The 288,358-nt window shown below is 39.7% G+C and overlaps 4 protein-coding genes, 1 non-coding gene and 1 pseudogene across 7 annotated transcripts; 2 read left to right on the top strand and 4 right to left on the bottom strand.

Annotated features, from left to right (window-relative positions):
• Window positions 1–69,472: 69,472 nt before the first annotated feature.
• On the top strand, window positions 69,473–120,576 carry DAPP1 (dual adaptor of phosphotyrosine and 3-phosphoinositides 1). The gene is made up of 9 exons (XM_045998362.1): window positions 69,473–69,696; window positions 90,128–90,250; window positions 94,063–94,196; window positions 106,199–106,329; window positions 110,779–110,826; window positions 112,065–112,127; window positions 113,298–113,383; window positions 116,185–116,272; window positions 117,216–120,576. Exons 1-9 carry the CDS (start codon window positions 69,596–69,598, stop codon window positions 117,282–117,284), a joined length of 843 nt encoding a protein of 280 aa, XP_045854318.1. The 5' UTR covers window positions 69,473–69,595; the 3' UTR covers window positions 117,285–120,576.
• A 4,153-nt stretch (window positions 120,577–124,729) lies between these two features.
• On the bottom strand, window positions 124,730–139,594 carry LAMTOR3 (late endosomal/lysosomal adaptor, MAPK and MTOR activator 3). Of its 2 annotated transcripts, none has more exons than XM_045998043.1 (7): window positions 139,470–139,594; window positions 139,120–139,165; window positions 136,146–136,180; window positions 130,214–130,272; window positions 128,183–128,316; window positions 127,059–127,141; window positions 124,730–125,309 (listed from the first exon to the last, which is right to left on the bottom strand). In XM_045998043.1, the coding sequence occupies exons 2-7, from the start codon at window positions 139,126–139,128 to the stop codon at window positions 125,267–125,269; spliced, it is 363 nt and encodes a 120-aa protein (XP_045853999.1). In that variant the 5' UTR covers window positions 139,129–139,165; window positions 139,470–139,594; the 3' UTR covers window positions 124,730–125,266. The 2 variants fall into 2 exon arrangements, with proteins under 2 accessions (XP_045853999.1, XP_045853998.1); XM_045998042.1 differs by having other exon boundaries at window positions 127,059–127,122.
• Window positions 139,595–145,280: 5,686 nt separating this feature from the next.
• DNAJB14 (DnaJ heat shock protein family (Hsp40) member B14) lies at window positions 145,281–190,887 on the bottom strand. Of its 2 annotated transcripts, none has more exons than XM_045997757.1 (8): window positions 190,333–190,887; window positions 172,887–173,058; window positions 166,121–166,266; window positions 161,214–161,399; window positions 158,413–158,507; window positions 157,541–157,650; window positions 156,519–156,695; window positions 145,281–150,206 (listed from the first exon to the last, which is right to left on the bottom strand). In XM_045997757.1, exons 1-8 carry the CDS (start codon window positions 190,463–190,465, stop codon window positions 150,170–150,172), a joined length of 1,056 nt encoding a protein of 351 aa, XP_045853713.1. In that variant the 5' UTR covers window positions 190,466–190,887; the 3' UTR covers window positions 145,281–150,169. The 2 variants fall into 2 exon arrangements, with proteins under 2 accessions (XP_045853713.1, XP_045853712.1); XM_045997756.1 differs by having other exon boundaries at window positions 156,523–156,695.
• Window positions 190,888–192,115: 1,228 nt separating this feature from the next.
• On the bottom strand, window positions 192,116–194,350 carry LOC123930319 (histone H2A.Z). Its single transcript, XM_045986678.1, has 5 exons — window positions 194,195–194,350; window positions 193,684–193,761; window positions 193,287–193,400; window positions 192,809–192,938; window positions 192,116–192,552 (listed from the first exon to the last, which is right to left on the bottom strand). Exons 1-5 carry the CDS (start codon window positions 194,195–194,197, stop codon window positions 192,491–192,493), a joined length of 387 nt encoding a protein of 128 aa, XP_045842634.1. The 5' UTR covers window positions 194,198–194,350; the 3' UTR covers window positions 192,116–192,490.
• Window positions 194,351–228,714: 34,364 nt separating this feature from the next.
• Window positions 228,715–228,821, bottom strand: LOC123937747. The gene has a single exon (XR_006817546.1). It is a non-coding gene; the product is annotated as a U6 spliceosomal RNA (small nuclear RNA).
• Window positions 228,822–286,440: 57,619 nt separating this feature from the next.
• Window positions 286,441–287,582, top strand: LOC123936876 (annotated as a pseudogene).
• Window positions 287,583–288,358: the final 776 nt, after the last annotated feature.

Below are 288,358 nucleotides of genomic sequence, written 5' to 3'. Positions count from 1 at the left end.
TCTTTTCCCTTGAGGGAAACCGTATCTGTTACATTTATAGCCAGTGTAAAATAGTTTTGCGGTTGTAAAACGGTGATGGGCATAGGATTCCAGAAAATGACACCTCAGAGTTTCCTCAGAGGTGAGTCACCCAGCAGAACCTGGGCAAGGAGTGGAGCTGTCTCCCTGAGTTTTGTTACTCATGAAAAGCTTCTCTGTTCTGACGATGAGCTAAGAACTTAGTGGGAGACCCAGAGGAGAATGCATACTTTCCAAAAGAAAAGACAGGAATTCTGTTTCTCATGGTTAGAAGTAACTGATAGAGATTTGAAACGGGGATAGCTGGGATCTGTCATCAAAGACAAATAAATAACAAGATTAGGATCCAGTGCTAACTTGGAATAATAAGTGAAAAAGCTAGGCTTATTTTGAGGTTCAAATGAACCTTAGCAACTCACTAGCTAGTGAATATGTGTCAAATACATCATAAAAGTTGTAGAGAAATGGATGAGGGCTTACGGCTGGATATCTAGGCCCTAGTGTCATGGAGCACAACCTGAATGAAGTTCATAAAATGGTGATGCCCCAAAACAGAATGCCTGAGGATTCTCAGACTCACTGAGAAATGTCTTCCTCCCCAGGGACCAGTGTTAAGGGCCGGACTAAGGACACAGTGACTGGACATCCCAGGAGCCAGCCCTAGAGACGATGTTTGGAATCTACTTTTGGCGAGACAGTTACCATGTTTTTAACAGTGCTCATCCGAGTCTATTAATTTAGTCTAGCATACACAGAGTCAAGTCCATAACAAGGAGCTCTGGTAAGGTGGCTAGTTAAGATATATGTGATTAGGTTTAGTAAAACTAGGTTGAGAAATCTACGCTTTCTGTGTCGGCCAGTTCTATGGTAGGGCCAAATGCTGACCCTGTCTCAGGGGAACTAAGAGATGAAGCAATTTTCCTAACTTGGTGACAGTGAAGATGGGGTAAAGGGAGCAACACGTGGATAAGGCTACTGTGCGTGGATGCCAGGGGCGGTTCTAGCTCAGGATGATGGGAAAAGGCAGTGGTGTATGGAAATGAAAAATGCAATAGAGGAGGGAAATAATCAGAACAGCTGGAGAATTTTAACCTCATCCAACCTGAAATTTTCTCTTGTAGATGTGTTGATATGTTTGCATATTCAGCAGTTAGTAGGAAGTTAAAGCTCTCAGAGGTTATCAGTGGATACTTCATCATTTAGCAGTGATAAAGGGAATTGATGCAAGTGGCGGCTTTGTGAACACAGCATTGGTCCACAATAATACTCTGCTTCTTAAGCCCACCCAGTAAAGATGTTAAATGTGGATAATGAATTTACAATTGAAATCCTGATACAGGACAATGTCTTGTACAGAGTGGGAAGAGCAAGCCGTTCTTAACTGCTTACCTGCTAGGGCGTCTTTCTCAGCCCTTGAGAGGGAAGAAATAGCTTTTCCTGGCCTGCTCTCCTGAGCCCAATCTCTGGGTTTCGACTTTTGAGAATGAAACCCCCTTTCCCAACTCCCAGTCATTCCCCACCCCCTTTCTTACTTTTTACACCCACACAACACCTCTCCAATACATGCATGCTCTTTCTCTGCCTCACACTGCTACCTGAATGTTTGACTCAACTTGATTCTCATCGCAAACCACCTCAGCCCAGTTTTGATCCCCAGACCTGCTTTATCTGGGTCAGTCTCGAAAACACTCACGATACTACTTGCTTTCAGGAATGAGTTGCTGATCGCTGTTGTTCATAGTGACTACATGCCCTAGCACGTGTATTCAGTACCACAGAAAGACATAAAGAATGTGTCTACCCCACACTGGAGAGTCTTGTCTCTGGTCACAGTGGACGTCTAGGATGATAAAACCACTTTCCTTCAAGTTTGAGTAACACTTTGAATAAGCAAACTGCATCCAAGGAATATGAATTTGTAGCAAGATTGTCAGTTGTCTTCTCACTGTGAGAAACACTACCGGTAAGAAGATTAAATGCTACATTTGTATCTTTGGGATAAATAGGCAGTAGTGCAGTTGCTGGGTCATAGGGTAGCTCTATTTTCAACTTTTTGAGGAAACTCCATACTGTTTTCCAGAGTGGCTGCACCAGCTTGCATTCCCACCAACAGTGTAGGAGGGTTCCCCTTTCTCTGCACCCTCGCCAACATCTGTCATTTCCTGACTTGTTAATTTTAGCCATTTTGACTAGTGTATGGTGGTATCTCAGTGTGGTTTTGATTTGTATTTTCTTGATGCCAAGTGATGTTCAGCATTTTTTCATGTGTTGTTGGCCATCTGGATGTCTTCTTGCAGAAATGTCTGTTCATGTCCTCTGCCCATTTCTTGATTGGATTATTTGTTCTTTGGGTGTTGAGTTTGATAAGTTCTTTATGGATTTTGGCTACTAGCCCTTTATCTGATATGTCATTTGCAAATATATTCTCCCATTCTGTCAGGTGTCTTTTGGTATTGTTGATGTTTCCTTTGCTGTGCAAAAACTTTTGATCTTGATGAAGTCCCAATAGTTCATTTTTGCCCTTGTTTCCCTTGCCTTCGGCGATGTTTCTAGGAAGAAGTTGCTGTGGCTGAAGTCGAAGAGGTTGCTCCCTGTGGTCTCCTCAGGGATTTTGATGGAATCCTGTCTTACACTGAGGTCTTTCATCCATTTTGAGTCTATTTTTGTGTGTGGTGTAAGGAAATGTTCCAGTTTCATTCTTCTGCATGTGGCTGTCCAATTCTTCCAACACCATTTGTTGAAGAGACTGTATTTTTCCCATTGGACATTCTTTCCTGTTTTGTCAAAGATTAGCTGACCATAGAGTTGAGGGTCTCTTTCTGGGCTCTCTATTCTGTTCCATTGATCTATGTGTCTGTTTTTGTGCCAGTACCATACTGTCTCGATAATGACAGCTTTGTAATGGAGCTTGAAGTCCATAATTGTGATGCCACCAGCTTTGGTCTTCTTTTTCAATATTCTCTGGCTATTTGGGGTCTTTTCTAGCTCCACACAAATTTTAGGATTACTTGTTCCATTTCTGTGAAAAAAGTTTATGGTATTTTGATAGGGATTACTTTAAATGTAAAGATTACTCTGGGTAGCATAAACATTTAAACAATATTCATTTTTCCAATCCATGAGCATGGGACATTTTTCCATTTTTTGGTGTTTTCCTCAATTTCTAAAATGTAGTGATCCGAAGGGGCACATGAACCTCAATGTTTATAGAAGTAATGTCACAATAGCCAAACTATGGAAAGAACCTAGATGTCCATTGACAAATAAAAGGACAAAGAAGATGTTGTATATCTATACAATGGACTATTATGCAGCCATCCAAAAAATAAAATCTTGCCATTTGCAACGACATGGATGGAACTGGAGGGTGTTATGCTAAGCAAAATAAGTCAATCAAAGAAAGATAGTTATCATATGATCTTGCTGATATGTGGAATTTGAGAAACAGGCAGAAGATTATGGGGTAAGAGAGGAAAAAATGGAACAGGATAAAATCTGAGAGGGAGACAAACCATAAGAAACTCTTAATCTCAGGAAACAAACTGAGGGTTGCTGGAGCAGAGGGAGGTGGCTGGGCGATGGACATTGGGGAGGGTATATGTTCTATGGTGAGTGCTGTGAATTGTGTAAGACTGATAAATCACAGACCTGTACCCCTGAAACAAATAATACATTTAATACATTCTATATTTAAAAAGCAAAAATAGGGGTACCTGGGTGGCTCAGTGGGTTAAAGCCTCTGTCTTTGGCTCAGGTCATGATCCCAGGGTCCTGGGATCGAGCCCCACATCGAGCTTTCTGCTCAGCAGGGAGCCTGCTGCTTCCTCTCTCTCTATCTGCCTCTCTGCCTACCTGTGATCTCTGTCTGTCAAATAAATAACTAAAATCTTTTAAAAAAATAAAATAAAAAGCAAAAATAAGGAAGAAACACAGAATCTAAATAATGGAAAGTCTCTGACTGGCTGTAGGCTTATCATGAGCAACAGAGGCTGGAAGATATAGTGAATCAGTCCAGAATTCTGTAATAAACTAAGCTTTTATTGAAAAAAAAAAAAAAAAAGACTAAACGTTGATGTCAACTGATTGGCAAGTTTCATTTCCCATTAGAAAAACCATCTGAAAACATGGTCAATGATTTGTTTGGTAGATAGAGCCCAAATTTAAGAGAATGGATGGCTTGTAAGGGATATTCTGTAAGCGTAAGACAAAAATCTAGTGACTTTGCTTCTAGAACTCATCTTTCTAGTAATCTGGATGAATCCAAATGCTGCAAACCAGCAGTTCTTACCTCCATAGACAATGAAGATCAGATCCTAAAATGGTTGCTTTCATGCCTAATGACTTTCTCTTTGAGCCTCATGACCTTTTGATATTGAAATTATGTTTCTCTGAGCATTTATCTATTGACTTATCTACAGAAATTGGGGATTTAGACATAACAATTCTGCTTTGGATATCAGACTATCCATATGAGGTAGACAATCCTGCCATGCCTAAAAGGTAAAAAGTGCTCAGGAAATTTGAAAAATTGAATGATAAATAAATTTACTAATGATTCAAAATTAACTAAAAACCTTTGAAGAACTTTATGAAACATGGACTCAAAGTGGCTATTCTTCAATTCTTTTGAAGAGAAAGTCATTTTATAGAACAAGTAATGAATAACAGTTTATAAATCATTTATTGAAATGCTTCACAGGCAAGGGAACCACTTATTAAGGTGGGAGAATATCACATTGTTCACTTGGAATCTAATTTGCAAGATTTTCTGTCCAGTAGTAACATGGCAGGAATAAAAAAATCTGTCAAGTCAAATTGAACACTTAACTCAAAGCTTCTCTTTCTTCCAGTTATAAAGGGAAAAGAAGCTCTTGGAAAGAAGAAAAATAAAGAAGATTATGTAGGATGCTTTGCTGTATGTGCCTCACATGTTCAAATATAAGTCTATCTTTTCAGTAAGGACCAAATGTCATTTTCAGACATAACTCTTGGCCAATTTTTTTAATGTACACTCTACGTGAAGCCATAATCACAGACCATTTTTGAATAAAATAATCTTTTATACTTAAGTTATCATGCTTTCTACCACGATTGTGTTACCATGAGCGAAGATTTCCTTTGGCCAAGGACAACATTTGACCCAAAGGCAGTCACTTATAGTCTGGTCAGCAGCTTGTGAATTGGCTAGAGCCATAACCACCCAAGATAAGGGTGTTCCCTGGGCACCCCAGGCATGCCATCGGACGCCCTCTCTCAGGGAGTTTAACTCAAAGATAGACGCAGCTAATGGAAAAGAAGAGGATCTGAAGGTGCAGTTACAAGGCAGTAAACAGAAGCTTGAGACCACAGGGGTACAGAGGCAGTTATCAGTGGTAGCAGTGGGTGGGAGCAGTAGAGGCAAAGTGCTGAGTCACCAAAACGGTGGAACACTAGAGTAGAGGGCCAAGAGTGTGTCCTGTCGATGGAATGTGAAAATAAAGGCCAATCAAATGACAGCAAGCAAAGGCTGTTTATTTATGCTTGCTAGGAGTCTGCCACTGTCACTTGCATTTTGACAGAGACTCAAAGGCAGGCAGAGGAGTGGGAGACTTTATAGCAGAAGAAAGAGAAGTTTTCTGGTATATGCTAATTGAGACCATTGGGGAGGGGAAGCTACTGGTGGGCTAACTGGAAGTGGACCATCCTGTGTGATTAGTTAGGGGTGACTATTTGGCTTTCTCTGATTGGCCCTAAGTTGCAGGCTGGGATAAAAATTGGGCAGCTATAAGTTATTAATCAAACCCTGTTCATTTGGGGCTGAGTGTTGTAGAAGTTATTGTTTAGCTTCCTGAGTTGCCCCCAGAAAGAGCAATCTGGTTTCTTGAAAGTGAGACACAGGAGGTTGTTCATTGCAGGCAAGGGGTTGTCTGCCTGGGCAGGTCGCTAAAGGTTGGAGGTCAAAGATCTATTTTTATTTATGGTCTAGCCATTGTCCATTTGTATGTTCAGTCCCTAAGGATTCTAGCTGTGGTGTCTGAGCTGGTAGTCCAATTCTCCACAGGGCCTGCCTCTGCAGTTGGTAAAATAGCTTCCTGTATTTTCTGCTTTAAAACTGTTTCTGAGGGATGTCAGTGGCTCAGTTGGTTAAGTACCCCACTCTGATTTCGGCTTGGGTCGTCTCAGGGTGGTGAGATCAAGCCCCCAGTTGGGCTCTGCTTGAGATGCTTTCCCCCCTTCTCTCCCTCTGCTCCTCCCTGCTACTGGAGCTCTCTCTCTCTCTCTCAAATAAATAAATACAATCTTAAAAACAAACAAACAAAAAACCTGAAAGTGTTTCTGTTTTTAAAATTGGTATTGTCTGAGGCTTAACACAAAACTCGCATATCCTGGGAAAGCCTTGAGTTCAGGCAAACCAGTATGGTCGGGGCCTTACCTATTAATATCCTTTTAATAGTCCCAATTAACTGAGTTCACTAGCAAAGCACAGATAGATTTTAACATCTCATCTTGTTCAGTGCTCTCTATCCCTTGAAATATAGAACAGCCTAACAAACACAAGGCAAAATGACATCCTTATTTTTAACAAGCGCAGTAGTGGACACTACATTTCTCTCAGATAAACTGCACGAGTGTAATAGAATGCTGTCCTGGGAATTAGGAGACCTGTCTTTGCGGCTCTGTGACCTTTGCATAAATCACAGAAAAGCATCATGGTCACTTTCTGGAGACAGTGTGCAGACTTGGTTTCAACAATTTGTTCTCTGCAGCTTTGGGAAATTTACTTTATTTTGGAGCCCAAATTTTCTCATTTGTAAAATAGAAATTCTAATAACTTAACTTTAAGGGTCACCGTAAGAAATATATGAAATAATGTGTATAAAATAGTTATCCTGTTGCCTCGTGTGTACTATGCTTCAATAAATCTGTACCCTTGGCAGATATATTTTTCTTGCTAGTATCTCCTACCATGGCCTGAGGTGTGCCCCCCTCAGCCAATTCATATGTTGAAATCCTGACCCTCTCTCCTCATACCTCAGAATAAGATTGTTTTAAAGATGTGGCCTTTGAAAAGGTGACTAAGTTGAAATGAGGGAATAAGGATAGAGCCTCATCCAGGATGACTGGTGTCCTTTTAAGAAGAGGACACATGTAAACACAGAGGCAAGATGAGGTGAAGACATAGGAAGAAGGCAGCCATCTACAAGCCAAGGGAAGAGGTCTCAGGAGAAACCAACCCTGTAGACACCTTGATCCCAGACCTCTAGCCTCCAGAATCATGGGCAAATTCTTGCTGTTTAAAACCCCTGGTCTGTGATACTTTGTTATGGAGTCCTAGCCATCTACTATATCTCTAAAGAGACATCCTATTTTAATAAACAACTTGAAATAGAATAGCAGCTCTCTGAAACCCCCATTGTCTTATTTGTTGAGATTAGGAATTGAGTATTTACGAAAAAATAGAAATCTGCTTCCCAACAGGTAATTTTAAGTTTTATACAGCTCCGAGATACTGTGGTTTCAGTCAACATAATTATTTATTTATTTAAGATTTTTATTTTATTTATGTAACAGAGAAAGAGAGAGACAGTAAGAGAGGAAACACAAGCAGGGGGAGTGAGAGAGGGAGAAATAGGATTCCCCTAGAGTAAGGAGTCTGAGACGGGGCTTGATCACAGAACCCTGGGATCATGACCTGAGCAGAAGGTAGATGCTTAACAACTGAGCCACCCAGGTGCCCCTCAGTCAACATCTTTAGAAAGCCACTAATTCTGAGACATTCAAATATTTGCTTGCTGTGGACACCTCTTGGATGGAAACATTCTGCGTATTTTCTGACTATGTATGAGACTCAGGTAGAGATGAAATCAAATAATAATCAACCAGCTAGCAGACTGTACTATGTTGCTATTCTACCGGAGCAGAGTGGGAGCTGCTCTCATTGAAGAACCAACTATCCGTGTGGTTCAGGTTTAAATTTTCTTCAAAAAGACAGGAACAGTGCAAGGGAAAAAATAAATAATAAGATAGGCAATCCAGGCATGCTGAGTGGCAACTACAACTAACACAAAGTAACACCACAGCAAATATGCTGTAAAAATAGTACTTACAGCCCCTCCAGAGAGCAACATGATCCTTTCTGATGCTCCCATGTGGAACGTACAAAAGAACTTTGAAAAACATACACACACACACAGACACAACCTGAGATATCCAAGCTAACACAGGTTTTTAAAAAACCAACAATGTGGAGTATTTAACAAGGAAGAAGATATCTAGGGTACACAAAGTGCCACGTACCTCATCAATGTCGTCATTTTAAGGCCTAATTTAGCCAGTCATCTGCAAGCATACCACATGCTTTAATTGACTGAGCAGTTTGGATATTTGGGTTTCCTGTAACATCAACCTCCATGTGACTTCTGAGCTCAGTTGTCTTCTACCCCACCTCCCCCAACCCTGCAAGGTAGCCGGGGGTTGGGGGCGTGAGGTGGGGGAGGACAGAGTGGAGGTTGGAGGGGCATGAATTTCTTCTCAGGCTGGCAGGTAAGCAGCTCTTCCCTCCTAACAGGGACTGAATTTCCATCTGAAGATTTTTGTCACAGTGCTTTTTACCTCTCTTCCAACTTTCTAAATCTGAATTCTATAAACATCTTTATGTATTTTGCCTCGCTCTAGAAAATAACTACAACTTTGATTTAATTTTTAAGTATCTTTTCAAGTATTTTGAGATCGTTTACATGGTGCTCTGATCTGAGTATTCTTAGTTTGGGGAATATGTTGTTCTCCAAGGAACCAAATGGCAGTTTCCAGATCACAATTTTAAACTTATGGGAAGCTTGCCAGTGACTCTGAACTCCCACCTTTCCTTTCTGTCAAATGAAAAGGACGGTCAGGAGAAAAGGAACATTCTCTCTTTTGCCTTGGCAAAGTTTGGTCAGTCTACAAAATTCCATTTCCAAGGACTGTGAATTTTTTAATGACTCTAAGCCAAACAGGTTTTGTAACTTTCTGCAACCTTCCTAAGTGATGACTTCTTTCATATTTGTTTAATTTTTTCTTGCCTTATGCCACTGTAATTATTTTAATATAAATCAAATGCAAAAGGATAGGAGTTTCAACCACATCCTTCTACTTGATAAAGTCCTACGACCCACCAAGGCCCAACTCAGATGCCTCTAACAACCATGAAGAATCTTCTCCAGATGGATAGATCTAATCCCGCCCTGCCTAGTATCCTACAGCATCATGTATGCCCATCTAGAACAGCACGCACCATATCAGAAATGTCTCTCAACACTGGATTATACTCTCTTTAGGAGAGAAGCAGTACATGATTCTTCTCTGTATTCTCAGAGCCTGTGTTTTCCCCCATATAATCCCTGGAATACTGTCAATGCTCCATTAATCCTTATTGAATCCACTTAAGGCTCTATTGAAATCAAAGACACCATCAGATACCTCTGTTTTATGAAAATTTACCCATGATCAAGGTGCGAAAGAGTGAAGATCATCCCAAGACAATGTTTATACATGATATCCCATCTTTGGGATGGTTTTCTATAAAGTTATCAAAACAGTCTCACATCTGTAACATGATGTTTATTAGAAACATTGACCTTGAAATTCATAAAAGACTACTGCAGGAAGTCTGGACATCAAAATCCTTGCAACTCTATGATGGTTATAAAATATGGCTAGAGCACGTTAAGGACCTTCTGAGTTCTATCTTTTTCTCTCTATTTCATCAAGAAGGTTAAAAATCAAACTTAGAATCAAATCAATCTTTGCTTGGTACACTTATCTCTGTGATCATGACATTTTCTCAGGGTTCTTTTCTTAGTCACATATATGAGGGGGTCCCTGAAATGGGCTTAGCATTTTAAGATGTAACCATGCTTTATCTTAATGTTTTCAGGCCTCATTCAACAAATACATATAATTTACTGTTTGCCAGGCACAGTGTTAGACGCTGGGACTGTAGTAATCACCACTGGTTCCTACCCCAAATCCAATTCCTGCCCACCCTCCATTTCCTTATTAATTCTGATCAGGGTAAAAATGTGCCTGGCTAAAAAAAAATCTCAAGCTTCCTAGACTGTCATCATTGGGTGTGGCAAAGCCACACATTGCACACAATGAGATCTCAACTGAGGGCTTCCAGGAAGTCAACCTTATAAATTTAAGTTATTTTGGATGACGGTTCTCTGCTACTTGCAGCTGAATAAACTTCCGACACCACGACAAGGCAGACCCAAGTACTGTTGAAGTGTGACACTTCTCTGCCAGAAGAATGATAGGGCTTAAATTTGGCATCTCATATCCTGAGGCTTTTATTTCTAGACTACTCTGAAATCTTCTCAGTTGGGGGGGTGAATGAAAAAGATTGAAGAAATACACCTTCCCCTGTTTTAAGGAAGGGAGTGGATTACGGGCCCATAGTATGACCCTTAGCCCTGAGATACAGGTGGGTGTTTGCAGCATGACACTAATGAATCCAGCTGGGGCTTGCGTTCTGCGGACAGGTAAAGAAGTACAGTTATAAGTGAAGGGTCAGTTCCCATAGTCCTATGAAACTCCCCTGGGCAACAATCTGGCCCTTCCAGGGGAGGGAACATGATCATTATAGGAGGACTCAGAGGCATTTGCTAGTCGTCGTCGTCTTCTTCTTCTTCTTCTTCTTCTTTTTTAAAGATTTTATTTATTTATTTGACACACACACAGAGAAAGAGAGTACGAGGAGGGAAAGCAGCAGGGTGAGGGAGAAGCAAGCTCCCACTGAGCAGAGAGCCCAATGTAGGGCTCGATCCCGGACCCTGGGATCATAACCTGAGCTGAAAGCAGACGCTTAAACAACTGAGCCTCCCAGGTGTCCCATTTTCTAGTCTTCTAAATCCAGATTTCCTTACCAACACTGCCAGTTTACGCCCTTGAAGAGAGGGCAGTCCAGACAAGAATTTCCTTATTAGCAAACAAATTATGGCGAGAAGCCAAAATAACCCACCAAGGAGTAAGTATCTGCTTTGGGGAGAGGGGTGATGTTAAATGAATTGAAACAGAGATATACTCTTGCATATCCTGCCTCTCTTTTGAGGTCACCTTGACCCTTAGATCATCTTTTGTAATAATCATTCACCTCTGACTAGAAAAGCAAAGTCATGGCCACTGGCCCGGTGAATACAGTAAGACACTTGCAATGCAATGCCTTTGAGAAGCCAGCATCCTCCATAGGGAGCAACCTCATCTTAATAACAAAGAGATAGCGAGGGACCTCCAGCTGGCCTGCTGGGTGTTCTGGGACTTAAACAGCTGCTTCCCGATGTCATTCCCACCTTCCACAGCCGTTCAGAGGAAATATTTACTGGCTCACTCACAGAATAGAAAATCTCTCCAATTAAGCAAATTGGTGCAAAGGCTCAAGGTGGCAGCTGGCAGAGCTCCTGGAGGAACCCGCCTCGGACGGCAGCCTGAGTCCAAGTGGAGGGCAAGAGGGGGTCCAGGCATGTCTTGACCCCTTGGGTCACAGACATGGGGCTGGGTGCCTAGGATGGGGTCCTTCTTGTTTTTTTTCCTTATTATTTCATTGCTGCTGTGGATGTGTTTGATTTTTCCAAGTCATCATCACAAATACAGCCCCGTTCCCGCAGCTGTGTGTGTGTGTGTGCGCGTGCACACATGCATGAGTGTGCAACACCCTTATGTTTGTAGAGATGGGAAAGGGCGTGGGAAGAAAGAGTCTCCTGCTTCCTGAAGATGGCCGTATTTGCAATTACTAAGATGTTTGTAAATAACTATACTGACAGTGCTCTCCGAGTAGCTAAAATATGACAAACATAGAAGAGAAGTGAATGGACTAAAATGAAAAGGGAGTCTTAGGCAAGGGCCTTGCTGCTTGGTTTAAAGAGCAGTTTTTTCTCCCTCTATCACCTGCCTCCCAGGTCCTGGCCAGCTTGTCTTGCCAAGGCCAGTGACTCAGCAGAGCGTGCCTCCAGCAGCTACTGAATGACACCCTGGAAACAGTTACCGTGGGTCTCTATGTTCAAGAGCCGCATAGCGACCCATGAAGCATTGTATCTTTGTTCCCCACCATGGCATGCATTTTCTGCCCCTCTCTACATTGCCTCAGTGCTATGAAGTAATGCAGTAAGGGGCCACGAGAGAGGCCTCCTGTGGTCTTCAGTCTCAAGCCTGCAATTTTCTTATCTGACTTGGCATTTTGAACAGCTGGATGGCTCCAGCCCTTGCCAAATGTTGCTTGGAGCTGTGCGGGGGTGGTGGTGGGGCGGGGGTGGAGGGGGGGGATGGTATCTTGCCTTGTGACATGATTAAGTGAAAGCATACGCTTTCTCTTTCGTTGACTTTCTCTATGCTCAGAACTGAAATCACTCCAATCACTAAAATCCTGATGCGGCAAATGATAAAGCTCAAGGCTTACTACTGTTACTGGAAAAAGGCCAAACTCAGCTCCCTTTGACAGGCGGGAGGGTGAGGGGGGCAGTTTTATCTTTACCTGGAGATCATGCATTTCCCTCTCTGTTGAAAAGCATGAAATTGCCATTAGATGGAGCTCAATGAAAGAAAAAACAGAGGATGGGCTTTTTTCCGGGTATCAAAGGTTTTTTTTCCCTGGGAAATCTACTGGCACTGTTAAAGGAGCCCGTTTCATTCTGGTATATGGTTTTACAGGGTAAAACTCCATATAAACTCAGCAGACATCTCTCTGACATTAGTGGTACCCGTGGAAACCCATCTGCGAGAACAGCAGAGAGGAAACGGACAGGTGGGAAATACGAGGGCCCAGGAAATGACCTCAAAGTCACCACCAACAATCTAGTTTATATCATGTGGGAGGTTAGAGAACACCAGCAAACTCAGATCTCCCTACAGTGTGTAGAATGAACTCTAATCCAGTCAGTTCCATCTCTCTGCTCCTCAGTCGTCCAGGCCGCCAGGAGACTTTCAGGTGTTCAGGCATGGAGCGAGCTGAAGTCAAAGGGATGTACAGTCTGGGAAGAGAAAGGCAACTTAGTGTGTAGGGCCAGAAGGAAGTTTCCAGTGTGGCCCTGTGTGGTGGTGTGATGATGACGGAGCCAATTTCCACAGCCAGTCGAGACTGTTCCCCCTGGCTTTAGGGGTGGGGTCAACTCAAAATGTGCACGATCCTGTGTAGTAGGGAAAACCTGTGTCGTGGGAAAACATAATCCTTCTGAGTATCACAGAAGAAAAAAAACTGTGTTTTTTGTTAACAGCCAGCTAGTAATATTATTTAACTGAATCATACTCATGGATATTTCACTGAGCAACATTGGAAATTTGTGAAGGACGTTTAATTTCAGAACTTGTGCATGCTGAGGTCTTCTGCCACTGTAGAGCTCAAAACAACAAGAGAAAGAAAAGAAAAATAAATCATTTCACCATGTTTCTTTATACCCCCATGAAACCATAGTATGAAACTTGTATGCAATAAGCAGTGAAGAAATTATGGATTTGAAAAGGGAATTGGTACCCTATGAACTGATCTGTACCAATCACTTCTTGAAAGAAGTCGTTTTCCCTCTGTTTTCTAATTGTACCTCCACAGTTCTTCCATTAATGCAAAGACTGTCCATTTGTCCTTTCCTTTCTACCCTGTGTACGTCATTTGACCGGTGAGAGGAGATGTGCGTTTAAAGCTTTTGTTTGTAAATCAAAATGTCTTAATTCTTTTTTAAACTGGTGGTTGCCGGGGGGAGGTTGGTGGGGGCATCAGTGAAATAGAGAAAGGGGATTGAGAGGTACAAACTTCCAGTTATAAACTAAATAAGTCACGAAGACGAAAAGTGCAGCCTAGGGAATATAGTCAATAATACTGTAATAACGTTGTGTGGTGACAGACGGTGAGTGCACACGTGGAGAGCAGTCAGTAATGTATAGCACTGTTGAATCACTATGTTGTACACCTGAAACTAATGTAACATTGTATGTAAATTACACTTCAGTGAAAAATACGTTTTAATCACACTGGGAGAGTCTTTATTACACTATTAGGAATACTTTCACAGATAAGACATCTTTTAGAGAGTGAATAATTAAACTGTAGTACATCTTTTACACAAATAGGAGTTCGTGTACTAAATGTGCATAGTACAAAAGACTCCACACAAAGTAGTAGATTGTGGTACCCTTTACGTATGGGGTAGGTGTTCTCAATTTGGTCAGTTAGCTCATGCTTGCCAAAAAGATGGCCCAGAGATCTTCAAAGATTCCAAAGCTCTGAGCCCCTTCACTAGACCTCAAATGATGCGCTCCCACGCCTTTGCTCACGCCCTGATTTTCACCCCAAACATGCCTATCCACCTGGCCTTAAGTCTACTCACACCCAAAAACAAAGGCGGCAACATATAAGGAATAATAGCTTTGTTACTGAGTCTCCAGGAAGATATTTTCTCCCAAAGAATAAGGGAAGAAATTTCAAGGGGTAGGAAGGCAAGATGGAAGAAAAAGAGGGCAACCCAGCTTAACTCAATAACGCTGAACCGTTAGTCTGTGATTCGATGTTAATTTCATCAGTGGGTACCTGCGTGGAATATTAATTTGGATTTCTATTCTTGCATTTACCCCCTTTAACAAAGAAAAAAATGTACATTCTCCAGGATTCACTGACTGATTGGGGAGTGAGAAAAGAAAAGGATCAAGGAGGTGTGGTGTTCCTGACTTGGACCACCAGGAGATACTGGTAGTCTTCACCGAGGTCAGTGGAGGACACGTCTACAGCAGAACTATCTGTATTTGGTAAAAGACAATGTTGTAAAGAATTGTGGTATTATTGCTTTACAAGTTATTTAATATTTTATAGTTCTCAAAGGTTTATCAAAAATACCATCTCTTTAGATTTAACAGCCCAATAAAATATGTAGGCGAATTATCAATAGCCTTGTTTTAGAGATAAGAAAGCTAAGGAACCAAACACTTAAATGATGGTCCAAAGATCACAGGGAAGAGAAATGGCAAGGTGGAGCTTGAACTTCAGTCTTCTGTTTCTGAATCTCTTAGAGCACTGAGTTTAGTATCTATTTATGCTTTATACCTTCACGAATGTTAGCGAAGTCCCTATTTTGAAATTAGAGTATATAATCTCCAAAACAGAGAATAATGGTATGTGTTTAGTCCCCAATTTTCTCGACCTTAGCACTATTGACCTTTTGGACCAGGGGCTGTCCAGTGCGTTGAAGAGTTTCTGTAACAATCCTGGTCTCTACCCATTAAATGCCAATAGCACATTCCAAGTTGTGACAATCAATATGCTTTCAGTCATTGCCAAATACTCCCTGAAGGGCAAATCGCCCTTGATTGAAAATCACTGATTTAGCATGTGGCAATCCTGGACACATAAGAGAAGCCCAGTAAATTCCTGGTGATGGAAAGCTAATATGCATTCTGGCATGTTTTTAATAGAAACTGATCAGGCGATGAAGTTAAATTGGATTGTAAAGTCAAGGACTTGGCCTTTTCAGCATTTGGAATGGTGCCTACCTAACTGGGAGGGTTGTGACAGTGACTGTCCTTGTGCCGGTTAGTAGAATCAGCACAATTCTGTAGGGATCAATTTAGGAAGAGAAGAGGGACATGGTTTCTTTCAAAAGGAGGTATGTGTACAGTGTCGATCTCCCTCCCCACAGCAGTAGCAGATCTAGGGTAGGAGGCATGCTCCTTTCTATTTCCCTTGTTTAGAAATCCCAGCCACAGGGCAAGAGCTCACTGAAAGGCTGTGAGAGGAAGGAGCCGGTGACTTGAGTACCTGGGGAGTGGAGTCTATTTCTATCTCTGCTACTAACCGAGGAGTAAGACCTTTGGCAGGTCACTGCACTTCTCTGGACTCGGCATCCTCATTCATAAAACGAGGTTGGAATATATTGTCTCCTAGGTACCTTCAAGTTGAACATTTATTTATGATTCTGTGATCCAGGTTCCCAGTGCCCTGGGTGAAAACCTGGAGATTGAAAATGTTACTGAATTCAAGCTTTTCACATTCTTTCAAAGATAATAAAGTGCCTACCCTCTTTTTTAAATAATGCTTCCGGTGCGGGCTGAGGCAACACTCCTGATCAAATACATTAACATTAATATTTCTGTAGTAAAATGTATGGCTGTTCACACTCAGTGAAATACTTAAAGGTAATTAACAGAAAAGCATCAGTTCAGGTTTTTTTTTTTTTTCCCACAAAAGCCAACAAACAAACCGTTCTTGGTTTTCAGACCACTTTAGACTTCAGAATTGTAGAAATGCATTTCTCAGTGTGCACTTAATTTTGATTATTGGTAAGTCACTAATAAATCCTGTTATAAGGAAGTGAAGTCTGCTAAATAAGCCTAGGGTATACTTTTTAAAACCATCTTGGGATATAAGAGTTTTATTTAAAAAAATAAGAGGCCTCTCCTCGGTATTTATTTTCTTGGTTTCCTATTTCAAAGCTAACACACTAGGCATTGCCTTGGGCCTTGATTTTTATTCTGCTCTTTTGTTATCATACCCAAAAATGATTATCCCAGGTAATACATGTGATGGGAAAAATATGAACGAAAATGAAAATTAAATGAATTCCTTCTGTATTTTAATGTAAAAGCATATACTCAATTTCATGACAATGGCAATTAAATGAGTATTTACCAAAGTATGTGTAAAAAACACAAAAAATTTAACAAATACAATACTATGGTTTACTTTGTGTTACGTTAATCATGGTCATGTTAACAGACAGTATGATAAAATGAAAAAGGAAGACATTTCAGTAAATGCTGTTTATAGGGCGATGTTCCCAGGAGGCTCTGCTACTTCCTGGCTGGCGCAGACTAAGTTCTACGGTTGGACGCTTGGACATGAGGCTTACTCTCCTGCAGGTGTCGGTTTTCCAAATTGCTATTAATAGTGCTGCTGCACACAGCACTTCCCTTCACTCGCTGGACACTGTCTGTCACACAGGAGTAATACACCTCAACAGAAAAGCCCCACTGAGCTAAATATGTTCAAAAGTCTTTCCCGAACAGGAAATGCATGCTCCCTCTCCTGCAAGAGAGACTCAGGCAGGTAGGGAGCCCCCAGTTCAAGTCTGGCAATCTTTCAGTCAGAAGCAGAAAGCAGAACATAATTGCTTTGCACCTGCCAGGAGCAGCAAAGTAGAAAACTGAGACTGTTTACCTGTTTCAAGCCATGGAGAAATCAAGGCAGAGAGGGGGTGGAGGGGTGGGGAAAGGACAAAGGGAGGAGGGAAAAGAAGGAGGGAAGAGTGTGTGAAATGGTGTCAATTATGGAAATTTGCCCTGAAAGAGCCAGCTGTTTGCTTGTCTATTTTGTCTCCTTGACTGTTCGAGTAATGAGGAGGAGGATGACAGATGCCAGTCACAGTGCTAGGTGTTGGTAGTACAAGGGCGAACAAGACGTTTTGAAACTTAGGGATTAGTAATATGAACAGACAATAAACAAGCAAGCAAAAAATTATTTTCTGATAATGATAAAGGCTGCAAAGGAAACCAACCACGTACTCAAAAGGTTTTTTGGGAAAAACCTTTCTGGGACGTGGGAGTTAGACCGAAAACCCAAAGGAGGATAGTAAGTCAGCCATGGGACACGCCCCCACTGCCAAAGCCCAAGATAGGAAAGGGCTGGAGTATTGCAGAAGAGAGAGGAGGCAGGGGGTGACGTGGGGGAAGTGACAGGATGAGGACCACGGGGCCTGAGCTGTCCCAGTAAGGAGTCTGTACTTTCTGGCAAGGACAATGAGAGGGCCCTGAAGGGCATAACATAGGAGAGATGATGGGTTTTATATTTGAAAAAGAGCATGCCAGGTGCCTTGTGGAGAATGGATTGGGAAGGGCAGGAGAGAAGGTGAGAGCGCTCGTTAGAAGGCTGCTTTGGATGAGGCGATTGCAAGAATTTAAAAATCTTCAAGTACACTGAGACTGGGGGGAGCTGGTTAAGGGAAGGGCTATGATCTTTACAGGTCAGCTTCCCTGAAGCCTGCGATTTTTGTAAGCTTTACAAGCATCTGCTTATATTTTCAACCTGCAACTTCTGTAGGATTAAAAAATATGTTTAGTTCCTGGTGTGGATCATTTTTTTGTAATCCAAATATAGACAAGACTGCCACAAAGGCCATATTGCTAAAGACCTAAGCATTCACCCTGAGAGCAGATGCACAATTCCTCTTTAACTTTTCCATGTCCTGTGGGATATTGAAGACTGAAATTATATCTCCTCTCAACCTTTATTTTCCTAGGTTGAAAAACATCGGTCTCAAGAAAGCTGCCCCTTTATTAGTGTATCTATTTTAGACCCTCCTACCACTCTTTTTCTAAGCCGACCAGTGGATTTTCTTGAGATGTAGAATTAGCACTCTACCCAAAAAGCCAAAGATGGATACTATGTTTTATTTAGTTTTCCTTAGAGCAAAATTTTACCTTGTTCCTTTTTTCTTAAGATTTTATTTATTCATTTCAGAGAGTTTGAGCAATCATGGGGGGAGCGGGGAGGACGAAGCAGACTCTCCGCTGAGCCCAAGGCAGGCCTCCACCCCGGGGGTCCATGTAGGCCTCAATGCCAGAACCCAAGACCATGACCCGAGCTGAAGTCTGACGCTTAACTGACTGAACCACCCAGGTGCCCCTTACCTTTTTTTTTTTTTTTTAATTTGTATTATGCTTAAATGGGTCAGGGGTTTGTTTCAGCTAGGATGCACGGGACTGCTGTTGTGTGTGTGTGTGTGCATATGTGCACACGTTGCCCTTAATTACCATATTTTCACACTTATAGTCAGGTTTTCATATGTCTTTTTAACTTTTGTTGCCATGTTAAGACGATGCTTTCTTGGTTGGCTGAGTGGTCTCACTGGTGAATTAAGGTGAAATAAGGAATTTAATTAGTTACATATTGCTGTGTAACAAATTTCAAACCTAGAAACTTATAAAAAGATAAGTTCACGATCTCAAACCTTCTACAGAGTAGGAATTCAGAAGTTTAACTGTTTGGTTCTGCCTCAGGTCTCTCATGAAGTCCCAATCAAGATGTTTGCCAGATCTGCAGACACCTGAATGCTTGAATGGAGCAAAGATCTTCCAAAATGGCTCATTCACATGTTGAAAATTGAAGCTGGCTCTTGTCGGGAGGCCTCGGTTCCTTCCTAGGGATGCTTGAATGTCCTCATGGCATGGCAGCTGGCTTCTCTCAGAGCTAAGAATCCAAGAGACAATGAGGCAGAAATCATGTATCTTTTATGAGCTAGCCTCAAAAGTCATGATTCATCCTTTCTGCAACATCCTGTTGGCTACATGGGTTAGTTCTAGTCAGTGTACACACAGGAATGAACACTGGAAGGTGAAACTCATTGGAGGGCATCTTCAAGGCTGGCTACTACAGGATAAAAAACTAGAGTAGGGAGGGACAGATGGGAAAGAAGAAGGTCATGGAACAAGACAATTACCATAGCAGGATCAACTATTTTCCCTTGAGGAAGTCCCACTGGCCAGATGCAGGGTCTGGAAGGCATAGCAACAAGTGTCAGTGTTGGAATGCAGGGGCCAAGCAGTGTTACGAGGGTGTTACCTGGGTGTGGATCAGGCATCCGAACTTGCCATTGATTCTTTTCAGGACAAGGAGTATTCTGATTCAGATAGGCACTTAGCTAGTATCTGGAAATACATTTATTATTTATAATAATTCATTAATTATTATATTATAATAAGAAATAGTATTACTGTTACACATTATTCAACAACTACTGGGCATTGCGCACTAAGAGCACAGTGGGAAGATGGACTCCCTGTCATCATGAAGCTTAGAATCTAGAAGGGACTATGTGTAAATAAAAGGGTAATGTCACTATAATGTGATGAGTTCTGTGACGGGAGAGGTACAGCATGGTGGAGATTTCACAGGAGGAACATCTGATCTAGAGTTGGGATGTGGATGGGAGATAAAGGAGGGAGGGACACTGGAACCAAAGCTTGAAAAGGAGTTAGCTGCTGGAAGACAGGGAGACAGAAAGGATTCTAGACCAAGAGAATCACACATGGAACAAGAATAACCCTGCAGCAAGAAAAAAGAAGTCCCTCTAGAGCAACTAATAGTGTTTCTGGGTCTAAACATGCAACCCTGAGGGTAGCAAGAAGTGAGAATGCCGTGATAACCCAGTGGCAGGATTTCGGTTGTGGTGGAAGGACCACAACCCTGGAAGGGAGGGGGTGCTCAAAGGGAGGCAAGCAAACCTCAGTCTTGGTAATACAGGGGTTCTGGGGAGTTCCCCAGACAGAAACTGCGAGGCTGGGACAGATATCTGGTGGGAGGTTTTGCCAACTCAGGAGATATCTAAAGAGGGAGGTCTCTTGTGATGATTCATATTGGAATTGATATTGATATTTTGATATTCATATAGAAATTTATCACTCTCAGGCAACCGCCAGGACAGGGAGGTATGGGGGTGTACCAGGGAGGAGAGCTCAGATGTAACACGGCACATGAGCTCAAAGGAGGGGTGAGCAATGCACACAAGAGTCCTCAGATAAGAACGTCAAGAGAATACTGTGGATGTGGAGGTAGGAGTGAATAGGGTTTAGGAACTAAACCCACAAACTCTGGACACAAGTCCCTTCATGCAAAGCCCTGAACTTCTAGTTGAGAACAGAGTAGTTCCTTAGGAAGCCATCTCAGAGCAGACCCCATGAGTAAAGGGAATATATCTGCTAGAAATTAATGTTTCAAGAAAAAGTGGAAAAATAGCCCTAGAGTCTAAAGATAGAGCTATCCTTGGCTGTCCGTCACCTCAATTAAATCAGAGATTTTCAGGATTGGATTTGGAGAGTATGTGGGCTGAACTTTCAAAAAGGACTCATCAGTGCATCTGATAGTGTGAGAAAATAGGCAACAGTAGATGCAATGTCATGGCCGTGACCTCTGAGTTGCTGTGGAAGAAAAGGATGATGGCAACGTCTACCTTTGTAATCATGGGCCATTTCCTCTGGAGGTCTATAAGGCAGGTCATACTGTCCCCTATTTTTATGAATGAGGAAGCTGGAGTCCCAAAAGTTTACATGGCTAATAAAAGAGAAATCAGGATTCAACTCAGGTCTTCAAATGTAGTCTAGTTTGTTGTTTTGTTTTGTTTTGTTTTGTTTTAACCTACTATGCTCTCTTCCACCCAATAAAAGGAGAGGCTATTTAAAAAATGATGTTCTAGCTGGACATTGGAGTAGGCCTCAGAGAAAGAGAGAGAGAGAGAAGGAAAGCAACACACTAATTTTATGTACACAAGGAATGCTAGTGACATCCCAAGCTTGAATGCTTGAGTATCCACAGCTGGGGGATATTTGTGTGACATGACTGAGATATATACATAAAAAACCTACACATATAAAACGATTTGTAGCCATGCAGGTATATAGAAGTAAGCTTCATGACAGTTGTTGAAGTTAACGAAGTAATGTGATATAAATGGGGTTATTTGATGGCTGTCAGGAGACATGGATGAAGGTTAGTTTCATATCTACTTTGGAGAAGACAGAGGATACCATACCCAGTGCTATTTACTGAGCACCTACTCTATACTAGGAATTTTAAAGAGTTTACCTCATATAGCTCTAAAAGCAACCAGGAGGGGTAGGCATTATCTTGAACATTAACAGAAGAGAGACTGAGAATCAATGTAGTTTGTCTAGTGACACAGTACTTCTGAGTGATAGGGAGAGTCGCTGTTTGAACCCGGGTCTAACTCCAGCCCATATGGTCTTGCTCCTACACCAGCTGCTGCAAGGCAATGGAACCAAAAGAATTCTTGGTACTTTCTCTCCTAATTCCTTAATGCCGAGTTTCCTAAAACCTATTCTTGTTAACTGACGTTTCTCCCAAATCTGCCTCTCCTCATATGTTTTCTCTCTGTGACTCCCTTGGCAATCATCCCAATCAACCAGCCTTGATGCCTTTTTTCCATTCATCCTACCCATCCAATCTGTTTGCAAGTCCTGGCAATTCTAATTCTATCTTCATTTTCACACCATTCCCCTATCTCGGCCTGACAGGAACCACCTACTGCAATAGCTTCATGACTTGGAGCTTACTAGGTCGACTTAACCTCTAAAATGGCCCCCAGTAAATCCCACCTACTGGCATTTACAACTTGGAGTAATCCCTTCCCCTTGCATGAGGACTGGGCTTGACAACGTGCTTTGAATGAATAGAATAAGGCAAGAGAATAGAATATGGCACATGTAATGGAATATCGCTCCCAAGATTAGGTTACAAAGAGACTCTGGTTTCCATCTTGCTTGCCCTTTTCTTTTTCTCCCTTCTCTTCCCTTCCCTTCCCATTTTCTGGTTTAGAACAAAGAAATTTATTGTCTCACTCTTCTGGAAGTCAGAAGTCCAAAATCAAGGTGTCAGCAGGGCCATGGTCTCTCTGAGGCACTAGGGAAGGATCTGTTGTGCATTCTTTTCTCCCACCTTGTAGATGCAATACTATGATCCTAAGTTCGTCTTCATATAGCCATCTTCACATCCTCTGTGCATGCTTTCTCTTCCTTGCTCTCTCACTTGCTGACTCTGATGGAAGCTGGATGCCATGTACTGAGCTACCCTATGGAAAGGCTCACTTGGCAAGGAATTGAGGGAGTTCTCTTGCCAAGGGCCTTGGAGGAGCTGGGGTTCCCAGTCTAATAGCCAAGGAAGAGCTGAATCATGCAATGACTATGCTCAGTTTTCAGATCTACAGAAACTGAGATAATGAATGCCTGTTCTTTTAAGTGGTAAATTTTGGGATAATTTATTTTGCAACAATAGGTAAACAATATACTAATAATGGGTAGTCCCAGATCTAGGAATAACATTGTTAATTTGGGGGCTGCCAAATTAAACTTCCAGTACTATAATTCTGATTATGTCATTCCCTTGTTAAAAACCTTCAATAACTCTTCCTTGGCCTTTAGAAAATACCTAAGCTTCTCAGCTTAGAAATGAGATGTGTTATCACCAAGTTCCAGCATAACAGTTAATAATTAACTAAAGATTATTTCATAGTTGAAGGCAATAATGTATAATTCCGTTGTCAACTGAATCCACTCTGTCCTTTAAGCCTAAAACAACAGTTAGCAATTTCCAGAACAACTTTGCCCATTCTCCCCTACTTGCGTGCCTTTACCTTTATCTCAGCAGGTCCATACCTACTTGGAATACTTCATTCTTCAGCAAACTCTTCTTGATTTCATTCTATTGAATATCGTCTATCTTTCCTCTGAAGTATGATACTATTTAATTTATGCATCTCTTGTGTCAACATCTTTCTCTACCTTTTTAGTTGTTTATATTTTATCTCTTATTTCAGACTCCGAGATCGTTTGAAAGAAAGATACTTGCACTGTTTTGTCCACCATAGATTTTATAAAATGGTGACATAGATTATTCCTGACTATTCTCCATCATAAGAAGGACAACTAACAACTATTTAAGAATAAGACACCACTGAGAGAATTCTAGAACATGGTGATGAGGTTGAAGCACCCTCTGCACCACAGAGATGAAGACAGACTGTATTAGAAAGGTAAGAGAAGTGTCTACACACTGATTGCATTGCCTCTACCCTAGGCCAGTGTAGTACCACACAGAGAGATCTCCCCTGGACCTCTAGTTCCTGCAGTAGGAAAAGAGAACCCAATGGGGACAACCAGCCACACTCCAGCATTGTGGGTCATTTTGCAAGAGCCCTACGCTGATCTCACACCACAGGGATTTGCAGGGCTCAACACGTAAGAATCTGACTGTGGTGAAGAAGGGGAGAGGGACTTGCAACAACCACCATATGGGTCTTGGCAGACTGAGTTCATACCTGCAGTCCCTGAGTGGTAATCCCAATCAGTGCTTTTACCCATCTGTGGAACCAAGTCAGGAGGTCACTCCCACCTGGAACTGGTAGGGTACATACAGATCTGCCTGATTGGGATCCTCAAATTGGTGCAACCACCTTGGAAAACCACCTAAAGCTCAGCTTTGTCTCTGGTGTCCCCACAAGCTATCAAGGAGCTAAATCATAGTCCCACCCACTGTGGAGAGTGTCTTCCAGGCCCATATGAATAGAAGGACCGGTGAAAGCTCCTGGTAACTGTGTGGCACAGCACTGCTCAACCTGAGAGGTGGCGGGTAAAGCTGATTGCATCCAGAGTAAAGCCAGTGCCAGGAGTGGCGTGTTCTGTGGTGTGCACAGGCAAGGGGAATAATTCATATCCAAGGGTAAAGGTAGTTCCTGGCCCCTCCCAACTAGAGAAACTGCCCGTGAAATGGAGAGTAACCCAAAGTGTCCTCTCCTCCTCTTGTCCAGGCAAGAGGAGACATAGCTCCAACCACTGTGGAGAGTGTCTTCCAGCCCCACTCCATCAGAAGGATTGGAGACATCTCCTGGAAGCAGTGTAGCCCAGCAGCACTGGAACCAAGAGGTGGGTAGGCAAAGCTGGTACATTGCAGAGCAAAGCCAGGACCCTCTTCAGTCAGAGCACTTGGAACGTGGGTTGGCTTGAGTTAAGAAATGAACTCAACAATGAACTTTACCAGCTTTAGAGTTACTTCGCTTACTGTGCTGGACAGAAAATCTAATTCATATCCCCATTCATCACTGAATATAGCCTTCAGCCTGTCTAATCAAGGAATCTAACCATAGCACATGGGAAGCTGTATCACCCATGCAACACCTATGGACAGTGGCAATGGGACAGAGAGCACAGCCCATGGCTTCCCCATCTGCAGAGCAAAACCAGAAGCCTCATCTGACTAGGGAATTAAGGGCACACACTGGCCTGTTTATGCCTCTAAACAATGAGCTGTACAGGTCCTGAACTCTGACTAGTTGCTCTCCCAGGGCAAGAAAGCTAATTAAAGCTCCATCTATAACTGAATATAATGCCCAATCATCTAAGCTTGACCAGAGAATCCAGGCAACCACTGAGTCCATCCTACAGACTCATGTGGGCAGAGAATCAAGACAGCAGTCCTATCTAACTGTTACAGCCAGTGGCACATCCCTCATCCCCATCCTCAGAGCTCAAATATTTGCCTCACCTGCATACAGGCCAAAATAGCAGCTCCCACAAGCCCAAAGACATTACCAGCAGAAACACCTAGAAACCTAAACTGTGTTGCCTGAGGAAGAACTTTCTCTGCAAAATGAACCCGTAAAGTCTGGAAGAGGGGCCCACATACACTGGTTACCCACATACACTGGTACCAACATAAGAACCAAGGATCACAAAAAATCAGGTAAATATGACAACCCTAGGGAAGACTTATAAGCTTCAATAACTTACCCTAAAGAAATGGAGATCTAGAAACTGTCACACACAGAATTCAGAATAACTTTTTAAAGGAATTTTAGTGGACTACCAGAAGACACAGAAAACTAAACAAAATTAAGAAATAATGCATGAAAAAAATGAGAAGTTTGACGAGGAAATAGCAACCATCAAAAACAAACAAACAAAATCACAGAAATCCTGGAGCTGAATAATTCAACAACTGAACTAAAGAATACAACAGAGAATTTCAAAAGTAGAATCAGCTACTTGGAGTACAGGACATTGGAAATTATCCAGAGGACAAAAAGAAAAGGAAATTTTTAAAAACTGAGGAGAACTTATAGGAGTTTTAGGAGAAAATGAAAAAAAAAAAAAAAACCAATATTTGCACTGTGGGAATTTCTGAAGGAGAAGAGAAATAAAAAGGAACAGGAAATATATTTAAAGAGTAATGGCTGATCAGAATCCTAGAGGAGAACATCAGCAGTAACCTCTTCGACATCGGCCACAGCAACTTCTTTCAAGATATGTCTCCAAAGGCAAAGGAAACAAAAGTGAAAATGAACTTTTGGGACTTCATCAAGATCAAAAGCTTCTGCACAGCAAAAGAAACAGTCAACAAAACAAAGAGGCAACCCATGAAATGGGAGAAGATATTCGCAAATGACAGTACAGACAAAGGGCTGATATCCAAGATCTATAAAGAATTCCTCAAACTCAACACACACAAAACAGATAATCATGTCAAAAATGGGCAGAAGATATGAACAGACACCTCTCCAATGAAGACATACAAATGGCTAACAGACATGAAAAAATGTTCATCATCACTAGCTATCAGGGAGATTCAAATCAAAACCACATTGAGATATGACCTTACACCAGTTAGAATGGCCAAAATTAAAAAGACAGTAAACAACATGTGTTGGAGAGGATGTGGTGAAAGAGGAACCCTCTTACACTGTTGGTGGGAATGCAAGTTGGTGCAGCCACTTTGGAAAACAGTGTGGAGATCCCTTAAGACATTGAAAATAGAACTTCTCTATAACTCTGCAATCACAGTACTGGGTATTTACCCCAAAGATACTGATGTAGTGAAAAGAAGAGCCATCTGTACCCCAATGTTCATAGCAGCAATGGCCACAGTCATCAAACTGTGGAAAGAACCAAGATGCCCTACACAGATGAATGAATAAAGAAGATGTGGTCCATATATACTATGGAGTATTATGCCTCCATCAGAAAGGATGAATACCCAACTTTTGTATCAACATGGGTGGGACTGGAAGAGATTATGCTAAGAGAAATAAGTCAAGCAGAGAGAGTCAATTATATGATTTTGCTTATTTGTGGAGCATAAGGAATAACATGGAGGACATGGGGAGATGGAGAAGAGAAGGGAATTAGGGGAAATTGGAGAGGGAGATGAACCATGAGAGACTGTAGACTATGAGGAACTAACTGAGGGTTTTGGAGGGGGTGGGGGTGGGAGGTTGGGTGAGCCTGGTGGTGGGTATTATGGAGGGCATGTATTGTATGGAGCACTGGGTGTGGTGCATAAACAATGAATTCTGGCACACTGAAAAGAAATTTAAAAAATAAATAAAAATAAAAAAAAAAAAAGAATAATGGCTGAAACCTCCCTGAACTTGGGGAGAGAAATGAACATTCAGACTCATTAAACACATTATAATTAAATTGTCAAAAGTGAAAGACAAAGAGTTTTAAGAGCAGCAAGAGAAAAGAGAAGTTACATACAGGGAAATCCCATAGACACAATTTTCTCAACAGAAATTTTTTAGGGCAGGAGAGAAAAGGATAATATATTTAAAATATTGAAAGAAAATATCTGTCAACCAAGAAGTCTGTACTTGGCAAAGTCATCTTTCAGAAGTGAAGGAACGATAAAAATTTTACCTAACAAACATAAGCTGAGGGAGTTCATTACTACCAGAGCTGCCTTGCAGGAAATACTATAGGAAGTTCTTTGAATGGAAGTAAAAGAATGCTAACTAACACCACAAAAACATAAAGAGGTAGTGTAAATATTAATGGTAAGGTAAATACATGGTCATATTAGATTCAGCAACATGGCAATAGTGATGCATAATTCACTTACAACTCTAGTTTAAAAGTTAAAAAAATTAGTAGTATAAATAACCACAACTACAATAATCTCTTATTAGTAACATAATATAAAAAATGTGAATTATGATAGCAATCATCTAAAATGTGAGGAGAAGAAATAAAAATGTAAAGTTTACTAATTTTATTGAAATTAATTGCAATCAGTTTAAAATAGGGTGTTGTAAGTTTAAGGTTTTTACTTAAAATTCATTTAAAACCACAAAGTAAAATTTTGTAGTAACTACACAAAAGAACACAATAAAGAATTCAAAGGACACTCATACCAAAAGACATCAAAACACACAAAAGAAAACAGCAGGATAGACACAAAGAACAATGGATCTACAAAACAACCAGAAACAATGAACAAAATGGCAATGGTAAGTCCTTACCTATTGATAATTACTTTAAACATAGAAGGATTAAATTCTCCAATTAAAAGACATAGAATGGCTTAATGGATCAAAACACACACACACACACACACACACACACACACACACATGCAAGATACAATATGCTGCTTTTAAGAGGCTCATTTTAGCATTAAAGACACATATAGACTGAGAGTGAAGGGACAGAAAAAGATATTTCAAGCAAATGGCAATCCTCAAAAAGCTATACTTCAGACAAACTTCCACTTTAAACTGGAAATGGTAAGAGGAGACAAAGAAAGTCATTCCGTAATGATATAGGGATCAAGAGGACATAAATTATAAATATTTATGGACCTGATGTTGGAGCACCTACATATATAAAGCAATAACTAACAGAACTAAAAGGAGAAATAAATAGCACTACAATAATAGTTGAGCACTTTACTACTTAACTTTCAACAATAAGTAGGTCATCCAGACAGAGATTCAATAAGGAAACAGGGAATTTAAACAGCACTATAGACCAAATGGATTTAACAGACCTATATAGAACATTCTATCCAACAACAGCAGAATACACATTCCTCCCAAATGCACATGAAACATTTTCTAGGATAGACCATATGTTAGGCCACAAAACAAGTCAGCAAATTCAAAATGATGGAAATCATACCAAGTATCTTCTCTGATCACAATGGCATAAAACTATAAATCAATAACATGAAGAAAACTGTAAAATTCATGAACACATGGAAATTAAACAGCAGTCTTCTGAACAACAAATGAAGCAAAGAAGAAATTTGAAGGGAAATAAAAACATTTCTTGACATAAATGAAAATGGAAACAAAACATACCACAACATGTGGGATGCAACAAAAGCAGTTTTAAATGAGAAGCTCATAGCAATAAACACCTACATTAAGAAGCAAGAGGGATCCCAAATAAACAGCATAACTCTATACTTTTTAAAAAAGATTTTATTTATTTGACAGACAGAGATCACAAGTAGGCAGAGAGAGAGAGGGAAACAGGCTCCCTGCTGAGCAGAGAGCCTGATGCAGGGCTCAATCCCAGGACCCTGAGATCATGACCTGAGCTGAAGGCAGAGGCTTAATCCACTGAGTCACCCAGGTGCCCCCATAACTCTATACTTTAAGAAACTAGAAAAGCAAAAACAAGCTAAGCCTGAAGTTAACAGAATAATAAAAATTAAAGCAGAAATAAATGAAATACAGAACAGAAAAACAATAGAAAAGATTAAACAAACTAAGAGTTGTTTCTTTGAAAATATAAACAAAAAGTTGACAACCCTTAGCTAGACTAACCAAGAAAGAAAGAGAAAGAACCCAAATGAACAAAACAAAGGGAAAAAAAATTAAATCTAATGACACAGAAATTCAAAGGACCATAAGGGTCTATAGTGAACAACTATACATGGGCAAGCTAAACAAGGTAGAAGTTGAAAAATTCTTAGAAACATAGAACTTATAAAAACTGAATCAGGAAAATATAGAAAATATGAATAGCCCAATTACTAGTTGGGAGATCGAATCAGTAATCAAAAATCTCCCAGTGAGGAAAAGGCCAAGACCAGAGAGCTTCTTGGTGAATTTTAGCAAATATTTAAAGAAGAACTAACACCAGTTATTCTCAAAGGCTTACAATAAATAAGAGGAGGGAGCACTTCCAAATTTATTTTACAAAGCCAGCATTATCCCGATACAAAATCAGAAAAGGACACTACTAGAAAACAAAACTATATGATCCCTGATGAATATAGTTGCAAAACTTCTCAATACTACACCAGCAAACTGAATTCACCAACACATTAAAAGGATGATATACCATGATCAAGTAATATTTATCCCTAGGATGCAAGGATGGTTCAACATATGCAAATTAATTACAGTAATAAATCACAGTAATAAAATGAAAGAAAAGAATCATGTGATCTTCTCAATAAATGCAGAAAAAAGATTTGACAAAATTCAACATCCATTCATAATAAAAATTCTTAAAAATAAGGAATGGAAAAACGTATCTCGACATAATAAAGGCCACATATGATTAGCCCACAGTTAACATCATACTCGATGGTCAAAAATTGAAAGCTTTTCCTCTAAGATCAGGAACAAGACAAGGGTGCCCATCCTCACTGCTCCAATCAAAATAGTACTAGAAGTTCTAGCTAGAGCAATCAGGTAAGTTAGAGAAATAAAAGGCATCAGAATTGGAAAGGAGGATGTAAAATTGTCTCTGTTTGCAGATAACATGATTTTATATAGAGAAAAATCTTAAGAGACTCCACCAGAAAACTGTTAGATCTAATCAATAAGTTCAGTGAAGTTGCAGAATATAAAAATCAACAGTATTTCTATACACTAACAACAGATTTTCTGAAAAAGAAATAAAGAAGTTAAACCCAATTGCTAGTATCATCAAAAACAATAAAATACGTAGGATTAAATTTAACTAAGGAAGTGAAAGATCTCTACTCTGAGAACTATAAGACATTCATGAAATTAATTGAAGAAGACACAAATAAATGGAGAAGTATCCTGTGTTCATGGATTGAAAGAATCAATATTGAAACATCAACATTACTAAAGCTATCTATAGATTCAGTCTCATTTCTATTAAGACTTCAATGGCATTCTTTATAGAAGTAGACAAACAATCCTAAAATGTATACAGAACCACAAATGACCCTGAGTAGCCAAAACAATCCTGAGAAGGAAGACGGAAGGAGGGGCGCCTGTGTAGTTCAGTCCGTTAAGCATCTGCCTTTAGCTCATATCATTATCTCAGGGTCCTGGAATCGAGCCCCACAGCAGGTTCCTTGTTCAGTGAGGAGTTCGCTTCTCCCTCTGCCCCTCCCCACCTCTTGTTCTCTCAAAGAAGAAGAAGAAGAAGAAGAGGACCAAAGCGGGAGGCATCATACTTTTGATTTCAAGCTATATTATAAAGCCACAGTCATTGAACAGTATGGTACTGGCGTGGAAACAGACAAGTAGCCCATTGGAACAGAACTGAGAGCAGGAAAGAAACCCAAGCATATATGGTCAACAAATATTTGATGAGGGAGCTGAGAATACCTGATGGAGAAAAGTCAGTCTTTTCAATAAAGGGTGCAGGAATAATTGCATATTCCCATGCAAATGAATGAAACTAGACCCATATCTTACACCACACATAAGGACTAACTGAAAATGGATTAAAGACTTAAATGTAAGACCCAAAACAATGAAACTCCTAGAAAACACAGGAATAAAGCTCTTTGGCATGAGTATTGGTAATGATTTTTTGGATATGACACTTAAAACACAAGCAACAAAATTGAAAATAAATACCTGGGACCACATCAAATTAAAAATCTTCTACAGATAAAAAAAAGTCACTAACAAAATGAAAAGATAACCTACAGAGTGGGAAAAAATATTCGCAAGCTATATATCTGATAAGGGGTTAATATCCAAAATATGTAAAGAACTCATACAATTCAATAGCAAAAAAAAAAAAAAAAAAAAAAGGTAACTCGATCTAAAAATGGGCTGGGGTGCCCAAGTGATTCAGTCAGTTAAACATCTGAGTCTTGATTTCAGCACAGGTCATGATCTCAGGGTCATGAGATCGAGCCCTGCATAGGGCTTTTTGCTGGGCATGGAGCCTGCTTAAGATTCTCTCTCTCTCTCTCCCTCTGCTTTATCTCCCCCCCCAAAATAAACAAAATAAAATAATAAAAAAATAAAAAATAAAAGTGGGCAAAAAACCCGAATAGACACTTCTTTAAAGAAGATATACAATAGGCCAAGATGTATATGAAAAGGTGTTCAACATCACTAGTCATTATGGAAATGTAAATTAAAACCAAAAAGGGGTATAATCTTATACCTATTAGAATAGCTATCATTAAAGAGATAAGAAAGAACAAATGCTGGCATAGATGTGGAGAAGAGGGAACACTTGCACACTGTTGGTAGGACTGTAAATTGGTACAGTCACTATGGAAAACATTATGAAGTTCCTCAAAAAATTAAAAATGGAACTACCATATGATCCAGCAATTTCACTTCTGGGAATATATCCAAAGGAAATGAAAAAACTAACTTGAAAAGCTATCTGCACCTCCGTGTTCATAGCAGCACTATTTACAAAGCCAAGACATGGAAAGAAACTAATTGTCCATTAATGGATTAATGGATGATGATGTTGCAGTTTATTTATGCAGTGGAATAGTACTCAGCCATTAAAAAACTAGGAACTCCTACCACTTGCAAAAACCTTGAAGCCATTATACTTAAGGGAAATAAATCAGAGTGCCTGAGTGCCTCAGATGGTTGGGCGTCTGTCTTCAACTCAGGTCATGATCCCGGAGTCTTGGGATCGGGTTCCGCATCAGGCTCCCTGCTCAGTGGGGAGTCTGCCTCTCTTTGCCTCTGCCTCTCTCTCTCTATCTCTCATGAATGAGTAAATAAAATCTAAAAAAAAAAAAAAAGGAAATAAATCAGACTGAAAAATATCACTTACATATGGAGTAAAAAAAAAATTGTAATAAAAGAGATTAGATTTACAGTTGGTTGCAGGAGGGGGAAGTGGGGAGTAGAGAAGCCAGTCAAACGGCACAAACCTTTTAAGTAACAAGTAGGAATGCATGTACCACATGACGACTTAGCTAACACAGCAGGAGGGTATATAGGAAAGTTGTTGAGAGTAAGTCCTATGATATCTCACCATAAAGAGAATTGTTTTTCTTTTTCTCTTTTCTTTTTATCGTCTATATGAAAGATGGGTGTTAGCGGAATCTACAGTGGTAATCATTTCACAATATCTGTAAATCAAACTATCCTGCTATACACCTTTAACTTATACAGTGAAGTATGTCAATTATTTCTCAAAAAAACTGGAAAGAAAAAGAACTTGTTGAAGTTATTCATGCATTAAAGAATGTTAATACCATCAAGCCACTGCTTCTACTGCCAAAGAAATCTAATATAGAAATTTCTTTAAAACACCTGAATCAAATGACCAAGATACCACCGTCGTTTTATAGTTCAGTATCTTCCCACATCAGGGTTTGTCCTAAAACGGCTAAAGCAATTGAATCTGGTAATGACTGTACCATGGGGCTCTAATCTAGAGAGAATGACCATGAACAGCTGAGTAAGTGTGTGTTAGTTTCTGAGACTGAATTGAACTCCTTTCCTAAGTAGGCCAGTGGGAATGAAGCAGAAGAGCTAACTCTATTTGTCTCATGTTGGTCTTCTTTCCCTCTCTGGCCTCCTGGGTGTAACAGATGCAAAAGAAAGGCTTTGCACAGTTCTATCTAAGCCAGGAGAGCCATCCCCAGGGAGGGTTCAGTTAACCTTCATTAGTTGCTAACTATCTTTTGCAGGTTGTTTCTAAATTAAGTTCTGTAGATTAGTGGCTTTCAGTCTTTCCATGCACGAAGCAGACTGATCTTGCTCCTGTGAGTAATCCCTAAGGAAGTCATGGCCATGATGATCCATGTGGGGGTGACAACTAAACTGAAGACCGGAGGGGTTTTTAGGGTAATAGGTTTTTTTTGTTCCTCGGTTGGTTTGTTTGTTTCATGTCATTTTCAGATAGGAAGGTAATGTAATGATGTAGAATGCTAGCCAATTAAAATGCAGTTATCTTTCAAACGAGAGCCTTTACAAAATGATTTACAAAGAAAAGACAGGTGCGTCTGTTGTGCCTAACATTTGCCTAGCAGCCACAAAGACCATGGGGATAAACTGAGAATCTCCTTCCCCGCTTCTCTCAGATTCCACTCTTTCTGGAAATGTAAATGTCAGTCCTGTTGCTCCCAGTGGAGTATCTTAACCTTAGAGCAGAATTTTATCTTGCTGTGCATTGTAGCTACATTGTCGGGATGAAGAAGGATCTGTATGTAGCTGGACATGTTCTTGCGGAATTTGTTAAGAGGCACTTTAATTTTGAGTTCAGCCTTCCAGGAAGGCTATCTGGAAATATGTATTCCAAGTTTTAAAATTTTGCCTGTCATTTAACTAAGAAATTGCACTTCTGGAAATTTAATCTAAAGAAACAGTTAAGGATTTGTTCCAGATATGTACCCCTAGGAATATTCACATGAGAATTATTTTTGTGTAATGAGAAATCAGAAGTAACCTAAATGCCCAACAAAAAAGTTTGGTTAGATCAACTTTGGCCCGTCATATCCTTGAGTACTATTCAATTCTTTAGAGTGATGTTACAGAAAAATTATGTATTGATATAAAAGGATATTCAGCATATATTCTTTAAAAATACATCTTATGTTGATTTTTTATAAAACAAACATCTAAAATCTGTTGAATATTTACTAGACACTAACATTCATATGCATCTTCATATTTAATCCTAAAGTAGAAGTAGTAGTAAGAGTAAAGAAGTGGATATTACTATTACTATTACCTTCACTTTACAAATGAATGTTCTCAAGATCACAGAGGTAGCAAATGGCAGAACAACAAGAGAGAGAGATAGAGAGAGAGTTAGAACAGAGAGACATTGGGAGGTATTGATTAGTAAATTACATTGAAAAGGATCTGCTTTTAGATGTTAAAAGTTGTTATTTAATTATATGGGGTTTGTGAGTATTGTTTCCTTCTTTTTGAGCATGTATTTTCTTTCTATAATGAACAAATTGGCTTCAACATTAGAACTGCTTAGTCTCTCAAACATCTTTTCTTCTCCTTGATCCTTTTCAGAATGACTTTATATATGTGGGAGAGATATATATGTGGTTCATGTAACCTCTTGGTTCCTGGGCGGATGGGGAAAGCATGAGTTCATGCAGAGTCCTCTAGATCTTGCTAAGCTCTGTTGCAGAGTAGCTGGTCTCAGCCACTCCTCGCACTGGGGAATACTGAGATGAAATGGATCCTATTTGACCTGTTGGAGAAATATTTCCACTACAAATGACCACGTGGTCTTTGGTCATTGGGCTCCTGACTCTCAGAGGCCTCCTTTTCCCAACACCAGGCTGGACAGACCAGTGATGCTCTAAGAAAAACTGCTCCTCTCAGTCAGGACCTGGACACGTTTGTACCCCATGAATACTCTGTGTAAACTGAGGCATTACCTCTTTTTCTTATTCTGTTAAGTGAAATAAGTCAAGCAGAGAGAGTCGATTATCATATGGTTTCACTTACTTGTGGAGCATAAGGAATAACACGGAGGACATTAGGAGAAGGAAAGGAAAAGTAAATTGAGTAAATCAGAGAGGGAGATGAACTATGAGAGACTGTGGACTCTGAGAAACAAACTGAGAGTTTTGGAGGGGAGGGGGTTAGGGGGTTGGGTAAGCCTGGTGGTGGGTATTAAGAAGGACACGTATTGCATGGAGCACTGGGTGTGGTGCATAAACAATGAATCTTGGAACACTGAAGAAATAAAACTAACTTTAAAAAAAGAATGATAACATGAGCTTTATTCTCTTAGCAAAATTTTAAGTGTACTATACAGTATTATTAACTATAAGCACAAAGCTATACAACAGATCTCTAGAACTTACTCATCTTGCATAACTGTAATTTTATACCCCTCGGTAGCAATTTCCCATTCCCCCTTTCCCTAAGCCCTGACAACAATCATTCTGCTTTGTGCTTCTATGAGTTTGACTGTTTTAGATAAAAGGTACAATCTCTTCAGCTCACTCCTGCTAGTACCTCTCCACCATCTCTTTGAATGTCACTGGAAGTGGTCACAAGTCTGGCTTCTCTTAGCACTTTGTACCCTTTTTCCAGCATGCTCAGGCAAGTAGGATTCCTCCAGGTGATTCCTTCCCTATCACCATCTGTGTCTCCCTTCTTGTCTCGTAGCCCATTCCCAGCAGAAGAAGGAAGTCTTTCCTCTCTCCTTATTCCTGCCAGAGCAGGACTTTCCTTAAATAAATCTTTATGAACAATTACACCAGGCCTGATTTTTGATATACTAAAGGTGAGGACAGAGGAATTTTATAATTTTCTTTCTCCAAAATGATTACCTTTCAGATTTTTTATTAAAAGTTATGTTTACATGCAAAAGATGAATACTAAATCTTTATTTCTCTGATATTCCTGCAGCAACAATCTGAAAACTTCCCTAACAAGTCAGTCAGAGGTATCAAATGAATTTCTTCAGAAGATATAAGGGAAGTCAGTTCAGGGAAATTCAAAGACATGGGGCATCTGGATGGGTCAGTAGGTTAAGTGTCCAACTCTTGGTTTTGGCTCAGGTCATGATCTCAGGCTTGTGGGCTTGAGTCCCACGTTGGATTCTGCACTCAGTGCAGAGTCTGCTGGATGTTCTCTCCCTCTGTTCCTCCCACTGCACTCGTTCTCTCTCTCTCTCTAAAATAAATACATAAAATATTTTTTTAAAAAAGAAAATTCAAAGACATATTATTTATATTTGCTTACTATATTGTTATAGAAAAGATTGAAATTTGGCATAACAATTATATCATTAGGGCGCAGGAAAAATTATGTGGGCATTCAAAAATATGAAAAACAGGGCACCTGGGTGGCTCAGTGGGTTAAAGCCTCTGCCTCCGGCTTGGGTCATGATCCTAGGATCCTGGGATCGAGGCCCACATCGGGCTCTCTGCTCAGCAGGGAGCCTGCTTCCTCCCCTCTCTGCCTGCCTCTCTGCCTACTTGTGATCTCTGTCTGTCAAATAAATAAATAAAATCTTTAAAAAGTATATGAAAAAATCTCAATTAGTGAAGGTTTGAGAAAAATGACCAGATGCTGTCTTTCTATAGAGCTCTAGAAAAGTATATTCTGAGAATATTCTCTGAGAAGTCTAAGTAGTGATGTGCCATGAATGAGAGAATTGAAAGGCAAATCTGGAAATAGTCATACAAAAGTACTAAATGGAATATGTAGGATACTTTGAAAGAAAAGTCAAGGAAGCCAACTCACGAGTGAGAGGAACTAAAAGGGATGACAGTGGAGAACCACTTGCAACAAAAGGTGTCAAGTATTAACAAGACAGTAAGCAACGTGTGTTGGAGAGGATGTGGAGAAAGGGGGAACCTCTTACACTGTTGGTAGGAATGCAAGTTGGTGCAGCCACTCTGGAAAAGAGTGTGGAGATCCCTTAAGACATTGAAAATAGAGCTTCCCTATGACTCTGCAATCGCAGTACTGGGTATTTACCCCAAAGATACTGATGTAGTGAAAAGAAGAGCCATCTGTACCCCAATGTTCATAGCAGCAATGGCCACAGTCGTCAAACTGTGGAAAGAACCAAGATGCCCTTCAACAGATGAATGGATAAAGAAGATATGGTCCATATATACCATGGAGTATTGTGCCTCCATCAGAAAGGATGAATACCCAACTTTTATAGCAACATGGACGGGACTGGAAGAGATTATGCTGAGTGAAATAAGTCAAGCAGACAGAGTCAAGTATCATATGGTTTTGCTTATTTGTGGAGCATAAGGAATAACACAGAGGACATGGGGAGATGGAGAAGAGAAGGGAGTTGGGGGAAATTGAAGGGGATATGAACCATGAGAGATTGTAGACTCTGAGGAACTAACTGAGGGTTTTGGAGGGGAGTGGGGTGGGAAGTTGGGTGAGCCTTGTGGAGGGCACATATTGCATGGAGCCCTGGGTGTGGTGCATAAACAATGAATTCTGGAACACTGAAAAGATATAAAATAAAAAAATTTTTAAAAAAAGGTGTCAAGTGGATGGATCTTTGAGATCAAACAGAATGCAAATGAAATGCAGCTTTGCTAGTTACTGACTATATGACAACTGGAAGTGACCAAACCTTTCTCTCACCAACCATTTATTCCTCTAAAAGACAGTGATGATAATACCTAACACAGTGACTTACACAGACACTAAAAATGAGGTCATGAGTAAATGAGATTAAGTGACATATGTAAATTCTTCAAAGTACTGTGGGGCGTATAATTGATGTTCAGTAAACAGTGGCTAAACACACGTCATCATCACTGTGGCCATCATCATCATCACTACCACTATCATTAGAAAAGGCACAGGACATATAAAACTCCAAGGAAAGGCAAAGGAAAAACGGGGATATATATGAATTCCTCATGGATATGGAACCAGATGTGGGAGTAAATTCAAATTCTATCCAGCAGAACTTAGAAAGGTCATGTTGCTTCCTCTGCTGAGCCACACAACTCTGAAACGAGAGGGGAAGAAGAGGAAGAAGCAGAGAAAAACAGCATGCACTCTATTTAGATTTTACACCGATCACAGTAAGAGCCATGCCATCCTCTATACATCCCCCACACATGGAGCTTCCGGATGCAGAGCATGAAGTCCTCTCAGAGCACAGGATGTGTGGCAACCGGGATGTTCTCCTGGAGTTTCTGTACCGGGGCCTCATTCTCTCTTCCTGTGCTTCATTTCCTGTCTTCCTATGCAAGAGAGTTCTGACTATTGAAAAACCTTTACTAACTGCTTTGTCTGGTGTTGTGTTAGGGACACGGCTCTTGACATTTATGGGAGCGAGATGGCTTAATGTTTGGGATTGGCATTTCAAGAAAAGGGAAAGATGCCACAGGGAGGTTTTATCTGTAAGAGCCCCATCAGGCACAGTATCTAGGAGAGTGTTCAATATTTGCCCCCTGTCTAAGTCTGCTAGTTTTTGTTGTTTCACTACAGTTCCTCAAATTTGTGGAGCTGTCACTTGTTTCTAGCCACAGGGTGGCAGGCTGTGGCCCTTAAAATGAACTTGCTGATGAATTTCTGCCTTCTTCCTCTGGCTCTCTTCTCTAGGAGCTCTGCATTACTATGTGACCAATTAGATGTGTCTGCAGGCTGGTTTGTTGCCTACTTCCCCACCAGGCAGGAGAGCTTTATTTGGGAACATTCTCTCCTGGCATGAGTAAGTTTGCTTACCTCCGCCAACAGCCCAATATATACGTCTGTTCCCACACTGCATATAGTTCCACAGCTGAGTTGCTATAATTATGATTGAGAGTTATTTTTGATCTAAACTAATATTACTACTTGCCTACAATATTCTCAGTATGTTTTTTCTTTTTCTTTAGGAGACGGGGACTGAAATATCTCATCTTCATCAGTGCAAACGTGTACGTAAAGAGGAGATTCAGGAAGAAGCAATTTGCACATCCAGGGACCTTGGAAATGAAAGTTTGCATTATTTATACTATAAAAATGCTTTTCTCTCACAACAGAATTCAGGAAGTCCTTTACTCAAATCGTTTAGTGGGATTTAAATATTGTGGCTGAAAATATTGGCCTTTGGTCTATTCTATCTTCCAATTTGCAAAGCTACCTGTTCATTTAATTAATGCTTCACACCTCAAAATCACATTTATTAGCATATGAAAACACTAGTCATGTTCAAATCCCCAAAGTATGTTTAATTTATTAATGATCAGTATTTGCTAAGAACTTGCTAGTTTTGTTCCATTTGATTCAGCTGAAGAAATGGAACGCATCATGCCAGGCAGAGGGGAGACAAAGATGACCTCAAAGACCTCAAAGGGGAGACAAAGATGACCTCAAAGTCTCCTGGGGAAGCCTGGAACACAAACAGATCATTTCAACCCAGTGCCTAAATGCTCCTGCTGGCCTTTGTGCAGGTTGCTATGGGAACACAGAGAGGGAAGCTTTTACCAGTTGGCAGTTTGGAGAAGATATAGAAGAAATGTCCACCAGAACTAAGATGTGAGAGTTGTGTATGAATCAGTCAGGCCAGTGAGAAAAATGGGCATGTGCATTCTAGCAAAAGAATTTACCCTTTCATGTGAAGTGTGAGTGAGAAAATGACAGTAGGTCAGAGTTTTAGGTGAATCATAACAAATTGCGAACAATTTCGACCATTTGTCCTACAGAAATGACCGTTTCATGTGGTTCCACCTAATCAGTGGGGTCAGTTAGACAACTTTGGATTAATTCCAGTTTGAATGACATGTGCTTTCTCTTACATGGGGTAGAAACAATGAAGAATTTTCACTGGGTGAGTTTCTAACACAGATCTGTACTTTAGACAGACCATTGTCACAGGTGAAGAGGGTGGTCAAAACCAGTTGGCTCCCCATCTTGTGTCTCTCATTTTCTCTCGTTGGATGATAACCCAGATGAGAGCCAGTGGAGGTCTGAACCAAGACGCAGGTACTAAATCAGTTGGAGGTAATCACAAGATAAAATCTGTCAGACTGGTTACTGATTTTTTCAGTGGAGAAGAGGAGGGAGAAGAAAGTCTCTGGCTTCTGGTTTGTATCACCAGAGGGAAACTTGGAGCCATTAACTCAAATAAAGAAAAAGAAAAGAAGCTGGTTTGGGGTGAAAATAGTTATATCTTGAACGTTTTGATTATGAGGTGCCTGTGGAACCTTCCAACAGAGACAGTTATCCAGGAGGAAAGTGAATATAGGAGGCTAATCCAGGGAGGACTCTGAATTGGAACGGGAAATCTGGGGACCATCAGATCGTCAGGGGACAGGGTGGGAACAGGCTGTCTGTCCAAAGCATGAGAGTGGTTGACACTACTGAGAAGCACACAGTTTTCAAGGCAACTTTACAGAGTTGATGTTTTCTTTACATGCTTTCCAACTAAAGATGCTTTAAAAATAATCTTACTTGTAAATATGAAAAAGAGTTGCTCTGGTTGAAATGGACGTGAGAGCCACAGAATCCCACTTGCTCAGGTTCCTAACTCCTCCTTCTTCCCTTAAGGCAGCCCCAAAAATCTCCGAGGAACACTTGGGAAATGGATGATCTGGATCAGGGGTCAGAAAATTAAGACCCAGGGGCCACATCTGGCCCATTGCCTGTTTTTGTAAATAAAGTTATATTGGAACACAGCAACCTGAAGTCTTTTTCTTCTTGTCTGCCTGCGTTCATGCTATAGCAGCCGACTTGAGCTGTAGCAGGGACTGTGTGGACCACAAAGCCTTTACTATTTGGCCCTTTACAGAAAAGTTTCCTCACCCCATCTAGGCTAAACCCTTGATTTCACCGATGAGAAAACTGAGGTCCAGAGAATTTAAATAGCATCTGAAAAGCCACTTGGGCTAGAACTTTTTTTAAAGGCATAATCGGTGATTACTCTGTGGAAGAATGGACTGGATGCATTGCCCACCCGCAGTAATTCTCGCAGGAAAGAACAGCAAACTAAAAAACTCTTTCATGGAACTTCCTTTCACTTTGGAGCAAAATACAGTTTTTAGCATTTCATTGTTGCTATTATCTTAGAAATAAACTCTTTGTATTAATAATTATCCTATGACTAAAGAGTCTTGACTAATTCAATGAGATCAACTCTTCCTTAATTTAACATTTTATGTGAAAATGTGAAGTATCCTCTTTCCTTTTTTTTTTTTTTTAAGATTTTATTTATTTGTCAGAGAGAGAGAGAGAGAGAGAGAACATGCACACACAAGCACGGGAAGCCGCAGGCAGAGGCAGAAGCAGGTTTACTGCAGAGCAAGGAGCATCACGTAGGACTCGATTCCAGGATGCTGGGATCATGACCCAAGCAGAAGACAATCACTTACCCAACTGCCGGGACCCAGGTGGCCCGGTATCCTCTTTTCTACACTAAGTAAGCTGGATTGAAATACTAGTTCTCCAAGGGGAGTCAGTAGGGTGGTGGTTCACAGAGGTGTAACAGCTGCCCCTCCAGGTCACTTGGCACACAACCTCATTACACACCAGTCCCTTGAATGTGTGGCTCTTCCGCCTTCCCTAACTCATTCCTTTCACACATGGTTTCTGCTTGCAGACGCTAGGTAGGAGCTAGGGCCAGAAACAAGCCAGTGCAGAACGGGGCGGCAGCTGCCCCGTGGAGATGTGGACGTGATGAGCGAGGGGCTAGGAATGAACCACAGGGACTCCCATTCCAGCAGGTGCGGGTGGGATAGTCCTGCCTCTGGGTCCTCCCCCTTACTTCAGTCCACCTCTCACATTTGGGCAGAAAGAAGAAACGCACAGCCGGAGGCACACATTGCAGAGGTCCAAATGTAGTTCAGACAGCAACCAACTGGGAAGGAAAAAATTTCCCATGGCTCACCAGCAGGATTTTAATGTAGTCAGAGGCCTGGCAATGAGGAGACATGAATTTGGTCTTGGTTCATCTGCTGATGACAAAGCATCCATTTTCTTCAAACTGTATCCTGTTTTTCTAGAGCGCTAAAATGAATATAGACGCAGGCATAATAAACACTTATTGGTCATGTTTTAAGAATGGCAAGGGAGAAGTGATTAGCCATTAATGAAAGGGAAGAAGTTATTTTTATAGATAAACGGGAGCTACCGTGTTTAAGAATATCAGAGTAAAATTCTCATTGTGTTTAGTTGAGATTCCTGGACACATGAGGTGGGGAAGAGAAGTATGAAGGAGGAACATAGAGTAAAGAAGGTCTTTATAAGAAAATGAGACAGTTAACTCTTTTTCTTATAAGCTTACCAACCCCCTTACATACACTTCTTTCCACTGGTTTCATAAATTATCAGTTCCATTTCATGCAGTTAGCCATGTTATTTCAAGTATAATGGAGAAAGCTAAATTCATATCTCAAGGCTAAATGCATAGCTCAAGGGTGGATATTTTTGTATTATGCATTTATTTATCAAATATTTATATAGCTGCTTACTGGCTCTATTGTAAGAGCTTCACAAATATTAACTCTTGAATGCTTACAGAATACATCAGGGAAAGAACTGAACACTAAGTTTAAAAAGTACAGAAAAAAAGGAAAACATTATTAGAAGTAAGATTCAGAGGAAAAATGCAAACTATATGTTGACAACTGGTATTTCATTTTACTCTATCTTGCTTCTACAGAACATCTCCTGCAGTGAACATTTTGTTGCTTCACTTAGAGTATTTCTGTGAGAAAAAGAATTCCATGCCTAACAGCCCAACTGACAAGGGTGCCTCATCTCCCCCAGGGGACACTCACATCAATGATCAATTTTCCTCACTGCTGGTATTTAAAAGAAAAAAAAGGTTTACATTTATATAATGTCTTTGAAATTATTCTAGGTACACCATTTTTCATATGTGTGTTTTAAATATTTAAGTTGTAATATCAAAAAATTATTTAACTACAATATCTGTACACTTCCAATTACCAAGAACTCTCCATAAATATCTGACAGCCATTTTCTATAACTGCAGCATCCTCAAGTTTTCACTACTTTCCTTTCAACTTCTAGAATCTTCTCTTTCAAGAATGTGTCCTATCCTTCTAGTTGCCTCTTCTGGATCTGTACATGTCTCTGATTTGCACATTTCCTCTGGATCTACAACCTCATCCACACAAGTGTGATTTTGTGTGTTTCCTTTCCTCCTTCAATTCATCAATTTTTATTCAAATATTTCCAAAACCCCGTATAATTATGTTTCCTCCAGGCTCCTCCATTTTTGGTCAGAAATTTGCTCTGGGCACTGAGTGCTTCACTGCCTATGGCCAGCAGGGGGCTATGTGAGTTTGCCGTGTGTTGGGGTTGTCTGAGGCCGTCTATCCCTTGAGCTCACGCTTCATCCTCAACTTCACTCCTTTCTAAAGATCTTCTTTATTTCTTTGTAATATATGAAACAGATGTATCAATTTCCTTTCATCCATTCATCTGACAAACACTGTATGTTGAACTTCTAGCATGCCCCAGGCACAGGTGTATTACCTCTACACGTCCAGTGATGAACAAAATAGACATCATCCCATTTCTTTTTTTTTTTTTTTAAGATTTTATTTATTTGACAGATAGAGATCACAAGTAGGCAGAGAGGCAGGCAGAGAGAGAGGAGGAAGCAGGCTCCCTGCTCAGCAGAGAGCCCGATGCGGGTCTTGATCCCAGGACCCTGGGATCATGACCTGAGCTGAAGGCAGAGGCTTTAACCCACTGAGCCACCCAGGTACCCCATCATCCTACTTCTTATGGAGCAAAAGGAAAGTAAACAAATATTATTTTGATAATGCTCAGTGACAGGAAGGAAATAAACAAGGATCACTGAGGAGAATAAAAGAGCTAGGACCTGTTTAGAGTGGTCAAGAAAGGCTTCTTTAATGAAATGTCATTATATCTGTTATCCTGAAGACTTTTTTTATAATACATTTCCCTGATTTTCTCTTTGGAAACTTTTGCCCTCATCCTTCAGCCATCCCCTATAATCCTTTTTCAGAGATGCCTTTCTCTCCTAGCAAAACAGATTAACATACACTTCCTGCACATTTCTTGAGAACTGGGAAAACTTGCCTACTTTGTTGTCATCTCTTGCCTTAAAAATAAAAGACCTCTATCCCCTGGTAGCCTGTATGTGAAGACATACTCTACCCTTCCCTACTACAGGGTCAAAATAAGATCCTTTCCACAGATTGCTTTCCTGGTGGCCCAGTGAAATTTGGCCACTGCGAGAGAGATTTGGCACCAGGAACCCCAGGACTAATTTCATCATGTTTTCTGAGAACTTTCTGATCCAGTCTCTTCCTTCCCCAAGATATTTTTTTCCACATTTTAATTTTTATTTCTATATTTCTTCTGTTGCCTTCATCCCCTCTGAATGACAAATCAAGATTCTCTAAACCATCCTCTACTCTTGCATCTTTAGCAGATTGAAGGATCTTTATTTCCTGAACTCTTAGCTTTGGGAAGGCAGGAGAGCACAATGGATAAACACACAGCAATGCAGGAGACATACCACTTGAACACCCACCTTACCACTTTCTAGTAGTGAGACCTTGAGCAAGTGATGGAACTTCTAGATTTTACTGTCCTTGCATGTAGGGTAAGGACAATACATCTATATTCACTTTCTATTTCCAGTAACAAATTACCACAAACTAAGTGGCTTAAAACAACACGAACTGTTGTCCACAGTTTCCTTAGGTCAGGAGTCTAGGCACAGCTTAGCCAGGTCCTCTGCTCAGGGTCTTACAACGCTGCAGTCATAGCATCAGTTAGGCTGTGTTTTCATCTGGAGGCTCGACTAGAGAAGAATTTGCTTCCAAACTCCTTTAGTTTGTTGGAAGAATTAATTTTCTTGCAGCAGCAGGACTGAGGATGTTAGCTTCTTACTGGCTGTTGGCTGGGGACTGCCCTCAGGTGCAAGAGGTCTTCTGAAGTTCCTTGATACATGGCTTCTCCAATGTGGCCACATATTTCTAAGCCAGAAAGGAGACTTTCTAGCTCTAGTCTGCCAAATGGGAGTCTTAAATAATGTAACATGATCATGTGGCTTTTGCCACATAGTGTAACCTAATCGGGGGATTGATGAGTGCCAAGCCATCACTTGTTCCATATTCTATTGTTAGAACTCTGTCTACCACAATTTCCTCCATAGGGCTACTTAAATAGGTATATTATATTAAATTACACATATAAAGCCCCTAACACGGTACCTGGCAGGTCCTAAACACTCAACAATTAGCCATTGTTCTTTGTTGTCCTTCTTAAAATCTTTTGCCAGAAGGACGTCAGCTTTTTAAGTTATAACTGAGCACTGGGCACATCTTCTAATCACCATTTTATCTTCACAAACTTGTCTTTTAAATGTCTTTTCTGGGGGCGCCTGGGTGGCTCAGCGGGTTAAAGCCTCTGCCTTCAGCTCAGGTCATGATCCCGGGGTGCTGGGATCGAGCCCCGCATCGGGCTCTCTGCTTAGCTGGGAGCCTGCTTCCTCCTCTCTCTCTGCCTGCCTCTCTGCCTACTTGTAATCTCTATCTGTCAAATAAATAAATCTTTAAAAAAATAAAAAAATAAAAAAAATAAATGTCTTTTCTGATTCCTTGATTTCTCCTCTCTTTGCCGGTCACGGGATTGGCTTCCCCACCAGCTGAGCATGAGGGTGAATGAAGGTCATATTATCAGCATCTTCTCCAGCAAACCATGCCATGGACGATCTTAAGGAGAGAATTACATTTGTCTGATCAACTTTTTTCCGTAGTCGTAACCTAATAAATATTGTGCCACACCCCTCCTTTGGCACATTTATTCTTTCTCTGCTGCTTCTTGTACCTCTGCTTCATCAGTGACGTGTCCTGTGCTGTTCTTGGCAGCTTCGCAGCATGTTTACTTCAAAACCTCTTTAAACAGGGTCTAAAATATTAGTAGCTTCCAATGTCCAATTTCCTTTTGCTTAAGTGAAATTGACTGTCCTTGTATCATTGAGCATGTCTGTACCCCAGATTCTTGGCATTCCATGGTATCCTACGTGCTGTGTAAAGGGGACCTAAAAAGTTCATCGCCCAAAAGGCAAAATCTAGAGCTAAAAGAGATGCTGTACTTACTGTACCTACTGTTTGAATCTGTCAGAAACTGGTATTAAAAATGGTACAGTACCAAAAAGGAGGGTCCAGCCTAAAAACTAGAGAGTGAGAGAAAGAGAGAGAGACCCTAAAGAGGGACCGTAATATCTACACAGTAGCCAGACTGAGATCAGAGATGGAAACCTACGGTCTGGTTCTCATGCTAAAGTCAAGTGGACTGAGAGACCCAAAATGGTATTGAAGGAAAACAAGGAAACACTCCACTGTGCTTAAACTATGTTTGACTGGTAATTAAACTACTACCTGCGTTATTTCCCTTCTCTCTTTACTTTCCCTACTTCCAAAGTAGTCCCTTAAAGAACTCCACTTTCAAAAATCTAGCAATGCAAAACACAATGTACACACACAAAACTGCTAGAGGTTAGCCCTGGAGAGTACATGTAGTGGTTTTCTGTGGTTGTTGTAACAAATTACCACACACACGGTGACTTAAAACAACACCAATCCATCATCTCACAGTTCTGTAGTTCGGAAGTCCAAAATGAGTCTCACTGGGCCAAAATCAAGATGTCAGAGGGCTGTGTTACTTTCTGTGAACCTTTCTGAAGGTTTCAGAGGAGGATCTATTTCCCTGGCCTTCCCAGCTTCTAGAGACTGCTCATGGCCCTTGGCTTCTGGTCCCTTCCTCCATCTTCATGTGAGGCCGGATTCTTCTCCTGCTGCCATCTCTGGTTTTGTCTTTGGACTTCCTCTTGTACTTTAAGGACCTTTGTGATTACCTGGAGCCTACTAGAATAGAAGACAAGAATTTTCCTACCTCAAGGCCAGTTGATTAGCAAATTTAATTCTAACTGCACCTTTAATTCTCCTTTACCATGTAACCTAACATAGTCCCGGGTTCTGAAACTGGGCTGCAGACAGCTGTGGGGGCCATTATTCTGCCTACCACAGTGGGATTATGGGCGATTTTGTTCCTGTTATTGTTTATTTCACTCTATGTATATTTTTAAATTTCTATATAATAAACATGGATTGCTTATACACATTTTTAAAAATCAATTCACAAAATGATATAACTTTCTTATGCCAGATTTCCCCATCACTGTCCCTTCCCCAACATTACCATCAGCACTACCACTATGTATCTTAAAGGCAAAATACGTCATTGAAATTTTCCACAGGAGACTACTTTTTCTTATTTGCTTCTTTTAACAGCTCTATTATGTTTCTATCTTCGGATGCTTTGACTTGCTATTTAAATTTTACTTTTTTTGCTTCTGTAGTTGGAAGTGGGGAAAAAAATTTGTCTTTGGAACTTTCTCCATCAGAGTCATGATCGACTCTTTTACTTGAGACAATTTTGACATATTTATAATTCCTACTCCCAGTCTCTGATATTTAGAAAAAAGAATCAGAATTTTCTCCATTGACCTTGACTCTAAAATAATAAAAGCTTACATTTATGTAGTACTTATGATGTTTCAGGCACTGTTCTGAATACTTTACATATATTAAACTACCTTATTTACATACCCAAGCATTTAATGAGATAGCTAGTATCTTTTTAACCATTTTAAAGATGGAAATAAGGCACCAAGGAAGGAAGAAATTGAGACTCAGTAGAGTTAAGTAACTTGCCTAAGGCCACACAGCTAATAAGAGATGGAGCTTAAATTCAAACTCCAGAATCCAAAATCCATCCTCTGGTATATTGTTACATTGCAACTCGTGTTTTTCTATCTTCTTCTTCCAACATTTTTTCCTATTTTGCCATAATTTTTTTTCATCTCTTCTTCCCTTTGCCCAAATTACCATTTTTCTGAGAATCTAATTTCTTCTATTAGCATAGCAGGATTAGAAAGGAAGTATAGCATCTCTCATGATCTCTATTCTTCTAGGCACATAAGTGCCGAGAATTCTACGGGTAATTACTCTTTTTTGGAATATTACAGACTGTTCACTGCTATCTTCTCAATCCTCTGTTCATGCAAGTTGGTTCTAAGTATTTGGTTTCCTTTCACTTTTTTTTTTTATTATTTCTGATGGTGTTTGAAAGATTTCTGCAACATAGTTAAACCTGTTTTATCATAATCATGACAAAATTTTGTACTTTAAAATCAAAATCTCTTTTACATTTGTTTTAGAAAAGAAGAAGGGAAACTAATGTATATTGATTGGCTCTTAAGTCAGGAAAGAGGCAATGCTTTTTCAGATGTTTATTTAGCCACACAATAGAGCTGTGAAATGTGGTAGTGTCCCTATTTTACAACTGAGAAATGAAACTTTAGAAAATAATTGTATCTACAATTTACTGATGGCTTATTTGATCCAGAATCTGTTTTCATGTATGATCTTATTCAGTCCTCAGGATCATACGAGGTGGTTTTCTTTATACCCATTCATAGATGAGGAAATGGAGGCTTAAGGGTGTTAAATAAATTCCTCACAAATCGAGTAAACATGGTTTATCTGACTGTAAGGACTATTGTCTTTTCTCATTACCACACTCGGATCCTGCCTCCAGCTTCTACTGGAGAATCTATTATTCTTATGTTTTTCAATCTTACTCTTCAGGAATTTCTATAGATTGAGGTAAATTCAAAAGCCTATAAAACCCACACAGGTAATAAGAGGGAGCAAGACAAACCATGTGTCAGGAAGGCAATGATGTGAGCTAAATGTCAGTGGCGACTGATCCGAGACCCTCATATCCCCCGGCTGCAGGCACATGGATAGAACTGAACATGAGGCTGCACAGAATAAAGGCTGGGAAGCCCCACATCCAAGAGTGACTGAGCCCAGCTGGCTGAGGGCTCAGAGTCTTGGAGCCCTGTGTAACATTTTTGTGCCATCCCATGTTCCAGACCTTCAGATTCTTCAAGACAAGACAGAAAGTTGTACTTTTAAATTATAGCTCTTAATTTTTCAGTGAAGGCAATTAATTTGGCTCTTTGTTCTTGGGCCTCCAGTTCTTGGGCCTCTGTTCTGAGTACTCACTTCTGCCTTCTTGTCCATTTACTTTCCTTCTCCTTTTCCATAATGTCATGGAATTTCTTTTTCTTATGGCCTATGTCACTTTTTAAACAAGTATTTCATTTCTAACTTTTTTTTATTGAAATGTAGCTGACATACAATCTTTGTTAGTTTCAGGCATACACCATAATGATTTGACATTTACATACATTATGTAATGATCACCATAAGTCTAGTTACCATCTGTCACTGTACTAAGTTATTACAGTATTATTGACTCTATTCCTTATGCTGTGTTATATCCCTCTGACTTCTTTATTTCATCACCAGACATTTGTACCTCTTAATCCCCTTTACCTATGTTACCCATGCCTCTACCCCTGCCAGCAACTACCTGTTTGTTCTCTGTATTTGTGAGTCTGTTTCTGCTTTGTTTGTTCATTTGGTGTTCTATAACAATTTTAAGATTATTTGTTCTAGCTTTATTTTTTAGAAATGACTTTGGGTTGCACTGAACCTATAGATTGCTTTTGGCAATCTATAATCAATTAATTCTTCTAACCCGTAAGGATGGCATACCTTGCCATTTATGTGTGTCTTCAGTTTCTTTCATCAGCGCCTCATACTTTTCAGAGTACAGGCCTTTTATCTCATTGGTTAGGTTGATTTGTAGGGAGAAGATAGCCATCTACAAGCGGAGAGGCTTCAAACAAATTCTTTCCTCATGGCATTTGGAAGAAACCAAACCTGCTGTCGTCTTTTTTTTTTTTTTAAGATTTTATTTATTTATTTGACAGACAAAGATCACAAGTAGGCAGAGAGGCAGGCAGAGAGAGAGAGAGAGAAGGAAGCAGGCTCCCTGCTGCGCAGAGAGCCCGACACGGGGCTTGATCCCAAGACCCTGAGATCATGACCTGAGCCGAAGGCAGAGGCTTAACCCACTGAGCAACCCAGGTGCCCCGACAAGTAATGCTGTCATCTTAATTTCAGACTTCTGCCTTCCAGAAGCTTGAGAAAATAAGTTTCTGTTGTGTCAGCCCTTCGGTGTGTGGTACTTCGTTATGCATCCCAAGCAGACTGTTCTAGCCTCCTTCATTCTGTGTTCAACACAGCAGTCCGAGTGACACTGCTAAAACCCAAGTCAAATCACTCTTCTCTGTGAAAACTGCCCCAAACCCAAATCCTTCTACCACCCTGCAGTGATCTCTTCTCCCCTGCTGCCTTCCCAACCCCCTCTCCCACAAAGCTCCCCTCACTCCTTCTGCTCTGGCCACTGCAGCCTGTATGCTGGACCTCAACCTCCAGGCCCTGGCTTGACCTCAGGGTCTTTTCACAGCTGGCCTTCTGCCCTATGTTCTTCCCAGGATTCTTCTCAGCCCTGGCTCTCTCTTCACTTCCCTCAGGCCTTTCCTCAGGTAGAATCTCCTCAGTGAGGCCTTTCCTGGCCATTTAATCTAAAATTGCAGCCCCCCTACACACACACACACTCCACTCTCCCATTGCCTGAAATCTTATTCTCCTTAGTCTGTATAACTATCTAATATAGGCTATATTTTTATTCATCTTTTAATACTGTCTACCAATCTACTCAAACGCAAATGCAAATGCTCCTTCCACAGGGCAAGGATTTTTGACTATTTTACTCACTCCTTTATCTACTGTACCTGACACATAATAGATGGTCAATAAATAAATCATTATTGAGTGAATAAACGAATTAGTGAATGAAGAAATTCTTTACACCAGCTACAAGTCTTCTTTCTTCCTAAATGAAAAGCCTTGCTGATATTAGGATCTTCATCCTTTCCTTTGACAATACACTGTAACGCAAAGCTCTGGTGGCTTCACCAGTGCTATTAACCTACCACACCACATTTAACCATGGCAAAATATCATTTAAAATCCCTAATCTGTTTTGAAAGAGAAGGAGAAGTATTTTTTCTTCATAACTGCCAGTGACTCTTTCATCATGCTTCTTCCCTGAACAAGCAAATCTAATAAATCTAATTTCTTTGCTGTTCTAAAGTTCCTCTCACACCCATTCACAAGGTTTCTTCTATTATTCCATATACCTATTCTTACTTCATAGAATTTGAATTGCTACAGTCATATCACTTTGTTTTCTTTCCATGGAATTAATAGTCAAAATTCTCAGTGCCTTTTTGCAGCAACTGTACAATGTCTGCTTTCCTAGTAAAGCTATGGATTCTTGCTTTCTGCATGAAAAAGAGATTCTGAGCAAAAAAACCCATTATAGCCTTCATAGGATGCTAAATCTAAACATTAATAGATTTCTTAATTTTCAAAGATTGAACCATATTCTAAACCTGTTGAGAGAGAGTTACAAACCCTCTGTTTTTCAAAATATGGCCTGGAAACATCTTGGAGTGATTTTAAGCATCCAATGGGACAAACTATAGCTTCCAAACTCTTCTGACCCCAGTAAGCCCCTGAGCTAATCCTGTCTGCCTTTGAAATGGACTGTTGCTTTCCTGGCCACCTTGTGGCTCACCAGATTAGAGAGCATGCTTTCTTTAAAGTCCCTTCCATCAAGATTCTATGAATGTTGCTCATGCTGGTTAAGGAACTGACCACAAAATCCTTCAGCCGTCTTTTGTATAAGATCCCTTGTTGGAATATTTTTGTAGTTTAAAGAAATGTATTTTCAAGGAGCAATTCAGTCTGCTTTTTGGTTTCTAAAGGATTTTCTAGGAATCAAGGTTATCGAGATACTGCCATAACAGTTGAAGCTTCAATTACATTTTGTTCTTCGACTTGATTTCAATGGCTTCCAAGAAGTATTTGCCAAGTGAGGCCGTGGTGGGAGGCAAAAGAGATGCATAATGTCAGCCCTAAAAATGCTTGCCTTCTGGTAGAGAAGATCAAATTAACATCTTTAAAACAGTGAGGAGCCAAAAAATGCAAATCGGGTGGTACTGCGCAGAAGGACAGGAGAGGTTCAGAGGAAGGAGAGCAGAGTGGTCTGCAGGAATCAGGAAAGGCCTCAGGAAAGAGTGAGTCAGACTGAAATTTAGGGGAGAGTAGGATTAGAGTTGACAGAGGAGGAAGTGGGGGGCACTGTAGCCAAGAGAAATGCCATAAGCTGAAGCACAGACATCTTTCCGAATAGGACCCTTGTGTGGAGGATTAACACCTTCAGGCTCCAGCCCTTTCCTCCCCTCCTCCAAATGCATGATTGCCTTGGGGATTTGAAAGCTCCCCAAGACGAAAACCCACATGCATCAGGTGAGAAAGCAGGTGGAAGTCTATTCCTGGAATAAGAAGTGAGTAGTCTCTTGGTTTCTCCACTAGATTTTGAAGATTATAAATGAGCAAATGTCAGATTCAAATAGATCCCTCACGAAGGATAATTTTAGTAGACTGTTTGGGCCTGGAAGCCTGTCTGGGCACGTACAAGCACACAGATATCAGTTACCTTTGGTTACTGAGGAGGAGCAGGTGTCTAAACAAAGCTGCTGCTAGCCAAACTGATTGAAAATGACACTGTGCTCCTCCGCAGCCCCGGGGATTAGTGAGCGCACAGCAGGGCCAAGATCACCTTCTTTTACAGATGGCTTTTGAGGACACCTGTACTTAATTAACTATCACAGTCAATGGCTACATCTGAAGCTGCCATTTCGTCCTAAAAGGATCATCAAGTTGTAACAGTGTAACACTGTGGAGCTGAGAACCTGGAAAGAGTGACTCTAAGCTGTTGGCTCCAGGTCAGTGACTTCTGGAAAGTTCCTGCATCTCTCTGAGCTCCCAGTTAACTCTAAGTAAGTTAGGTAAAGATGCAACTTATTATTATTCTTTCTTATTTCTGTGCTATTACTTTTTCTATTTGCCAGAACATGTTTACCAAGCACTTACTCTGTGCAAGGCTCTCTGCCAAAGTTTGAACGAAGAGGGGAAACACAGAGATGAATGAGGCAATTTATGTCCTCAAACAGTGTGAAATCTCCTTTGGTAGCTCAGTGGGGTAGAGTAAGGCTGAAGTCATAAGAGGGGTACAGAATATGCCAAGAGGAGGCAGAGCAGGGAGTGATTACTTTAGAGGGAAAATTTCTGCAATGACTCCTCAGAGGTATTTTTTGACTTGTGTTCTGCAGAATAGACAATATACCCTAATTGGGAGGAAAAACATAGCATGATAACGGGAGTATAAACAAAGGCACAAAATATGAAAATGCATAATGTATTTGGGAAATGACCAGGAGCCCAGTGTGGATGGAGGCCATATAATGAAAAATATGTTTTGTTTTATGTTATTTTTATTTTTGTTTTATTTTATTTATTTTATGTTTTTATTTACTGAGAATGAGAGAGAGAGAGCATGGAGAGGTGTTGGGCAGAGAGAGAGGGAAAGAGATAGAATCTCTTTCTTTCAAAAGAGAGGGGTTTGATCTCATGACCCTGAAATCATGACCTGAGACAAAATCAAGAGTCAGGCTCTCAACTGACTGAGCTACCCAGACATCTGAAAAATATGTTTTGAAAAGTAGGTTAAAGCCAGATGATGAAGAAGTTGAGTGCCAGGCTAAGAAGATATAATTTTTTTTCTATACACAAATAACACAGAGTTACTAAAAGTTTTGAGCAGAAGGATATAGCATGACCATATGTAAGTATTAGTAGGTGAAGGGTGGCAGAATATGCCCCTCCAAAATATACGATTTTGGCATAAGGATTATTTTGAGTGGAAGGTGATTGGGAAGAAGCAGATATAAGAATAGCTCCCTACCTCCCCCTGTTTGCCTGAAAGCAGGAAATAAATTTATAAAGGTGTCCCCTTCCTTCTCTTTCAGAAAGAACAGAAGTTAATCACTGAAGACAGTTCTAGCTTTCACCTGCTGGGAAAATCTACACAAGAGGAATCTACACAACAAAACTGGCTGAAACTAGCACTTAGGTAATGATTACTTACCCCATATATTTACCTTCCCACAGTTTGCCACTCCTAGAGGCTCAAAGTCCTTTTCCTCTGTCTTGTCACTGCTCTAAAAAGTTGTTCTTTGTTAAGCTTTATAAGCCCAAGTTCTAACCACCCTTTTGAGTTACTCACCGTTGGATGCTCCCGTGAGTGTGCACAATGCATTTATTATTAAAATTCTGTTTGTTTTTCTCTTATTGATCTGTCTTCATCAGTCCAATTTATAGGGCCTCAGGCAATGAAGCTAAGATGGGTAGAAAGAAAATAATTTTCCCTTCCCTATTTGTGCTACCAGGAACATGATGGATGGATTCAAGATAAAAAAAGGCCAGTAAGGACCAGCAATCACCATATTTCTAGAAGGAGATGACAGAGGCCTGACTTGTCCAGAGACAGTGAGAATGGCCACAAGGGACAGATTCAATATGCAGACCGAGGTACAGAGAAGAATAGAGGTTGGCTCCAAATTTAGCTTCAGTTGGGGCTCACAGGTCATCTTCTACCACACTCTATGAATGGCCATCTCTAGTACTAGGACTTTGACCTATTTCTATTCCCCATAAAACTTAAACTTACAGACCTTCTAGATCTTCCCAGACCACAATTTACTAGGAGTGGACTAAGACTGGCAAAGGATCTGACTTCAAATCAGTAACTAGGATGGTAGAGATACTTTCAGATGAAAAAGAGGAAACAACAAGAACCAGTTTGTGAAGAAAGAGATGATGTTCAGCTCCCTCGTGGTCATGAGTGTAGAGATGGTGCCATGGTAATTAAGAACGTTTACTTGATGTTTTCTTATAGCATTTGACAGAAGTGATTACTGCTGTTTCAGATATTTGTGAACATCTAGGGTAATCTTTTGTTTGTGTTTCTTCATTTGTTTCTTTGGAAATTAACTACTGGGGAAACATAAGTTTCAGTTCTAGTGGATCTTCTACATTGAAGACAAAATAGAAAATACTCTTAGAGACGAATCTCTTCTAGAAAACTTCGTAGGTGTTAAGTTAAACATTGTAGGAAATCTTGTAACAGAGGTATGAAGGTCACAACCTTGTCTCTTATGGGGGAGACCAGTCCTTTGACCTGGTCAGGTCCTTTGGCACAGGATAAAGATCATTTATTTTACTTTCATCTATGAAGGCCCTTATTTACATAAGCAATTGCTTTTGGCCTATTATGACAGCTTATGCTTTCCTGAACCCAACCCCTGAATATCCTCTTTCCCAAAGATTCTGAGAGTCCCCAAGATTCTTGTGATCTTGGATGCTCCAATGAGGCAGCACCCCAAGAGCCCACCTCTGCTCAGGGCAACCTGCATGCCTTGCCTCAGGAACAGAAGGGACAGCCAGCACTTCATCCAAAAATCTTATTCAGGAGTAAATGGAAGTGAAACAGTTTGATGGAAAATGTGTTGCAGTTTCCAACTCCTCTGAAAGTAAACCTAATGCCCTCATGTACCTCCAGAGTAATTATTAAAGCCTTTATTGGTTGAAAAGTTAAAAAAGATTCAGATCATTGGAATTAATACATTGAAGTGAACAGTTTAGGTTATAATACTTGCTTTTACAGCCTCTAAAACCCTTGTGAAACATAATTTTTTTTAAAGATTTTATTTATTTATTTGACAGAGAGAGAGATCACAAGCAGGCAGAGAGGCAGGCAGAGAGATGGGAGGAAGCAGGCTCCCCGCGGAGCAGAGAGCCCGATGAGGGGCTCGATCCCAGGACTCTGAGATCATGACCTGAGCCGAAGGCAGCAGCTTAATCCACTGAGCCACCCAGGTGTCCCTGTGAAACATAATTTTTTAAAAGATTTTTTTTAAAGATTTTATTTATTTATTTGACAGAAACAGAGATCACATTAGGCAGAGAGGCAGGCAGAGCGAGAAGGGGAAGCAGACTCCCCACTGAGCAGAGCACCTGATATGTGGCTTGATCCCAGGATCCTGAGATCATGACTTGAGCCGAAGGCAGAGGCTTAACCCACTGAGCCACCCAGGTGCCCCAATTTTTTAAAAGATTTTATTCATTTATTTATTTTAGAGAGAGAGAGGGCACAAGTGGGAGGGGCAGAGAGAGGAGAGAAAGTCCCAAGCAGATTCTGCCCTGAGCATGAAGCCTGACACAGGCCTCAGCACCGGCTCAATCTCAGGAGCCTGAGATCATGACCTGAGCCAAAACCAAGAGTTGGACACTTAACTGACTGAGCACCCAGGTGCCCCTGAAACATAATTTTGAAAAATATATTCTTGAATGACTAAAACAAAAATATAAAGTGAATATGGTACCGCAGTTCTGGGAATTTTGATGTGTTCTTTTGTAGTTATTCTTTAGCAGTGTGTTGATCCAATTAACATTTTATGATATTTGTTACCTGCCAAAAAGTATTCACAGCCTAGGATTCTTGAGCAATTGTGAGTGTGTGCCTACACACACACGTGTGTGTATATACATGTGTGTTTGAGGTTTGCCTCTACTTACAGATGAAAACTTGTGTAAATTTGCCATGTGGGAAACAATTCTGTTTTGTTTTGTTTTTTTAAAGATTTTATTTATTTATTTGACAGAGAGAGATCACAAGTAGGCAGAGAGGCAGGCAGAGAGAGAGGGGGAAGCAGGCTCCCAGCTGAGCAGAGAACCCGATGTAGGGCCTGATCCCAGGAACCCGGGATTATGACCCGAGCTGAAGGCAGAGGCTTTAACCCACTGAGCCAGCCGGGTGCCCTGACAATTCTGTTTTTCAGCAAAAAAACAGAACCTGAGTCCTATGCTATATCATCACCTGACAGTTTGTAGAAGAAGGAAACATCATCTGGAAGGGAAATATGTGCAGGAAATTCACTATGACTCTCTTTGATTTGAAGGCGGTTTCCACAAAGCTGGTATGTGCATGTGTGTGTATCTGTTTCTCTCACAACAGAAATGAACAAATATATAACAAAGAAGATGTTTTAACAAGACTGAGTTTTACTCCTGTGTTTGGTCCTTAAAACAAATATTTCCAAGATAAAAACTTCCCAAGCTAGGGGAAACAAATAGTCGCCTTCTTTGTAAAAATGCCTTCTTGCCACCAACAAGAATATGTTAGGGAATTATAGCAGGCCATGATGCAAATTCTCGTGAGGCAGGCTCAGTATGGCACTAGGAATAGAAAGCCCAGACTCTTTCTCAGAGCCTTGGACTCCATCTCGAGTTAAGTCCGCTCTGCCGCAGGCCTCCTTCTGGCTTGTTCCCAACCCGTGGCTTCTCATATTCAACCTTGTCTACATCTGGCAGTTCCCCCAAGTCCCACGCTTAGTGGAAAAATACCATCTGCACATGCTATGTCCCATCCTCCGTGGCTGGAAGACACTGATGACATGTAGGACTCTAGACCTGCAGAGTCGATTCCAGGAATGAATGATTTTTCATAGCATGTGTCCACAAATCATTCCATTCTATAGATGGTCAGGCTGAGTCTCCAGGATTGAATGACTTGCCCTCTGAAAATCCCTATAGAGCAAAGATGGAGCCAGGTTCATAAGGTGGGGAGGGCCTCCAAAGAAGTGGGTGACCCCACATGCAAACTCAGGAAATGAAAATGTGGCCTTGGGCTCTAGTGCAGGAGGGCTAAGTATAGTCGCTCCAGCTGGAAGACAGCCGGTGCTCAGGGGGCCAGCTCCAGGGGCCGACACAAAACCACTCTAGGAGCCTTAATGGACACAGGTGGATAGCATAGTTCTTTTAAATCTCTCCTAAAAGAAAATCTTTCATCAGTCTAACTCCGAGTGTTGACTGTATTACCATTTTTTAAATTAAGGATAAAAAGAGGTAGCGGTGAGGAGGAGAAGGAAGAGGTGTTCATTCTTGAGAAATCAGAGCTACCGTCCATGAGTTGTTAGGGAATGATTTTTAAAGTTGATTTTCTTGCTTCCTTAAAAAAAAAATTTATTTTCACAGACACCTACTTAACTTCTCCTTTACAGTATTCTTTTTGTTTTGTGAAAGCCTAAGAAGTGCATCTGTCAAAGTGTGACTCCTCGCTGTCCAGGTGCGGGAATAAGGCTCCTGCTCTGTCTGCCTCACCTTCAGAGCTGTCAGAATGCCGCCCCGAGGTGCTAACCCCACGGTGGGTGGGGTGAACCCAACATAGGGACCAGCGAGGTCTCTTCTCCACCCTCCAGGGAACCCCAGCCTCCCTGCGTGCAGGGGGCGGTGGCAGAACAGAGTGGGTATGGGTAAGGGTTTTGGGGTCAGATAAACTGAGGAGTCGAACCAAGCTTTCACTTCTTACGGCATGCCCATGTGCAAAGCTCAGGTTAATCCTTTCTACCTCAGCAATAATAATACCAGACCCTGAAACAGAGGCTGTGAGAAAAGATGACAGGACAGCATAGAATATTTCACAAAGGACCCTGCCAGGGATATCATCATCAGTACACTTTTCAGGGGATCCTGCTTAGCATGGAAATAATACTCCTGAACAATTTAGGGAATCATTGTCGCTTTTATTCCACCTAAAACACTTCTGTAGGGGCACCTGGCTGACTCAGTCGGTAGAGCTTGTGACTGGATGTCCCACATCAGGTGCAGAGATAATGCAAAAATAAAATGTTTTAAAATAAATAAATAAAACACTTTAGCAAGACACGATTTGATGTTAGATATAGCGTACTGGGGACAGGGTTAATTAGCAAATGACAGCGGTTCCAAGGGATAACTCACAGAGAATAGCTCATTGTATCACTGCCAGAAATAGAGAGAGAAAACTGTTCTTAAATGGCATTTCAAATGTCTCCTTTTTTTTTTTTTTTTTTCCTTCTCTCTCAATTTAAGGTCATATGAATTTGCTTCCTGCTGGAAGTTAAGGTGGCATTCCGCTATGGGAGCCCAGCTATGCCGAAACGGCTGCTTGTTTACCCGTTTGCCATTAGTTAGGGGTCTTCCATATTTTCCTATGCGTTTTCCCCTTCCTCCAAAGCAGGGGCCACCAGGGGCACTTGCTCCCCCACCAGGTAACTAGCTCTTGCTCAGTGAACTCTTTTTCTTCGATGAACCGTTGGATGCAGTGGAGCCATTTACCGCTGGGGGGATTTCTCCAAAGATACAACCTACCAGCTGAGTTCCCCAGCTCATCAAAGCCACTCTCTCCGTCCAAATTTCTGTGTTTAACTCTAATCCTCAATAAACGGGCAGGTGTTTATGTTGCTTTGGGGTTCCCCCCCCCCTTAGGGTTTTGGTTTTTTTTTTTGGTTTTTTGGTTTTTGTTTGTTTGTTGTCACTTGTTAGCTCCTTTTCTGTTTTTGTTTGGATCCAAGTCTACTCCTTTGTGTTTTCTTCCTGCAAACTTTTTGTTGTTGTTGTTCTCTCCAAAAAAAGGTTTTTCCCTGAAACTTTTAGCTTCCCTGAGGCTGGGCCGGTAGACTTATGTGGCTTGGAATTTGTTTATGTGCTTTGAAAATTCTAATTATAGCTCTTTGGGGAGTTGCTGTGCAAAGTGCTGTATACAAGAAGAGCTGGATGGTGGACTGACAGGCTGGCAGGGATTAAACATGCTGTCCTCTGGGGCTGGGTGCAGCTGCCACCACTAACGCCACAACATGGAACTCTGGGACAAAGGTTTGTTGTGACGTGTTGTTGTATTGTACTGGGCTCTTAGAAGGGGGCCTGGTTAAAGGACAGGAATGCAGCACTGTGACGTAGGGTGAAGTAGACGGCCTCCCTGTGCTAATTTAGGGGCACCAAGGCGTTGCTCCCCAAACGGGGCAAGTCTTTCATTCTCTAGCTGAAAGGTCAAGTGTGGAATCTCAAAATCCCTGCCCAAGCCACAGTGTGCCACTTCTTGAGAAAGAGTCACTGGCTGGTCATCAAGCAGCAACGAGGAGACAACATGGGGTCAATCCCCTTAGAAGGAGAGGCTTTGGAGTAGCCTTATTCATGAACTTATTCATACATTTTGTTCCTGGGCTAGTGCAATGAGGATAAAATAAATTTTCCAGTTGAGGGTAACTCTGAGGAGTCTCAAGATGGCTACTTCATCTTCCTCCCACCGCGTCGCTCTACCGTCCAGCTTACAGTCCCCCATGAACATTCAGCCTTGTGGTCTAAGAATTGGTTGTCTTTTTCCAAACCCCGAGTGTCTATTTTTTGTCATTATTTGCAAATGCCCAGGCCCAGGGGAAGGTCAATGGAAACATCAGGTTGCTTACACCTTTGCTTCTCAAAGTGCGGCCCATGGGCAGCAACATCACCTACTAACATCTTACTTGCTGTGCATGAAGAGTCCAGCCCCCAGCCCAGACATACCAACTCAGAATCTGTTTTTTAACAAGGTCCCCAAATGATGTATGTGCACATTAAAGTTTAAGAAGCACTGGCTTAGATCTCCACGTAGATTTATTCAATTTTGGTTTGCACATTAGAAAGACAATGGATCATTTCTGGATGTTGAAAGAGGATATGAGGACACAAGAAAAAGCATCCCATTCTATGCCTTGAGAGATTCACTTGCGTGTCTTGAGGGCCCATCACGATGATGCCTCAGCCCGGGCACTTTACCAGTTTGTCCCTGTGCTGCCTGGATCTATCCCTGCCACCTGCCAGTGACCAGGTCTCCGTCATCCCCCCTCTGGACTCCGTCTTGGGGTTCCCAGCTGGGGAAGGGAGCAGCGCCGCTTCCCCTCTGCTCCAGCTCTTGCTCTCTTCTTGGGCAGCCTCTGTTTCTGGTCTCTGAAGTGGCAACTCTGCCACAGACATAGTCTCCAACCACTGACAGAAAAGGGGGTATATTCCAGAACTCTGAGGCCCAGGGCAGCTGCAGTCTGCTCTTCTGTTAGCTGGAGCCCTTGGCTATCTGCTTCCTGGGCTCTAATATTCACCTCTCTTTCAAGCAAGAACATCTCCCTTCAAGTGGCCACCTCTTTTCCGGAGGGGGTGCCAGGAAGTGACAGGGTTGGGAGAAGAAAGGGGCCCCATGCAAGATGGCGGGAAGTGGTGGCCAAAGGACAGAGTTGGTCCCCAGAGGATGCTCTGTGGAGATGGGGAAGAAGAAATTCAGCAGAGAGTCTGCTATTCCATGTGAAGTTTCTTTCTGAGCTGTGCTATGTAAGAGCCTCCTTCCATTTTTCAAGCAAGGCTTTAGCAAAGTCTGCTGTCTCCATCTCCTTGGCAGGAGAGCTGAGGTTCTGGGACCACGTCTGCCCTGTGGTCAGGTGGTGTGGTGAGAGGACATAGTCCCTCACACTAGAAGGCACATCAGGGACCTGAGTGACCTCGATTTCGGGGGAAGCAGGAAGTTGAGGCCTGTAACTATGAAGTTGAGACCTGTAACAAAGCCCCCCAGATTCAAAGAGATCTTGGGGGAAAACCCTGTATTTGCCACAGAATATGGGATGGGGGACCCTGGACAAATTACTTTTTTTAATTAAAGAACGAGTGCCCCCAGAAGGGACTTGGATCACCTAGGAAAGAGTGATACTACTGAACAGTTACCCTTCCTGCCAGGACATAAAGGTTCTGGAGGGGAAGAGAGATTAGATTGAATGGAGATCAGGAAAAGCCACTGTGGGCCTGCCTGCATCCAGCCCTGAGAACCACCATTGTCAAATCCTGCTTCAACCCTTTCCTCTTGGCCCCTTCTCTGTCAGACACAAAGTATCTGTCTGAACCCGAAGTTCTAGAATCATTACTGATATTGCATAATGCATAACCCCTAAGAAGATTCTGTCTGTGGAATGCACTTGGAGGATCTCCACAGGAACCACCACGTCCTGACACCTGCCTAGCCAAGTCTCAGCTGAGCTGTGCAGACTTGGCGGCAAGAGAGCTTGGGTTAACTTAGCTGGCCCTTGTAAGCATGGAAGGATCGCTGCCTTTCCTGTTTCCGGAAGAGAGCCTCACTCTACCTACCCAGCGCACTGCCTGCCAGCAACACACCAGAGGCTTCAAAGGAACGACGGAGCCTTCTTTGGTGTGGAAGTGTTGACTGGTGCGAACAGGTATGGTTGGGTAGGTCATGAGATGCTTGGTTGTCTTTGTTCAGTCTTACAGCCCTCATTTCCCTAGAAACCTGAAAAATCTATCCACACCACTCGTGGTCTGCGGGCTCTGCCTCCGTCTCCAATAGTGCTCAACCTTTGGAGGCCATAAGCATCAACTGGGGTGACTGTCAAAGATGCAGATGCCCGGGCCCTGAGTCCAGTTGGGATGTGGAGGTTGGTGGTCCGTGGACCCACGGGGAGAAGTCCTCCTCCTGTGCTTGGCCTTGGGCCATTCAGCGTGCCAACTCCAAGCTCCCCACCTTTCAGAGTCATGAATTTCTGCTCCTTCCTGGACTGGGATGCTTAAACTCCCCTCAGGGCTAGGTTCATGCTTTTTGCTTCTGGCATGTTCCTACTTTAAGAGCCACTTATTTGCCCTGCCTAGTCAGGTTCCTCTTTTTCAGTTTCTCTGACTCCTTCTTAATGTTTCCCCCTCACATCCCTCACAGAGCTCCTTTTAATTCTGCCCTTTCTGATGCTTCCTCTCTCCACTTAACCTTCTGGAAATAATTCACCTTCGTAATAGTCCCTTTTATATAGACCTCCGAACTGACTGAAACACATTTACATTTAAAGGAAAACTTGTCTTTTCTCTCATTAACATATTTTAAATACCAAGACTCCGTCTTTATTTGATTCCAGATCTATGGGCATGGAAGGAGCCCTGACAAACTTAACCTACCTCAAAATTGTTGCTGTGGCCAAATCACCATCCCCGTAATGGGGTGGGGGGGAGGGGTGCCCTCCATCCGCTTTCACCTTGGAGTACCCAAAGAGGTCTCACTGGTCCCAGTCACCATTACAATGAAAGGAATGGTATCCTTTCATTGTAAATTTAGCAGTTTAATAGGGCCTACATTCCTTATTTTAAATGAAAAAGAAGATAGTTTGAAGATTTATATTTACTAAATGAGTGGAAAAAGTGCTTAAAATACATTATAATCACAGGAACATAGAAATCATTTTTTAGGTATTAAATTGAAGTTTTAGATTCAAATCACTTTTTATTCATCCAGATTCTTTTGGTAAGGTCTCAAAGCTTTAAAGGAAAGGACAGCTTGCTGAATTAAGGATTGAACTGTTTAAAACTTAATGAGACAGATCATGAATGACCTATCATTTTGTAGTTTGGTTTTTAATGTATCTTCTATAAATGTGGTGTTGAGTAATACTCCGCTTTTTTTACTCAAGAGCTAAGCTGATAGGAGGAAAAAACCAAATGGAGTTTATCTCCACTCCAGAGAAAACAGACATGGCTTCCAGAGCAGTGCGGTATGACCGCCACCTAGTGGCAGCATATCCTCACCACAGAAGCCCTGCCTCGTGGAAGCAGGGGAGGGCTACCATAGGTGCAAGGCTAATTTACAAAGGAAAGCCGCCACATGACTACAGTCCAGTGGTATTTGCCTTCATGTCAACGCTTAGAGCTTCTAGGGTTACTTTAAGAAATATGTATTTGTTGGGGCGTCTGGGTGGCTCAGTGGGTTAAGCCTCTGCCTTCGGCTCAGGTCATGATCTCAGGGTCCTGGGACTGAGCCCCGCATCAGGCTCTCTGATAACCAGGGAGCCTGCTTCTTCCTCTCTCTCTACCTGCCTCTCTGACTACTTGTGGTCTCTGTCTGTCAAATAAATAAATAAAATCTTAAGAAAAAAAAAGAAATATGTATTTGTCGATACAGTTTCAAAAGAAGTTTTCTAGGGACACATAAATCAGGGTCTTCACTCTCAGAAATTTATCTTTATTTCACGGAGGCTCCAAATAAACTATATATATATATATATGGTTCCAATTTCCTCTCAGTTTCATTCTAGCCCAGGAAACACTTAGTGATTAAAAAAAAAAAAAAAGCAATAAGGTTTGCTGATGTTTGTAGCATTGGAATCAGTTAAGGAAAGAATGTGGACTCACTTAGGTGAGTATTTTATTATTGTCAACCCATTTGCCCCAACTGTTAAGCAGAGAAGCTGAAATAGATACTAAGATGCTCTCCATGAAAAGTTCCAAGACTTCCATTTCTTAATTTCCACCCTACGGTGGACCAAAATGTTTGGAAACTTCAGCTAGGCTGCTCCGAGGCGCTGCACCGGCTCCGACCCTCCCAACCCCCACACACACATTACTGTGGGTGATTTCAAAGCTGACCCATTTTCATAACCTGATTCTATCCCTTCTGGGAAATGAAGCATCACAGAAATATCTCAACTGGCCAGTTGGTCAAACCATCTTTGCTCCTGGTCATTCGCATCTATGGGCTTCTCAAATGAAGTTGGCTAAGAAGACAAAGTCTTTGAGTAAAGCCCACAAGATTCAAAAGCGTGTAACCTGACATAGTTTCATTTTGTTGAGTGAGCAGCTACTTTTGCAAACTTAAAAACAAATGCTGGTGTGTTCAAGGTTTCATTTCAGTCCCTGCTTTCAGAATTCAGAAATCAGTGCCAAGACAATTAGGCATGACCTTTCCATACAGATGGTGCCTCCCTTCGCAGGTGCAAACAGCATCTGTCACACCAACCCTGAAATGCAGATGTTTGCATATTTGTAAGACTAGTGTCTTAAAATGGTGATCGGAGCGCCAGAGTCAAGGCTTTGTAGCAGGGAGCATCATATCACGTAATCTGTTCAAATGACTTGATAAGAAAGCCTCGCTGCAGTTCTAGGAAATTAGATGACATAAAATGAAGCCCTCCTCTTAAACCACATGCACGTGTGCTCTCTTAAAATCATTGGATTCACGTAGAAACCCTGCTGCGTCTCGAAGGCATGCTGATTCACTGTGAGAAGAGGTGTTTGGGAAATGTACGTGATCACCAGGCTTCAATACAAAGCAGAATGCATACTCAGCGTGCGTTGGGTAGCTTCCGCAATCCTGCATCATTGTTTCCCCAAAGTCCTAATATCTCACAGTTAAAAGGGATCTTAAAAGTTACTTCCTCCAAATATAAGAATTCTTCACTAGCAGCTACAAGGCAGGGGTTAGGAAGATTTGGTAGTGATCCAGCCCTGAGAGTGGCCAAGAAGATTGAGAAACAAGAATAAACCTGTTGAGAAATCCATCTGTTTTTCTCACCAGTGACCCTCAAATCCAAATAATGTCAAATGCTAAGATGCTGATCCAGGCAGGGGCAGACCACCTTCATTCCCCCACCCTGCCCGCCCCGCTGACTCCCAGGCTTTCTACACTCTCTGGCCTCTGACCTAATATTACGTGACTAAGACTGTACTCCTTTCTTTTTTTTTCCAAAAGATTTTCTACTTTATACCTCCTAATTCTCAAAGTAATATTTTATAACTTAGAAGATATAAAAACAACATAAGCATTTAAAAATGTGTCCATAATTCCCCTATCCAGAGATGCTTCCAGTCAATGAAAGGCCTATTTCCTCCATGTCCTCTTTCCTATCAATTTTTCTTTATGTGATTGAGGTCATTTGTATATCTATAGTGAAGACCCTTTAAAAAAAAGCACATTTTTCAAGGCTGCCTAATAATCCACTCTATCGGGCTGTGCTAAACCTTCTAGAACAGAGGCCCAGAGATCCCCTATACGTACTGGATAGTGGAAGGGTCTCAGGTGTCTGGGAACAGGTTGGCCAAGATGACTGGGGACATTCAGGGGTGCAGGGCAGTGGCTACTTAGAAACTTGGATGGAAGTATTTTAGTCTTTTAACAACCAACTTTGAGTGTTTGACAAGCAGGAAGGGAGTGTAAGGGAACTGGAGGGACTGGCCAGGGGCAGAAGGGAAGCATTTTATTATGGTAGCTAAGGAAACTCCTTCTGAGAAGGTGACCTTTGAACAGAACACCTGAGTGAAGTGAAAGAGGAAACCACATGAAATCTAGAGGGAGAGAAAACCAGGAAAAACGAAAAGCAATTATAAACCCCTGAGGCAAAAATGAACCAAGTTCAAGAAGGAGCAAGGAGGACGGCAAGGCTAGGTTGAAGAGCGTGAGGAGAATGCCAAACGTGTATGTCTAGGAGATACCCTATCCCTGTTTCAATAATACAGCAGCTGAAAATACTGGTAGGAATAGAGATGAAGTCCACAGCTCCCACGAACTTGATCCTTGCCCTTGGGACTTGGCTCAACCGTGGATTACAGTGGATGTGGGCACACGTATGGCCCTCGAGAAGTTCTGAAAGAATGGAGCTTTCCTGGGGGATGTACCACAGTGTGATTCTGAAGGAGCCTCAGTGCAAAACAAGGATTTCCCACCGCGGCAGGGGACCCTTGATTCTCCACCTTCCCTGCTGCGTTTTGCGAAGTGTCCTGCTGTATTACTTCTGTACAACTTTCGAACACTGGTAGATGATATGAGGGAATGAAACCACACCACAGGCTTAGGAAAAGAAACCAGTATTTCACATTAGATAAAGAAGGCTGAGAACGGAGTTCAAGATTGACTATTGAAAATGAAAAGTAGGAAAGCAAGAGAGAAAAGGGGAAATAAGAAAGAGGCAAGAGGAAGGGCTGGGAAGACCCGAGTAAATTTTACACCCTGAAGTTAGTGAGTTATAGCCATATTCAGACAGCCTATTCAACAAAGAACCTAGGACACTGGAAGAAAATAAAACAGGGTCTCAGTTAATTCAAGATGACCCAATTACCTTAGCCCTTGATACTGGATTAAACGATCACATAATTGTGGCAGAGAACACACAGGTGGTGGTTTCAAGCAAAACTAAATTGGCATATTTTTAAAAGCAATATGGCAACTCTGAGCCTGCTACAGAATTAAGGGAGAGATGGAAGCCCTCCCGTTGGAGAGCTGGTCTGCAGCTGAAAAATGTGGTCAGTTCTTTCTTTCTCTACTGTTTCTGTGCTCTGATTTAATATGAAATGGTGATTTTTTTTTCTTTTTCATGAGTTGGAAGAGCAGACGGTAGGAAACAGAGTAAGACTCCCTCAATCCCAAGCTATGGTTACCCCAGTCCATGGTTTCCCTTACAAAATGTATCCTTTATTTCTGACCAACATAAATGGTGAAGGGGAGATCATGTTTATTTAATAACACACTCAACTAAGGAAGCTGAAACACTGTTCCTTCTGTGAAGAGAATGAGTAGAATTGCCATTGCTAGGTAGCCAGGTAAAAGCAGACATCATGATATTTAAGCTTTCTGTAGAGAGAGAAAAAAAAACAGAATAAGGATCTTTAACTATATAGTCATTTTTTAAAAGTTCTCTTTAGAGGAGTCTCAAGTGTTAGAAGCCTATTCTTCTAATAAAGGAATTCAAATCTAGACACAATACTTCTCCCAAATTCTCTTTATGAGACAATTAATGGTTTGGATATGATAATCATTCAAATAAAGGCCCAAGATTTCTTGACAAAGAAAAATTTTCCAACAAAGCATAAGATATTCCAGAATTGTTAAAACAGCTTGAATGTTTGTATCCATTTCTATGTTCAAAACCCATATGGAAAGATTTCAGTGCTAGGAACCAGTACCACTGAAAAGAATATTGAAATAAGGGGCATCTGGGTGGCTGAGTCCTTAAACATCTGCCTTTGGCTCAGGTCATGATCCCAGCATCCTGGGATAGAGCCCCACATTGGGCTTCTGCTCAAGTAGAGAGTCTGCTTCCCCCTCTCCCACTTACCCTGCTTGTGCTCTCTCTCTCTGTGTCAGATAAATAAATAAAATCTTTAAAATAAGAAATTGAAATAAGTCGAAAGTAAGTTATGTGGTATTAAATATATATATATCATATTTGGAAACAAAAGTTGCAGTTTCTTTAGTAACATCTATGTATATGTGTATGTGTGTGTGTGTATATATATATATCCAAAAATATATTTATATCCAAACAATCTAATGTAAAATATATTACCAAATATTTTTATGAATACCCATCATTTTGTTGAAACCATCTTTTAACACTGCAGTGACCGGTACCACTCCACTACTGAACGAGTAGTTAGTGGAGCAGGGGGGTAGTAGGGAAGGGAGGGAGCCTGGGGAAAATGGAATAAGTGACAGAAAGAATAACCTCAAAGGAGAGAGTCACAAACGGGAAAGCAAAATGAGAAAAGGAGAAGGGCAGGAAGACTGAAAATGGGAAAAGGGTGATCTTAGCCAGTTTTGCTTCTTTCCGGAAAAAAACGAGGAGGAGAGGTTAAGTAAAAGAAAAACCAGAATTTGCTAAAATGGGAACAAAATGATACTGAAACACTGAACAAAACGCTCTAGAAAGAGAACAGGAAATCTCTGCCCAGCTGCTCCTATTTCTGCCGCACGTATGCTCAGCCCCTCCCGGGCCAGGGCTGACATCTGTTTGCCAGTGGACCCTGTGCTCCTCTCCGTACAAGCTGTAGCAAAAAGAATTTTAAATGTTTCTGTACAATCGGTTATGTGTTATCAGGGCTGGAATTTCTCCCACGCAATCAGAGTACCCCGATCTCATAAGTCACTGACCAACAGAGAGGCTGGGAAGAACCTTAAGGAAAGTGAAATAATACCGGGTACAGACCCTCTCCTTTAGGAACAGCTCCTCTCTCTTGGTGCCTTGTAAGACAGTCTCCTCAGACATTAACGGGCATGGGAGTCACATTGGGATCTTGTTTCAGTGTGGGTGCTGGTTCCAATGGGCTGGGGCAGAAATTGTGCATTGTAACAAGCCCTCGGCCATGCCAGTGCTGTTGGTCTTTAGTTCCAGAGCAGCCTGGTAATCCCTGCGTGAGTGAGGGTGTGTGTGTGTGTGTGTGTGTGTGTGTGTGTGAGAGAGAGAGAGAGAGAGAGAGAGAGAGAGAAGGGAAAGAATCCAGAAGCACATTCTTTCCTGCAAGTAGAGAGAGAGAAAGCGGGAAGCTGGGCAGGTTCCTTGTTCATTCATTGCTGCCCTTTGCCCAACTCCCCAGCCTTCAGAGAGAAAGCAGTTTTCTGTGAGCACTTGCAGGTGGGTGGGCTTTCTCGCCGAGGCACCCCCCAGGAAGCAGTGCCCGTGGTGAGTCAGCCCAGGGAAGGACGTGGAGCTCAGAGACTCTGGGCACTGGGCTGAACTTTCCAATCATTCCCTCCTCAGAGAAAACAGTGATTGTCTCTGAATCATGCCCATTTGAACATTGCGAGTGTGTTGGAAAGCCTGGGTAATGGAGGCAGACATACTGATATGGTGCTAAAAACCAGACTTCAGAATTGAGGCTAGTGGTTTGACTGATTTCTTCACCCACTGTAAAGATGATCCTGAAACAGAACCTTCCTCGGAGACCCTTGCATTTGGGAAACAGAAGGAGGGGGTGCTCGTGCCCTCTTCTCCAAGGCTAACAGCCCCTCGGAGAAACTGTGATTGGCCTCGTGAAAAGAGTTGGAATGGATAGTCCCAATCCCGGATGGTGTGACCTCATCCTTATTTTCTTTGACAGAAACTGCATGTTGTCCTCAGGGTAGCTACCTAAGTTTGCATACTTCCTGGCTGACAGAACACTCCTGCCCGTGCCTTGGGGCCAGGGTGGTGAGTGTCAGTGGGAGGAGTAACTAAGTTTCACTTCCTTGCTGGTTGGAGACTCAGCCGCAGTGGGCTCCTTTCTCAGAGGAGGAGAGAGTGAGGAGTTGTAGGACCCATCTCTCTCTCTCTCTCTCTCTGCCTCTTCCTGTAGCACCTGGCAGGGGCTCAGCAGACGTGAGGAGCGCGAATGGGCAGAGCAGAATCTCTAGAAGGGAAGATGAGCACCCAGGATCCTTCAGATCTGTGGAGCAGATCAGATGGAGAAGCTGAGCTGCTCCAGGACTTGGGGTAAGAAAGCAGGCTTGGGTGAGCCCTGACTCCCAACTCCCACCCAAAGTCTCGCCTTGGTTGATTTTCTTTAGCACCCTGCCATATCGGTCTTCTCTGCTTTCGCCGCACTCACCTGAGCCCGTTAAGCATCTTTCTGCTAGGGACCAATCGCATTTCAAAAGTGTATAGTGTTTTCCCAAGGTGTGAAGACATCCAAATGGAGAGAATGGGAAGAAAATCCAATGTTGGGTGTTCTTTTGAGCCTAGGGTCAGAATGGAGAGGTGTGAGTTGATGTTGCTTGGTTTTCTTGATATGGATCTGGTTTATGAATAAAAGTGCTGTTCAAATGTTTGGGGCTCTGAGCTGTTGACAGTAAGAGGGCTGTCTTGCCGGTAAGATAAACAGCCCAGCCTACCGCTAGGGAAGGGACTTTTTCAAAAGAGAAAGAATGAGGAAGTGTCTGCCCTGTCCCATCTGGGTTTCTCTCTCCTGACACCGCATTTATGAGCTCGAGCTCTTGTCTGTATACATCTGTATGCACAACTTTGAGCCTTTTAAATGTTAACGAATCAGGAAGAGGATAAAATTTATGCCTCAAGCAGCTTTTAAGTTTAAGTAGGTGGAGTCATCGTAGTTCTGTCTTTATTTTTTATTATTATTTTTTCCTTTATTTTAAGATTTTATTTATTTATTTGAGAGACAGTGAATGAGAGAGAGAGAGCATGTGAAGGGGGAGGGTCAGAGGGAGAAGCAGACTCCCTGCTGAGCAGGGAGCCCGATGCGGGACTCAATCCCGGGACTCCAGGATCATGACCTGAGCCAAAGGCAGAAGTCGCTTAACCAACTGAGCCACCCAGATGTCCCGTAGTCCTGTCTTTAAGGGACCAGATGAGACAACCCATCGGGGTATTTATTAAAAGAAGCAAGTTACAGAAGAGAGGTGTAGGGGGTTTCTAGAGAAACTGGACCTTTACCCTAAAGCATCAGAAATATCCTAACGAGGCTGGCTTTGACACCTGTGCTTCACAAGGGACAAGACCAGAGCCTGTTTGTAAACCGCACTATCTCTGCAGCAACCCACGGGCATAGAAACTGTCATCTCCATCTTACAAAGGAAGAAAATGGCACCAAAGGGGTTGGAAAAACTTGCCTACGTCACACATCAACAAATGGCAAAGCTGGGATGGCAGGCTGCAAACACCTGTGTTCTTTACCAGAGAAAAACTGAAACAGGGATGAAATCTCTGCATTAAGATGGCAGAGATTGTATCTTTTTGTGTAGTATACTTGTCAACGTTCTCAGTAAAGTCGTTTCTTCAGATTTTAAAATGGAAGTCTCAATTCAACTCTACCTTCACAATGTAAATCAGATATAACAGCTAGAATTTTCTATAAAGCCAACTCCCCTTATGGGGAGTTTGGAGTTTAGGATACTACTGTTCTTCCAGGCTGAAACTCCAAAGAGAAAGGGGCAAAATGCCCCTGAGCAGCCAAACGGGTGTAACCGAGTCCGGGCACTAAAGCTAGATTTTGGGGCTCTCACTTAGAGCCTTATTAAATTATTAAAGTATAAGTCTTTACATGCTTCATTATCAATATTCCCATGATCAGCAGGAAGCGCCAAAGGAGAAGAGAGAGAAAGGAGGTATTCAATTCTGGTTCTTTAATTAAGCCATCCTGAGCCCACATTCTGTGCTCGAGTGACGTTGTCACCTCCTTGGATGACAAGGACGAGCTCGGTGATGTCTCCTCTCTCCACCGTATGCCCATAACAGGAAGTGACTGGGTAAAACCCACAAGGAAAACAGAATTTTGCCTTCCCTCCATGGTCAGAGAATGGACGTTCAGTAGAACCCAGAAACATCCCAAAAAGGTGCATGTATGTCCAAACTTTTGTATTTCAGAAGCCTGGAAATTTACTGAATATTTAAGAATGGTTTCCATAACAACAGACAAGCTACAATTAAATTGGAAAATCACCCTACAGTGGAGGTTCTCAACCTTAGCCGTGTACTAGTATCACACAAGAAGTTTTTATTTAAAAAATTCTTGTCCAGGGGCAGCTGAGTGGCTCAGTCTGTTAAGCGTCTGCCTTTGGCTCAGGTCATGATCTCAGGGTCCTGGGACCAAGCCCCATATGGAGCCCCACATCAGGCTCCTTGCTCAGCAGGGAGTCTGTTTCTCCCTCTCTTTCTGTCTTTCTCCCCAGCTCGCGCTCTCCTTTGTTCTCTCTCTCTCTCAAGTGAATAAATAACAATTAAAAAAAGAAATTCCTGTCCAGGCCACATGCCAGACAAATGACATTAGTATCACGGGAGTGAGTGTTTCCTTTTTATACTCCCCAAATGATTCCAGAGAGAGACCAAGGTTGCGAGTTGCTGCATAGGATATAAATCCATCAGAAGTGCTGAAAAAAACGAGGCTTTTTTTTTCATTTATTGGGTATGTCCCTGAATCCTAAAACCATTAATAAATGTTGACATTTTATTTGTTGGTTTGGAAGCTTGCTTAACAATTTTATTAAGGTGTACTTTGCAGATAAAACTCATTCAAGTGTATAAATCCACAATTTTTAGCGACTTTAAAGTGGTTCAAACATCACAAAAAATCAATTTTAGAACATTTTCACCACCCCAATGAGAACCTTCAGGAGCATGTTTTTTTTTAAATATAATTTTAAAAAATATAATAAGTATATTTTTAAATATAACGGGGTGCCAATAAACCACTTGGACAAGAGGCGATTTCTACAGTCTGCCTATTTCCCTGGTATAAATACTTCTACCGTAGGCAATTTCAAGCTGCCAACAGTTTAACAACCTAACTGTATAATTTCTGAAAATTTAATAATGGACTTGAGTGAGTACTTGCCCTTTCAGGACATTGCTGATAGACCTTTTGCAAGTGATTAATATCTGAGAAAACTTGAAAAGGACCAGTTGCCCCTGGCAGAATTCTGAATATAAATGAAACTTTTTCTTTGAAACTTTAAGTCACTGGTTAGGTATGATCTGTACCAAAACTTCAGCCAAATTCAGTTTTTAAAAAGTGCCACAAAACCAAAATGATTTCATGTAATTGATAAATAATATGTGGCTGGTTTTAAAGATTTAATTTTTAAATTATTTTAAATATATTACTTGAATTGTTAGGTAGATTCTTATGTCGTATTTTGGGTAGATATAAACAGATGATGTGTTGGTTAGAGCGATATCATACATCCTCGTTCTTGGGTCCCTATTTTTATTCAGGCTCTGGAATATGTGAGTTTTGAAAATTAAACCCTGAGCTTCAGCAAATTAATCTGTCACTTGCCTTTCTAGGACACACATGGCTTACTCAGAGCATCGATTTATTCTTTGCTAAAGTACCTAATTCAGGCATCTAAGATGCATTTCTGAGTCTCATTTATAAAGCATCAATCTAAAAACACTTATTTTCTGGGGCACCTGGGTGGCTCAGTCGGCTAAGCATCTGCCTGTGCCTCAAGCCATGATCCCAGGGTCTGGGGATCCAGTCCCGCCCTGGGCTCCCTGCTCACCAGGGCTTCTGCCTCTCTCTCCCCCTCTGCCCTCCCCATACTGGTGCTCTGTGCTTGTGTGCGTGCTCTCTCTCTCAAATAAATAAAATCTTAAAAATTTTTTAAAAAACAAAAACATTTATGTTCTTTAATCCTAAATGTGTTAATGTGTCCAAAGCAAAGGAGAAATAACCCCATCTGTGATTGTCGCTCAGCTTTACTTACACTTTGGCGGGATGGGACTGGGAGAGGAGGTGGGCTTCGGGGAAGACAGGAGGGGCAAAGGGCGCTGAGAATGGTCAGTGATAAGGAAGAGGTGGGCTGGGAACAGGGAGGCTGTTTGTTGCTTTCAGAATGGAGCAATAGGGAAATGAAACAAATAGTGAATGCTAGAGAGGTGACCTCAATAAATAACTAGTTCTAAAATTACTAGTCAGTTAATAATTTAAAGTTTCAGACAGTCTTTGATTATTATAACAAAGTTCGCTACAAGACAATGTAATCAATCAACCAGTAAGTCAGTAAGCAAGTCTCTAATTTCTCTACCACCATACATATAAGAGAAGGTTAGACTAGATCAGGGGTCAGCAAGCTTTTTTTTTTTTTTTTTTTAAAAAGATAATAAATTTTCCAGGCTTTGTGATTTCGGCCACAGGTACTCATATCTGCCACTGATATGCAAAAACAGCCATAGATAACACAGAGACAAATGACCGTGACAGTGCTCAGACAAAATGTTATTTGTGGACGCTGAAATTTGAATTTCCTATTATCTTCATGAGTCACAAAATATTCTTCTATTTTTGTTTTCCTCCTGCCATTTAAAAATGTAAGGCCATTCTTGTCTCTGAGTCTATACAAACTTGTACCCTGGCAGGAAATACAAAAACCTGTACCCTGGCGGGATTTGGCCCTTAGGTGGTGGTTTGCTGACTCAGGGAACAGATGATCATAACCAAAATGAGTCCTCATTAGGAGCCAGACATTTTGCATACACCAGCTGTGGTCTTCAGAAGGTACTAGCATTCCAACTTTATGTACAAGGAGACTCACTATCAGCAAAATCATGTTGCCCGCAGTCCCAGTGATTCTTGTGATAATTCATTATTTACTGACCACATACTATGTGCCAGCACCATGCCGTTTCTGCCCATTATGTCACTTAGCTTTCCCAGTAATAGTTTCAATGTGGTATGATTATACCCATTTCATAGAGACAGAGAGGGGGCTCAGACAAGTTCCGTGAACCGTGCAGGTCACAGAACTCACAGTGGTGCAGCTGAGGAACACGCCTACAAGCCTACCCCAAAGCGATGCTCTTTCCACTGTTCGAAGAAGCTCTGTGTTCTAATAATGGCAACAGGGAATTATTGGCTGTCACTATGTGCCAGGCACTGTTTTAAGCCCTTTGTATGTATGATTTATTAAATGTACATGTCACTGTGGGATAAACACTATACTATCTCCATTTACAAACCAGAAAAGTGAAGGATAGAGTTTTAGGACATGTCCAAGGTTACATGCTCAAAAACCTTTAAATCCAGGAGTTTGGCTCTGAGGCCCACATGCATACCCACTAATGCAACGTGCTACTTTTCATCACACTTGTCTCCTCTTATTATATTAGCACTATTTGTTGATACTAGTAAGAACTGAGAGACAAAAAGGAAGTTCTGTGATTACTACAGCCAACAAATGTTATTATCAAAAGACCTATGTGAACTTTTGTGTTCTTCACATAATATGCATGCTCATGCCTGCAAAGCCAGGCCAATACCCTAATAAATCAGAACTTTATTGGATTTCTTTTTTAAAGACTTTATTTATTTATTTGAGTGAAGAGAGAGAGCATGAGCAGGAAGGAATGGGAAAAGCAGACTCCCCACCGAGCAGGGAGCCCAGTGTGGGTGTTGGTCCCAGGAGCCCTGGACCATGACCTGAGCCGAAGGCAGACACCTAACTGACTAAGCCACCAGGTGCCCCCCAAAAAACTTCATTGGATTTTTTGTAGATTCCATTTTTCAGAGCTAGGCAAACAGAATAGGCTAAGAAAAGTAAGGTCAAAGTTTTGCTTTTTGTTGGTTGGTTTTTTGTTTGTTTTTTTTTTTTGTAGTGAGAAAGAGGGAGTGGGTAGGGAGGGGCAGAGGGGGAAGGTGAAAGAGAACCCATCAGGCCCAGCGTGGAGCCTGATGCGGGGCTCGATCTCACAACCCTGAGATCATGAACCGAACCAAAATCGAGTCAGGAGCTCAAGCCACCCAGGTGCTGCTGAAGTCAAAGTCGTAAAGGAATCTGTGTACAGAGCTGTGACACCAAGTAGAGTAATAAAACTTGTTCCTCTTCTGTGCACAACTCTGTAATCTTGGATTCTGAAAATAGAAGGTGCTTCTCCTATAGCTGTATGTATATGTATATGTAACTGGTTTACAGTTTAATCTCTCCTTGACTCAAATGAATTTCCTCTTCGGTTGTTGTGTTTTCTGTTCCTCTATTGATGGTGACTTCCTCCTACTTACATGTGGAAATCTGTCCACCAACGTTCTTCATGTCGAGTAGGGTCACTTTGTTTCATCCATTAACTCTTCTTATCCATTCATAGATCCAGCCATTAAATGATGACAAGGCAGTGTGGGGGTCACTAAAATGAAGAAGAAACGGCTGTCCCCTCAAAGAGTTTACAGGGCAGAGGACAGAGAAAGCACACACATGCAGTTATAATGCAGGGTGGAGGGACTGAAGGCCATGAGTGTATCTAGGCGAAGCGCATGGTGTGTGGCAGGAAGGAAGGACATCACTGGTCGTGGACAATAGGGCTTTGGAACCTATTTTTGGTTGTTTGGAACAGATATTTGTCTGTTGACATCAGAAAAGATGACATTTGCTGAAGAGAAAATGGCGTGAATGAAGAGTAGACATGGCAAAACATGAGAGTATTCAGAAAATCAGAGAAGCCCCCATGACTCAAAGTCTCTCATCCCAGGGACCAGCAGTTAAGGAATGTGTTCATTCAGTGGGTTCTGGGCTCTACATCTCAGAGTCTCCGTGGAGAACCTCACTGTCTGAGAAATGTCCACCTGCCTTTCCTCTTCTGGTTTCTAGTGTCATAGCCAGAGCCTTGGCCTTTAAAAGAAGGAAAAAAGCCTGTGTTCATGTCTTGTTCCTCCCAACTCCCCTGGAGGATAAATTCCTATTCTGAGCCCACAGGCTTCTGGTTCCTACACCCTGGTATGGAACCATCTAGAACTAGCACAGTCCACCTGGTGGACTCTTCACTGTGTTGCTCCCTCAACTCCAGAGTCTCTGTGGGTCATACATTCTCCATGACCACCTGCCCAGTAGAGCCTGCCCGTATTACCTGTTTTCAGACTTCTTTGTTTAAAAATATTCATAACTTTAGGGGCACCTGGGTGGCTCAGTTGGTTAAGCATCAGACTCTTGATTTCAGCTCAGGTCATGATCTCGGGGTTTTGGGATTGAGCCCTATGTCAGGTTCTGCACTCAGCAAGGAGTCTGCTTGTCCCTTTTCCTCTGCCCTGCTGCCCCCCACAACCCTACCTTCGCTCTCTCTCAAATAAATAAATAAAACCTTGTAAAAAATATTTATGACTTTAAAAAGTGTAAGAGCAGTAAGTTAATTTGTTTTGATAAAAGTATGGTTAGGCAAGAGAATGTCACTTTTTAGAGACACATGCTGAACTACTTAAAACGTCATGATATCTATAATTAACTTTTAAAATGTTCCTCCAAAAATATATAAAGAATATATGGCAAAAGTTTGAAAATTATTCTACCTAAAACATGGGTATTATTTAAATATGTGTATTACTTTTTCTATTACTTATGCTATTTTTCCACTTCCTGAAGTTACTCACAGTAAACAGTTAAAAATAATAACTATATGTATTAATTATTGAAAATTTGGGAAATAAAAGCACCCAAAAAGTCAGCCAGGTACAACCACCCAGATGACATATTGTTCAACTTGTCTCCAGTCTTTTAAAAAATATTTTTCTGGGGGCACCTGGGTGGCTCAGTGGGTTAAGCCTCTGACTTTGGCTCAGGTCATGATCTCGGGGTCCTGGGATCGAGCCCCACATTGGCTCTCTGCTCAGCAGGGAGCCTGCTTCCCGCCCCCCCCCGCCTGCCTCTTTGCCTACTTGTGATCTCTCTCTGTCAAATAAATAAATAAAATCTTTAAAAAGATATATTTTTCTGTAAACACACACAGACACACACGCGCGCGCGCATGGGCGCGCAGATTGAATTATGGCCATAGCACATATACAATTTTTCTTTTGCTTTCTGGTAGGATATTTTTCCATCATCTATGTTTTAATCTGTGTCAAAGCCTGTTGTGGGTCTGGCTTTTCCCCAGGTCAGCCTGTTTCCCTCTATTAAAGTTTGGATATTTAGGTTGGTCCAAATTCCGGAAGGCTTTATATAGATTAGGAGTTTGGACTTCGGTCAAACTCCCTTTGACAATATGGACTTACTGAATGCTTATAGGAATGTGGAATTACATGGCCATCAAGTTTTGTTTTGAGATTAATCTGGTAGATGAATCTGGTAGATGAATCTGGTAGTTGAGCACAATAAGTAACAATGGGACCAGAGCCAAGAAAGCTAATTAGTCAGGGACTTTACAGATTGGGGAATAGGGAACTAGAGTGACGACCTGGGAGAGCAAGAAAGGAACAGAGGTGGAAACCAGTCATTCCACTTCGGGAAGCACAGTAAGCGATTCACATCCAAATAAGAATGAGTTCTGCTTTCGTATGGTTCTTCAAAATAACGTCAAAGGAATTTTAAAAATCTTAATGCCATCAGTGTCTTTTAACTCATTCTTTGTTCACTTTACCACGGTACACTTCTAAAGGTGTCTGGGGTTCATCTTACGGCTTGTAGGGTTCTGACTCACGGCCAGTACAGTCTATGTTTTGGGTTTGATTCTCCAAATAATAAGAATCATTTTGCAAATGTCAGTCCTAAAGCACCAAGAGGTTTGTCCCCCTGCTCTAGGCTGAGCACGGTCGACTCCTTTCCATGGCGAGCTCCTTAGGAGCAAGACTGTAGCTTCTTCATCTCTGACTGTCCCACCCCAGACCACCACTCGGCAAAGAGCAGATGTGTCCGAAGGTTTGAATTGCCCCAAGTTGAGTCAAAGGCAAGACCAGAATTTTAAGGTCCTTGACTTCAGCCCTCTACCCCACCAACCCTGACGATGTGTTTGTATGTATTACCCTCAGACTCACTCTGTCCCCTTATACCCAAAAGTTCTTTTCTGGTGGGTCAAACCGACGTTGCTGAGAAGCCTCATCTGAACCATGCAACCCAGAAGAGAGAACTCAGAAAACAAGGATCTGTCTGTATTTATTTTCATCCCCTAACGTCTAGGGCTCTTTCCCATAGCTGTAGCTTGCTGAAAGTGGATCTCTCTGTCTCTGGTAGCAGACTGCAATGGCGGCCGGCCCGCAGCAAGAACATGACCTGGAAGCAGCATTTTATGCGGTACAGATGACCGAGTAATGAGAACGAGTGCGGAGGCCAGCGCCATTCCTCTTGGGAATGAGCCCTCCTGAGAAAACCTCTGATGTGGGTCTCTGCCCAGCCACTCCAGGCCTCTGCAAGTTCTTATCCATGAAATAGTCTCGCCAGTCCGTCTCTGAGCTTTGGCTCTTCATCCAAATCCAACAGTCGCTAAGCTCAAACCCCTAGGGGACCAATAACACTCCTGTAGTCTTGCGACCATTCCTGCCCCATGGTGGCTGACCTGGGGACCGTATGGAAGGATCTGTGCTGGAATGAGACACAGGTTGTCCCCTACCCCACAGGCCATGGCACGGCTCCTCTGGTCTCCACAAGTCCTTGTCTTCCCTGGTGTGTCAACCCACCTACGAGTTAGGCTCCGTGGGTTTCTATGTGTCTGTGTCCTCCTCTCTCTTTGGCTTCTCTGTCTCATGTGCCCTCAGCCACCGCCCTGTGTGCTTCTGCTATCTGTGTGAGCCACTGTGCCTTTCTAGCTGGCTCAGAGTTTTTCTGTCTCTCTGTCCACGGCTCTTCCCTTTTGTGTCTCTGACTCTTTGTGCCAGTCTGTGTCTCTGAATATCAGAGTCTCTGCCTCTGTCTCTGTGTGTCTTCCCTCTCTTGGAATCGTTGGCCTCATTCCTTGGACTCCTTCAGGAACAGGTTTGCCCTGACCTCCGACCCCCACAGGATTCTCTGCTTCCTTTCCGCCCTGTTTGCCTTTAGCTGAGCCTTGACTCCCACCCAGAAAAAAACCTACAAACCTTGGGGCCCACCCTTAGTTCCTCGTTTGACCAGCTAGCCAGCACCCTGCCCCTGTCATCACTCAAGTACATTTCCTAATTTCCCAGGGCAGCTGGCCTCACCATTTAGGTCCGCGATTAGCACATGGAAATGTGGGCATCCAGAATGGCAATATGAAGAGCCACAGACCAGCAGGTTCCATGATAGAAACCTCCTTACTGGAAGGACTGTGGGGAGCTGATCTAACCTCAGCATCACACTTAACACCTCTCTTAGGCCTCATTCGAATGTTCAAAAACTTTGCAAAGCCTGTTTGGCTCTCTCCACTGGGACAGGGCCAGTGGAAAAATACACTCACCATTGTGAGTAGGGGACTTCATGTATTTATAGGGACAGCACTGTCTTATCCTAGACATTGTCGTGACCTTAGTATAATATAAATTGCGGCACTGATAGCTCTTGAGTTGGCAAGGTTTTTCCTTATCTGTAACCCACAATTTCTGATGGCGTAGAGGGCCAAGAGCTTTATTTTTCACAAAACATCACAGTATTTAGCACCAACCAAGCATGAGGGAAATCAGCAGCCACGTAGTCCTGCGGAACGACTCAAGTGCTAAGGACAGGTGAACCCTGGTTAAGATGGCTTGGAGTTGTACCGCCCTATGGTTTCATCCTGTGTTCTATCCCCATTGTGTTTGGAGGGATTCTGAGGCCCAGGTACATAACCTTAGCAAGAACGAAAATGGATCAGTTGGTGCCATTATCCATGGGCTTTATTTTTTTTTATTTTTTACTTTTTATTTATTTTTATTTTTAATTAACATATAATGTATTATTTGTTTCAGGGGTACAGGTCTGTGAATCATCAGTCTGACACATTTCACAGCAATCACCATAGCACGTACTCTCCCCAATATCCATGACTCAGCCACCCTATCCCTCCCCCTCCCCCAGCAACCCTCAGTTTTTTTCCTAAGAGTCTCTTATGGTTTGTCTCCCTCCCTAGTCCCATCTTGTTTCATTTTTCCCTCCCACCATGACACTCCACCCTGCCTCTCAAATTCCTCATATCAGAGAGATCATATGGTAATTGTCTTTCTCTGACTGACTTATTTCCGCTTAGCATAATACCCTCTAGTTCCATCCGTGTAGATGCAAATGGCAAGATTTCAAGTTTTGATGACTGTGTAGTATTCCAGTGTGTGTGTGTGTGTGTGTGTGTGTGTGTGTACACATACCACATCTTCTTTATCCATTCATCTGTTGATGGACATCTAGGCTATCCATGACCTTTAAAAAGGGGTATGGCATCCTCCATTACACATTTGCTGTCTTTGAGAGTACAGAGAGTGTGTCCGTGTCATTTAAAAGTGAAGATAAGTTTGAAAATGAAGAAAAAAAAAATTCTGTAAAGAGGGTTTTTATTGGCTGTTCAATTCCAGGGAATTTTAGCTGCTGTCACACAATCAGGAGTTTCTATTCTTGCTTTAGATTGCATTATATGTTTTCTTGTATAACTCTGATGGGACTGAATGTAGGTTCTGTGTCACTTCTTTTTGCCAGGAAGGAGAAGAACAAGTCATTCATTATATGAATAATCTGTTGATATGTGTTACTAAGAAATTTTCTCACTAAGGAATATATAATCTAAATGGGTGTGTGGCTCATGTTTTAACATGCAAGACCACTCCTGTGCCCACTTGTTCTTCCAGAGTTCTCTTTCATTACTCCTCAATTTAAAGCCCCTGTTTCAACTAGGCATTCTGTTTCCTATATATGTCAGGTATGTGTTAACCACAGTACCTTTGCTTATGCCATTTCTCTCATTGAAATGCTCTTTTCTCTTGCTACTTAATGAAGCCTATATTTATTCTTGAAGCTCCAGTCCTCCTCCATGAAGCTTTCCCTGATATGCCAGCCCCTGTGAGCTCCCCCTCCTATACCATATACCATATATCTGTATCACTACGATTGTAGCTATTTGGGAAATTTCTGCCCATGTTAGCTTGCAAATCCTTCTCTTTTCCTCTCCGTTAGTACTTTAAAGCCACTTAGTACTTTCTTTACCCTCTGTGTACTCCTCTTTAGATGAGACACACTGTGAATTCAAGCTATCAAACCTACTGAAACAAATTAAAGTTTTTAGGACCAAGAGTTCTTGACCTCCACGCTTTTCAAACTCTAAACTGCATTAACAATCATATGGGACTCTTGATGAGTATAAATTATAGCTCAACAGGTATAGGGATCTGAGAATGTCCATTTCTATTAAGATTGCCAGGCACTGAGTAGCAAGGCTTTGCATTGTTTTTCAAACACCAGGTGCAACTCATTCATGTCCATAAAGTCAGTTTAGTGGGTCACAGTTAATGTTTGTCAAAAACAAGTGGAGAAAAGCAAATAGTAAATAGTAAATATCCTATGAAAGAGCATTGTTGTTTCTTTTTTTTTTTTTTAATGATTTTATTTATTTATTTGACAGACAGAGATCACAAGCAGGCAAAGAGGCAGACAGAGAGAGAGGAGGAAGCAGGCTCCCTGCCAAGCAGAGAGCCCAATGCGGGGCTCGATCCCAGGATCCTGGGATCATGACCTGAGCTGAAGGCAGAGGCTTTAACCCACTGAGCCACCCAGGCGCCCCAGCATTGTTGTCGCTTATAATACTCTGGTGTGTGTGTGTGTGTGTGTGTGTGTGTGTGTGTGTAGAGAGAGAGAGAGAGAGAGGCAAATGCATTTTATACTGTGGGCTGATTCAAGAAGTTTGAAAGCCTCTCCTTTAAAGGATAGAGCAAAATGAAATATCAGTTTATATCAGTGGATTAAGTTAAGACAATAAAACCCAATAGGGTAAAAACTGTGAAGGCTCCAAAATGCCAGGGCAATTTCCCAGAAGGTTCCAGCACCAAGGGCCACTGCCCTGGAATGGGAGAAGGGGCTGACTTGAGGACCAGCCTGCTGGATCTGTCTGGGCTGCCTTTCTCTGTGGTTGAGTTCACTTCCTGTACCTTACTGAGAGGCAATGATGAAAATTCTTTAGCGGGTGGGTGTTTCCTAATTTGTTACTATATCATGGAAGGGATAAATACCACTGTTTCCTTCAAGGTCAACTGCTGGTTTTGGTAATCTCATACCCAGTGCAAATACTCTTTTCAAGCTTGTTGAGTCTCTGCTCTGTTACCTCCATTAGCCTTGAGACATATTTATAGCAATGTGTGTGGGCCTTGGGGAAAAAGAAGAATACAACATTGCTTGAATGTATGTTATAAATAGTAGTTTCTTGCTCTTTTCTACTTCTTCAGAAAAAATGAGACCAAAAGAATTTTTTTTTAATTTTTTGTTTCAGGAAGATGAACCTTATTCCACACTATTCCCATACCTAGCACAATGCCTGCCATATTTTGTCTAGCATAAGATACAAGATTTGCTAAATATAAAACATATTATAAGTAGCACGTTCTCCTCTGCAAAAGTTAACGAATCATAAAAAAAAAAAAAAAAAAACTTTGCAAAAGGGCGCCCAGGTGTCTCAGTCCGTTAAGTGTCTGTCTGCGGTTCCGGTTGTGATCCCAGGGTCCTGGGATCCAGGCCCACCCCCACCATTGTCAGGCTCCCTGCTCAGCGGGGAATCTGCTTCTCCCTCTCCCTCAGTCCCTTCCCCTGCTTGCACGCTCTCTGTCTCTATCTCAAACAAAGAAATAAAATCTAAAAATAATAATAATAAGTTTGTAAAAGAAGACAGTGTTCCAATACATGAAAACAAAAGGGTTTTCTTACCATAGCACTATTATTAGTCACCTTGACTGCTGAGGAAACTAAAGTTGCTATTTGTGTGGAGTCACATAGCAAACAAGTAGGAAGTGGGAGCAAACAGACAAGCTAAGGAAGTGACCGAGACAAAGGCAAGGTCCCTCCTCAGCAGAACTCTCCCCGACGTGCCGTGCTACATGGACATTTGTGATAGAAGCTCTCTGCTGCTTCGCATTTCTTTTCGGTTGGCATTTCCCAGTTGTAAAAAGGTTCTTACTGCCCTTGATTCTAAAAACATCGGTCTCCTGATGCAGCTGGGGAAGACATGACAGAACGGCAGAGGGAAATGACTTACTTGGGAGTTTTAACCAACCAACAGTAGGTACAGTGTAAATCCCCAGCATGATGCAATTGTCAAGAAACTAACACAATCCTGGGGTTGCCTTACTACAGACCCAGCAGTAGAATAAGAGGGATCCTTTGAGGCTTCGTTTTCCAAGTCAGAGCTTACCTTTAACATAGATTTTAAAAATTTAGAAGGTTTCAGAGGGGATAATGTCCCTTGGTGCCCGTCATGAAAAGAGAAGTTGAAGGCGATGGAAAGAGAAAAGAGTGCAATCTAAGTGCTTCAGCTGTTTAAGTATCATGTATAGAACTCCAAGAAGTAGCTCTGGGACCATCTGTGGAAAGCTAGACAGCAGGAAATAGCAATTCAATGTAGGCAAGAGTTTTCTGGCCATCAACCATAGCAATATGGAAAGATCTTGCCTATAGAGTAGTGAGTTCCCGTCATTGATGATATGTAGCAAAGGTTGGATGAGAGTCTTGTTAGGGTTGAGGCTTTATTCACCCACTGTACAAAAGAATTCTTAGAAAGAACTATAGGGATGCCTGGGTGGCTCAGATGGTTAAGTGGCTGCCTTCGGCTCAGGTCATGATCCTGGGGTCCTGGGATTGAGTCCCGCATCGGGCTCCTTTCTCAGCGGGGAGCCTGCTTCTCTCTCTCTGCCTCTGCCTGCCTCTCTGCCTACTTGTGATCTCTGCCTGTCAAATAAATAAATAAAATCTTTAAGAAAAAAAAAAAAGGGGGGCGCCTGGGTGGCTCAGTGGGTTAAAGCCTCTGCCTTCGGCTCAGGTCATGATCTCAGGGTCCTGGGATCGAGCCCCGCATCGGGCTCTCTGCTCAGCAGGGAGCCTGCTTCCTCCTCTCTCTTTCTGTCTGCCTCTCTGCCTACTTGTGATCTCTCTCTGTCAAATAAATAAATAAAATCTTTAATAAAAAAAAAAAGAAAAAAAAAGAACTATAAACCAACCTGATGGTGGGGGATTATACATGGATTTTATTCCCTAAGCTAAACATTTTTTTAAAGATCCATTTATTTATTTGAGAGAGAGAGAGGATGTGTGTGCAGGGGTGAGTCAGGTGGGGGGCAGAGGGAGAAGGAGAGAGAGAGAGAGAATCTTAAGCAGACTCCCCACTGAGCACAGAGCCCAACGTGGAGCTTGATCGTACGACCCTGAGATCATGACCTGAACTGAAAACAAGAGGCAGGTGCTTAACCAACTGAGCACCAGATGCCCCTAAGCTAAACATTTTTAATAGTTTAATTTTTTAGAGCTTAGAAGCATATATAATTTTTAGAGACACTAGAAATAAGTTTGCTGGGAAGCCAATGAGGCCGCAGCTTCAGGGCCCCTCCCTGGTACAGACCCTAGTCATATGGTTAATAAATGTCACCAATTCAAAGGGTATTTAAGATTAGTTCCTATACAAGAAAATGTAAAACACTCTGGAATCTTAGAACTCATATTTGAGAGAAATTTGATAGAGGTCCCAGAATTTAGTAATGATTTTAAAAACTTGATTACCCATAAGCCTGAAAATAATTTTTCTATGCTATGAATAATTTTTAGAAAAATATTCTAGATGAAAGACTGACTTATTATTCTAGTCTCTCTCTAGAAAACTATATTATAAAATTGTTGTCATGTAAAGAAATAAAGATAATACAACCAAAAATATAGAGGAAAAAAGTATAAGGGTATGTGAGGCAGTTAATGAAAATGAGTTGTTTTTCTTGGTTTTGTGATGTTTGTTAGCTTTTTAAATGTGTCTTTTTTGTGTGATTTCCCATTCTACATAATTATTTAATTTTTTGTGTGTGAAATTTTATATCAGTTTTCTTAAAGAGAATTGCAAATTTTACAAGCTTCAACCTGTCTAAATTCTGACTCTTTGGCCTAATAATCAGAATAACAACAACAACAAAAAAAATGTTTTAAACGGTTCCAGTGATAGGAATTTAGTTGGAATACAGTTCCGTGCAATTAGGGCTTTATGTAAGGAGTTCAAGTGTGCATATGAAGCCATAAAAATCACTGTAGAATCAGCCAAGGACCTGTCAATCCCCAGCACCCTCTGTCACTCAGCCAACCTCCCAGCTTCGTCTCCACACCTGATGGCTGCCCGCTGCACTCGCCCCGAGGTGCTCACACCACCGAGTGCTGCTCTGATGCGAGACACACTTACCATTCTCTGGTTTCCAGGCCTGCTCTCCTATCATTCCCTTCCCTGGACAGCGGTCACTCCAAATCTCACCGTGCTTTACATGGAGAAAAAGTTTCTCTCTCTCCCCAGCTTTCCCCTACCCCGCCCGGGTGCTAGGTCACTTCCAGTGTTCAATAAACAGCAGCGGAATAAAGGAAAGAATAAAACAAATTATTAACAGAGCTGTCTCTGGAGGTTGGAGTAAAGAAGACATTAACTGCTTCCCTTTTTTTCCAGTTCTAGTCTCCTGGTGGATAGATGAATCTGTTTTATTATTATTTTTTAGATCAAGCCAAATCAGGAAACTGTGATGGAGCTACAGTCTTCCTTAACAACACCCTTCACCTTGGTTCCTTCCAGGATTTGAATTTGGTGGTGTATTTTTTTCAGACTTCTATTTTATGCTTTTGCATACCTGTATATGATTATGTGTATGTGTGGTATTGTTTGGGTGGAAAGGAAAGTTGTTTGTTTGTTTTTTTAAATAAGAAGTGTCATCCCATACCTGTCACTAGTCCTCTAACTTAATAATGTGTTTTGGGATCCATCAGCTTTGATGTGTGCGTGCACACAAACATCCTCAGTGATGCGTAGTGGGGGTGCACTTGGCTTCTTAGCAGAACAATTTTCAGGTGTTTAGGACCGCATTGTTCTTTGTTGCAAGTTAAGCATTCTGGGCACCCCCCACCCCCACCCCCCGACCCCCTTTCACACAAAATGCTTATAGCACCTGACCCCTTGCCCTCATCAACAAAATGCTCTCAATGGCATTTCGCCCTCGGTTAACTTCTTACATAATCTTCTTCTAGGAGCTCTCAACTTTATTTATCGTCTTGCTGCTGGTAGATATTTAGGATGGTTCCAAATTTTTACTCTCACCGACAAGTCTGCAATAAACACCTTTATTCTTATTTCCTTCAGTTCACGTGTGAGTCTTGCAAGAGGCTGACTCTAGAACAGGAATCCCTGGTCACATGCCCATGTTCAGCCCATGTGTGCTGGATTCCCCCCCAGCCTTCTACCCTTACCAGCACTGAATGGTAATACCCATGGCCCTGTATTCTTCTATACCTAATACTGTCTAATTCTTCAATTTTAGCCATGCTGGTGAGTAAAGAAAATATCACGTTGTTGTCTTGATTTACAGTTCTCTAATTAGTATTGAGACTATTTGAAATTCGTATTTGTTCCTTTGTGAAAGACTCCCACTTTCTCTTCTCTATGTGTACATATTTTAATTTTTACTACATATGATTTATAATTGGAAAAAATGATACACATTTTACGAAATAACTTACTGTCCTTCACAGCCTACTCAGATATTGGCTCATTCAAACAATGGTCTTGATCTTTCTTCCTGGAACCATTCTCTAGAACGTAGTTTGCAAAGTACTTGGCTTACCCTCCTGACTAAATTAGTGGAGACTAGACCAGGAATTTTCCATTTCTGTTCCCTTTGACCTGCCTCGTATAATCTGGAACAGATTTGAAGCTTAATAAATCAAGATTGGAATGATAAAAGGTAGAGAAGGTTGTTATGAGAAAACTATCAGCTTTATTTTCAACCTTTGGCTGTTTGTGGACACGGTCTTGAATGATCCTTACCGAAAGTGGACATAGAGCTAGAAAGGACATGTAATGTTATTTGGATCTTGAGTTACTTCCCCAGAAGATACGTTCATCAAGATTTCTAGGAAAGGGATACTTAGCTCAACTAAAAGAGGAAGGTCAGATGTGGAAGAGCTCTTTGGGGAATGAGGATCCCATTGCCCCAGAGACATCTTGAAATGTGGAGGCTGCCGGGTAGTCTCTGTCTTAGGTCATCCCACGCCCAGGACTTTGGATAAAACCCAATGGGATGGCAATAGTGACTCAGCCAAGCTGCCATCCAGAAACTAACCCGTGCTGAGAGATTCCACATTCAGGACAGTGTGATTCTCCCTGCTTTACGCTCAAGTGTTTCTTGTATGTTTATGATACATCGTTATGATTTGAAAGATGAGCATAAAAAAATTCTCAGTAAAAACTGCCATCCGGCTGTAATTACCAGAAGAATTCTGTAAATGTTTTCATCACAGACTTCAGATCTCACTGGAAAGAATCCAAAAAAATGTCCAAGCCCTTTATGTTTTAGAATTTCATTAATCAAGTTTTATCACTTCAAAGAAGTAACCCATTGGCTCAAACAGAATCTTATACCAAAGTGTTCATCCAAAAAGTAATTATTGGCATGATGTATTTAAGGACTTGTGACCTTGTGGAGATTTCACCTGTCAAAAAGAATTAGAATCTTGGCTGTAGCCGAACCTGAAGTTTTTTATAGCTTCACTTTTAATTCCTACAATTATCCTTTTTCTATTGAGGCATAACTGACGTACAACATTGTATTCGTTCCAGATTCCAGCTGTCCTTTGAAAACATTTTGTAATGAGAAGATTTGAACTCGTCTGAATCAGTTCAAGGAAGGGGGCTTCTTTGTGCATAAACAACTGGGCGATCTTATAGAAATGTTACCATTGCTTCCAGCCCACAAATACATTTCTAATACTGGATGGGGGCATCTGTGCCCCACAGAGGAAATATGCTAAAGAAAGATGTATTGGGAAATGCAGATTTAGAAAACAGATTGGTTGGAGACCTATGTAGAAACTTCCTTCCACAGATGGTCTTACATGGACTGTTTATTATCAAGCTAAAGTTTCATGCCAGAGGGATGTCCCAGTAGACGACAGCAGGAGCCCTCACCCTCAGAGTAGGACTCTTCCTTGAAGTTTCGTTTGTTTGTTTTTTAGGATTTTATTTATTTGAAAGAGAGAGCACAAGTCGGGAGGGCAGAGGGAGAGGGAGAAGCAGATGCCCCACTGAGCAGAGAGCCTGAGACAGGGCTGGATCCCAGGACCCTGGGATTGTGACCTGAGCCAACGCAGACACTTAACCGACTGAGCCCCCCAGGCATCCATCTTCCTTGAGGTTCTTGTACACTCTCCATTCATCCTCAATACCTCTTATCACTGGCATAGTTGACATCGCTTGTGTAGTTGCCTGTGACTCCTTCCTCTCCGGCCCTGAGCTGAGGGTCCCTTGCAGGGGTGACTGTCCCCTGTACATAGCTTCCCATTTTCCAAAATAAACTGAAGGTAATAAAAAAATTATATTTGAGGCCAAAGAAAATCACATTGATGAGGATACTGTAGCACAAGTTAGGTTTTGTGGGTCCCAGTGATTTCATGTAACCACTACCGTGTCCTGAGTTCTGATGTTTGCCTGGCCTGTTTCGGCCATTTCATGTGTGTTAATGTGAGTGGTACTCACAACTGCCCATGGGATATGGCTAGTGTGAATCCTGTTTTAGAAGTGAGAAAGCTGAGGCTCTGACTGGTTACGTAATTTGCCCAGGGTTGTGCAGCTGGTGGAGGTGTCTATCACCTGGATAGGACTTGAGTGAACCAACTCCAGGGGCCACAATCCCATCTCACCAGACTGGACCGCCTCTAGTGAGTCATTAAAAAAACGTGTAAGATCTATGGGGAAAGGAGCAGAGCAGTGTGCCTAGAATGCTCTTACTTCCACAGAGTTAGGAGGTGGGGGTCGTACTAGAATGCCTTCAGATGCATAGCTGTCTCTGAGGGGGAAACATGGGGAAACGGCTGACATTGGTGTCCTCTGGAAAGAAAACGGGAACTGGGGATTCAGGGTGAGAACAAGGTTTTTACTGAGTCTTCTTTTTGAGCCACTTGGGGTTTTTTCTTCTACCATGGATCTATGTTACCTTTTCTAAAACAAACTTTTTAAAAAACATCTAGATTGATTTGAATCTCCTTGGGACTTCTCAAATACTTGTCAGTCTGAAACATGATCTGATGGGGTTTACGTGTCAGTATAAAACATCGGAATTCCTGTGTTCAACTTCATCTCACTGATGACCGTGGACTTCAGTATAGTAGCTCAGTGGTTTGCCAACACTGCAAAAGGCAGGACCATGCTTGCAAAAGAGCGTGAGAGAGAGAGATCAAGAGAAAGAAAATTGGCCAAATCTTATTCTTAACGGTTATTTTTGACTTGGACTTTGAAAAAAAATCTTGCTAAAGGTAAGACCCTATCTCTAAATAAGGTCACATGCTGAAGTACTGGGATTCAGGACTTCAACATATGAATTGTCAGGACACAGTTCAACCCTTAACCTTGCTTTTGGCCAGTTCTCTCTACTCTCCCCTCGGCCCGGCCCAGAGAGTTCCTTGTCCTGATGTTTGGTCTGGGCTACCTGTGGTGGAGAACATTGCTGAGGTCATCTCTGAGAGGAAAACCCAGTGAAGGAAGAGTCACCTGTGGTGAGTCCCAAGTGAAAGTGTGGTTCTCTCCTTCCTAGGTGGTATCATGGCAACCTCACACGCCACGCGGCTGAGGCTCTTCTCCTCTCAAACGGATGTGATGGCAGCTACCTTCTGAGGGACAGCAATGAAAGGACCGGGCTGTACTCTCTCTCTGTGAGGTAAGCCGCTGATGAACTCTATGAATTCAGCGTTGCTCCCAGTCTTCCTTACACAGGCATTGACTTTATCATCACACTCACATTGCCAGGTAACAACATTCTCACATTGCCAGAAACAAATTCTCTTGACTCCTGGGCGACCTGCAGCTCTAAGGATTCCAAGGCCTGAGTGGTAGACTGTGAGAACCGTTCCTTCTCCTTCCCTCAGCGGGAAAGGAAACGGGAGAGCCTAAAGACACTTTATGAATTGTTTAGTGTCTCACCTGATGGAGAAACCGAAACCCAAATGCTAAATTGTCTTTGCACCCCATAAATCAATGATAGAAACCGCACTGGAATCCAAATTCCTGAAACCTGGCCCAGCATCCTCTTAACAGTTCTTGCTAGCCCTGGAAAATCAGAATGACTTGGGACTGTGCAGCATTCATAATCACAAACTCAAGCAGGCAGTAAGGCAAATTTTAAGGTTTGTTTTCTTTCTATAAATGGATTTCTCCAAGCTCCACTTCCTCTGAGTGTTAATGGAATTGATCTGGTCCCTACACAGCCCTAACCCGTGATGGTCCAATCCTTCCAGGGTCTCTCTCCTCTCCTGCTTCTTCCTACCTGGCCTCTTGATCAGGGAAGCTGACCTCGCCCGGTGATAATCGGGGGGAGGCGTTGGTTTTCGGTCAGCATCTGTCACCTTGGCCTCTGCGGGCGTGTAGCAAGGCTTTCTGGGTTTATGGGACATTGCCTTCTGCTTGGACTTGGGATGTGAGGATCCATGAAATTGACAACCTCAAACCATTACTGTTTTTTTCCTGTTCTCATAGCACCTCCATATGCTCCTGAAAAGATCCCTTGGGGGGCTCCTGAGTGGCTCAGTCGGTTAATCGACTGCCTTCAGCTCATGTTATGATCTTGGGGTCCTGGGATCGAGCCTCAGGCCAGACTCTCTGCTCCTTGGGGAGCCTGCTGCTTCTCCCTCTCCCTCTGCCTACCTCTCCCCCTGCTTGTGCTCTCTCTGTCAAATAAATGAATAAAATCTTAAAAAAAAAAATAAAAGAGTCCCTTGATGTACCCCTCACGCTGATCTGACATGAGGTTTTCTCTATTCTTTTCTGCCCCACGTGGTCTAGGCCTCCTTGTCACTAACTCAACATCTACATCTACACTCCTTTCCCTCTGAATCCTTTTTCATCCAGTTCAGAGACTGAACTGTTTTTTTTGTTTGTTTGTTTTTGTTTTTCTGTTTTGTTTTTTTAAATCTCCTCTCCCTCTGATAGGGGCAAAGACTGGCTTCAAAAGTATTTCCCGAAATAACTGATGGCAGGTTTCTATGAGCTCAAAAGCCAAGAATTAATTTTCTTTTCTTCTCTTTGTGCTTCTGGACTTCCATATTTTCTGTGCCCATAATGAGTTACCCCAAACTCAGTGGCTTTAAACAACTCCATTGATCATCTCACAGTCTCTGTGTGTTGCAAGCCCAGGTGGTTTCTCCAGTTTCTCTGCTGGGGCTCCTACCAGCCCGAAACCAAGGTGCTGGCTGACACTGTGGTTCAGCGGGGACTCAGAATCCTCTTCCCTCAATCTCTTCTTTTTTGCTTCTTTCCTTTTCATTCATTTCCTTACTGCTGTAGGACTGAGTTCCATCTTTTCGATGTAGCTATGACCAGGGACCAGGGTCAGCCTCTGGAATCCACACATAGTTAGTTCCCTGCCAAGTGGCCCCCACAGGCAGTCACAGCACGGATGTTTGCTTCCTTCTAGAACAGTCTCTCTGATCTCCTCTCCCGTGACCAGCCAGAAAGAACTCTGCTTTTACCAGGACTCTCACATGATTAGGTCAGGCCCACCCACACCGTCTCCCTGTTGTCAGGTCAGCTAATGCGGGCCCTGAATTATCTGCAAAATCCCTTCATAGTAGCATCTACACTAGCATTTTATTGAATAAATGGGAAAGGTTTATGTAGTCCAGGGACTGAGAATCAGGGTCGCAATAGCTCGCTGCCTGCCACATCATGGGAGGGTGATGGGATAAATAGGTCATGGAGAAAACACACACACACGCACATTCATTAACATTTTTCATGTTACTCTGCTATATTTTGCTTAGAATTTTTCTAAATAACATTTTTGGGAAAAGTATTAATCAGACAGGAAATTCTGCTCAGGTAGAAGCAAGAATGATGGTTTCTCTGATGGACAGCTACAGGTGAAAATCTCATCAGGTCGTTAGGCTGCAAATCCTTTAATGCATAGATCTCCCCCAAATCACTTAACAAACCTGCGGGAGTATTGGATCAAAGAATGTTAACTTCTCACCTTTAGATCTCATGTGAGCAATTAGATCAGAAGCTCCTTACAAATAGGTGGCACATGTATATCCCATCTGTATAAAAATGTAAATTCAATTCACCAATTTCCAAGACAAACACTTGGAAGTGCTTTCAGAAAAAGAAATAACCACCAGCAGAGGTGACAGGAACCATAGACTGGCTCAGAAGACTGGCTGATTTGTCTCATTCCCTGGTTCACTCCCTTAACAATCAGTGTGTGAGAGCATCCGCTCTATGCCGACCATGGTGGTGAGTGTTGAGAAGGTTCAGACTTCGCTCTGAGGAAGTATAGCCTCATGGGGGGGGGGGGGGGACGCTGCACAGGTAGCTGTCTACAAGGTAGAACACGGTAACCCATGGGAAAGAAAGCAAGATCTGTGCTTGGAAGGTTGAGAAGAGCAAAGCAAGTAACTTAAGATGGAAGGATCATGCAGTGACTGACAGAGTGAGTGGTATTTGAACTGATGCTTGATCAGAAACAAAGGGGATGCTGTTGCAGGTGAAGGGGGCTGGGGGCTGTAAGAGCTAAGAGACAACAACAGAAACTTCTAGGAGAACTGAAGGTCCACTTGGCTTAGAGCAGCCGTTCTCAGGGTGTGGTCCCCAGACCAGCAGCATCACCAAGAACATGTTAGGGGTGCAAATTCCCGGGCTCCACACCTTGGAAGTACTGAGTCAGGCATCCAGGAGGTGGAACCCAGAAATCTGGGTTTTAACAAGCCCTCCTGGTGATTCTGATTTCTGATGCATGCTAAAGTTGGAGCAGGCCATTCATAGAGAAGAGAGGAATCGTGGGAGTCAAATAATGTATCTCTATGTAAGATATATATAATTTATATATAATGTGTAATATAGAATTTATATACGCTTCGTATTTATATATATAATTTATATTATAAACAATACATAATTTATATATTTATATATAACTATAAATACTTACAATTTATAATTTATTTAGTGCCCTGCCTTATTCCAAAAGTGAGGTGGCAAATGACGTTGTAGGAAATGGGGTATTTCGTTCTGCAGGCAGTGGAACCAGCATGGCAAAAAAGGGCAAATTAAGTGACAGAAACAGAATTCAGATGGACTCCCAAACAAGTAAGAGAGAAGAGCCAAAAAGAGGAGAACTTGGGGAGGGTGCGCCCTGCCATTTCTATCATTCCCTATTCTCTGCTGGTCTTAAATACTGAAGGGGGTTACGGGTCCAGAATAACTTTGGGTAAGTCAGAGAATGCACGGGGAGAATCTCCTCTTGTCTTCTATTACAGTGAAAAATTGAGAAGAGCTCTGCCAAAAAAGCACTAGTACTTTAAAAATGCCAGTGGTTTCAATAATTGGGTTGCAAGTCTCAGGTTTTTTTTTTTTTTTTTTTTTTGCAAGTCTCAGTTTTTAGAAGGGTTTAATGGTGATGCTAATACCTAAGGTTATATTTGTCTTCTTCTTCTTCAAAACCTTAAATAACCTTAAGCATTTCTTTTTCCCTTTCAGAGCCAAAGACTCTGTCAAACACTTTCATGTGGAATATACTGGATATTCATTTAAATTTGGCTTTAATGAATTCTCATCTTTGAAGGATTTTGTCAAGCATTTTGCAAATCAGCCTTTGATTGGAAGTGAGACAGGTAAGCAATGAACAGATAGAGACTTCACCTAGGAGACATTGTTTCAGGATAGAGGAGGGACAGGGAGGATTTCATTAAATAGTTGTACTTCTGTTGAATTATGTGCTTATGATACACAATTAGATATGTTTAGAAACAATTTTTTTCAATTACTGTGCCATAAGTTACATTAATAAACTATATAGTTTATTAATATATTAATATATAATATACACATTATATATACATACATATATACATATATGTGTATGTATGTATATATGTTTATATCAGTATTATCTTTGGGAAAAAACAATGTGCTTCGTACAAAGTAGATAGTTTTCTTAGAATGAGTTATTTAATGGATTGATTTAAAATACACGATTTTTTTTTAAATAGTCTTTTCATTTTATAACAATAAATATTATCAACAAAGAAAGAAGGAAGGCTGGAACAACTTTCTAATTGCTCATAATTTTAAGTATGGGCTGTTTGCATATTGGGGAGACCCATAAAAGATAATTTTGAGCATTAAAAAAAATAAAATTCTTACTTAAATTTCCACAAACATCACTGAATATTGCAAGTGTTGACTAGAAATTGCTCTCTTGAGCAAGGCCTTTATTCACCATAAAGTTCTATTTCTCTTATCTTGGCTTTTTAAGTTTTTACACTAGACTTAAAGACGAATAGAAAATTTTGAATTTCCCCGTTTGAGTGGTTAAAGTCAAACTAGAATATTGCAGTTCAACAACAAAAAACACGCGACCTTGGTATTTAAATGATCTGACTTGGTTTTCTGTACCAGTTCCATAAAGTAAGCAGAAGATACAGTATTTCTGTATTTGTGATACAGAATCACAATATTATGTGACCTGAGTGATGGTAACTCTCAGTTAATCGAAAGCTGGGCAATTCCAGAACTTGCGGCAGAAGAGGAACTCAAGACTTAGCAGCACCACTGTTTTACCATGAACTTGTACATACTCATTTTCTGGGTAAACATGGCCAGTGGGCATTCTGTTAACTTCACTGTGGTGGGGAGAGATGCCACCACTGGTTTTTCCTTTTCTGCTGTTTCTGTGGCCTGGATAGACCCTGAGATGAATCATACGGTTTCAAGTATAGACGAAAAGCACAGTGGAAACCACAAAATAGTTGCCTTACTTTATACTCACTGCACAAGGCCTGTAATAGAATATTCCAAACTATGAACTTGAAGCTATAATTTTTTTTTTTTTTTTCTGGTGGAAATTCTTCCAGTTGGCCCTGGAAGTTACCTCATCATTTAACCAGCAATAGTTCTCATCACTCTTAGCAGGTGGGCATGTATTATTTATTTCCATCACTCCCAGTGTTGGCAAGTTTTTCAGTTTCTCAAATCCCTTCACTTCGGACAGACTTCTTGTTTCCAACCCTCAGTTTTATTTACTTCTTGGTCACTAGAACTTTAGAAGAGACTTTTTGAAGCAAAAGACTTTTTTTTATCTGCCTCTCCTTGTGTCCTTCTGCACGTCCCCCAGGTCCCGATACGGTGCCTGACACTTGAGGTGAATGAATGGATGAGTGGGTGGAAAACTGTGAGAGAGAACTCTGTGTCGCCTCAAAGCCATGAAAAGTGTTATCTTGCAGCCTTCTTTCTTCCTCCAAGCAACATCAGTGTCCTTCTTTTAAAAGCTCCTCCTAGATTCTATTTTTAACCCCTTGGATCATTCTCAGTGCTCCTTCCTGAACTTTCTCCAAGTTAGAGAAAAGGTGCACACTCTTACCTATCAAAATGTGCATGTAGTGGTTTTTGGTTGAACCTTTCTGGCACAGGTCCAATCTCCAGCCAAGAGGATCACCTAAGATTTCACTGAAGTATAGACTCGTTGACATTGAATTCAGGACAATGAAATTTCCTGTAAATACATTAAGTTTCCCTGTAAATATGTCAGTCTAACTAAAGAAGGTTTACCATTAATCCATTAAGGATTATTTAAAAAAAAAAAAGTATAATCCTGACTGCTGGGGTAGTTTTATCCAAAGCAAGTTTGCTGTATTATTAACATTAACCATAACTACTTTATGTATTGCACTGAAACTCAGGAAACTAAGATTTTTATCCTCTCTGCTGCACCTTCTCTGTTCCATCATCATCCAGCAGGGAATTTGCTCTTATTTGAACCCCTGCCACAGGCTCTTGATGCTTATGAGTATGTACTTGGCTTACTAACTTCCAGCCCTTGAGTTAGATTCCACTGACTCTGAAATATTCCTCTTATCTGTCCCAGCCAGATGAAGGCAAAGCCACTGAGGCTGGGAACAAGGGGAAAACCCATGACAAGTGAGTGTTCTAGTTTTGCCCCTCTGAGAGTAAGAGGCCTCAGGAAACAAGATAACGTGCTGAAGTCATGATGACTTTTAAGCCCAGCCGATTTGCAGAAGCCACAGTCAGCACCGTGACCTGTGAATAACAGAGAATGGAAACCAGGATGCCACTTTCCAAAAATAGGTCTCTTCTTATTCATTTAAGTATTGGCTCCTGGTGTTTACCCACAGTGATGGGGGAAACCTCCAGGCTGATGATTTCTTGTTCGCCATCAGAGGAAGGGTAAATTCTTAAAGTTTTCATTCAGTTAAAGATTACCAGGGGGGGAAAAAAAAACAAGATTACCAGGGGAGGTATTTGCCTGCATGATGGATGAGGCTTGCAAGGGTTCTCACCTCCAGATCCTAGGAATGGAAAGGACTCGAACTGGGTATGTCAGCCCACTCCTTTTAGCCCGGACCGCCATCAGGCCAGCATCCCCCTGCAGTGCATGGGGAGTGAATTTAAGAGAGACTCCCCCACACTTAATCTACTGGACACATTACCTCCTAGGGCAGTGGGGGACGGTAGGGGGGAGAGAGGGGGAACCTCTAAAATAACCAATAGCCTTACACTTCACCTTACAGTCATATATAATACAGAGGGGATCCCAGGTTTTCCTTAGGCTCTGGGTCTTAAGAAAATCTTTGTATTGAGGAGACATAAAAGTGTTAACCTCAACGGAAGAATACTATTTTAAGACACCTTTTTTCCTATTCCATTCTTATTCTCTACTCTTTAAACTCTGAGGATTTCTGTTTCTTCATTGGAGGAGTGAAGATTTCCTAAGCAAGATCTAAGCCACCTGACAGCCTCAGTATTCTATTATTATAATTTCCCTTGCTATAATCTGCATTTAACCTTTCCAATCTCCATGAAAGTTTTTGTTCCCTCTAATTTCTCCTTATTGACACCCATAAATACTCTTAAGGTATTTCTGACTGTCAAATCCCAGTCATTTCCTAAGTATATCAGAGAAACATCTGACATGTTCTCTCCCTTTACTTTCCTCGGTGGCTCTTTCTGTTCTAACATATTGCATAATTCACTTAAAAAAAAAATCTTTGCAAAATTTTTTTTAAAAAAAATCTTTGCATTAGTATGTAAATCCTATGAGAAGAGAGATTTTTGTCAGTTTTTGTACCCCGATCCTTCGTCCCAGTACGTAAAAGAATAAATGCTGCTAATTATCCACATTTCATCATTTCATGTTGGTTTCCCATTCATCCGTTGCCCAAGACTGCATTTCAATATGCACGGCAACACTGTAACCAGCAAACTTCCGACAATTAACTTTTACTTCCAAAGTTTATACGGAGCGTCGTTTGAAATGATGCTTTGTGTTGTATGTACGCTCAGTAATGATTAAATTCAGAATTTGACTTTCATTTGTAATCATAAGCTTTTATGTAAAACTTCCTTCATATGTGTACATGGCTTCTAAATTCAATTCAAATTAGACTTGGAAATTTGAGACTTTTTTATTAGCATGGGTATGTTTGGTCCATTATCAATTTTTACTATATCCTCTTATAATTAGTTAAGTTTCATATATATAATCTTGAAAATTTAGACAGCATTTATTTTATCTTATTTCATTTGAGAGAGAGCACATGCATGCACAAAGGAGCAGGGAAAGATGGAGGGAGAGGCAGAAGTGTAGAGGAAGAGAGAAAGGGAGAGGGAGAATCAGACTCCCCACTCAATGTGGAGTGCACAGGCCAATGCAGGACTTGATCCCAGGATGCTGAGATCATAACCTGAGCCCAAGTCAGACGCTTAACTGACTGAAACACCCAAGTGGCCCTAGAGAGCATTTATCTTTATCCTTAAATATCCAAATATTATTAGAACAAAAACTACCTTTCCTATTACCTTTTGTTTCTATTAGAATCCTTCTGTGTATGAAATAGTCATACACAATGTATTATAGGAATTACTGTGCTGGGACTTTAATCACCTACCCAGCATGATACAAGTCAAGTGCTATGTTTGTGCTTACCCTTTATAACAATTGGTTCTCAGTTTTGAAGATCCTATCTGGTTCTTTCTTAAATGTCAAATTTCCACTTCTCTTTTTGTCTTGATGTGGGGATTCCCAACCTCTTGATAACTGTTATAGTTATTATTATTTTATTTTGTAACCCCAACCTTTTTACCCAGGTGGCATTTAAGAATAATGAAGTTAAAATTAATTGTAGTTTGAGACTTGTGTGACATTTCTGAAAATTATTAGTGACAACTCAGAATTCTGCCAAACCACAACCAAGAATCACTTCTTTAGCTTATGCTCACCAAAAAAGGAAATTTTCTTAGTTTGTGATGAGGTGTGTTCGAAAAAGGAAAAAGCAAGCAGGGAACGGAAGGGAAGCAACATTTGTGGAGTGCTCATTGAGTTCCTAGCGTTCTATCAGATGTTTTCACATATATCAAATTCTTTTTGACTCTTCTGTACCACGCACCATAAATGTGAAAGTGGTCCCATTTTCCGAAAGGCGATCAAAACTTAGGCATTCTGAGTTATTTGGCCAGGGGGCACCGCTGGCAGGCATCAGAGCTGCGAGTGGAATCCAGGCCAACCTTGCTCTGAAGCACAGGGGCTTTCCATCCACATCACGTCTCCTGGTCTACCAGTGGGCTGGCAGCATGCCATCGCCACGGCAGTGTGACCCCGAGTGGGTCTAGATGGGAAGATTCCCTGCCACAGTGGCCTAAGAGAATGTCCGTAGGACATGGTGGGGCTCTCCCCCACTCTCTTCTTTAAGGTCTGTAACGATATTTTTGGTATGGGATGTAAAGAATGTGCATCAGTTTGAGCCTCTGTCTTTGTATTTACTGCTGTTGTCATTTTATTTACATGAATGGCCTTTTGGGAAATGATACTTTCTCAAGAGGATATCAGGATATCAAGAGGATATCTTAAAACGGAAAAAGGTCAACTAGAAAACATACAGGGTCCCTCCAGAAAGGATACAAAACAGCCTCTGTAAATACAGTCAGGTAAAATGAAATGTAAAGTTTGAATGGGAAGGTGGAAGAAATGGAAACTGAGGCACAAAGACACAATGGCCCCAGGAGGACCGGACTTCAAATGGATAACGTTCATTTACAGGAAACAGGACACACCTCTGGTCACTCAGTGTCCTTGTACTTCTTGCCCCTGCCTCGGGCCTGGGTGTTCAACTGGATTTATAGGCTATGAGAATGGGAACGGAGTCCACAGACCATCTCATTTTTCCTCTACAAACGAAGAAACTGAGGCCTGGTGAGAAATGTTGAGGCAAAAACTCACATCTCCATTCCTCAAGCTGCCTCTTAACCCATTTCTTCGAACTTCCATCCCTGTGTGTGCTGTCTTGCCCACCACGGAGCATATTGCACAGGCTGTAGAGAGTTTCCATGGGGTGGCCACCATGGCTGAGAATGATACGGTAAAATGAGTAAACACATGAACTCCCCGTTCAACTGCTCACCAGCTGGATGTCCTTGGGCAAATTACGTAACCTCTCTGAGATTCAGTTTCATCATCTTATAAATTAGAGCCGATGATCTAATAGTTCATGACTTACTGGTGAAGATTGGATGGGATTAGGTATGTAAGGCTATAAAAATAATTTTTAACATGTCTTTCCATGAAGCATTTTATGGTGATTCACTCCATCGTATTATATGCAAGAGTTCTACCTTCTTTGGTAGATCGTGAAGCATTAGTGAGGGATGATTGAATTTGTGTTTATCAAATGTTTATGTCCTCTCCAAATTTTAAGCCAGTCCCACAGTGGATTCAGATGAAAGGTCAGATCAAGTGGCCACTCCAAAGAGAGTGACCTGACTTGACGTGGGTATTTTAACAGAATCTTCCAACCTGGCTGACTGACCTGCCTCTCATTCCTCAGTGTAGTTCTCCCTGGGAGACTGGACGAGGGAACTTAAAGCCCCTGTATATGTAAATGAACACAGTTTCCCCAGCACCATTTTATGATGGGTTCAAGTTCATCTGCAGAGCAGGTTGCAAAGACAAAAGGAGAAAGATCTCGAATATTCCCGTCACTCCCTCTGGAAAGCTCCTTCACACCAGCAGGAGGTGACAGAGGAAACTGCCATAGATATGCCAGTTGCCAAGCTTGTTTTCTGAACCCGAGGGCAAGGACAAAACACGGATGGATGTGGCCTTATTTTAATTGAGCGAATAGGTATTGAGCACCAACTATGAGCCGCACTATGACGCTACTGACAGCAGAGTGATGAATCAGACATCATTCTCACCCTCAAACATCTTACAGTCTGGCCGAGAAACCTGGTGGGTAAGCAGGTGCTTTATTTAGTTCGTAAAGAAATCCTCTGAATAAAAGTTTCCCTTTTAAGATTGAAGGAAACTTTGGTGGTTCTTATGCACTTTCAGGCGGAGAAGCTTACAGATCATTAACGCTGCTCCAGGAAAGTGGAGTCTTTCTCTCTGCTTCTTTTTCTCCTGTTGATCCTGAAAATACATTCGCAACACAACACAATGGCAAGCTCCTAGGATTGAAGGGAGGCTCCTGCTAGCTCCCATTAATTAACTTTTAATTAAAAAAAAAAAAAGTTTCCCTTTTAGGAGCTATGTGTGTTCTTGAGCTACTCTCTATAGCAGAGATCACCCCAGTGCCTGGGCTCGAGGTTGCTCCTCCAGTGCCGCTGAGGTCCCCCGAAGTCCCGCGAGGTCCCGCGAGGTCCCGCGAGGTCCCGGGAGGTCCCGCGGGAATACAAGCCAGGGCGCGTTTCTGCGCAGTGTCACGAGGGCACAGTCAGAGTGGGCATCCTGTAAGTTAACAGTGCAGCCATGGCAAACTGAACAGTCTCCCCTGGTCCTGCTCTGATCGCCTCAAAAACGTCCCTCCACGGAGCGCTTCTGAAACCAGATTTCACGTCAAAGGCAGGAAACGACAATCTCCTTCATGTAGCTCAGAAACTGAAGCGAAACTTGCAGCCAGGTTTCCCAGACCTGTGGTGGTAGAGCTTCCTCTCTCCTCCCTCTACCAGCCCCTGCCTCCTGTTGCTTTGTAGCTGAATTCTCTGAGCAGATCCTGCAGTTCATTTGTCCTGTCACTCACCTGGAGTTCCTCCTTTAAGGGACTAAGGGCCTACCTTGGACCTTAGGTGGAAATATAATGAGTTTGTGGTGGCTACATTTTCTAAGTTTCTTTTGATTGCAAATGACAGAAACCCACCTTGCCTAGATGAATTTAAAAAACAAAACAAAACAGACAAAAACAAAACCAAAAAGGTGGGGGAGAGGAGTACAGTGGGAGAAGTGGATTTTTTTTTTTTTTTTTTGGTAAGGATATTAGTATTCTTTTCCAGAATATAAAGGCAGGATCAACACCAAGAGCCAATAAAGAATCAGCCCCATGATCACGGCAAATCTGAGGCTTTCAGCAAACCGAAGAGCCTCCCTTGGCCTTGCGCTGATCACCTCAAAAATGTACCTCTGAGACATTTCTGAGACCAGTTTTTATGTGAAAGACGGGGAAGAACATTCTCCTTCATGTAGCTCAGAAACTGAAGATAGTGGGCTTTTCTCTGATAGATCCCTGGGAAGTGAGTCCTGTGAGTGCACTGGGGGGAGGTGTTTGTCGGGGGACGCCGAGGGTCTGTGGGGATCTACCCTGGTGTACAAGAATGGGGCAGTCTCTGCAGAAGGGGAAATCATCATAAGCCCAGCAGCTGTGCCAAGGAGTCTACGTATTGTTTCCTCCTTGACCAGAACCATCACCTCAGGAGGTGGGATTACCAGTGGGAGCTATCATATTATAAGTAGATTGTCATCTTCTTCATTCCACCATTCAGTCTAGCCTCATTCATGGTCTTACTAGCTAAAATCAATCTAAACTCAGTTCTGCTTTCCTGTTGACTCATTATCATTTCTCTCAGTTTAGCGTTTGTTGGTTAAAGTTTAGAAGAGGTTTTTGAAATAGAATATGGTTCTCCCCAGTGGAGATCTGGACAGCCATACTTAACATTGTGGTTCCGTCCTTATCCTGGCGCAGGGTGATCATGACCCTGGGAGGTTGGCTCCCCCCAGGCTCTTCTCTGATGTAACCCTGACCTGCTATGGCATTCATATATCCCCTCACTGATCAAGCCTTCATTATGTCAGCATCTCTCCTGGGAGGCAGGGACACAAATATAAATTTGGCACCATACCTGCTCTGAAGGGACTCTCAGGGTTGGGAATTGCACCTTTGGAAAGACAATGGGTTTATAATACCAAGTGCGTATAGCGTTGTGGCTCAGGCAGCACCCCTGCCCAGAGGTCCTTATACTGTAACACAGCGGGCCTCCAAGGCTGTGCTTATCTCCCAGGAACTGGTGACCCCCCCAAAGATGCCCGCCTCTCTCCCTGCACCTGTGAATATGTTACATTCTGTAGCAGGAGGGAATTAAGTTTGTAGATGGAATTAAGACTACCTGTCAGCTGACTTTGGATGGGGAGGTTACTCTGGATTTTCCAGTGGGCACACTGTAATCATAAGGGTCCTTATAAGCAAAAGATGGAGACGGTAGAGGGAGACCCAGAGACGTGGCAGTGTGGGCAGGCCTCACACGCATTGTTGTTGGCTTTGAAGATGGAGGAATGGGGCCACCAGGGAAGGGATGGTGGCAACTTCCAGAAGCTAGAAAAGACAGGGAATGGATTCTTCCCTAGAGCCTTTCCGGAAAGAGAGCATCCCTGCCAATCCCTTGGTTTTAGATTAATGGGACCCATTTCAGTCTTCTCACCTCCTGAACTGTAAGATAAGAAACCTGAGTTGTTTTAAGCCCTATGGTGGTGGTAATTTGTCACAGAAGCAAAGGGAAGTCACTACAGGTAGTATGCTTGGTTATATGCAAAACCGGAATTGACTCGGTGTGTCTTTCCAGCACATCATTTAAAAAATTATTTTCATATTAAACATAGGGCAAAGGATAAGAATCTAGCATCCTCTTGGAAGAGAAAGCATGAGATTTCACATTTTTTCTAACTTGAAAACTGCTTTGAGCCATGGGCTCCGCGCCCCTCTCCTCCACTGTCAGATGGAAGGTTTAGGAGGGGCCCGTGCGGCTTAAGAAAGGCCGCCAGCGGCTACTAGACTCTGCCATTTTCATTCTTGGCAGAATGTCACACATGGGGCTTTTTTAACTCGACATTTAAAAATGCATGTTCCAGAGATGCGATCATTGGGTTTTCGTTTAAGAATTTAAAAATACTCTATATCAAAGCGTAATAACATCTCACATTTTCATAATCCTTTCACAAACACTTTTTATTCAGTGCTTCAGACAGCCTTGTGAAGAAAGGTCATTATTCTCACGTGTCCGAGGAGGAAACAGAAGCTAGAACGATTGTCCAGGATCCACGGGAACAGAGTGGCAGTGGTGGCTCTTTCCATGATGCCATGGTGACCATTGGGCACATCGTTGGGGGGGGCAATCTTTGCGGGGGCACCTTGGAGCCAGGCCCACATTCACGAGCACCTGGCACATTACGATGGTGTAACACGGCCCCCAAGCCCGCGCAACGTCTGCTCTTGATTTAGGTGTCTCTGCTTTCATTATGACTCCAAAACTGTAAACCTGTCGCTGGCCCCTTGTCCTGATATGACTGGATCTGTTCTCATGAAAGGATCACATTGACAAGAGAGCGCTGACAATGCACAAGCATGGGATGGGGCTGCGGGTCCCCGTGAAAGCCATTTTTCATTGTGATCCCAGTGCTGCAGGTGTGACCTGGATGCAGAAGAAGGAGGCCAGGGTCTCATTCTTCTCTGGGGCCTAGGTCAGAGACCCTCTCTTGGCTTTTCTCGGTGATTCTTGTCAAGGGACAGGAGGGCGTCCCATGGGCCTGTCGTCAGAGGCCACAGGTGTCTCTTGCAGTCTGTAGGTCACACTTACTTGAACACCGAGCACCAGCACTATAATTGGCTGGCTTTGTTTGTAGGTGTATTATTATTATAATGTACTTTTTACCTGCAGAGGTGGTCTCTGTTCTCATTGTCTCTCTTACACCAGTTCAAGTTCCACACTTTCGTTTTCTTTTTTTTTTTCTCCATTTATTTGAGAGAGAGAAAGAGCATGAGCAGGAGGGAAGGGAAGAGGCCAAGGGAGAAGCAGGCTCCCCATTGAGCAGGGACTGTGATGCGGGACTCAATCCCAGGACCCTGGGATCATGACCTGAGCCGAAGGCAGACACTTAACCCACTGAGCCACCCAGTGCCCAACATCCATACTTTCTATGATCTTTCGAAGTACTTTTTCAAAGGAGCCTTCTCACCACCCTTATGAGATAACACCCTCTCCCTGACGCCACCCTCATCACCTGCTATGCCTTTATCTTCTTGCTCCGTTAGGGTTTCTCTAACACTGCTCTCTCCTGTCATGTTGTATTTCTTTTCTTTTTTTTTTTTTCTGGCTCCCCAACTAGAGAAGCAGGTGCTGTATCTTCTTTGTTTGCTGTTGTATTCCCACTGTCTGGATGAGTGTCTGGCACATAGGAGAGCCCAGTAAATATTTGTTGAATGCATTACTGAGTTCTTTACATCTCCCCGAATGGTACAATCCCGGGCCTGCCTTTACAAGACCCCAGTGAAATAAAAAGCAAGAAACCACAGCAATCTTTTTTTTCTTTTTTTAAAGATTTTATTTATTTGACAGGCAGAAATCACAAGTAGGCAGAGAAGCAGGCAGAGAGAGAGAGAGAGAGGAGGAAGCAGGTTTTCCGCTGAGCAGAGAGCCTGACGTGGGGCTCGATCCCAGGACCCTGGGATCATGACCTGACCCGAAGCAGAGGCTTAACCCACTGAGTCATCCAGATGCCCCTTAACTTACTCTCTTTGTAAAGTGTTTAGTTTCTGATCAGCTGATTGACTGGGGGAAGACCAAAAGTGTTGAGTCAGAAGTGCTCTCAGGCTTGGAGGGACACGCCGAAGCCCCCCAAAACTGGCCCCTGTTGGAGCCCTTTTTCTGCCTGACCCCCTCCTCCAGGTGGAAGTGATGGCAATCATGCATAAGCCAGTTCAGGTCACATTCACTTAGCAAAGCAAATTTTCATGTAGCTTATTTTGTTAATTGGGTGGTAGGAGACAGCAGGGATAATGCAACGAGTCCACTTTTTCTGAGACCCACTGATCTGTTATAAGTTTGTTCGGAAACTAGTGAGCAATAAGGACTGTGGAATAAATCCTCTCATACCCCAGTGCATTTGTTCGCTTTTACTTTTGTGGCTTTTGTAAAGCCTTCCTGTAAGTTTCCAGTTACAGCTTAAGGTCTGGATCCATGTGGCCCCCTCCACGAAAGTTTTTCCGAAGTGTTCCATGGAAGGGGTCTTTGGGGTGCCCAGGAGCCCCCAGCATGCGTCATCCTCATCTCTGACCCTGGTCTTATCACCCTGTTCATTTAAATGGCAACCCATTAAGTAATATCGATTGTTAGTTCTCTCTGAGCACTGGGAGGACAGAAATCATCTCCTCGGGCTTTCTATAGCTAGTGTCCACCTTAAGTGCCTGACATGGGTGCGATTCGAGCAACGTCGAGAAAATGAACAAGTGAAAAGATGTGAACATAAGAGGCTAAAATCTAGCCATGGTTCTCTAGTTGTTAGCCTTTGGGCCTTCTTTCTGGGGCTGCTCTCTGACGATGTTCTTTTGTCTTCACTCAGGCACCCTAATTGTCCTGAAACACCCCTACCCGAGAAAAGTGGAAGAACCTTCCATTTACGAGTCTGTCCGGGTTCACACAGCAATGCAGACGGGCAGAACGGAAAGTGACCTCGTGCCCACCGCACCTTCTGTAAGTGGCTGACTGTGGTGCCCTTGCAAACGTGCAAGGAAGCGTTAGATACGTTTAAAAGTATGTTTGTTCACGTGAAAATTCTACCTTAGGAACTAAAACCTGGAAAGGAACATCCAGTGTGAAGCTCGTGACTCAGTTTCTCTGATCCAGGGTAAAACATTAAAAAAAAAAAATACAATGCCATAGCGATAGATAGGATTCTAAATACTTCGAAAACACCGTGTAAATTCCTGTCATTACTTAGAAGGGGGAGAGATGTTGATGTTCACACAGTTGGCTACACTGTTACTCTTCCACGAGTTTCTTCTATTAAGAATTTTTTTTTTTTTTTTTTTTTTTTACATTTCAATTGTCTGTGAAGGATAAATATTCCCCACTTTGACAATAAAACCTCAGGATGTTGTTTTCCCATTCTTTCTCTCCCTCACTGAAGGGAGGGTACAGACAGAACACACTTGCACTTCTTGGCAGCGCGGAGCATTGTTCAGTTTCTGTGCAGCCCGAGCATTCATTGTTCCTCAGGAGCCCATCTCTGTTTGTTCTGTGAGCTGTGACCCCGCAAACATGCCTCCTGGCACTGCTTCCTCTCTCCCCTGCACTGTGCTGGCGGCTCTCCCTTTCTTCCTCTCTCCCTTGTTTGCCGAATACTCGAATACTCCTGGCATAAGACGTCAGGATTTTTGTGCGTAATAAAGACAACACACAAAGGAGATACAAAGAACCTTGAAAAAAAAAAAAAAGGTCCTACATTTTACCATAGGACCTATCCCGCCACCACAGAGATCTTTCTTAAAAAGCAAATGGGTCACATGAACTCCTGCTCAACCTTTGGCGGTGTCCGCTGTCTTCCCAGTCCACCTGGCCCTGCTCTCTCTCTGGCCTCACTTGTGCTCCTCCCATGCTCACAACAACGTGTGTTCCCCTGACTGGGCTCCTTCTCCCCTCCCCGTCCCTGACGTGCCAACATGGCGGCTGTCCCTTCATCAGCCTTGAAGATGGATGTCAGAGACCAGTGTCTCTCAGGATGCCCTCCTGGGCCCCTCCTAGCGTTTTTAAAATGGCCCTCTTTTGTGTTCCCAGCACCCTCTGCTTGCCTTTACCTTGCAATCCTCATGCGGCAGGGCAGAAGGGCATCGCTAACACCTGTGCATGTGTCTGCTCACCCCCTTCCCCACCCCCCTATGGGCCTAACATTTCTGGGGACAAGAATCATAACTTGTCTTTGCGGCTTTTTGGAGCCTAGCCTGGTTCACGGCGCACATTACATTTTTTGTTTCTGTACTCCATTGACTCAAAAATAAAAATCCTGGAAATGGTTGAAGGAGGTAGTTTATTTGGCTTTGTTAGAGTTGGAGGAGGAAGCATCAAACCCCAGAACTAGCAAAACTGAGGAAAGCAAGACCATAAATAGTCTCAAGTCAAAACGGACCAAAGAACAAATCAAGCCTTACACTTAATTGATTCTTCGATTTCCAGCCAACCCACCCCTCCCTGACTTTCCTCTTTATCCACCCTGCTTCCCATTCCCCGCCCACCAGTCACCTCAACATCTCGTTCATCTGTCCTCTCCATGTAACTTCACACTCTCCTCGGTTACCCTTCCCTTAAAGATCCCCACTCAGGGTCAGTTGTACCATATACCCTACTATGTGTGCTTTTTATCAACAGTAAAATGTAGGACCTAATCTGTAGACCTGATGTGAGCAGGAGAGCTAGCATCCTTAGGTAGAGACAGTTCTCTTGAAACCAAATTCTGCAAGCCTTATAGCTACCTTCTTTGCACACTCCAAGGATCTGACAGGTTCTTCTGCCCGAGTATCTCAGTATGCCTGTGCACAGAAGGTTCTGTATAATGGAGTTTTTAAAACAATATTGAGGGATTGGTGAGGCATGGCTGCACCCACACTATATGATGACAAATCCATGGAGTTTATTGTGCATTAATACAGGCAGAAAACGATCAACATTGTCTAGTGTCGCAGGGAGAGAGAACAGTGCAAGGAGAGAGAACAGTGCAAAAGCCCGAGGTGGGAACTGAATTGAGGTGTTTTTGAAGATTAGCAAGAAGATCATAATGATTGGCATGAAGTGGGGAGAGGCAATGTGGTAGGAGATAAGGTTGTTGAGGGAAGGAGGGGTCAGTTCTGTCAGGCGGTGGTTTTCTCAAAGGGCCCACCCCTCAGCTGAGTGATGGGAAATTCACAGTGCTTTGGGGCGCTGCTGGCATTAGCGGGTGTCAGGAGCTATGAAGAGCCTGACACTTTAGCCTGCTCGCACACTAATAGTGCTGCATGGCGATACGGCAGACTGCTGGTTGGCTGCCATTTCCTCTGGAAGGAAACACTGTCTCCATCTTCTAAGGTTGTTTGCCCTAAGAACATGCTTTAAAAATGGGTCTGTGGGGCACCTGGGTGGCTTAGTCATATAAGCATCTGCTTTTAGCTCACGTCATGATCCCAGACTCCTGGGTTCGCGCCCCACATCGGGCTCCCTGCTCAGTGCAGAGTCTGCTTCTCCCTCTCCCCCTGGCCCTCTCCTCTGCTCATGTATTCTCTATTTCTCAAATAAAATATTGTTTCTCAGATAAATAAAAAAATCTATAAAAAATGGGTCTGGAACAAAGGGCTATTAGTGCCTTGCTTATAAGACACACGGAGACATGAGAGCTCTGGAGAATTGTTTCCCAGCAATGGGCAGGGGCCATGGAGGCTAAACATGTTGCCACACATGGGGAAGAATTCTCCTGTCCAAAACGTCAGCTGTGTCGCTTTAAACAACATGAAAGGCCTTGTAGGACAATATAAAGGATTGATTTTTGTTTTAAGTGTTCAGGAGAAATTATAAGAGTTTAGAGCAACATAATTTAAGTCTTAAAATTTTTAAAAAGCTCATTGTCCCCGCTAAGTGGAAAATGGAATGCGGCCGAAGTTGGAGAAAAGACACCAGTGAGGGGGCTGATGTAGCAGTCCAGTGAGAGATGGTGGTAGTTGAAACTACACAGGCAGTGGGGTAGGAACTGGTGAACTTCAGGGTGTGCTGTGAGATAGAAGAGACGAGACTTAAAACAGATTGAATGTGAGATGTGCAAGTCTCACAGTGTCCTCCTGCTGTTTACCAAGATGGCGGAGGTGGGTTGGGGGATGGGAATGAGCAGTTCTGTTTTGGACCCAGGAAACGTGAAATACCAATTGGTTGTGTTGGTGGAGATTGAGATAATCTGATTCGCAAACCTGACATAGAATAGGTCCCAATCTAAATTGTCAGTTTCCTTAGCTTCCCTGTTGTGAGATTTCTATTCCCTTCACTTCTGCAATGTTTTTCTCTTTGTTCTGTTATTCTACCGGTGTAAGATACAGTGTAATACCATACTAGAACAAAATGTCCTACAGTTTCTTTGGGAATTTATGAAGTTCTAAATTTCTTTCTTAGGGTCCTTATTTTATGCATATTTCTATTTGCACGGTTCTCTACCATTCCTTACATTTTATAGGCGCTAGCTACGTGTGTGATGTTATTACCCTTGAATTAATGCTATGTGAGTTAAAAAATGACTCATTGTCACTTCAGATCCCCTTTGGATAAATCAAGTGTAAATAAATCTGCATTCCTGGAAGTCTTTTCCACAGAATAGAGGTCTCAAGAGACGGTCTCTGAAAAAAAAAGGGGGGGGGGGCTGGAATGGGGGAGGTTCATGTGATAAAATAAATATTGGATATGCTATTTCTCATGTCCCCTCTTAAAATTCACAAGGCAGGGGCGCCTGGGTGGTTCAGTGGGTTAAAGCCTCTGCCTTCAGCTCAGGTCATGATCCCAGGGTCCTGGGATCGAGCCCCGCATCAGGCTCTCTGCTCCGCAGGGAGCCTGCTTCCTCCTCTCTCTCTGCCTGCCTCTCTGCCTAGTTGTGATTTCTCTATGTCAAATAAATAAAATATTAAAAAAAAAAATTCACAAGGCATACTGGCAGAATACATTCTCTGGGAAGTAAAGAAATCCCTCTACTTCATCCAAAGTTTTCCAAATGTATTGACCCAATGTCAATGTGTGTGTGTGTGTGTGTGTGACCCAATATCAAAGTGTGCACACACCTGGGCACGCATTTGTGCATAATACCCCTGTAGCAATTTAAGCAGCTGGGTTTTACATGACACACTCTGCCCAACGCTTTTAGAAGTGATGGGATGTGGCTTATTGTTTGCAAATTGCTAACTAAAGTTAGAAGAGTCTTTCAGTTTTTGCCTCTTGCTACAGAACTCCCCCGCAACGACGCAGTCTGAAAACAGTCTCTCACAACACAGGGAGGATTTTCAAGTGTCTTGGTGAAGAATGTAGGGCAATTATTTAAAGATCAAAGGCAAACCGGTGTTTCATTTTAAAATGGGACAGGAATAGAAAGAAAATCATGTGGCTATAGTTCTGGGCTTCACTTGGTGCTTCTTTCTTTTTCAGCTGGGCACCAAAGAAGGTTACCTCACCAAACAGGGGGGCCTGGTCAAGGTAAGGAAACATGTCTCTGCTAGCCCCGGCCACACAGAGAGATAGCTCCTGTAGACTCAATTCTTGCTTTGACATTTTTAAAAAGCACAATTGCCTATTTTGAGCTGCTGCACTATTTTTCTATTTCAAAAGCCGATCTTTATGACTAGTATTAGTCAAAATTCTGGAAAATCACTTGACTTTTCTTTGGCAAAGTCAAATGTGTGAGAGTAGTCTACCATTAAGACCTCCCAAAATGTACAGTCCTTTAAATGGAACAAGCCAGGATGAAAAGTAGCAAGTGAACTCTAGAATATTTCTTTTCTTTCCTTTTTTTTAAACTAAGAAGTCAAAACTGCATAAAATGTTAACCTAAAAGTAGGCCAAAACGTCACTGGCATTAATGTAATTCTGTTATAAAATCCTAAAGAAAACACAAAACTTTACTAGTCTGGGGTATCCAACTGTCCCTCCATTGATGTAATTGTATTTTTTAAGTTATGATGCTTAATTTTAATATTCAAGAAGGCCTTCATGGAATATGTCTACTCCTCCCAATTTTAAGAGTCAGGGCACTTAAACTCTCTCCTGGGTACTGGCCCGCTTGAATTCAACCTAAATATTTGGTTATTTGTGTCCCCACTAGACTGAATGCTCCCCAAGGATAGGAAGTATTTATATTCATGGCATATTTATCTTTAAGTTCTCTGTTACTTCTTTTAACTGGATACATTGCCGCCCAAAATAACGGGAGGGTTCTATTAAGAGAGGGAAAGTGGGGAACAACAGTTCCCACCACCAATAGCGTGGAACTCTTAGGCAAGTCTTAGAAAATCCTGTGGTCTGAGGTTCCCGAATTTCAGTTTATATATTTATGAAACGAGAATATTTGGCATTGTATAAAGATTGGCTAGATAGTATCTAGCCCATAGTAGGTGCCCACAAAATGCTATCTATTCTTATATTAGAGTTAATAAGACAGATACCTAGTGATTTGTTATAAATCACCTTGCATATTTATGATAGGCCACTTCTTCTTATTTATTTAAATATGTCAATATCTCTGCCTTCATTATGAACTTCATGCATGGACTCATTTTAGTTTTTGTAGCTATTTTGAAACTTCCCTGCAAAAATGACTTACCACACAATATTTCATTGTATCTAATCTTTTAGATACTTTTCAAATGAAAGGAAATCATCCAGTTTAATATTGTCTTCCTCAATCCAAAACCTGCTGTTTTATTTTTTTTCCTCAGACCTGGAAAACAAGATGGTTCACGTTGCACAGGAATGAACTGAAATACTTCAAAGACCAGATGGTGAGAAATATGATAACACACTTTCCCTTTAAAAATCAGCTCTAACTAATAAACACAATAACAATAACAAAAAAATCAGCTTTCTAGATGAAAGGAACATCTGCCTTTGAAATCTCTGAAATTTTCCTTATGAGCTCCTGAAACACCAAGAAATGACTGGAAATGTGAATTCTTGATCCTGATAGGGACAGAGTTTTTTTCTTTTTAAGTAAGCTTTACACCCAACGTGGGGCTCGAACTCATGCCCCAAGATCAAGAGCAGCATGCTTTGCCAGTCAGCCAGCAGAGTCCTTTTGCAAGGATGAGATGTGTGTCCCAGAAACTGGCTAAACTAGCTCCCCAGGGTACATCATCCCCTTGTTTAGGGGGTTATTCTCTTGTCATGATGTATGGGCTCTCTCTGCTGCAGTTTCTCCTTTTACTAAAAATATGTCCCCAGGACGTGTGGGTGGCTCAGTCGGTTAAGCGTCTGCCTTTGGCTCACGTCATGACCCCAGTGTCCTGGGATGGAGCCCCATCGGGTTCCCTGCTCGGTGGGGAGCCTGCTTCTCCCTCTCTCTTTGCTGCTCCCCCTGCTTGTGTTCTCTCTCTCTCTGACAAATAAATAAATAAAATGTTTTAAAAATTTAAAAAAAAATGTCCATTTCTGGGATGCCTGAGTGGCTCAGTCGGTTAAGCATATCACTGTTGATCTCAGCTCAGGTCTTAATTTTAGGGTGATGAGTTCAAGCCCTGCACTGGGCTCCATGCTGGGAATGGAGCCTACTCAAAACAAAACAAAACAAAAACCAAAAAACCCATGTCCATTTCCCATGCCCATTTCATTAAGCCAATTTGAAATTATTTTATTTCTTCTCACTTTCCCCATACCAAATTTCTGAGAAAGTAGAAGTTTAAAAACATGAAAGAAAGATATGACTCCCTTGCGTGTTTCAAATACCTCCACTAAATTTAAATTGATAAAGACAATCTTCCCAACATCCAGTCTCATGAATAGCCAACCCCCAAACCGGGGGTTTTAACTATCCTGACTAAGCGTCTCTATGATCAGTCCCCTTAGTAAAAGTAAAATTGACAGGTGCACACAGTGGAAGACTTTTAGGGGACTAAGGGATGCACAAATTTGTGTGTTTTTTTTTGTGATGACATAGGTTGCTTTTTTTTTTTAAGTCACCAGAACCAATTCGGATCCTGGACTTGACAGAGTGTTCGGCTGTGCAATTTGATTATTCACAGGAAAGAGTAAACTGTTTTTGGTAAGTTGTTTTGTAAAGAAAATGATTTTAAAAGTCTTCTTGCTAATTATTTTAGCTGGGGAATTAAAGAGAAACCTGTATATCTTAATGTAAATGAGTGTCTTGATCTGGGGGGCATGGATTTAACTAGCACACAGGGCATGTATAATATCAGCAGTGCTTCCAGCTGACTGTGACATAATATCGCATTTAAAGTGACTTAGTGGGGTGCCTGGGTGGCTCAGTGGGTTAAGCCTCTGCCTCCAGCTCGGGTCATGATCTCAGGGTCCTGGGATGGAGCCCCGCATGGGGCTCTCTGCTCAGGCGGGAGCCTACTTCTTCCTATCTCTCTACCTGCCTCTCTGCCTACTTGTGATCTCTCTCTCTGTCAAATAAATGGACAAAATCTTTAAAAAAAGTAAAATAAAATAAAGTGACTTAGCCTGGGAGGTGCCTGGGGGGCTCAGTTGGTTAAGGGTCTTCCTTCAGCTCAGGTCATGATCTCAGGGTCCTGGAATGGAGCCCTACATCAGGCTCCCTGCTCAGTGGGGAGTCTGTTTCTTCCTCTCTCTGCCCCTCCCCCTGCTCATGCTTTCTCTGAAATAAATAAATGAAATCCTTAAAAATAAATAAAGTGACTTAAATAAGCAGGCCCAGTGGCTACAGCTGTTTATGTTGTAGGCCACATAAGTATATACATAACAGGATTCTATTCATGTTTTATTCCTTTTAAGTTTTTTTTTTTTTTAAAGATTTTATTTATTTATTTGACAGAGAGATATCACAAGTAGACAGAGAGGCAGGCAGAGAGAGTGAGAGGGAAGTAGGCTCCCCGCGGAGCAGAGAGCCGGATGCGGGGCTCGATCCCAGGACCCTGAGATCATGACCTGAGCCGAAGGCAGCGGCTTAAACCACTGAGCCACCCAGGCGCCCCTCCTTTTAAGTTTTTTATTCAATTTTAATTTCAACTTTGACTCCGACAGTGGGTGATTTATATTATGATGACAAGTTCTGGCAGAGGGCAGAAAAGTGTTTTTGTTTAATCTCATTAGTAGATCATGACAATTTTCTAACCAGGAGAAGTAGTGTCTTGCAAAAGGTGTGTCTTATTTCCCACAAAGTTTTATTTTAATGTTTTCAAATGTACAAATGCTGAAAGACTTACATACCCATATACCTTTCAGCTAAATGCATCATTAATATTTTGTTGTCCTGCTTTATCTTTGATTCACTTTTTTCCTAAACCAGTTGAGAGTAAGTTGGGAGGTACAATGGCACTTTACCCCTATATACCTGAGTGTGCATTTCCTGAGAATAAAAATGCCACATTACATACTCCCCCAAATTAATATTAATTAATTAATTAACATGAACCTCAACCAATAACAGATATCTTTTTAAAATTCACGTAAATGTACCACACAAGCCAGTGGGGTGGGTTATTTCTTATATAACAAAATAGGAGGACACAGACAGCTAGCTTGACAAGATCGGCACCAGCATCTCTACAGTTCTCTTGGGTTTTAGCAGATCACTTGCTACTTTATTGTCCAAGAAAGCTACTCTAGCTTTAGCCTTCACATTTTCAAGTCAGTCACAAAGACGGATGTAGGGACGTTATCAGCCATGTCTGTCCCTTTTTATCAGGAAGGCCAACATTTTCTCAGAAGTCTTCTATTGGGTTTTCCCTCCCATCTCATTGGGCACGGCTGGGTCCCATGGCCATTGCTAGCAGCAGGGGAAGCTAGAAAACTGGTAAGATCATAATTGGCTCCAACTAATTATCATTTATTGCCTGGGGCTCTGTTAGCAAGAAGAAAGGGAAAATTATCTGCATTAATAGGCGATTAATAATGTCTCTCACAGGGAGTACTGAGCAATGACAATTCCAGAAAGCAATTTCGTACAATGTGACAGGTTAACAGCACCCCAGTCCCATTGTCCCCTCACCACCCAACAGGACCTCATGTCAAGGTTTATCTTCTACACACAGGGACTTAGGTCTTGTCTATTCAACACTAATTACAGACACGAACAAGATATGCTGCTTTGGTTCTAGAATATAGAAACCCTCCTGAATTTCAGTTTAAAGCTCCCCCCCGCCCCCATGAGAGGCAAGGAAAAAGGATTTGAAGTATTTTGTATCTCAACTGTAAGGACAGGAAGTATGGGCAAGATGTAAGTTAGGGCTGACCTTATTAGTCAAAAGATTTGCCTATAGAGCCCGAGAGTCAATGAAGTGTTACCATAGTTCTAGAATAAGCTGTTGATGCCAGTAGGAGAGTCTGTCTTCTTCCAGCAGAAGAGTAACTCATTACAGAGTAGGCAAAAAGAATAGTTGATGAGATTTATTATCTTTTTTTTCCCGTCCCAGATAGTCAAAACTACTTAGATCCACAGAGGATAGCTTATTTCTCATGGAATCAAGCCAACACAAATGAGTTTCTTAAGTAAATTCTTATCTGTCCTGCTTATTCTTTGACTCATGGTACAGGTTCTGAGTCATTTAACACATCAACTGAATAAGCACACAAGTGTATTCAGTCAAGGACGTCAGTGACAAAAGGATCTGGGGGTGTCCTGGACATGTTTTCTTTTTTGAATTCTCATTCAAAAATACAAATCTGGCCGGTGATAATAATATGAGTCTCCAGCTTCCTCAACATTTCTGCCATTTGCTGGCAGGAATCGCTTTGTATCTACCAAGTCTTCAAGTTGCTCTTTGTTGATTCTTTTTTTCTGTTGAATAGTCTAGTTTCTGTTCAACTAATATGTTCAACCAACCACCTGGAATATCTCAAGTTTTTCTTTTGTCTTATCAGCTTGGTGTTTCCATTCAGGACATTTTATCTCTGTGCAAAGACAGGAGTAGAAGCTGATGAGTGGATCAAGATACTACGTTGGAAACTGGTGAGTTACACAAATCCTCTGGATGCCTAGTACTCAGAAGTCACATAGTGATGATTTCAAACATATTGCTACTCAGACTGTCGGACTATCCCCAAGAGTCAATGGGATGTCCACTGGTAGGTTTATGGAATAGTCTGTTCATTCCTGAGAGACACAGAAGGCATGCAGACGGGGGTAAAAGAGAAAGGACAGAACTGCACTGGGATCTCAGCCCCACAGTCTTAGCCTCAAGCCCTCAAGTACATTAGTCTTAGTGAGTCATTAGTCCTATATACTTAATCTGTTTTTATGTAATTAGCTGACACATAGAAACTTGTCGAGTATTCTTTTCTAGACGCTGGCACTTTTGCTTTTGGTTATGTTTTCAGTTTGAAATCCAAGTAAATACACCACTCATTTTGAGATAGTCTCAGTGTATTTGATATTGAGTGGAGTGATACTTTGGCACGTGAAACATTTGCTCAGATATGAATGAACTTTTTATTCTTGGTTTGCTGTAATTATGCAAGTGACACATCATTAGAGAAAAATTAAGGCAAAAATAGATCAGACTCACATGCTTGTAGACTTCTCCCTATACAAATAAATATTCAAAACCAAAAATTAATCATTCATTAGTGTTCTTTACCTGTGCACTCCACTGACGATGTATAATAAACAATATTCCCTATCAATAAATTTAGACCCAAGTATTCATTTTGATTCATTGAGTAGTACTGCATTTAATGAATTACCTAAGTCTTAGGCCAATTCCCAGTTTGTATGTTTTAGCAGTGACTTTACAGTCTTTATCCTGAGAAAAATAAGAAAACCATACTGAAAATTGTCACATGTTGATTTAGTTGCATCGTGTCCTTAGTAACAGCATGTCTTATTTAATATGTTGTTTGTTATCTTAAAATTGCTCAATAATCAATACGCATATGTGTTTGCTTTATTAAAGTCTCAAATAAGAAAGCAGCTCGACCAAAGAGAAGGCACAATCCGATCTCGGTCTTTCATCTTTAAATAGACATTTCTTGACCCAGGATGCCCTGACCCAGGACCAGGGCGGCATGGTCCCTGATGCTGTGATCTGCAGCAGGCTTCAGAGGAAGGCTAAGGATTTTTCTTTCGAAACAAATCGAACGCAGATGCAGGTTCGGACCTTTCAGAACCCACCGCATTTGCGAACTCATGGGTCACTGCTTGCCCTTCAAGATGTTGTCGTCTCCTTGAGAATACCAAAGCATCACCATTCTGATGGGAACTGATGACACCACCAACCCAGGCGTGCTCACTCTTAGAATGCACGAGAGATCAAGGGCTTTTGTTTTCCCTCACTGAGGTCCCCGAGCTGGTTGAAATTAGTTGCCTGGCGTCTCATTCTGCTTCATGGTCAGCTCATCTGACATCCAGGTTGTGCTGTCCACCAGGAAGGGAACGCCTATGTCCTCTGATGCTTCTACAGAAAGTGTATGCAACTAGCAAACACCAAAGACGGGGGGGTGGGGGTGTGTGTGTGTGCGTGCGTTCTTTTTGCTTTTTTTTTTTCTTTATACAGAAAACAAAACATTTCCAAAACTAAAATGGGAAATGTTTGCGGTTATTTATTTTCTCTTCGTTAATGACTCAGAAATCTAGCGGGTGCTGCCTTCCCTTCTAATGATAAATCTGTGTGAACTGAATGTCCTGTAGGACATCAGGTAGGATGAGAAAGGTAAAAGGAGGTAAAACCTAAAAAACATCTCTTAATCATTTGGCGGAGTGGGGTGTGGGGGGGGCGGTATTAAAGAGTAAGAAAACATAAATGGAAGAAAGGGAATAAAATAGTAGATAACTTGTAGTTAGTTTAATAACAATAATCGGCATCATTACTATTAGCACTATAACAATAGAGCACTTGGAAGCACCAGGTTGTCTCCATCCAACATTTCTGCACATAGACGGAGAGACTTCTCAGGCAGAGAAGAGGGTGCTATGCTAGTCTCTCCCCCAGGGTGAGCGGTCCCTGTTGGCTGAAGGGAAGTAAGAAGCCCCTTAGCGCTGAGATCGCTGAGCACCCTGAGCCCTTCCTCAAGAGCAGACTTCCATGGTCCATTGAAGGAGCAACACTAAATCCACGGGAAATATACGATGGCGTGTTACACCGCATTTGCAAGCGAGAATAAGGGGGTTGAAATCAGGAAATAAGATGCTGGCAGTCAGAGCTCACAGATTCTAACCCCTTCTCTTATCTTTATTAATACTGCTTTTTTAGGTAGACGTTTAAAGGGAGATAAAAGTGGAGGAAGGGCCCAGAATAACGAGTATGGTGCAGAGCTCTGCTACGACACTGCTTTTGCAGTCCAAGTGCATAACTTGATTGATATGTTCCTTGTTATTTAAACATCCGAGACTCCGAAGTTACATTTTTGTATATTTCCACAAGGTTTTTAATGTATTTTGTTATGCGTGTATCACATGAGATAAAGCAAATGTCAAGTTAAAATGTATTCTGTCAGGTTCGCCAAGTAAGGAGTTGGGAATGAAACCTCACTGAGATGAGCGGTTCAGGTTTTGTTTTCGTAGAACTCAGAGTTTTTCTTTGTGCAGGTAATATTACTGTCCTCACTTTTTGTAAAATATGCCATGTTTATTTATATTCTTTGGCTAAGTTTATTAAAACGAGCATTTTGCTGTGCCTGTAACATTTTGCTAATAAAATGTATTTTTAATATCTGTAATTTAAAAAGAAATACGACTGATTAATGTCATAAATGGCCATGAAGAGAACCAACTTCCACTAGGCTGTGTGCTACGGAGAATTTAGGGTTGAAGAGCCAGTCCCGGTCCTGAAGGAGTCCTTAGTTAACTATGGAAAAAGAGAATATATATATGATAATGTATCGAAGTAAATAGGACAAATTCTGCACGTGAGGCACTTGAAGCTCTGTGATGGAGAGGGTACACCTCAGCAGGGATAGAGTTGCTTTTGGAGGGGTTCTGACATGAAGACGTCAAGCTAACTTGTAATATAATGTAACATGTACTACGTAAGTCACCGGAACTGCCTTAACCGGGAAGACAGTAAGCCAGAAGCAACACCACATTTCTGGAAGGGTCTCGGAGCTTGGTGTCACCATCAACGACTTGCAGGCTGCAGGGCAGGTGATTTCCCACCACATCCTCACGCAGCCCACCCATCTGGCCCGTGCGGAAGATAGATGGATCTTGGAGAATGACAGTGGATTATCAATCAGGTGGCAACGCCAACTGCGGCTACAGTTCTAGATACGATTCCGTTGCTTGAGGAGGTTAACACATCCCCTGGTCCCTGACATGCAGCTATTGAGCTGGCAAATTATTATTTTTTTTCTATTGGTAAAGACTACCAGAAGCAGCTGGCTTTATCTGGCAAGGTCAGCATCCACCTTTCGCTATCCTATCTCGGAGGTTTATCCTACTTCAGTTCAGTCCTATGCCATCATTTAGTCCACACCGACCTTGATCACATTTCTCGTAACATTGCATGGGTCCACTGCATTGATGACATGATGCTGATTGGGCCTAAGGAGCAGGAAGTAGCAACTGTTCTAGACTTAGTGGTAAGATCACGTGTTTGAGGGTGGGAGATAAATTCAGCAAAAACTCAGGAGCTTTCCAACTCACTGAGATTCTTGGGGTCCGGTGGCATCGGACAGGTCAAGAGAGCTTTTCTGGGATAAAGGGTAACTTGTTGCATCTGGCCCCTTTCACAACCAAAAAAGAGGCACAATACCTACTAGGCCTCTTTGGATTTTGGAAGTAACAGATTTCTCATATTGCTCATGGAATTTGTTGGTTTTACCATGTTCCATATCATCCTGAAGCAGCAGGCCCAACAGAATGGTGGAATGGTGTTTTGAAGACTCAGTTACAGCACTCCCTGGGTGGCAGTGCCTGGCTGGGCAGGGACAGTATCCCCAGGTTCTTAGGCTGTGCTAGTCTAGGGGTTCTTGTTCCAAAGGGAGGAATGCTTCCTTCCACCAGGAGAACAACAATGATCTATCTATTCAACTGGACATTAAGACTGCTACCAGCTTTGGGTTCCTATCTGTGATTCAACAGGTAAGGGAGAGAATGGCTGTACTGGTGGGTGTGACTGAGCCTCATTACACTAGGCTGTGACTGCACCATGGAGGGAAGAGTATGTTCACACAGGACATCTAGGGGATCTCAGTGCCACCGAGTCCCGTGACTAAAGTCAGTGGAAAACTATAATTCAATTCAGGCAGGACAACCCATGGCTTGGATTCTTCAGGAATAAAAGTTTGGGCCACCCTACAGGCAGAGCCGTGACCAGCTGAGGGGCTTGCTGAGGGCACAGGGAGTATGGAGTGGGGTAATGGGAGACAATTACAAACACCAGCTACAATTACACACTCAGTTGAGAGACAAGGACTGTGATTATTACATTTCTTCCTTGTTTTGTTATGAATGTGTGTATATATATATGTATTATAAATACACACATATTTAGCAAATTTTTCTTTCCTCTTGTACCCTCTTACCATCTAACATAAGACGTATTAAAAATGATTAACCTTACATCATGGCATTTAAACTGTAATATAGGAAGAAGAAAAGTGAACATCATCCAAGAACTCTGCATCCTCTTCTGGGGAGAGTGAACATGTCCTCCGTATGTGGGTTAGTTGTTTGATGTTTGATGACAGAAACACGACTTGGTTACTGACTTTATTTGGAGGTTAAGTGTGCTTTAGGAAGATGTCTATGATGCCAAGCTAACAAGTGTACACTGTGAAGGTTAGTTTTAGGTGTCCACTTAGCAAGGCTGCAGTATCCTGTTATTCAACGGACCACAAATCTACATGTGGCAGTGTTATTTTATAGATGTGCTTAGCACCCATCTACCATCCACCGAATCTTATTTATAAGAGATTATCTTCCCTAATATGAGCAGGCCTCATCCGGTCAGTTGAAAGGCCGACCTTAAGAGCAAAATGGAGGTTTCCATGAGGAAATCAGAAGCCTTCTGCCTGAAGACTGCAGCCACAGCTCCTGCCCTATGGATTTTGGACCACTCAATTTCCACAATCACATAAACCAGTTTCTTGAAATACATTTAATACCTATCTATCCTCCTGCTTCTGTTTCTTTGGCAATCCTTGACTGATAGAATTTTCTTCTCCAAATACCCTAATATCATATTTTTATAAATTTTGTTTGCTGGAATATTTTATGATTTTTGAAGTGAAAAATTAAAAAACCACCAATGTGGTTTACAGTGAAAAGGCTCATTTCCGGGATCCCTGTGCCCCAGGAATCTAGCTCCACTCCTTGGAGGCTACCAGTATGACCACGTCCTCCTCTCATACACAATCAAACATGAATGTACACGTATATTTCTTCTTCTTATATATAAATTGCAGTACACCATGCAATTTCACACTCTGCTTTTCTCTTTGAACATCATGTCTTAGATTTCTATCACCATAACTAAAGCCCTTCTCCATTCTTTTCCCCATTGGGCAAATGCAGTAATTTATTTAACCAGTCCTCTATGATTAGGGTGACTAAGCAGTTTATCTAAAGAGGACACTGAAGAGTTGAAAGGAACATTCACAGGGCTGTGAGGGTGGCTCAGTCAGCTGAGTAACCCATTCTTGGTTCTGGCTCAGGTCAGGGTCATGGGATAGAGGCCATGGCAGGCTTGGCACAGAGTCTATTTGGGATTTTTCTCCCTCTGTCTCCCTCCCCTCTCTATGAAAAAGAGAGAGAGAGAGAGAGAGAGAGAGAGAGAGAGAGAAGGAGCATTAATAATCACACAAAAAATAGCAGGTAGAATCTGGTACTGTTAGGAAGCACAGAACATAGGGCTCAACCTATCTATGATGGGATATTTAGGTTGTTTTCTTTTTCTTTTTTTTTTTTAAGATTTTATTTATTTATTTGACAGATCACAAGTAGTCAGAGAGGCAGGCAGAGAGAAAGGGATAAGCAGTCTCCTCAGTGAGCAGAGAGCCCAACACGGGCTTGATCCCAGGACCCTGAGATCATGACCCAAGCTGAAGGCAGAGGCCTAACTGAGCCACCCAGGCACCCCTACTTAGGTTGTTTTCATTTCTGATACCACCAAGTTGCAACGAATATACCTACAAATATATAATTTTGCACATGTCCATTTGCATCAGTAGAAATTTCTAGAAGTGGAATTGCTGGGTATGGTGACTTTTTATCAAGCCACAGGGTGCCCAAATCAACATTATTTCAGGTCTGTGGAGATGTTCTTCTAGCATTCAGGCTATACACAAGAGGATGGCCCTCTATGGTGGGGGTGGGCATCATCCAATCTACTGAAACCCTGACTAAAAAGCTGGAGCAAGAAGGAATTTGCCCCTTTTGTTTGCCTTGAGCCAGGATATCTCATCTCATCTGGCCTCACTGGAATTCATACCACTGGCTCTCCTGGTTCTCCCGCTTACAGATGGCAGACCATGGCAGGTCTTGGCTTCCAGGAATTATGAGAGTCAATTCCTCACAGTAAGTCTTTTACATTTGTGTGACATATGTAATATATACTTGTACATAATAAAAAACGTGTATCCTACTGGGTCTGTTGGCCCTAGAGAATCCTAATATACTAGGCCAAAGTTCTGTGCATTTGCAAGTTTCACAGAGATTGGCAAACAGTCCTATATAAAGGGTATATAACAATATACACTTCTACCAGTAACGCATTAAAAAATGCCTGTCCTACTTACTGAATAATCTTTTTCACACTGACTTAAGTCCTCCTCAAAATGTTTTAAGTCCTCATGTATCTACCAAAATCTGTTTCTGGCTAAGTCTGTTCCACTGATCTAATTATGAAGCTTAGACTACCTTTTGAAAGTAGTTCACCTGGGCTCCTGGGTGGCTCAGTCAGTTAAGCACCTGACTTCAGCTCAGGTCAAAATCCCAGTGTCCTGGATCAGGTCATGATCCCAGTGTCCCGGGATTGAGCCCCGCATCAGGCTCCCTGCTCAGTGGGAGTCTGCCTCTCCCTCTGCCTGCCTGTGTTCTCTCTCTGACAAATGAATAAGTAAAATATTTAAAATAAATAAATAAATAAAAGTAATTCATCTAGTTTTGCATTAGCTTTGCAAACATTCCTTAGTGATCTTCATCTACCTATTTTCCCACATAAACTGTTGAGCAACTTATCTACTTCTTTAAACAGAAATTTAATAGTAGCAGTATTCACCATGCAAAGGTTAAATGTACCTCCATTTAGGACAGTTTTCTTTTCTGGGATTTTTTGGTATAAAATAATTATTCCTTGAAATTAAAGTTCTATATTACACGTTAGCAATGATGTCCTGAACACTATTCAATAATCCAGATAATGGGAAGTCTAGATTTTATTTTATTTGGGGGGTAATTCTAGATTGTAACGGATGTAGAGCGTGCCTTATTAGGTTTTCTGAACTACTTCTAGCTCCCTGCAGGTCAAACATGCCCTCCTGCCTCTCTGGCCACACAGAGGCTGTCTCTCTTGCCAATTTAAACGCCCCGCTTCTGGATCTCTACAGCTTCACAGCTGCAGAGCTTTTATCACAGTACTTCCTCTACCTGTCTTTATTTACTGAGCTCTAAGTTCTTTAAAGGAAGGAACCACAATTTAGTTTTATATTTGCATAGAAAGGAAATGGAGAGAGGGGAAGGAACGGAGGGAGGAAGGAGCGAGCAATAACTGTGCTGGCTGACTCCTCACTGTACAACTCCAGGACAGCATTCACACCTTGCCCACGAGAGGCCCTGGAGCCCGGAAACAGGATGTGAATTATACTCCTCAGAACCCTGCAACGTGGCCGCTCTGATTCATGGCACACCCAGGTGCTCAATGCACAAGCACTAATTCCTCCTGTGACTAACTCTGATTGTCAAAGAACCTAGGAGGAAACCAACAACTCTGAATGATGAACTGCATTCCTGAATATAAAGGGCATATTCTAGAACCAAGATACTTCTTTCGTAGAGATTAAATGAAGCTCATGGATAGGGTTTGTTTTCCAACTGACACCAGGTAAATCTGTCTTCAAACCAGTATCTATAAGCAACACTCACTGCTTATGCACATAGTTGAAAGTGAATTTAGTTAATCATAGTCTTTAAACTTTTGAAAGAAGCCAGGAAAGAAACCTATTTAGTGTTCAAAGTATACTTAAAAAATACTATTTTATTTATACTTATGTATGAAAAAAATGGCTTTACTACCATGTTTACATAAATACCAATACTGGAAGCAAAATTCAATTATGAATCACTTCTAAAGTTTATAAAGAACACACAACCATTAAAACACTGACTGGTTATAGAAAGCAGAGTGGAGGAAAAAAAACATTAGCTATTATTTTCAATTTAATTAAAGAGCAGCACAGCACCCTCTGAGAAGAATCAAATCAATTAGTAATATTTATCTATATTGTAAAATAATATATACATAGAAAAGTTAGTGATTGTACTGATTTTATTACTTTTACTAAGCCATTTTATTTTCCTCACCCTCAATGCAAAGAAATAAAACAATATAAAGAAAAATATGTTCTTATTATTATTCACAATAAAAAGGGTCTGCCTCATTCTGCAGGCCTGGGCATACTATATAATAGGGAGCACTTAATAACTCAAGTGGATCAAAGTACCATTTTGATTCTGACCCACTGAATAGAATCTCATGCATATCTGTGACTGGATTAACTCCATGGGAGCTGTGATGTACTAAACCATCTCTGTGGTAACCCCAGATCTCACTACATCAAAAAAAGACCCTACACAAGAAAAGATAACAGTCAGTCTGTCCATAAATTGTTTCTTTGGGCTCTTTCTTTAGTGTCAGGTGGTAAAAGGGACCCTTTCTTGAGTACACGGATACAAGGACTGTTGTGGCTTAAAGATTGCTGGATTGATATTTTGTCGGTTATAATGAAAATAAAGTGTACATCAAAACCACTGCCAGATTAAGAAACTTCCACAACTTGTCTCAATTCTTCAAATAACGGAGCAAGTTCCTTTTCTAGGCTGACAATGAGTCCTAAAACAGAGATTAAGAAAATTAGAACATCAGAGAAATGTTCCTAAAAAAGTTTTTGACTTAGGTTTCCTCCTGTCAAAATTTAGTTACTAAAAAGCAAACAAGATCTAGTTTATTCCCCATAAAGCAAAATAGTGTAATTCTAACTAATCAAACACCGTTTTCATTACGAAGTTTATTTTCTTCATCTATTATTAAAGTAAATAAATGAAAAATATTTATATGTATTAGGAGGTATAAAATGAATTATATGCACTGTAATTTTGTTAGTTTTGAAAGGAAAACTTTAATTTATACTCTACTGTTTCAAAATCTGTACTCATTCAGAAATGATACAAGATTTTTACTTAAAAAGGTCCACTTTTTTCCTGAACAAATTTTAATGGACTTTATCAAAACAGCAGAAGATGCCTGCTTCAACCTTGAACAAAGAAATATTATGTTTATTTTATAAATTTGGTAAAGCTAAAGCATAAATAGGTCTTTCAAGTGAAAAAATTAATTTTAAAGATGAAGGGTAGAGCATAAAATATAAACTTCCAGGTTTAAAATTCAGTGCTGAATCTGGGAGACAAAGTAGTCTAAAAGTGAGCATATCTAGCTTCTCCTTAGTTTACCAGAGTGAAAAACTATATATCTTATATATCTTAGACCCTGTTTAATGCTCAAAGGTCTTCCCTAAAAAAATTCTGAAAATTATTCTAGATACTAAAATATAATTCTATTATATTATCAAAATTTATAACAAGTGATGATTTAGTACATGATGGTGACTTATCACAATTAAGGTTTAGTATATTTTAAATGTCAACACCACTACTATTCTACATAATTAACAAAGTGTTTTCACACAGAGCATTTTACAGCTTTAAAACATTTAGAAATGAAAGAGACTTTCTAGGTCATCAAATCTAAACCCCTCACTTTAAAGATGAGGAATCTAAAGAACATGTTTCAGTGACATAGCTGGAAAGAGATTTGGCCAAACAACTTGGAAAGAAAAAAAACCCAAAAATAAATGCATAATAGTTCTAAATGGCAGCCAAATCTAAAGAAGACAATACTTAAAAAAAAAAAAAAAAAATCCCACTTTATCCAAAAGGGAACATACTAATTATAGAATACAGTCACTATTTTAAACATAAATATCCAGGGAGGGCTATTGAATATAACGGGATCCTATGATCTGCCATAGAAAGTACAGCTTCCTGGTGTTTGTTCTCAATTCTTCGAACCTCAGGAAGAACACATGTTTAAGTTCATCCTAGTCATGCTCTTAGAATTCTCAATCACATTAATGTTGCCCACTATCATTCAAGATTTTACCAACTAACAGATGGGTCTACATAGAATTGAACTCATCCTTGACCATTTTATGTGTGTGGTTATCTACTCTACTCTTTTTGTGTTTTCTTAAGCTGTTTTAATGTGAGCAAGATGTAGCATTCAAGGGGTGAAGATAATTTAATTTTCCTTTCTATCTTAAAGGATCACCCACCCATATGATGTCTCATTTGAACTAGAAAATAACCCCATGAGACAGAGAAAGCAGATATTAGCTCCATTATACAGCCAGGGAAAACAGAAGTCACAGAAGTTAAACTTTTCTGGAGACCAAGGAATAGATGGTGGAGGTAGGTCATGAATTCAGCTTTTTTGACTCTAAATCTACTATTCCGATCATATTAGACTGTTCAGATATGGTGTTATAAGAAATTAAAAGCTGTATTTAAGGTAGTTAAAACACACCTGTATTGGCATTGCTGCTGGCTATGAAACTCACCACCAAGGGTAAACGATTGAATTGAACCACCTAAAAAGAAAGTTAAGATCTAAATAATGTTATTCAAATGAAATATCTTAATCTTTCAAAACTTTTACTTAAATGGCCAATGTGTAAGATACTACCTACCCCATTATGTAATATGAAAGAGCTGAAAATAAGTATTTCCATTCAACAGGCTTACTGAGTATCTCTTAGAGCCATTATCATTACTCAGCCTGGAGAGATCTGAAAGTGGGACTATGCCACCTTCACCTCTTTACCTCCCAAAGACCAGTGGTGTGCCAATTATCACATGGCAGGGGCTCCACAAACACTGAATAATTAAGTGGCCGAAGTCAGTATTTCTCATTCAAGTAATTATACCTGCATGATTTTCCTGCCTCCTGTGTACCACTATTAATTTAAATTTAAGTTAACTTCAAATCAACTAAGCTTCCAACTAATCCTTATTGATGAAATTGAAGGTCAAAAGGGTTGGTTATCTTCTGTCTAATACATATGAAAATATGAAGTTTTAAAATAAAAATATAACGTGTATACCATCAGCAGTACAGGAATCAGACTCTGGGAAACACTGCTCTAAAGCAGAAGCAATTAATTTATTCTAAATAAGAAAATGCAGCTGGGGACCAAGAGGTATGTAGCAATGAAATTCCTTCATGATAACCTCAGTGAAAATATATCTTCCAAACCAAATGAAGGAATTAGCAGCAGTAATAAATTTCAATAACTTATCATAACTGTCAAGGGAAAATTTTTTGTCACAACAAAAAAAAAATGTGTTATTTGAGAAATCACATTTGTTAAGCTAAGGGCACCATCTACTGGAGGTAATAGTGACCTGACTTCCCTTTTTAGAACAACATTTTATTAATAAATCTTTTGACTACTTTCCACATTAATTAATTCCTGGTATAAAATGTGAAGACAATTACTACAATTCAACACAACCAATATGAAGGCTGAAATTTTAAAATGTCATCCACGCTTCAAAACTAAAATTTAGAATAAAAACATAAGCTATATTTTGTATAGAAGGTATAACAACAGTTGAAAACAGCAAACTGCTCTATAATTATGAACCTACCTGGTAGGTGTTATAGTAACAGATGATACTTTTATTTTTTGAAAGTCCAAGTTTGCTCCCTTGGTCTGTTGCAAGGGCAAAAGTAGATAAGAAACCAGGTCTCAAAGCATGCTCTGGGGCATTATCATTGGCCACTGGAAATACAAATGATTTAAAAAAAAAAAAATCATGCATGGATATGACAGAGAGAAGTTTACCGCACTTTTTTTTTTTTAAACATAAATTAGTGAAAATATTGAGAGAAGGGCTATTATGCATCACAATACTCAAAATCATATCACTAACGGGGTCTCATCAATTTAGGTGAGAAAAACTGTTTCACCAGAAATTGAGTGATCATAACTAAGGAAAGAAATACTGGTTCTCACATTTTTTTTTTAAAAGAATACTAAATGTTTAATTTTCTTAGTATCTACTTTAAAACACAAATTAATCAGTATGTTTAATAAACTGAATATTCTGGTTAACCGAGAGCCAAGCTAGAATAATGAAAAAAGCTTCCAGAAAATTTTTCTCTCATAAAACCTATAGCAGCATTACTTATAGATATTAATAAATTTGGAGGTGGTTAAGTTTCTTTCACTCATTAAAAGGCCTAAATGGAGTTAGTTGTACCAATAGCTTTAACACAGAGCTCCTAAGAAAGAAAATTAGAGCTGCAGATTATTTTAATTTTGTTCAGAATTTGCCTTTGAGTAAAGGCAAAAAGGCAGGCGACTTACTTGCCCATAGCCATCTATGTTTTATGGTGGGTTAGAACGCACACTGAACTACACATCAGAAGATAATGGGTTCTATTATAACTATAGTTATAATATTTTGTTTCTAATATATTTGTTATATTATAATATATAATATATTTAGAATATACATAATATATTATATATATTCTATTATTATCTTGTCACTGACTCATGTGCAACTTTGTACTAACAATGCACTCTTTGCACTTGACCATCTCTGTTTATAAAATGAAAGAACTAAATTAGGTGATTTCTAAACTTCCTTTTAATTCTAAGGTCTAAAATTATCTGATATATATGATAACCTCGGTTGGAAAATTGTAAACAAAATGTAAAGAAAATCATTTCATCTTTGATAAAGCTATTATAGCATCCCGATAGAACTATGAACATTCACGTGATACTGCCTTAAGACACAAGTATTAAAAATGGTCTTAATACACAGTCACTCAGTGACATCATATATACTTAAAGACTAAAGCTCAGGGGCGCCTGGGTAGCTCAGTCGACTAAGCAACCAATTCTTGATTTCAGCTCATGTCATGACATCAGGGCCCAGGGATAGAGCCCCACATTGGGATCTGTGCTCCAGCTCTAAACAGAGTCTGCTTGTCCCTCTCCCCCTGCTTGCCTAAGCACATGCACATACACACACACTCTCTCAAATAACTAACTAAAATCTTAAAAAAACCAAAAAAACCCTCCTGAAAATCAGGCAAAAATTTTTTTTCTTTTTTTAGGTTAATAAGCTCTTCTTTAGGTAAGAAAGTCTTGTTAGAGTCTGGTTAACTAAAGTAATTGTGAAGTTAAAAATTTAAAAAAAAATCTTATTTCCAGTAAAGAAGGAGAAAAACAATAAAGGTTCAGCAAAAACAATCAATATGTTAATTCAAACGTATGAAAGTTTATTTCCAAACCACTAGCAGTACTAATTAAAAAACAGATGTCAGGGGAAGTCTGTGTGTACAATGTATGTAGCTACATACAGTCCCAGTCCCAGCACTGACATTTACTCTTGACATTATGCCACTAATGTCTTTCATGAAAAACTGGGCTTGTGATAAATCCATGCTTAAACTCTCAACGGTGACCCAATCATTCAACATGTAGTAAGTTATAAGCTCCAGCGAAGCCTTCCACATACAAAAGCAAATATCTCCCTCCAAGCTAAGACCATCTCCTGGATTTATTGAAACAGCTTTTACATGCTTGCCTTCTGCACTACTCAGACCTAAATATGTTTTTATTCAAAAGCAAACACGACACTGGCAGGCAGGCACAGTTTTACCTTTAATAACGGGGACTCCATCTCTGTCTGACACAACGATAGCATGGAGCCCTTCAACACTAGAAGGAAAAAAAGTTAAAATATTATGAAGCATTTCATCTTCTCAAAATATGTACCTCAAAGTCATTCTGGGGATTTTCATGTACATTTCTGAAAAACTATGTCAACTCAGTTACTGACCTCAAAAGTTCCTAGATGTCTGCCAAAACTTCTAGAAATTGAATAAACATGTATATTACTGTCATGCTTATAATCTTCACAAATTTATGCTACTGATAAAGATCTAAAACATCCATAATTCTCCATTATAATTGTTAATTATCTTTCCTTTATTTATGCAAGTGTGACAGGTTATCAGCAGCAGCTATAGTAATAATGGTATCAAGTGCCATCAAGATAACTGTGGGTTATGAGAACCTATAAAAAGGTGGTTGATCTACACAAGTGGGTCAGGGAAGGCTTCCCAGAGACATTGATGGCTAAGCTGAGATGTTATAGCACTGGTCAAGAGAAGAGGGGCAGAAAGACTGATCTAGGCTGAAGGAACAGAATGGAAAGAATGAAGGTCATGCAGCAATCTCTTCAGTTATGCCTACATAAGAAGCAGCGAGCGGAATGGTCAAGACTATAACCATCTAGTCCAGCCTGGCGTACTATTTACACTACCCTGGGCCAATTATGAAAACTCTGTAAGCCTCCATTAACGATATGAAAATGGGAATAACTGTATTTATGTAATTATTACAAAATTTAATAAAATAATAATATAGAGGCTGGTACAAGTTAAAATTCAAAAATATTAATTATTAGTAATTAGCATCAGAATGTCATCTGCACACCCTGACAATTTATTAGTGCAGTTTAAGTATTAACTCATAAGAGAACTTCTAGAGCTACAAAACTAAAGAGCTAAAAATTAGAATGGGAAAACATTCTCAAACTTTCATTTCCATGATCTCGTAATATCCAAGATTGCGACTCAGAAATATGTTCAACGTTCCTACTCTAACTCAGATTATCCATTCCTTATTGTGTTAACCTTAATGTTTTAAGTTAGAAATAAGGAATAGTCATACACTGAAATTAAATTTTAAAGTGCCAGTGGCAAAAACTTTTAAGTCTTTTAAGAGAAACTTTTAAGAGACGTGTTATTAAATTTTGAGAAAATGGGGGCGCCTAGGTGGCTCAGGGGGTTAAAGCCTTTGCCTTTGGCTCAGGTTATGGTCCCAGGGTCCTGGGATTGAGCCCCGCGTTGGGCTCTCTGCTCAGCGGGGAGCCTGCTTCCCCTCTCTCTCTGCCTGACTCTCTGCCTACTTGTGGTCTCTGTCTGTCAAGTAAACAAATAAAAATTCTTAAAAAAATTTTTTTTTGAGAAAATGTTATGAATACTACCATTTATGAACCTTTAAAAGTAAAAATGATGAAATAACCTGTATAAACATTTACTGGTATTATTTTTTATTATCATTCAATCCTGGAATTATCTATATATTAAAATGTGCTCTTCTAAGGTTAATTTATAAAACAAATTCTTCTTAATTAAAAACTAGGTTATATAAAAGTATATCCTACTGATACTTGCACACACAGAAACTACTTTGTACAGTTATCAACAGCAACATCACTTGAAATAGGAAAAAACTAGAAACCTGCCTATCAAGAAGAACAAGTCCAATAAACTATGACACACATACACAATGGAATACTCTGCAGCCATTAAAAACAAAGAAACAGCTCTTTGTATGTACTGGGAAGGACTGATCTCAAAAGTATATTGTGAAGTGAAAACAAGTTTTGAACAGTATGTATAGGAAGCAAAACTTACATAGTAACAAGGGTAGGTACAGGTATGTATATGTTGTGATGGACTGAATGATTATGTCAGCCTGCAAAATTTATGTTGAAACCTAAATCCCACTGTGATGGTATCTGGAGGCGGGGCCTTTGGGAGGTCATCAGAATGGGGGGGGGTGGAGCCCTCAGATATCATACAGTGCCCTTACTTAAGGCTAGAGAGCTAGCTAGCCCTCCTTCTACCACATCAAGATATGGGAAGTCTGCAATCTGCAATTCAGAATCATGCTGGCACCTTGATCTTCGAGTTCCAGCCTCTAGAACCGTGAGAAATAAATTTTGGTTATTTATAGGAAATCGAATCTATGGTATTTTGTTTTAACAGTCTCAACTATGACCTATCTGTGTTTATATATACATGCTTGTTTGCAGGTGTGTAAAGTATCTTTGAAGGTACTGGGTATCCCTGAGAAGGGAACTGTGTGGCTAGGGCACAGGATAGGAAACTTTTCACTACTGTCCTGCAGTTACCTTCTGAATCTTGAACTTTATGAATGTACTCCCTACTCAAAAGATAAACAAATTAAAAAGCAGGTAAAGAGTACTACAAAAAAATGTTTAATAGGGAGGGCACGTACTGAATGGAGCACTGGGTGTGATGCCAAAACAATGAACACTGTTATGCTGTAAATAAACAAATAAACGAATAAAAAAAAAATGTTTAGAAATATTGTGTCACCATAGTTTCTTTTCTCTTATTTTCAAGATAATTAACTTAAATGCCAACTAGTGTACCAAAAGGGGAGGCAGAAATAAAGACTTTTGGGGCACCTGGGTGGCTCAGTGGGTTAAGCCTTTGCCTTCGGCTCAGGTCATGATCTTAGGGTCCTGGGATCGAGCCCTGCATTGGGCTCTCTGCTCAGCAGGGAGCCTGCCTCCCACCCCCGTGCCTGCCTCTCTGCCTGCTTGTGATCTCTGTCTGTCAAATAAATAAATAAAATCTTAAAAAAAAAAAAAAAAAGAAATAAAGAATTTCTTTTTAATGGATTTTAAATTTACAGAGGTAAATGCCCAACAAAGTAGAAAAATTACTCATATACTAAAATACCCACTAAAAGAAATCAGGTCACAAATATATAAGGTGTTTCCAATTCTACACAGAGTGAACAAAAAATAACATAAACAGATATTACTAATAGTTGAAAATAAGCATGATGCGTTAATAGGTACACTGCACTTCTAAAAGGAATTAAATGTTATAAAATATTCCGCAGACATCTAAACCTTAAGCTTAATAAAACAAACATTTTTATTCCAAAAAAGCAAATACTGTATTTGTAATCAGACATCATATTTCCATATATATATATAATAACAAAACTTCTGGTTATTTTAAAACACAAAAGTTGTGACTATTAAAAAGCCTGAGCCTACTTTGGGTCACAACTAGACTTAAAAATAGAAATTCAAAAACTGTATTTAGCAGAGAATTTAAAAATGAACAAAAGCGTATTCCATTTACTGACTCAGTGTTGAGAGGTATAGCTCTAACAATTAAAAGCATGAACCCACAGCTCTGAAGCCAAGTTGCCTTCATCCAAATCCCTTCACTTTACATACATCTAGCAAGAAATCAAAATGTGTATTTTATTACTTTTCTTTGTAAGTGTTCAATATTATTTCTTCAGTCCTTTAGCTTTTGGGATACACTAAACCTACTTTCAAGAAAAAGTCATGAATGAATTTGAATCAAACTGGCCTTGCTCATTATGGGGGGAAACCAAACTAAAACAAAATACACAGAAAGCCCTTTCTTCCACTATAGAAAGATTTTCATGATACTTTAACAATTACCCTTTTTACAAACATCAACTATGCTTTTGCTCCTATATTCTGTTGCCAGTGCAGGATTTCCCTCCAACTCCACTGGTCAATTTTACCATCCTTTCAATATGCCAGACCTCCAAGAAGGCAGATACAGAGAAACAAAGGAGGCCTCCATTTTGTATAGTTCCAATATGGACACATTTAGTTCTCAGTTGAACTAAGTAACACCACTCCCCCTGAAAGCAAGGCTCAAATTTCAGGAATATGGTATAGTGAGTAAATACATACAGTACAAACCTCACTAATGTGAACAACTTTGTAAGTGACAGATCGCACTGTATCAGGAACCAGCCACATCACTTCTTTCAAAATGTGTTGGTGACTGGTCACTGAGCATCCGTTCCTCAGTGTATGCAGGGATGGTAAAGTACAGGGTGTTATCTCCTTGTTTTCTAATGGTTAAGCATATGACATTAAAAAGAAAACCAGAACTGAAATAGGGAACTGGCTAATCAAGATGAAATACAGCGAAGGAAGGGAAGTGACAACGATGGAAGTGAAATTCAAGCAGAAAGTCAACACCTCGAGAAGAAATAACCGGCTGAAAGAATGCTGACACTTTCACTGTTGTGCACAAGACGCGCAGCCAGAGGAACTTCATGCAAGTGCATTCACTGACAGTAATTGGGCAAGTGGTTGGGATGAAAAGGATGAAGACAGCCCAGAGGAAGTGACGCTGGCAAAAAACTTCGCACAACATCGACAGTACAAAGGACAAAATGGTGGAAGCTGATCCAAACTTAGAAAGGAGTATGTTCATTTGAAGGCACAGAAAAGATGCCTACTCCTTATCTTAAGGTAATACCTTTTATATTATTTTACTGTATATGCAAAGAAGTAGGCACTGTTCAAACTATACTCGAGAAGTTTTCTACGAAGAAATAAACATTAGTCCTCAGTATTTCCACTGTTTTTAAATTGCAGTATATTAAACAAATACTGCTTTTAGCATTTGTTTCCATTCCCGCAAACAGAACCAACAAAAGAGGTTTTAAGGTTTTGACAAAATTTTCTAAACATCAGAAAACAACTGTCATTTTTCCCGGGGATTATTAAAATTGCTTTGGACAGTTTCGGCATGTACTGTCATTTTACTGCCCTGAACTACCGTGCAAAGCTAGGACTGCCTGCTCATCATTACATTGAGAACAGAGTCAGTGTTCCAGTTTGCACTAGAAAGAAGAGAGTAAAAATGAATTTAAGTACTACATTAACACGAAGCCAAATGCAACAATTATTTAATACTTCAATAATATTTTCTTCCTGAATATAATAGTATTTTTTTCCCGAATACAGACAAATATACATAAATCAAAGCCAGGAGATAATATCATTAATTTCTACTGACTTATAGTCAGGGTAAAAAGGCACAAGTTAATAGTCAAACCACATGAAACAATTCAGGCAAAAATCCAAATGAGAATTTTTTTTCTCTTTCTTTTTAACTACCTACAGAAATGAACTGACATCCAAAACCTTTTTAAATTCACACATTTGGAGAATAAAAAAAGTAAAAAAAAAAAAAAAAAAGGATCTCACCACATATTCTACATTATGCCTCAAAGGTTATTCAATTAAGCTGGAATGTGAAAATGGATGTCTTCCTCTCTCTCATGTCCTTAACTCTAAGGTATTACTTTCCACTAAACTAAATGGGAATTTTAATACAACTGAAGTGACAAAGTCCTTTGAACCACAAAAATATCTAAAAGGAAGTCTGCTGTTCTCCACACACAGCCAAATTGATAATGGTACATCTAATGGACTGGGGGCAGGCAAAAGAAAGCCTTGTGATTTTTCCCAGTATGAACTGCTATCTACATCTAGCATTTCTGGATTATGCAAATTCAGCAATTAGGTCTTAAAAGTAATACTAAAGGAAATGCAAGCTCTAGCGTTTTTCTCCTTAAAATTGCTCTATCTCAAAATATAACCCAGTAAGCTGTTATGATAGTATATTTGAAAAAACTCTAAAAGTGGCAAGAAATAGGAGTTCTAGCTCTCTGGCATTCACGAGCTATTTAACCTCAGACAACAAGTCACGTAACTTCTCTAGGCCTGATAGTATTTATCCACAAATTCAAAGAACATTTCTTGTACTGTCTAGTGTCAAGTATTTGAAAACGTTCTAGTGCCAAGTATTTAAAAACGTTAAATAACAATATAATATACACATACTAATAGTCTAAAATAAATAGAAACAAAATGCTACATAAAATCGACATATATTAACAAATTAGTAATTTTTTACCTTGGTAATTTTTTATACAGGAATCGCTTTAGGTCCTGAAAGAGAATATAAAAAAATCATGTTATAACAATATGCCTTGTACTGGTTATCTAGATACTGTTCCACCCACATTTCAGGTACTTTAAATCACAATTCATAACCTTTTTTGCTTGTGTTTTTTTTTCTTTTTGATTTTGATACTAGCTGTGTGGCTTAAAACAAGTTATTTAACCTTTCTCTCTAAGTCCCAGTTTCATTATCTGTTGAGAAGGGATAATCACAGAACCTATCTCATAAGACTGTTGTTAACATTTATTGAGAAGATATATGTAAACTGAGTAGCATATCTGGACACATACATAGCAAATACATATTAGCTATAAAATTAGATCATATTTTTCATACTATTTTACATCCTGTTGCTATTGTCCTGTTCACTTGAGAATATATTATAAACATCTTTCCATGTCTGCAGATAAACTTTCTCACATTACTTTTTAGCAATCCTGGGTAAATTAACTTCTCTGAAATTATGTTTCTTTTCATGACTAAAGATAAATGACAACATGTATCAAGTGTTAAGCATGGAACATAATTAGGAATAAAGAAAAAAAAGACTATTTTATTTCCTCTTATTACACTTTCTCACCCAGGGAATTTCACTGACAATCCAGGTAGGAATTATAAGGTCTACATAGGTAAATCAGGAATCTGGTGTTTTGAACGTCTAATCCCTACTATTCTCGAGACCTGAATGTTCACTTTATTTCATGTTATGACCACCATCTTACCTCTGCTCTTATCTTAAGCACACACATTAAAACTAATTATGTTTCATGCACAATCCAGATTTCCTCAATCTCTTCTTGTCTCTATTAAAGCCACTACCAATCCCATTATTCAGGTCTGAAACACAGAGTAACATTTAACCCTAACCTCACCTTTATCACCTTTAAATGATTTGTGAAGTCAAATGTTTTTAAAATGACCTCTTCCTCTCCTTTTTTCTTTTTCTTTTTTTTTTTTTTAAGATTTTATTTATTTATTTCACCCAGAAAGACTGAGCTCAATCAGGGGGAGCAGCAGGCAGAGCGAGAGGGAGAAGCATGAAGACCTGAGCTGAAGGCAGACGTTTAACTGACTGAGTCACCCAGGCGCCCCTCTTCCTTTCCTTTTCAACTGACATTATAATTTAGGTTCACTTTAAAAATTATCTGTGACTTGTGCTGGCCTTCCAACTGGTAAACTGATCTCCCTCTTCTATCCCATACAGTTAGTTCTACACAATGCCAATAACCATATTATTCTCCTTCTCTACCTGTGCTACAGGTGCTCCCCAGATGATCCCCTGTGCAGCTAGGGTTGAGAACCAATGTCTGAATGACTCTCCACTGTTTAATAAATTCTCTACAAATTCTTTTAACATTTGGGCTTCTTTACAATATGGCTTACAGCTAATTTTACAGTCCTGCTTCCTATCACTCCCCTCATACATACTCTTAACCCCAGCAAAAGTGGACTACTCACAGCTACTCCACATACCTTTCCCTTTCCCATCTCTCAAACTTTGCTTATAGTATTCATTTTAATAGTAATTCTCTATCAACCTTACTTTAAGAAAAAGTGCTACTCATTATTTAGAGCTAATCTCAACCACCAAATACTTCAAATAGGCCTTCCTGATACACACAAACAAGATGTAATCCCTCTTTCTTTTGAATTTTCACACAATTATGTATATACATTTATGACCACCTGTCTACTATACTTTAAAAAAAATTTTTTTTAAACCCTCATGGAGGGATGCCTGGGTGGCTCAGTTGGTTAAGTGTCTGCCTTGGCTCAGGTCACGATTCCGGGATCCCGGGATGGAGTCCCACATCAGGTTCCTTGCTCAGAGAGGACTCTGCTTCTCCTTTTGCCTGCCACTTCTTGTGCTCGTGTGCTCACATGCATGAGCTCTCCCTCTGACAAATAAGTAAAATATTAAAAAAAAAAAACTGTATGGAGAGGAATTATACCTTCATCATCTATATTTCACACACAGCCCTTATTACAACAACCTTTGTAAGGTGATACTCAATAGATACAGTGTTTGATTATGACTGGAGAAAACGTTTTCAAGAACATAATGACAGACACTCAAAAATGGAGTGATAAAGGCATACAAAGTTCCTAAATACTCAAACATATAGTCTTGCAACCTAAAAAGAAAAATCACATTCAATATTAATGTTGAGTGATCATTTAGCCTCATGGTTAAGAGCATAAATCCTGGAGTTAGACTGCCTGGGGTGGTATCTTGACATTACAACTTACCAGCTGTGTAACCAGAGGCAAGTTACATGATCTTTCTATGCCTTAGCCTCCCCATCTAGAACACAAGGACAGTAACAGTGCCTACTTCATAATAGCTGTAAGAATTAAATGAGTATATGTTCAATGTTTGGAAGAGTGCCCAGCATGTAAGTAATATAACAGGATGTAAAATATAGACACAAACATTAGTAGTATTAATTCCCTGTTGTTTCTCGTAACTAGTACAATTAAGTTTCCTAAACTTACAATTTGGGTTTTACTGCTGTGCTAAAGAGGTATCAGTCAGAAATCATCTCAATTTGCTCCAGTGAATCTAGAGAGACATCATGACCACTTACTGGAAAAAAGTAGATACACAGCAGCAAAACATTTAGAAATTCAAATGGGATTCAGAGCCTCTCTTCTGCCCGCTGGACTGGGGAGTGGGAAGAAAACAATTCTCTCAACCTCAAGACATCAACACACCCACTGTGGGCAGAAACTCGGGATTCCGCAAATCTCTTCATCTTAGTCACTCACTCCAAAGTCTACAGAAACTATGTGGGGGTGGGGTGGGAGTGGGGGGGCTAAAAGGGAACATACTTCTCCTTGGCAAGTTTTACCTCTCCCCGCCCAGTAGGCCTCCCCTAAAAACTTCCCATCCTCCCCTTCCTCTTGCGTGGGTGTGTTAACTCACATCCGCCATGACGAACCCCTTTGTCCCGCAGGATCAATGTCCACTCCTGGAAGAGAAACTCCTGGTGACTCTCCCCTCGACACTTCTTCCCACCTCCAACCTAATAAGCGGGGTCAGCTCTCATCAAAGCCAGGCAAGAATCCGCGGCACTAGGACTCGCACCAGGGAAGCCGGAATGAGCGCGAGTTCCCAAATACCCAGACGGTAGCTGTCATGCCCTGTCTCAGTCCACTCCACCCCCCACCCGCGAAGATCTAGGCCCGAAGGCGAGTCCTCTCCCTCCCTTGAGTCTCACGGCCGGCGCCACCGGGGGGCCCGGGCTCAATACTACGCATAGCGGCTCAAGTTACCCGGCTTTCTGGGCTGCGGTGTCCTCTCAGCTGTAAATTCAGGGACAGCCTCAAAGACAGTCTCCCTTGAAAGCCGTCGTCACATGACTTGTGACCTCCTCCGTGCTCCAGGAAGCACTTCCGACGCCTCTGAAGCCCGGTGACATGAAAGTTCCGGGGAGGCGCGGGGTCCTTTTGCGCCGGCGCACCCCGCCCGTCCCCGCCCCTGGGCGGGCTGTTCCCTGCGCCTGCGCAGACCTAGGGACGTGGGGACGCCGGCCCGAGGTTTGAGGGTTCCTTGGCCATCGTCTAGCACTAAAAGACCTGCGGAAAATGTATGCACGAAGAGGTTGTGTGGGGAGGGTGCACAGATTTCATTAGTTTTTCAAGGCTTGTTATCTTAAGATCTTTTCTTGTAGGTAAAAAAAGTTTGAAAGGCTGTTGTTTACAGGGGGAACTGCAGCAGGGTTCCCTGTGTCTAGAAGTCCCAGGCCCCTGGGGTGCCTGGCTGAGTCAGTGGAGTTGATGACGTGATCTTAGGGTGGTGAGTTCCAGCCCCGGTGGGTGAAGAGATTACTTAAAAATAAAATCTTAAAAAAAAACAACAACAAAACCCCAGGTTCATAGATTTCTGAGCCTGATGACCTCCTCTGCCTTGGCTTTAACAAGTGCGCTTAATCAAGGTCTTGTCTCGACTGAATAGAGGAACCATGGGATTTCTGGAGTTTTCACAGTTATTTGTGGAACTCAGCATATGCAAATACTGGACGACCTTCCTTCTTTGCCTCATGATTTAGAAGGCTATGCCTTAGCAGCAGTCATAGTTTTTTGTTTGGTGCCTTGCTCGTTTGCACATGTAACAAAAATTTACCGTAGCTGGTAAGAAAACAAAGACTATGGGAGCTTGTTAACGACTCATCTTCAACTCCCAGTCCCTAAAAGTAGGAGTGCAAAAGGAATTCTAGCTTAAGACGGGGGAAGAGTTGGATAGTAATTTACTATTTATCCGTGAGAAGACGAAATGGTAAACTACAGAGCTCACAACTGTTAAAATGATCTAATTATTTTATCACTGTCAAGTGATATAATTATCACTATCAAGTGAACTTGACAGTTCCATAGCAACTCACATCATTGAAATTCACTTTCTTTTCCTTATTTAAACCGTTTAATTCCCTAGCTTTGGGATACTGTATTACTTATTTTAGGTCCTCACGCATTCTAGTTTCCTAATTATTTAGATCATTGCGTTTAAAGCTTGTCTTTAGTTTGTTTTTCTCTTCCCACATTTCCCTGAGAACGTGAGTCCTAAGTCTGCACCTTTCCTCAGAGTTCTAGGTTCACATTTTTGGCTACTTGTCGGTTGTTGCATATTTCTAAATATATGTCTTATAGTCAGCTCTGACTCAAAAGCTCCGAAAACTTCTCCCATCAACATTTTTCATTATGTGTGCCTGTATCATTTCCTGATTCTACTAGTCAAGTGTCATGTTTGACTGCTGTCTTTTGTTCCTCGTGTCTGCTTTTCTGTAACAGATTTTTTTCAACTATATATTTTTTTCAATTCCTCATTCAAACCATTATCTAGCAAGATGATATTAATAGCCACTTAGTAATGGCCAGATAACCTTCCCAAAACAATGCATATTACTGCTGCACAAAAAATCTTCAGTGATGTACCACTGCAGACTGATAAAGTTGACAGTCTAATCTTTTACCTCTGAACACATTCTAAGGTGAATCCTATACTCCAGCCAAATTGATTACTCACCTTTCCATCACTGTTTATTATTTCTCCACACTGGTTCTGGAGGGTCCTTTAAACTGAAATGCTCATTTCTCTTGTAGGGAAGGAAAAACATCTGCCCTTCTACCCTTTTAGGTTCTATGGCTGAGCCTAAGAATTGATAGATTATCCAGTGAAAAACACAACATTTATTTAATATTTTTATGTGTATATGGGAGTATTTAGAAGGAGATAAGGTCCAAAGACATCACTAGGCCCAAAAGTTACATACCTTTTTATACAAAGAACAACAAATCATGGGGATGTGACAAGAAAAGGGGATTGGGTAACGGACAGTAATTGTGGGACAGTGATTATGAAACGCGGGTGAAACCAATGGAAGATAAGGATTATTTTAGTAGGCTTGTTTGTAAAGGTACATTTTGGTGTCCGTCTCACCTCTGGTGATAAGAATGTTCTCTTCCTGGTAGACGGAGGGCACCTTTCTCACAGGAAATTTTATGACCTGTGTTTTGGTAAAAGGGAAGGTCAAGGAATCCTTCCTGTATCTGTTTTCTTAGTTCCTTCAGCTCAAAATAATCAGTATGCCTAAGTGGTGGGCACCTGGGTGGCTCAATAGGTTAAGGGTCTGCCTCCTGCTCAGGTCATGATCCCAGAGTCCTGGGATCAAGTTCCACATTGTGCTCCCAGCAACAAGGGGAGTTTGCCGGTCTCCCTCCATATGCCTCTCCCCTGCTCATGCTCTCTCTCTCAAATAAGTAAATAAAATCTTTAAAAAAAATGCCAAAGTGGCATATTTTGGGGTGGCATGTTCTGAATCCCTTCACTTTCTACCTTAGATATGCTCCCCCCCTCCAAAGAGAGAAAGAGCATGCATATGCCCACACGGGGCAGGGGAGGGGCAAAGGAGAGGGAGGGATATAATCTTAAGCAGGGTCCATCCCCAGAGCAGAGCCCGATGCAGGGGCTCAATCTCATGACCCTGAGACCTGGGCCGAAATCAAGAGTTGGACATTTAACAGACTGAGCCACCCAGGTGCCCCTCTACCTGAGATAACTTAAATCTTGTTTTCTGGTAACATCTCACATATCCCATTCTCTTGAATACTGCTTTATTTTACCAAGAATAATTGATATTTGTGCATAATTATGTGTCATAGTTTTGCTTTCCCAATGAGACCATAACCTCTAGAAGGCCAGGTCATGTTTTGGACTTTTTTTCCAGTTTCCTATAATGCCTCAATGTCTTGCACTCTGTAGGCAACTCATTCAGCATTTGTTGACTAAAAGTGGTTAAAAGAAACTACTAATCCGGGGCCTGACTACAACTTCTTATCCGTCCCTGACCCCTCAGCATTTTCTCCCAAGTTTAGAGGCAAGTAAAAATATGAACTCTGGCAAGTTCTTTTAATTTCTGGAAGTGGTTTTTCATTTTAATATGTTCCATCCTACTGACCTCGATAAATGATAGTTGACCTGGAAAATACTGATTTTTCTTCTTCTTCTTGGGTGGCAAAAAAGGGAAAGCATAGCTTTCCAAGCTCTCCAAATACCATTCTGTCCTCAAACTGAAAGAACTAAGATTTCTAATTTCCAAGTGTGATGGTTTCTGAATTATGGCAGTCAATGGGAGATTAATCTATTTGAATTTACTCACTGCCACTGGTATAGGACTAGGGGAAATAATTACTGGCCTAAAAAATTACCAGCATTATGTACAGTTTTCCAAAGTGGGGTGTACCAGATGATCCCTGAGGTTCAGGAAGTAACTAGTAGAAACTGCACACATGCACATAAAGTTTTTATCTCACCATTCAAATTTTCTAGTGCGCAGCATACCAGAGAAATAGTATATTAGTATATCTAATACATGAAACAGTTAAACGTTTTAACTTTGTTGTTAAAGTTGTTAAAGTTCTAACTTTATTTTTTGCCTTTGTTTCAGCTTATTTTTAGCTTGCTTCTCTTAGCTTTTATATATGGCCAGAGATAGCTTAGTTTTTTTATTCTTCTTTCCCATGAAAAATTACCAGTCGTCTTGGTTTAGGTTGGCTCCACTATTTGTGTGAAAATCCTAGTTGGTATTCGAATTCATGGTGAAGAGAGTCTTGCTGATTTTCCAACATACAAATATGAAAATTTTATCACTTAGATTGGCCAAGTTGGAAAATGTCTTGCTAATATTGATTCTGGCTATGGTTTGGGATTTGGTCCATTGAGAATACAATTACAAGGTCATATGCAGTAACTCTCTCTTTTATACCACCACTCATTATCATCACACTCTGGATTTAGCCAGTCACCTGAGAAATTACTAATTCCTCTGATCTCTGGCTTGCATACAATAGACAATGAATCACTCACATGTCAACAACTTAAACTCCCCTACCTTCTTTCCAGCCTGAAAGAACCTCAACTTTGGATGAGTTCAGTGAATTGTATTCCACTGCCTATGCCTACCTAGGCTGACAGGTTAGGCTGGAGAAAACACACACAACTAAATAGACTAAATTCTGTCACCAATCTAGGACTTGTAAAAATCCGACTTTTTCACTTGTCAGGTGACTCAGTGAAAAAAAAAAAATTTTCCCTCAAACTGTCTTCTTTCCAAGCCTGTTTATTTTTTTCCCTCCCCCACTTTACACAGATAAACTGCCTATTCATCAAGCCAGTGAAAGCTGTGACATCTTTACCACCAACACTACAGATCTACCTGCCTTTTACCTATCCTCCTTGCATTCCTTTCTGAAAGAATGCTGGTGGTCGCTTAGCTAAAGTATTCTTCTATCTGTCAAGTGGACATAATATCCTCCTGGACATATCAAACACTTACTGCTACTATCCCTCTTTTCCTCTATCTTTACTTTCACTTTCTATCTGCCCTTTTACACCAGAATGAAAAACAGAATAAAACAGATCTCTCATGCAATAAATAAGATCTCACGTAATTAATAATTGAAAAATAAAAACCTTCTTTAGAAATCACATCCTCTTTCAGCTAACATCTTTCTCTACTCCCTTTCATAGCCAGTTTTTTGTAAAGTTTTTAATTGCTGCCTCTATTCCAAATCCAATCAATCAAGTAATTTTCTTGGCTCTACTTTCTGAATATCTCTCAACATCACTCATTTATCTGTATTCCTATTCTAATCCAAGTCATGATCATCTCTCCTTTGCCAGTAACTTTCTATCCTTCCTACATTCATGTTTGCCCTCCAGTCCTCTCTGCACAATAACTAAAATGATATTTTAGAAACTCAAATCTCATTATGTAACTCCATCCTCAAAAATCTCAAAGGTTTTCTACTGACTTAGGATAAAGTCCAGTTATCATCATCATAGTTTATATATGGTCTTATGGAAATTGACCCCTATCTTATTTTAGTTCTCTAACTTACCCTTCATTTCCTACGCTATAATCATACAAGTTTGTTCTCATGTAAGTTTGTTTTCACTTCCACAAAGTTTCTAAGGCTTTATCAACTTAGCATACTCTGCCTGAAATATATCTCTAGCATTCACCTCACTCCTACTTTTCTTGTCTTTTGGGTTTCAGCTTAAGCTCACTTTCTCAGAGAAACCTTCCCTGATCCTTCCACAGTAGGTTAAGTCTTCTAGATATGTGCTTTCATTGTACCTTGTAATTCTCTATGTAGCATTCACCATAATTATAATTAGTTATTTACTTGACATTTATTTTCCTGAAGAGATGTAAATAAACTCCATAAGGATTTCTGTCTTGTTCAGTGATTAATTCCCAGCACTCAGCTCACTGCTTGCAATAAAGGTTTCATACATTTGTTGACTGGTTAAATGAATGAAAGAAAGTGGATATTAAGTATATAAAACAGGGGCGCCTGGGTGGCTCAGTGGGTTAAAGCCTCTGCCTTTGGCTCAGGTCATGATCCCAGGGTCCTGGGATGGAGCCCCGCATTGTGCTCTCTGCTCAGCAGGGAGTCTGCTTCTCTCTCTCTCTCTCTCTCTCTCTCTCTTTCTCTGTCTGCCTCTCTGCCTACTTGTAATCTCTGTCTGTCTAGTAAATAAATAAGATCTTTAAGAATATAAAAGATGATAAAAACACATCCTTTACAGTGAGAACAGACCTTCTTTTTATTCATATATTGAGATAAACTGCAGAGACTGAAAGACAAAAATTCATCACAAATCATTCAGCAGAACATTCATTAAAAATCAAATGCATTTTCTTTAACAGAGTTCTCACACAGAAAATTTTATAAGTCTGATATCACATTAAGTATTTTACAAATCAGACATTTTTAAATCTAATTGTATAATCTTAAATGCACTATAGACAAAGTAAGATCTCCTTTACCAGTTTCACTTCATTTAACTTACACAAGGCTTCCATTAAAATTTCATCACACCTTGAAAATTAGCGCAGCTTTTAAAAAACACATGATTTAAACCTTAAATGGAAGAAAGTCTTACGTAGCCATTGAAAAAATGAAAACAAAAATAGGTAAGAAGCATTTCTTAATATAAACAAATTACAAAATATCATTTATGTGTGAGTTTCGTTCTTCTCATTGGTATAGTCAGCCAACTCAAAAACAATTCATTTTGAAATGCTTAAAATACTCCAGTGTCACCGGAAAACCTCTATTATTTTAGTGGTACTCTCAAATGGCAAAGTAGAATCAGACTGGAATGTCTCGACTCCTGTGCCAAAGCGAATAAGACTTGCTCAAATTCATGCCGGGTGTCATTGCTGTGCAGTTACGAGGCAGCTTGGCAGCAAGGCAACCAATAATCCCAATTGTTCATAATAACTTACTAAACTAGACACTTTGGGAAACACTTCTTACCCCTACATAGTTCTATTGCTAGAGACAGAAACATACAATTATATATTTTTTTTTTCATACAATTATATTTTGAAGTATGGGCCTTCTAATAGGAATCTCAGTTGTAAAATTTGAAAAGGATCAATGCAAAGAATTCACACCAATGAAATTCTGTGGAATGATTTTCAAAGTTAGAAATAAGAATATCCACTGCTAATGGAAGCCCTGCTTTGTGCAAACATAGTGTGGTATATATTAAACAATCACACATTTGAGGTATTAGCTGGAAAAATATATATATATATACACCTATACATAGACACATCCACAGAATATTCACAAGTCCATTGGCCCCAAAACCAGCAGATAATAACATTAAATGAGAACAAATCACATACCAACAGGAAAAAGTTACAGAGAACTTACAAAAAATGTGGTTATATAATCCTTAATATAAGGAGTATGTTTTGAAGTACTGTTTTGAAGGAAAATGTTTCCATTTATATGAAAGTGTCTCTAATAGTAATGGAAACCAAAAAAGCCTGAATTCTAGGACTGTGTTGCCTGTCAGATTATTAAAGGGACATGCAAGAATTCCTTAAAGATCCTCATTCTACTCACTTCTTTGTAATTACAAATTAGAACTTAAAAAGTTTTGTAGGTTATTGTTATACTACTCTTTCCTTTTTCATTTGTTTATAGAGAATTTTACAGATTTTAACTAGGCAATAGTCCAATGTAGCCAACAGACACAGTTTTTTAGCTATTTAGTAAGGATTAAAATTCCGATTAATTGTTCATTTTCAGAAGTTTTCCTGTTCAGATAAGAAAAAGGATTATGAATGCCCTTTCAGTTTGCTTCACTCAGGATGAAGACAGATGGTAACATGAACCTAAGCTTCATGTAGGGAAGCTGAATAAATGCACAGATTCTCCTTTTGAACCATATGGTCCTTTGACGTAACACTTACTTAACTGGAAAGATGGCTCATTTGGTTCTCAGGTCAACATCAAAAAATATTTCACTTCTTTAACACGTGGGAGATATTTTTAAGGAAATATATGGGAATGTGTTATTAATAATATGTCACAGTTATTAAATATAACAGCTGCATTTAAAACTTACAGATCAACAAAGAAAAATTGGAGAGGGTAATCATTTCTCTCACTATACACTATTTTAAATACTAATGAAGTTAAGATTTAACAAGAAGAAAACTTGAACATAAAAGTGCAATCACAGTAAAGGGCTGGACCTCCACATTCCTGTTCCTGTGAACACCTGAGCTGACACGAAAGCAGAGTGGCTTAATGCACTGGCATATACATGCCTTAAGGATTTATTCGTCTATCAAATCTCTGTAAATTATAAAGAAAAATGCAGTGATTATGAAACAAATACTTATTTAAGCATTCAAATGAAATTTATTCCCAAAATATATTGTTTTTATTAGATGGATTAAACTTGAATTTTTCTCATTGAGAATGAAATTCTCAGATTTGATCAAAACAAATTTTGAAGCTTATAAGCGACTAGTACCAGTCTACTTTGGAACTAAGGAACCAAAAAAGGAGGAGAAAAGGTACTATTTACTTTCCACCAAATCCTCACAAGGACAATATTCATATGTATGTGTAAAAAGAGATAAAAGTGTAAAGCATTAATAAATATAGTTGCTGCCAAACTTCTAAAATACCAGTTTGAAAGGCTAGTAATGCAGCATTAAAAGACTGAGAGCTTTCAGGCAATGGTTAAAATGAACAGTACAACTTATCAAATGAAACTGCAAAGCTTGTGTAGTAAAAATAAGATGGCAAAATGTTGGGATTTTTATTGTAAGAACAGCACACATGAAAACCTTACATCTCAAGACAGGTCAAATCTTCCTTTTTAGAATTAACACAAAATTTTAAGACTACTTGGTTGGGCCTTTACACCAAAATATAGATGACATTGAAGACTTAATCTTTCCTTGCATACTTTGTATGTGGTTTAAATTATCAGGCACTCGATCAGTTATTTCTCACAGTTGTTTGAAAATTTTATTTTATCAAACACATTTTCCCAAACATTTTATGAAATGTGATGGAATGCAGCGACGGAAATATAATACTGTCCAAAAGCCATATATGACTTCATAATCTACAACTTAATAACTTCATCTATCCTCATAAAGCCAAGATTAAAGGAAAAAGAATCACTCAAGAGTTCAATTCACATTAGCGTCAATCACAGTAGTGTAAATTTCCCATTATAACTGGAAAAATAAATGGATGAAATTTTTTCATTTAAAGTTCTGTAAGTTTTCAGATGTATATGAATTTTCGAAGTTAGAATGCTATGAACTTATTTTCTAAAAATTCATTCTGCAGGCTCAAGAACATATTTAAATTTGTATTTTCTTTTAAGCACTGCTTTTTTTTTTTTTTTAATTTAGAAGTTTCATTTCTAAAAGAAAACTGGTGAAGCTGTCCAGTTTTCCTAGGGCAGTATGTTATTTAGTGTAACTCACTAATTCATTCGGATATTTTTACTGATTTACCTGGAAAAGGGGATACAAGAGAACATTTTAAAAAGAATGGTCATTTTAGCAGTTTTATTCAACAAAGGCTATAAAATCAACTACAGTCAGAAAAAAAATCTTTAAACAAAAGAACACTGCCACTAGAACTAGCATGCTTTCACACATACAAAAAATCACCAAAGATGCATTTGTGTTCCATTAACTGAATATGAAGCAAAATCATTAAGATATTAGAACTGATAAACACAGAAGACTAGAAATCAAATAGTTTCATACTCAATATACAGGCACCAAAAGTTTCAATTTCCAGCTTATTTTTCTAATTTATATTATGGATTGAATTACAGAGAGCTTACTCCTATAAGATTAATTGAATTACTCAACGGCAAATAGTTTTTAGCTCAGAATTTTGTAAGGATAACTTGCTATAAATCACTATTCTACCTGCTGCTATATTTCTGCTCACTGTTGCACATGGCCAAACAGATCATGCTCTGATCAAGTAAGTGTGCTGTAATCTACTTATATGTTTAAGAGTTGGCAATCAGGTTAAAAGGCACAAGCTTCGATTTTGTAGTATTTTTCTCTTATTACTCATTTGTAGAAGAACCCATTTATTTTGGATCCTGCTCAAATGATAACTAAGAAGAAACTAAAATTTCCAAGGGGGGCAAAACAGGTGGGTCCTCTTCTTCATAAATCTTAGCAGTCTTTAAAGACAAACATATAAACATGTGGTGGGGCCTTTGAATTACTGGAATTGCAAATTTCATAACTTCAATTTACTGTTGAAGACCATTTTTGTTTAATATCTACATAGCCATTTCCTCATATTTTCTTTAAAATCTATCAGTATAGCATTTCATTTCTATGCATGGCTTAGCAATTCATAAAACTAAATAGCAAACTGATACTCTACACCAGTTCGTGTATCTCAATATATATTCTGGAATATAATGGCAATATTAAAAATATCAATTCCCTCTAAGCTGATAATACTACAAGATTTACACAGTTAAATAGCTTTTTGTTGTTTCTTTTCTTTTTGAGAAAGTTTCATTGCTTAAACTCCACAAACATTCGACATCTGACAAGAAAAACGTAATTTTGTCACAGACCATGTATTCTATCAGTTTAAACTAAAGTGTCTCATGGAGTTAAATACTAAAAGAATTTAAATAAAAATGCAGTAACTCATATGTACACAAAATGATCATTCCATAAATATTTACATGACCAAAGGAAACATGAAGAATCACTAAAACTGGAAATGGCTATAGGTGTGATAATCCCTTCTCAAGACATTTTTAGTTAGGAACAACATAAGCTTTAAAAGTGAAAATAATTGCCAGAAGCGTAACTAAAACATTAATTTTAGTTTTCAGTTCCCTACTATTTAAAGGAGCCAGTAGGTCAAAAACAGTCCAAGATTTCAGGGACCAACTATTCAGTTTAGTTTTTAACATCCAATCTTTTTCTTTAGCTCTCATGATAAAACTAAACTTACTTACAGAAAAAATAAGGAGTACGCTAAATGGTATAAATACAATCCCAGTTCATCCTCCTTTATAAATACTGGTCAGCCGCTCCAATTCTTTACAGTTGTCCATGCTCAAGGCGTCTGCCTTCCTTCGAAGCCGATCATCACGGTATACTTTTGCTGCATACTGCATATCTGTTTCTGTTAACAAACAAAAATATTTTGCTAAGTAGATAATAATTTAGATCACCTAGCTATTTAAGCTGAAATGCTGTTTAATAGAAACCCTTCAATAGTATTTCTATTAACTGACATTTTTTTAAAAAAGAAAGAAATCCGAGTATTGCTCTAAAAGACTTTGGAAGCCTAGCATGTAAAACAAACACAGCTATTCTGCGAAAGAAATGAAAATAAAATCCTATCAACCCAACACTTTCTCTCATTCCTGTCCTCAGTGGTTTAAAACCTAGTGTTCTAAAGAAGCATCCTCTTGACCTTTCATACTAAAGATAAATTATATGCTATTCAATCCTGCTAGTGGTTATTTTGCTGTGACCTCTTGTTAAGGTTTCAATTAATTATGCCAGGACTTGAGTAGAAAAATTTGGAATCTTGTCCCGTGTTTGCTTGAATTAAAGAAGAAAATCTTACTGAAGGAACGCAAAAGGGAAAAAAGCTCACTATAGAATCACAGTAGTGTTATTTGGCAAATGAGTACTTCTGAGACTTCCTTCAGTATGTGGGTAGCATTACTAAAGAAAAATAAATGGACTATAGATCTTTAGGGAACTGTTCCTTGCTACCTTCTGTTACTCTCAGTCATCTCACTGTTTATTAACACTTCCAAAGGGTGGGGCACTTAGAAAAGATGTAACAAGACCCAGTAAAAAAGTCGGTTACTTTCCGGAAAACAATGGCCAAAGTAAAGGACATCAGTCAGGACCACATTCAAAACATATTCTCAGCAAAAGTATATCCTCTTTTTAAGGATCTTCAGAAATGACCTTTTATTCAGTCAATCCAGCTAGGATTTAACAACTCAATCAAAATTTCAAAATTGCTCCATTCCCCGCCCCCCTGCTTTACCTTTGGGAAAAATTTTTTAATTAAATTAAAAAAATTTTTTCCATTAACGTATAATGTATTATTTGCCCCAGGGGTACAAGTCCATGAATCATCAGGCTTACACATTTCACAGCACTCACCATAGCACATACCCTCCCCAATGTCTATAACTCAACCACCCTATCCCTACCCTTCCCACCCCACTAGGAACCCTCTGTTTTGTGAGATTGAGTCTCTTATGGTTTGTCTCTCACCTGATCCCATCTTGTTTCATTTTTTCCTTCCCTACCCCGCTTCTCAAACTCCTCATATCAGAGAGATCATATGACAATTGACTGATTGACTTATTTCACTCAGCATAATACCCTCTAGTTCCATCCATGTCATTGCAAATGGCAAGATTTCATTTTTTTTGATGGCTGCATAATATTCCATTGTATATATATACACCACATCTTCTTTGTCCATTCATCTGTTGATGGACATCTGGGTTCTTTCTACGGTTTGGTAACTGTGGACATTGCTGCTATAAACATTCAGGTGCATGTGCCCCTCGGAACACTACATTTGTATCTTTAGGGTAAATACCCAGTAGTGCCATTGCTGGGTCTTAGGGTAGCTCTATTTTCAACTTTTTGAGGAAACTCCATACTGTCTTCCAGAGTGGCTGCTCCAGCTTGCATTCCCACCAACAGTGTAGGAGGGGTCCCCTTTCTCTGCATCTTTGCCAACATATATCATTTCATGACTTGTTAATTTTAGCAATTCTGACTGGTGTGAGGTGGTATCTCATTGTGGTTTTGATTTGTATTTCCTTGATGACAAGTGATGTTGATCTTTTTTTTTCCATGTGTCTGTTGGCCATCTGGATGTCTTCTTTGCAGAAATGTCTGTTCATGATTTCTGCCCATTTCTTGATTGGATTATTTGTTCTTTGGGTGTTGAATTTGATAAGGTCTTTATAGGTTTTGGATACTAGCCCTTTATCTGATACGTCATTTGCAAATATCTTCTCCCGTTCTGTCAGTTGTCTTTTGGTTTTGTTGACTGTTTCCTTTGCTGTGCAAAAGCTTTTGATTTTGATGAAGTCCCAATAATTCACTTTTGCCCTTGCTTCCCTTACCTTTGGCGATGTTTCTAGGAAGAAATTGAGGAGGTTGCTGCCTGTGTTCTCCTCAAGGATTTTGATGGATTCCTGTCTCACAATGAGATCTTTCATCCATTTTGAGTCGATCTTTGTGTGTGGTTTAAGGAAATGGTGTCCAGTTTCATTCTTCTGCATATGGCTGTCCAATTTTCCCAACACCATTTGTTGAAGAGACTGTCTTTTTTCCATTGAACATTCTTTTCTGCTTTGTCAAAGAATAGCTGACATTGGAGTTGAGGGTCTATTTCTGGGCTCTGTATTCTGTTCCATTGATATATGTGTCTGTTTTTGTGCCAGTACCATACTGTCTTGATGATTACAGCTTTATAATAAGAGCTTCAAGTCTGGAATTGTGATGCCACCAACTTTGGCTTTCTTTTTCAACATTCCCCTGGCTATTCGGGGTCTTTTCTGGTTCCATATAAATTTTAGGATTATTTGTTCCATTTCTTGGTAAAAAAATTGGCTCCATCTCCTTTATTTGAGGCACTTGTAAAATCCTTTTGCAGATGTGTCTTCCCAGATGAGGTAGATAAACCCAAGTTCACAGAGCTAATAATGACAATTTAGATTCTAAGGCAAACTTCCAACTCCTAACACAATATTCTTTCCATTACTTCAAATTACTGCTTGTATTTTATAAAACACCTATTGTATCAATCTAGACATTAGGGAGTGTTAGAAATGACTGCAAAATGGAAAAACACTGGTTAAAAAAAAAACTCTATTGGCCAACATTTTGATGACACTAACTTATAAAACAAGATGAGTTCATTCTAATCAACAAGTAAAACATTCAGTGGATTAATTAATATTATATTGAGTTCCTCTAACTTCCATCTTCATTTAAAACCCCTAACTTCTAGAGGCGCCTGGGTAGCATCTGCTTTCGGCTCAGGTCATGATCCCAGGGTCCTGAGATTGGGCTCCCTACTCAGCATCTGGCTCCCTGCTTCTCCCTCTCCTTCTCGCTTGTGCTCTCTGTCACTATCTCTGTCTCTCTTTCTCTCTCTCAAATAAATAAAAATCTTAAGAAAAAATAAACCCCCTAACTCCAGATGTTCTGAACTTTTAAAGTTTTATTTTGAAAATTTCAAGGGGTGCCGGGTAGCTCAGTTGGTTATGTCTCACTTTGGCTCAGGTCATGATCTCAGGGTCCTAGGATCTAGCCCCAAATTGGGCTCCCTGCTCAGCAAGGAGCCAGCTTGTCCCTCTTTCCCTCCCCCTAGCCCGTGCTCCATCTCTCTTTCTCTCAAATAAATAAAATCTTAAAAAATTTTTTTCAAACCTACACAAAAATTAGAGTAATACAATGAACACTCTAAAACTCTTTACCCCTTGATTGACCAATTCTTCACATTTTGTCAAATTTGCTTTAGCTCTCTCTATAATAAAAGCTGTTATTGTTGTGGTAGTTATTATTATTTTGCAAAACCTTTTGAGAATAAGGTGCAGACATCATACCTTTCATTCCTAATTACTTCAGCATGTTTCTCATAAGAACAAAGGCATTGTCTTACATAACCACAATACAATTTTCAAATTCAGAAATTTAACAATACTATAATCCTATTATCCATATATAGTTCATATTCCTATTTCGCCAGTGGCCCCAGTGATGTGCTTTATAGACATTTCCTCCCCTCCCCATCCATGATCCAATGCAGGATCATATGTTGTACTTAATTGTCTTTTCTTTTTAGTCTTTAAGAGTTATGTCTTGTTCCACTGACATTGTTGAATATAAGCAAGTTATTTTATAAATAATGACTTAATAAAATCAGATTTAGTTAAAACTTCTGATAGTAAATGTAAAAGACACACATATGATTGTGTACAATATAGCTGTCGATAGCTTGGTATAGTAAACAGAAAACAGACTGAAAGTCAGTGAAATATTAACACCAATCTCGCCAAATGATTAAAAGATTAAAGTATACCGGGCAAAAACACTTGGCTTATAGTATGGATAGAAAAAAAAAAAAACAATTATAATTATAGTAAGTAATAATATTGAACACTTACTGATGCAGGATATTATGCTAAGTGGTAACGTGTATTATCTGTTACAGTCCACATTTTAATGATGACATAAGTGATATATAGAGAGGTTAACTAACTTGGCTTAGGTAACATGTTGGTTGAGCCAGGTTCTTGTGTTGCAAGGCAGCCTCAGAGCCTGGACTTTGGCTATAACATTATACTATCTTCCATAAATATGAATATCTTTTCCCTCCTTCTTTCTATTTATATAGTCAATGTCCCAATTATTTAAGGTAATAGGATTTAAGTATGTATAATCCAAAAATCGCCCCTATGTGGCTGAAGATTAGAATTTGTATTCAAAAGGTAATATATTTAATGTGTTAGTCATTCTTTTGACACAAATAAGCAGGTCTTTCATGTATTCATTCTTATGAATTCATTAATCCTTCACCTAATTATTCATATATCCATCAAAAGTTTACCACCTGGGGCGCCTGGGTGGCTCAGTGGGTTAAAGCCTCTGCTTTCAGCTCAGGTCATGATCCAAGGGTCCTGGGATCAAGCCCCACATCGGGCTCTCTGCTCAGCAGGGAGCCTGCTTCCTCCTCTCTCTCCCTGCCTGCCTCTCTGACTAGTTGCAATCTCTGTCTATCAAATAAATAAATAAAATCTTAAAAAAAAAAAAAGTTTACCACCTGCCTATGATGTGCCAAGGATTGTGTAAGGCACTAGGCATCAAAAAGTGAAATGAAATGAAGTAAGAAAGATTTGGCATTCACTGCCTTTAAAGACCTTCTGCCAGTGCAGTTTCTCAGCCTGAGCAGTGTCAGCTTTTTGGGCCAGACAAATCTTTGTTGTGGTGCTATCCTGTGGATTGTGGGATGTTTAGGATGTTTAGCAGCACCCTGGCCTCAAGCCTTTAGGTGCCAGCAATAATCTCTTCCACCCCCATCCTGTGCTGACACACAAAAAGTTTCCAGATATTATCAGACGTAATGCAAAGCAGAGGCAAACCACTCCCATTTGAAAGCCTCTAGTCTAAGGTAACATTCTCCAAACTGAGAACATACTGATTTCACAGACTCAGAGCCTGAGACACCAATGAAGTTGTATCTCTTCTAATTGCCACTATATAGAACATAGATGAAGAAACCAAGGCCAGAGATAAGAACTTTCTTGGAAGTATACAAAGATTATGTTTTATCGAATTTTCGCTAGTAGATGAGAGATGATAACCATTACCATTTCTGGGCATTTTACTACATGTGAAACACTTTACTGTCTGATTTAATTTTCACAACAAACCCATAAAGTTGGGTATTACTGAGAAGACTGTGGGGCACAGTGCCTGGATTCTGGAGACTAATGGACTGTTTGAATCATGGACTACCTCTGTGGCCCTGGGCAAGTTACTAAATTCTCTTTGCCTCAGTTTCCTTGTATCTAAAATGGGTATAACTTTACCATGTTATTGTGGAGATTAAATGAGTTAATATATATAAAGTGCTTAAGACAGTCACTGAAACAATGGGTATTATATAAATGACAGTTATTTCTTCCTCCCACTCATCATCATTATCCATTTTACACCTGAGGGAATAAAGAAACAAGTTAGAATATTTGGCCCTAGTCACTCAGCTAGGATTCAACTTTAGCTTGTTTAATTCTGAAGTTTACAGTATACTGTCTACATTATTATTTATAACAGTCAGGAAAACAATAACCATAACAACACTAGCGTCATATGCAGCATCTCTGTAGATTCTAATGGTCAAGCTTTTATAGGTGGAACTGCTTCTTAAGTTATGGAAGTTGAGGCTGGAAAAGGCTAAACAAATTCACCAGGTGTTCCTAGTTATGTACAGAATAAATAAAGGAAAATGGAATGTCAACAGAACTCATTATACATTAAGTGTTAAATGTTTAAGTTAAATTAATGAAGAGTTTCAAACTTTACTCTGAAACAGGATTCATATTAAAACTGATGACACAGCTAATGTGCCAGAGTTTTTTTTTTCTTAGTGGTACATAAAATAATGACGCATGTTACAATTGACAACACCTTAAATACAATATAGTATTATTCATTTACTCAACCAAATATTTATTGATAACAACACCACAAATACCATTGACTAAGAAGAGCTTGCTATGTGCCAAATACTGTTACAAGGCCATATAAAACTTACTGTCTTAAGTACTGAGCTCCAATTATGATGCCAGGCAATTCTAGAACACTTTCTGAGTAGGGAAATCTACAGTAATCAATTCCAAAGACTCTGATTGAGTTTTTAAATGTTAAAGATTTCATAAACTTACTTTGCTGTCTTTCTTTCCAGCAGTTATTTCGAATATTAGTCACATAATCTTCTTCTACACTCTTCTCCACTTTTTGTAATAATATTCCTTTATATTCATTTTTAAAGTCCTTGTTGACATAATAAACGACACCCAAGTTTTCTGTTTGCATTTTAATAGTTTGTCCTGATCCACTGTAAAAGAAATGCTTGATCATTATTTTTTAATTAAAATTGCACATTTTGATCCTACTACTACAAACCAAGCTAACAAAAACAATTAAAAATAATTAAAAAGTTAATATTGGTAATCATTTATTTACATTATTTCAAATTGCCTAAAACCACCATCCATGTCATAAAAAGTAATCATATTTTAATATAGTATGGTTCTTTTAAGTTCTTTCAAGTTTTATTTAATAAAAATCTTACTTAAAAATAAAAAGTTACTTCTCATTTTTAGGCCACTCTATTTTAAATACTGTAAAATCACTGATAATATGATTTTATCAAGTTTCCCTTATGTTCACCGTATTACACTAAAGTTTTCTAGAATGCATATTGTGTTAAATTTCCTTTTTGTCCTGATCTCTTATATATAAGTATATTGCGGAAAAATACTTCATATAACAAAAAGTAATATTTGCTTTTCTTTAATCAGTATTTTACAAAGAAAAGAATGAAGTCATTTACTCCTCAATGATATAAATCTATATAACATCAATTATAAACCTACTTTTGTCTTTGAAGTATTTTTGTCTTTTAAACTATTTTTTGCCTTTGATTTCAACATATTACCTATCACATTAAATTGCTATCAAGTTCAAAAATAGTACTTCTGTCTTTATCCACGTGGAACAGAAATGTAACTAACATGATAATACAAATTTATCACTCGAGTAACTATTTTTCAAATTAGAAATTTTAAAATCTGGTATACTTGTAGTAATAGAAGATTACTTAGAAGTTGAAGAGAACACAAGGCCCTTTAAAGGAAGTTAGATAAAAAACAATTAAAAAAAATTCACTTAGCTACTTACGATCTGGGATATAAGGAATAAGGAGGATTAGAGACCATCAATTGGCTTAATAATGACACGAGGATCAATACAATAATGGGCATCAGCTGGATAAACACAGAAAAACCTCCCTACAAAAAAATCATCAAAAAATAATAAATTGTAATATAGTTGTAGTTGTTAATAATCTAACAGCTGTCATATATTTTTAGAGACAGAAAGGACATTTGAGATCATCTGGTTTAGTGCTTTCAAATCTGCCAGATCATACCAGCTGCCTGGAGTGATTCTTAAAAATACCACTTTCCATGTGCTTTATGTAGAGACCACGATTTGGAAAACACTGACATAAACTGACTTCATGTTACAGATGAGGAAGTTCTCTGTCTTTCTTGCAAAACATCTTTCCCTTGACTTTGAGGGTGACATGCGGAAGCAGATGAGTGGCAGAGCTAGGGCCCAGGCCTTTCAATTTCTGGTCCAGTGTTCTTTCCATTTACCTTCTTTCTACTCCATGTAATTTAAGAGCTATATGCAGCTGGGTATAACACATTAGAACAAGGAAAGTAACTTCCAACTGAAGTTCTTCAGTATTAGTTCTAAATGTTTTAGGACCAACAATGAGAACTTCAAAGCATGCATACTGCAGGAGTATTTTCATCAGAGTTATAGAACAACAAACTCAGAGGTATCATTTTGCCCACCACCCCGCACCTTCACTTCTACCCCTGCTCCCTCAATATCCCTAAAAACTGTCTAGTCTCTACTGAATACATCTGGTATGAGAACACTCATTATTTTCTTTTAAAACAACTTGTCCTATTTTCAGACAACTCTAATTGCTTTTGCTGAGCAGAAATCTGCCATTTTGCGACTTCTTATCATAAACATACATCTCCTCTTTCTTCTTCTCTTTCATGTCCACTATGTCGATGCTGATGTTGATGGCTATAACCAGCTCGTCCATTTGAAAATGAATGTACACTACCTAAAAAATTAAAAGGTTAAATTAAGGAGAGCAACTTCGATCAGAAAAATCATATTTTCTTCTACATTTTTACATTTTTTAAAGATTTTATTTATTTATTTGAGAGAGAGTGAGCAAGAGAGAGAGCATGAACAGGGGAAGGTGCAGAGGGAGAAACAAGACTCCCTGCTGAGCAGGGAGCCCAATGCAGCTCAGTTCCAGAGCTCTGGGATCATGACCTGAGTCGAAAGCAGATGCATAACTGACTGACACACCCAGATGCCCCTTCTTTTACATTTTTAATTTGACTTTTTTAAACTACTAAAATAATGCATGTTTGAGTAGTGAATGCTTATTGCCCTTTTCTCCTGTGAGTAAAGGGGGATAAAAACAAAAATGATTCTTCCCAGACTTTGCTTCATTTAAAGTAGAAGTTCTCATATGTGGAATTTAAGAAACAAAAGAGAAGAAGATATAGGAGTGGGGTGGGGGGAGCAGGGAGGAGAGGGGGAAAGAAACCATAAGACATTCTTAATGATAGAGAACAAACTGAGGGTTGATGGAGGGAGGTGGGTGGTTGATGGAAGGAGGTAGGTGGGTGATGGATATTAAGGAGGGCACTTGTGATGAGCACTGGGTCTTGTATGTAAATGATGAATTATTGACTTCTACTCCTAAAACCAATATTGCACTGTATGTTAATAAACTGGGATTTAAATACACATTTTTAAAAAGTAGAAGTTCTGGGACACCTGGGTGACTCAATACATTAAGCATTCGTTCGCCTCTGGCTCAGGACACGATCCCAGGGTCCTAGGATGGAGCCCTGTATGGGGCTCCCTGCTCAGTGGGGAGTCTGCTTCTCCCTCTGCCTGCAGCTCCCCCTGTTTGTGTCCTCTCTCTCTGACAAATAAGTAAATAATAAATAAATAAAATCTTTAAAAAGGTAAGAAAAAAATTCAAAAAGTAGAAGTTCTTTCTTCATGAAAACTTGAATAAGAGTTCCTGCCTAATATTGCACCCATAGAGGACTTCTGTTGTGGTTGGTTGTTTTTACAATTCTTGAGTTATCACTCTGAAAATCTGCTTTCCTCATTTATCAATGAATCACAAAACCTCTAGAAATCAAGACTTTTTTTTTAAAAAAAAATGATTATAATAGGAGCGCCTGGGTGGCTTAGTGGGTTAAGGCCTCTGCCTCCGGCTTGGGTCATGATCCCAGGGTCCTGGGATAGAGCCTCGCATTGAGCTCTCTGCTCCACGGGGAGCCTGCTTCCTCCTCTCTCTCTCTCTCTCTACTAGTGATCTCTGTCTGTCAAACAGGTAGATAGAATCTTTAAAAAAAATGAGTATAATATATTCATACAATATACTATGGTAGAGATGGACAACAATTTGTTAAAACATTCTGCTACTGATAGACTTTTAGGTTGTTTTCAAATAAGGTGAGCAATCAGAAATATTGACACAAAGTAAATTATAACAAACAGAAGAACTGTAACTCAAAATTAACTACTACCTGAAAGATTTCTGATTATTCCTAGCATATTTTCCGTCAAAATTACTAGTCTGAATAATTTTTCTGTGAGAAGTAATTATATATCCAAATATGTCAAAATATACGCTATATTATATTATTCAGTCATTAATTTGTATTTACACATTCTCTTCCCTTCAAGGATGCTTTACAAAATGCCATATCAATGACCATAATCTTTCTCAATAATATTCAGACAGGGCCATCAGACCAAAGTATATTGCTACACTCATAAAGCTTCTCCTAATTTTGAATCGAGTGTTTAAAACTTAGCATTTAAATAAATGTTGTAAACATGACTGGAGCTATAATTTTAACTACCTTATAGGAGCTATTCTGAAAGAAAATTAATTTTCACAGAACTCATAGTAAATATAAGTAGCGTTCAATACAACTTATGCTGGTAGTATAAAATCAATTCATTTAGTAGTACCTCTATACAGTATTTTACTTTGATAGCCTAGTTCAACTAATTATTTCTCTCTTAATATAATTTTGAAAACCCATTTACTTTATATATAACCTATGAATCAGACCTTTTAATATTTCAATGGAAAGTATCTCCAAATACATCCAAATTAGCAATTTATAATGTTATGAATGAAATATCTACACAGATCTTCAGAGAACCAAAGTCAAATCTTCATCTGGGGTATAGGATACCTCCTGTAATTGTAATAGCGTTTAAATAAGACACTGCCAGTGGATTTCCTACTTACACATCCTTTTTTCAGCTTTATATAAAATAGAGAATATCTTTACTCCTTTATTTTATTTTATTTTTTTTTTTTTTTAAGATTTATTTATTTGACAGATAGAGATTACAAGTAGGCAAGTAGGCAGAGAGGCAGGCAGAGAGAGAGGAGGAAGCAGGCTCCCAGCCAAGCAGAGAGCCCGATGCGGGGCTCGATCCCAGGACCCTGGGATCATGACCTGAGCCGAAGGCAGAGGCTTTAACCCGCTGAGCCACCCAGGCGCCCCATCCTTTATTTTTTTTAAAAGTTAAAACATTTTTTCAAAAAAAAAGTAAACTCACAGTAAAGGTAGTAAGTCTAACATTTTTTTCTACCTTCATGAAAAATCATCAGAGGATCATTAACAGTGTACGAAATGCAGGGGAGAAGGTAGATAATCTAGGTGAGAATCTCTAGCTTCATAAAATATATTATTTACAACTAACATTAAAATACCTGAAGGAAATCCACCACCAAAGAATATATTAAATAAGTCTTCCGGAGTTATATCAGCTTCACAACCTCGATGGAAGTTAAATCTGCCATTGTTTTGGTGATTACACGCTTGTTCTTCATTGCCTGTGAGGTCATACTGCTTTCGTTTTTCTGGATTGCTTAAAACAGCATAAGCATTTCCAATTTCTGAAAAGGTAAAGAGTTCTAGTTGGTAAGCAAAGTTTTTTTTTTATTATAAAAAGACTTCCCCATATAAGAGCTACTGTCATATTAACCAAAAACAACCTTCAAAAAACAAAGTAAAATAAAACAAGCCCTATTTCAGGCTAATCAAGAAAAGAGTAAAATAGTAACAATTTCTTTTAAAGGTTATACATTAATGGCGCCTGGATGACACAGTCGGTTAAGCATCAGACTCTTGATTTCAGCTCAGGACATAATCTTATGACATTAAGACTTGTGGAGGGCTCAATGCTGGGTGTGGAACCTGCTTAGGATTCTCTCTCTCAGGGCGCCTGGGTGGCTCTGTTGGTTAAGCAACTGCCTTCAGCTCAGGTCATGATCCAGGAGTCCCAGAATGGAGTCCCGCATCAGGCTCCCAGCTCCACGGGGAATCTGCTTCTCTCTCTGACCTTCTCCCCTCTTATGGTCTCTCTTACTGTCTCAAATAAATAAACAAAATCTTTGAAAAAAAAAAAAAGATTCTCTCTCTCTCTCTGCCTCTCCCCCACTTAAAAAAGGTTTATACGTTAGCTTTGTACATTAAATTTATACATTGCTTATAATTGCACATGTTATTACCTCCCAATACAAATTTTTACAGGAAACTGATAAGTCTCCCTAATATCTTGAACACAAAGGAACATTCATCTTGCTTTCTTACTATTTTGCAACATCCTTTAATACCCTATTTCTTTTGAATATACTAATCTGGTCATTCATTAGTGCTATTCAAACCAATAACAATTACAGTAGCTACCAAGTGCCAGGCTCTGAACCCAATATGTTATTACAGTATTCATTATTGTTCTATTTTACAGATGAGCCTCCTGAAGTTCAAAAAGGTTAGGATACTTGTTTAAGGTAAAAAATTTTTTAGCATAGTAGGTATACTCTATTCAACTGACATTATAAAACTGTTTTTGTTCACTCTAGCCCAGAGTGAGCTACCTTTCCTTTTATTCATTAACAATTTATTCCTCTTAAAACTGTAACCTCCATGAGGGTAGGAAGGGTATCTATGTTTTCACTGCAAATCCCCACCGCCCAGTAAAAAGTATGATTTTGCTTTTGAATGGATCCAGATAGTTTTTAGAATTCCTATCTCATTTTGCTAGTTTAATGATAATTCATTTATAGTAAAGAATTCTATTTGCCATCTCATACTCCCATTTCCAAAAGAGGCAATGGTACATTGGTTACCAAAATGTCTTCTTGAGGCTACTTACAAAAGTTGCAGTGCTTTGCTCTAAAAGTAGAAATTACCCTATTCTCATTCTGACACTTCTAATAATCATTTCATAAATATAGCTTATTTCTTAAAGTAGATTGTAAGCCTTTTGTAATATGGGATATTTTAAAAATACTTTTTGGATCCCATGTGTAGCTGCCATAGGTACTGTACAAGCAAATAGACACACATTAGGTAGTTGTTTTTGGATGATTATGTAACACACTGAAATTAATTATACCCATACACTCTGGAACTTTTCTCCTGATGGCAATTCTAAAACCTGGGATTCAGAGATAGCTTTTAGATGGTCTGTGGACCCCAATGTATGAAAAATTAGTTGGATGGTCCATTTATCTGAGATGGTCCAAAACTTTCTTTAGATTCTCAAACAGATCTATGATTCAGGAACATAACCATCATTTATAATATTGCTCTAATGGGAAAGCATGATCAGAGATCCAAACAATGTACTTATAAACAACACCAAGATATTAACAAATACCTAAAAAAGAAGCATATCTATCAATACTGCCAGAGTCGTACTTCCAGTAATATCAGTTTTAGGATTCACCTTTACTAAAAATATTTTTTAAAAAAAGCAAACACTTTTAAAAGTGTTCATATATACTGTGCAAGTCACTCTCTAGATGTGATTTTATTTAAATATTCCCTGCTTTGAGAAACTTGAGTTACAATCTTAACTTTAAAGAACAGCCACATGAACTCAAGAGTTCATTTAGTCTACCCTTCTTGACAGCAACCTCTTAATTTCTAAAGCTTTTTAAAACACACAAATGAAAGGACATCTGGCTGGCTCAGCAGTTGTTTTGTTTTGTTTTGTTTTTCATGTGACTCTTGATCAGAAGTTCAAGCTCCACTTTGGGCACTGAGCTTACTTAAAAAAACAAAACAAAACACACACAAATGAAAATATCTCTTTACCTAATTTAACTCCCTAAACCAATTACCTCCTCTTTCTCTGTTCTTCGAAGAAATAAAAAGCAAGTGGTTTCCATCTTCTGTAAAAAGTGTTTTGGAGTTACAGAGCAATCAATCTATACCGTTTTCATACAAAAGAAAAAACTACAGTATGTGCTTAAAATAAACAGCTTGGTATCCGAAAAACAGATGTTAGGATTAATTGGTTAAAAATAAAATAAGACAATTCAGAAGATTAAGAAAAGACCCTGTGTGCTGAATAAATGAAACCTATTCCTGAATGATGACACTAACTGTAATACTTTCTAATTAACTACCTTTGCTCACCAAGCATCTGTGGATTACAATCTAGTTTTCTATATAGTTTCCACTCAATGAAAAATGGGCTCATCAACCAACTCTCTATTCTGATCCTCTTTGGGATTAATAAATTAGTATTCTGATTTACAGATAACCTCCTGTGTATTGAATAATGTGAGCCTCTTCTCTAGAGATGAACCACCTCCCAGCATGTTGATAAATATTAAGTTTCTAGTGCGCAAGGTAGAGCATTGGACTCTGAAATGTACCACATCAAAGCGTAATCACCTTTGTAAAAAAGCCCCTTCTGAATGTCTAGCTCGGGTGACATTTATGCTGCTCACCTCTTCAAAATACATAAGATGTAAAAATATTGGGAGGTCCACTAACTGTTATCCCAAGACTAATAATGCCAAATGATTTAAATACAGGAGTCAGAGAAAACAATTTAACATTTTTAACATTAATGGAGAATACTGAAATCACATAGCGGATCACAAATATGCAAAAATTCACTACCTAAATGTTTTTCACTATTTAAAAACACCAACAATTTTAAATTAAATGATTTTAATTCATAATGTGAAAAAATTTTTTTAACTTTTGGGGAAACGTGCTAAAGTTAGTTTTTTTTTTTTTTTTAAGATTTTATTTATTTATTTGACAGAGAGAGATGACAAGTAGACAGAGAGGCAGGCAGAGAGAGAGAGAGGGAAGCAGGCTCGCCGCAGAGCGGCGAGCCCGATGGGGGACTCGATCCCAGGACCCTGAGATCATGACCTGAGCCGAAGGCAGCGGCTTAACCCACTCAGCCACCCAGGCGCCCCTAAAGTTAGTGTTTTTGAGTGAAGAAACATTTTTGGTACTTTCAACATGCCACTTTTAACTTAAGAAAACAAAAGAGAAGGTTCTCACTGTCACAGTGATATTTTACTTCCACCAGCACCACTTTGGCAATTGCTTTAATTGAAACATATTAATAATTGCCTGACTATATTTTACTTGGCAACTTCCTTCAAGATATATAAAACTGTTTTGGAAACAATTTAAACAGTATTTTGTGAAAGACCAATGAAATCATCTATCCTTTAGAAGCATTTCATTTTATTTTATTTTTTTTAGAGAAAAAGAGTGCATGAGGTGGGGGGAATGACAGAGGGAGAGAGAGAATCTTAAGCACGTTTCAGGCCCAGCATGGAGCCAGATGCAGAGCTATAACTCAGGACCCTGAGATCATGACCTGGGCTTAAGTCAAAAGTCGAACGCCTAACTTACTGAGCCACGTTGGTGCCCCAGGAGCATTTTAAAAATTAGTATTTCCTTCCTATTATTCCAAGACTCTAGCACTTCACTGAAAACATTGGATGTGGGCTCTATAAGTGCCAAATTCAAAAGAAGGAACAATCACAAATATAAGCATTTTTCAAGAATTATAAGTTAACTATTATGAATAAATTGTATGTAATAAAATACAAAATTATAAAAATAAACTCTCTAACATTTATTTACTAAATAGGCAAAAAACCCAAACCAACCCTGAAATAATATTAAGAAAGAAAATGAAGAAAAATGAATAGGCAAAAGGAGAAAAACTAATTATTATTATTATTATTTTTTAAGTAAGTTCTACACCCAGTGTGGGGCTTGAACTCATGACCCTGAGATCAAGAGCTGCATGCTCCACTAACTAAGCCAGCCAGGAGTCCAAAGAAACTAATTCTTAAAAACAAAACAAAACAAAAATCACATTAGATAAAACCACATATAAGAAAATGCAAAAGTTGGCCAGTTATCAGAAATATAAGAACACAAGGCAGAAAATTCCAAGCAATTTTCCAATTCTAGACAGTTTCTATTACCCTAAAAACTTGCAAAAGCTGTATTTTTAGTTCCCTTTGGAAACAGATGGTAATACACTAGAAGCTTATGTATAATCACCACACTACCAGTGTGTGGTAAACTAGAAAGCATGCATGATTATCTAGAAAAGTTACTTAGGACTTTGCCCAAACTGGCATTTGCTTTTGTGGAGCCACAGTGCATTTATTTGGCTCTTGGCATAACCAATTAATAGCAAAGTTTTAAAGGATTTTGAGGACCTTACTTATGCTGGATTCTAAATGTACCAGTGTAAATGCAGAATTTAATATTCTAAAACACTGTAAAGTGGGTTCTAAAAAGAGCTTAGTAAAATTGCTTTAAAGGTTTACTTTACTTTTAAAAGCATCTGTTGCTCCAGGTGCGTGGTTTTTGTCTGGATGAAACTTCAAAGCAAGCTTTCTATAAGCTTTTTTCAAATCTTCATCACCAGCATCTTTGGTAACTCCAAGTACTTCATAGTAATTTTTACATTTGTTTATGCTGTAAACAAAAGAGTGTGTTATAATGTAAATTTCAAGGAAGAACTTCATGTAATATGTCTAAGTATTTATTTATTAGTATAGTAGAAAGAACTGTCTGTGGATTATTTTCTCAGTGCCAAAATATAGCTTATCCCATTAAAGGCTATTGCTTCAATCTCTTTTTTGATCACAGACCATTCCTTTAACCTCTTCCCAGTCTAAGGAGAGTTGGCCATGAGAATGTCCTTGGTGCTTTTTATCACAACTAGAGAAGTAAAGCAAAGCCTGTAACAATCATGGATGAAGGACAGAGCACACACCAAAACTAAAATGAGAGGACAAGAACAATTTTACGGAATTTTTAAGTGCACAAAGAAATTCCAAAACTCTTCACAAGTATGTCATAGCTAAAGATTAATTGATATGAATTGCATTCCAAGATTTTTGTTGTCACATAACGTAGACCTACCAAATATCAAAGCAATAGTTTAGTGCATGTAAAACAATTACAAATACCTTATGGTTTAAATGTCAAGGCAAGTTAACTCAGCTCTGCTATACTAAAGAGAACTCATCTGTGTCCGTCTAAGAAAAAGGAAATCTCATAATAATATAGATCACAGGACTCAAAAATGGTTGTTAGACCCAATTTTCATTATGATTAGCATACTTCTGAAGATTACTTACATAGCTAATTAAAGATGTTAATGGTTTAAGCCCAGAGTCTTTAAAGTATCTTAAGGAAAAAAAAATACTCTGAATGGAGCAGAGAACATTAATACTTCTAAATACTAATATTCTCCTGAAACCTAATAATTTTCCTTCACTAAAATACAGTAACATTTTAAATATTCTCTGTGGAGTACTTTATGACTTTGGATGTGTTCCATGTGTGAGTAGCTTAAAGTAGTAACAGGTGAAAAGATCTAAGGCATAATTGTTCACTGACAGCTAAAGAATTGCAGTGACTAGAAGTTCTCAAAGGAAAGATATAAAACCGATCTTATTTTACTACTGAAACTATAAGCCATGATAGTGCTTGGTGCAGGGTAGATTCTCAGTAAGTATTTCTGAAATAAATAAGCCTTAGCTCTCCTTTTACAATGAAAACGTTCAACATTTGTCAAATGAACAAAGGTAAAAAGAAAAGACACGTTTAAGATACAGAAATTTTTTTATAATCACCTATCAACAAAAGTCTGTTACGCAGTTTTTATGGTAGTAATAATTAAAATTGTTTTTTTCTACTTTAGATATTTAATAAGTACTAACAATCAACTTCATTTCATAAACGTGGTATTTATTTAATCAACAATACTTATGGAGCACCAATTATGTCACAGTGCTCTGGGCACTTGAGATATATTAGTGAATAAAACAGAATGATTCCTGCCTTTGTAGAGACCCATTCTCCCAGATATGTTTAGAAACTATGTGAGAGAGAAAAAGGGAAAGGGGACATTTATAGAACACCTACTGTGTGTCAGGCACAGGTCCACAATCACATATCCATGTTCCAATATCCATAAAGCTCTGAAAAATGAAAGTTATTCTATAATTTGACTGCAAAAACCTGACTTGAACTCTTTTAGAGGCAAAATTTGACCTGAAGGGACATGAAGTTCTATAGAGTTTTCATTTATCCCATTTAAGTGTGAGTATTTCTACATGTTGCTGTAGAAATCTAACTATTAAGTAATGGGCTGTTTGCCAGATGTTAAATGTTATTATGTATAATGTACTCTCCTTATTACCTTTCTAAAATAGGAACAATTCTGAATTCCAAACTGTATCTGATCTACAAAGATTTCACACAGAGAATTGCAGAATCTTACTATGTTGATTATTTTTTACAAACTGTCTCACTTACTCCTCATCAGGTAGCTGTTGTTTCTATCTAACCAATGAGAAAATCGAGGCTGAAAATGGTTAAGGAAGTTGCCAAAAGTCCTATAACCAAGTAATAGATGGCAACTGAAATTTATTTCTTCAATAAAAATTTACAGATCATCTACTTTCTGCTAGACACTGTTTCAGATGCTAATGGTGAATAAGACAGTAAAAAAAAAAAAAAATCCCTGCTCACACTAAATTTACAATTGGGAGAGGAATGAGCAATGAACAAATTATATAAGTAAAATATAAAGTACATCGCATGGTGATAAATATTTAGAAAAAACTAATGTGACAAAGGAGATGAGAGAATGGACGGGGAGGCCAGCTATATCTAAATAGGATGATTAGGAAAGGCCTCACAAGTAAGGATTCAAACCTCAGTCTGTCTGACTTGAAAAATCCTGCTATCTCAGAAATTAAAACAAGGAAAAGAAGTCCTTCAGACATCAGGGTAGCCCACCTCTTCCTTTCTGTTTGCTTTTCCAATCACTGTTTAAACAGACTATTCTCACAGGTATTTTCAAATGTTGGTTTTGATGCCTAAAACATGCCTTCTCTGCCTCCCTTCTTATTTAGTTTCTACAATTTCTTCAGACCTCAACTTAGCCTTCCTTTCCTTTTCTCAAGAACTCCAATTCCTCAAGACTAACTTTGGTGTTCCTTTTCTATCCCCCTCAAAAACCTCTGGACGTGAGCCCTGTCTCCCAGCAATTACCACAGTGTACTGCAGCTACCTTTTCTGACTAGTCTTCTATTGTAGACTACAAGGTCTCTTGAAAGCAAGGATTATGTTTTGTTCACCATATGTGTTGAACGTCCAAATATAAGGGCAGAAATGGTTAGGATCTAAAAGCCAAAGGTGGTAAGTGCTATAATAAAAATGAAGTTGGCACCAAACATCAATTTGGAAGAGAGGAGAAATAGGAGAAGAGGAGAAGGAATAGAGTAGATTGTGAATATGACAGATAATATCTGAATGCAGAAAACAAAAGGAAGTGATAAACAAAACACTAAACGATTCTAGTCACTATTACTTGGTTTACATGCATAAGATGATTTATTATAACCAGATTAACCTTCCAAAAATTATTCTGTGGAGATTTCCTAAGCATAAAAGTCTAGGCAATAGAAAAAGGCAGCCCAAGAGAGGACTGCTGGATAATGTAGGGAAATTAGGTTGGAATTCACAATCCTTTAGAGATGGGTCATAAAGCTAATTGTCACAAAGATGAGGAGTCTGCTTCTCCCTCTCCCTCTGTCCACCCCCCCATGCTCTCTCAAATAAATAAAATCTTTAAAAAAGGGAAAGAATTGTCACAAAGAGAAAAAAGGTAGGAAGACAATTATTTCACTAATTCTTAAGTGTAGCTAGTTTTACCATATCCTCCCTGCACTGAGCTTTTCATCATATATTAGGAGAGAATTTTTTTGAGATGCTAGCAGAGAGGTATAAAGTTGAAATCACCAATGCACCAGCTGAAGACCACTATATATTTCAAGTAATGCTCCACATACATTTACCTAATTTTTCACAACTGAATGAAAAATTACCATTCATATATTTAATTCATATTTCTATTTATCATTCCTTCACCAATTAACTGCATTTGTCATACTTTCTACAGTTCACTCCTTACTCAAAGAGTCAAATCTTCTTCTCCATCTTCACCAAAGAAATTTTTAAAAAGAGATAAAGAAATTAAAAAGAGGTAACCTATTACCTACCCTGGAAGGAAATAATGTACATTCAGGCCAGAAAGACTAACTGCAAGCTCAGCAATGGAGAAGTACATCTAGTTCAGACCCTATGTCTTCTTTTATGTGCAAGAATGCATACTGGGTAGGGCAGGAAGGTCCTCTTTCAATTCTTTTTTGCATGTTAAAGCTGATCATTTAAATAGACTCCAAATTTAATTGGTGTTTAGGGAAATACTTATTTATTCCTGAGACAAAGGATTATTTATTTCATAAGTTTAGCAAAATGATTTCTTTTCATTTCAAGAACTACAGCTTAAATCAAATCCTAATGAAATGCCCACAATTCAAATGACATAATAATTGTACAGAAGTGTTCCTAATTGATAAACAGAATGATGACCCTGTTAATGCTTTTACAATGATCTTGTAAGTTTTTAAAATAAAAGACGGGCTTTTTTTCAATGAGAAATTAAAAACTTCAAATTAGATCCAGGACACTTCTCAATATATTTCAACTCAAAAACAGTGTTTAGTTACACAGAACATTATCTTTACAAAGTCATACACTTTTTCTTCAGTCCTACTGTAAACTAGCTCTAACTTATGCAATGGATGAAGTATTATTGCATGGCTTCTCCCATTGAGCCAAATTGTCACTGAGCAACTTGTTTGCATAATCCTGCTAACACAAGATAACACGGCTTTCTTCAGAAAAAATCCCCTGTGTATATGTAAAAGAAAAAACAAAACCATGCAGCATTTAAGTGTTTGCTGGTGATCTGTTACCTCACTTAAGCAACACTTATGAAGCCTTATATAATGAGTAAATGTTACATAACTCAGCTCAGCAACTCTTATAAGTTATCAACTGAAGTACTCTGAATAACTCAGGGATTCTATTAAAGAATGTTCCAATCACATTTAGTCCTCAAAAGAAAAAAAAAACAAAACTGCATTTAATAAAATGGGATAAGAAAATTATTGACCAGAGAAACAACTTCTAATACAGCTGTACTACTAAGCTAATACTTATACCCAATAAGAATTCATGGTCTGAAATTTGGCTGGTCCTCAGTGCTAACAGGCAATCCCTCCATTCCCTTTGCCTTTCCCCTCTGGAAATTTCCCGCACTTTTACAACTCTCTTCAGGCTTCCATTCTCACCTTTACTCTTCTCTCAGATGATAACCTCATCTCTAGTTTCACAGGGAATATAGAAGCCAACAGACAGAAACTCCCTTAACTTCTTCTTTCGATCTTTCCAAATCTGACCATATACAAAGTGTATCTGCACCCACCATCATCTTTCATTATTCCATTCTCAAGATATCCTGCCTAAATATTCCAAGAGACAGTAAAATGAAGCACTGTTCTTCCTTCATTATTTCTATCATACGTTGAATTACTCCTCTTTTCATTTCAAGGGGAGAGTAGAAGAAACAAAGAGAAAAAGATTTTTAAAAAATAGCACCAAATTTAGGGGATACTATTCTCCAAAATTTTCAACTCTATTCTTTGGTGATATTTCAAAATATAAAAGTAGTTCTTTGTCTTTTCTTTAATCACAAAATGATTCTAAAAAGAAATCACATACAATACAATTAACTTTATTTAGGTCTTTCATTAAGAACATACTCTCCCAGCAGAAGTAAATTTTAGAAGAAAATATAATTTGTTTTCAAATAGATGTGGTTTCCTAGAACACATTTCAGCACACCATTTAATTAAAGCTTTTTCTTGAAGAAATTCAAAAGGAAGTGTCCATTTTTTCATTCACTTGTCTCACATATTCAGACAACTCTCACCCAACACTAGTTATAAAAGTAGTTAGCAAAATTAACTTATATCCCAAAAATACTTCACTACCATTCATGCTAATCAAATACCCTTTAGCATGGCTTCACCATGATTAGGAAGTCTTTTTTCTTTTCTTTTTTTCCACCAAACACCAACATCTGTGGCCACACTCAGATAAAATGTTACAATCAAACTTTAGCATCTAAATATGCAGGGAAAAAAGAAAAATGTAAATACATTGATATTTGATTAAAATGACTTCAATTCTAAATTATGGTAAGAAAAAAAAAGGATGAACTAAAAAGCAATGGAGAAAAAAAGGATGAGGAAATAAGATCAGAAGAAAAATAGATAAAAAAACGTAAAGAGAAAAACAATCTAGTTTTAGCTGCTTTTCACTTGAGCTAGTTCACTGTACTACAATTCATTCTCCATGTGAATTATCTGATTAATCACTGTTTAGAGTCCTTCAACCTTACACTTTAGTTTCCCTGGAGAGCAACATCAGTACAATATCAATACAGCTTCCCTAAGCTGTAGCAGAAAACAAAACAGCATTTTCTGTAGTGTTTCATACTGAAAGGTTCATTTTATTTCCAGAAAATCTTTTCTTAATTATAAAATCAGTCACATCAGATCCCCAAAACCCAGTTCACAATTTTCTAACTCTACCTAATTCTTTGACTTTAAGTAGAGTGTAACATGAGGTAAAACTAAAAACACAGAGGTAGAATAATGACAGTAAGAAAAATATTAAAAGAAAAACACATTATTATGTTTGCATATATATGTATATATATACACATATATATATGATGGCCTTAAAGAAATAGAAAAAAAATTGTGCTACATTAATACAAGTAGGAATTTGAAAATGCTATTGCTATTTGTCCTCAATTTTCCTTTCATATGAAATTCTCCTACTTTCCTGTATACAAAGACAAAACAATTCTTTCCCTCTTTTATTACAGTTATCTAAATATCATACTACATCAAAAAACTGAAATAATATTTCCCCAAGGAAAAAAATATCTGGAAGGAACTTTTGCCTTATAGTTACTTTAAAAGATGAAACGTTCCATAGAGTTGGTGCTTTATAGACTGATTTGATAAATAACATAAAGCACAAGACACCCAGAGTTCAATTCTTCCACTAAATTATAGTTCACACATTTTTTTAGGTGTTAAAACATCAAAAAGTACGTTAGTATCAATTATAGGTGAGATAAAAGTCATATTTATCCCTACCTGAGAACTCCATCTATTTGGTCTTTGGTGTAGCCCTTTCCACTTTCACTGCTACCAGATGTGCTGTCCTTTGTACAATTAGGCTTGTTTTGATCACCACAACTTGATGGTTTTCGGCAGTGAGGGCTATTTCCAGCAGTGCTTCCATTTTTCATAATTATTTCCAATAGTGCTGTAGAAACATCATGTACATATACATGATTTTGAGAAGAAAGTTATAAAGCTGAAAAATTAAGAATCATGTACTCCAAAAGTATTCACCAGATTTTTTAAGATAAAATATATTTCCTTATATGACTGTTTACAGATCACTAATCACCATTTAGAAATAGAATATTAAGGAATTAAACTTAATAACTCAAAATTGTTATCATTTAATTCCTTATGACACAATTTCATTTGTCTTATCATGGTGAAACTACAGAATTCCAAAGAAAAAGAGGCAGTCACTAAAGAAGCCAATGAGATTATCTATAAAGAAACAGAAATTAGACTTTCTATTTATTTCTCAACAATAATGGCAGCTAAAAGGCATGGTAACAATACCTTCAAAAAGCTCAGAAAGAGTAAATGTCAACTTGAATTCTGCACTTATTTTCTAGAAGATGCTCAAAATTAAAAAACATTTCAAAGAAACAAAAATGCATAAAATTTACCACTAAAATCTCACTAAAGGATACTGTATTATATATATATGTTTTAGGCAGAAGGAAAATGCTTCCAAGATAGGTGAAAATGTAAAAGGGAATGGTGAGCAAATACTGTGGTAAATATATGAATAAATCTAAACACAGAGTCTATAAAACAAAAGTACAGTTATGTCTAGGATTTGCTTTAAAATACTGGAAGAGCATAAAAGAAAGGGTAGAGAAAATATATATGAAATAAGATTGGCCATATATATTCACAAAGGTTAAAGATGAAAGAGCAATAGGAATTGATTACACTATTCTCCTTCCTTTTGTGTATGCTTGAAACTTTCCATAAGTTAAAACTAAACATAAGAGGGACCTGGGTGGCTCAGTCAGTTAAGCATCTGGCTTCAGCTCAGGTCATGATATCAGGGTCCTGGGATCAAGTCCCAAATCAGGCTCCCTGCTCAACAGGATCTCCTTCTCCCTCTTCCTCTCCCTCTCTCCCTCTATTCACACACACCCTTTATCTCTCTCAGTTAAATAAATAAAATCTTTTTAAAAATGTTTAAGAAAAACTTAAACATAAAAAAAAGGAACTAAAAGAAGAAACAGAGAAATCCACCTTGTTGGTAGAAGATTTTAACACATTTCAATTGAACACAATTTATCACAATTCAATGTCAGTTATTAACTAACACTGGGTTGATGAAAAAAATCACCAGGATACAAAAGATATAAATGTCTAATTTATCAAGCTTGATCTAAGAGATATAACATTATGCCCAACAACTGGTGAATATTCATTCTTTACAGACACACAAGGAATAAAAACACTGATTACATTATAGCTAGACCATAATGTTTTTCTCTTTGAATTTCTTTTCTTTTTTTTTAATTTTTTTTTTTATTTATTTGACAGAGAGAAATCACAACTAGGCAGAGAGGCAGGCAGAGAGAGAGGAGGAAGCAGGCTCCCCGCGGAGTAGAGAGCCCGATGTGGGGCTCGATCCCAGGACCCTGAGATCATGACCTGAGCCAAAGGCAGAGGCTTTAACCCACTGAGCCACCCAGGCGCCCCTCTCTTTGAATTTCTAAGTAGTCATATATTCCATAATCATATGAGCACAATGTATTTAAGTAAGAAATCAATTAAAAAATTTAAGTTGAAAGATCACAAATGGGTTAGAACAAAATTGAGACAATTTGTATACCAAAGAAATAATTGTAATAGAAATGAAAAAATTAAATCGAACAAAAATGAAGTTAGACCCCTTTGTCACACGATATACCAACAACAACAACAACAAAAACAGACCACACACCTAAGTGTGTGTATGAAGAAAATACAGAAGAAAAATTTTCTTCCTAGAAGAAAATATAGGAATATATCTTTGTGACCCTGAGTCAGGCAAAACATTTTTAGATAAAAGTACAGGTGACAAAGAAAAATAGAGAAACTAGACTTCAACAAAATTAAAAACTTTCTCCCCTCAAAGAATATTACCAATAAAGTAAAAAGACAATCCACAGAAAGAGAGAACATATTTAAGAAATCATACATCTGGGGCGCCTGGGTGGCTCAGTGGGTTAAAGCCTCTGCCTTCGGCTTGGGTCATGGTCCCAGGGTCCTGGGATCAAGCCCCGCATCGGGCTCTCTGCTCAGCAAGCAGCCTGCTTTCCTTCCTCTCTCTCTGCCTGCCTCTCTGCCTACTTGTGATCTCTCTCTGTTGAATAAATAAATAAATAAATAAATAAATAAATAAGAAATCATACATCTGAAAAAGATATACCCAAGAGAAATAAAAACACACATCTACACAAAAACTGATCCACAAATGTTCATAGCAGCATTGTTCATACTAGAAAAACATTGGAAAGAATCCAAATGTTCATCAATTGATGAACGGATAAAATGTGATATGTCCATACAACGGAATATTATCAACAATAAAAAGAAACGAAGTACTAAGGAAACAATCAACAAAAACTAAAAGGCAGCCTATGGAATAGGAGTAGATATTTGCAAACAACATATCTGATAAAAGGTTAGTATCCCAAATCTATGAAAAACTTATCAAACTCAACATCCAAAAGACAGATAATCCAGTTAAGAAATGGGCAGAAGACATGAATAGACATTTATCCAAAGAAACCTTTTAAAGAAGACCTTTTTTCCAAAGAAGATATACAAATGGCTAACAGACACATGAAAAGATGCTCAGCATCACTCATCATCAGGGAAATAAAAATCAAAACCATGATGAGATACCACCTCATACCTGTCAGAATGGCTAAAATCAACAACACAAGAAACAACAGGTGTTGTTGAGGATGCATAGAAAGGGGAACCCTCTTGCACTCTTGATAGGAATGCAAACTGGTGCAGCCATTCTGGAAAACAGTTGGGAGGTTCCTCAAAAAGTTAGAAATAGAAACTCTACAATCTAGCAATTATACTATTAGGTATTTACCCAAAGGATACAAAAATACAGATTCAAAGTGATACATACACCCTGATGTTTATAGCAGCATTATCAACAATAGCCAAAGTATGGAAAGAACCCAAATGTCCATCAACTGATGAATGATAAAGAAGATGTGTGTATACACACACACACACACACACACACACACACACACACACACACTGGAATATTACTCAGCCATCAAAAAGAATGAAATCTTGCCATGTGCAACAACATGGTGCAACATGGAGCAAGAGTGTATTGTGCTAATGAAATAAGTCAGTCAGAGAAAGACAGATACCATATGATTTCACTTATACATAGAGTTTAAGAAACAAAACCCAAGACCGTATGGGAGAGGAAGGAAAAAAAGAGAGGGAAACAAACCATAAAAGACTCTTAATGATAGAGAACAAACTGAGGGTTGATGGAGGTAGGTGGGTGGGGGATGGGCTAGATGGGTGATGGGTATTAAGGAGGGCACTTGTTATAAGCACTAGGTGTTACATGAACAACCGAATTCCATTCTTTCTTTTTTTTTTAATAAACATATAATGTATTTTTATCCCCAGGGGTACAGGTCTGTGAATCGCCAGGTTTACATACTTCACAGAACTATCATAACACATGCCCTCCCCAATGTCCATAACCTCACCCCCCTCTTCCGACCCCTCTCCCCCCAGAAACCCTCAGTTTGTTTTGTGAGATTAAGAGTCACTTAGGGTTTGTCTCCCTCCCGATCCCATCTTGTTTCATTTATTCTTCTCCTACCCCCCTAACCCCCCATGTTGTATCTCCACTTCCTCATATCAGGGAGATCATATGATACTTGTCTTTCTCTGATTGACTTATTTCACTAAGCATGACACCCTCTAGTTCCATCCACGTCGTCGCAAATGGCAAGATTTCATTTCTTTTGATCCACCAAATTCCATTCTTAAAACCAATATTGCATTGTGTATTAACTAACTAGAATTTAAATAAAGATTTGGGTGAAAGGGGGTGCCTGGGTGGTTCAGTCAGTTAAGTGTCTGCCTTTGGCTCAAGTCATGATCCCAGGGTCCTGGGATCAAGCCCTGCATTGGACACCCTGCTCAGCAGGGAGTCTGCTTCTCCCTCTACCCCTCCCCCACTTGTACACATTCTCTTTTTCTGAAATAAAATCTTTGGGGAAAAAATGAAGTACTGATATATGCTACAACATAAATGAATTTGAAAACATGCTCAGTAAGAAAAAAAAGAGTCACAAATATTGTATGATTCTATTAATATGAAATGTATAAAGCAAGCAAATGTAGAGAGAAGAAAGTATTATTAGTCATTGCCAAGGGCTAGTGGGGAGGAAAAGGAAGAATTTGGGACAAATGAGGATTAACTGCTAATGAGCATAGGGTTCTCTTTGAGGTGAAGAAAATGTTCTAAAATTGTTTGCTGCAATGGTTGCACAACTGTGAATGTACTAAAACCCACTGAATGGTATACTTTATTTATTTATTTTTAAAGATCTTATTTATTTGTTTGACAGAGAGAGAGAGAGAGAGACAGCAAGAGAGGGAATACAAGCAGGGGGAGTGGGAGAGAGAGAAGTAGGCTTCCCACTGAGCAGGGAGCCCAATGTGGGGCTCGATCCCAGGACCCTGGGATCATGACCTGAGCCAAAGGCAGATGCTTAATGACCGAGCCACCCAGGTGCCCCTGAATGGTATACTTTAAATGAATGAATTATACATATGTGAACTGTATCTCAATAAGGCTGTTTTTAATATACATATACATACACATACACACACACATATATGTATATATATTAAAGATCTTAGCAGTGCTGGCAAATTTGTAAACATATAGTTGTTTATTATTTATATCATAATAAAAGTTTATATATGTGTATACATATATAAGTGTCTGTGTGTGTGTGTGTGTGTATTTCTTCCTACCATATCTTTTCCCTAGCTAATGCATTCAAGAGGTCACCAAAGACATAAGAAATTGTTTTTATAATATCTAGTTGTAGATGACACAGAAAGGCTCTTAGACCACAACCTATTAGTTATTAATAAGATAATATATGTTATATAGTTAATTTTTAACTACAGTTTGTATTTAATGCAGTCATAATGTTAACCCTGAGAGCAGAAGTCAACATGATCTAGAGGTTACAAAATCCTCAAAAATTTTGTAAGAATTCTGGGAAGAAGGATGTGACACAGCAGCTAAAATTTCAAATCTCTGCTAATTGCCTTATAAAATCTGGGCAATTAGATAGCAAAATCCAAACCCCATGCACAAAATCCCCAAATACCAGAAGGTGTGGATGAACTAATAGTTATGAGATCTATGTAGGTTTTATCATCTGTGTGGGAAGAAGTAGAGTACAGTAACAGGGCATTTGCTGGTCCACAGAACAAAAGAACTCCAAAATAACCAACAGGGACTTTCTATATTACAACACAATAGGAAAAACTGAGAAAAGTACGTAAAAAAGAGTGAGTTTTGCTCACTACCGTAGCATGTGAGTGACAGGGTCCACAATAAACTCTTAAGGGGATAGAAACTCCAGGCACTATAAACACTCAAAATTAATCAGTCAAAACTCCCATCCAGAACAAAGCCACACGAACATGACCCAAACTGAATAGGACAGTGGTAGAAGAAATAAACTCCAGATTAAGTGAGGAAGGAGAAAAGAGAAAGAACTTACATAGCAAGGTGACATATTTTCAAACATTACCCAAAAACTGGAGAAGGATCTCTGTGTATTTAGAAAGGCTAATTAACTTCACATAAAAATGAGTATAAAAAATTAGTAAAAGAAAATGCTAGAACTGATATCTGATACAAAGTTATTGTGAGAAAAAGAGTGAATGGGAATAAAATAAATCTCTGAAGACAATGAATATATACCACAAAGACTTACATACCACAAACAAAACAGGTAAACGTCATAAGTAACTACTTCAAAACAAGCTGAAAAGACTTTAAAAAGTTATACACAATATGAAAGTATACCATAAATTCAAACTGGAAAAACCCCCAGAATTATTCATTCAGAGCTTAGATGATAAAACTCAAGAAACAATAAGAAATAAAAGAAAAACAAATTCAAAAAAGAAGACTAAACTAGGTGAAATAAGGAATTAATAAACTACAGATAATTTTGTGTAAGCAAAAGAGAATATTAAAAGGAGGAAAAATTTTTAAATTAAAAAATGAAAAAGACAGGGGCGCCTGGGTGGCTCAGTGGGTTAAGCCGCTGCCTTCGGCTCAGGTCATGATCTCGGGATCCTGGGATCGAGTCCCACATCGGGCTCTCTGCTCAGCAGGGAGCCTGCTTCCCTCTTTCTCTCTCTGCCTGCCTCTCTATCTACTTGTGATCTCTCTCTGTCAGATAAATAAATAAAATCTTAAAAAAAAAAAAGAAAAAGACAAAAAAAATGAGAAAAAAAATGGCAAATACTGAAAATAGACTACCCAACATACATATAACAGGAGTCCTAAAAAAGAAAAATAAGGGAATAAAACAATAATTGGAGAAAACTTTTCTGATAAAAACATCTAAAATCATATAATGAAGGGGCAAATCACATACCCAAGAATACTGACACAAAATAACCAACACCAAAATATATTCCAGTAAAATTAACCAAGCATCTAGGCAAAAAGACAAAACAATTTATAAGTGAAAGAAAATTAGATTGTCATCAAACTCTGCTTGTAAGTAGTATTTGCAGAAAACAATGGAATAACATATTTAGATATCCAAACAAAGAAAATTTCAGCCAAGTATTTTGTACACACCAATTAACTTCAAGCACTAAGCCCCAAATGAACAGTTTTCAACATTCCAGAACTTAGGAGCATAGTTCCCACAAGCCCTTCCTAGAAATCTACTAGAGAAAAAGCTTTAGGAATCCAAAATAATTAAAAATACATTGATATATGAACTGATGGTGAGAACTAAATGTCTAGTGACCTACAGAGATAAGACTAAATGACAATTAAAAGAAAGAGTATATAGTATGTAATAACAATATGCTCTCTGACACTGTAAACAGATTTAAATATTTTTTAAAATGATGAACTTCCTCTGGCTTGTCTTTTACTTGAAAAAACAAATTATTGGTCTTCTCTTCCCTTTCCTTCTCTACCTTTTGGCAGTTGACGCTTGAATGAAGGAAGCTTATTGGAACCAAGAGGGGAGTTATAGCCAAAAACAGGGCTGAGAATGGCATTACAAATATGGAAATGGAGAAGGCTAGAATGAACTCTGGTGGAGGTTTGTGAGTGTTGCACAGATATCAAAATTGATAAAGATTAAATTACTATAAATGTGTATGTCCATAAACAAACACATGTAACACACAGAAATAAATACACATACAAATACAAACATACATTCACACGTACATATATTTCTTAGCTCCAATGACTGAGACGGCCCAAAGGCAATGACAACCCTGTAGCAAGAAGCCTACCTGGTGTGTATATCTTAGTTTCCAAGTACCATTGATCACTGTAAAGAATAAGAGCTCCTTGGAGAAATAGCTGATTCCCAGGACGATATAATAAAAAATGAACCTGAAAATCTTTTTGTGCCTGAAAGGAAGGAAGCTCAAAGAGTGATGAAGATAAGTCAAAAAGACAAAGAAAGGGTGCCTGAGTGGCTCAGTCAGTTAAGCGCCTGCCTCCGGCTTGGGTCATGATCCCAGAGTCCTGGGATCGAGCCCTGCCTTGGGCTTCCTGCTTTGCAGGAACCTGCTTCTCCCTTTCCCAGCCGCTCCCCGTTTGTACTCTCTCTCTCTCTGTGTCAAATAAATAAATAAAATCTTAAAAAAAAAAAAAAAAAAAGACAAAGGAGTCAGCTGGAAGGGACTCCTGACTAAATCTGAGGCAATATGAGCAACAAAATTAAAAGTGATAGCAATAGGAGTAACTGGGTGTCTCAGCTGGTTGAGTGTCTGACTCTTGGTTTTGGCTCAGGTCATTATTTCATGGGTCATGAGACTGAGCCCCAAATCAGCTCCATGGTCAGTGGGGAGTCTACTTGGAATTCTCTCCCTCTCCTGTCACAACCCCTTCTTCCACTCACCCACATGCTCACTCTCTCTCAAATAAATAAATCTTTTTTTAAAAAATGCTAGATTAAACAGGAATCCATGAATCCAAACTAATAAAGTTGAAGCAACTAATAAATAGTAGAAGAAATGACAGAATTAGAAAACCACCATTTGACAACCATTAGAAATTTATTCAGGAAAGAATTATTGATCAACTCTAAAAGGAGTTGGGTAAAGTTTGTTGGGGAACAGGACATTTATACAGTTTCAAGTATTTCCCTATAAAATATTTATTAATTACAAAGGGGAAACAAAGTAAGTTTAGAATGGAGAAACCTGACAACGAGCAACTCAAACAAACAAGTGATCAAAATAAGCATCAATCAATAAAGACCATATCACTCCAGATATTCTATACTAAGAAAACAACATCACTTCTTATGTATTCCTGCCAAAAACTCATATGAAGAAATAAATGTCAAACCCAAATTGAGGGAAATTTTACAAAATAACTGGCCTGTACCCACCAAAGGTCAAGGGAGGAAAGAGAAAAGATGCTATCTGGAGAATAAAACATGTCAAATAAATGCAGTGTGTCTTTTTTGCTATCAAAGACATAATTGGGAAGATGGACAGAATCTGAATGAGGTACATGCATTAGTTTCATTAATTTAACAGTTATACTGTGGTTATATAAAAGAATGTCCCTGTCTTAGAAAATATACACTGAATTATTGAGGGCTAACAGGACATCCTGTCTACAACTTACTCTTAACTGGTTCAGGAAAAAATATAGTGAGAACAAATTGTGCACGTATGCGTAGGACAGGGGAGACAGCAAGAAAGGACAGAGGAAGGGCATGATAAAGCAAATATAGTAAAATTTTATCAAATAGAAAAAGCCGGAGTTAGATACATAAGGGAAGTCTATACTATTCTTGTGACTTTTATAAAACTTTTAAATTATTTCAAATTAAAAAAAAAAAACTTGAAATGGGGAGGGCAAATGGGGAGAGTATATGCCAAAAATTTTAACTTTTCAATAATGCATTAGGGGAGTGGTATTGGTTAATATTACTCTGAAACTATTATGTAAGTATATGATGTGGCAGAAAGCAAAAAAATAATCATGACATATTCTATCATTCACTATGGCCTTGAGAACCAGCATTACTACTATGGAAGGAAGGAAAGAGAAATATAAACTAGGGAAAAAAAAGAAATATAAACTAGAGAAATTTAACACCCCAAAGTGCTTAATATGAATGAGAAGTAAAAGTACAAACTCATAAACTATTTTAGATTTAGAAGAAAAAAAGTTATTTCCTAGTCTGTACACTAAAAAAGCCCAGAAATAATGAACAATCTAGTAGCTACAGCATCCTTACTGCCAGACTGCAATGTTGAAACACCATTTTCTATTAAAAGAAACTTACTGTAGATATGACTGATTCCAGATCTATCACAGAATATGTACAAGAGGAGCCTGAAACATTCTGTTATACCAAACAGGAAGTTAACTATTTAAGATTATTGGGACTCTGTGTGTACTCAGGAGCTAAATGTAAAGGGGCTCCATACTGGCCAAAGACCCAAAAAAACAGTTGACCCTGAACAACCCAGCAGTTAAGGGCACCAATCCACATGCAGTTAAGAATACCCATATAACTTTTGGCTCAGTAAAAGCGTAATTACTAATAGCTTACTACTGACTGGAAGGAAGCTTAACAATGACATAAATACTTGATTAACACATAAATTGTATATCATATACATTATATACTATATTCTTACAATAAAAGAAGCTGGAGAAAAAAATGTTACTAAGAAAATTATAAGGAAAACACACTTATAGAACTGTACTGTATTTAGGAAAAAAAAAATCTGATTAGTGGATCCACACACTTCAAACCCATGTTGTTCAAGGGTCAACTACACTAATTAGTTGCTTTTGTAGAAAAACAGGGAACCAACTCCTTTTCTTGAAAACTGATAAAAGCAATCAAGCACTTGTCTTTCCTGTATGAACTGTACTACTATGTAACCCTAAGACAGAAAAAGGGAACTCTCTTTATAGAAGTAGTTCAGCTAATAAATGAAGAATTTTTTAAAAACTCGTGGAGCCAGATATGAAAATGGTTTTATGTGTTTAGTATTTACAGATAGACAAAAAATCCCTATGCATGTAAGTTAGAAGTTATCTGTGCATTCCCTTTCATTCTTAGCACAAAAATACTCCTCCAGTGTTTTGTTTTGGACATCTTCCAGGTTAATAGTTAGATGCTGAATATTGCTGAAGCAGGATCACTATTGTTTTATATTTTCAACATTTTTATGATAGTGAAAATTTGTCTACAATTTCATGCATAAGGGGCTCTGCTTAACAATGGCTACATGTGTACATGCACCCACACCAAATACTCTTTGACTCCAAAGAGCGAAAATTTGGACAAGTTCCATTACCTCTAGGTCTCAATATCCAGTTTTGTCATCTTAAAAATGGAATCAGCAAGGCTTTCTTTATTAACAATTTCTGGAACCAATCCCTGAGAAGGTAATATGATTCAGTTCAAATACTGCCAGAATTTAGAACACATTGGATTTTTCTGTATTAGCTACCATGAGATCTCATTTGCAAATAATGTGCAGTATTACAAACATTAATAGGGCGAATATAGTACTTATAAACCAGACTACATTTATTTTTGGTTTTTAAAATTATACAATATCATTTTATGTCTTCACTTTCCACACCTATTGCTTTGCTTTGGGATTTTGACAGAATCTGCATTTAATTTAAAAATACTCCATATTGGGGCACCTAGGTGGCTCAGTCATTAAGCGTCTGCCTTCGGCTCAGGTCATGAACCCAGTGGCCTGGGATCAAGCCCTATATTGGGCTTCCTGCTCTGTGGGAGGCCTGTTTCTCTCTCTTCCCACTTCCCCTGCCTAATCTCCTCTTTTGATGTCTCTTTCTCTCTGTCAAATAAATAAATAAAATCTTAAAAAAAAAAAAAGAATACTCCATATTAAGGACTAGTGAAAAAGTAAATACAATGTTAAAAATGTTTATGTGAATCATCCAAAAGTGAAGAATCAAGATCTGTCTTTATTTCTTAAGTTTCTATTGCACACCTGTTATATAGAATGTCCCCTATTAGCTTAACTAAAATAGGATGCATAATTTGAAAAACAAACGGATGTTTTTCTCCTCTTCACAAACCAGAAACAGCTTTTATTTGTGCAATTACAGAAGTAATGTTTCTCAGCTCATTAAAAGACACAACAAAGTAAAAATCACTTATAAATCCCACACAAGAAAATCACTCACTATTTTGCTATATTTGACTTCAGTTACTCTAGTTAACTGTCGAGTTTTTTATGTATGCTTAAACAAAATTAGAATAATCTATATGTGTTGATAGCTTACCTTTATTTAATTCATAAAACATGCATTTGCATTTAAGTTTTTATCAAATTATCGGTCCACATCACTATTTATTTATTTATTTATTATTCAGGACTTCTGCAATAGGGGAGTAATCAGGCTTAACTTCAAATTCAGCAAAGACAGCTGGGGATTTATGGCCAATGAGCAGGGTGAGGGAATCAGTGGATGGAAAATTATTGAGGCACATTATTATTTTTAATAGGTGCATAGTATCTGAATGCAATGTAATTTATTTAACAATTCTCACTGTTGAACACTTATACTCTTTCCAAATTTTGCTAGTGACAATTTTTACATATACATTTGCATACTTACCTGATTATTGAAAAGCTTCATTTGTGAATATATTAGCATGTTAAGCCACACAGCTATAACATTTTCATTTAATTATTTAGCAAATCATCTTTACTGAAGGGAATAAAGTTATATAAACAGGTGTCATTCCAGAAAATACAGGCTTATATATGCCAAAGCAAATACTGTCAGATACCAGGGGAGTAAAAAGGATAATTAAGATTAAAAGATTAAAATGGTTTGTGATGGCAAGACTTTTTTTTTTTTTTTGATGGCAAGACTTTTTAATCTTGGAGAAGTACGGCTATATGCACGAGGAATGAAAGGAGGGAGAACCACATGTTAATTAAGCATGGAATGAGTAGTTGAATCTAAATGGAGAGCAATCCTAACTTAAAGCAATTATTTTGTGCTCAAACAGGTAACTAAAAATGACAGAAAATAAATATTATACTGTTGACCCAAAGGCAGTATCCAAATACTTTTGGCTTAGTAATAATGCATGACATTCTTACAGCACTTAATACAATACCCTTATAATAGTCCTGTGAAAATTACAGATGAGATAACTAAGTTTCAAGAAAGGAAAGGAGAATCAAGGAATTAAGTCATTATTATGTCCAGCAGATATGTTATACTTCATTCCTTAGAATGTAAGCTCTAGGAGGACAAGAACTTTGTCTTACTGTTCACTGACTCCCTAACCACAAAGAACTGTGGATTCAGTAAATGTGTGTTGAATAAAGGTATCCCCATTTTAGAGATGAGAAAATTGAAGCTCCAAAAAATAGTTATATATGCATACACAACTATTAAATTAAGGTTCAAACCCAAATTCAGTATTCTTTCTTTAACTATAATGTCTGAAACAGTTTGGCTATTAAATGAAATTTGGAGATCATTTTGTAACACTTAACTCAATGTTATCGAAGTAATTGTTCTGAATGTATAATTTGTACTCGTCACTAAATTTTAATTAAGTCAGAAATAGAAAATGGAATTGCCTTAAAAGGACTAGGTTAGCTAATACTCCAGATGTGTAATGACAGTTTGAAAAGCTTTAATTTACTATTTGAAGTGAGGCAAAAGAGGGACAGAACTCTGAATTTTTTATTAGATTTAAATTTCAAAATAATGTAGTAAAAAAAAGGAAAATTCTATACATATATCTCCCATATGAGGGAAAAAATAGACAACTATTTTAAGTGCTATTGTGCAGACGGATGCTGCAAATTACACATGAGTTATCCATTCATTAAAATAGACACAGGATGGCCTTTTTTTGAAGTTGTAGGCCACAATTTAGTTCAAGTTACTAAGAAATTCTTGAAAACAATCAAAATGCTTTTCTTCAAAAAAAAAAAAACAAAAAACCAACAACAAAAATATCTATACTAATTGGCCCCAGTTAGTATGAAACAGTAAAGTTAATACCAAGTAAATAGCAATGTAAAGCATTAAAACAGTGAGATTGTATCCCTCTGTGAAAATCCAAAACATATCAATAATTCAATAAATATACAGTTTAAGAAACTAAAACGTAGTTTACTTTTCTGCTTGCTGACATGATTTTTCCAGAATATATAGTAGCTAGCCATATATATCAATCCTTTTGAACATAAACCAAACTCCTAGTATGAAAATATTTGAATATTTGTAAAATTCAGTTCTCTTAGAAGTCCACTGAAATAAATGATCCATAAAATAATATCCTCAACTAAAAACATAGAAAGCAATAATGTCCTAGATCCATTTTAAGACCAAGCTTTTCCTCAAGGAAAACTTGCCAACTTTTTAAAGTGTTTTATCAATCCAACTGCTCACCTGGCAAAAATAAAATGTAAAGAGGATAAAAATTCTGGAGTTTGGTTAGAATTTACTCTCACATTTTCCCATTCACTGTGTAAGAATAATGAAAGTCAATAAGCAATGTCTTCTTTTGCCTATCTTAGTAGGAAAATACATCCAGAGGAACCTTCAGTCAAAACCCTGAGTTATAAGAATTTGGTAGTAATCTAGAAGAATAGGAGAGTTTCAGAGTAGGAGGAGAATAGGAGAAATTTAGGGATAAAATTTTAAAATTTCATTTCAACCAATAGCTTCAATTTCTTTCTATACTAAATATTTTCTAAGGACTTAAACAAATGTTCTAGATCTTTCCCTCCCCTAAATCCTTAAATTATTCCATTAAACATCTTCTGAGAGCATTCTGTGTAAAACACACTTTGCTAAGCATTTGAGCATAACTTTATTTCAGCTAATGCTCACCTCAGCCTTGTGATAAAATCTTCATTTCACACATAACATTTCACCCTTCATAACTCACATAAAAAATGACTTAGAGATGTTAAGTAACTTGTCCCTGGTTACAAAACTGTTAGAGGCAAAGTCTGAATCTGTACTAAGATTTTCTGACCACACCACAACTGTGCCCTATCACTTTACTTGGTAATCACAGAACTGCCTTTGCAAGACATTGTACTATTAATTTTCACTGTTATTTTTCTTAATTTTTTTCTATGTTCATGTCTTTAAGAGCAACAACTGTATTGTGCTTTGATATCTTACAGTATCCTTTAGCAGACTGATTCAAACTATTTATATGATAGGGATGCCTGGCTGGTTCAGTCCATAGAGCACAGGACTCTTGATCTCAGGGTTGTGAGTTCAAGCTATGTTGGGTATAGAGCTTAGTTAAGAAAAAAACACACTGAAAGAATAAAATTTCTCAATAAATCATGAAGCAAACAACAAAAACAACAAATTGTTTATATAAGAATGACAAGCCACAAGGTTAAAGCTTCTCAGAGCCTCACATCTGTTAAATAGAAATGATACCCCCAAAATTGAGTGCTTACTGTTAAACCCATTCCATGTATTAAGTCCTTTAACTCTCACAATAGCCCCATGGTATCGGTACATTACTGCCCCATTTTGCAGATGAAAGAACCAAAGGCTACAGAGGTTATGCCCAAGATTAAGGTTACAGCTAGAAGGTGGAGAAGATAGGATTCAAAAGCCAAGGTATTCCATCTGTTAAAACTGTCCCTCTAGGGGCGCCTGGGTGGCTCAGTGGTTTAGGCCTCTGCCTTCGGCTCAGGTCATGATCTCAGGGTCTTGGGATCGAGCCCCGCATCGGGCTCTCTGCTCAGTGAGGAGCCTGTTTCTCCCTCTCTCTCTGCCTGCCTCTCTGCCTACTTGTGACCTCTCTCTCTCTGTCAAATAAAATAAATAAAATATTAAAAAAAAAAACTGTCCCTCTAGTACTAGATAATGGCTAATATGAAATCATGTATTCATACAGTATGCAAATTTTAACTCTGCGCAATGGTTTCTCGAATGTAACACCAAAAGCACAGGCTTAAAAGCAAAAACAGACAAATGAAACTACATGAAGCTTAACAACTTCTGTACAGCAAAGGACACAATCAGCAGAATGAAAGACTTCCTACAGAATGGGTGAAAAAATGTGCAAATCATATATCTGATAAGGGCTTTATATTTAAAATACATAAAGGACCCCTACAACTCAACCACAAAACAAATAATCCAATTAAAAATGGGCAAGGGTGCCTGGGTAGCTCAGTCCGTTAAACATCTAAAAAACTTTTGGTGAGGATGTGAAAAAAACTAACTCTTGTGCACACTGTTGGTGGGAATGTAAAATAAGCAACTGGTATGGAAAACAGTACAGTAGTTCCTCAAATATTTAAAAACAGAACTGCCAATATGATCCAGCAATCCCATTTCTGGGTATGTATCTCAAAGAACTGAAAGCAGGAGAAACTTGCAATGTGATACTTGCACACCCACATTCACAGCAGCATTATTCACAATAGCCACAATATAAAAACAACCTAAATGTCTACTGGCAGATGAATGAAAATGTTGGGGGTGGGGTGTGTGCATGTAAAATGAAATATTATATAGCCTTAAAAAAGAAAATCATATCACATGCTACAACATGTACTTAACGGACATTATGCTAAGTGAAATAAACCAGTCAAAAAAGACAAACACTGTATGATTTCACTTACAGAACATATTTAAAGTAGTAGAATTTTAAAAATAAAGAACAGTGTTGCTAAGACTGGCACGCAGGGAAAATGGGAAGTTGTTTTGTTGGTATAGAATTTCAGCTCTAGAAGATGAAAAATTCCAGAGATCAGTATAAAAATGGTTAATACTACTGAACGAAATGCTTAAAAATGATTTAGTAAATTTTGTTACATATTTGTGCCACATTTTAAAAAAATATTAACTCCTTTCTTTCCTTTCACTTCCTTTTCCTGTCCTCTCTGGTACAGTATTCAGCAGCAGTGTAACAAAAATGATAGAGAAAGCAAAGAATACAAGGGGTTCAACAATATAAAAAAAATTGAGAAAACAATAAACCAGCCTCATGTTCTTATTAACTTATCATTAATTTTCTTAACCTAGAAATACCTTGAACCTCCAGTCAAACAGTATTCCATTGGCAAGACAATAGAGCATGATGGTTAAAGGCTCTTTGGAGTTGGAAAGCTCAAGTACTACTCTCACTTTGGTACTAATTAGTCTGCGATCTTCGGTAAAATATTTTTATTCATTCACTCACTGATTCATTCATTCATTTATTCATTCATTCATCAAAAAATGTTTACACATGGGTAACCCGGTTAAACAAATTCCATCTCTACAGAGGACTGTTCTGAGGAGTAAATGAAATATTTCATACAAAACACTAGGCACAAGGCCTGGCACTTAAGTGCTCAGTAAATGTTGGCTATTATTATTACTTTAAAGCCTACAGAGCAGGACCTAAACAGGGCGAATAAGTCAGTCCAATATGGTATTCCTTAGTGATTTCCCTGATTTATCAATAATTATGGTGTTATCAAATAGTATCAGTCAGATACTACTTAGGAAATCATTGCTGACTCTATCATTCTTGCCGGATTTGTGCTCCTCTCTCCTAAAAAAACAAACAACCAAAAAACAAAACAAACACAAAAGCTCTACCAAGGAAAAGCAATGTCATCTCAGGTATTCGAAATGTTTGCTCTGGGAATAGGATTCTACCCCAGAGGTGGTGGAACAGAGACCTGTACATGAGCCACCAGAGTTTCCCATTCCTCTCACTTCTTTAGGGGCCTAGGCCGTATTTGAGGGTTAAGATGCGGTGGGAGGGGGCCACACAACCGAACAGCCATTTATAAAGCCCCACTCAGGTAAGACGGGGTCAGAGGAATCTCCTGGCAGAATGACAGCCAGACCTTTACAAAACGGACCCGAGCACCGGCAACACTCTTCTGTCAGCTGAGAGCCGGCATCTGGAAGGCAAGCTAGTGCAGAGGGAATCTCGGGCAGCCCACCCCAGGCCCAGCCCGGGGCAGTCGGGACCGGGGCGGGGGTGTGTCGGGATGTTCCTCCCCGGGGCCCTGCGACGGGGTCTGGCAGGCCTGGGGCGCCGCCGGTTCCCGGGGGGACGATGGTGGGGGCGGGGGCGGGCTACGCGGCGGTCTGGGGACCCGGCAGGTAGGGAAGGGACACTGAGGGCCTCACCGCGGGCCGAGGGCAGTGGGTAGAGCTTCTCCGCCTTTTGCAGGAAGCGCTGGGCCTTCTCACGGTTGCCGGCGTTGAGGGCCTCCCGGGCGATCTCCACACATTTCTCCGCCTCATCCCGGTTCCCCTCCATGGCTTGCGCTTTCTTCCGTTTCCCCCGGTAGCACAGCTACGGGGGGGTGGGGTGGGGAAACGGACGCCCGGCCGCGGCGGAGGCGAGCCGACCCGGGGTGGGGGCGTGCGGTGGCTAGCGGGGAGGAGAGCAGGGCACCGTGGCGGCGGCGGCGGCCCGGGCGGACTGGCGGGCTCACAGCTCCGCCTCCTCACGGCGGCCTCCCCGCCCCCCGCGGGCCCCTACGGCGCGAGCCTCATCCCTCCGGGCCCCTGGACCGAGCTCCCGGGCCTGGGAGTCGGAGCCGATTCCGCTGTCAGTGCGCGACGCCGACACGCTCGGAGCCAACCAACGCCGGAGGCCGGGGGTTGGGGGGGGGGGAGTAGGCGGGCGATACCAGCTGGCTGCCAGCCGGGGGATTCCGTCGAAGTGGGGACCGGGCCTCCCGCCTTCCCAGCGCCGTGCCCCCTGACCTCCCAGCGCGGCCAGCGCAGGCGGGAGCCCGCCTTTCGGGCGACCGGAGCAATGGATGGGGGCTGGGGACGCTCGTTTTCGGGAAAAATCTCAGGGATCAAAGGGCCGCCTCTAGGCCCCCTCAGCCTTGGGAGGTTTCGGTCAGGTGAGTACCGCGCTGTCAGTCCCTAGTAAGTGCTTCCGGCACAGGTGTTCAGAAGCTCATTAGAGCGCCATTTGACCCTAACCACAGTATCGTTTTATACTCTAACTACGGTATTGTTTTATTTCCTTTTTATTTCAGCTACACACCATTTTCCTGACTCATATTCCATTAAATTGCTTCTCGGTACATCCACAAGATATGAACCCTTTATTTGTAGTTTGCAAATTATTCCGGTGAAAAGCCCTAATCCAAATCCTTTATGACCAAAACAAGGCACCACCTTTTCTTAATGTATTACCATCACAGAAAATGACTTGGATTTTTCCTCTTCCCCCATTTTCATGACATTTCCTGGTGATCTTTAATGTCATGTTGGGTCTCCTTGGTGGGGTGAAAGGGACCACTTATTGCTTGGTAATGTCATGCAAATTTAACAGATTAGGACAGGAACTTCACAAAGCAAGTGTCAAAATGGTCCACTCAACCCAACCAAAAAATACTCATTTTTTCACCATGTTCAATCAAGCTATTGTCAGCATGCATATATGTAACTCAGGACTTGCAAATAAATACGGTCACTCTTCTGGAAAATGGGAAGAGCATGAAGCCCCCCACCAAGATGTTAACTGAAAAATTTAGTTCAAGTGACTTCAAAACACTGTAGCACACGAAAAACTATTATCTCCAAAGTCTAAACTTAACAGTTCCTTCTGTGGAGGTAGCTATAATGCCCTCCCTCTTCCTCCCCAAATCCACCACAGCAATAGCCCACCACTGTGATGCTATCACACAGAGCAGACACCGCCAACAAACTGAGATGGCCAAGCTCAGCCTAAGAAACAGCAACTTGCCCCATTGCAGCTCCTGCCAACATTGTAAAATTCTTAATAGCTTATTACATAACGTTAAAGAAAATTACACTTGGGTCTGCTGACTTGGTTGTACCAAGTTCAATTTCAAGAGAATAAATAGGCTTATGTTAACTGCTGTATGAGATCCCTACTCAAAAGAAAGGAATTCCCATTACAATCAAGCAAATTTAAAACACAGAGTTTGGGATATGACCTTTATTGAGCTTATCCACTGGAGTGGAAATAATGTCTGTACAAAACCAAATGTTTGTTACTATAACTTCTGCATCACAATTAAAATCCAAACAGTTTTTTAAAAACAGTCAACTCAATCAAAACCCACTACTTCAGAATCAATAGCTTCTTTGAAGCCACAGTAACACTTAAATATGGTTAAGACTCGAATGCAGAAATTTGGTTGGTTGGAAAGCTAATTAAACTTCCAACTTGCTCAAATAGAATTACAAAAAGGCAAAATTGTGTTTTTCACAGAGATACAGTCCACTGGAATCACCAACACTGGACAGCTGTTAAGAGTATTTAGAGTCCTGAGATAATAAGGAATCCAGGCATCCTTTAAACAGTCTTCTGTTGTCCTTTCTTCCCAATCAGAGATTTGTGGATGTGTGGAATGACACCTAGGAGAGGAACAGGGATTAATACTACTTTTTAATATATATATAGACATCACATAAAACTAAGAGTTTAATGTTCAACTTGGAAAAGGTCTTTAAATGCAAAGACCAAGTATGTAAATATTAAGTTATATACACAAATCAAATTGCATAATGCAACCACACTTAAGATCCGTGAAAATAGGTCTTCTTCTGTACTAAATAATAATGAGCTACAAAATTTTTTCTATGAAGGAATAAAATTTTAGTATTTACATACCACCACCAGCAATTGTAGCCTTGATGAGAGAGTCCAATTCTTCATCTCCACGAATAGCAAGTTGCAAGTGACGAGGGGTAATACGCTTTACCTTCAAGTCTTTTGATGCATTTCCTGCCAATTCAAGTACCTACAAGGCAGATTCTAATCAATCTCCTTCCAACTTTCCTTAAAGCGGAAGCCCAGAGAGTAGAATCAAATCTTCATGAAGGTATATCTACCAAATGATGTCTTCCCCTACTACCTGAATGGCAACACATGCAAAAGGGGGCACGCAATTTTATTTCCAAGAGCAGCAAACTCAACCAAGCTCAATAGGATTCCTTAATGAACACCAGCCCCCTCTAGCGTTCTCGGAAGCTTCTAGTCGCGTTTAGGGCCTGGGAGTTCTTCTTGCATCACTTTCCTCCTTCCCTCTCGCCGCCTCCCCCCAACCCCCCCAAAACCTTTTCCAGATTATAGGCGTACACCCATTTACCTCTGCGGTGAGATACTCCAGGATGGCTGCGCTGTACACAGCAGCAGTCGCGCCCACACGTCCATGACTGGTCGTCCTAGATTTCAGGTGTCGATGAATACGGCCCACCGGGAACTTAATTTTAAGCACACAAACATAAATGCACAACGATGTTTGAGTGAGAGACGGTAATATTACACGCGCGCCAAACCAAGGGGCATATATGCTGGTGCAGCAACGCGCCCCAGCATCGACACACGTGATCGCCCCCCCTCCGATATTTATCGTATCGGCAAACCAAGTCGCGACACCGCATCACCCACGCAAGGACGAAACGCCCATCTAGAGCGATGATAAACACGAAAAGCGGTGGAAAGAAAAACGCCACAATTCCCAGACTGCACGAACCACCACTGACCTGCAAGCCGGCTCTCTGTGAGCGGGAAACCGCCTTTGTCTTGGCCTTTCCGGAGTCCTTCCCAGCCTTACCGCCAGCCTGCCGCGCGCACACGCCCGCGAGCGAAGGAGGAATAGGGAATATAGGATTACCAGGGCGGCGCGCCCCTCCCCCACCGCGGCGCGGCCCAGGCGCGAGCGCGGCCCCGTGCCCAGCCGGGGTCTCCGGCCAGCCGCGCGCCGCAAGGGCGACCGCGCCCGCCCGCCCCCCGCAGCGCGCCTGCCGCGGCCGCGCGCCTCCGTCCGCCCGCCGGCCCCCAGCGGCGCCGCGCGCGCCACCCAACCGTCGCCGCCTGCCGCGAGATCGGAGGCTGCTCCGCTCGCCGCCGACAAAACACCTCCCCCCGCTCTTCCAAATCCTGTCTCCGCGCGTTCCCAACCGTCGCCACTTCACCCCCATCTCCCGTGTGTAACGGGTTTTTCTCTCATCGGCAAAAACCCGCGAAGTCTTCGAGCGCCTCCGCGAAGTTTACCATTTCGAATTCTGCTGAAGCTCAAACAAGCAAGGCAGAGAAAGGACTAGTCAGCCAGCCAGCGAGATCCCACCGCCTACTCCTTCGTCGCACCGCGATTCAAACTGCGCTGTCTCCCGCCTTCCCCGCTCCCTTTATACTGCTGAATGTTCCCTCATCCGGGAACTCGGATTGCTCATCCCACCAATGGCTGCCACCCGCCCTCGGGACGCGTCCTTGAGGCCTCAGCCAATGAACAAGCGAAGAATAGGGCGGAGGGGCGGGCACTCCGCAGCTCCAGCCGCTATTGGGGCGTGGGGAAGGAGGTGGGGGGAGGGCGGAGGGATGGGAACTGAGGAGAAGAAGGGCACGGCGGCGGGAGGGAAGAAACAGAGCTAGCTACGCTGCGGGAGCGAGGAGGCCCGCCGGCTGTGGTCACGTGTCTGGGAGGAGGAGCTGAGAGGCTGGCTCAGGGGAGGGGCACACGGTGGCGCCCGTGGTCTCCCAGTCTGATCCCGGGGGCTGCGTGTTGCGGCCTCCGGATCTAGCTCGCCCTCCTTCTCCTAACCCCACCGCTTTATCATTCCGACCAGAGCGCTTCGAAGGCTGAGACCCGCTCGCTGGCCCACAGCCTTTTTTTTTTTTTTGCTGGGACCCGGGGCACCCTCTTCCCCGCCGCCCTCTCCATCCCCAGCGTCTCCCCTGGTCTGACAGGTGGCGCGTTCGCGTCGAGTGAGAATGGTTCACTCCTCGGTGAACCACAGGCTTAACAGAGATTTCGCGTGTCTTCCCCGTAGGCAAATCCCCAGCCGCCGAATGATCGCGACCCGCTGCTCCCACGTCATCTTTAGCTGTATCTCCCACATTTTCTTTGCTCGCCACTTTTGACGCCACCCGAGAGTTCCACGGGAACAGTGGCGCAAAGTCACCTCGCTGGTCACAAAAGACCTTTTGCTCTACGCGCGGAGGGCTCGGGGTGAGGCTGTATTCCTTAATCAAATCATAAACCGTATTTTTCTGGAGACTACATATCAATGGGTTGTACTTACAGCCTGGTATCTAAAGTTGATTTAGTGAAACCTGAAAGCCATTATGTGTCAACTTTTCTCTACAGGACATTTTGCTACATGACAAATGTTCGATAAATGTCACTGGGGTAACTCCTAACATGATTCACAGACAGTTACAGATGGTCCATGTAATCAATTGCAAATGGTGGGCTTAAAAAATAGTCCTGTACACAGAGTACTATCATAATGCCAGCTACTTAGCCTTCCAACTAATAGATTAATAACACCTGTGTGCATCTCCAGATACTTGTGGTGATGTAAATCTTTCATAATTATAGTTATTACACTTTAACAGTGTTTCCAACATGAAGTAATTTTGAAATATGTATTAAGTACTTTAAAGTTTCAGTTTGAAAGATTTTATCAAATTAGAGGAATTCTCCATTTCTGGGAGATAAATTCTAGAGAAGAGATTCCCAATAATTTTAATACTAAGGTTTTTTATCGCCCCCCCCACCCCCCGGAACTGAGGCATTGTTCATGATGGCATCAATAGAAGAATTAATCAGTTCTGCCACTGAACTGGTACAATGATAGTAAAAGCTGTGAGGCCTGATGTAATAGTTAACCTAGGCTCCACTGGGCTTTTCTGATAAACAACTTACAAGCCAATATTAATACCTTTTCCAATTTATAGACTATGTTCTCTTTGTTACGAGGTCCAACTAAAGGAATTCACTGTTGCCTCACTGAATAGAGTTTAACAGAACGAGCTCAGGAACAGGTAGAAATAGATTCTGCTCTTCTTTCTGTTATCATACTAACATTTTGGAACTTCTAGTTCTAAGAAAAGGGTATAGTATCACCTATTTTCACATGGTTGGTGAAAGAGTAAAGGAGAGGGCATTCAATGTACCCTCTAGCATATGTTTGTCACACAATAAGCACTCAACCATAACTACGATTATCGTCTACCCTGGATTCTGGGGAGGGGTGAAATGAAATATTTTTGATTCCTAAATATTTTTTCCTGTCTAGTACATTGTCTTCCATTGACTTGAAAGCGGCAAGCCTAAAAACTGCTTAAGTGTACACAACCAAGGCATGCATCCATCCAAACTAAAATCCTAAATTGGTTTAATACCTTCCATGGTTTCCTCTTCTTTCTGATAGCAGGACAACATCAGTTTCTTCATTTTCCCAGCAGTTTTGTGATTACCTACTCTCTTTGCTTCTCTGGAAAATGCATGCTACAAATATGTTAATATTCTTGGATCATTTCTCCTGTACTTGTGTGTATACTACTACATGTATATAATGTATATAGCCAAAGCTATATAATTATTTTGTTCAATGCAATATCCAATGGCTGTTTAAGTCCTCTTTTGCCATAAATATGAAGTAGATGACCCCACTATTATTGATTCTCTCCTTAATGGCCTTATCCTAACTCAGCCAAACTTTCTATGACCGGTTATTACCTCCTCTCAAACACTAGCCTGTATGTTAACTACTGTTGTTTTTTACTTTTTATGGTGAGAATTTGAGACTGTCACATTTGGGAATCTCAAATTTCTGAATAACATTTTGCTTTAAACACCTATTTTTAAGCAAATACAAACAAGTTATTTCAAAAGGTATCAACCTAGATAGATAATGGCAGAATTCTTCTTTTTAGGAAATCCACATTAGAATCCTAGTTCTCACTACCTAGTACATCCAGGAAAGAATGTGCCTTCAAGGACTCTGAGTTCCCATGTAATATAATACAACATACTGACCTAGAGTTAAACAAAAACAAAAACAAGAAAAATGGAATGACTCTGGGTAGCACTCACTTGTTATATAGCCTGAAGTAACTTGAACTTTAAGCCACAGTTTCTTCATATAGGGATTCATCGCATCAGATAAACCAACCTCATAGAACTGTGAATTGATTTCATGAAGTATAAAGGATATGGGGGAGGGGGTCACCTAAGTGGCTCAGTTGGCTGAGCAGCCAACTTTGGTTTCAGCCCAGGTCTACATCTCTGGATCCTGGGATCTGCCCCTGCATTAGGCTCCATCCTCAGCTGGGGAGTCTGCTTGTGGATTCTCTCTCTCTGTCTACTGCTGCCGCTCTCCCTGCTTGAGCAAGCTCTCTCTCACTAATAAATCTTAAAAAAGAACATATGGAATAATGTATTAACATTTGTGAGACAAAGGCTGTAGTCCTCCATGAATTCATCATATAAAGATGATTACATGATTACATTAAGAGAAACCTATGTGTTTACAGTGTTGATTAAACCAAGGCCATAGTTTTAAAGTTCCAATTGCCCAGTTATATACTTTCGATGACCACAAATTTCATACACTTAATTCAGAAGTTCAAAGTGTAGGTTACAAAGAAGATCTGCTGAAGCTACTCTACCCCAGTCCATGGCCATTTCAGAAAAACAATTCAAAGGTCATGGGGGCCCAATATATCTTTTAATACAGTGCTAACTTTGTTTTTTATATACCTAACGTCCTCAGAATGTTTGGAAACCTGCTTTTTCAAAGTAAAAAATTGAGGGTCTTTTTTTTTTCTCATATTCTTTCATTACCTATTATTGGTCTTTAAGATTTACTGAGTAGAGGGAGGGAGTCTATGTTTTGATCCCATTTTCCCAAATAAGATTTCACCTATATTAGTAGTTTATAACTTATCCCACCAGCTAAATTGTAAATATTGTGCATCAAAACACTTGGTGCATAATCCCTCCCTAATAAAGAAATAGGTGTGATTAGAAATAGGCCAGATTGGTGTTCCCAGCCTGCTAGGTAAACTAGAATACAGTCATTAAGTTGTACTGCATGCCAGGCAACATGCCAAGCAATCACAGTTGGGAGATAGGATATGTAGAGCTTAGGTTCTTCCTTGATCTAGCTGAAAGGATTAGACAAGGAGGAAAATTTAAACAGTGCTCTAATCATTAAGACCCCATTAATAAGCCTGTTACAAAATAAGTTCCTGATTGGCTGCCAAATCAACATTTTCTCTAAAGGACAGAGACAAGTGTGAACTGGAGTGTTCTGAAGCATTTATGTTTAAATGGACCCAGGGAGAATTTAACTAAACTGGCAGACTGGTGTAAAGAAGCAGCAGCTAGAAGGTAGTTGTGGAATATCCCTATATCTATTCTCCCAAGTTCTTGAGGAATAGCACTTTCAATTTTTAGTGGGGCACTTGCTCATCAGAATGTAAGTATACTCAGCCAGAAAAATAAGTTTTCACCAAAGGGTGTGAGTAGCAGTAGGCACACCATCCTGGAAATTTCCCTAAAAAAGACAAGCCCTTTTCTTCTTCTTGCAGACTAGAATGAAGATAGAGTTGGAAAGCCATTTTGGACCATGAAATGAACTTTGGAATATAAGTAACACATGAAGGAATTATGAGATAGAAAAAGCAAGTGGTAGTATGGAGTATTAGACCAGCCCTGGTTCTCTCTGAACTTTTACATCTGTTTTGTTTGAATCACTTTTATTTGGGATTGTCTGTCACTTGCAGTTCAACCTGATCTTAACCATTACAGTAAGTCAACATCCTAAATCTTGGAGAAAGATAGACTTTACCCTGAAGAACTTAGAAACCAATTAATATTTCTAAAAAGGGAAGATACAGTGTTCATTGATTTTAAGATACTAATCTAGCATGAGATATAAGGCAAATCTAAAAGGGAAAATTTCTGTTAGAAAACTGGTGAAGATGATATATGTCACCTAGATATAAAACCTAAAACCAGTCTAACACTGTAGCCAAGAGAAGAATGTAAAACATCTTGAAAGAAGAGTCAATAAGATTTAGTAACTGACTGGGTATGACATTTAGGAAGGCATGGGAGGTGGACATAAATAAATGAAAGGGCATCAAAGAAGATACATAGATTTTTAGATTGGTGGTCTGGGAGCTAAAGTAGCATCTAAAATCTTTTTTTTTTTTTAAGATTTTATTTATTTGACAGAGAGAAATCACAAGAGAGGCAGGCAGAGAGAGAGGAAGGGAAGCAGGCCCTCCGCTGAGCAGAGAGCCCAATGCGGGACTCGATCTCAGGACCCTGAGATCATGACCCGAGCCAAAGGCAGGGTCCCAAACCACTGAGCCACCCAGGCGCCCCTAAAGTAGCATCTAAAGAAATGGGGAGGGGTGTCTGACTGGCTCAGTCACTGGAGACTGCAACTCTTGGTCTTGGGGCCATGGATTTGAGTCCTGCCATTGGGTATGGAGCCTATGTAAAATAAAAAATTTAAAAAATAAAATAAAAAAAAGAAATGGGGAAACCAAGAGGGTAGATGTGAATGGACAGAAAGCGGAAGAACTAATTTAGGAGAGTTATGAAATATTTAAGTTGACATTAGAGGAAATCAAGTGGAATTTTCAAATAGGTTTTTTGGAAATAAGGGCAAGAGCTTGTGAAAAGAAAATGTTTCAAAGATATATACCACAGAGTATCCCTAACAAAAAATTTTGATAGTGATATCAGAACCATTAAAAGATAAACTGAGGTGTATTAAAAGGTGTAAGAGTTTATAGGAACAAAAATTTATTGGAATTGGGCAACACCAAACCAGAAATAGTTAGGGGCCCTCCACTGACAGGAGCTGGGGAAAAAGACTTACATAGGGAAGGTGTGGAAGCAGGATTGATTGATTGATTGGCTACAGCGTAAAGCTTAGTTGACTATTTGTCATTGGTTATCTTACTTTCTATTTCATAACCTAGAGGCATTTACAGGCTTAGATATTTAGGCTGCTGTGACATTAGAGCCACATCAGTGTAATGGCCTCCTTGCTTAGTTAACTGAACACCTCAGATGACAGCACCAAGGAAAACTGTGAATACAATTGAGAGCTAAAGAGCAGCCAAAGGAAAAGACCCAAAGAAGCAAAGTGTGTGTGTGTGGTGTCTCACTGGGCATAATGATTCCATACTAAACTAGAAAATTCCCCATAGGTACAATATCTAATAAGATGATGTTCAAAACGTATCCACAAGTGTGGGAAATGAACATTAATCAGTTTTGGATCCTTACTATTCTGTTTACCAAAAATAATGATGTTGCCAGAGATTCTGAGACTCAATCTGGTTTTATCTAAACTCTTGGCTGTTACTTAAATTTCTTATGCCCAATGTTATAAGGCACAGATAACTAAGACAAGCCCATTGGCTAACTTCTTTAAGTTTGAAATTCCACGTAGTTATCTTAGTATGAGAGGGAATCCAAACGCTATCTTCATCCTGAAGAGGAAAAGGAAACACTACAAAAAAAAAAAAAAAAAAAAAAAAAGACAGGAGTCTAAGGCCAAGAAATTTATACTTCATACTCCTCCACAAACTCAATACCATGGGAAAAACCATACGAAGTGGTGGCCATCACATCCATTATTAAAACTTTGTAGAGTTAAGTGTGACCCCACGGTCCTCTCAATTGGACGTAAATGGTTCAAGAGAAACATCTAAAGTCTTTTCCAGACCCTTAGATTTTCCCATCTTTCTTTTTGTGTGTTGGGGTAGTTGAGGGGTGAGAGCAGTTTGAAACTAAGCCCTGAACAATCCAGGGAATGCTAACTAATACAGCTAACTATCTGAGAATCATCTTGTTAGCTACTATAATTGCTTTAAGGATATTTCTGAATGAAAAAACTCTCAGGAGAGAATTTAATTAGTACCTTTGACCATACGTACCTGTGAATTTATCTGTCTTAAATGAAATATGTAAACTCTCTAACTAAACAACAGTGTTTAAGGCATCAGTGTTATTCTTTCTGGATGAATTTTGTTTTCATTGTCATCTAGTGTCCTGATGTTTCATGAAATAGTCATTTATTTCTTCAATAAGCCTTCTCTACTACTCAGAATCTCAGCAGGAAACGGTCTGAGACAATCTCTTCCTCCATTAATAGATTAATCCAACAACTCTAGGCAAGAGCTGTCCAGGTCATTTATCATATTTCACCACAGGATATGGAAATTTACATGCTGGCTCTTTGTTTAGATTTTTATTTCCTGTTTTAAAATTAAAACAGTGTACTCATCTTAAGTCTCAAAAATGAAACAAGTCACCTTTTCTGCAAAAGAAGCTGACAATTCAGGAATTTTACAAAATATGTAAGGAGAGGGAAAAGTCTGGCAGATCAGTGTTATTATATATTATTATAATGTAGAAGTACTTGTGTCACATCACTGATTTTGTAATATAGTCGAACATCTGCGGAAAGGATTTGTTCTCATTAATAAATGTTATGAATTACAGAGCACTTGAAGATAAATGCAGTATCCTGAAGATACTTAAATAGATAAATATAAATATATAAGAAATTTATAATACTTTCACATATGAATATATATAACACTCCAAGTAGCTGCTAAACATATTGCCTAGGAAAAATACCAGATTTGCTTTAAAAAAATTTCAGGGGTGCCTGGTTGGCTCAGTTCTTAAGCGTCTGTCTTTGGCTCAGGTCATGATCACAGGGTCCTGTGATCAAGCCTCCCATTGGGCTCCCTGCTCAGTGGGGAGCCTGCTTCTCCCTCTCCCACTTCCCCTGCTTGTGTTCTCTCTCTTAATCTCTCTCTCTCCCTCTGTCAAATAAATAAATAAAATCTTTTTTAAAAAATTCTATAATAACATTAATTATTTGTAAATATATCAAAGCTCAAGAACTTTTAAAATATGTATTTGAAAATTTCTGTATCTTATGTTCTCTATTAAGTTGGTTTATGAACATTCTATATGGATAAGTCAAGCGATAATTCAATTTCCAATGACATCGAAAATTTCAGATGAGCAGGATCTGAAATATGGAGGCTCTACTCTTGGTTGGTTGCCTGTGGTAATTTGATTGACCTCAAAGACTGGGGGACATGACTTGAAACCACTTCTACAAAGCAACACATTTTTAATCAGACTGCATATTTTGGAGGTGGCCAAATGTCTCCACGTCACTTCTAGGTACTGAACTTTTACCTTGAATGATAGCTCATGTAAAAATATAGACATTTGTAAGATTGCACCTGTCATAAGCTCCCTTGTTCCATTTGCTGCACACACTTCGAAAGGCTGTCTTGAAAGGACACAGCACCTTTTCACTGACATGATCTTTATATGGGTTTTAGATTTGTATATAGACATTTGAGTGAATACACTGAAGAATGTGAAGTAGGTAATCAGAGCCCAGAATGGCAGAGACTGGCTCATTGCTCACCAAACCCATTTCTTCTTCCTGAACATTCCACTAGAACTCCTGCTTCCTTGCCAAGAGGGGTGGCTATGTGATTGATTCTTGTCAAGGTGTGGAAATGGAATGTGTCATTTCTACAGCAAGCCTTTTAAATAGTGAGTGTGCCTTCTCCACTCTCCTTTTCTGCATTCGAGGGTTGTACACAAAGCAGGAGACTCCAAAGAAAGAGAGGATTTTAGATTCTCAAGATTGATCATACAAAAGACTACTTGCCAACTAGAAACACCAAATCAACAATTTTATTGTATTGTTACCACAGTTTTGTTGTTTGTTTATCAGAGCAGTTAGCCTTCTTTACCTAATACACCTAGTTTACCCCCACAAAACAATCAATTGTAAACAAATATGTTTTTTTAACTTTATTTTATTTTTTATTTTTATTAGCATATAATGTATTATTTGTTTCAGGGGTACAGATGTGTGAATCATCAGTCTTACAAAATTCATAGCTCTCACCATAACACATACCATCCCCAATGTTCACCACCCAGCCACCCTATCCCTCCCACGCCCCTCCACTTCAGTAAACCTCAGTTTGTTTCCTGAGATTTAGAGTCTTTTATGGTTTGTCTCTCTCTCTGGTTCCATTTGTTTCTTTTTTTCCTCCCTCCCGCTATGATCTTCTGTCTTATTTCTCAAATTCCTCATATCAGTGAGATCATATGATAATTCTTTCTCTGATTGACTTACTTTGCTTAGCATAACACCCTCTAGTTGCATCCACATCATTGCATATGACAAGATTTTGTGGGGTTTTTTGATGGCTGCATAATATTCCTCTGTGTGTGTGTGTGTGTGTGTGTGTGTGTGTGTACACACCACATCTTCTTTATCCATTCATCTGTTGATGGACATCTAGGCTCTTTCTACAGTTTGGCTATTGTGGACAATGCTGCTATAAACATTTGAGTGCACGTGCCCCTTCGGATCACTACATTTGTATCTTTGGGGTAAATGCCCAGTAGTGCAATCTCTGGCTCGCAGGGTAGCTCTATTTCGAGCGATTTATACCTGTGTGTTCCATTGTTATTAGAATGCTCATCTCATTTGCTAAAACTATGTAATAGAAAGAGTTGTGGCAATTCTACTAAAGAATTCTTGTTTCCATTATCTCCTACTTTAAAAAACAACACGGTGCATTGAAACACACAAAATACTTATGTGCAGGTTACTTATTGTGGCAGTGTTTATAATAGCAAAAGACTGGAAATAACCCAGATTATCATTAACATGGAACATATCAGTAAACTGATACATTGGCATAATGAAGTAAGATAGAACTGTAAAAAAGAATGAGGAAAACCTCTGTACACTGAAATATAGTAATCTTCCAAATATATCATTAAGGGAAAGAAATAAAGTGCAGAATACGGTATATAGAATGTTATGTTTTGTGTAAAAGTCTGCATATTTGCTCATATGTGCAAAAAAGAAACAATAGTGGATGAATAGACCAAAAATTAATAAAAATTATTATAGTGAGAGGGAGGGAAGAAAAGACAGGGATGGAAAAGCAAACTTGTTTCACAATTTTTACTTTGGGAGGGTTATAAATATTTTTATATAATAAAAAGAACTCTAATAAGCAAACTGTAAATATTGAAACAAACTGAATTAAATAAACCTAACTGGATATTAAGTTGATGCCATATTCTTTTTTTTTTTTAAGATTTTTTTTATTTATGGGGCGCCTGGGTGGCTCGGTGGGTTAAGCCGCTGCCTTCGGCTCGGGTCATGATCTCAGGGTCCTGGGATCAAGTCCCGCGTCGGGCTCTCTGCTCAGCAGGGACCCTGCTTCCCTCTATCTCTCTCTCTCTCTCTCTGCCTGCCTCTCTATCTACTTGTGATCTCTCTCTGTCAAATAAATAAATAAAATATTAAAAAAAAAAAAAAAAAGAGAAAAAAAAAGATTTTTTTTATTTATGAGGGAGACAGAAGGAGGGTGGAGGAGCAGAGGGAGAGGGACAAGCCGACTCCAGGCTGAGTGTGGAGCCCGATGAGGGGCTCAATCCCAGGACCCTGAGATCATGACTTGAGCGGAAACCAAGAGTTGGCTCTGTTCAAGAAAAAGCCTAAGAAGCAATTACAAGCCAATAGCAGTCAATATTTCTAGTGGCAAGATCTTGGTTTCTAAATACCATTTTCCACTTAAAGAAATCTTTGGAGAAATGGTGGACTCCATAAAGGCAGAAAATATACACGATAAGCTTATGACATTATATTCTCCCAGAAAGTAAGGACACCATCAAAGGGTATAGATCCCTGCAAATAGAACACTGGAAAAAGTTAGAAAAATCTCCCATTGGCCAAAACGGGGTAATTCAAACATCAAAAGAATAATGACCATAAATTGAAGTCAAACACATTAAATTTAGAAAAAGAAATGAGTTCAAATTAAAGAGGAAAAAAAAAAGAGGGAGGAGAGAGGACAGATAGAGGAGAAGGTGAAAGAGAAAGGAAGGAAACTCTTTACTCTAATTTAATAATTAAAGGTAAAGAAGAGAATATTTATCTTGTTGCTATTTTATGAATTACATTTCAGTTTATACTGAACTAGTTAATGAGACAAAATTCTTTTTTTTTTAATTTATTTTTTTTTATTTGCTTATTTACAGCATAACAGTGTTCATTGTTTTGGCATCACACCCAGTGCTCCATGCAGTACGTGCCCTCCCTATTACCCACCACCTGGTTCCTCAACCTCCCACCCCCCCCTCCTGCCGCCCCTTCATAACCCTCTGGTTGTTTTTCAGAGTCCATAGTCTCTTATGGTTCATCTCCCCTTCCAGTTTCCCTCAACTCCCTCTCCTCTTCATCTCCCCATGTCCTCCATGTTATTTGTTATGCTCCACAAATAAGTGAGACCATATGATACTTGACTCTCTCTGCTTGACTTATTTCGCTCAGCATAATTTCTTCCAGTCCTGTCCATGTTGCTACAAAAGTTGGGTATTCGTCCTTTCTGATGGAGGCATAATACTCCATTGTGTATATGGACCACATCTTCCTTATCCATTCATCCGTTGAAGGGCATCTTGGTTCTTTCCACAGTTTGGCGACCGTAGCCATTGCTGCAATAAACATTGGGGTACAAATGGCCCTTCTTTTCACTACATCTGTATCTTTGGGGTAAATACCCAGCAGTGCAATTGCAGGGTCATAGGGAAGCTCTATTTTTAATTTCTTCAGGAATCTCCACACTGTTCTCCAAAGTGGCTGCACTAACTTGCATTCCCACCAGCAGTGTAAGAGGGTTCCCCTTTCTCCACATCCTCTCCAGCACACGTTGTTTCCTGTCTTGCTAATTTTGGCCATTCTAACTGGTGTTAGGTGGTATCTCAATGTTGTTTTAATTTGAATCTCCCTGATGGCTAGTGATGATGAACATTTTTTCATGTGTCTGATAGCCATTTGTATGTCTTCATTGGAGAAGTGTCTGTTCATATCTTCTGCCCATTTTTTGATATGATTATCTGTTTTGTGTGTGTTGAGTTTGAGAAGTTCTTTGTAGATCCTGGATATCAACCTTTTGTCTGTACTGTCATTTACAAATATCTTCTCCCATTCCGTGGGTTGCCTCTTTGTTTTGTTGACTGTTTCCTTTGCTGTGCAGAAGCTTTTGATCTTGATGAAGTCCCAAAAGTTCATTTTTGCTTTTGTTTCCTTGGCCTTTGGAGACATATCTTGAAAGAAGTTGCTGTGGCTGATATCGAAGAGGTTACTGCCTATGTTCTCCTCTAGGATTCTGATAGATTCCTGTCTCACATTGAGGTCTTTTATCCATTTCGAGTTTATCTTTGTGAACGGTGTAAGAGAATGGTCGAGTTTCATTCTTCTACATATCGCTGTCCAGTTTTCCCAGCACCATTTATTGAAGAGACTGTCTTTTTTCCATTGAATATGTTTTCCTGTTTTGTCGAAGATTATTTCACCATAGAGTTGAGGGTCCATATCTGGGCTCTCCACTCTATTCCACTGGTCTATGTGTCTGTTTTTATGCCAGTACCACGCTGTCTTGGTGATCACAGCTTTGTAGTAAAGCTTGAAATCGGGTAACGTGTTTTTTTAAGGATTTTATTTATTTATTTGGGAGAGAGCATCCGTGAGAGACAGCACAAGCAAGATGAAGGGTAGAGGGAGAAGCAGACTCCCTGCTGAGCAGGAATCCTGCTGAAGGACTTCAGTTGGGACTCCAGGATCATGACCTGAGCCAAAGGCAGATGCTTAACCAACTGAGCTATCTAGGTGCCCCCGGGGACAAAATTCTTCTAAAGAGAAGAATTCAAGCCAATAAACACAGAAGAAATAATAGATTTAGAATTAAAATCCCTTTTGCAATCTTCACATTAATTCTTCAAAAGTCATCAGTCTATGGTAGAACTATCATCTTTATAGTATATTCTACTGAAGACTGAGAGTCACACTATTTCTAAGTTTATGTGGAATATTCTTTTAAAAGAATACTTTATAGATGGGGCTATGTAATTCACTTCATATCTATTCAAGGGTTTAGGCCATTGGAAATCAAAGGACAACAGACAGGCAATGCAAGGGAGCATTAGCCACACGTAGGATGTGGGAAATTGACCTGGTTTCCTCTATAAGAAAATAGTATTGATCAGAGCGGGAGGAGAAGAGAGAGGTTGAGAGAAAGAAAAGAAAGCTGTTTTAGACTAAGAGATTTTAAATTGTTTAAAAAGAATGTTTAGGGACACCTGGGTGGCTCAGTCAGTTAAAAGTCTGCCTTCAGCCCAGGTCAGGATTCCAGGGTCCTGGGATTGAGCCCCGCATTGTGCTCCCTGCTCAGTGGGGAGTCTGCTACTCCCTCTGCCTGCCGATCCAATCCCCCTGCTTGTGCTCTCTCTCTCTGACGAACAAAAAATAAAATCTTTAAAAAAATAATTTTTATATTCTTTTTATTTTTTTAAGTTTTTAGCTAAAGTGGAAAATTTGATTATGAACTTAGCATTAAGTAATATTCAGGAATTGCTGTTAATGTTATTAGATAAAATAACAGCATATGGTTATGTAAGAAAATGCCCCCTATGTTATTATTTTAAAACACGCACACAAATACTGAGGAGACAGATGTAATGATTTCTGAAATTTACTTTCAAATGTTCCAACCAAAAAATGAGTTTTAAAGTGTAGGAGAGAGAAACAATGCAGCAAAGTATTGATGATTGTTAAAACTGAGTATGTTTTGAAAATTTCAGGAGATGTTCAAAAAATTTCTTTAAACGGTGACAAAACTGCTCCAAATGGTATCTTTGTGTGGAAGAGGAAAAAAATGCTAAGCCTTGCTTTGTAGTCACGCAGTTTGCTCCTTGTTTCGGGCCCAAACTATTTGCATCATAGCTTTGCCATTTAAAAAATTTCTTTAATAATGAGCAACTCAAGTATCTGACTTGAAGAAACCAGGCTGGCTTCTCAGCCATTCTGGTTTTACCACATAAAGGATATTTTCTTGTTTGAGGTCGCACTGAGCCATATTTAACAGATAAGCTCATCTATATGAATGTTTTTGTTGTTAATTCTGTTTTGCTCTGGTTATGCTAAAATAACATGCAGGGAACTTGTGTGAGAGTTCACAGGGTACCAATATGGGCCACATAAAGGAAGGAGCGATGAGGCAGTCGTGGGGACAAAAAATGGAAAATCAAATTCAGACAACGTGGGTTTGACTCTGATACTTCCCAGCTATGAGACGTTTTATCAAATCACCCTCACAGTATGGGCACTTCTGTTGGGCAAAATGAGAATGGGAACAGGGCTATTGTAAAGACCTCACGAACTATGTGAGATAACTTTTTCAACTCTCGAGCTTCATACCAAGAGAAAACATTACTAGCATGGAGAATGGATCCGGCAATATTTCACATGACCATTGTCACTTTACAAAAGTGAAATGGTATATGGATTTAAAAAAATTTTTTAAAAATATTTATTTTAGAGAGAGAGAGATTGAGCATGAGCAGGAGGGCAGAGAGAAGGAAAGAATCTCAAACCGACTTGGTACTGAGCATGGAGCCCAGCTCCGAGCTGGAAATCACCACCCTGAGATCATGACCTGAGTCAAAACCAGAAGTCGGAGGCTTAACTGCCTGTTCCACTGAGGCTCCCCAAAATATCATATCAATTTTTAAAAATAAATAAACAAACTGAAAATGCCCATTAAAAAATACCAGGGTAAAGAAATTAATCTCACAATGGAGATAGTACCTCAGTTTACTGTTTCAGGTCTTATCTTTAATAGGTTAAGTTTTTTCGTGTGTGTTTTTGTTTTATTTCAGCACCTCATACAGTTTTAACTCTTAAAAAACTTACAGGTAAATTTAGTACCAGACCGAGGAGCAAGAGGCAGCATTAGGTGTGACTTAAGAGACTGTTTTCAGTCATTTATAATCTCAAAATTTGCAGTCAATACTCAGTGTTGCTAAGCCCTAGAACGCAGCTTTTCTCTAAACTATTTAAGGCACGTCAACATCCTGCATTAATGAAAAGTTGTTCTTACGATATAATTTTGGGTTCTGAAAAGAGAACTGAAGAAAACGTGCTTTTCCCGTATCCTCTCTTCAGAAAAAGAGACCACATGAAAGAACACGAATATCTCTTTAAATAATTAATGGCTTAAGGGCTACAAAGTACTTCAAAAATAAATAACAAAAGTGATCTTTTTCCTAATACGCAGCAAGAAGAAACACATTTCACTGACTCTTCGGTTCCCCTCAGTAGAGGGATTAGGTCAGCCTAACAAACACAGAGTTCCACATTGGCTTTTCACTTTGGGTCTGCTAAGTCTCATTTTGTTATAGTGATGTTAGAGTTTCTTTGATTAAGCTGTTATTTTGTCTCTTCAGGTGAAATGACAGAGAAAACACATATTCCTGTGGATACTGTTGGCACTTACAGTACCTTTAACAACTCCCCTTCCACATTTCCTCACCCTCACTTTTCCCTACTCTTAACTGTCTTTTATCCCCTCAGTCTTTTCCCATTAAAATCGTTTATTTATTTATTTACTTACTTATTTTTGAAAAAGTTACACTTTTATATGTTTCTACTTTTGAAAGGTTAAAAAAAAAAGTTATGTAGTGAAAATTCTTTCCCAACCTTGTCCCTAAATTACCCAGAAATATGTTTTCTCCAGATTTTCTTGATCACTTCATTGTACTCATATTGCTTCCCCTATCTGAAGTGTCCTTCAAACACCTTTCAGTTTTTGTTCTTCACATCTTCAAAATGTAGTTTAATACTCTCCTTAATGAGCTTTTCCAGAACCATTACCTCTAAAATTGATCCCTTATTTTCCTGATTCTGCCCAATGGAATATGGTTTTTACCCTAATTTTTAAAAATATGCTTAAAAATAATAAAAATGCTTCGAATTGCTAATGTTAACTTCATATGCTAAATTATCTTCAATGCTGAATTATCTTCATATTTCCTGAGCAGATTTGAGACTTCTTTCTTTATTTGAGAGAGAGACAGAATGAGCAGTGGGGAGGGGCCAGAGGGAGAGACAGAGAGAAAAAGAGAAGCAGACTCCCTGCTGAGCAGGAAGCCCGATTTGGGACTCCACCCCAGGACCCAGAGATCATGACCTGAGCCAAAGGCTCAGACTGGGCCACCCAATTGCCCCAGATCTGAGATTTCTGAATAGCTTACAGATTTGTAGTTTCCTTAGAAGCAGAAAATGACTCCAGTTTCTTTTGTTTTCCATATAGCAGGTAGTCTGGACTCATGCAAATAGTTGATGGTGAATCCCCTTTCTATCTTCAAAAACCTTACCAGGTAATTCTTAAAATTTGCTGCCATGCGAATCACCTGGGGAGGTTTGGAAACTCCTAATGTGCTGGCTTTACCCTATACAATTAAATCCGAATCTCTAGGCATAGGGTCTAAGCATAAGCACTATTGAAAACTCACCAGATGACTCCAACTTGCAGCTACATTTAAGAATCAGTAACTAGCCCACCTTCAGGCCCTTGATCTCAGACTATGACTTCATTTCATAAAAACTATGCCTTTGCTACCAATGTCAAACGTGTCCCCTTCTTGCATCATTTCCCATTTCTGCTTTGCTTCTGTTGGGTTTAAGAAGGAGTTCCTCTTCTCACAGGCCTTCTTCCAGCAACTATATTTTCTTTGCTCTCCTTTACTGAAAACCTTCTCATAAGGCTTTGCTATGCAGATGGTTGTTTTTTTGTTTTTTTTTTTTTTTTTTTAACCTCTAGGTCACTCTTCAACTTACTTTTATCTCAGTTTCATTCCCATCAGGCATGCAAAAATGGTCTCGTTGGTGTTACTTGTCATGTTGCCATATCCAAGGGTCAGTTTTCTGCCTTCTTCTCACTTCTTAGTAGCAGGATCCCCTTGTTGGAAATACTGTCTTTTCTTGATTTCCAGGACACTACATGGTTGTTCTCCTCTCCTTCTATTGCCTCTTATCTGTCTGACTTCAGGATGGCAGTTTTCTAGCCCTTGATCCTAAGCCCTCTGTGGTCTCCACACTGCATGACAAAATTATACCACTTGTGCCTAGAGATGATTTCAGATGGTAAATGGTTGAAAGTTTTTTTTACCTTAACAGATAAATATTTCTTTTTAGTGTTATTAGAAAAGACTACAACTGACAAATTAAACTCACTTTAACACTATAAACTGAAGGAGGATGAGTTTAAATAGCAAATCATATGGAAAACTTCATAAAACATTCTTTCCACATCTCTTTTCTTTTTTTTTCCCTGAGTGTCTTCTCCAGATTACAGCTGCCTTTGCTCACTCCAAAATCCTCCATCCATTGCTACGTCTCCTTTTTCCTTTACAGTCTTTTGCCTAAGCATACCCTCCAGCTTCTGGGTTTCCATTCTCCCCCTCCCCACTCATCTTCAGCAGAAACACCTCCTGCTGGTGAGCTTCTGTATACTGGGGATTGAACTTGCTTCTTTTATGAGAAGTTAGGGTTCACCTAAAAGGGAAGTCTTCAAAATAGAGAATATGTACATTACAAGGAAGCCATGGAAAATTTGCTTGATATGAAAGAGATATTCTGGGAAGAAAGAGATTATTGAATAAAGTCTGTCTCATATATGTTCTTACTACCTAAGTAGTAATTCACATTTAGGAATGTTGCTATACTTTAGGAACAGGGGAGTCTCAAAAGCACCTGCGTTAGGATCAAAGGTGTCATAGTTATCACCAAATTATTTATTTAATGGGATGAAGCATTGTAATATAAACCTCCAATTTTTTTAAAAAAACTCTAATTATTAAACCTGCATCTCTAAGATTTTAATTGAGTAGTGCTGATATAATAAATCTATTTCTCATAGTTTTATTAAAATCTTTTAAACTCATAATAAAGATCTGACGTGATATATTTAATAATTCTGTTGGTACCTATATTTATCACATTATAATAATATCAGATTATAATAAAGCTCCAACAAATACAATGTTTCTTGATTCATTTATATAATGACTTTTTACTACATCAATCCTAGCATTTGTGGAGGCCCATATACCATCTTCCTGAATATTTACATGTTAAAAATTAAGCTAGCGTTGTTAAATAAAATGTTTTATCTGCCTACATGACAAAATTATATTTATAGTAGCAAAAAAATTTAAATGTGAAGAGTTATGTTATTTTTATGTAACTCCAAGTTAGAAAATGTAATGAATGACTGTTTTTAATTATGGTTGTCATGTCTGACTTTCTGTTGATGGCTCAGGGATGTTTGGATAGTATGAAGTAAGGGTAAGTGGAATTAATAAATCATTATATATTTATTCTGTAAGAATTGTTTTTCTTGCTTTCATTTTAAATAAATCACTAGGTTATGATAAAGATTCTCATTTACTAGGTGTTGACATTCTGCTAAATCAGACATTTTTTGATTCATTAAAACGTTTCAGTACTTCTTAGGATAATTTTAACTGGGCAAAGCTTCACTCAGCTGAGGCAAAAACATCTGGATTTTTAATACAATTCCTTTTTTTTTAAGATTTTATTTATTTATTCGACAGAGAGAGAGAGAGATCACAAGTAGGCAGAGAGGCAGGCAGAGAGAGAGGGAGAAGCAGGCTCCCCGCTGTGCAGAGAGCCCAATGAGGGTCTCGATCCCAGGACCCTGAGATCATGACCTGAGCTAAAGAGGCTTAACCCACTGAGCCATCCAGGCACCCCGATTTTTAATACAATTCTTAAAGCAATACTTAGATTTGGTAATGAGTTGTGAATTTTACATGTCATCTTCAAACATTATAATGGGTTCACAAGTGGTTAATTATTGTTTCCCTGTAAGATTTTATAAAATATTAAAGATTTCATTGCTATCACCTATATTGCAATTTATACTCTCTTAAAACAATATCTAAATCTGTATAGTGACATGAAGAACTGCTAGCATACTTGACTGATTCTATATTTAGACTGACATATTCAATTGTAATATGAATTACATAATGTTGAAAATAGTTCCTCAGCTACGATGTGCAATTGTGATTATCATGCTAGTTTATGAGTATTTCTGGAACCACAACTGGGACACATACACAAAAGCAAAAGGAGTGGACACTAAGCATTCCCAGGAAACAATATTTTGTTATTTAAGATACTATTATTGCATTGGCCTGATTTCAAAATTGCTTTGTAGATATGTGATGCTGTCTACAAGTAGCCCTATTTCTGAACAAAGAAGTATATTTCTAGGGCATAAGAAACAAAGTCAAACCTTTAGTTTAAGTGATATGATAGGGGAGAAATGGAGATGTTTCAAAATGTCACAGATATTCGAGATAGTGAATTAAAAATACATATCTATTCACCAATAAGTTTTAAGTTGTCATTAATTATTGATGTTAATTGGTAATTAAGTGACATTTTTTGGAACAGCTTTATGCAAGATAAGCTTAAATATGTATAATGATGCCAGATTTCTATGACTCAATAATATATTCAACAGCTATTTTCAATACAAGTGAAATTCATAAATATTTGGCAAAATATTGATTTAATGAAGAGTGCTCTGTGGGATATTAAGAAACCATTAATATCCAGGAATTAATATATGTAGACAACTATGTGGCAAAATCTGAATATAAGCAAGATGTATTTTTTTTTAACTTTTAAGTTTTATTTTGTTGTGGTAAGAACGCCACATAAGGTCTACGTTTTTAACTGATTTTAAGAGTCCAATACAATAAGCACAATGTTGTATACCAGATCTCTAGACCTTAACTCATCCTGCTTATCTGAAACTTTATACATATTGATGAATAATTCTTCATTTTCTCCCGCCCTCTTCCCTTCATCATCCCTGCTCTTCTGCTTCCATGAGCTTGACTATTTTAGACATAGAGGAATTGTGCAGTATTTGAAGAATACTGCATATTAGAGGAATTGTGCAGTGTTTGTCCTTCTGTGACTGGCTTGTGTCACTTACCATGATGATCCCCACGTTCATTCCTGTTGTTGCAAATGGTAGGTTTACCTTCTTTTTTAAACTTACTTTTGTAATATTCTATTGTATGTCATACCACGTTTTCTTTATGTATCCATCCATTCATGTGCAAGATATGGATGATTTTAAATGAGCCACAAGTTAATATGTGAGATATTTTGTTACACTCTTGTGGGATCCATTTTATTGTTTTATTGATATGTATTCATGTTTACCTTTGGAGTTTCTTTTTAAGTTAGAAGTTGGGATGAGGGAGTTAATTGAGCCTTAAGGATCCTTAACTCCTTACGTTATTTAACATAGTTAGACCTAAACGAAATGGAAGAAAATGCCTTTGGGGGTTTTGATGACCAAAGAACCATCAATGTATAGAGTAAAAGTAGAACCTGTCTCTGAACAACACTATATTCAGAAACTCAATGAATATTTATTGAATACCCAACATAACAGTCACTGTTATAGACACCGGCTTGCAACCGTGAACAAAAACAGAGTCCTGCCTTCAGGGAACTCACATTCTAGAAATGGGATGGAATGGGGGTGGGGACGCAGATGGAGAACAAATGAATGAATTATATCAATGTTTAAAGAATATGTACAGTGAAGAAAAATCGGAATAGGGGAATAAGTTGTGCTGGTTGGAGGTTGCAGTTTTTTAAAAAAATGTCATGGAAGGCCTCACTGAGAACATGACATTTAGGTCCTTAAAGAGGTATTTAAAATACACACACACACACACACACACACATGTGCGTTTAAAAAAATATAATCTTAAACTTACAGAAAAGTTAAAAGTACAATACAAAGAATTCTTTTTTTCCCTAAACCACTGGACAATAAGTAGCTGACCTGATACCCATTACCTCCAAATACTCTGGGGCATATTCTTCATGAACAAGGACATTTTCCTGCATAACCACAATATAACCATCAAAATCAAGGAATCACCATTCTTACATTACTACCACAAAATGCACATCAAGTACATAGACCCATTCAAGCTTTTCCATTTGCCCCAATTATGTCCTTTATTGTAAAAAGGATCCAATTCTGAATCATGGATTACATTGAGTTGCCTTATCTTTTTCATCCTGGGTCTGGAATAAGCCATCAACCTTTTTTTGAAATTTCATGACCCTGACAGTTTTTAATATTATAGATCACTTACTTTGTAAAATGCCTCTCAGTTTGAATTTGTCTGATCTTTCCTCATGAGTGCATTCAGATTTTGCATCTCTGGTAAGAATATCATAGAAATAATTCTCTTTTCTTCTCATTGCATTGTATCTAGTGACTCATGATTTTAATTTGTCCCATTATTGATGCTATTAACTTGAATAACTTAAGGTATAATCTGCCAGGTTTCTCCTCCGTGAAGTTATTCCTTTTCTTTTTGTAATTAATATGTTTTGTGGAGAGGTACTTCAGAAATGGTTTCTTGTCCTATTTCTCATTTAACTTTCTACTTATTCATTTATTTGTCTGCCTCTCTCTCTCTATCTATCTAATCATTGATTGAATCCATGGTTTCCTATTTAATCAGTGCATTAAAATTTTTACTACCATTATTTACTGCCATTCTTAATGGTCCCAGATTTGGCTGCTAGGAACCCTTTCAAGCTGATGCTGGTGTGTCTTTGACATGTCCCTATCATTCTGGAACATTCTCTTGTTTGGGGGCACAAGCTACCCTGCCTCATTTAAAAAAAATTTTTTTTAGTTTGAGTATAGTTAACATATAATGTTGCATTAGTTTCAGGGGTACACCCTAGTGATTAAACTTCTCTATGCTATACTGTGCTCACCGCAAGTGTAATCTACTATCTGTCACCATACAATAGTCAGTTATTACTGACTATATTCCTTATGCTGTGCACATTCTTCCCATGACTTACTCATTCCATAACTGGAACCCATGCTCATCTTGTGCTTTGTCGATCCTTTCCCTGAAATTAGTCATTTCTTCAAGGAGCCTTTGTTCCTTTTAGTGGAAACTAATGTACAAGCCATGATCTAGATGTTTGATCTGGGGCCCAATGCCCCTGGGGGCACAGATGATGATGGGGTGTTACTGTTCCAAGACCTTATTAGTGCTAAGGGGTGAGGAATATATTATATATATATTATCTAAACACACACATGTGCACACACATATAACAATTACAACTGTACTAATTTCCACATCCATCTGTAAGTATTGAAAATGATGAGTTTAATCAATACCTTTGATTCCAATCAAACAGCACAGAATTTATTCTAGTTTTCTCCTTTCTTTTTTTCAATGAGTTAAGCATATGTTTATTCCCATAGGCTTCTACACATAAGTTTACAAGCCTTAATGAATGAAGATGTTACTTGAAAGACACATTATACACAGGGTAGATGCAATGAGTTAACAGTTTTCTCCCCTTCCGTGTTTATTTGATCTACCCCCGGCAGCCCGTCTCCATTATGGAAGCTTCCCTATCCCACCTGAGCGCTTAGGCTTTGATTCCCTGCACTGGGCTACTGCATATGCACCTTCGTCACTCAGGTTCATATGTAGCATTCCAGGTCACCCTGCTTGCATACATGATCTCCCCCGAATCCCGGCTTGGACTCTAAAACCCTGCATTCGGTGTTTCCTTGCATGATGACCTGTTTGTTCTGCTTGACATATCTAGCTGGACTTTCTCCCATGTGGACTCCCTTAATCTACTCCATCTCTGAATCCCCATTTCAAGATGTTCCCATGGGTGGAATCCCTGCATGGGCTGCCTCCCCAGGTTGATGTCCTTCTCACTCTGCTCAAGCTCTGATACTTCACCGCACGCATGTCTATTGTGTAACACCTTCTTTACCCTGCTTAGGCTCTAACATCTTCCCTCCATCCCAACCCATTTGAAAGCCCTTCTTATCCAGCTCGGATCTGACACCAGATGCCATGTTGCTCTCACTCAAGCATGTCATGTTCACTCTTTTGGGCTCCAAGTCCCCATAGCAGGGTCCTATCCCTGTATGGAGGCCTTCTTTACTCCACTTGGGAGCTAACATCTCCCTCCAGGCCCTATTTGCTGAATGGGGGGCCCTCCTCACTCTTCTCATACTCTGACACCATGAACTGGACAATCTCCTTCCCAGTGTGGATGCTCTTCTCATTCCTCAAGTGCTCTGACACCTCATCCAATTCAGCCCATTTGTGTGGATTTTTGCCTCGATCTGTTTACCTAATGTCTTTAAGACTGAGTTCTTTAGAAAGACGACGGGGAATAGAAGGGAAAGAGCAAGTGAAGAGAAGAGGATGGAAAAGAGAAATTTGAGTAATCATTGTTTAATAAACGAAAAATAATACATATACATACTGCTGTCTTAGTTCATTTGCTACAATGAAATACTAGACTAGGTAGTTCATAAAAAAATAAACATTTATTTCTCCCAGTTCTGGGGGCTAGAAATCTGAGGTCAGGGTACCCATAAGGTCAGGCCCTCTGGAGGGCCAGGGACTGCAATTTCTCACTGTGTTCTCCTCACATGGGAGAAAGGAATGAAGGATCTCTCTGGAGCCTCTTTTTTAAGGACACTGATCCCACTCACCAGGGCTCTGCCTTCATGACCTAATCATTTCCCAAAGTATCCACTTCCTAATAGCATTTTTCTTAGGGGTTAGGATTTCAACATATGTGGTTGGGAGGGGCACAAACATTGAAAACATAGCACACGCCAATCTGGAATTAGCCTTCAATTTGAACCAGACTTCAACTTTTGTTTTTAACTCCCTGAGGAAAATAGTTGCTACAAGCCCCCATCTTCTGCTCTAAAAAAGAGGATTGAAGTTGCCCTAAGGCCAGAGGACTATCATTTTCGTGTAAAATTAAGTTGGTGATTTAGGAAGTCTTAGAGTACACGTCTAATGAAATAAGGGTGTGAGGAGGATAAGGTAAAGCTGAATCACTGAAAGGTCATGTTTACGAACAAGCAAAGAGTATGAGACAACAGTGTAGAAGCAATCCACTAATAAATATTTATGGAGTTTCTACTAAGACATAGAGAATCTCTATTGATCAATCTCGTTGTATTTCAACAGTCTCGTAGGATTTCCTTATGTAATAACAGCAATTAATGTTAATAAAGCTGAATGAGTCATCTATAAAAGGCAAAATGAAGGTCCATTTACTTTGTTTTTAAAGGCAGGAAAGTACATTAGGACATTCGAAATTAGGACACGTTAGGACACTTCAAAAAATGGCTGACAATTATTTAGTGCTTACATTTTAGTTATCTGGAAAATTTACACATGGAAAAACTCCATTTCATTTATTATTGGAAAGTAGAGTGCTACTGTTTGTATCAGAGCCAATCCAAACTCAAGGTCCTATGCTGTCATTTCCTCCAGCCAGTTGTTAGACTTTGGGGGAGTCACTGTTGATCGCAGGACCTTCTGTTTCCTCATCTATGACAAAAGAGAGTTGGTCTAAATTTATTCAAAGATGGTCAACTCTAACATTCTATATCTTAAGGCAGATTAAGGTAAGGTGTTTTTATCTCCTAAAAAGAACTTCAAGTTCATGTAACGCATTAAAGAATAAAGTAAAGATTAAAGTATTTTGTGTTGGGAATTGCCCAATGGAGCAAGAGTGACTGATTAGAAATGAAATATTCATTCACTAGACACCCACAAAGTCTAAGAATAAGGTGTGGTTTTCTCTCAACCAGTAGAAAATTTGAATAATGGAGTATGACGTCCGTAAGTAACTAACTTACCATTTGAGATTTACATTAGAAATCAGCTCTTGGAATTTCCCAGAAGGTAATTTCCCACTACAGCTTATTTTTCTCAATGTGTGGACTATTAGAAGACACTTTAGATGATGAATCAGACCAATAACAAAATATTTCATTTGTATAGTGCTCCCCACTATAAGTACAGGCATCCCCACTTTTTCAAAGTCTGCTTTACCTCTCTTTGCTTTTGGCACAAGACCTACATTTGTCCCTGTTTTCACTAACCAAAAGACAATTTGAAGAGTATTTTCTCCCTCTCTTTTTTAAAGATTTTATTTATTTATTTGAGAGAAAAAGAGAGAGTGTGTGAACACAGAAGGAGAGGAAGAAGCAGACTCCCTGCTGAACAGAGAGCCCCATGCAGGACTTGATCCCAGGACCCTGAGATCAGGGCCTGAGCCTAAGGCAGGTGCTTAACTGATTAAGCCACGCAGGCACCCCGAGGATTTTCTCTTTTAAGAAAAAAGGCAAGACATGAAAATAGCATTCTGTGTGTGTTTTGCAGCCATTATAGAGGAGTGAGAGTGAGCCCCCTGAGCAGTGAGAGGGGTCTGGCCAAGCTCCTTCTCTGGGAAGTACAGCCAGCATCTCAGCAGCAAGCCACCCCAACTTCGAGATGCGTCTATGAGCATCTGTGCTTTATCTCAATTTATCTTGTGCATCTGTTGTTAAGATGTGTCTTAAGGTATTAGGAAAGCATAAGAGAGGTTATTTTTGGGGTCTGGGAACACTTAAAAAATTTCCATATAAATTGATGGTAATTGCTTCTTCATTTTACACCATTTTGGCCTATGAAAGATTTCATAAGAACGCTCTACTTTCAGAAAGTAAGGAAAACCTGTCCATCTGACCACAATTTCCCCCTTGTTTTCTTTCTTTTTTTTTTAACTTAATTAATTTATTTTAGAGAGGGGGAGGGGCAGTGGGAGGGGGAGAGAAAGCCCCTAGCAGTCTCCACACTGAGTGTGCAGCCCCACCCAGGGCTCCATCTCACCACCCCAGAGATCACCACCTGAGTGAAAACCAAGTCTAACTCCCAACCCAATACTTCATCCAGGTGCCCCTCCCCATTGTTTTCTTAGAGTTCATTTCCTCATTCTGGTTGCTCAAGGGCACAGCTTTGAGGTCTTTGGCCATATTTTTCCCTGACCTAGACCAATAATATTTCCTCACTTGGAATGTTGAATTGAAGAATACCAAAGTTGATTTAGGTATAAGTGGAAATTGAAAAAGAAAAACTACACCAAGAGATTCTAAGAGATAGCACTAGCACAGATAGCACTGACCACATTCCTGCTCCCATTATCGGGGTACAAGTACGCTGAAAAGTTTAAGAAGAGAGGAGAAAGGAAAGGAGCCTGGAAGAGCTAAGACACATACATTATCTTAATTTACTTTACCAACTACTATGAGGTAGTATCATATCATTACTACCAACTGCGACTTGTAAATGAAAAGAGTACTACTCAGAAGGATAAGTGACTTATTTTTCAAAGACCACATGGCTAGTTATTTTGGAACCTCACTCTGGACTTGCCTCTTAACTGATCACATTCATGTAAACATCCTCCAGCTTTGCTGCTACACAGTCCTGCTGGTCCTGGCTCTGCAGTGGCCTCGTGACCTTGGACATTGCACTCTCTGAGTCTCAGCTTCCAGGTATGTAAAGTGGACTTACAACACAGCCTTCCCTTATTTAATAAGGTGGGTTTAATACTATGCAACTACATATCTTTCTTATTATGTTTAACAGTTTATAAAGGGTACTGATGCATGACTTCATACAGTTAATTTTTTTTTTTAATTTATCTATTTGACAGAGACAGACACAGCAAGAGAGGGAACACAAACAGGGGGAGTGGGAGAGGGAGAAGCAGGCTTCTCCCTGAGCAGGGAGCCCGACACGGGCTTGATCCCAGGACTCTGGGATCATGACCGAGCTAAAGGCAGACCCTTAACAACTGAACCACCCAGGTGCCCCTTATACAGTTAATTCTTACAAAGGGCTGTACACATCAAATGAGAATGCATGTGAAAGCAGCTTACTTTCATGATCCCATGCTTCTACTTGTATCTACTACTTCCCATCTCCAAAGCCTTGAAATTCTTGAGATTTGGGATATGATTTAAAGGTTGTCCAGTGAGACATTTCAAACCAATGCCATAGCCTCTGCTAATGCTCAAGATGAAATAAAGACGCAAGTGAGAATGTAACAACCTATAATACCCATATTCTTCAAATAGACATTCAGGGCCATTGATATTCTGTTCACCATGACTTACTAACATTCATGGAATCAGACTTCAACTTCACTGTCCCTAGGCCTAAATGAATTCTTCCTCTGTTTCCCCCTTTTGGGGGTTCTCCTAATGGTCAGTTCTATGCCTGTGTCTTGCCCCATGTTCAGTTTCTCCTGCCTGGAATACACTTTCTGTATTGCCTATCCTCCCAGGTCTCGTCTACATATGTGGGTTTTGTTCTCCAGTTGCTATTAGCTCTCATTGTCTACTAGCAGAGTTGGGAAATTATGACGACAATCTGTTTTTGTAAATGAAGCTTTTTTGGAATTCAGCCATGACAGGTTACAAAGGCAGAGCTGAGTAGTTATAACAGAGACTATATGAAACATAAAGCCTTAAATATTTACTTTCTTTCTATACTAGCTATTTACTATCTAGCTAGTACTAAAGGGTGCTATCTGGTTCTTTATAGAAAACGTTTGCCAACCCTTGGTCTCTAGCAACTTTCACTCACCCATTGAAGAAGCTGGATCTCACATGATGGGAACAGCTCCCTTTTCCCCCTGAGATTATTTATTATTTACAGTAAGTTTTAAGGAAATCAAAATTACAATAGTATGCTGAGTGCATATTTTACTGTTATATCAGTAAAGCACAATTTAGACATTCCATTATAAGATGAAAGTAATAAACACATTTTAGTGTTATAGCAATGGTAGAGCACCATAGCCAAAGAATATTACAGACACACTTTGAGATACAATGACAACAGGTGGCTAAGGTAATAGGGGAAAGGTAGGTAGCAAAAGATAATCCTTAGCAGGAGGCTTAGGCTGGGAGGGACACATCAAAGATACTTTCTGGACAAAGAAAGCTAAGGATCTTGGCAACAGCCTAGTGTCTGTCCATTGTTACTGCAAAGACAGCCACAAAGTCATGGGTGGAGCATAGATGGCTGGCTGGCAGAGTCTGTAGAAAATGCACATGTCATTTGCAGTGAAAACGAATGTTAAGAGGAGTCGTCTGTGATTAATTGTTAACAAAGCACTGTATTGTGTGGGGAGCACCTGTGCATGCCTTTCAGTGGCACCAACTGGGATGCACTGGTCTCTACATCATTCTATGTAATTTTCCTCTGCTGGTCATATTTTCCTATCTATACCAATCTGTTTAAGGCTACTAACAATGCCCCATACTTCTACCATCCACATTCTTATTAAGTACAGTGTTACCTTATTGTTTGTGAGAGCTAACCCTGGAAATTGGTCCTGCCTTTCTAAATAGCTCTTCTCTCCCCTTCAGAAGAGTCAAAAGGACAGATTATTTCCCATGAACCAAATATAGCCCATTCTTAGATAGAATTCTTCAAATGTTACTAAATAACAATTTATCAAAGTCTGTGTCCTTTACAAATCTCTTCATAAGTTCTGATAAATAACTTTTACTTTCTCATCTATAAATATATACTAAAATATGGGCACCTGGGCGGCTCATTTGGTTAGGCATCTGCCTCCGGCTCAGGTCATGATCCCAGGATCCTGGGATCGAGTCCCCCATCGGGCTCCCTGCTCAGCATGGAATCAGCAGCTTGCTCTGCCCCTCCTCCCACTCAGTCTCTCAATCTCCCTCCCTCTCTCAAATAAATAAATAAAACCTTTAAAAACAAAACAAATATATATATGTATATGTATGTATGTGTGTGTGTATATGTATGTGTGTATATGTGTGTGTATATGTATGTGTATATATACACATACATAACCCTTCATAATTATAAAGATGTTAAATGAATTAAGCATTTATTCTTACGGAGAATTTGATTTTGGTTATGGAAAAAGGTACTCCTTTCCTTCATGCTTACTAACCAGACCTTTCTATTTCTTATCTTAGTAATAAGTTATTTCAAATTCGGTGTATTTTTTTAAGTAGACTTAATTTTTTTAGGGAATTCTAGGGTCACAGAGAAATTGAGAGGCAGGCGCAGAGATTTCCCATATACCCCTCTGGCCACACATATGCACAGCCTCCCCTTTTATCAACATTCCCACCGTAAGGTCACATTTGTTACAGCAGATGAACCTACACTGACACATCATTATCACCCCAAGATCATAGTTTACATTAGGGTTCATTCTTGATATTGTGCATATTCTGGGTATGGACACATGTGTAGTGTATCCACAAATGCAGTATCTTACAAAGGAGTTTCATTGCTCTAAAAATCTTCTGTGCACCACCTTTTCACCCCATCTCTCTTCTACTCATACAGCATGAAGGCTTTTCAATTGGCTTCTTTCACTTCATAACATACATCTGAGTTTCCTCCATGTCTTTCTGTGGCCTGATAGCTCATTTCTTTGTAGTCCTGAATAATATACTATTGCCTGGATATACCACAGTTTATTTATCCATTCACCTACTGGAGGACATCTTAGTTGCTTCCAAGTTTGGGCAATTATGAATAAAGCTGCCATGAACCTCTGTGTGCAGATTTTTGCATGGATATAAGGTTCCAACCTTTGGGTAAATACCAAGAAGTGCAACTGCTGAATCGCGTGGTGAGTCTGTTTAGTTTTGTAAGAAAATGACAACTGTTTTCCAGAATGGCTGTTCTATTTTACATTCCTAGCAGGGATGAATGGAAGTTCCTGTTTCTCCATGCCCTTGTCAGCATTTAGATATTTGTCAGCGTTCTAGATTTCTGGACATTTTATCACATGTGTAATGGTATCTCATTGTTTGTTTTAATACTAATAATTTATTTATTTTTCAAGGAAACGCTACCCACAATGTGGGGCCTGAACTCATGAGATCAACCCTGAGATCAAGATGCAAGCTCTACGGATTGAGCCAGCTGGGTGCCCCTTATTGTTTAAATTTATACTTTCCTGATGACATAAGACATGGAACATCTTTTCTTATGCTTATTTGTATCTGTATATCTTCTTTGGTGAGTTGTCTGTTAAGATGTTTGCCCTGTTTTTAGCTGGCTGTTAGTTTTCTTATTGTTGAGTTCTAAGTGTTCTTTGTATATTTTGGATAATAGGCCTTTATCAAATATGTCTTTTGCAAATTATTTCTCTCAGTCTGTGGCTTGTCTTTTCATTCTCTCGACAGTTTCTTTCACAAAGCAGAAAAAGTTAATTTTAGTGAAGTCTATCTTATCAATTCTTTAATAGGAGATCTTTGGTGTTGTGTCTAAAATGTCTACTTTTTCTGTCTTTTGTAGTTTAAATTGAATATTTGAAATGATTCCATTTTCTCTCCTTTCTTAGCATAGAGGTTGTACTTCTTTTCTAAACTCCTTAGAACTTTTGTTAACGAACCTCAAGTTTGCAGCATACATTTACAACTAATCCAAGTTCACTTTTGAATAACACTATACTGCTTATAATAGAAAATAATCCTAATTCCTCCCTCCCATCTCTTGTATCAATGCTGCTATTCATGTCACTTACACACACACACACACACATGCACGTCTACATAATTAAATATATTGTTGTTATTATTTTGAACAAACTGTTATCTGTTAGGTCACGTAAGAATGGTAAAAATAAAGGTTTTTCTTTTGTCTTCTTTTGTTCCTTCTCTGTGCGCTTTCTTTCTTACTGTGGGTAAGAGTTTCTGACTTGTATCATTTTCTTTTTCCCTGAATACTTTTTTTTTTTTAAAGATTTTACCTGTTTATTTGACAGAGAAAGAGAGAGTATAGGCAGGGAGAATGTCAGGCAGAGGCAGAGGAAGAAGCATGCTCCTGTTGAGCAGGGAGCCCAACGTGGGTCTCGATCCCAGGACCCTGGGATCATGACCTTAGCCGAAGGCAGACCCTTAAGCTACTGAGCCACCCAGGTGCCCCTCTGAACAATTTCTTTTAACATTTCTTGCAAAGCAGGTTTATTGGCAACAAGTTCCCCCCATTTTTTTTTTTTTTTGTCTGCAGAAGTCTTTATTTCTCCTTCACTTTGAAAAATAATTTTTCAGGGTACAGAATTTTAATTTGGTAGAATTTTTTTTCTCTGTACTTCAAATAGTTCATTCCACTCTCTTCTTGCTTGCCCGGTTTCTGAGGAGAAGTCAAATATAATTCTTATCTTTGCTCTTCTATAAGTAAGTGGTTTTTATTTTTTCTAACTTCTTTTAGAATTTTCTCTCTTTCATTTTCTGTAGTTTGAAGATGATGTGCCTAAATGCCATTTTTGGAGGGACATTTATTTTGTTTGGTGTTCTCTGAGATTCCTGGACCTGTGGTTTGGTATATGACATGAATTTGGGAAAATTTTCAGTCCTTGCTGTTTCAAACATTTTTTCTGTTCCTTTCTCTTTTTCTCCTCCCTCTGGTATTCCTATTACAAATATGTTACACATTTTATACTTATTTCACAGTTCTTGGATATCCTGTTCTTTTATTTTCTAGTCATCTTTCTTTTTGCTTTTCAATTTTGGAGTTTTCTTTCTTTCTTTTTTTTAAAGACATATGTATTTATTTCAGTGAGGGGGAGGGAGAAAGAAACTCAAGCAGACTCCACACAGGGTGGAGTCTAATACAGGGCTTAATCTCACGACGCTGAAATCAGACCTGAGCAAGAGTCGGACACTTAACTGACTGTGCCAGCTGGGTGCCCCCATCAGTTTTTATGCTTTCTATTGAGATATCTGCAAGCTCAGATATTTTTTCAGCCTTGTCCAGTCTACTAATATGCCCCTTTGAAACATTCTTCATTTCTGTTTGTGTTTTTGCTTTCTAGCATTTCTTTTTAGTTCTTTCTTTGAATTCCCATTTATTTGCTTATATTGTCCATCTGTTTTTGCATGCTGTCCACGTTATTCATCAGCATCCTTAGCATATCAATCGCAGTGGTTTTTAACTCCCTGTCTGATAATTCCAATGTCTTTGCCATATCTTTATCTGGTTCTGATGTTTGCTCTGTCTCTTCAAATTGTGTTTTTGCCAGTTAGTATGCCTTATAATTTTTTCTTCATCACTGAACATAGTGTACTGGTTTAAAAGGAAATGTCATAAATAGGCCTTTAATAATATGGAAGCAAGGTGTTAGGATAAGGAAAGTGTTCTGTTGTCTTATGATTTGGTCTTAGTCTTTTTGGTGAGCCTGGGTTTGTACTGTGAACTTTACAAAGGATTTTCAGACTTTTTTTCTCCCTTTTTAGGTGGGACAGGATGAACAGAGTGGGCTGGAGTTGGGTACTTCCCTTCCCTCGGTTCAGTTAAAGTCTGATAAAATCTTGACAAGTAAGGGTCTGGTTAAATAGTTTCTCCCGAAGGCAGATTATGTTAAGAAGAGCAGAGTGCTCTGCTGTATTTCAAAACTGTTTCTTTCCTCCTCCTCCTCCTCCTCCTCCTCCTCCTCCTCCTAACAGAAACTCAAGGGGATTTTTCTCTGATAGTCACTGTGAGAACCAGATCAAGTTCCTGGAGGGAAATCTTACAAAAGTTTATGGGTGGGGAGGTTCCAATGACTGGGTTCCCCTGGAGATTTTAACTCTCAGAATTGTCCACGCTGAGTCTCCAGCAATTAATCAATTACGGTTCAGGTTTTCCTACCCTAGCACTGGCTCCCACAAAGCCTTCTGCTCTGGTAAGTTGTGATTCTCTCTGTTTGCCTGTCTGTCTCTCCTGTTGTGAGGACAGAAGTTTGCCCTGTGATCTCATTTGTTTTTTAACAGAGCTAAGAAGAGTTGTTGATTTTTTCAGTTTGTTCAGCTTTGTACCTGTTGTTGGGACATAGTGATAACTTCTGAGTTTCTTACATGCGGAACTGGGAACCTAAGTCCAAATGATGTTTTTTAAAGAAAATATTATTTAAAAGTCTAAGGTATGGTAAATCTCAATGAGGTCAGCATAGAGTTGGAGTATGACTTCTAATTAGGTAATACTAAAGTAAATAATTGATTTTTTTAAAAATCGTGGTAGAGTACATATTACAGAAAACTTATTATTTTAGCCACTTTTTCGTGCACAGTTGAGTGGCAGTAAGTATATTCACACGGGTGTGCAACCATCACTGCCATCCATCTCTGGAACTTTCCTCATCTTCCCGAACTGAAGCCTTGAAGTTGTCAAACAGTAACAACTCCCCATTCCTCCCTGCATCAAGTCCCTCCCAACCACTATTCTACTTTCTCTCTTTTTAAAAAAGATTTTATTTATTTATTTGACAGAGAGAGAGACACACACAGAGAGAGAGAGAACACAAACAGGGGAAGTAGGAGAGGGAGAAGCAGGTTTCCTACTAAGCAGAGAGCCCGATGTGGGGCTTGATCCCAGGACCCTGGGATCATGACCTGAGCCCAAGGCAGCTGCTTAACCACTGAGCTACCCAGGTGCCCTCTCATATGAGTAGAATCATACAATACTTGTCCTTTGGTGTTTGGCTTATTTCGCTTAGCATAATGTCTTCAAGTTTCGTTCATGTTGTAATATGTGTCAGAACTCCATTCATTTCTAAGGCTGAATAATATTTCGTTATATGTATATTCCATTTTGTTTATCCATTCATCTGTTGATGGACATTTCTACCTTTTGGCTATTTTGAATAATGCTGCTGTGAATATTGGTGTATAGAACCTGTGCAAGTCTGATTTTTTTTCTTAGAAAGAGCCCTTTTACTAAATGAATATTAATCAAGTGACTAATACTTGCTAGGCACTAGGTACACCCTAGTCTTCTTAGAGCGCATCGTTATGCCTCTTTAATTTTTGGATGTGTAGTTCCCATATCCTTAGAACCCAGGTTAATAAAAAACTAATCAGCACTTGGTAATGACATTGCTATCCAGCAGTCCAAACACATAGTGCCAATATTAATGTATTTGGGGACGAAAGGTAAAATAAACAGGAAATATTTTCTCATAAAGTATTGAAAAGAATCACCATACTATAGAGATTTTGTTTAACGTGTTAAGTGAGTGTGCACTTTTTAAAAGCAGAGCCTTCCTTTTTACTAGTACAAAATATGTTTCATTTATTTCAATATATCTTTTCTCATTCGAAAATTCTCTGGGGAATGAAAAGACAGACACATCTAGCTTGAAATGAAGTAGTTGGTTCTTTTTCAGTTTTATACTAAGCAGTGATTTAAAAAAAAAGTCTTCAGGGTAACCATCTTGATCATTACAGTTTGCACTGAATGGAAAAACTAAGTATTGCTTGAGTGTTACCCTCATTTGCCAGGATCTTTGACAAGTTGTTTTGCCTTTATACACTTGTTTCCTGGGGATAGTAATACTTATTTTGTAGAGGAGTTTCAAAAATGAAAGGAGAGGATTAATGTGAAAGCATTTTTGTGAACTCAAGCCCTATACCAATACAAGGAGTTTAAAAAGTTGTTATTTGCAAACAATCCATATATTAATATTTTAATAGCTACAAAGAAGTCTCAAAATGTCCCCATATTCTGCTGTTTGTTAAAGAATGTAACTTAAGTTGTGAAACATTTTCTCCAATGGAATTCAAGAAAGCTACTTGGAATTGAAGAAAAAAACACGTTCTACAATTTTTTTTTCCTGAATTGGGCCATGTACTGAAAGGACTCAACCAAGCATAGAACTATCCATCTCAGCTTGCTTTCACTGACCCTTCTGTTACCAAATGCCACCCACCACAGACCATTCCATTTCCACAACTCCTACTAACCCACCCTACTTCCCCGCATCCACACAGAATATCCCAAACTAATGCTCTTCAAACATTTATTTATTTATATTTATATTGATTTTTAATTGTAATTCCAGGTTAGTTAACCTACAGTGTTATATTTGTTTCAGGTGTAATATAGTGATAACCCATTTATTCATTTTTATTTTTTGCGTGTCATCCTTGCGCAGGGGCCATGCTAATCGTCTCTGTATCATTCCAATTTTAGTATATGTGCTGCCAAAGTGAGCACTATTCATTTTTACTTTTTAAAGTTTTAATTCGAGTATATTCAGATAATGCTCCTCAAATATTTAGAGAGAGGAACCAATTCCTTTTGCTGTGGTCATTCCTCTAGGCTAGGTTTTCAGAATTTTTACCAGTCTGACTACTGCTTATTGGGTATTTTTTGTTCTTTTGTTTCTCTTACAGTGACTAGAATAGAGCACAATAGTCCAGATACTGTATGAATAATCGAGAAAAAAAAATGATATTTCCGATTCTAGGCCCTGTACTTCCAGTAATATGTCCTAAGTTCCTATTAAAGTTTAAGCTAAAGTCTTGACTCATTTTTGGTTTGTTTTTATAATAGGAGCTAGTGGGTACCATTCTATTTTCCTGTAGTGGTTTTTAAAAATTCAGCTGGGGTCGCATGGATGGCTCTGTTGGTAAAGCGACTGACTCTCGGTGTTTAGCTCAGGTCATGATCTCAGTGTGGTGAGATAGAGCCCAGCGCTTAGCCTGGAGTCTGCTTGGGATTCTCTTTCTCTCCCACTCCCTCCTTCTCTGCCCCTCCCCTTGCTGTCTCTCTCTCTTTCTCTCTCAAATAAATAGATAAGTAAAATGTTATTTTTAAAAATTTTTAAAGATTTTATTTATTAATTTGAGAGAGAGAGAGAGAATAAAAGCAGAGGGAGCAGCAGGCTCCCCACTGAGCAGGGAGCCCTGGAATCCCAGGGCCCTGAGATCATGACCCGAGCCAAAGGCAGATGGTTAACTGACTGAGCCACCCAGGCGCCCCTAGATAAGTAAAAGCTTAAAAAAAAAAAAATGATTCTCAACCTTTCCCTCTGTGTCTTGCCCTCCTTGTGTGTGCTCTTTCCAAAAAAAAAAAAAAAAAAAAGGAAAAAATTCTAACTGTAGAATTGAGTCTATTTCTGTAAATTTTGTCCTGTCAGATGTAAGAATGAAAGAATATAGAAAACATTTTTGTTTCTAAACTTTCATATGAAACCCACCCTAACTTCTTTCCTGTCCTTGGATTGTGTAAAATCCAAGAACAGGGTTCCTATACCCACAGGATTGGCTCTGCTTGTACTTGAACTAATTTGAGTGGGTTTCTTATCTTTGCACTCAAAAACCAGCTTTGACCAGAACACAGCATTAACCCAATGAGGGCTCACTTTACTCATCCTTAGAGTGTAGGACTGGAGACCAGCTTAACAAGTTGTCCCAAACAGAAGACCAAGAATTCTAGCAGCCTTGACTACACAATTGCCAGAACAAGGAGAAAATACTCTTCTGTACTGTATCTTTCTCATACTGAAAATGGAAGAAATCACTATTCAAAAAGATCATTTATTGATCTTTGGGGAGGGCAATGAGTGTGTAGATGCAAAACACACATTGGAGACACTGATTATTATCCTAATTCTGCTACGTTTAGATTGTGGGACTTTTGGTGGGTCCCATCTTTCCTAGGCTTCAGTTTCTCTACCTGTAATAACTAGAGAGGAGATGGGTGGATTCTGTATAATATCTAAGATTCCTTTCGGCTTGAAATGCCAGCTTCAGTGTGCCTCTGGACTGGCATGCAGGGTACCACTTGGCTGTCTCTTGTAGCAGTCTTCTTTAGCCTTGCTTTGCTTGGTGTGGCTGGAAGATATTTTCCCAAAGTCCTGGAGACAGTCTGGACTATTGCAGGTGTGTAGCCATGGTTTGTGGATTCAAGACCTTTCCTCCCCTCTCTAACCCGTATCCCTCTCTTTTCTCTCCCCTGGGTAGGCAGAAACTTTCTTTATCTTTGTTCTTCTAGTTTGGACAAGTCCATGTCTGCTTTGTCAAATCCTCCTGTCCAGTGGTGAAATCTAGGGTTAACATAATACCGCATTTCCCCCCACTTGACGATAAGTTTGGCTCTGATTGCCATGGTAGCATTTGGAGAGCTTCCCAGTTGATTTTAACAGCTTTGCGGTATTCCATTGTTTGTATGTATCAGAATCAACCTAAATTAGTTCTCTATTGCAGTTGCAGTTAATATCCCTTTACTTCTGTGGTTTTGTTGATGTCTATATCCACCCGCAGGGACAATTCCTAGAGATGGAATTATTGGGTTCAAAGGCAGATGCATGTGTGATCTTGATGGATACTTCTGAATTTCCCTCCAAAAAAGTGCTTGTCTCAACTTATATTCCCACAAGCAATATGAAAGGGCCTGTTCTCAACACTTATTCCAACACAGTGTATGGTCAAACTTCTTGGGTTTTCCAAATTGGCAGATGAAAGGCAGTATCTCACTGTTGTTTTAAATTGCATTCTTTTATTGTGAGTGAGGATGAGCATATTTTCATAGGTTAAAGGGCTATTTGTCTTTCCATTTTTGTTAGCTATCTATTAATATCATTTGATAATGCTGCTATTTAGGTATCTTAAAGATAAGTTTGACAGGGTTTTAAAGTTATGTAAAATTAGGGCCAGTTAATGAAAAAAAATCAGGACAGAAGGTTTTAAATCTTTAAATAATTAAAAAGAAAAATTCAGAGGAATTCTTTCCTTTTATAAAAGTTTATTCATTTACTTAAGTTATCTCCACAGCCACTGTCAGGCTCAAACTCATGACCCTGAAGTTAAGAGTCCCCTGCTCCTCCGACTGAGCCAGCCAAGCAGCCCTGAAGGAATTTTTAATTGTCATGTTTCCTTTAGCATTTCATTCTCTATCTTCCCTTTCCTATTTGCCTTTGTATCTTCTCCCGCAACTATTCGTAAAGACTTAAATATACATTTAGTATTTCTATTTAGTGAGTAAAGTTTTGTGATCCCTTTCCCTATTGTGCAAAAACAAAAATTAGAGAATTCCATATTTACTAAAAGATAAATGAAAAATGCACATTTTTAAGCCTTTTATATTCTCTCTGTCTTCTTAGTTGGAAGCAACAGAAAATATGGATGCTTTAAGAACACACTGGGTAGCTGAAAGCAGGCAGGTAACTGGACAACTCATCCATGACTAGTGGGTTGAGTGGTGTTGCAGAGTCATGAGTCCATCAGAGATCTTGGGCACGCTGCTCCTGTTACCCTAGAAACTGGATGTGGCTGCCATTGGCTTCTCCCCCATGGGTTCAGAGCAATCTGTGGTTCTTTGGACCCATCACATTCGTTGTAGTTTGTCGAGGCTATATCTGGTCTGGGGCCTGGGTGAGGTGTTCACGTTCTATTGACAGGAATGTTCTGGAAATGAATCTCAGCCATTTCCATCTTCAGCAGTGGGAGCCAGCTCTACCTCATAAGATGGGGAGTTTCCATCACCGGAAGGCTGTTTAGATTCTGGATGTTCCAGAAGATTAACAATTGTCTTCAGCAGTTCTCAACTGATCTTCTTCCTGTCTAGGTGGTTATCCTTAAAAGATTGACACTTGGGAATCAAGATTAATTGTCTGTTTCTTCTCTTGCCCTAAAATGTTGAGGGTCAAGGAGGACAATAATTGGTCCTCCCTTCACAGAGCCTGATCAGTTGGGCTGGCACGGGAAATAGGAGAACGCAGTTGAAGAAACAGCTACTAAAGCCAAAATGTACGCTTGGAATTACCAGTTTTTAATGCTTTATTCTGATTTTTAAATTATAAGCTCTCTTTCCTTGCTTACTTTTTCTGGAAAGTGAGTTCACACTAACATGTTCTGGATAAAAACAACAGCTTATTGTTTTTGTATTTTCTAGAAATACAAGTTAATTTAGGACTAGCCACAAAGATATACATAGCCTTAAAAAATTATTTAATCCCTTTTCTCTAGGCCAATTGTATTATTGTGTAACAAAGTACCACAGACTAGATGGCTTAAACAGTAGAAATATAATGTCCCACAGTTCGGGATACTCTCATCCAGGATCATGGGCCCAGTAGATTGGTTCCTTCCAAAGTCAGCAAGGGAAGGGTCTGTTTCAGGATTCCCTTCTTGGGTTGTGATGGCGGTCTTCTCCATGTGTTTACACATTGTCTTCCCTCTATACATGTCTCTGTGTCCAAATTTATCATTTTTATAAGGCTACGGGTCGTGTTGGATGAGGGCCCATCCAAATGATCTCATTTTAACTTGCTTACCTCTACTTCCAAATAAGGTCATGTTCTGAGGTACTGCAGATTAGGACTTCAACATATGAATTTTGAGGGGGATGTAATCAAGATGAATCTTGTTGGTAATCTTACTAAATTTTGTGTTTGGAAGAGGAGGATAAGAGACTGTAAAAGACTCTAGTAGCTGTAGTGTCTTCTAATTTGGGGGGGAAGTAGTGCTGAGGGTCAGGAGTCTGAGATAACGGCATTTCCAAGTCTCGAGAGGCTCCAGAAGACCTTTCAGTACACAATCTCTGTTTATAATATTTTAAAATAATAATTTGCAGACATGATCTAGGCGATTAAATATAAGGAGAATTTAGTATCTATATGTCCTATACACAGCCCTAAAAGCCTTTTTTCTTTTTCAATTTGAAAAAACACAACTTTGGGGTTCCCAGCTGGCTCAGTCAATACAGCACACAACTCTTGATTTGGGGGTTGTATGCTCAAGCTTCACATTGGGTGTAGCGCCTACTCTAAAAAAATATTAAATATCAAAAAGCACAACATTAACTCTGAGGTGCTAAACTTTTTTCTCTTCTCTAGTTCAGAGGTGTTAAATTTATTTTGGAAACAATTTGACAATTAATATTGCAAGAGAACTTAGTCCTATTGATTTCACTGACTTTTTCTTTGATTACAGAAAAAGCATACAAGAAATCTCAAAACCTGGGATGCCTGGATGGCTCAGTCGGTTAAGCATCTGCCTTCAGTTTAGGTCATGATCCCAGCATCCTGAGATTGAGTCCCATGGGCTCTTTGCTCCTTGGGGAGCCTGCTTCTCCCTCTGCCTGCCACTCTCTCTGTTTGTGCCCTCTCTCTCAAATAAATACATAAAATCTTGAAAAAAAACCAAATCTCAGAACTCATGAGTTTTCACATGGATTTTTCCAACCAATCGAAACCATATTTTTTGAGCACCTATATAAAAAAGAGAATGTAGTAAAGGAAAATGTGCTAGAGTCAGAAAATTGTGATGTATCTTCTCTAATCCATCTGCCTTATCTACCTCACAGGACTCAAAAACAATAGTGTAAACTATATAAAGCCTTACAAGTCCAAAGTACTTTTATAACAAACTATGAACAAAGAGCCTCACTTTGCTTTTAGGTTACAGAAACATATGGCAAATTCTCTATTGGTCTCAAGCACCTTAGAATTAAAATGGAGATGACTGATGAGAAGTTACAAGGAATTAGTAGCATAAGCAAATACTGCCAGCTTTTATTGAATAGCCTTATTAAAATTACAGCCTTTAGATGTAAAAAATAGGCTTGAGTCTAAGACAGTTGACTCTCCCTTCTGAGTCTCCTCTGCACTTAGTTTGAGCCTGTTTAGGTTCCTACACATTCCGTCTTGCATTTCGACAAATTACATTTTGCAAATTTCCCAACTTTCGCAAATCATACATATTTCCAACCATATTCTGCAGGAAGCTTGCAGTCAGCATGCATTCTATTCACTTTCAATTTCTTGGGGCTTCCTCCTTTGCACCTTGCAGAGTGAGGGGCTGCTATAAACCTTGTAATCCTTGCAACTTTTGAATGTGAATGAGCAAAGCAGCCACATGATGGCAGCATGTTAAAAGAATAAAGATTGTCCACTTGAGGCCATCCTTTTCATCTTTAAAAAAATCTGTCTGAACAAGAGGAAAATTCAAATCTACCAACTTTGGTGAATCCCTTATTCTCATTGATTCTTACAGAGGCAGGAGCTGAGGGTAAGAGATGGTTTCCAGAGCTAAAAAAAAAAAAAAAAAAAGCAAGAAAACAGAGTACTGAGATTTTAAGCAAGAACCAGACAATCAGGATGTGACTCATCTTTCAAGCTGAATGGTTTTTGGTTACACGTAAGGGAATTGTTTGGCAAATTTCACAAAGAAAAATGATAATTTATGGATAGCGCTTAATTTTCATGTCTGGTAGCTATACAGATGTTTTTGGTTGCTCTGCTGACTAAATTTTTAAGAGTCATGTACTTGTATGTGTTGCGTATTTTTAAATGGATTGCCAAAACATTGCAATGATGAATTGGAACAACCTCTTTGCCTTGTCAGCTGTGACTAAGGATTTTTATTTCATTAGGAAACAAACGAGTCAACATTTTTTGGAAATCTCCAAGTGCATGATAATTGCCTAGGTAGGAGAGAGTGAAAGGGAAGCTCTTGAGCTGGGAAGTCTAGGTGTAATTGATTCAGGCAGTAGACAATGTCATGGTCTTTCTCCTTTAAAATCTTGGGTGTGTGTGTGTGTGTGTGTGTGTGTGTGTGTGTGTGTGTGTGTGTGTTTCCATTGGCATCGTTTTCAGCCAGACTTTCTTTGGTGATGGTAAACAGGACTCTAGCTCATGTTTAGTAGGGAGGCTTAGCAACTTCAAAAAGTCCTTTTTTCTACAAAAGTTTCAGCCGAAGGTCTGGAGCTGGCTCCCATTGGCTGAACTCGCGTCACTTAAAATTCCTGAGCCAATCAAAGTGACGAGGGGGAATGGAGGATTCTGATTTGCGAGGCTGGGTACAGGCAGATGGCTGAGCGCATAGTGAACCACTTTCCTCCCCACTAACAGCATAAGAAGAGAGAAACAGGCAATAAATTGTTTGCTTAACTGCTGCTTATCATGCCTAACATAGAGCTTATATCACAGTTGAAACTCATATTCATATCTCCCAAATGACAGTGGTTTTATTTATGTACAACAGGATGGAGTGCTTATCTTTGTGAGTAAAAAATATTTTGATATTAGGTGATCTAATATATAATAATACAACTATGTTTGTCCATAAGAAAAATCACCTAGCCAAAGCATTCTCAGATTGTAGTCTGCCCACATCATAATTTCTTGGGGTGTTTGCCGTAAATACAAATTGCAGAGCTTCATCCTTTCGACTTCCTGAATCTGAATCTCGAGAGATGGTGTCCTAAGAAGTAGTATTTTTGAACAAGAAGCTTACATTATTTTTTTGTCCTGCGATTTTAAGAATATCTGGCTTGATATATTTAACTGTATGAAGCCCTAGAGATTGCATATTTGTAGAAGAGAAACGAGAGGAGCACCTGGGTGGCTCAGTTGGTTAAGCATCTGCCTTCCACTCTGGCCCTGATCCCAGGGTCCTGGGATGGAGACCCTGAGTCAGTGTCTGGGCTCCCTGCTGGATGGGGAGGCTGCCACTCCCCCTCTGTCTGCTATTCCTGCTTGTGCTCTCTGGCCCTCTCTGTCAGTAAATAAAGTTTTTTAGAAAAAGAAAAGAGACACCAGAGTGGTTCAGTGGGTTAAGCTGCTGCTTTCAGCTCAGGTCATGATCCTAGGGTACTGGGATCCAGTTACGCATTTGGGCTCCTTGCTTGGTAGGGAGCCTGCTTCTCTGCCTCTGCCTGCCACTCTGCCTGCCACTCTGCCTGCTGGTGCATGCTGTCTCTCTGACAAATAAATAAATAAAATCTTCAAAAAAAAAAAAAGAAAGAAAGAAAAAGAAAAAAATCAGGCATCCACAAGATTCCTTTCAGTTCCTTCTTCTGGCTTGCCTCTTACTCTGGTTAACTTTTTAAAATTCTTTTCTCTCCTGTTAAAGTTGAAATCCTCATAAGTTAGAAAGACTGAGAATTATACTAACATTCTGTCTAATTTGTAGCACTCCAAATTAATCACTGATAAGGCCATTAGTCTTCAGAGCAAATTCCTTAAGATGAAAATATAGGATTAGAAAGGACCTTAGCTGAACTAATGTCTTTTATACTCAGATAAGGTAACTAATTTCCAGAAAAATAAAGTGACTCGCTTAGCTAGGCAATTAACATGGATGGCCCTTTTGAAACCACTCATTTTTACATGACTATTTCATTTGGAGAAATGGTCATAAAAGTCAGTTAGCATTTAGAATGAAAAACCAGCTTTAGTTACATTTTATTGTTTGCACACTAGAGCATAGAATTCAATTTCAGAACCCCGACCCATATTTCATGATATGTCTTTATTAATGGTTACTAGACATTTGCTATCCCTTTACATGTATTCCCCGTTTCTCACAATGTTAAGAGTAAGTGCTAGCATGCCCATTTGGTCAATGAGGAATTTGGGACATGTATGGATTAGGTAACTCATCCTAGATCTGTAGTTCTCAAATATCTACGTGCAAATGAGTGACTTAGGAGTCTGGTTAGCATGCAATTCTGATTCAGTAGGTCCGTGGTGGGACCTGAGATTCTGCGTCTTTAAGCAGCTCACAGGTGAAGGCCAATATTGTTGGCTTACTGATCATACACCAGATGACAAGGTCTTAGATCAGGGTACATGGTAGGCAGGCAGTGTCTTAACCCTGGCTCTCTGACAGGAAAGCAGAGTAGGTGTCACCCTTTCTCTTTATTACAGTATAATTTACGTCCTACAGATAGAGGAGTGAGGCCACTTCTTGCTGCATGTTCATTTGTGATGTGACTTTATCCTTGAAGAATATCCAGGGAAATGAAGCCTATTGGGACCATCCTTACGCCGGAGGCTATCTCTTCTACCCTGGCCTGTTTTGGGGTGGCTGCTGCATGATCATGAGGGTAAACAGCTGATACACTTAAAATGTTATTGTATCCATATGACCATTCTCTTTCTCACTTTCAGTTGGGTATTCAATAAATTACATAAGCTAATTAACACTTTATTAAAAATCTGCTTTCTGTTGGAAGATTTTGCCCCATTGTCAGCTGATAGAATTGTTCTGGGCATGTTCTACGTAGGTTAGGCTAAGCTAGGATGTTCCATAGGTTAGATGTATTAAATGCACTTTCCCAGACCTGTACCCCTGGGGCTAATAATATATTATATGTTTATAAAAAATAATTAAAAGAAATTTAAAAAAGTAAATGCACTTTCGACTTACGATATTATCAATTCACGATGGGTTTATTGGACATAGCCCCATTATAAGTTGAGGAAAATCTGTATTGTCAAATGGCAAAACGAAAACACCTTAGTAATGAGTTTGATGCCCTTTTTTCGAGGGAAATAATCAATGGATTTGGGGAATATGGTTCCTCAAATATGGGATATGGGGGAAGAGCCAGTTTTATAGAGTATTAGAAGCCGCAAGACAGAGAGGTGCCTGACTGGCTCAGTAGGTCAGGTGTCCGAACCTTGACTGCAGCTCAGATTATAATCTCAGGCTGCTGAGATCCAGCACTAAACTGGGCTCCATGCTGAATGTAGTGCCTGCTTGGCATTCTCTCTCTCCCTTGGCCCTTCCCACCCCACCCCCCTTCATGAGCATGCTCTTTCTTTAAAGAAAAAAAAAAGGTGGGGCAGCCAGGCAGAAACAGGGTGTGATTGGCTAGGAGGTTGGGATTTCCTTGTAAGAGTAACAGGTCCTGTTTTCTAGGGTAAAATAAGCAAATAAGCTAGCTAAAGTTAAGTGGTGGACTGTGATTGGTATATGCTAGGTTTTCCTGACAGTGAGGTGTTTCCCCTGAGTGCAGGCTGACTTAGGTTTAGATTTGTGGTGTGGGCCAGTCCACTAGGGTGGCCTCCATTTTGTGGGTCCTGATGTATAAATTGACTTTATCAATATAATATTTGTATTTCATTGGCTTCTAGCTTGATTTCTAGCTTATTTTACTTTTCTTCCCATTTTCCTTTGTTTTCATAGTTTATTTATTTCTGACTCACCTTTTTGTCATATACTTTCGTTGTGTCCAAAAAAGAACTTCTTTTTTTATTATACTCTAATTTTGACAGTTATGAAAAATAAAAAAGATTCAAATTCGCCACCTTTATATTGTATTACTTTGGTAAAAATAGCCTGAAGTTAAGGATTTCCTCTGTACCGCTTTGTTTTTCTGCAGGTGAGGTAGTTTGACAGGGTTGGCCTGTGCAAACAGAGGGACAGGGGAAATAAATCTGGATGTTCAGCATAAAAAGGGCTAATAACAAAGCTATTTTTAGGGAAAGGGCCTTTTGTCTTTCCTATGTTATGTTTCATGTCCGTTTGATATCTCTGTTCTCTGGTTCTTATCTTTAAAAGACAGCTGCTTTACCTCAGGCATAAATCAGAAAAGGAAAAGCAGCTACCCAGTGGGTCCGGGCCTGGAGCAGGGATGAAGGGGATAGAAGTTGAGAGAAGGGAAGGGAAGAATAAAGGACCCCTGGGGAGTCCGCGCCAGGCCAAACACAATAAACGAAGTCCTCTACCCTTCCGTGAGCACAGGCAGAACAGAGAAGCCAACTTGAGAAGAAAAAGATGAAGCCCTTGATGCCTCAGAGGCGGAAAAGAAGATCCCAGGCGAGCGACCCGTATGACTTGGGAGCAGACCTGCTCTGGAAGTACAAGCAGGCTCCGCGTTCACGGAATAAGTGGGAGGTAGGTGCTCAATTCCAGGACACAAGATGAAACTGGGAAGGAGGACATCATGTGATTAATTGCCAGTCATAGTTCTATAAAATAAGAGCCACGCTGCATTTGCCCACAGTGCTCCAGAGTTCAGAGTTTATAGATGAACTATTTCAGTTTTCTTGGAAAATACATTGAAGGTAGATTTATTCAAAATTATGTACATCAAAAAATTCTCAAAATCTACATGGACACCCAAATCTGGGCTTCCTCAATTAATGTGAAAATCCATTTAAAAAGCAACAATTAGTAAAAGAAAAAAAAACCTCATTAAAATTTAGCAAGAATAATTGTTTGACACCAGAGAGCTAGCTTTACGTTTTTCTTTTTCCTTTTTCTTTTTTAGCCAGCTGCTTGCAATTATATAAACACTTCTTAATTTATACAAACTTAGCTGGAAAATTGGAGGACTCCTATCCATTTCAGTTAAGGTTTCTATCCTTTGAAAATGAGCTTAGTGCTAAAAATTTAGGGCTTTTAAGAAAATAGAAATTCCATATGAGAAGAATAACAATCTGCTACCAGATTGGTTTGCTATCAGTATTTTCAGCTCACTCACATTTTAAGAAGCTCTTCCCCTCAGTTTTTAGAGAGTGGATTATTCAGATATGGGTAAGTAAAACTGATGGGCGCGGCAGCGGTGGTGGAAAGGCGAATGGCAAATCAGCAGACGTAAAAATATAAATTAATTCTTCTTTTAGACATCTTTTGCAGCCAGAAATACAACCTTAGGGCCTTTAAGGATGCCAGTCTTGATTTATATTACTCCTTCCAGCTGCATTTTAATAGACCACTCCATCTCTCTGCATTTCTTTTCTCTCAGTCGATGGGTAATAACCATTGCACACCTGACAGCCCCCAAAGACAGGAATTAGGATCACTTTCAGGGAGCATAACAATTCAGCTCCCAGCTATAAACACACACACACACACACATACACACACACACCCCAGAGACCAAAGACCAAAGGAAGTTAGGAAGGAGTCATGATGTACTCAAGAAAAAAAAGCTATGGGGTATACTAATGCAGAGCTCAGTTTTACAGAATATTCTTGAACAGAAACTATTGTAATTGCTGTGCTATCCAGCAACACTGACAGAAACTGTATGAGGATCACAAGACTACAGACACAGCCTCACATATATCGTTTTAAAAATTAGGTTTTTAAAAATGGTATTGTGTGTATATGGTACAGAATTCAAGAACTTTGTATAAGGAGAAAGCCCCCCTCATCTCCTAACACTAGCTCCCCCCTAACCTCCCTCCACCAATCCGGCTCCCTGGAGGCAACCGCTATCGACGGTACCTTGTGCATTGTTCCAGAGATGTACTGTGGAAGATTTTAAACTCTTTTTTCTGTCCGTTAGTTGAAACCTGAGAGGTTCAGTTTCCATTAACTTAAAACAACAAAATGGAACTCTAGTTTCTGACTCTCACCTGAAAACAACTACCGTTTATCAGTCCCAATAACTAAGAATTCGCTAGATATACCAGGAATTGTCCTGATCCTGCTATAGGAGTGAGATCTTTCCTCCAGCAATAAGATAAATAGCCAGCTCCCTTAATGGGCCCTGTTTCATTCGTTCATTGCCCTGCAATTACAGCTGAGTCCAAATGAAAGCATAAAATGAATGCGATTGACTTATATAGGTTGAATGATATGGGTGGCCTTGGGCTATGAAAGGAAACATGTTGCTCTTTGTTTTTCTGTTGTTATATCCAAGGTTTCCCATCTACTTTGGATGAATTATCACGAGCCACATGAAAATACACTGATTAAAAAAAGACAGGGAGAATCTGCACATCTCCCTCTTGTGCCAAGTGCTGATAAATTTTTATGGCTATTTTGTCTGCATAAAATGCCAATTATTAATAATTCAGCAATAGATCTTTTGGGTTCTAAGCGCTTTAAAATCAATAGTGTCTCCAAAATATTGATAATCAACAACCTTTTAAGACTTACCAGGTTGGTACAGCAGAAAGACCTTACCAGAATACCCAAAATACCCACTTTGGCTCTTACAATGCCCAAATTTTCTTTTGTTTTCGCTTTTATAGTAGAGTTAACGAAATGCTGGTGCTGTGTTCGTTCTCAGTGCTATAAATGTGAGATTAAATTAGAGCCATTGTGGCAAGGAATAATGAAATCACTATTTTTATTCCCTGTTCACACCTGAATGGGTCCACAAAGCAGCCCCAGATGTGGACCCTCTGCAGCCAGCAGCACTGTTGAGCTTTGGCTGAAGAGTTTTCCAGTGATGGGGTTCAAGAGGGGAATGCCACATCTCCAGAAGCACTCGAATAGTATGGCTAGCTATGAATTACTACACCCTCAGCAGAAATTCACAAGGGTCTGTGCCTGTTCAATATTTTTCTTCTGAACTCAACCACCTAAAAGATGCTATTTGTCATTATTTATAAATTACCTTTGGATGTCTGATGATAAAGCCATCATATTTTTTTCTCCTTTCTAAACTAAATTTTAATTTTCAAAGCTATATGCAGACATAGTTTAAAAAGTCTGGTATTTCGGGGCGCCTGGATGGCTCAGTCGGTTAAGCGTCTATCTTCTGCTAAGGTCATGATCCCGGGGTCCTGGGATCCAGCTTCGCATCTGACTCTCTGCTTCTCCCTCTCTTCCCAGCTCCTGCTCTTTCTTGCTATCTCTGTCTCTCTTTCTCTCTCAAATAAATAAATAAAATCTTAAACGAAAGTCCAGTATTTCATAAGACTTGTAATTTAAAAATGATTCTCTTTCCCCCCTCCCTTCTCCTAATTATTCCTCCTCAGAGAAAACCACTTTAAACTTTTAGACATTTCTCCTGGTGTTCACTGTCACATTTCTTTTTTTTAAATTTTCAATTTATTTGGCAGAGAGAGATCACAAGTAGGCGGAGAGGCAGGCAGAGAGAGAGGAGGAAGCAGGCTCCCCGCTGAGCAGAGAGCCCGATGCGGGGCTCGATCCCAGGACCCTGAGACCATGACCTGAGCTGAAGGCAGAGGCTTTAACCCACTGAGCCACCCAGGTGCCCCCACTGTCACATTTCTAAATAACATTCATATAATGCTATTTTGGTCAATTTACGTACTAATGATCAATTCCCTATTTCTAGCCCCTGCTCTCCTGCCCCTCTAACACAGTTATCCTCTCCTCTTTCTAGTATAGCTACAGCTTCATTTTTGCCTAAATCAATATTCGTTTTTCATTATTGTGACAATTTAAATAGTAGTCTAACGTAGGGTGGAAAAGTTTTCCTTGGACCTCCTAGAGACCTTGGTTCTGTCTGAAAAATTAAACTAATGAACAGAGATGTCTCAGTGGCTCAGTCAGTTGAGTGTTTGACTCCTGGTTTCAGCTCAGGTCATGGTCTCAGGGTTGTGAGTTCAAGTCCTGTGTGGTGGGATCAAACCCCAAGTTGGCATGCACTGAGATTCTCTCCCTCTTCCCTCTGCTTCTCCCCCCGATGCTTGCATGCGTGCTCTCTCTCTCTCTAAAATAGATAAATAAAATCTTTAATAAAAAATAAGCTAATGAAGACAGGAGAAAAGGGTACAAATGTACGTAATATAAGTTTTACATGACACATGAGTCTTCATAAGGAAATGAAGACCTTTTGAAGACATTATTCAATCTGAGAGTTTCTGTGTGGGGTTTGGGGAAGAGTGGAACATCATGGAGAAACAGGACAACAGGTATGAGCTAAGTTTAGCAACCTGGGGAAAACTCCACCAGACCTCTTCATTTGGCTTCTGGGTCTCAGAGATAGGAGGTAGGTATAGTGAGGGCGTTTCTGAAATGAAGGTCTTATGATCTGCTTCAGGGAAGAGGGCAGAGGAAGGTCGAGAAATCTTCCTGTTCCTGCTGTTTTCACAAACTCAGCTTAAAATGTGCAATACGTCAAGGTGCTGTATTTTGGGGTATTCTGTTTTGAACCACACCAGTATCATGATTATAATTACTTACTTTTTTTTTTATTTATTTATTTGAGAGAGAGAGAGTGAGAGAGAGCATGCACAAGCAGGCAGAGGGGCAGAGGAAGAGGAAGAAACAGACTCGTGGTTGAGCAGGGAGCTTGACTCTGGACTCCATCCCAGGACCCTGGGATCATGACCTGAGCTGAAGGCAGATGCTTACCAACTAAGCCACCCAGGTGTCCCTATTAATTACTTTCTTCTGTAACTTTGTTTCTAGGTAGTTATAATTCCTTTTTGTTTTGTTTTGTTTTGTTTTTTGTTTAGGTCATGTATCCATATCTAATTATCCCATGTTGCTACGCAAAGTATTAACTTCCTCTTAATATTTCTCTAACACTTTGGGTAATCTCTCAGTTTCCCCATTTTCTTGAAGACCTACGTTCCACTCTGCTGCTCCAGTCTGGGCTCTTTGTCCTCTCCACCTGCTTCCCAGCTGCCTTCCTGGAATTTCCCATCACATCATCCTGGAAATTCCCTTTGCCTTCCTCTTATACTAGATTCCTCATCTTGGATCCTGGGACTCCCTTCTTGGTTCACTCCCCTGTTCTGCTTGAGCGCTTCAACTTGGAGACTCTGCGTATCTGAATATGAAAATGTTCCAAGTCTATAATCATAATTATTTTATAGTTAAACTAGGTGTAGAATTCTAGATTGAAATACTTTATTCTCCAAATTTGAAGATTGTTCTACTATGGTCTCGGTATTTATTAATACCTAGCTTTGATATAGCTTTGATACTCAGATATGTGGTATATTCTGATTCATGCTTCTTGGTATGTGACTTCTTTTTCCTTCTTTTTTCATTCCCCCCACTCCATTGGAAGCTTTTAGAATCTTATTTTCTATAGCCAATATTCTGAAGTTTCTTAGTGATATGTGTTTATGTGATTTCCCCCCCACCATCCCCCATTGTTCCGGACATCTTCTTTCATCATGGTGTGATCTTTTAGTCTGAAAACTGTTTTTTTCAGTTCTGGGAGATTTTCTTGAATCATTTTTTTGATAATTTCCTTTCGTGTTCTCTGATTTCTTCATGGACTTCTTATTTTTTGGAAGTCAGATTTCCTGGGAAGATGCTTTAATTCTCTTTTATCTTTTTGTTTTCTTGTGCCCATTCTCCCTCTCTCTCATTGGTTTCCTGCCAATGTAGTGAGGTTTTAAGAGAGAGCACACATAAGCATTTATTTATTACACCATATTTACAACAGCCTGACAATTATGAAGAGCCAAAGTTTTGTAGGAAACTAAGTACTCCCTAAGAACTAATTGTTAACCAGATCATGGAAGACCAGTGACTAAGTAAGCCATTGATATGGAATTATGCTTTTAAAATTCAAATATGAAATTATCTCACAGGAAAATTTCCATGAGGCTGCCTGGCTAAATGCCTATTAAATAATCTAGAAAGGCATTCACGAAGTTTAGGATAGGGAAATGATATCAGTTCCCAAGGGAAAGAAAGAAAAACAAACTCAATTCCTTATGTGAAATCTCTACCTTGTCCCTAAGATTAAATTGGCCCCAAATATCAGTAGCATCTCTCTTGGCCACAAAATACCCAACAAACAGAATACAGTCATGTCCTTTTTTACTCCTGACCTGATTAAAAAAAAATACTACAGTCATTGGAATTTACTTTTTAATATATAATAAGAGAAGAAATGTCAGTTCTCATTCAAGTTTGGACTTAATTTTTTAAGCCTTCTGTCCATATAACTATGATTTGAGGGGCATTCAAGAATTAACGCTCCTGTAACTAATGATTGTAGCTGTCTTTTAGCTAACAGTAGTTTGCAACATTCCTGGTATGTTCTTTCAAGCTTTTGCCCTCCCTGAGCCTCCGTGTTAACCAGGACCAGTATTTTCTATCACAAGGGTGCACACATGGTTGACAGGCACTGCTAGGAGCCTCAATAAATACATAAAGGACCTAAACTGTTTCTTCTTCTTCTTGTTCTTTTTTAAAGATTTTATTTATTTATTTGAGAGAGCAAGCACAAGCAGAGGGAAGAGGCAGAGGGAAAGGGAAGGCAGATTCCCTGCTGAGCAGGGAACCCAAAGCAGAACTCCATCCCAGGACCCCCAGTGAACCAAAGGCAGACACTCAAATGACTGAGCCACCCAGCCACCCCTAAACTGGTTCTTCTTAAGAATTGTAGCTAAGAACAAAGAAAGAGAACCCTTAAATCCTGTAAATTAAATTCAAGTTTACTCCATTCAGACTCATTCATTCAAATATCTAATGAGCTACAGTGTATGAGACAGCCAGGCAATGAACATACACAAAACATAACATAGTGATAAACATAAACACAAAACATTGTTTCCCCTGTGGAACTTGTAAGAGTGGGTGTATTTTCTTTAATTGCTGTGTGAACAGCATTCATATATTGAAATTAACATGATTATGAACACATAATGGAAAAATGCTCCTCACAATAGGAAGGTGAATGTTGCCCATCAGTAGGGCCAAGCTGTTTCAAAAGAGAGAGATGTGGGAAATTGTTTCACAGTTGGATGTGGCTGCTTTCCTCCTGTGATAGGATGGGTACATGGATTTGGAAGAAAAGGTGGTTGATCTACAGATGGATTAGGGGGCTCAAGTCTGGGCCTGGAGACGAGGTGAAGACTACTGAATAATTCTGGGTGAGATGGTGGTGGCCAAGTCAGGTCTGTGACAGCAGGGACAGAAGAGGTGACGGCACAAGAGACGTCAGGAGTCTGATGAGGAGGGACTAGTAGGGGGAGTGAGGAATGGGTTACTTGTGAGGGAGAAGGTAGGGAATTTAATTTTGGACAAGTTGAACCATGTTAATAACTCTCTAGGCCAAAAAACTTTGGTCACATCAGTGGCAGAACTTTTGGAAGAAATCCACTAGGGCAGAATGAGATACCATCCTCTCGCCCTCGGAACTTTATACACTTTGCATCTTTATATTAAGGTGCTTATCATGATGTTTTGCAATTTGCTTATATCTCTGCTCTGCAACTTGGAAATGCTTGAGAGCAAGTTCCAGGTCATACATTTATCTTTGTGACCACAGAGTTTAGCACAAATTATGTCCTCAAACATACAGAATTGCCCCTAGTCAGGGACTGAAATATTGATTCCAGTCATGTCATGACGTAAAGATCCACTTAGAACTAGTTTCCCCTTAAGGAATTTTGTGTTTTAAAAGCTTTCTACCAAATAAACTGCAATTGTAAGATGATCTCTGGCTTCTGGTCACTATTGGTATAAACACCATGCCGGTGGAGAAAATTCCAACCGAGAGAAAAGCAATTTGATGTTTTAGCCTTAGCGATGCTATTGAAGTTAAATATTATCTTCACTCAAATACGAAATACTGAAATAGCTTGAGACTTCCCTTTTTTCTCCTTAGCATTTATTTTTAAGATTTACCCTTGTTCATACAGCCAACTGAAGCCCATCCTCGCTGAAAAACATTCATTGGAATGTTACACTCTTCATGCAGGCTTGGTGGTTACCTCTGGGAGGAGAGCAGGCAAGAGCTGAGAGTGACTGTGTTACTATTTCTACAATGTTGTATTTCTTTAAAAATACCTGGGGCAAATACGGCAAAATATAAACCATACGGCAAAATATAAACCTACCAAATATGGATGGTGGGTGTGTAGGTGATCTAATTTCTTTTTTGTATGTTTCAAAATTGCTTCCTTTAAGAAATGAAACAGCTGATTTCAGGTGGCCCTTTTAAGCAACCCATATAAAAAGTTGTTGATATATTTACTCGTGAAAAAAAAAAAAACACTGTGAACTTGTCTTTTAAGATCCCAGATTGGATCCCAGATTGTCCTTACTTTAAAAAGCATTACTTTAAAAACATTAGAATATATATAGAATTCTATTTATTGACGATCGAGAAAGATCACAAGAGATTGGAAGCTTTCAAAACCTGAAATTTTGATATGTAAAATTAAAATGTCATTAAGTCTATGTAATGGAAATGACCACCTTTATTCAGGTGGCTCAACTGTTTAGTCTAGACATCTGTGAATTCCCCATCGCCCACATCCAACAGTCTGCTTTATAGCATTTCTCTGAGCCAAATATGGCCCAAACAAAAGTCATAAATGTCTACACTCTCCCTCCTAAGCATTTCCAAACCCAATACTCTGATTCCAGTGACTGGAGTTCTGCAAATCAGACACCCATGAAATTCCTTAATCATTAAGCCTTATAACAATATCCACTTCATTCCATGGTTTCTTTATAGAAATCTTTTTTTTTTTTTTTTATTTATTTGACAGAGAGAGATCACAAGTAGGCAGAGAGGCAGGAAGAGAGAGAGAGGAGGAAGCAGGCTCCCCGCCGAGCCGAAGGCTGAGGCTTTAACCCACTGAGCCTGAGCCACCCAGGCGCCCCTATAGGAATCTTTTTAAGATTGTATCCACTTTATGACAGTTCTTTCAGTTAAGCTAATATTTTGTCCATAAATACACTTAATCTGACATACACCAACTGAAGCTCAGCTGATGTGTGCGAGTCATGAACAGACACCATGGAACAGTCATCTATCTGTATACCTACCTATCTATACACAGTAGCCAGGGCATCATCAGGCTCTGACTGATATATATTTGTGTGTGTGTGTATGTGTGTGTGTGTGTGTGTGTGTATTTGAGAATATAGTTGAGAAAAATATATATATTTTTGAGAATATAAATATATATAAATTTTAATTATATATAAATATATATTACATATAAATATATAAATAAATATATATAAATAAAAATAAAAATATATAAATATATAAATAAATATAATCTATAAATATCCTGTTGGGATCTTTCCTTGACTTTTCATCTTTCCTTCCCTTCCCATCTTTTTCCATCTTTTTTCTCTGCCCTCCCACTCCTTCCCATTGTGGAGATGTCAGTGAATCCAGGTCTGAGCAAGACTAGTGTGGTAAGGAAGTTCTTCCTTGCAGATTTTTTATGTGTTGTCAGTTCTTTCTCAGATAGTAAGAAATGTGGTTTTTCTCATCTTCAATACATTTCCTTGTATGCTTAACAGTTAACTTGTTTTCTCATTGCAATAATTTTTCCAACCACTCAATAGCCTTCTCTGCATGCCAAGAAGATCTCCTTACCACACCATTCTGATAATTCACAGAGATCTTACCAACTTTCAAAATTGTATGATCTATCCTTACCAGATCTCAAATTAGCACAACCCATTGGCAACAAACACTGCTGCCAAAAGTAAGGAAGCCAAAGCCACCTGCCCACAGCAACTTTCAGGGAATTTCTTTCTTTTTCTTTTTTTTTTTTTTTAGATTTATTTATTTATTTTAGGGAGATAGGGGCAGAGTGAGAGAGAGGGAATCTCAAGTAGACTCTCCGCTGAGTGTAGAACTGACAAGGGGCTTGATCTCAAGACCCCACATGATCTGAGCCAAAATCAAGAGGGGGACACTTAACCCACTGAGCCATCAAGGTGCCCTGAATTTCTGCTTCATTGCTCATGATACTTCTTCTTTTTTTCTTTTTTAAAGATTTATTTATTTCAGAGAGTGAGAGAGAGAATGCACACACAAATGGAGAGGGGGCAGAGGGAGAGGGAGAGAACGCTCAAACACACTCACCACTGAGGGCAAAGCCTGCCCAGGGGCTCCATCTCAGGGCCCTGAAACCATGACCTGAACTGAAATCAAAAGCCAGCTGCTTAACCGCCTGAGCCACCCAGGTGCCCCTTGATCATGATATTTCACGATTCGAGAATCACAAAGAGCGGTAAAACACATGAGTTGTAAATGCTCAGAAAAAGGAAGTAGTGATCCTTATGAGCCAGCAATTACAAACAAACCTCATTGTCTTTTTAAATGGAAATAATAGCTGTGATATAGATATTAACAGCTACGATGTAGATATATTGCTTTCGCAATTTAGCAAACATGTCTTATCATGTTTGGAAGACAAAAATAGAAAAAATTCAGCTGAGTGTTAGAACATTTAAGTGAATCGCTGATGTTGATTTAACTATATGGAATTTTCAGTAAGTTCAGGGCGTAATCAAGGCACAGAATGCAAAACATGAAATACTTTTTTTCTGCCAGAGTCTGCCCCGTCTCAGGAAATAGAGCTACTATTCCCCCTACTGCTTGGGTTAGGAGCCTTGGGGTTATCCTTGATTCTTCTCTTTATCTTACTCTTCATATCCAATTCATCAGCAGGTTCTGTCAGCCCAGCGGAGAACAGTGAAGGGTCTGAGACTCCCTGCACAGAAGCTGATGTACCACGTGCGAGGGTTTCATGGACACTGGCAGGAGATGTGAGACTGTGGGTCAGAGCCAAAGTACAGTTTACTACAGCAATAACAGTGGCCACATCATCAGCATTTGTGCCGGTTCTCTGAGCTCTGAGTCCCACGGGGGGATGCCCAGAGAGTCAGGTGATAGCTGCCCATGCAGTGGGTTGAAGTACAACACAGGAACCCTGACATTTGGGAATTCAGATCTTTTACAATAGACAGTAAGCCTGGCTAGCCTTTGCTTTGTAGGGTATACTTACTTCCTAGGGCTACTGTAATAAAGTACCACAAACTGGGGGTGGGGGGGGTGCAAAAACAGAAGAAATTTATTCTCTCATAGTTTAGGAAGCCAAAAGTCCAAAATCAAGTTGTTGGCAGGTTTAGTTCTTTCTGGAAGCTCTTGAGGGAGAATCTGCTCCACACCCCTCTCCTCACTTCTGGGGTTCCTTGGTTTGCAGGGACATCACTCCAATCTCTGCCTCCATTGTCACGTGGTATTCTTCCTTATATGTCTCTGAGTGTTCATATGGCCTTGTTAAAAGGACACCAGTCATTAGATTTAGGGCCCACCCTAACCCAGTATAATGTCATCTTAGTTCATTGTATCTGCAAAGACCCTATTTCCAAATAAGAAAGAGGGTCACATTTTGGAGGTCCTGGGAGAGAAAGAAGAAAGGACAGGTGTCACAGTCTTTTATACTCTAATCAGAGAGGTGACATCTGGGGTTATCTTTGTGGTTGTGTGATGTATACATTTGCATAGAGCCCTGTGCTTTAAAAAGCCCACAGTTGGCTTAATGCTCTAGTTTCTTAATATTTTTGGTAATTCTTGAACCAAGGGCTCTACAGATTCATTTTGTACTGGGCCCTACAAATGACATAACTAATGATGTCCTATCACTCTTGTGATAGTCTTTTGGCTAGAACTGAGTCTTTGGATTCAGCCTACACTTAAGGGGAGGGACTTATAAAATGTGTAAATACCAGTAGGCAGTGAACATTGGGAGTCAATTTAGAGGCTTTCTACCACGTTCTGCCCACCCGCTCCAGTGATTCACCTCCTTCCTATGTGCCAAATATACTCACCACCTCCCAAGGTCCCCCAAATTCTCGTCCAACTATAGCATCACCTCAACCCTTAGAATCTCAACATCTAAATCAGGTCCAGAGGTGAATGAGACTCTCTGTGCACTTTTCCTTAAGTACAACCCTTTGAGTATCATTTCTATCTGTGAGCTGTGAGACTAGAGACAAGTTATCTGACTCCATGCACCCACCACACGATGGTGAGACAGGCATAGGAAAGCTGCCATAGACAAGTTAGTTCAAATTGGGTGAAAGTGGAAGTCACAGAGGAGTTCTCAATCCGTAGCAATATTGAAGTTCAGCCAGGCAAAGACTGAACGTTCCTTGGGTCTCAAGTTCTGGGAATAATTCTCCAGGGCTTTTAGTTCCAACCTCTGAACTGTTGGTTCCATTCTCTGGTTTATCCTTCCTTTCTTCATAAAAGGTAGCATGTGTTTGGAGGTGAGTACTTTTCTTAGCCTGCTTTCTGCAAGTAGAAATTTGGGGGTCCAGTGATCTCTTTTCATTTCATATGATCTGTCCTTTTAGATTAAATCTGCAAGTGTTTTACTGATACAATTCTCTCAAGTCTTTCTTGAATTCCTGTGAAACTCATTGGATTTTATTCCATTAGATAAAACCACAACCACAAGTCTCTTTGACATAAACTCTTCTCTTCTCTACCTTTCTTTGCCCATCCTTTGCATCCATCCATATTTTTATTTTTTAAATTTAATTTAATTTTTAAAATCAAATTAAAAAAATTTAAATTTAATTAAAATTGAATTCAAGCCCCAGCGTGGGGCTTGAACTCATGACTCAGATCTAGAGCTGGATGCTCTACTGACTGAACCAGTCAATTGGCCCCATCCTTTTAAAAACTGTAAACCTTACCTCACATTATTCTCTATTCTCCTTCCTTTCTTTATGGCATTTATTACCATTCAATATGTCATATGTTTTACTTATTTGTTTTAATTATTGTCTGTTCCCTCATTTTTCTACTCCAATTATAATACAAGCTACGACAAGACAGTGAATTTTGCTAGTTTTGTTAACTATTTTATCCACAGTGATTAGAACTATGTCAGACACATTCCAAACAAATACTGAATAAATAAGCTAATTTCAAAAAGGATTTGAAGAGTTTCAAAACAGACATCCATCTGCTGTGAAACCTTGTAACATACAGAAATATGTGAAAGACCACCTGCTCATGAAGCAAAATCAATAGAGATGACTTTGGATGTCCTGATAAGAGAGGATTAAAAAATTAAAATAAGGGGGCGCCTCGGTGGCTCAGTGGATTAAGCCGCTGCCTTCGGCTCAGGTCATGATCTCAGGGTCCTGGGATCGAGCCCCGCATCGGGCTCTCTGCTCTGCAGGGAGCCTGCTTCCTCCTCTCTCTCTGCCTGCCTCTCTGCCTACTTGTGATCTCTCTCTGTCAAATAAATAAATAAAATCTTTAAAAAAAATTAAAATAAAATAGTTACCCCAACATACACCAAAAAAGACAAACAAAATACATTTCTAACAACAAAGAACACTAGTACAATCACATGCACACACACACGGATTGACACATAGAATTTGCCAATCATTGTTGTGAATAACCAATAATTCTCTAATGAGGGGGGAGAGATGTCATCAAATTTGAAATTATATTATGGAAATTATTTGGAGTAATATATAACTTATAAATAATATATATATTTATAATATAAATATAAATAGTTATAACTTATTATTTTGTCCATACTGGATTATGATAAGGTTATCATTTTCTTCTGTCTTATATCTTCAATATGGTCACTAAAAATATTTAATGATCTTTGTTTTGTACTTATAATAATTCTGAATTAAATTCTGCAAAACCCCTCTGTTACTCTTCATGTTTTCAATTCCTGATTGATTTATTTGGCTAATACACTTGAGGTAAAATAGTCTGTTTTCAAGTTCAGTTCTTGGTATAGAAATCAGTAATAGAAATCAGTAAAAATACCAGCAATTCAGAATTGGGTTTTTAGGTTAGAAGCTGCATTTTTATCTTCTCCCAGAAGTAGAATCGCATCCAAAAGGGAAAAGGTCAGTCCCACTGCATTTTGATTTTCAGAGTTTGAGCTCCTCCTTAGAAGCCAGCTGAGTATAACCAGGGGATGGATCTGGGGCCCCGAGCTTCTTGTGGAACAGTTGGTGGTCTTGCTGTATGTCAAGGCTTCTCTGGTTTCCTGTCAGTGCCTGACATCTGCATGAATTGACATCTCAGATAGTGTTTGCTATGGCTCTGTAAATAGTAATGGTTGTGCTGGGTTGGTTATTGGACAATGTAGACTTGTTTTGGGCGTCAATCCATTGCTGAGGTACCAGCTTTTTCATGATGGGAAAGAACCTCACTTAGGAGGGCTTCTTGAAGAGAAGTGAGTAGCATGTTCAAGCCAGAGAAGGGTGATGTTAAAGTTTCTCCATTCCACTGGTTCTTTTAGGAAGTATCCTCATACTGTTGGGTTAGACTACTGGTATAAGCTGAATTTTGTCCCCCCTCACTCCAACCCTAACCCCCAGTATGTCAGAATGTGACCATACTTGACACAGGTTCTTTACAGAAGTAATTTAGTTAAAATAAGGTCATCAGTATGGGCCCTAATCCAATATGACCAATGTGCTTATAAGAGTAGGAAATTTGAACACAGAGTTGTACAGAGGGAAGATGATGTGAAGATATAGGAAGAAGACAGTCATCTGTAGAAACCAACCCTGCTGACACCTTGATCTGGAACATCTCGCTCCAGATTGTGAGGAAATAAATTTCTATTGTGTAATCCACCCAGCCTCTCATACTTTATTAATGGCAGCACTAATAAACTGTGAATTCTCATCTTCCTTTGTCTTCTGAATGCTACTGACTCACCCGGATCTTTTTAGGGAGGAAGCTGGAAGTGTGGTCTGAAGGTCTTTGGTTTCCATAGAAGCAGCTGACAGTATCAAACAGATAAACCAGGGCTGTGCCTTCTCCAGACTGTGGTAGAGCAGGGCAAGCACCTACCTCCTCATTTTAGCCCCCCATCATGTTTCTGCCCAAAGAACAAACACATTAATTCTTTTTCTTTTTCTTTTTCTTCCTCTTTTGCTTCTGCCTCCATTTTCCCCCATTCTATAAACTGCCAAGATCCTACTGGTCAGCATCCAATCCCAGTTAATTATCTAGTTGTCTTGCATCACCCAAGAAAAGTGGCTAACAGAATGACTACAAATAATTTAAAACACTAGTGATAGTAAATGATTTTTCCCAACAGAGACCTATGAAGGAAGCACCTCATCTTTAAATCATATGCATCTCATCCTGACATGACTTTGTCAAGATAGACTCATTACTTACACATCTGAACCATATCTGATGTAGATCCCCACACTGTTCTTTCCTTTTCTTTTTGTAGATCCTGGTCACAGTGGGAACCATGATCTCTCTGCTTTGCATCTGGCTGAATTCCCAGAGCTTCCATTTCCATGTGGCACATCTTTATGCTCGCTTTGGGTATCCCAGTGCCCAGCTTATTGTTGGACAGAGATACCTGAAAGGTAACTTCTTTGTTTCTCTGGTGTGCATTTTACCAGGCAGTGGCAGGGTGTGGGGGCTGCGGCGCAGGGTGAAACTTGCTGGTTGGATTTCTGTATCTGTAGGATTATAGAATATTTTAACGTCAAGCAGTTGAAAGAGTCCTCTTTCTTCTATGATATCTTTTTGTTTTACCCAGGAGCTGGTGTGGTGAAGGATGAAGAGATGGCAATGCATTGGTTTAGGTAAGAAAGATACTAACTACCAAAAGCAGAATTGCGGAGTTATTTCAGGAAGTACTGAAATATAAAATCTTAGGATTTTGGTGCTTTTTTCCTAGAATGAAAATAAGATAGAGATATTAACTCCCTTAATATTAAAGTCTTGCTAACTTCTCTATTTTTTTCACCTATGGAGAGGCAGGAGTAGTGGTGGAGGGGATGTGGCTGATGCATTGAAAAACAGTCTACACCACACAAGCAAAGAACAGATTAGCTTTCAAAGAGCTAAATCAGAGCATGTGTAACATTCTAGGTCAAGAGTCAGCACATCAGTAGTTTTATTAACAGTGCTCTGTGTTAGCATTACCTTGCTTATTAAAATTTTGAGCTCTTGGGGCGCCTGGGTGGCTCAGTGGGTTAAAGCCTCTGCCTTCGACTCAGGTCATGATCCCAGGGTCCTGGGATCGAGCCCCGAATCGAGCCCCGCATCGGGCTTTCTGCTCAGCAGGGAGCCTGCTTCCCTTCCAATCTCTCTGCTTGCTTCTCTGCCTGCTTCTCTGCCTACTTGTGATCTCCATCTGTCAAATAAATACATAAAATCTTAAAAAAATTTTTTTTTGAGCTCTTGACCATGAGACACATTAATTTGAAATTTCAAAGTAGAAGTACATATTACTTATTGTTCAGCCCATTTTTTGGCTTCAATTTTATTCAACTGGTTTGTATTCAGTGTTCTAAATTTTTCACAGCTTTCTCAATTCTGAGTGTGTAGTATTGGCCTGATAAGTCCTCACAGAAAAACACCCATATTATATGTTCAGTTTGAGAAAATAAGAATGACTTAGGAAACAAACACTGGAAACCTTCACTGTACAATCTAGAGGTTAAAAAATGGAAATAAATAGGCTCTGAGGTGTTAGAAATTCCATTTTATATGGAGACTGTGATAGAAAATAAGGACAAGTTAGGGGCAAAGCTAGAGTCACTTAATATAGAGAATCGGCCTTGAGTTCATGCAGTCTCAATTTATTTTAAAGTGGAATTTTGTTACAGTACTCTTTGAGATGTAATGTCCAATATGGCGTCCTCTAGCCACAAAGAGCATGTGAAATGTGGTTAGTCTGAACAGAGATAGAAAATACACACTGGATTTCCAAGATTTAATTTGAAGAAAGGAATATAAGTTTTATCATTAATAATTCTTTATATTGATTATATGTTGAATGATAATGCGACAGAGTTAAATAAAATATATTATTTAAATTAATTTTATCTATTTCTTTTAAAATCTTTAATGTGTCTACCAGGAAATTCAAAATTATGCATGGGTTGCATTATATTTCTATCAGAAGATGCTGACGTACAGTCTTTTATATCCTGAGAAGTGTTCAATTATCTGAGAGAGAAGTGAACACATTCATGGCTTTGCTCTTACCCAGGAACCGATGAGCTCATTCTTCTAAGATGTTGCCTTTCTTCTTTCTAGAGTAGTGGTTGACAAACTTGGTGACATTATCAGAATCCCCTGGTGAGCCCTGAAACATGTTGATGCTTGGCTCCAGATTGACTTCAGTGAGCAGAAAAAGCTCCCTGAGTGACTGTAAATGTGTAGCCAGGTCAAACCACCACTCTAGAAGTCTACAGTGGTTAGAGTAAGCACAAACCAGCAGAGGCAGCCATTTCAGGAACCCATTTCAACACAAAGTTTAAAATGGATATTCTGATAAAGTTCACCTGCCAACAGAAGAACAAACTTTGAGAATCAGGAAGGGAATGACGTGGCTCTCTTAGAGGAGCTACATGTGGTTGGTGATTGACTACTTGTTATAAATGCAACATCTGAGACCCTAACCCAGCCCTACTGAAGCAGAAACTTCATTTCAACAAGGTTTTAGGTGACTAGTATGTGCATTAAACTTAGCCTATACAGTATTTTGGAGGCCAGGTTCTTTCTTTCATGAGACCATACAATTAAAAGCCAATTTATATCCTGAGAAGTGTTCAATTATCTGAGAGAGATAATCTTTCAATCTATCTGAGAGAGAAAAATCTTTCCGTCTTTCGGTGATGGCTTCCCTCGTCAGGAATGGGGTGGAAAAGCATTACAAAAATGAGATTTTCTCTTGTTCTGTAAAATATAATTTATAGTTTATGACTTGTGAAATAATTTATGTTTAACAAGAAAAACACTGAAAAAAAACCCCAAAACTCACCTATGTCCTATCTCACAGTAAAGACTACTGTAAATATTTTGATGGGTATTCTTCTAAACTTTTTTCAACTAATATATGAATGATATTCCTTAATTTACTTGAAGATTTCTGTATTTTATGTTTAGTCCTTTTTCCTAGCTTCTTACTATCACAAATTGCTTTTGGAAAGAGCCTTTCTTTCATATATATCTTTTTGAACATCTAATTTCATTACTCCCCCCCCAAATCACCAAAGATAGAATTATTAGTTCAGACAAGGATCATTTCTAAAGCTTTTGGTACATATTGCAAAACTATTCTTTTTTTAAAAATATTTTATTTATTTATTTGAGAGAGAGAGTGAGCAAGCAATAGAGAGCAAGTGAGCATGAGTAGGGAACAAGCAGACTCCCCCTAAGCAGGGAGCCCTAAGCAGGTCTTAATTCTGGGACTTCAGGATCATGACCTGAGCCGAAAGGCAGATGCTTAACTGAGTGAGCCACCCAGGCTCCCATTAAAACTATTCTGAAAGGTTGTCTAAGTCCACTCTAGTGCATGTTCATGGATTTACCGTATTGTTTTTAATCACTTGTTAATCTTTGCCAACTTGAATAACAAAATAAGATGTCTCATTTAAAACTTTTCATTTTTATCATATGTGAAGTTGAACATTTTTTTAAAACATCTGCTGTAATTTCAATTTCTTTTCCTGCAAATTGCCTGTTCATGTTGTCTGCCCATTTTTCCTTTGGATTTTATTTTCTTACTCATTTTTCAAAATATTCATGCATGAAAAATAGCAAACTTTTGTACACTTTTGTGTACTTTTTATACACTTCCTTGTATTTCTGACAACTTTTTCCCCAATCGTAATTAACTTAAAAAAAAACTGCAAAGAAGATAATGATTATATAATTCATATTGCCCTGTATGATGGCCATTTAAATTTAAATAAAATGAAATTAAAAAATCAGTTCGTGGGGTGCCTACCTAGCTCAGTCGGTTAAGTGTCAGACTCTTGATTCTGGTTCAGGTCATGATCTCAGAGGTGTGAGATCAAGCCCTGCATTGGGCTCTCTGTTGGGCATGGAGCCCACTTAAGATTTTCTCTCTCTCTCTTCCAAGACACCTCCTCCCATAAACAAACAAACAAACAAATAAATATTTACCTCTTTAGTCACACTATGTACATTTCAAGAATTGAATAGCCACAGGTAGCTAGCCGCTACTGTATTGGACAGAACAGATATAGAATATTTCTATCTTTGGAGAAGGTGCTATTGGAAAGTACTGGCATATTACATTTATATTACAGCAGTTGGAAATAGGGCTTAAGGATCAGCTAACATTTTACTGAATTCCCAACTCTTCCAGATGGTTCTTTCCTGTATTTTGATTTCCTGTGTGTTTTGGAGAGAAGAGTATAATTATTTTGATATTTGGAAAAGCTGATGAATGGGTTTAGAGCAAATAAGTGACTTGAATATTCTTACATTAGTTTTTTTTTTAAAAAGTACTGCACATGTTTCAAATGAGAGATATTTCTTAATGAGAGAGACTTATTAACGTTTGTCTAGATCTATGATAAGATGGTTCCCAGTAATGGTTACATATTTGTGTTGACACTGCCCTTGTTTTACTAAGGAGATGCTTTTTCGAGGGACTGTTTCCTTGTTTTTTATTGCATACTCACTCCGCACTACCCTTCCAGCCCATATAACCAGTCCCCTTTTCTTTTCCTTTCTTTTTTAGACAAGCCGCCAAGCAGGACCATCCCCATGCTTCCTTTAACCTTGCAGTAGGAAAACTGAAAAACATGACTGGGTCCATGGAAGTAGGGTAATGAAATTAGCTGTCTTTCCCCTTTGAGCTGAGGTGTCATTCCTTCTAAACCTGCCCCCATATATTATTTGCATTTGACAGACAAAAGTGTTTTATATATAGTTCACTTCCTACTCTTGCCTTTTTATGTACTTACATTGTTATGAGTTATGATAAAAGTCACAAAGTAAGGGAATCCAAGATTCATACATGTGCATAGATTCCACTGATGATATTCTTAAGACATTCCATGAACCTGAGATGAAAGGCCAGGTTATTTCATGGTCCTTACAGTCTCCTGTACCCTGTATGTATCATCTTTATGGCCTTATGCCTTTTACATATAAACGGAATGAAGCATATAAAAATATAAGTGGATAGTTCTCTTTGGGCACAAATTCTTCTTGTGTCTATTGCACTAATTCTCTTCTGGTTACTTATAGTCATCAAGAGAAGTACAGCTATTTTCTCTGGAGGTGTTCTTAATGTTTTTGAATAGTCCATAGTCTGTGACATTTTTTATACAGCTATTTTGAGGCAGAGACATTTTGATAGGGTCCCCAAAACAAACCATTACACTTTCAGCTTGTTTTTTTCCCCAGTAATGTAACTGACATATATTCCATTACCAAGTAATGTGTACAACCCCTTCTTTCAAACCCTATCCCTTAATCTACCTCAGACGGATGGATAGACAAGGTTCAGAAAGAGGGAGTCTCAATGAGGCACTAATGGATAGAGTGAGTCTTGGGGATTGATATACCACTCAGGGATATTGGTTGCATGCATTACTTGGTAATGAAATTTTGAAATGATCTCTTTGAGGCAGCCAAGTCAAAATGGTGTAGTCAGTATGTTCCCTTATTACTGACGGTTACTAGTTTTACAACTGATGGACAGGCATGTTGAACGGGGCCCTTCTCTAATTACCACTTCCAAACCAAAATATGGAATTTGCTTGCAAAAAGGGGTCTCAGACATTACCTAAGAGTCTTGGCTAGAAAAACTCTTCTAAATAGGGAAAAAAATCCAGCCAGAATCTGAAACTCTAAGACTATTTCTTCGGGTGGCTTTGGTTTTATTATGAAGACACTTACGAGGAAACCCCGATGAAATGGCACGTGTTTCCCTCAATACCTTAGAATGAGTCCAAACAGGTGTTAACCTTGCCCTTAGCCTAAACTTTGGATGCACAGGTGGTTTTGGTTTACTTTTCTTTCCACGTGACTAAACAACCGCCTTTTCTAGGGATGTAGAGATACTCCTTAAAGTTGCTGCAAGACAGGGGGTCCAAGAAGCCCAGGAACTTCTGGAGAATGTTATTTGGACTAGAAGCAACCTCTCGCCAACTCAAAGAATGAGGGTTTTTTACAAATCCTAGTATGTGAGCTCCGTGCTCTTTCTGGATGGGGACGCTTCCCTCTCCCTCACTCCCTGCGGCCTTCCAAAGTTTACTGGAACTTTCAGTGGAAGTGGCTTTTAGTTATAGTTTTATATGCTGCTGCATCACCAATTTGCTGTTCGAAATCTTTTAAGCATGGTGTTGCTTGTGCTTTCCTGGGATTCAAGTTTGACCTCTTGCGGACGGAAGAGTATTTTGTTTGGATTTCATTACTGCTTACCTCAGCTTAGTTTCAAGTCAACGAGCATTCTATGAAGTGGTAGGAGGGAAAAAAAGTAAGAAACCTGTCACCAGAGATTTGGCTTCTTAGATGTGTTAGTTGGCACCCACAGATCACTGAAGGAGCTAAACTCGTCATTAGGCTGATCTATGGCATGTGGTGTTCTGCTTAAAATAAACCTGTTTTCATGTCTCTACATTTCAATGATCTGCTCTATTAGGTTTCTATGGTATCTTATTATATTACTTTTGTATTACTTTGTATAAAAAGTCCTGTATGTGGAAAAAATAAAAAGGCTGTGAATATTGCCAACAAAAGATAAAAAGAATAAAGTATAAGAGCTCACATTTACTGAGCACCCGCCATGTTGTAAGGTTTTGTCCTAACTGCTTTTAAGTATTTTAGCATTCACTAAAGCCTTATGATGTGGGAAACAAAGGCAGAAAAAAAGTATTTAATTTCCTTACTATCTACAGCCCATTGACAAGTTCTTGAAACAGGCAGAGGAATATAGGGACTCAACTGCCTCAATGTTAATACTTTGCTAAGGGCAAAAGACAACCTTAGCCCAACCTCCAGGATCCTGTAAGTGCAACTTAACATATAAAAATTCCTTAGGAAACTCCCTTTATCTCTATTCCACAAGATACGTGTTGGCACGTATCATCCCCCAAGTATGTGACCCACCGATATATAGCTGAAGGGTCTTATGGTTCAGGTATTATTAGACAATAACAAATGACCCTTTCCCAACAATAGCTAGCCCCCTCCAGTTCCTGGAAACCTTGCTTCCAAAATTCCTTAGAGACTTCTGCTATCACTAACCGCCTCCAGACTGGAAAGTACAAAAGGGGCCACTTCTCATGACCCCAGTGTAGCTCTTTCTGCCCATGAGTCCTTTCCCTGTGCTTTAATAAAATCACCTTTTTGTACCAAAGACATCTCAAGAATTCTTTTGTGGCCATTTACTTTGAACCCTAATGTCTTTCCTACATCATTATCATTCCCATTTTACAGGTGTGGGAATAAAGTTGTAGAAGTCAAGTGATATGTGCAGGATCATAAAGTGAGCGATAGGATAGGATTTTGAAATTTATTTTTTAATATTTTATTTATTTATTTGACAGAGAGAGATCACAAGTAGGCAGAGAGACAGGCAGAGAGAGAGGAAAGGAAGCAGGCTCACCACTGAGCAGAGAGCCTGACGCAGGACTCAATTCCAGGACCCCGAGATCATGACCCGAGCTGAAGGCAGAGGCTTTAACCCACTGAGCTACCCAGGCACCCCAGGATTTTGAAATTCTTAGCTAGTTCTACTAACATTACTCTCCCAAATCTCTTTCCTAACAATTACAAAGATTCCCCAAGAGTAGTTAATTGGTTTATAGTACATAGTGAGAACTTACCTTAGCCAATAAGGCAGCCACATTTTCTAAAAGTATTTTTTCTTTTTCTTTTTTCTTTCTCCCTTCTTCCTCTCTTCCTTCCTCTCTCCCTCCCTTCCTCCTCCCTCTCTCTGTCTCTTTCCCTCTTTCTCTCTCTCTCTTTCTTTTTCTTTCTTTCCTTCATATGAATTACATATTCCTAAACTTCTAAAGTGGCATTTTTAACCTTAAATATAGTTACATTTGTTTATTGCATTTAGATTATAGCACAATTCTCTTCTGGGAATATAAATTCAGAAACATGTGAGGATGACAGAAGTGTTAAACCAGAATTCAATAAAATGATTAAGCTGTATGTTTAAAATACTTGTTTCACTTTTAAGTTTGAGTATCAAGTTTATACTGTAGACACATTCAAGATGACTGAATCTTAGTCAATCTTCTTTGAAGTCGCTTAAATCCATAAAGCTGAACAAAAATAAAAATGGCTGCGCTAACGCTGTGGTGAAGTTCTATTTTAAAGTAATCTCTTTCCTCTCTTCCCCAATTTCCCAACCCTCCCCTCCTCTTTTCTTAGCCTTTTGTTTTGGGACTCCTGTACCACAAGATGAAGGGCTGGTAGCACTTACACAATTCCTGTCAAAACGGGCTAGATCTGATTCCTTATAACCTTCCCCTCCCCCAGCCCCTTCTTATGGGAGGGCCCGCAGTTTTTGAAGGCCATAACCTGCCATAACCTCCTTTGCCCAGCAAAGCAATAAAGCTATGTTCCTCTTTATCCCAAACTCTGTCTTCACGTTGTATTTAGACTCCGAAGCATGGGGCGGGGGTGGTTTTATTAACACTTTTTGTCCAAACTTGCTCAAACTCAGAAAGATGTAGATGAAATGGTCCAAAACTGTTTTTTCTTCCGCTTTCGTAGTTCATGAAGCAATTAAAACCCTTTCAATATAGAAAATCCAAAATCCATACACTAAATTCTTCACTTGAACCGTTGTTAAGTGTTTTTGGCCTCCCCAGAACCAATTCTCAGTTTTCTTACATTTTCCCAGAGGACACAATCTGTACTGCTTGAGATAAAGCTGGGGAAATTTTATCCTGAACCATGAATATCCATTTGCATAATACTAGGGCAATCATTTCGATCACCATGTAAATATGTACTTTTTAAAAAAACTTTCACAATGATACCACTTTACTGCATTTTTTTTTTAAGATTTTATTTATCTGTCTGACAGAGAGAGACACAGTGAGAGAGGGAACACAAGCAGGGGGAGTGGGAGAGGGAGAAGCAGGCTTCCCGCTGAACAGGGAGCCTGACCCCAGGATCCTGGGATCATGACAGGAGCCCAAGGCAGATGGTTAACAACTGAGGAGCCCCACTGCATTGCATTTTAAAGTAGTATTTCAAAGGCTTGTTTATAGTGACAACAAAAGCCCACCATTTTGAAGCTACCATAGAAATATTCACTACAGGGTGTTCAATGTCTTTATTTTTAAAAATTCCTTTAGTTGACATCTACAAATATCTCCAACCAGCGTTGGTTTTAGGTATTTTACAGTTTAATACGTGTTCTGACAGCTCTTCGTTGCTGAAATAAAGTGTGGTAGAATAATTCAAGTATTAAAAAAGTATAACTGCAATTAGAAAGGTGAGGTAAGGACTCACTATAAAACCCCTTCGATTTCAACTTTCTTACTACTTGAGTGTTAAATAGAGCATGACTGCCAATCCACTGAACCTGCGGAAGCCAAATCCTTCATGCAAAACCAGAGTGTGAAAGATCAGACCTCCTTGACTCCAAAGCTCTTCTCTCTTTCCTTTCTGTAGTTGGGGAAAGATTCGAGGGGGAAAAGCAAGAAATAAGAAAGAAATTGAAGGGAGATGGGGGAGAGAGGGAGACAGAGAAGACAAATTTGTAAATATTTGTCGGCTTCAAGAGAACCCAGATTTTGCTTTCCTCCTTCCTTCCTCTTTGCTCCTTATAAACAACATTGACAGACTCTGCTCTCTTCTATATTCCCCCACTTTCCTGCTGAACTCTTTGATACATTGATCTTTTTCCTTTTTAAGGCAAGTCTGCCTTGATGTCAATATACAAAAAAATATTTTACAATCAAGTATAGATTTATGGTACAGAGATTTTTAAAAAATAATTTATTTATTCATTTGAGACAGGGATATATATATATAGAGAGAGAGAGAAAGAGAGAGAGAGAGAGAACGAGAGCATGAGCAGGGGGAAAGGAGAAGCAGACCCCCCCAAGGAGCAGGGACACCCCTCCCCCCGCCCCCACGTGGGGTTGGACGTGGGGCTCCATCCCAGGACCTGGAGATCATGACCTGAGCCGCAGATGCTTAACCATCTGAGCCACCCAGGTGCCCTTATGGTACACAGACCTTCAGCCTACAACTCAATGAATTTTGTAGATGTATCATCTGCATAGGCAACACTCAGAGGATTTTGATTTCCAATATTCCTTCTTAGTCAGTTCCTCTAAATAGCCACTCTCCTGTTATCTATCACTTTGGATTAGTTTTTCCTGCTTTTGAATGCTGCCACATTTGTGTATAAATTTGGTTATAAAAATTATACTATATAGTCTGTTGTATCTCTATTCATGCACTCATGCTTGTTGTAAGAATTATCTTTGTTGCCTGCAGTTGAAGTTAGTTCATTCTCTTTCCTGCCCAATATTCCAGTGTATGCTTCCACCACAATATAAGCTTTCTACTTCTTATAGGCATTTAAGTTGTTTCCAGTTTCTGGCAATTATTAAGAGAATGCCTATGAACATTTTTGTAAATGTCTTTTGATAGATATATACACTCATTGATTTCAGATGTGTACCCAGTAATGGAGCTGCTGGGTTAGAGGGTACACATAGGTTCAGCTTTAGTTTGTTCTGCCAAATATTTTTGCAAAGTGGTTTTGCCATTTTACATTCCCACCACCAATTTTTTGAGAGTTCCAATTTCTCCACATCTTTGTCAACATTTGGATAGGTCAGTCTCTAAATATAAGCTCTTCTGGTCATTGCAGAGAGTTATCTTACTTATTTATCTTACTGTAGCTTCAATTTGCATTTCTCTGATGAGTAATTATGGGGATCACATCTGTTTGAAAGTGTGAAGGGGGGTCTTAAATGTGGCGTGTATTGGGGCGCCTGGGTGGCTCAGTGGGTTAAAGCCTCTGCCTTCGCTCAGGTCATGATCCCAGGGTTCTGGGATAGAGCCCCTCACTGGGCTCTCTGCTCAGCAGGGAGCCCGCTTCCCCTTCTCTCTCTGCCTGCCTCTCTGCCTACCTGTGATCTCTGTCTGTCAAATAAATAAACAAAATCTTAAAAAAAAATGTGGCATGTATTGCACGCCACATTCTCAGAGGGATTTGGGGTAGACTAACAGTACAAAACTAAAGAGTGAATAGATGGCTTCCAGTGGTCTGAACAGAGGTAGGGTTTTGGTGGTAAGTTGTCACCATAGGATTTCCTGGGATACTGGATATAAGCTTAGTCAAGAAAGCAAAGAGAATTATAACTGGTAGTTTAAACAGAATAACTTTATTATAATTGTGCTTTATTACCCAGATTCTTGTTGGGTACAATCTATACATACTGCTTTGGTAAGAAATATCAAATCAGTCCATATATATGTTATTTAGTAAGGTTCATTGAATCTTGATTCAAAAATGAAAATACTGTATTTTAAACTTTATTGTATAGTGTTATTTGGCATATGACAAAAACTGAGTTGAACTGTTGGCTTACCCAATTTACCCTAAGGCAGCGCCAATATCTGAATGAACTTTCTGGACTCTTGGCCTAGGGTCCAATTTAATATTAGAAGGTATTAATGTAGCACTTTCAATTCTTCTTTTTTTTTTTTTTAAGATTTTATTTATTTACTAGACAGAGATCACAAGTAGGCAGAGAGGCAGGCAGTGGGGAGGGAAGCAGGATCCCTGCTGAGCAGAGTCCGCTGCAGGGCTTGATCCCAGGACCCCAGGATCATGACCTGAACTGAAGGCAAAGGCTTAACCCACTGAGCCACGCAGGAGCCCCAGCACTTTCAGTTCTTAATGAGACTTTGATATCTATCCATTTTCATGTGTTTTTGCTAAAGAAAGCAGAGTAAATCCTTCTCTTGTTCTTCTACCTAAAGCTCATTCTCTTCTCTCAAGAAAGCAGGAGAGCATACTTGGAAATGTGCCCGTTTTGGAAATGATGGCACTCATTTTGCAATCTTGAACAAATGGCATAACCTTTCAAAGCCTGCATTCTTTCAGCTGTGCAATAACCACTACCCCCCAGTGTTGTCGTGAGGATGACACAAGCTCATGATTAAAACAGCACACAGCACAGTCCTTTGCCTGAAGTGATCACATTGAAGGTGAGCACATTAAAGTTGTCTCGCATGAGAAAATGAGAGACGAGCCATTTTCTGTCCGAAGAGGACTGATAATGAAGCAAATTGTGTTTAAGCTTCAGGGCCCCCTAGCAGGGAGTCAAAATAAGATATTCTGTCACAAACGTAGTCAAAATAAGATATTTTAACCGCGGTTGGCAAGGATCACTTACTCCTTTCATTTTGACTTGCTTTCTATCACATTTGCGCTTCCATCAACTGGCACTGGGGAGACATAAGCGTTTCTGGGCTTCGGTTGTGGGAAAGTTGCATCTGGGAATGTGTTTAGTTTGGGCTTCTGGGATCTATTTGACTCACACTTCTACATGTAGTTGAGTTACTGCTAGCTGTCTTGGTGTTAGAATAGCTTCCAGAGGGGTGCCTAGGTGGCTCAGTGGGTTGGAGCCTCTGCCTTCGGCTCAGGTCATGATCTCAGGATCCTGGGATGGAGCCCCTCATTGGGCTCTCTGCTCAGCAGGGAGCCTGTTTCCTCCTCTCTCTCTGCCCGCCTCTCAGTCTGCTTGTGATCTCTGTCTGTCAAAATTAAAAAAAAAAAAAAAAAAAGAATAGCTTCCAGAAAAACTCCAGCTTCCATTGTGATTTGTTTAGGTGCAAGACCAGAGGTGTGGTCAAGCTGCTGAATGTGTGTATAGTACTTGAGATCAGGAGCCTGTCGGGGGCGGCAGAGGAAATGATTTGATATGTACTCATCTAGATGCAACTGGTAGAAAATTCCCCTTAACCCTAGAACTCACATGTTAAAGAAACTTGACAAAAGCCTTCCTGATATTGACCACAATGGTACAAATGTATATGAAGTTAGCAGTAAAGAGTTGTGAAGCTGAAAGAACGTTTTTATGCCACCAGTAAATTTTGAACAAAGCAGCTTACAGAAATATTGAAGTCTATTCTCTCTACGGAAATTACAAAAGAAGTGTCATACAAAAGTGGCTCAAAGGGCATGAAGTTCAAAGAACAGTATAAAAGACCAATGGAAGTATGTCAGGAAGTTAATAAAATTATTTTTTTTTCTGGATGTTAACAGTGTCTGTCAGTTTTTTATTTGTTATTTGTTGCGATTTCTTTTCTTAGTCCTTGATACACTTGTAGTCATTTTTGGATTCACAAGTTTGCCCTTTTTTTTTCTATAAGGAACCTTCAAATTGTATAAACTTCTGGGGCACGCTACTGAATCCACTCATTTGTGATCATTTCTACCCAGTAGCCAATGAGCCAGAAGGACCTTGTTAGACACACCACAGTTTGTGGGTTTCCTTGGCTGTGAGTTCTGAAGCACCACGAAACTGAGAAACCTAAACTATGTCATAGTTGTACCGATGGGATTTTTAAAAATTTTATTCTACGTAGCAGATGAACATGGCTGGGAGAGAGGCAAACCATAGAACAGACTATTAAGTATAGAGAATAAACGGAGGGTTGCACAAGGGGGGATGGGTGAAATGGGTGATGGGCATTAAGGAGGACAGGTGTTGTGATGAGCACTGGGTGTTGCATGTGAATGATGAATCACTGAATCCTGCACCTGAAACTAATTACGTTAAGTACCTGAAATTTAAATAAAAAACTTGGAAGAAAAAATTAAAATTTCATTCTGCCCTCACATTGCTTTATTTCCTTTTTGGCAAGTTGAATATTGGTTCTGCATTACTGAAGGAGAAAATGGGAGTTCTTAATCCCTTTCCTTCACAGTGTAAATACAGAGAAGACTTCGTAGATCTCTGGTCATGCACAGTGAGATAGCAAAGTGTCCATCAGACAAAAGGACCATGCCCAGAAATAAATTGTGAGAGAGTACAACAGCATAATCGTAATCACTTTGTGGGTAAAGAAACTGAGGCATAAGAAGGTCCAGTGGCTTTATCAAGGACATGGTGATTGGGATTAAATCCAACTAAACTCTGGGGGCACCTGGGTGGCTCAGTGGGTTAAGCCTCTGCCTTCAGCTCAGGTCATGATCTCAGGGTCCTGGGATCGAGCCCCACATCAGACTCTCTGCTCAGCGGGGAGCCTGCTTCCTCCTCTCTCTGCCTGCCTCTCTGCTTACTCGTGATCTCTGTCAAATAAATAAATAAATCTTTTAAAAAAAAAGAGTCTATTTCTAAAATCCAACTAAGCTCTGGATTAATGAAACTCTGCAACTCGTTGCTACCTTGCCAACTGATTCTCTTCAAAAACAAGAAGAAAGATTTACCTTGAATGTGCTTAGATATTGATGTTTCCTTGGCAACAGGTTTGAAGTTGAAAGCAAAACAGTGATTGAACATATGCAATTTTGTTATAAAACCATGGGCTCTGAGGCATTCGTCTCAGAGGCTCCTTCCCTTTGTTAATTGAAAAGAGAAGTTCTTCATGTTACATACTGCCGTGTGACAGTTATTTTAGAAAAATCTGTTTTCTAAACAGATTTTGAAGATCTGAGGCCATTTCTCTTGAAAATCTGAGGCCACTTCCCTTCCCTTATGAATCTCCCTCTGCTCTGCCTTTTTTACTTTCTTGAAGTAAATCAGAGCCATGTGTGTAATTAGCACTTAACACCCACCTCCTTGAGATCATCGTCAGTACCTGTCTCGAGTTGAAGGGATTTGTTACAATTTTGTTGCAATTAAATACAGACGAGTGTGAACATAAGGTATATTATTAATAGAATACCCATTTGTTTTTTTCTACATTCCTTGGTTAGGCCAAACCATTCCAGTGCTACATTCCTTGTATAATTTTGCTTTTAAAAAGAGGCGGGGCACCTGAGTTGCTCAGTCTGACTCTTGAGGTCAGCTCAGGTCATGATTTCAGGGTCTGAGATCCAGCTGTGGCCTGCATTGGGCTCTGAGCTCAGCAGGCAGTCGGCTTCAGGGTCTCTCTCTCTCCTTCTTCCTCTGCTTCCCACTCCCTCCCCCACCTCCCTCTCTTAAAAAAAAAAAAGTGCTGTTATTGAAATGCTTTGGTTTTAGGCCATCCAGTTCCTTTGAGGGATGCTGTAAGATAGAACTCCTAGAAACTACAAAGAGAGTTCACTACAGCTTTGTGAGTGAGTCACAGTGTGGACTGGGCCAGCAACATGAGTATCTCTAGGGAGCTGGTTAGAAACACAGAATCTCAACAGGCACCCCAGATCTATGGAATCAGAATCTGTATTTTAAGACTCCCAGGTGGCTTACACGCTTATTGAAATGAGATGCGCTGCTCTTCATTGCTTGGTCTCTTTTGTTGGTGACTTGCAGGGAAAGTTTATTTCAGATATAACCCAGCGGCTGAATTCCTGGGTTTGAGCGAAGTAAAGGGTTTGCTTGATTGGAGACTACCAGCTACCAGTCAGGTGCTTTTGGGAAATCCACCCAACTTCTTCCAGGCACTGTTTCTTCTCTGTAAAAGGGAGACTACAGTAGCACCTACTGCACGAAGGTGAATGCCCAAAATTACAGTTGCAAATGATAACCAATAAATGTTAGCTATTCTTCGTACTATCAGAAGTTTAATTTTGGTTTTTAATTGAATAGTTTGTTTTGTCTTACAGAATCACAACTGATCCTTTTGGGACAGGGGTTTAGAAAGTGGAGGAAATATAAAGCCAAATTTATAGCCCTTTCTAGCAGGTATTTGACTTTTTGACTGACCTTACTCCAGCTTCCTCTTATTTTTCATATATTTTTTTCTTCATTCCAATTTCCTTAGATATTTACGTTTCATTCTGTTTGCCATGGTATCTTCGTAAGCCACTTCAAAATCATTTTACACTGAGGTGTGACATAAAAGTAGCCATCACAATGACAAGTTTATTAGCCCACTACTTTCACTCCAGGTTACATTGATAGCCTTGTCTTATATATATATATTTTTTTTTTTTCTCTAAAACTCACTGTAGTTCTATTGGTTCACCTAATAAGCTTGTAAGGCGGGAGTGCTTACAATTGTTAAAGAAATGTTGTTGCCCTCATGCAACCTCATTTACCGCCCGATCTCTGGTATAGTATCTTACTCGTAATGAATGCATAGTATGTTTATTGAGTGAATGATTATATAGAAACTTACATCATATGTCATTTATACGTTTGTATCTGTTCATGATTGCTCTTTTTATTTTATTTTATTTATTTATTTGACAGACAGAGATCACAGTAGGCAGAGAGGCAGGCAAAGAGAGAGGGGGAGGCAGGCTTCCTGCTGAGCAGAAAGCCCTATACGGGGCTCAATCCCAAGACCCTGGGATCATGACCTGAGCTGAAGGCAGAGGCTTTAACCCACTGAGCCACCCAGGTGCCCCTCATGATTGCTCTTTAATTCAAACTGGAATGGGCATTCCTCATCTTTTGACTTGTCTAGCAGATAGGACTCAGGTCAAGTGCCACTCTCACCAGGAAGACCTTCTGGACCCGTCAGCCCAGACAAGGGGGCTCTGTCCTCTAAAAACTACGGAATTCACTGCTTGTCTCACTCAGCTGGCACTTGACATTCCCCCTCATATTGGTAGCTCTCCTTAAACGAGAGCACAAGCTTTAGAATCAAGAAGTCGTGGGTCCAATCCAATTTGGGCCACTTGCCAGCTGTGTGACTTTAGGAACAGCAGTTTCTCTCAGGCTATTCTCTCATCCATAAAATGGGAAAAACAAGGTGTCATATTGCTACAATAGGTAATGTATGTGGATGATTAGCACATTTCCTGGAGATATGGTCATAATCGTGTCTTTTTTCACAAATTAAATTCAACAACCTGCTCTCATGGAACCAGCAGGAAATTATTATCGGACTGTGAGTGAAGTACTAGTTCTGTAACTCTTGAGGATTCTTTTTGCCTCGGGCTCCCATGCTTGATGCAAGCTACTGGGGCTGTATCTATTGATGACTAGTGGTAAATGTAGCTGTGATTAAATATTGTCTAGGTTTCATGTCTAGATTTCATGACTCGTCAGGGGTGGTGGGGGAGGAAAGTAAGAAATAATTCCTGTTACCCAGGGAATGAGGTACAACACAGTTTCAAACTCTTCCTTGAGTCTCTTTTGTTGTTGTTGTTGTTTTCCCCCCCCCAAAATCGCCCCTTTTTTTATTCTGTGGGATAACTTTTCTTTTTTTACATTTCTTTTCCTAAGAATATGTTATGGATACCAACATCAATTTATTTCCAAAGGAGTGCTGTGCTGTGCTGTGGAGATATATATATCTCTCTACATGTATACATGTATATAGACATATCTATATATGTATATATACATTTTTTTTTCCTTTTGGAAGTCTTTAAAATAATCCCCAACCTCTCTGGGCTCTATGCAAGGTTCTGAAATGCAAAATGCATGAAAGCCAAATAAATCTTTGAGTGTGTGAGTTACGGAAAAGTGATTTATTGAGCCCATTCTCTTATTAGAGACTATACAAAATTATCCCATGAGATGCTTTTTTAAAAAATATTTTATTTATTTATTTGACAGAGAGAGATCACAACTAGGCAGAGAGGCAGGCAGAGAGAGAGAGGGAGGCAGGCTCCCCGCTGAGCAGAGAGCCCAATGTGGGGCTCGATCCCAGGACCCTGAGATCATGACCTGAGCCGAAGGCAGAGTCTTAACCCACTGAGCCACCCAGGCACCCCGAGATGGTTTTTCTATACACAAAATCCTTGGGGATATGGATATAGTCTACTATGAAATTGATCTGTATAGTATCAGAAATTTTTCTTATGAATATATATTTAATAAAAGAAGAGTGCTTTGAACAGCAAAAAGGCGGGCCCACCACATCAGTGCAGTATGCTCATTTTATATTTCTTACCTGTTTCTAACTATTCTAGTCTTCTCCATATGGAGACTTTTGAGATCAAATCTGATCATTTTGCTTTCGGACTAAAGTCCAACTGTCTCCCTGTGGCCTACAGTATTAAATCAAGTATGAAAGGTTTTACCTATTCTAGCTTCCAATAGCCTGCTTGGTCTCAACTTCTGCCAAGGCCAACCGCGGAAAGTTCCAGCTGCCATGGGGTTCTTACCGTCACTGCCTACAGGTGGCGCCCTTTCACAGCTGAGCCTTTGCACGGGCTCTCTCCTCGCCTGCTCATCCATCTAGAACACGCCCAAATGCCCTTTCCACTTGGAAGCCTCCCTGCACTTCTCCAAACAATTCTTCTTGCCTTTTGGGTCCCCTGACAATGTGCAGATGACATTTACATAGGCTAATGATTTTTCCCTTTACAGATCTCTGATTAGTTATGAGCTATTTGCAGTGGGGTTTGTGCGACCCAGCCCATCCAATGCAAGGTCCACCACGCAGAAGATACCCAATACGAGCTGGCCGAATAGACCCATGTGTCTACATTTATATTTTTAAAGAAGAACATACATTTTGCTTCTTTCAGATTCAATTTAATTTTGTTGATCTTAAATTCATGTAATGAGTGTTAATGCAAACTGTCCTTCTATACCTATTTATAATGAATACTTGGATCTTCCAAGTAGTTGCTAAAGTACGTATAAATCCACATTGATATTCTATTAGACCTATTGGAAAACACAAGAGATGATTTTCCTTGTGTAAACCTGTTACTGGAAGGCACATGTCCATTCCAGGATGCCTCAGGTTGCTGTGAGCCCCTCTACTGTTATCAGCATGTCAGGGGCAACTGCAGTGCGGATTCCCTGTTGGTCACTTAACTGATCTTTTTGGTTAGTATGGGACCAAGACTACCCTCGGAACTCCGTAACCATGGTGATAAGATGCCCTATATGAACTTTTCAACAGAAAAGATGAGATGCTCTGGCACTTCTGTGCCTGTGGTTCCCAGCGGAGTTCTGGAGAGCCATTCAAGCAGTTGAGCAATAGAACCAGGCCCCTGAACAGATGATTACGTTTTCCTTTATACCAGTACCTTTTAAATTCGGGGTGGTGACTGACAGCCCAGACAGTCCACGACCAGTCAAATGTGAGATCTAGGGCCAGCCTGGGAGGCTTGTCATTCTTATAATACACCAACTGGGGAAAATATCCCCAAGCCAAAGGCTTTACTTCTTAAATAAAATCGGAGTACTTACCAAAATCACAACTGTGCGTTTTTACATGTGTTATGAAATAAAACTATTATGGAAGATGGATTTGATTCTTGTAGAAAACTGAAGTGTTTTCTAACCAGGATGAGTCCCAGACAGACTTGAAATGGGGCACAGTATACATTTGAGATTTGGGGCGCCATGGAGAAGGTACGGTGTCCAATATCTTCCCTTTTCTTTAGTCTGAAAATGTAATTTCCAGAGTTTTTCCCTCTAAAGGTTTCCAAGCCATTGTAATATAAATATCTTTGGGAAGGGTATCACAGCAGGGGAAAGGGGAAAATTTAGTGGTAAGTCAAAGAAAACAGGTTGGTAGCCCTGTTTGGACTAAAAAGTGCTTTGTATATTCCTTCAACAAACGTTTATTCATAAAAAACCTACATTACTCCATTACCTTTAAACAACATGGGATATGGGAAAACGAAATTCTCACAAAGGCAGAAGCTACCCAGCTGCAGTCCTATTTAAGTGGACAGAGTTCTCTTGAAGTGTCACAATTCCCATCCCTCCCATGTGTACTCAGTAACACTTCTTTTGGTCTTCCTTGCTCATTTACTTATTTATCCCCTTGGCTCCTGTAGGTAAAAAACTGAAACAAACCAAAGACAGAGTTAGCTTCAGCAATTGTGACAATTCGAAGGCTGATGATAAAGCATCCACTTAGGTTTGCTTTCATGGTTAATATACCTATAAGAACATGGGGGCGCCTGAGTGGCTCAGTGGGTTAAAGCCTCTGCCTCAGCTTCAGGTCATGATCTCAGGGTCTTGAGATGGAGCCCCACATCAGGCTCTCTGCTCAGCGGGGAGCCTGCTTCCTCCTCTCTCTCTGCTTGTGATCTCTGTCAAATAAATAAATAAAAATCTTTTTAAAAAGATACCTATAAGAACATAAAAATGTGCATTTTTAATGTTTTTTTCTCAAACACTTATTAAAAAATGCTTACTGTTTATATTGTAGTCTGACTACCTATCTACCACAATGTTAATGAATGTGCCAGAGACATCCCACTTTTACCTGTGGCTGACTTGAACTGAACCTTGAGTTTTCTCAAGCTGTTGAAAGTTACCTCAGTGGGGAACACATTATAGTTGGACCTGAACAAGGCAGCAAAACAGTTGAGGGATGGAACTTATTCTCTTAATTCAGGTGGTGTGGGAAAAAGCTGAATGATCTATTCCCAAACCTCACTCTCTATAGGAGAGGCACCCCTGCCAGGATATGAGGCCACACTTCCCTCAGCTGCTCCCAGCCAATTACCAATCACAGTGCAGACACCACAGCCCACTCACGTTTGGTGTGGGGACGCCCCACTGGCTGGCTGAGACCGGCTAAGAACTGTGTTTCCCTCTGAGGCTCTTCCTGCCCCATCCCCTGGTCCCTTGTTCCCTTGCTTTCACAGCTGTCAGACTGCTAGCAGGGGCTGAAGGTTCTCCCTGCCTTCTCTGGCTTGGTTCCCTGCAGACCCTTCCTCCAATAAATCTCTTGCACCTCTCATCTTGTTTTGGCATCTGCTTCTCAGAAGATTCAAACTGACACACTGTAAATGACTAATTATTATTGGCAGAGTTTTGAGGAGTTATAGAGCAATATCACATGAGGACCTGAGGAGGACTGCATGGGTGCCTTGAAAAGAGCTTGAAAATGATAACGATCTTACCAGTCAGTATGGATATGATGTCTCTAAGTAGTGTGAGTATCCAAGTAAATTTTAAAACAAGATTCTGGATGGTGCCTGGATGGCTCAGAAGGTTAAGCATCCGACTCTTGATTCTGGCTCAGGTCATGATCTTAGGGTCGCGGGGTCGAGCCCCGTTTTAGCCTCCATGCTTAGCGAGGAGTCTACTTGAGATTCTCTTTCTCCGCCTCTCCTTCTTCCCCTCCCTCCACACACACACACACACACACACACACACACACACACGCACTATCTCTCTCTCTCTCTCTCTCAAAGTAATACATAAAATAAAACAAGATTCTGATTACTGTTCTTTGGGGGTGGCAGTGAAGATCAAATAGTAGAGGCCAGGCATCAACTCATTAAATAATAACAGCAGATAGTACAATACATAGAAAAATTTTCAATGATGAATTGCCAATTGTTATGTTCAATAGATGTTTCTGAGTTCAGAGACAGGAGGAAGAGACCATCTGGAATTTTAGAACTTTGGGGGAACATTTCTTCCTAAAACTGGATATTACAACTGGATAAGAGCTGGTTACTTTCCATATGGAGAAGACTGAAAGAGAGGGGTTATATGAATATTGGGGCCAGTAGTCACAAAGCAATACCTGTGTTTCTCCAGCAGGGGTCTCAAGACCTCTGAGGAATCTTAAGAATCTATAAGATATGGAAAAATAATTATGTTTTCATTTTGATGCTAAGCTAAAAATTAGTATTTGCATACTTGAGATCCCCTGAATCACCTTCTAACTAAGGGCTACCTCTCCATTTTTTTGCTTCCTTTTATATTTGTGTTCATAATTATCTAGGCCCCCAATAGTACCACTTTAATCATCATAGGCTGAGAAAGAGTTGACAGAAGTAGACTTAATATATAAATGAAGCATTCTTGTCAAGTGAAGAAAAGTAGTGTCATTTGTGCACTGCAGAGATAATTATTTTGCAGAAAAAGTGGTTTGAATAGAGAGTAGTGGTGACAAAATTGAGTCATCATCACCTAGCACAGCATTATATATACATATGATACGTATATAACAAACTCAAAGCCATTGTGTGGTAAGAGGTGTGACATGGCACTTAGACTCAGAAAAACAATTTTAATGTTCATATTGAATTAATGTGGTGAGTTTTGAATTCATTGCTTTTTAGTGTTTAAAGTAACATTTGTAGTTTGACTTGGCTTTGCGATATAAGGCGTCTAAGCTTAAGGAGTCTATATTTGGTTTTATGAACAATCTGGTTCACATCTGAGTATGCCCAACCTTTCTCCTGTCCACTCCCATAAAGGAAAACTATTTGCTCCTGCTGCCTACCCTCCCGTACTCCGGTGGATGGTCTGCTTCTGAGCAGATAATTGGGAAAAAGCACCAAGGCAAGTGAAGCCCTGCTGGCTTGGGGGACGCCAGCAGGCACATGGATGGGAGAGGAGACCATGTTTGGAATTAGCGCCTACCTAACCCCTGAGCTGAATGTTTTCGTGGAGCAGACAAACTCCTCAGCCGTGCGAGGGGTCTTCATCAGGACCTGTGAGGTGGAAAGGGAAGGAGAAAAATTCTTAGTAGGAGAAGCAAAGCACACATGGTAAAGAGCAGAAAAAGAGGAAAAAGTTGGTAAGTTTGAGAGAGTGGACAGGGAGTTGTGGAGACTGTGTTCAGAAAAACACGTAGAGTCATTTGAGGAGGCTGGAAAATTTGGAAGCAATGCCCATCTGAGAAATGCTTCTGGGGGTTATAAATAAGATTTTCTCAACGTCTTTCCCAGAGTCACAGGTAAAGACTAGATTTTCGGTACTGTTTGTGCTGAGAGACAGATGGAGACTCTTCAGGGATGGATCTTTTGATATTTGAGTCTTGTGAGCTGCTGATATGCTGAGCTCTCCAGTTATGGACCAATTAGGTTAAACCCATGGAAACCTCTCAAAGGCAGACATTACATTTCAAGGGAGGTATTGAGAAAGGAAATATTCTCTCAAGTTAAAAGGCAACCAGGCCTCATCCAAAGTCTCAACTGCTATTATTTTCTGAAGTAGGGGAGTTAACATGTGATTTCTCTTATGCCTTGCCTGGGGGGTGAGATGATGCTTACCGGAAGGATAAAGGAGATATATCAGTCTTGAGTAGCTCAAGCTTCATAAATCCTTTAGGGTCACGATTCTCCCATTGCATTAGCTAAATGGAATTTCATGGTAGGTCTGGTCTGCGAGAAGAAACCTACGGCAGAGAAGGCACCTAGCTGCCAGGTAAAGTGCAATTAGCAGAGCATATAAAGTATAATTAGCGTCCTTTGGATCATAATCCCAATAGCTCTTGCAACTCCCCCCTTCCTCTCCGTCTCTATCCCTTTCATTTCATCTGCACCGTTAGAATGTTCTAAGTGGATTCCTGCTTCTAGAAGGCCTGTTTTCTGACATTTGCTTTTCCCCACTCATTGAGCCTATCTGTCTATTCCATTCAGCCATTGGTGGCTCACTTGTCAGACCCTGTGACGAGACCCCCAGTCTCTGCCCCTGCCCAGGTGACACCCTAGTGGGGACTTATTCGTTACATTAGTCATCATTGAAATACTGAGTGTGATGGGCTTCTGGGATCTCATGACAGGGCAAGGGAAAGTCTGGGGGTGCAGAGAAAAGCTTCAAGAAGCTTTTCAAAAGCTTCAAGAAGATTGAGGAGGAATTCACCAAGCGGAGGGCAAGTGGAGGGGTCGCGGGGCAAGAACACCCCAACACTGGGAGATGCTGAGTGGTGCCCAGGAAAAAAAAAGAAAAGACTAGAATTTGGGGGTCAGGTGGATTAGGTAGGTCAGCCTTCAAGCTCAGATCCGGAAGGGCCCTGTAAAAAAAAGTGATCAGTGGGTTAAAGCCTCTGCCTTCGGCTCAGGGTCATGATCCCAGAGTTCTGGGATCGAGCCCCGCATCGGGGGCTCTCTGCTCTGCGGACAGCCTGCTTCCTCCTCTCTCTCTCTGCCTGCCTCTCTGCCTAGTTGTGATTTCTCTCTGTCAAATAAATAAAATATTTAAAAAAAAGTGATCATTTGCTGACAATTGAACATAAATAATAATAATAATAATAGTAAAATGAACATTTGGTTTTTCATTCTAAGGGCTGTTGGAAGGCACTTGAGGTTTTTAACCAAGAAGTGGTAAGATCAGTGGCAGAGTGAACAATTTATCACACACCGTAGCTAGTCTTTTTTTGAGTGCAATCCGATTACGTTACTCCTGTTTCAAATCTTTTAGTAGTGACTTCTTAATGCCATCAAAATGACATCTAAATTTTTAATGAAGCTTGCCAGGCTCCCTGCTACTTTTCCACGCTCATCTTTGATTCCCTGCCCATGAGGGGCACCAGAATATGCTACCCCAGAATGTGCCTCTTTGGGATATACCCTCATGCCAAGGGATATATATATATATATATATATATATATATATATATATATATTCCTTGGATATATATATACACATATATGTAGACACATACACACATACATATATACATACACACATACATCCATATATTTACATTTACATTTATATTTATATTTATATAGAGATAGATATTTTTCTCCCCTAGAGAAAGCCTATGTGAGCATTGGCCGGGGTCGGTGGTGGGGGTGGGGTGCGGCGGGGGGGGGAAGAGGGAAAGAATCTTAAACAGGCTTAGTGCCCAGGGGAGAATGCTAAGGGATGTGGGCTGTTTCAATCTCAGGACTCTGAGATCATGACCTCAACTGAGGTCGGCAGTCCGTGGATTTACCAACTGAGTCACCCAGGTGGCATGGAGATAATTTAGAGCCAGACAGTCAAGGCCCCTTAACTGCCAAAGGGGATTTAGCTAATCATTTTGATTGGAAATGGGATGAAGGCAGAGGAAGAGCAACAAGAGTTGAGAGCTCAAGGAAAACCCACATGGAAAGCTTGCCTTGCACTTTTGAATTCCTTTTAAAAACTTGGTTGCCCTATAATTTACTTGTAATAATATTGGTTCTAACTTGAAGGTAGAGGTATGGGAGGCACAGAATCTTAAAGATGTCGTAACCGAAATTGGGCACCATTTTACTTGAAACGAATCACAGTCAAAGAGTTCTGGTATTTAAGATTTTTTGTATGCTTCTATATATCTAATTTCAAGAATGTTATACAGGTTATATTCAGGCACTTGAAGTTCTTGTGTATCTTAGAACACTTTTAAGGGTTAATAAAATACGTGGCTTAGCCTTATCACTTACCTTTTACTGCCATCCTGTGGCCATTTCATTTTCTAGCTTAAAAATTCATTTGCAAAACCTTATTTTCTATCCTTATCACAGAATGTTTTCGGATTTTATCAGTTCTCAATGAAGGTAAATACACTCAATGCACATATTTGGTAGTGTTTTGCTATCTTAAGATGCTCCATCAGTAGTATATACTTCTCATGGAATTTTAATTCTGAGTGAGCTTCCATACAGTATTTCCAAAGAGCTATCCCTCAGATATCTTTCCTCCATCCCTCCTTCCCAACCTGGCTTTTCAGTGGATACTTAGGCCATAACAATTTATTGTAGTCTTGAAGGCAGACACCCCGGGGTTGTCTCTCTCTATTTGAAATACTCACAGACACTTTTTTTTGGAAGCTGGGTTTGGATTTCCTTTCTTGGATCTCCCTTCTTCTGATCCTCTAGACTTCCAAGTCCCAGAGACCTTATTGGTGAGATGACAGTCATAGGTAGGATCAGGCAATGTGCCCACGACAGAATGTGCTCTTGTTCTTCTGGCTTGTGACCATCAGATTCTGCTTCTCTGTGGACAAGTGGGGTGTATGCAGACTGAGGGGCCAAAGGGCATTAGCTGTTCCAGGAGTTCTTTGTCAGGAGGTTGATTTGGCCTCTATAACCAGGAGGCTGATAGCAAGAACATTCTATGAGAGCAAGTTTTGTTCATGTTGTCTACCCAAGACCATGAAGACCTGGAGTCTAGCCCAATAGGGGATGATAATTCTGAGAAATCATAGTGATAATGGCTAGTACACATTGAAGCTTTCATTTACACGCCATGGGTTATTCTAAACACCTTCTATGCATTATCTCAGGCTTTAAACAATCTCATGAGCAGAGACCATTAGCATTCTTATTTGACCAGTTAGAAACCATAGGGCTTAGAGCGGTGATGTTCCAAAGTAAGGCAGCCGGGAATTGGTGGGTTTGCGGAACGAACCAGTGAATGAGTATCTGATGCCCAGTGTGTGTGCCTCCTTCAAAATCATTTCCTTAGAGTCCAAGACCTGGAATTTTCTTTATCCAGAACTTGAATTTTCCTGATGCATCCAAAGAATACATCTCCCCCAGCTTCTGAGGATGAGCTGGGGCCACCTGAGTGTGTCTGTCCCTGGTCACAGTCCCATTATGACCTCTCTTGGGCCAGACTCACCCTCATCACCCTGTACCATCTGATTCTAAGGATCTGGCTCTGTCTTTTGTTTATCATTCTGCTCCTGATTTCTAAATTTATGTCAGGTCTTTGGCATCTGACTTTGAACTTTCTCTTCAGGGCCATGTCTTAGACTTGCCCCACATGTCTGGGAAAGGGTAGTACTGTGCTTACATGTGAAGGCTTAGGAATCAAGCTGCTGGGATTTTTTTTCCCAGCTTTGCCACTCAGCACCATGTGACCTTGGGCAAGTCCAATGAACTCTCTAAAGCCCCAGTTTTCTTATCTGTAAAATGTGAATGATTAATGAGAATTGTGAGAGTATCGTTTGGTAATCCATGTGGAGTACTGAGAGGGCCTTACAGATTGAAAGCCTTTGCTCGTTTGTTCCTTTCATTGAGAGCCTCTTATGCGCCAGGCACTGCTTTACTTCTGGGACTACAGCAGTGAACGAAGCGGACATAAATCTCTACCTTCTTGGGCCTTAAGTCCTATTATGAGTCTCTGTAATAGCAGAAAACAAGTTAAATAAGAACATAGCTATATTTCGTTAAATAATGATAAATGATAAAAAGAAAAATAAAGCAAGAAAAAAGGGAAGGTGTTGGGGTGTTGGTTTGTGACTTTAATTAGGGCATTTAAGGAGGCCTCAGTAAGAAGATATTTGAAGACTGAATGAGGCAGAGAAAACAGCCAGGCAGTTTTCTCAGGACCAAAGTGTACCAGGATGAAGGAACAACCTGTGCTAAGGCCCTGAGGCAGGAGATCTCGTGGGTTAGTGAAAAAGTAAGGAGACCGATGTAGCTAGAGTAACAGAATTTGCCAAAGGATCGCATATAGCATGAGAGATGTGTCAAGAAAGATGCCGTGTTCTTTGCCTAAACAACAGTCAGGATGTAAGCTTCACTTACTGAGATGGGAATAAGGGAGGGAGGAGCAGGTGTGGGGAGAAGGTAGGTCGATGGAGGGGGGGTGGTTGATGTGGGTAAGGTTAGGACCTCAGTTTTGGACAGTTGCCTTTGAGATGTCAATGAAACCACCCAGAGTGAGATGTTGGGAGACCTTTGGAGTTCAGGAGAAAGGTCTAGGCTGAGATGGAAATCAACAGCCTGTCACTGGTATTGAAAGTCATGAGACTGAATGAGATGGTCAGAGAAGTGAGTTTAGTTAGAAAAGAGAAGAGACAAAAGTTTAGACGCCAGGAAAATAAGTAAGCATTCTGAAAATGGTAGCTGGTAGCGTTATGATCATCATGGCCCCCCATTTGTCTTTACCTGAGGTGCACTTGCACTCCAGCTGTCCGGGTCTCCACTATGGGGCCATTTGGAAAAGTCCCACTGTGTGCCGTGTCTTTCAGTTTCTCTCCGGGATGACACTGCAGTTGTAAACACTGCCTCCAACTCTGGCCATCCACCTGGGACACAGTCCTTTTCCTGACAATGTCTCCCATCCTAGCTAAAATCAAGGTACCCTGCTGATTTAATGCCTGTCTGTCTACTGGGGAGAGTCCCCGCCTCTCCCCTGGCTTCTTGAGATGATCGTCCCTCGCCCCCCTCCCTACTCTGGGAAGTGAGCAGTCCACCATCTCACCATCAGGGGTTCCATTCTCTATCTGACAGCTTTGCCCTCTCTCTGCACAGGGGACAAGTTCCAGGGAGCTAGCCCTCCTCTTCTCTTTGACCAATGAGAATCTTTTTCTCCCTCACATTGAACTTCATATTAATTTTCCCTAAGGATTTGGATTCTCTGCTTTGAAATCACTTGTTATACGTTTCATTTTTAACTTCTTAAAAAGAACTTTTTAAAATCAAAGTATAATTAACGTACAACATTATATTAGCTTCAAGTGCATGACACAATGATTCAACAATTCTATATATCACTCAGTGCTCATCGTGGTGAGTGTGCTCTTAATCTCTTTTACTCATTTCACCTATTCTCCTACCCACTTTCATTTTTAACTTTGAACTGCAACATTTATCACATTTTGTACAAATTAAATACTATTAATAAAATGGATACTCTGTATCCACCCAACTTAAGAAAAAGAACATTCTAGTACCTCCCCTATGCTCCTCCTTCATGCTGTCCTTTCTTTTCCCCACTGGAGGAATATTGTGCAAGATATTCTCTTGCTCATCTTTATAGTGATGCAGGCTGAGGGGTGTTTTATAGGAACGACATCTTCTACCTTTCCCTGAAGATCTGGAAGGCGCTGTGAGAGAAATGGAGGAAAAGCCACTAGCCAGCCTCCTGAAGCACTGTGTGGATGGGCCAGCCAGTGGTCTCCAGGAGAAGCTCAGAATCCAAGCCACTGAGCAGGGCTGCAAAGAGGCAGCTGCAGGAGAGAGTGGAAGTGACTGCCTCTGCATGGGGACCTAGGAGTCAACTGACAGCTGCCTGTGGTCCGTCAAAGTGCCCCGCAGTGGACAGAAGGAATGGCAGTCGTGGAGAGAAGTGTAAGCAGAAACCCAGACCCTCAGTGTCTGTCCATCAGCCCATCTGAGTGCACGTGCCCTGCATGAAAACGGGGTGCTGCTTCACTTCTGCCTCCAGTATCTTGTTTAAGTTCCTATTTTGGTCCGTTTAACCTCAAACCCTGCAGGGAACTCTGGGATTTGTAGTTTCTAGCTTAGCTAAGATGGCCGTAGACTACACCAGCACTGCTGCCTATGAGTGAATCCTAAAACAATGTACTGTTGAGTTTTGGCTGGACCTTAAAGATTTATTTATTTATTTATTTATTTATTTATTTATTTATTTATTAATTGCGAGAGAAAGAGAGAGAGAGAGAATGAGCAGGATTAGGGGAGAGGGAGAAGCAGTCTCCCCACTGAGCAGGGAGCTTGATGCAGGGCTGGATCCCAGGACCCTGGGATCGTGACCTGAACTGAAGGCAGACACTGAACTGACTGAGCCACCCTGGCGCTCTTGGCTGCACTTTCTTATAATAGGAATCATGCAGCTTATTTTTTTCTGTGACTTACTTTTATCATTTTGTTGGTGGTGTTAACTTCAGTTTTTGAAATTCTATCCTGCTGATACATTTACTTGTAACTACTATATACAGAATTCCAAAGTATGAAGATGTAGTTTATTTATTCATTTCAGTATAATTAGATATTTGGTGTTTTTTTTCCTTTCAGATTTTGCTTTTGTGAACAAAGTTTCCATGAATATTATATATATATATATATCCTTATATGTGTAAAATTTTTCTAGTATGTATACCCAGCAGAGAAATTGTGGGGTATAGAATATGTTGTGTGCAATTTTTTAAATATATTTTTTATTTTTTAATTAACATATAATGTATTATTAGCCCTAGGGGTACAGGTCTGTGAATCGCCAGGTTTACACACTTCACAGCACTCACCATAGCACATACCTTCCCCAATGTCTATAACCCAACCACCCTCTCCCCACTCTCCTCCCTCCGACAATCCTCATTTGTTTTTTGAGAATAAGAGTCTCTTATGGTTTGTCTCCCTCCTGATCCCATCTTGTTTCATTTATTCCTTTCCTACCCCCAAACACCCCACTTTGCCTCTCAACTTCCTCATATCAGGGAGATCATATGATAATTGTCTTTCTCTAATTGGCTTATTTTGTTCAGCATAATACCCTCTAGTTCCATCCACATCATTGCAAATGGCAAGATTTCTTTTGATGGCTGCATAGTATTCCATTGTATGTATATATACCACATCTTCTTTATTCATTCATCTGTTGATGGACATCTAGGTTCTTTCCATAGTCTAGTGATTGTGGACATTGCTGCTATAAACATTTGGGTGCATGTACCCCTTTGGATCACTACATTTGTATCTTTAGGATAAATATCCAGTAGTGCAATTGCTGGGTCATAGAGTAGCTCTATTTTCAACTTTTTGAAGAACCTCCATGCTGTTTTCCAGAGTGGCTGCACCAGCTTGCATTCCCACCAACAGTGTAGGAGGATTCCCCTTTCTCCTCATCCTCGTCAGCATCTGTCGTTTCCTGACTTGTTAATTTTAGCCATTCTGACTGGTGTGAGGTGATATCTCATTGTGGTTTTGATTTGTATTTCCCTGATGCCGAGTGATGTGGAGCACTTTTTCATGTGTCTGTTGGCCATCTGGATGTCTTCTTTGAAGAAGTGTCTGTTCATGTCCTCTGCCCATTTCTTGATTAGATTATTTGTTCTTTGGGTGTTGAGTTTGCTAAGTTCCTTATCGATTTTGGGTACTAGCCCTTTATCTGATACGTCATTTGCAAATATCTTCTCCCATTCTGTCAGTTGTCTTTTGGTTTTGTTAACTGTTTCCTTTGCTGTGCAAAAGCTTTTGATCATGATGAAGTCCCAGTAGTTCATTTTTGCCCTTGCTTCCCTTGCCTTTGCCGATGTTCCTAGGAAGAAGTTGCTGTGGCTGAGGTTGAAGAGGTTTCTGCCTGTGTTCTCCTCAAGGATTTTGATGGATTTCTGTCTCACATTGAGGTCCTTCATCCATTTTGAGTCTATTTTCATGTGTGGTGTAAGGAAATGGCCAGTTTCATTCTTCTGCATGTGGCTATCCAATTTTCCCAATACCATTTGTTGAAGAGCCCATCTCTTTTCCATTGGACATTCTTCCCTGCTTTGTTGAAGATTAGTTGACCATGGAGTTGAGTTGACTATTCTGTTCCATTGATCTATGTGTCTGTTTTTGTGCCAGTACCATGCTGTCTTGATGATGACAGATTTGTAATAGAGTTGAAGTCTGGAATTGTGATGTCACCAACTTTGGCTTTCTTTTTCAACATTCCCCTGGCTATTCAGGGTCTTTTCTGCTTCCATATAAATTTTAGGATTGTTTGTTCCATTTCTCTGAAAAAAATGGATGGGATTTTGATAGGGATTGCATTAAATGTGTAGATTGCTTTAGGTAGCATAGACATTTTCACATTATTTGTTCTTCCAATCTATAAGCACGGAACATTTTTCCATTTCTTTGTGTCTTCCTCAATTTCTTTCATGAGTACTTTATAGTTTTCTGAGTTCATATTCTTTGCCTCTTTGGTTAGGTTTATTCTTAGGTATCTTATGGTTTGGGATTGTAATTGTAATTGTAAATGAGATTGACTCCTTAATTTCTCTTTCTTCTGTCTTGTTGTCGGTATATAGAAATGCAACTGATTTCTGTGCATTGATTTTATATCCCGACACTTTATTGAATTCCTGTACAAGTTCCAGCAGATTTGAAGTGGAGTCTTTCGGGTTTTCCACATAAAGAATCTTATCATCTGCAAAGAGTGTTAGTTTGACTTCTTCTTTGCTGATTTGGATGCTTTTAATTTCTTTTTGTTGTCTGATTGTGTGCAATTTTATTATGTATTGTCAAACTGTTTTCCGTAAGGATTGTGCTCCCACTGGCAATGCATGAGTGTTTCTGTTGCTAAATATCTTCATTATAAAGACACTTAACATTGTCAAATATTTTAAAATTTGCAAAAGCAGGGAGGTGCAACATGCCATCTGATTTTGATTTCAAATTTTTCTGTCTTAATTATGCATGAAACTGGACATCTTTTACATCTTCTTATTTTAATTAATTAATTAATTAATTAATTTGACAGAAAGAGAGTGATAGAGAGCACAAGCAGGGGTCACAGCAGAGGGAGAGGGAGAAAGAAGCAGGCTCTCCAGTGAGCGAGGAGCCTGATGCGGGACTAGATCCTAGGACCCCAGGATCATGCTCTGAGCAGAAAGCAGATGGTTAACAGTTGAGCCACCTGGGTGCCCCTACATTTATTTATTTATTTATTTATTTAATTATTACCATAGCATTTCCCCTTTTCTAAAATGATTGGTCTGTCTTTTTTTTCCTTAGAAGACTTCTTTGTAAATTCTAGAAAACAGTCTTTTACTGATTGCTTATATTGCAAATATTCTCTCTAAGTTTGTAGCTTGTGACCAGTTTGAATCATTTCTAGCTTGCTGCGCTATTCTACTCCTTTATTGACCGAACCCTGTTCCATTTCCACACTGGCTTGTCTTATCATATGCTCCTTATAGTGTCTTCTGATGAACAGAAGGTCCATGTTTTAGTATGGTAAAATGTGGCTTTCCTGCCCTCCTGCTTTGGTGATTTTGAGCCTTGCCTAAGAGATCCTTCTTTTCTTCCATATTGTAAAGATATTTGGTATCGCTTTCTAAAGTTTTTCACGTTTTGTTTTCCACAACGTCTTTAGTTTTCCACAGATATGTAATACATGCTCCTTATATCTGAGCTTTCGTGTATGCATGAGTTTGTTTCTGGTCTCCAGTCTGCTCCTTTGGTCTTGACATCTGCAAGGACAAGTGTCCCCATCTTGCTCTCCTTTAGCATTGTCTTGGCTCTCCTTATTGAGAAAAGTCATTTGCTTTCCTGCATAGATTTTTAGGATCAATTTGTGAAGTTCTTCAAAAATATTCTGTAGTGATTCTGATTAAATTTAGGGGACAATTGAAATCTTTATAGACTGCTTCACAGTTTCCTGTCTCCTCTCTCTTTTCAACATGACAGATGCCACTTTGTTCCCTTGCCAAGGACTTGCTGATGGGAGGAGAGGCCATGGGTATCTCCAAGACGATGGTTGCACCCATCCAGTGGGTCAAGCTGCTGCTGCGGGTGCAGAATGCCAGCAAGCAAGTCACTGCTGATAAACAATACAAGGGCTGTATAGACTTCATGCTTCCCATCCTCAGGGAGGAGGGAGTCCTATCATTCCCGCATGGTAACCTAGCCGATGGCATCAGATGCTTTCCCACCTAGGTTCTCAGCTTTGCCTTCAAAGATAAATACAGGGATGCCTAGGTGGCTCAGTCATTAAGTGTCTGCCTTCGACTCAGGTCATGAACCCAGGGTCCTGGGATGAAGCCCCGCATCAGGATCCCTGCTTGGCGGGAAGCCTGCTTTCCCTCACCCACTCCCACTGCTTGTGTTCCCTCTCTCACTGTGTCTCTCTCTGTCAAATAAATAAACAAAATCTTAAAAAAAATAGATACATACAAAGATAAATATAAGAAGATTCTCCTGGGTGGTGTGGACAAGAGAACCCAGTTTTTGCACTACTTTGCAGGGAATCTGGCTTCAGGTGGTGCCGTGGGGACCACATTCTTGGGTTTTGTGTATCCTCCTGATTTTGCCTGTACCTGTATAGTAGCTGATGCTGGCAAAGCTGGAGCTAAAAGGGAATTGAGAGGCCTCAGTGACTGCCTGGTTAAGATCTACAAGCCTGGTGAGATGAAGGGTCTGGACCAAGGTTTTAATGTGTCTGTGCAGGGTATTCTTATCTACAGAGCTGCCTACTTCTGTATCTATGACACAGCAAAGGGAATGCTTCCGATCCCAAGAATACGCACATCTTTCTCAGCTGGATGATTGTGCAATCCATCATAGCAGTTGCTGGATTGACTTCCTGGTCATTGGACACTGTTGGTTACCAGGTGATGGTGCAGTCAGGGTGCAAAGGAACTGACATGACGCATACAGGCACGCTTGACTGCTGGAGGAAGGTTGCTCATGATGAGGAGGAACCAAAGCTTTTTTCAAGCCTGCATGGTCCAATGTTCTCAGAGGCATGGGTGGTGGTTTTGTGCTTGTTTTGTAGGATGAAATCAAGAAGTTCACACAACTTATTGTCTAGATTCTCCCTTTATGAATAGACCTGTGGTATCATATATCATATCTTGAGCATTCTTTTTTTTTAAAGATTTATTTATTTATTTGATATATATATAGAGAGAGCATGCATAAAAACAGGGGGAGGAGCGGAGGGAGAGAAAGAATCTTAAGCAGGCTCCTCATTGAACAGGGAGCCCGACTTGGCGCTCAATCTTACAACCCTGAGATCATGACCTGAGCTGACATCATGGGTCAGACACTTAACTGACTGAGCCACCCAGGCACCTCTCTCTTGATCATTCTTTTTTTTCCCCCCAAAGATTTTATTTATTTATTTAACAGAAAGAGACCACAAGTAGGCAGAGAGGCAGGCAGAGAGAGGTGGGGGTGGGGAGGGGGAAACAGGCTCCCTGCTGAGCAGAGAGCCTGATGAGGGGCTTGATCCCAGGACCCCAAGACGATGACCTGAGCCGAAGGCAGAGGCTTTAACCCACTGAGCCACCCAGGCACCCCTCTCTAGAGCATTCTTGATAGACTGTTGACTGTTTATCAGTGACAACTGTTATTGGTTGAAAATGGGAAGCGGTAATATTCATCTGACCAGTTTTCTCCTAAAATCATTTCCATGGTGATGGGACTCAATTATATTTTTTATTTCAGTCACTCCTGATAAATAAATTTGAAGAAATAAAAAAAAATCTCAAAAAACCCCCAAACTTTACAGACTGCTTGCTAATTTGTTCCCACTGAATCTGTTCTTCCTGCTCCTGAGCTTATGGCTGCCATTTGAAGACTCTCTCACCCTTCTTGGCAGCTA

Source organism: Meles meles, chromosome 2 (assembly GCF_922984935.1).
Source record: "Meles meles chromosome 2, mMelMel3.1 paternal haplotype, whole genome shotgun sequence".
Taxonomy (NCBI): domain Eukaryota; kingdom Metazoa; phylum Chordata; class Mammalia; order Carnivora; family Mustelidae; genus Meles; species Meles meles.
The sequence above is the reverse complement of the archived record's forward strand: the minus strand, read 5'-3'. Positions and strand labels throughout refer to the sequence as shown.

What these genes read in the sequence shown, in the direction of transcription:
- DAPP1 (XM_045998362.1), top strand. Translation starts at nt 69,596, where the DNA reads ATGGGCAGAGCAGAATCTCTAGAAGGGAAGATGAGCACCCAGGATCCT. An exon ending in GAAAGAGTAAACTGTTTTTG is followed by an intron (nt 113,384 to 116,184) that starts GTAAGTTGTTTT and finishes TTGTCTTATCAG; the next exon opens with CTTGGTGTTTCCATTCAGGA. An exon ending in AGATACTACGTTGGAAACTG is followed by an intron (nt 116,273 to 117,215) that starts GTGAGTTACACA and finishes GCTTTATTAAAG; the next exon opens with TCTCAAATAAGAAAGCAGCT.
- LAMTOR3 (XM_045998042.1), bottom strand. An exon ending in TGGAGTCCCCGTTATTAAAG is followed by an intron (nt 128,317 to 130,213) that starts GTAAAACTGTGC and finishes TTGTATTTCCAG; the next exon opens with TGGCCAATGATAATGCCCCA. An exon ending in CAGCAGCAATGCCAATACAG is followed by an intron (nt 125,310 to 127,058) that starts GTGTGTTTTAAC and finishes TCTCTGTTTTAG; the next exon opens with GACTCATTGTCAGCCTAGAA.
- DNAJB14 (XM_045997756.1), bottom strand. Translation starts at nt 190,465, where the DNA reads ATGGAGGGGAACCGGGATGAGGCGGAGAAATGTGTGGAGATCGCCCGG. An exon ending in CCCACTGCCCTCGGCCCGCG is followed by an intron (nt 173,059 to 190,332) that starts GTGAGGCCCTCA and finishes ATGTTTCTACAG; the next exon opens with CACTATTGGAAATAATTATG. An exon ending in GAGAAGAAGAAAGAGGAGAT is followed by an intron (nt 157,651 to 158,412) that starts GTATGTTTATGA and finishes ATTTTTTTGTAG; the next exon opens with GGAGGTTTTTCTGTGTTTAT.
- LOC123930319 (XM_045986678.1), bottom strand. An exon ending in CACAGAGAGCCGGCTTGCAG is followed by an intron (nt 193,401 to 193,683) that starts GTCAGTGGTGGT and finishes CTTAAAATTAAG; the next exon opens with TTCCCGGTGGGCCGTATTCA. An exon ending in TGGAGTATCTCACCGCAGAG is followed by an intron (nt 192,939 to 193,286) that starts GTAAATGGGTGT and finishes TCTGCCTTGTAG; the next exon opens with GTACTTGAATTGGCAGGAAA.